Source organism: Molothrus ater, chromosome 9 (genome assembly GCF_012460135.2).
Source record: "Molothrus ater isolate BHLD 08-10-18 breed brown headed cowbird chromosome 9, BPBGC_Mater_1.1, whole genome shotgun sequence".
Lineage (NCBI taxonomy): Eukaryota > Metazoa > Chordata > Aves > Passeriformes > Icteridae > Molothrus > Molothrus ater.
In genome coordinates, this window is record NC_050486.2 from 16,665,115 (window position 1) to 16,945,716 (window position 280,602).

The 280,602-nt window shown below is 43.0% G+C and overlaps 9 protein-coding genes across 17 annotated transcripts; 7 read left to right on the plus strand and 2 right to left on the minus strand.

Annotated features, from left to right (window-relative positions):
* Positions 1-9,591: 9,591 nt before the first annotated feature.
* On the minus strand, positions 9,592-12,072 carry CCN1 (cellular communication network factor 1). Its single transcript, XM_036388290.2, has 5 exons — positions 12,000-12,072; positions 11,672-11,888; positions 10,986-11,333; positions 10,643-10,845; positions 9,592-10,535 (listed from the first exon to the last, which is right to left on the minus strand). The coding sequence occupies exons 1-5, from the start codon at positions 12,057-12,059 to the stop codon at positions 10,236-10,238; spliced, it is 1,128 nt and encodes a 375-aa protein (XP_036244183.1). The 5' UTR covers positions 12,060-12,072; the 3' UTR covers positions 9,592-10,235.
* A 5,896-nt stretch (positions 12,073-17,968) lies between these two features.
* On the plus strand, positions 17,969-107,428 carry DDAH1 (dimethylarginine dimethylaminohydrolase 1). 2 transcript variants are annotated; one of them, XM_054515742.1, is made up of 6 exons: positions 17,969-18,077; positions 90,503-90,602; positions 91,683-91,756; positions 92,344-92,463; positions 102,209-102,352; positions 102,893-107,428. In XM_054515742.1, the coding sequence occupies exons 2-6, from the start codon at positions 90,512-90,514 to the stop codon at positions 103,004-103,006; spliced, it is 543 nt and encodes a 180-aa protein (XP_054371717.1). In that variant the 5' UTR covers positions 17,969-18,077; positions 90,503-90,511; the 3' UTR covers positions 103,007-107,428. The 2 variants fall into 2 exon arrangements, with proteins under 2 accessions (XP_054371717.1, XP_036243656.1); XM_036387763.2 differs by lacking the exon at positions 17,969-18,077 and adding an exon at positions 50,072-50,488.
* Positions 107,429-110,165: 2,737 nt separating this feature from the next.
* BCL10 (BCL10 immune signaling adaptor) lies at positions 110,166-115,961 on the plus strand. Its single transcript, XM_036388298.2, has 3 exons — positions 110,166-110,275; positions 112,302-112,590; positions 113,637-115,961. Exons 1-3 carry the CDS (start codon positions 110,192-110,194, stop codon positions 114,002-114,004), a joined length of 741 nt encoding a protein of 246 aa, XP_036244191.1. The 5' UTR covers positions 110,166-110,191; the 3' UTR covers positions 114,005-115,961.
* A 1,309-nt stretch (positions 115,962-117,270) lies between these two features.
* C9H1orf52 (chromosome 9 C1orf52 homolog) lies at positions 117,271-119,630 on the plus strand. 2 transcript variants are annotated; one of them, XM_036388225.2, is made up of 3 exons: positions 117,271-117,542; positions 117,633-117,858; positions 119,033-119,630. In XM_036388225.2, exons 1-3 carry the CDS (start codon positions 117,285-117,287, stop codon positions 119,119-119,121), a joined length of 573 nt encoding a protein of 190 aa, XP_036244118.1. In that variant the 5' UTR covers positions 117,271-117,284; the 3' UTR covers positions 119,122-119,630. The 2 variants fall into 2 exon arrangements, with proteins under 2 accessions (XP_036244118.1, XP_036244119.1); XM_036388226.2 differs by having other exon boundaries at positions 117,633-117,840.
* An 18,259-nt stretch (positions 119,631-137,889) lies between these two features.
* SYDE2 (synapse defective Rho GTPase homolog 2) lies at positions 137,890-165,480 on the plus strand. Its single transcript, XM_036388197.1, has 7 exons — positions 137,890-137,998; positions 141,400-142,083; positions 150,649-151,748; positions 154,944-155,070; positions 159,633-159,814; positions 160,679-160,910; positions 163,026-165,480. Exons 1-7 carry the CDS (start codon positions 137,890-137,892, stop codon positions 163,526-163,528), a joined length of 2,937 nt encoding a protein of 978 aa, XP_036244090.1. The 3' UTR covers positions 163,529-165,480.
* Positions 165,481-169,305: 3,825 nt separating this feature from the next.
* DNAI3 (dynein axonemal intermediate chain 3) lies at positions 169,306-192,120 on the minus strand. Its single transcript, XM_036388303.2, has 22 exons — positions 192,021-192,120; positions 191,736-191,774; positions 188,099-188,280; positions 187,458-187,562; positions 186,490-186,627; positions 184,909-185,108; positions 184,541-184,657; positions 183,695-183,879; positions 182,653-182,774; positions 182,462-182,551; positions 181,908-182,021; positions 179,774-179,902; positions 177,814-177,887; positions 176,306-176,453; positions 175,471-175,558; positions 174,665-174,795; positions 173,246-173,309; positions 172,755-172,885; positions 171,909-172,113; positions 171,407-171,498; positions 170,001-170,134; positions 169,306-169,419 (listed from the first exon to the last, which is right to left on the minus strand). The coding sequence occupies exons 1-22, from the start codon at positions 192,118-192,120 to the stop codon at positions 169,413-169,415; spliced, it is 2,595 nt and encodes an 864-aa protein (XP_036244196.2). The 3' UTR covers positions 169,306-169,412.
* Positions 192,121-197,869: 5,749 nt separating this feature from the next.
* On the plus strand, positions 197,870-212,643 carry MCOLN3 (mucolipin TRP cation channel 3). Of its 7 annotated transcripts, none has more exons than XM_036387997.2 (14): positions 197,872-198,133; positions 200,723-200,987; positions 202,735-202,902; positions 203,419-203,572; positions 204,056-204,140; positions 204,221-204,317; positions 204,920-205,019; positions 206,383-206,495; positions 206,573-206,722; positions 208,639-208,740; positions 208,852-208,974; positions 209,498-209,704; positions 210,069-210,198; positions 211,384-212,643. In XM_036387997.2, the coding sequence occupies exons 2-14, from the start codon at positions 200,760-200,762 to the stop codon at positions 211,401-211,403; spliced, it is 1,677 nt and encodes a 558-aa protein (XP_036243890.1). In that variant the 5' UTR covers positions 197,872-198,133; positions 200,723-200,759; the 3' UTR covers positions 211,404-212,643. The 7 variants fall into 7 exon arrangements, with proteins under 7 accessions (XP_054371792.1, XP_054371794.1, XP_054371793.1 ...); XM_036387998.2 differs by having other exon boundaries at positions 200,758-200,987; XM_036387999.2 differs by lacking the exon at positions 197,872-198,133 and adding an exon at positions 198,725-198,949 and having other exon boundaries at positions 200,758-200,987.
* Positions 212,644-215,859: 3,216 nt separating this feature from the next.
* On the plus strand, positions 215,860-232,402 carry MCOLN2 (mucolipin TRP cation channel 2). The gene is made up of 14 exons (XM_036387904.1): positions 215,860-215,909; positions 219,115-219,274; positions 220,950-221,123; positions 221,250-221,394; positions 221,925-222,012; positions 222,142-222,238; positions 222,701-222,800; positions 224,241-224,356; positions 225,452-225,601; positions 226,893-226,994; positions 227,111-227,233; positions 229,687-229,893; positions 231,016-231,131; positions 232,359-232,402. Exons 1-14 carry the CDS (start codon positions 215,860-215,862, stop codon positions 232,393-232,395), a joined length of 1,665 nt encoding a protein of 554 aa, XP_036243797.1. The 3' UTR covers positions 232,396-232,402.
* Positions 232,403-241,789: 9,387 nt separating this feature from the next.
* On the plus strand, positions 241,790-255,033 carry LPAR3 (lysophosphatidic acid receptor 3). The gene is made up of 3 exons (XM_036387864.2): positions 241,790-242,208; positions 244,684-245,441; positions 251,789-255,033. The coding sequence occupies exons 2-3, from the start codon at positions 244,706-244,708 to the stop codon at positions 252,136-252,138; spliced, it is 1,086 nt and encodes a 361-aa protein (XP_036243757.1). The 5' UTR covers positions 241,790-242,208; positions 244,684-244,705; the 3' UTR covers positions 252,139-255,033.
* Positions 255,034-280,602: the final 25,569 nt, after the last annotated feature.

Consider the following 280,602-nt stretch of genomic DNA (forward strand, 5'->3'; position numbering starts at 1 on the left):
TGTTCCTTACTTGGTTGCATCTTGTTCCATATGTTAATGGAGAGGTCAGACTGTGTTTTCAGGGTGGCATGTTGCAAATGTGTTTGGTCTTCTCTCCAGGTCTTCTAAATTAGCATGTGTTTTTATATCCCTAGAAATGGATGCATAGAGTGGCACTAATGCAAATAACACTGGACCTCTAAAGAATGCTTGTGTTATGCATCTCATATTCCTAGTACCTGCTGCAGTTGGTTATTGTAAATACTTACTGCCATATCAGCTAAATTTACCTACTTAAAAACAAATTGTAAAGGAAACAAATTCCTGTACTGTATTGTCTGCTGACAGTTGTTAACTTCTGCAAAGATTCTTAGATCAGAGACCAGCTGTCCTGTATCCAAGTCCCCTGTGCTGTGGGGTCTGTGGAGGATGAGAACAGCAATGCCCCAAGTGGTGCAAGCCAGGTGAGCCCCTCTCCCCACTGACCAGGGCATTCTCAGGAGTCAGCATCAGCCTTTGCCTTGGTTTTGCAGGGGTCTGGCCAAGCCAGCATTTGTCTTCAGTTCATGTTCACTCTAAACAGCTCTCTGAAGCTGCTGCTGCCTTAGTTCCCAGACTCTGTCTCCTGCTGGAGACAAGCACCTTGGTGTGTTGGTGGCCTGGGGTGTGTGCTGAATTGCCATGAAGGTGGTATTTCAGTCATGTCTCCTTCTGCCAGTGCTGATGTTGTGGGTGGAAACACAACAGAAAGCAGTGAAGGAGCTTCTGGAGGTAGCAGGAAGCTGGGGGAGCAGTACAGGAGAGGGTTTAGGCTTCTGGACCCTCAGTCTGGGATTCAGGGCTCCAGGCTGCTGGGCCCTCACCAGCTATGCTGCGTGGACAGGATTTCTGAGATGTTCAAAGTTTTAGAAGGTTTGGGTTTTTTTTCCCTTGTAAAGAAATTGGAGTTAATAAATTGTTTACCATGACAGCTCACTACTGAAGTTTGGCCAGAGCATCAGACCTTTGTAGTCACATACTACTTTTTCTCCCAGTGGTATCATGTGTCCTTTCTCTTGTGTGTTTTGCAACCTCTGGTGAAACAGGAAAGTTTTTCTTCTCGCCTGGCAGTAGCCACCTGTGCTCTGTTTTCTTTCTTAGTCATTGTTGGTCCTCTGCCCACCTCTTGTTTCAACATTTGTTTTTTTAACCCTTTTTAAAGGACCAGGATTCCTAGCTATAGGTGCTGCTTTCGTATTTTTTCAGTTCAGTGAAAGTGAATAAGCTTTTCCTAATCAGTGATTGCTGCACACTGACTTGGTAGCCACAAATTACTTTAGACCAGTCTTGAACTCATTCATAGTAATACCAGTAAAAGAGCCAAATAGCAAAACTGCCACAGTTCATTTGCCAGAAAATGTTTCATTTGCAGGAAAAGCATGGCACTTCTGTTGGGTCCAGAGCACAGTGAAAATGGGAGTGCTGCAAGTAGTAGTGTTGATATGCATGTATGTGTGATTAGTCTTTGGCTGAGGAGCACAGATTTGTGATTTGCATTACTTTCCTGTGCTCTTGGGGGTTTTCATTAATTGTACCAAAGGGTTTGCCTGTGGGGTTTTTTTTCTTATATAAATCTACATTAAGCTTCCTTGTGAGTCAAAACACAACATAATTTATTTCTAAATGAAGATGCTGTTGAATCTGTCCTTCAGATTTACACCTTAAAGAAGGCTTTAAAACATTATTCCTGTGGTGGTTACTAGAACTGAAATTTCCTAGACAAAGCTGGGAATAATCTCCCAGAGTTCAGTCAGACTGAAGGTAGCATTTGTCATTCTTTCCAACTAGGTTACTGCTTACCTATTTTTACAATTACACTAGTTTGAACAGAAGTGATTGATCAAATACAAATCAAAATGCAATTCAAATATTTTATTCAGTTTTCCTAAGCTTTTTCAATTTTTCTTTATAGTAAGAAATCAAAATTCTTCATATTAGTCATAATTCCTCATAATAATGACGTTCTTGATTTAATCAGTTTATGTACTGTTGTTCTAGGAGGCAGATGTTTTTAACACTTTCATAGGCAGTGAAGGAAAGTTCTTTTTTTTTTTTTCTTTTTTCTTTTTTTTTAGTGACCTAACCTGGAACAGGCATCTTGTAATAAACAGAAGAGAGAAAAAGTATCTTCTGTATTTTTTAAATTTCTGGTCAAGAGCTAGAAATTTAAGACACAGAGCTGAGGCTTCCTAGAGGGCTTCCATTCTGTCCATTTTGAAAACATACTATTGTAGTCCCATTACACACAGATCCCTACAGGACTCTGCCTTGATTCAGAACAGATCATGTCTGTGAATGAGAACTGTGTGATGTTGTTTTAATCTTCGTCATTCAACACCAGCTTGCATTGAGTGCTTGATTTTATGCCTACTATGCTTACTCATTTATTTTCCTCTATAAACTATTTGTCACAGAGGGAACAAGCTATTTCTGTGTAGTGTTGTTACAGCATTTCTTTTAATGTTTAGACTTTTCAACATGCTTGAGCTGAAGGACTATCAGCTTACAAAGAGTAAAGGCTCTTGTCTTGAATGAAAACACTACTTAAAAAAATTAAAAGCTTAATGATGTCATCCCTTTCACAAACCTTAAAGGACAAAAATAGAGCATAGCTAAGCACACAGCAATAGCTGGGAAGTAGGACTGATTCAGCCATGGGAGAGAACTTGGTTCTTTTCCTTTTTTGTAGAACTTCCTGGGGAGATGAGGCATAATTGAGTTGTCATGGGTAAACAGTTGTACCCCCTGTCAGTGGAGCAGCTCCGTTTTGAATGAACACATTGGAATTCTGAGTTTTGCTACATTTATCCTGGCATTAGGAATTGTTGATCCGTAGAGGAAAAGAGGGTCATGCCACAGAATGTGTGGCTGGCACTGGTCCTTGGAGACAAAAACTGGACTAGCTTGTGTTACTCCAGTCAACAGTGCAGTTTTACTCTGCTTTAGAGGAAAACTCAGTGCAGAACGTGGACTCCAGTCTGAAGCAGGACCTGGATTTCTGCGTTCATGGGAGTGCTGATAGCAAGTCCCAGCTATGTGTTGTGTATCAGCATGGCTGGGATTCAGTCCTTGCCCTGCCAGATAGGGCTGTTCTCTGTTGACATCTGTAGGAGCTGAGAATGTATAACACCGTGCAAGAGCAGGCTTTCCAAGTGTAAATACACAGCCCTGATGATGTAACTTCAGGCCCTGTTTAGTCACAAACATTTCATTCTGCTTGAAGTCCCACACTCTTTTCCTGAAAACATTTATTCTTCTGCCCTCCAAAGGAAAAAATATCTTGAATTGATGTTTATGTTGTTGCTATGACATTCAGTTAAACTGTATGCAGATGCAGGTTCTGTTAATAAGAGAAAAAGAAATGAACTGTGTACTTCAGTGAACAAAGATTACACTGTGTTTGTATTAAAATGTTGCTATGGTAGTGCATATGGTCTTATTTGCTGGAGATCTGTGGTGAAATGGAAAAAAATCACATGTATGCAAGACAAGAAATGGTAGCAAAAATAACTCAATAGAAATACTGAAACTGAAAGGGAAGTTATAGATGCCATGTAAAATGAGGTGAAAAAGGGGTAGTTGTTCTGCTGTCTGTGAATTGTTAGCAGAAGTGTGTTCTCATTATGCCCCAGCAGGTCTCACAGACCCATAGTACAGTGACTTTGCTCTAGTGATGCTTTTGTAGCAAGAGCTTCTTCCCCTCAATGGTCCTGTGCACTGTAGCTTTTTTGTTGTTGCTTTGGAAGCAAAGTTCCCCTAGCCTGGCCTGATTTCACTGCTGCTAGCTTTTCCTGCAGAAAAGCATTTTCAGGATATTTTACTATAGTAGAGTTTTTTGGCAGGAAAAATCAATAGAGTGATAAAATATGGAAAGCCACTTCCCATATTTAAGAGTTTTGCCTACCTTTGGAGTAAGGGAAAGTCTTTGTGCACTCATGAGAGAAATGGTGAAATTAATTCCTTTTTAATTTACTGTCACAGTAGTCCTTGTATTTATCTAATCCATTTACATGAGACTTCTTTTTGTATCAGCTGCATGAGTACAGCTGTTCATGTGGTTGCATGGCAAATCAGAATGAGGTCAAAACAATATGCCAGAGAAGGAAGAATAGAAATGAGAAGGGAGAGGGAGTCTTTTTTTAGAGAATAAATGACTACACTGGGAGCTGGCTGGTTCCTGCATCATTTCAGCTGGTGGAAAATCAAAACTGTTTTTAAAATTGTTTTGCCACTTTCTTCCCATCATCCCTATTCTGCTTCAAGGAGAAGGAAGAAACAACTGTGAAAGCTGCTTTTGCCTTTCCATTCCTTGCTTCCAGGTTCTCTACTGGGTCTGTATTGCAGCTCCAGAACTTGTCTGTTTTGCCAAGAGTGCCAATAGGAAGTAGAGCTGTGCTAAAGTGAGGTAAGCATTAAGTCAGTGGATGAGGTGTAGATAGTAAAAAAGAATGGATGGGTGGCATTAGAAGCTTGGCAAGAAGTCCCCATCACTTTTACACAGCCAACAGGGGCAACCATGTCCTGGGGACATCAGGCACAGCATCACCAGCTGGGCAAGGGAGGGGATTGTCCCTCTCTGCCCTGCACTGGGACGGCCTCACCTCGAGTGCTGGGGGCAGTTTTGGGTGCCACAATGTAAGGAAGACACTGAACTATTAGAGAGTGTCCAGAGGAGGGCAACAAGGGTGGTGAAGGGCCTCGAGGGGAAGCTGTGAGGAGCAGCTGAGGGCACTGGGTCTGTTCAGCCTGGAGGAGACTGAGGGCAGACCTCACTGCAGTCACAGCTTCCTCGGGAGGGGAAGAGGAGCAGCAGGCACTGATCTCTGCTCAGTGACACTGACAGGACCCGAGGGAACGGCCTGAAGCTGAGTCAGGGCAGGTTTAGGTTGGATGTCAGGAGAAGTTTCTCCACCCAGAGGGTGTTTGGGCACTGGAACAGCTCCCCAGGGAACTGTGACCACACCAGTCTGCCAGAGTTCAAGATGTGTTTGGACAGTGCTCTTGAGCACATGGTGTGACTCCTGGGGTTTCCTGCACAGGGCCCAGAGTTGGACTTGATGATCCTGTTGTGTCTCTTCCAGCTTAGCATTTCTGTGATTCTGTGATCTAAATTCTCAGTGGTATCTCTTTGTTGACCTTTTTTCCCAGCTTCTACTTTCAGCTGTGCTTGGGCATCCATATTGATTTTAGCAGCATTGTTCCACTACAGCACAAATACCTGCCTCTAGAGAAAAATGCATTTCTTGTTTCAAGTTTCTAACAGACTGCTGGTTTTACAGCCATGGCATCTTGTTGTCTGATTTTGACAAGTAGACTAAGTAGGAGTTGTTCTCAAACCTGGTTGGTTTGAGATGCTGAAGGAAATTAGTAGTTTCAGAGAAACCGGTGTCTTTGACTTGGCTGGTGTACTGGGCTTCTTTTAATCTGACATTCAGTGGTCTCAAAACACTGCTGGGCTACTGCTGATTGTTTCTCTCACTTAAATTGAGTCCTTTCATCCTCATTGAAACTGACACTTGTCAGGAGGTGAAATAGTTAATGTGTATGTCCCAGCTGGATTCCCATCTGGGCAAATGTGTTCACCCCACCTTTGAATTTCTTCTGACATGAAGAAGAAAACTTAAAAAAATTGTTTAATGTTTTCCTCCTGGATGGTTGTTACATTCCATCCCATAAGTGGTTGTACTTCAAGACAGATGAAGTTGCTTATGTGAATGGTGCCTTGGGGTCTTTCAGGATCTTCTCCAATATAAATTGTGTACACAGAAGTCATAGCTATGTAGTTTTATGGGGGGAACCATAGTGTAGTGGATGCCATCTCTTCAGTTTCTTGTTTGGTCTTTACAGCATGATAGAGAGATGCTTATTATATCATTCTGTTGGTTGGAGGGGTTTTTTTGCAGGATTTATATTTTCTAGACACCACTCACTGCACTTAATGCAGTTTAGTTGTCTGTGCATTGGAGTGCATTTCTAAGTACCTCCAAAGCTAGTTTTATGTTACTGCTTTCTCTGTGATACCTCCCTGTTTCTGTGTGCCGTTTTAATTGTGGCTATGTAATATGCAGGAAGAAACTGTGAAGGTGAAAATGGGAACATGTCTACATGAAAGGAACTGGCTTGAGGCAGAGCAGCTGGGAAATTATACAGCTTTCTCTTGCTGTGTGCTGAGCACTTGGAGCCCTGCACCGAAATAGTTTCACTGATTAAACAAGTGAGCTAAATTGTGCACATGCATTTCTGCAGGATCAGCTCAGAAGGGCAAGCATCTGGCAAGAGCAAGTCTCTGGTGTGACACATTTAACTGCTTCTGTGTAGGTAGGTTTGATTTCCAACCAGGAATGACTTCCCACTGCAAACTTTTCTGTTTCAGTCCTCATTACATGTGAGGGATTCATGCAGGTTCAGTGGACTGGAAATCCTCCTGCAGCAATGCCAGTGATCACAGGGTCACTGCCTGTTCCTGCATAGCCCAGCGGCTGCCCACGAGTAGCAGGGAGATGGGCCTGCTCCCAGACAGTGTCAGCTGGGTCAGGCAGCCCAGGGGACTCATCTGCCATGGGCTCTGCAGGAATTGCTGTGTGGATAAAGAGATTCTCACAGCCCCACGAGGGTTCAGTAGTACCACTGCCACTGTCAGTACGGTATCTGCTTTTCCTCCACCTGCTGCTGCTGCTGCAGAGGAGTGAGCTGGCAGCATCCCACAAGGACTTTGTGTAGTCATGGAAGTCTGTCTGTGTGTTCCTGCTTTTGTTATGTTTCCTGTCATGGAGCACTTATGGAAGCTGAAACTTTGTCTCCACTAATAGTCGGGAAGATTTTATGCGTACCCTCGATATTACAGCGCTTACCACTATCAAGGAAATAAGCGTGGGGAACACAAGGCTGCGCGTTCCTTCGATCCTAAACCTGTAGTGTGAGAAACGCTCCTTGTGGCGGCAGCACCGCATTCGGCCGAGTGCCCCGTGCCGGTGCGGCGGGACAGTGCCAGCAGGGGCTGGGCAGGGAGCAGCCGAAGGACCGGGGCGCACAGGACAGGCACAGGCAGGGCGGCTGCAGCAGGGCTCCGTGCAGGGCACAGGCAGGGCGGCTGCAGCAGGGCTCTGTGCAGGGCACAGGCAGGGCGGCTGCAGCAGGGCACAGGCAGGGCGGCTGCAGCAGGGCTCTGTGCAGGGCACAGGCAGGGCGGCTGCAGCAGGGCTCTGTGCAGGGCACAGGCAGGGTGGCTGCAGCAGGGCACAGGCAGGGCGGCTGCAGCAGGGCTCTGTGCAGGGCACAGGCAGGGCGGCTGCAGCAGGGCTCTGTGCAGGGCACAGTGCTGCAACCTGCGCTGAAGGCTGAGGCGGTGCCGCTATCCCTCCTGGCGTGTCGAGACTCCCCTGGCTCTGCCCAGCTCCAGGGAGCTCCACACAGTGCTGGTGGCTTGACTTTCAGGGTTTGAATTCGCTCCAAATGCACAGCTTTTTGTTATGTACATTATTTATCGTGTTCCTAACTCCTCATCTAATATTCCTCTGGAAGCAGGATATTGATATTTTAGTTTTTGACAATAAATACAATTATAGTTGTGCTCATTACTTTACCTGTAAGCTCTGCTGCTTCATGAAACCTGAGTTTATAATCCTTTATATATACACACCCACTACTTAAAGGTTTTTTTTATTCTGCCAGAACAACAGAGGATGTAAAGATTTCAAAGCAAGTACAAAGATGACACACAAAAAATGACAGTGATTCCCTTTACAGTGTTGTAAAAGTAGTTTTGCCATGTAATTGTGAAATGCAAACTAGAAGAGAGGACTTATATGAGTGATGACCAGTTGGAGTGACAGCCCCACTTTGAAAGACTTGCAGGTTTTTTTAGTGGGTTTCATTTTACTCTTTTTATACAGGATAACTTCACTTAGTATTTATCTGACCTACCTCTACAGCCCTTATTCTCCCAACAGCACATGTTTCCAGTGGCAGGGTACAGAGGCACCCCTTACCATGGAAGAGCCCAAGGGCAGGTTGTGCTAGAGCTGCAGCAGGAGTCGGTAGGGCCGCTGTTTGTCCATGACGTGTGTCACAGCTGCAGTCTCTGTGTACAGTCACACGTACCTGTGATTTCTGGGGAGCTGTGACCTGCGCTGCTGTGAAGATGGATGTCATTCAAGTGTGGGTGACAGTGGCTGTGGCAGGAATGCCCTGCAGCTGCTGGCTGTCTGGGAGCAGTGTATCCTCTTCCATGCCCGACAGTAAACCTGATGGTTTCCCAGCCAGCAGCTGATGTAGTGAAGTGTTCACTGCTAGATCTACCGAGAAGCCAAACAAAAGTGCTTCCTTGAGTTTTACCCTTCTGCTGTCAACAAATACTGTACAGACAAGTTTAGGTACAGTTGAGACTGGTGGCCAGGTGGTGAATTCCAAAACAGTTCTACTTTTGAACGCCTTCAGGGAGAAAACTTGACTGAGCAGAAAAGAGGGAAGGCTGTATTTTCTCAGACAAAGCATTAGCTGCCAGATAAGCTTCTGAGATATTTGGCCATTTATTTATTGAGATACTTATATCTAATTAATAAAAAATTGACCCTTAACCAATTCTACTTGTAACTAATGACACTGGATGACACCCCTTCACAATTCTAAAACCTCAAAATCAGTCTGTTTTTTATGTGCAGTGTCTTTCTTGCTGAAGAGTGTGGGAGAATCTTTTGACAGAGAAATACCCACACAAGAAGAAAGTAATACCCTGTTGCAGGTTTCCTGTCAGTCTTATCTGTAGCACAGCTTTAGGCTAACCAGAAGTGTACAGCGTTGGATGCATTCTCAGATCCTGCTCTAGTTCATTTCTTTAAATGTCATTTTTTACTGCATGCCAGCAAGCTCCCTTGCTTAGCCAAATGTCATCTGTGTCCCACAACGTAAAGTGTAATTGCATATTTAAAATTGGGAAGGGGAAGTGAGGAAAAGAGTAGCTCCCTTGCTTTCTACTCTAGTACTACTAGTTTCTACTCTGGGACTAGTACTTGAAATTCCTCACATTCTTCTCTTGTTAACAGTATGTTTACTTTTCATCACTGTGTTATTAGGATTAACAAAAGTCATTGCTTCAAGCTCATTTAATTTGAATTTAGTGAAAGCAAACTACCTCCTGCAGCCTGTAGGAAGCATTCCTCTGCCATAGAAATGTATTAATTTGCAAAAACCAGCCACCAAAAACGTGAGACCTGATGACCGTTTTCACCCCAATGTTCAACATCACCGTGCATGCACTGCATTCTAATGAAGTACCTTATGTTGGAAATTCCAGGACAGCTTGAATAATCTGACAGTCTATCAAAGATTTGCATTCAGTGCCAAGAAGCTCTATGTTTCTATACTTTCTAAAGCATGGGGTTGCAGACTGCAGACACTCCTTCAAAACATCATTTATCCAAAGAATTAAACTTGGCTCTTTAGTCCATTTCTGCATCTGCAGCAGACCTTGCTTTCAGAGAATCCAAACTTTTCAGAATTCCAAGTTTTTACAGAAACCTCTTGCATATGCTGTATTTAAGCCTGTTGCCTATCAGAATACTCTACTAAGAGTAGTTAGGTAAATATTTCTTTATTAAATGATTAATTCCATAAATAAATTCTTTTAATTCATTGAATATAAAATTAAAATCATTTACAACTTATTCCAGTATTACAGGGGCTGGAAGGGGTAAAAAAAACCTCAGAGGAAACAAACAAACAAACAAAAAGCTACAGTTTGATAAATAAAATACTCAGCTTTAAAACAACTGATTTCTGTTTGCCATTAAACTACAGTTGGTACATAATAGCTGCCACTGTGAACACCCCACAGGTGCCCACCTCAGGAAGGAATGTAACTTCCAACTTAGTTGGGAAAGGGTGGGAGAAGATTGAAGGAAGGGGAAGAAGCATAGTGTTAAATTGAACAGGACAGAAAAGTTTTCATAACCGGAACAAAACATTAATCTGATCACTTACAAACAGAAAACAGTATATAATTAGATAAGGTGCTCCAAAAAGAAGCAGTAGAGTTGCTCCAGTACTATGAAGCTTTAAGTATGCTTAAATCTCTGTTGCATTAGTGTCCAGTTGCACAGTGCACTCCTGTAACATCTCAATGTTGCCCTCAAATGGGCAAGGCACCACTTCCATCAAAAGTCCTTTCTCCATGGCTGGGTGCTTCAAAATTGTGTTTTGCATCCCACCCCCACCACAAGTTAGTCCCTAAATTTATGAATGTCGTTGACTAGTCTGTAGTAGGGATAGGCTTCACTGGCATGTGGGCAGTTGTAGCTGCAGCGGCAGGACTGGATCATCATGACACTCTTGGTGAAGGTTTCCCCATCATCACAGCGGAACCTGACCTTGACAGTCCTGGTCTGCTGGGGTGTGCAGCACCTGCCATCCACGCAGGAGCCGCAGTACTTGGGCCGGTACTTCTTCACACTGGAACAGCCAGCGTAAGTAAACTTCACCAGGGAGGGGGACTTCCTTGTCTTGGTACATTTCTTTCCCTTCTGCAAAGGAAAGGCAATCACATTATTAGCAGGAGATTCTTTTCCAGCCTTTACCCCCTACCTGAAGCAACTTAGAGAGAAGAGGAACACCAGAAGAGTGTATTTACCTTTAGGGAGGCATAGCTGGGCTGGCCACATGGCCTCACTTCACATATCCTGGTCTCTTTGATGAGTTTGCAGTCAGGATTGTCATTTGTCACCCTGGTGGAGATGCCAGTTCCACACGTCTTTGAGCACTGGGACCAAGAGGTTGTTTGCACGATGCATTTGGGATTCTCAAAAGTTCGGCTTTGTGGCTCGGATCCAAAAACTGGCAAAGAAAAGGAGGGGTTAGTCTAAATATATTCTCTCACTAGGTTTTTTTCTTTCCCTTGGCGTCTAAGGGGTCTAAGTTTTAGCCACCCTCTAGTCTCCTCCCCTTAACTGTCACGCAGATAAACCTACACTCACCGGGTAGCATTTTCAGGCCTCCCTTCACAATGGCAATTAGCTCATTGTTCCTGGTTAATTCGCCTTCGGAATCATCCGGACCAAACTCTTCGCTGAAAAAGCCTTCCAGCTCCTCCAGTGCATCCTTGCTTTCGTCACAGACCCACTCCTCGCAGCACTGCCCGGGGACTTTGACCAGCCTGGGGCTGGAGCAGCCCAGGTTGGGAAGAGAGAGCTCCTGCGGGCAGAGCGGGATGCAGCCCACAGCTCCATCTATGCACGTACACTGGTGTTTACAGTTCGGCTGGAAGCTCTCGCCGTTCTGGTAGATTTTGGAGTTATATTCACACGGTCTTCCCTCGGACTGTGCTGCAGAGATCAACAGGAAGGGAAAGAAGGGGGTGAGCAGCGGGAATCGCTGGTTTAAGCACAGGTATTTGCTGGTCTGTTAAACTCAATGTACGGCGGAGCTCCCTACAACCCCCCGGGGACGCGGGGCCAGAACAATAACTTAGTCAGGAATCACTTTTCCTTATGTGCGTTTAGCGGAGCCCAGACATACTGAATCGCATTCCAGACTGCTGAAGTCATGTGCCTTTCTGCCAAGCTACCGACAACAAAGCATAACCATACAAGGGCTCGAAATTACCGAACCCCGGCACCGCGGGGCGCGGGGTCCGTCCCGGGGGAGCGGGGTCGCCGCTTACCTCTGCAGATGCCCTTCAGGGCGGCGGGGCTGGCCCCGAAGTTGCACTCTAGCCCCTTGGTGTGGTCGCAGGGCTGCGATCGGCTGCAGTCCTCGTTCAGTTGCTTGGCGCAGACCTTGCAGCAGCCGCAGCCGTCCGGCACCAGCCCCACGCCCGGGGCGCACTGCGGCGCGGCCGCCGGGCACTGGCACACGGCGGGGCAAGGCGAGCCCAGAGCCTGCGGAGCGGAGCGTCCGGTGAGCGCCGGGAGCCGAGCGGAGCCACCCGACCCGCCTCCTCTCCCTCCCTCTCTCTTCTCCCGGACCGCGGGAAGAACCGCGGCACTTACCAGGCGGGCCAGGCAGAGGAGAGCGGCCGCCAGAGCGGGCCGGGTGCCCGCGGAGCCCATGTCCAGCGCCGGTGCAGCGAGAGCCCGTGCGAGTGAGAGCGGGAGCGCGGCCGGCGCGGTCTGAGGCGGCGGCGGGCGCCACCGCCTTATATAGGGCGCGGGGCCGCCGCGTGCGCCGCGGCGCTGACGTCGCGCGTTCCGGGCCGCGGCCGCGTCCAGCGCTCGCGGCATCCCAGGAATGCGGCTGGCGCGCGCCGCGGCCGCCCCGCCCCGCCCCGTCTCCCGCTCGCGGCCGCCGGCGCAGCCGCGGGGGGTCCCGGCCCGGCCGGGCCGCGCGGGGGGCGCGGAGGCCTCTCCGCCTTACGCGGGGTCTGCGCCCCGCTCCCCTCACACAGAGCGCGGCTGCAGGGGCCCTTCGCACCCAGAGCTGTGCCGGTGGCGCCCCGCGACCGGCCACCTGCGCGGGCAGCGGCGGGGGAGCTCCCCGGGCCGCCGTGAGGGCCCGCGGCTGCCCCGCGCTGTGACATGGCCCGCAGGGTCACCCGGTCGTGCCGGGGTTCGCCCCGCGCTGCTGCTGCGGTGCGAGCGAGCGTCCGAGCGGTTCCCGGCGCGGCGGAGCCCGGGAGATGCCCGGCGGCACCGGGGCTCGGCTTCCCGGCCAGGAACGGGATGAGCACGCAGTGACCAGCCCCCCTCAGCCTCCCTCAGCCTGTGTGTCCCTGGGTTCTCTGTCCCCCACTCAGGTTGGGCGCCCTTGAATTGTATTGCCTCGTTGAAGTTTAATATTTGGGGATAGGGAGGAGAGTTTCAGCTTCTGTTGTGGCGTCTTTTCTTTTCCTGGCTGTAAGTACTTCCAGATGGGATTTAGACCCCAGACGTAACAATATTTCCATATTTGGTATAGCAGTAGCCCGCATTTTTCACATTTTTCTGCTCTGTTATCCAACCACAAAGCATTCTTGACAGCTTCAGATGTTGTTAAATATAGCCCTAACTTCTGTTCCCAGGGCAGGAAATTCTTTGGAATTCCTGATTTTCACGCAATCTGTCTATCATGATTTAGGAGAACTCTGCTGGAGGAGCCAACTGGCATTCTGCTGCAGTTCGCTTCTTTATTGAAATAGCCCAGCAGTTGGGTCTGCTGCCCAAAGGCGTTACAATGAGTCCCCATTCCAGGGATTTTTCTTTGCAAATGAGATTACTGTTCCCAACACGAGTTTGGGGTTTTTCTTGTCGCCTTCAAGGCTGGAAGGTAGAGAAGCGGATTCAAAGGAGAGCCGAAAGCTTGCAAAACCCCCTCCAAAGGTCATGAAAAGTGGAGGGGGAGAGGGCGAGGGGGACAGCGGGTGGGGGGGATGCGGACAGGAGGGATGTGATTAACCTGGCTGCGGCATTCCCGTACAGCGGGTGTCCCTGCGTGCCGCCCGCCGGGGACGGGCACCCGGGGAGGGGAGGCAGCCGCAGCCCCGCCGCTCGGAGGAGCCGAGCCCGGTCGTCTCGTCGCCTGCCCGGTGGGTGACAGCAAGGACGGTGCGCAGGGCTCTGGTAAGTGCCGCGGGCCCGTGTGCTGTTCCCCGTGCGGGAATGATGAGGCACCTTGTGGGACCCTGCCGGGGCCGCAGGTCGGGGGAGCCCGTCCGGGGCGGCGGGAGCGCTGCGGATGCTCGGCGGCAGCGCCGGCTGGTCTCGCCTCGCCACCGCGCACCTGCCGCTGCCGGCCCGGCACGGGGGCCGTGAGGACAGCCCGGAGGCGCTGCCCCCGGCGCTGCCCCCGGCGCTGTCCCTGGCTCTGCCCCCGGCCCCGCAGCGGCTCCGCGGGCGGCGCGGGGCCGGACCGGACTGGCTGGGGGCTGGGACCAGGCGGGGTGGGCGCTGTGGACGGGGCAGCCTCTCCGCAGAGCGATGCCGTGACCCCGGGGACGGGGCGGTGCCACGGGTGTCCCGCAGGGGACAGGATGACGCTGCCGGCCGGGCTGCGGAGCCCGGCTCCTCCTGCTCCTCCTCCTGAGGGATGTCCCCGCGGCCCTGGCCGTGCCGGCAGAGGGGCTCATGTCCTCAGCACTGCAGACCCTCCTCCCGGCCGCCGCCAGGCCCTGCCCGGGCCAGGCCCGATCGAGAGTTCCCGTTGTAGGGTTTTTCCCCTCCTCAGTTTTTTGTCTTCACGGTTTTCTTTTCATTTAAGTAAATTGACTTGACGCTTTACTTTGTGGTGGTTTGGGGGCTGGAAAAGGTGTTGGGATGAAAGCTCCATGAACACTTTGCCCAAAACTTGTGCTTCAGAAAGTGGCAGTGGTTTTGTTCATTACTTGTATGCCTCAAAATTTGGCCAGAAAAAACAAAAGCTGAGAGGGAAAACCAGTCCTTAGTGATAAGCAGCTCTCTGGAAATTGCCAATATGTACCATGTAGTGCCATTTCTGATGGCAGAAATTATTTTATGTGTCCATCAAGAATTGGAGACAGACCACCAGCAAGCTTTGATGGCTGCCAGTAATGGTAGTAATGACTTTCCATCCCTGCTGATTCAGCTGCGCCCCAGCTGGTGACAAGGAGCAGCAGGGCTCTGGACTTCAAGCTATCCACTATGTTGGTTTTTTTATCCACTATGTCTTAGTTTTACAGGTGTACTGTAAACTGTGGTACTTTAGTTTTAAAAATCCAAAGTACTTTTTTAGATGGGGAACCTGACTGGTACTTTTTTCCCAGGATAGCTCTTTACACAGCAGCATTATGATGAGGAGGAAAATGTTTGTGATTCAACACCTTGATTAATGAAAATGTTCAAAAAATTTCTAAAATTTTGAAAAAGAAAAGAAGCTAACACACTATTGTGTGTATAAATCGGCCAGTTTTGCTTTTCAGGGATTTATGCAAACACTTGTTTGTTTAAGTACATTTAATTTAAGGACATGCATGGAGCATTTTGCTTTGATTTATGACATTCAGCAAATGCCACAGGAAAAGTCAATGAATAGTGCCTTTTCTCACTTGGTTTCATGTCTTACCACACATTCACACAACTCTGATGGGAAACTAACTGAACCTGCATTTGCTCAAGAAAAGGTCACTTCAAAAGCTTTGAAGAACCTTTTAACAAACCTGTCCTGAATTTCAAGTAGTTGACAACACTTGAGATAGGTTGAGTTTGTTTGGAGCTCAGGTAAGTCTGTGACCCTTTCCCTGCACACACTTCCCTATCTCAAACCATGACCCAGCATTTGCACTCTGGCTGTGCCTACCCATCCTGGATGTACATCAGGAAACAGGAAGAAGTTTGGAATATCTTCCTTTTTTAGATTTTGTTCAGTGTAATTTACAGTTCCCAGTAAGTAAACTTTGTTTGCCTACTGGGAAATAGCCCCTGCTTCATGTCATGAAGAGTACTTCACTGGTTTCTCACTTTTAGTGCTGCAGGGAATCACTGGGACCTTGGCTAACACAAAGCAAGAATTTGATGCTGTTGGCTTACATTGTAGCTATTACAGATTTACTGAGTATATCCTGTCATTTTCACAGGCCTGTGTCTCTCCGGGGAAAGGACTTTCCAGAGAAACAAATCAAGAATAAAATAACTGGCTTAATTTCCCTCCACCCAGCAACAGTTCTTCACAGCTGTACATAGGGACCATGGAGCAGCCAGAAGGGTTGTGTGGGACAGAGGCTCCCTGGGTGCTCCCACTGGCAGTAAGTATCCAGCCCCAAACTGGAGCACACCAGAGGCTTACAGCCATGTGGACTCTGAAAAATCTTACTAAATCCAGCATCCAGCCCTATTTCTGTACTGTGTTTAATTTCCTCTTTCTCATTCTCTTTTGCAGATCCATTGCTGTGTGTTTCCTCCATCTCTCCTACTCTTTCTTTTTTTTTTTTTTGTTGTTCCACCACATCCTTCCCTCCTCTGCTATGTCCTGGTTTTGGCTGGGATAATTTTCTTCCTAGTAGCTGGTACATTGCTGTGTTTTGGATTTAGGATGAGAAGACTGTTGATAGCCCACTGTTTCAGTTGTTGCTGGGCAGTGCTTGCACAAAGTTCAGGACTTTTCAGCTCCTCCCCCCACCCCACCAATGAGGCTAGGAAGCACAAGAAGCTGGGAGAAGACACAGCAGAGACAGCTGATCCCAACTGGCCAAAGGGACATTCTGTATCATCATATGACACATGGTCAGTATGTAAACTAGGGGGAAGCTGGCCAGGGCCCCTGCTTGGGAACTGGCTGGACACTGGTCAGAGGATGGTGGGAAATTGTGTTGGGCATCACTTCTTTTGTATGTTCCTTTTTACTATTCCTTTGCATCCTTTTCTGTCCTGTTAAGTGTCTCTGTGTGAGCCATGGGCTGTCCTGGTGCTCCCCATTCCCTCCCCCAGGCCGCTGCAGCCCGTGAGCAGCTCTGTGGTGCTCAGTGCCTGCTGGGTGAAACCACGACAGTGTTTACCTACCTTGGGCTGGGCCTCTCCCGCAGCCTCTGCCAGGCCGCCGGTTCCTGCTGCACTAAATCAGTCCTCCCTGACTCAATGGCTCCTCTCAGTCACTCACAGGAGGTGCAAATCCAGTGGGGCAAATTAAGCATAGCAATGCACAGGCAGAGCGGCCAAGTAGCCAGGAGGCTTCGGCAGCTAAAATTCAAGCGGGTTCAGAAGTTTTTCCTTGCTTTGATTTGCTCAGAGTTTATGCTGAATTCTTTTGAGTATGGCATTTCCTATTTGTTTTCTTCCTCTTCCCTACTGCCCTCCCTTCAGCTAAGCTCATGCCTGTCAGTTTTTGTACAGTCTGTGCCTTGCTTGTGGTTTCTAATATGTGGGGTTTGCTTTGCAGTATTTGTGCAGTGAGAGACATTGTGCTTTGTAAGTGTGCTGCATTTTCCCCTGGGTGCTGTCAAGGTGTCATGGAGGTTCCCATTGTATGGAAGTGCAAGGGGGACTTGTGAGCCTCCTCATCCAGCAGGGAAACGGAGAAGGGAAATCTGATGTCATATTCAGTTGTGCTTATTTCTGCTTTGGTGTGTGAGCTGCATGGCCATAGCTGCAGCTTACATGGATACAAGGATACCTGCAACTTACATGGACATGAGGGACACAGCAATGTGACAGAGGCAGGAAGCATCCCTGCTGACAGTCAGGGTTAGCATGCTCCTGTTGAACCCCTGTTGTGCCGTGTGTCTGTACTCCATGGCTTCCTCACACCAAGCTGGATGCAGAAACATGCAGCAGTTACAGCCAGCTCATGCTTAGCTCCTCCCCAGTCAGAGACTCAAAACACCTTTGTCATGGTCACTCAAGGATCTGACATTAACTTCAGCACCAATGACTACTATTACCTCAGTGAGATGAATAAATTACTTACACATGGTCATCTACTCTCATGCAGGTGTACTTCAATGCTAGGCTACATCCAGAAGGTGCAGTTTGCAACAAGCACCTCCCTATAGCTGAAGTTTGCAATGCTGAGACTATTGTGGGCTGTCTCTCCATGCCACAAAATAAAGATCATCAGGTGGTCCTAGCTACACATGTATTAGTTATGTCTATTGTTTTCATCCCATGCATTCATGAAGCTTGCAGAATGTAGCAATATAGCCTGTAATCTCTTTATAAATTCCAGAAAAGAATTCACAGCTGTCTCATGACTCACATGAAGGAGGCTGAGGTGTCAGGGGCATACACAGGTTCTTTCCCAGCATCTGCTGAGACAAAGGTCTCAGGCAGAGATCTCACTGCAGAGAATTCATCATCCCAAGTGACCTCAGTGAAAACATCTTAACTTTAAACTTTGGTCTTCAGAGTGCAGGATTTCCCAGTGGAGCTGTGCGTGTACACTGACAGCAGCTAAGACAAAATAACCAAGCTCAGAAGAAAGTTGCTCATGATCTCAAGGAGTTACTGGAGCCAGCTGAACCTGAGATTGCAGTCAGTTGGGCTGTGCCTGAGAAATCCTTGATCAAAGCACACTTCCAGGCTGTGATCTGTAATGGTTGTCAGCTGCAGTCTGCCTTAGTCTACAGCCTAACTGCACCTTGGAGACACCCAGCTCCTGCTTGAGTCTGCCTTGTGGGACTGTCTGCTCAGAACACACACTCTCTGGTAGGTTCAGGTTTGTTTCTTTTCCTTGTCTACGTTTGAGATATATTACAAACTCTTCTTTTCCCAAAGGTGCTTTCTTTCATTATAATTAATAATCATAACTACATTTCCTTAAGGTTAGTCTGTGTTATGGGTATGGGAACCCTTTGCCTTCCTGCTGATGCTTTCCGTCCGTCCCTCCCTCCCTGCTGGTTATGACCTGACAGAATAGTTTTCTCTCACTGATTTGTGGGCATTCAAAGGAGTTGCCTAGCCTTTAATTGTATTAGCAAGTTTTTGTAGATGTTTTCTTGAAAAATTAAGGAAGTATTGATTAATTATTTTTTTTCTTTGCACACAAATGGGAGGACAAGCCTGCTCTGGCAAGATGCTAAACGTGTTCTGCCACACAGTGCTTTCTGTCACTTACTGCACTTTCCAGGCTAGCTGCTGGAAATGTCACTGGATTAATTTCAGAATCCCCTAAGGTGCCTGTTGGCTTTGTCCAAAATCATTACTCATTCTCTGCTATGTACTCATTTTCTGTTACTAAAACACAGTGAGACCTTAGCTGTGTTTGCTGCATTACTGTTCATTTCTATTCTGCTCCATCTGGACTCCTACCCTTTTCCCCCCAGTATGTTTTGTGAGCACCTAGCAGTGGCAGCTAGCTGTGTTCTTCTCTTGGGCATGCTTATTTCATGAGCTAAGTGGTGCAAGGAAGCCAGGCACCACCTCCTCCAGGGACACTCCACTGCTGGAAATTAGTTACTTCTGCCTCTTTGCTTCCAGTCTGTGATAGTGCAGTGGAAAAATCAATAGCAGACAAATAATTAGACACGATGTCATCCTTGCAGATAGGGAGGACTCGCAGGCAGACAGCAGATCATGTATGCGCCTTAAGAATGCTTGTGGAAATGGGGTGATGATCCAAGAATGTGCAAATAGCTGCCCATCCCAGTGTTACATGCCTGTGATGGGGAAGAAGTGCTAAACCATCTCTTGACTTGACTAGCATACAAACAAAAAAAATTTGTTATGGGGACTGGTTGGGGTGATTTTTCTAGGTGAGCAAAGAAGAAACTATATGAATGGAATCTTTATCTTCTCTCTGCTAGGGGCTAAAATAAAACTGGAGGGAGCAAGGTGGTGAGGGCTGCTCTGAGGAAGGGTGCACACATGGGCTCCATCCAGCAGCTGTGTGCAGAGCCTCAGGGAGAAGGCCACCTCTTTGAGCCAGCCAGGAAGCCTGTCTCCTGCCCACTGCTTTCCCAGCCACCAGTGTTCTCAGGAAGTAGGAGGTTAGCAGAGGCTATCAGCAGACTTTGGTGCAGAGACTTTTTTATGACTGCATTAACATAACTATTCCTGTTGTACTTAAGTTATGGCTCCTAGTGTCAGTGTTGAGATGAAACCAGAAGCTCTTCTGCATGGAGCAAGCATTAAAAGCTAGCTGATATACTAATTGTAAAAGAAAATTAGTGCTGGCCATCAGCTATTCACTTTCAGATAAGTTTGCTTTTGTATTTTAATTCTTTTAGCACTTTGCATCCATCTATTCTCTTGTACACACTCAACCACAAGTTTGCCACTGTCCTCTCTGGACAGCCTGGAGTCTGCTTCTATTAGCCCCCCCCCCTCCATGAGATCAGATCTCAGAGGATAATTTAGGATCAGGGCAGAAAAGTGGTGGATAGGATGGGTCTTTCAGGTGAGCAGTGTGTGATAACATGATAATGTTTGTAACTGGCTGTGAGAGGAGAGCCTCTGGTTCCAAGGATGTACCCATGCAGCCTTTAACAGTGCCATGTCAAAATAAAAATCATTGATTAAAATTGTGCCTTGCTTGTGCTGCTAAAAACACTTGTAGATTATACACACTGAAAACAGTAAATATTTAATGTACAGGTTTACTTTTCCTGGTTTATAGAAAGCTCAGTGGGCCTGACAGAGCAGCTAGACAGATGTGTTTATAGCGTGCTCCCCAGGCAGGTACAATGCTGCAGTGTTTGGCCTGTGAGTTCTGCAGGGACATGCTTAAAAAAATAAAAGTGTTCCATTTACATTGGGGGGAAAAAAATCCTGAGAATGTTTCTATTAATATTAGCTGGTGCAAAATCCCAAACTCTACATTTCAGGCCTTACATACTTCAAAAATAGGGGACTGGATAGTAGGGATGTGCAGTAAGTGTTTCCTCTCTTATGTACCGGGGAGAGGGACAGTCATGGGCAGTTCTTCTGGCAGGAGAGGATGGTTGTTGCTGAAATGCCCCTGATGAAGGTAGGGAGTGCAATAAAGAGCTCAGGAGTGAGCAGAGCAGGGCAGCAAACCCTGTGCATGGGAAGCCCGGGTAGGTGGGGATGCAAGTCAGAATGCAGTGCTTGTGGTTTTCCACAGACAAGGAGCTGGGGCTCAGGACCATGGCTGAGATCCTGGATGTTTATCAGGAGGAATATTTCTAAAAGCTGAGAGGAACCAGATGCTGTGGGGAAAGCAAAATGTGCAGAGCCCTCCCCACCCAACAGGTTGGACACACCTCCCACACACTTGAGATGCTGACAGGAATGGTTGGGAACCCACTTCCACGTTCAAGATTTTTTTAATAAACTCGTTTTGACATTGGCTGAGGTATTTTATGAGGTTTAGCTTCCCTTTCATTATACTGACATTAAGGCTGATATATCTGGTCAAAATTAATGGCATCAATTAATTAGCACACATTGATTAACTGCAACAACTGACATTTGGGTTTTGGAAAGTTCCCAAGGAATGGGTGGCTGCATCTGCCTCTCTCAGATTTCTTCAGAAGTTATCCTTGGTTGAGAAGTGAGTTTATTTCAGTAATCTGATTAAATAGTTGGCAGCTTTTGAAAGAAAAAACCCCATAACTTTTAAAAGGAGATCTTGGGCTGATAAACTTCTCATAAAAGTTTTCTGTTGAGGAAAAAGTGGAATTAGGAAGCAGAAGCCTGTCTTAGGGATAGCTGAGCACTTTATGATTAAATATATATCATGTCATGTGTGTGAGAAAGTCAGGAGTCCTGGTGAGATGGTTTTGCTTTTTCCCCAGCTTTACCTGCCAAGGACATCTTTCCTGACTGCAGGTGACCTGCCATCCTGGTGGCACATGGGGCTGGGGCTGTCCCATGTCAGTGCAGGACAGCACCATGGTGGTGAAAGCAGCTCAGCACTTCTCCTTCCTGGAGCCCTCCAGCAGAGGGGTGAGGGGCTGCCTTTCCTTCGAGCCCTGGCTGCAGCTCCCTTGCCTGCCAGCTGCTTTTGGGACAAGGATGCACAGACCACCCCATTGCCCAGGGAGCATCAGGAAAGGAGGGTGCCAAGAGAAGGGGGATCCTGGGCTGAGGACTGGCACTGCCATAGCAGCACTCGGGGCCATTGCACATCCAGGAGAAGGGGCAGAGCAGCACCATCTTTGCTTTGCAAGCTGAACCACAGCCCTGGTTTTACATTTATGCCCCTCTCCCTCCTCTTTGCTGTGCATCAGTTGTGAGCTCTGGCTCAAGCAAACCCGACCATGCTGGACCCAAACTGAGACTCACTGATTCCAGCAGTCCTGCTGGCCTGAGGCAGCCTGCTGGCTGCTCCCTGGAGCCACATTCCCTGCATTTATGACCCCCACATCCCTTGATGCTGGAGTGGCACACAGGGCTGCAGTAAAGCAAAAGCTCCTGCCTGGGCCCCCCAGGGGTAGCAAACAGCACATTAACCCTCTGTGAGACCTGGCAAGGACTGGTGACTCTCAATGGGTTTTATGGACACTCTTGCCCAAGTATCACACATTTAGGAGGCTGCACAGTTGATGCACAGTCAGCTCCTGAAGGGCAGCTGGCACGGTGACAGTAGCCTTAGAAAATGAACTAATTGTCAGCTCCAGTCTGGATGTCACCACCATTTTAATGCGAATGGACTTTTTCCTCAGCCAGCCTCCTGTCTGAATGGGGAGCACAGAAACATCCCAAAATTTATGGGATTTTAACTAGATTAGTTACAAACCTATAAAGCAAAGAAAGAGACAGTTCATCCAGTATTGGGGAGGGGAGTGTTAAAAATGCCACCTCAGATAAAATATTATGGGAGTTGAGTAACTGTAAATAAGAACTTCGTCTATGAAATAGCTTCTTATGTGAGCTTGGGATAAGGGCCAAGAGAATGTCTAGGGCTCAGGAAAATTTATTAGCCCAGATCAACGGGATTTCTGGGACTCAGGAGATGGGATGGCAAAGAATTTGCCTGTTGGAGTCTGCACTTTCTCCATTCATGCCTGAAGCAGGATTTTCACTTATAAAACTTTCAAGATGGCTCGTTTGCATGTTTTACGTTTTCTTGGTTCTCATTAGCAGCTGCAGTTCTGACCTGGAACTTGGGAGAGCTGGGTTCAAGCTCTGGGTTTCCAGAGTCTGCCAGCATGGCCTTGGACAAGTAATTCATTTCCCTGTGCTCAATGTCTCTCTGTAGACAGGAGATAAATATTATTGCCTGACTCCTGGGGGTCAGGAGGGTGTGCTAAGGACGAGGTACCTGAAGCAGAAGTGAAAGTACGATGGGTGCTTGTGAATGATAGGAGCACATGCAGAGCAGCTACAATGCACAGGTTGACTCCTCTCAAGAGGAGGAATGGTATCTTTGTGGGAAGCAATGGGTCTTCCCTTTGATTCCAATAATTTTAGTCAATGTAATGATTTTCACTAGTCAGGCACCTTTATTTTGTACCCTCTGCTGGAGCAAGCTGGCTGTCCTGATAGGGTCAATGGTATCCTGATAATATCAGGGTCTTCTTGCTATGGATTTATTTTTAAAAAGGGCACATGTACTTCAGTAGCACACAATTTGGGAACCCACCACCTTTTATCCCCCCATTTTTCATCTCTCTTTCCTTTTACATCCTTCTGGTATTCTTTGTCTGTATCCAGTTTTCTGTCTGGGTTCTTCTAGATGTGTCTTCCCTTTTGTCATCTCTGGTATTTCTGCTTCTACCTCCAGCCTCACTTCCATATTTTGTCTGTGTTTTATTTTTCTTATGTTCTTCTTGGAACCCATCCTTAGCCTCTCCTATATATTTCCCTTTTACTCTCTCTAGAGCCAAGAGCTTTTCAGTAAACAGCATCCCTCCCCTCTCCCTTCTGACTCATTGCCCACTGACAGTGGAAAAATTTCATCATGAAAGTGATGTAAAAATCTCCCAGTTTAGAGTGCAGGGTAGGTTAGGATGACCTTGCTCCACCCGTCACGTGAAGAGCCACAGAGTTTAATTCCTCAGCCAATGCCAGTTTGCCAGTGTATCTCTCATTCCATGGTCCTTTGCTCCCACAGCAGTTTAAGCACCTCTGGGTGCTGTGGGGATGCTGCCCTGTGCTCTGGATCTTCCTGCTCCTGTACAGTGCCTGTTGGTAATATACTCAGCCAAAGTGTGGGAAAACTCTCAGACTTGAACTCTGCTTTGTGTTTCCATGCCATATGAAACTCATTGAATATTTGCCATCCCTTCACATGGCTGCTGCTCTTGGATTGCACTGACATATGTGAAATCTATTTGGTCCCCTTTTTAATATGCTGCTTACACCATAAATACAAAAGCAGGCAGTGCTTCTGAAAAGAAATAAATGTAATTGTGGTGGTGGTTGTTGTTATAAATAGTGCAAAGGATTTAGAAGCTATTTAGTCTTTTTGGGCAGGATCCACAAGTGTTCTGTGTATTATAGCCTTAAAGCTCTTGTATTTAGCTATCAAAACCTTCCCAGTTGTGATTGGTCCAGTTCACTCATTTCTGTTTGGCTCCAGTGCAGGGTCAGGATGCTCTGCTCTTCACAGGAGCAGGGCTTGGCCTCCAAGCCTGTGGTGTGCTAGATCACACCTGACCTGTACATGCACACAGTACCTTAATCATGCATTTGCATGTGTAACCAGTCTATTTGCATAAAGAGCCATGGTATTTCCACACAGGAATTTTTGAGGTTTGTTCCCAAAATTAGTGCTGCATTTTTCCTCTCCTGGAGTGAAATGCAAATATTTATTTATTGACAGAGCTGGAGCTGATCGTTTTCCCTGTCCAAGTCTGAGATGTCTGTTCTGTCAGATGAAAACAAGTAGTATTCTGATTTATTTTTAAAGCGCATTTGTTCATAACTGCATTTAAAACAATTAGTGCCTGCGCTCTGCCAGTCCCAGCAGAGTGCTATATATATATTTGTGTGTGTATGTATATCAAAAGGGGCTGAACGCCCAGAAATTCTCTTGGCAGCCCTGCTGTCTGGTTAGAAAAGGAAGTGAGCCACAAAATTTGAACATTCAGTTCTGAGACTTGAAAGCTTTCTGGATTTTATTACTGACTCAACAGGGTTTTCATTATGTATGTGGCCAAGAGGAGAGGTTTACGCAAGAGGAACATATTGTAGTTGAATATGTTTGTAATTTTACACATTGTTAAATAATTGAGATAACTAGATGTCTCCTAAATGGACAAAATAAATTAGGTGTTAGTGGCAGTGTCACTGTGGCACAGGCAGTCAATATGAAAGAGTGGCTGGCCCCATCTGAAAGCTGATTTCCAGTGCAGAGGGGACCTGATTCAATTGCTGAGGGACATTTTGCTGTTGATGTGAGGAGAGCCATCTTTCCCTCAGCTTGTCTTGAAGTCTCTTGCTGACTCTCAGTCTAGCCTCTTTTACACCAGGTGATAGCATCTTCAGCTTCCTTTTTTTTTTTTACTTTACTTTTTAGTAACCCAGTGCTGTTCAAACTGCAATTTGAGGCTATGTTTTCTTCTGCTCTCATTTTCATGTTAGTTTTAGGAAGAAAAATATTGTGGGAAGCAGATTATCACACAAAGAAAGTAAGTGTGAGATGCATGGAGTAAGCTGTAAATACAGACCAAGGCCATGTCCTGCGCTCCTGGTCGCCTCCTGCAGTAGGGGATGTGCTGTTGGATCCCACCCTGTGGCCAGTCAGCTCTGCCACAAACCAGCTTGACAGCAAAGCGAATTCCTGTCCCACAGACAACACGGTCCCAGCTAATTTTGCACTTGTTCATGTGATGGGTATTTATTCCTCATTGTCTTATAAAGGTATTTATTTTTAAGCCTATCTGGTCTCTGGTGCCGCACAGTCTTAGTGCATGTGTTCTCCTGTCGGTGGGAAAAGCTATCCATATGTGCCTCTGCATTTTACACGTGGGAAGCCAAGCCATAGGGAAAATAGAAGATCACTGGATAATTCAGGCTGGAATTCCAAACTCAGTCTGAGCCTCTCTCATTGCTGTTTATGCCTCGTGTCTCTCTGGTGTGCACCACTGGGATCAGTCTCGCTCTGCCTTGCGGATAATGCTCCAGAGGTGCTGGGGGGGGAGGCTTTGCTTCTCCATGGCGACAAGCACCCTTCCCTCATCCCAGCCACGTTTGCTGCTGGCTCCTGCCCAGTGTGCATGCAGGGAGCCGTGCCTGCATCTCTCCTCCCTCCTACTGCAGCCCCGGGGCAGGGGGATCACTGCTCCCCTCCAGCAGGCACCGTGACGCTGTGCTGTGGCTGCACCCTGCTCCTTCCCTTGCCCTTGACAGCAAACCCCATGGTCACTAGAACGTGCCTGACCTCGTTTTCTGTCTATTTTAAAAACTATATAGCTTTGGGCATATGACACCTCCAACATTGTAAATAGAGCTGGGTAACCTTTCATTTCTGCATCTGATCTGTTCCGCTTATTTTGTCATGTATCTTCACGGTGAAACATTAGTCCCTGTGCCCTTGCAAGAGATTAATGTGAGGCAGTGTTTAGTGCAGCAACAGTCAGCCCGTGGTACTGAATCATGTGCAGGTCAGCAAAGCTCAGTGTTTCCTCGCTGGCACTACATAATTAGTTTCACTGAGGGTATACACCATATGCAAAACAGATCCCCTTGTAATGTGGGAAATGCAGCGTGTGCCTGCCCAGCTGTGTACCAAACAGATGGGTTTACCAGCCTTTTCCCACTCATCCCTGTGCTGCTGTGCTGGGTAACCTGTGGCAGGACTGTGCAGGGGTCGGGATGCTCACTGATCCTCACACCCACAGCAGGGACTGCACTGCTGAGCTTTCCAGGGATGCAGGGGGAGCTTGGGAAGCTGACAGTGCTGATGTCCAGGGAGGTAACTGGGAGCAATCATAACAACTCCCTCCCTCTCCCTCACTGCCCTGAGAGCTCAGGGGTGTGTGGTACATGCCCAGCATCTCCTGGCCCTGAGAAAGTTTTCATTTGTGGCTTCTAGTCTCAAGGATGTGGGCTGCTCCTGCTTTATATTTAATGTTTATGTAAGGTTGTTATGCTGGCTTTCTTGCTATAGGCATTTTTGTTAGTCACTTCTGCCTGCTGGTTTACCCTCTATTTTTGAGTCCAGTGGATCTATTTCAGCCAACCCCGCAGTGAAAGTATTTGTTTCCAAGAGATTAAGCCAGAGGCAGAGCCCAGGAAGGGAAGGTGAGGAGCTGGGGGAAGAGGGTGTTGCTAATGCCCTTGGAGAGCTGATGGCCTGAGCCCAGCTCCAGTTAGAGGCTGGAGAAGGAATCCAAGATGGGAATGCAGAGGGAGAGGCCGTGAACACCCTAACCACAGAGGGTGTCTCCTTGGTGCTTGCATGGTCTTCAGACACTGGAAAGTCCAACCACAAGACACAAATCCATAGGAAATGGAGTCTCATTAGTTCTACTGCCCACAACTTGCTCATGGCTCCACCAGTGCTTCCAAGTGTTTGGTTTGGTAGAAGGGCTATTGGAAAATGGGCACTTGTCTTCTCTGAGTCACCCTACCTTTCCACCTCCCCAGGGTCAGGGTGTTTCCCAGGCCAGGGTGCTGCTAGAGAAGGTGATGTCCAGCTGTCCGTCATCACACAGGCATCCAGCCTGCATCTGGGGTGCTGGCACATAGCAAGCCATTCGCTTCTTCATGTTTTTGCCAGAGATTTTACTAACCAGAAAAATGTGGCATTATAAGAAGGCTGTACCAGCTTGTTATTCATATCCTTTCCTGGGCAAGAAAGAGCCAGAAAGCATGTTTTAAATGTAGCCATGGTCAGATGGTGTGGCGAGTGCTGGAAGCTTGGGATGGTCTGGCAGAAAAATCATTTCCCCTTTTAAAACCACGGAGCAGCTCTTGTTCCTCCACACTCCAGCTGGTTAGCTTGGCTGCACTACCCAGGCATGGAGACGTGGCTGGACCCACCCTCAGTGCCTTCCAGCACCCCTGGGTGAGCCTTTGCTGCTGCAGAGGGAAGGCTCTGCCCAGCTTTTGGCTGCCGGAGAAGAGAGACCAGGGCAGGAGTTCAAAGGTGTCCTTTCCTCTTCTCTCCTGGCAGCTTTGCAGCTCATTTGTGATGCAGAGAATCTGTGGAGATGTCAATGTCATCGTGGGAGGGTGAGCATCCCCACTGGGAATAGAGCCAGCAGTGCTTGGCAGGGAAGAGGTCAGGGGTGCTGTGAGTGTGGTGCTGCCTCTTAGGGTTGGGCTGTTGGGACATTTGCTGCCACTCAGTCCTGCTGTCCTCAGGAGAGTGATGGGAGGTAGTAGCACAGGACCTGGGAGATGCTGTGCAACAAAAAAAAAAAAAAAGGAAAAAATAGCCCTTCAGGAGTATTGCTTGGGAAAAATTACCTGAATGCTTGGGCAACCACTGTTCCATCCATGCTAACACAGGCTCAGATTTTGTGTAGCTGAAAGCACTGCCAAGCTTTTTCCTCCTGCTTGTGTAAAGCTGCACTTCCACACCTCCTGTCTCCCCACTCCAGAAAGACAACAGCTCTGTGACACAGAGTTTTCCAAATGTGATACATTTCTCTAAAACTGCTTTCAAATGTTCCTAACAAGAAACTGTGCTACTCATTTTGCCCATGGTCCCACATGGCTGCCAGCAGCGTGGGTGCACAGCAAGGCTGTGGGCACAGCCCTGCCTTGGGCACAGGGAGCTGCCAGCCACCACAAACACAGCACCACCAAAAGGGAGGTTATGCTGGGGAGGTGCCCCCAGTGCCCTCTTTGCTCTGCCCCAGCTGTCCTGGCCTGCTGGCCACCTGGCTGCTGGTCTGAGTGCTGTGCCAGCTGAAGCAGGCAGCCAGTAGCTCACAGCCAAGCCTCAGCCCAGAAACAGCACATCTGGACATGTGAGCTGCTCCTGGGGATGAATCCCTACACAACCTGGGCTGAGCCAGCTCACCACTGCTTGCAGGAGGGGTCCCTGGGAGGGTTGGAGAGGCAGGAGGGCAAAGGTGACTGGAGGGGCTCTGCAGAGCTAAGGAATTCGAGTGAAATGCTAATGCCATCCTCTGATGCTCCTGCCCTGTGACCTTTCCATCTTCCTCTGTAAAGAGGCTCCTTCCTAAACAGGAGGGGAAGGCAGTGCTTCACTATCAAATCTAGTCCATTAAAAACAAAATGATGGAGAGATTTGCCTCCTCTGAGCCCACCTGTCAGTGTTTGTAGTTTTACTATCATATTTTCCAACATCTTCCCAGTGTTTTTCTCTCCTCTGTTGCTGTACACAGAAGCAGAGGAAACTTGCCTGTGCAGAGGAAAAAATGAACCAGGTTTTCTTAGATGTTCTAATAACAGCCTGAAAAAGCCTCACACGTTGATCCCATGCCATTTTAGTCATCAGAGGCTTTATTTACAAGTAAGGTTGCGCTAAAAAAACCCAAAGCAAAAGCACTGTAGACCTTCTGTAAGTACAGATCATGTGGCTGCTTGAACAAAAAAATCCCAAAAGAAAATTTTAAGTAAGTTCAAAACAATATTGTTTGTCTGTTTTTTTAAAAAATCCAAACATATTGTCTTTAGGAGAAGATAGTACCATTTAACAATGCTAAATGAGTGTTACAGTATAAGTACCCTTTGCAGATCTCCTGGTCTTGTTTCAGGATCATAAATGTTTGAACTCTTTGATGCAGTAGTCCTTCACAGCAAAGCTATCGGCCTGGAAAGGCTGCAGCCACCTGGAACCCCTCAGGATAACCTGATACTTCACAGCCAGGAACTTTAGGGAGCGAGATTTGTAAAATTTTTTTTATTGCAAATGAGGATGAGTGGAGGTTGGATGAGAGGGATGCACAGAAGGCAGTGGTGCCAGCAGGGCATTGTGGAGCTGCCTGCCTTTGGCAGGCCCTTGCAGGTGACTCCAGCTGTCCTCATGAACTGCATGTGGAATTTCTTATTTAGTTTGCCTGTTTGAAGGCAAAAATTAAAACAGTTTCACTGGAGAGGACTGAGGAGATGGATTCTGATAGCCACAACAGTGCAGCAGGGGGGGGTTATGCAGCCTCAGAGGATTTGGAGCAGTGCTAAGACTGCTCTAAATTTTTCAAGCTATGAACAAATTGTAGCAGTTGTCATCCTGGAGTGCACTGGGGTCCAGCCAAAATCTTCTTGTGTCCACTGAGCTGCTGGCAGGTTCTCTGCTTGGTGATGGCACAGGATCACATGCAGTAGAGCATCACCTCAGTGTGGGCCAGAGACAGAGATCATCTGTTTTGGCCTGCCCCAAAACTCCCTGGTGCAGAGGATGACACAGGTGGATTTTGGAACAGTCTCATTTCAGTTAGAGGAAATAAAAAAGGTCAGAAGGCAAGAAGGTGAGGTGATTACACCATGTATATAATCAGGTGTCACACTGAAAAGAGCCAGCATGAGGCTCTGGGTTTATCTGGAATAGAAAGCAGCAAGTTATATGCAAATATTTTATTTCATTAAGAAAAGTAGCATCTAATCTGTCTGTAAAATAGTAAACTTTGTTTCCAGAGAAGTCCTGCTTTTTAAAAATTTTTGTTTGCCATCATACACATTGTGTTAATTAAAGTGAAGTATTTTAGTCAAAGCAAATGTGACGCAGAAGATTCAGGGTGCCATTTGATAAACAATGGGCTGCAAGTTGTCAAGGGGAAAAAAAAGAGGCAAGTCTGGCACATGCTAAATCCATTCCTTTCTGTGCAGGAAGAAAAATAACAATTTCTTTCCCATACAGCTGAAGTCTTTCATAATCTGCATTGCTCTAAGTTCAGTGCTGGCCAGCAGCAGCAGGACATGTGCCTGTAGGGATGCCCTTTGCAAGGAAAGGTAAATCCAGTGAGACACTGCCAGGCTCTCCATGACCCGGTGGCTGATGCAGGGGTTAGAAGCAATATTGGCTGCATCTGGATACAGGGTTAATTAGTTTTCTCTGCCAAAAAGCAGTAGGCAGCATCTGCAGCACGCTGAATGGTTTTCTGTTGGGGCCAGGTCTACTCACAGTGCCTGGTTTGGTCAAAAGTTGTTTCTGTGCCTCAGATGCCTAAACTGATTTGTTTTACAGCATTACCAATTACTGACTCAAGATGGTGACACAAACAGGGCAAAGTTTGGATCTCGTCTTTCTCATGTTGGCTGACAAGTTACTCTTAAAATAGCAATTGTCTAATGGGGAAAATCCCACAGATCGAGGCAAGAGGGTTGTAAAAATAGCCACCATTACTGGTAAAAGTCCCAAAGTAACTTTTGAACCATGCTGTGGCTAAAGACTGTGAACATGTACCTGTTATCAAAAAAAAAAGGAGTGAAAGGCTGGCAAGAATTCCCTTTTAGTCGGCCTGGCATCAGTGACTACCTGCAGGTCGGCAGAGAATGTATTTATAGTTTTAACCACATGAAGCGAGGAAGCCTTATGCTCGCCCTGTATTTTTCCATCAAAGAGGTGAAGTAATTCAGAGTTTGTGAATAGATCTCTGTTCTTGGACCTTCCTTTTTGACCCTGAATCCCTTTATATAACAGTCTTCTGTTCCTCCTGTGGATATGTTTTTTTGCTGGGAAAGTTATTTTTGGAATGATGGTTTATAATTGATATTGATGTATGCAGTAAGGCTTTTATATATATTCTCTGTGATCACACTTGTTTTATATAATCACCACCAAAATTCAACCCACTTGCTTTCAATTTTCTTCCCATGTTTACATCTGTTTTTCTTTTCTTCCCATTATTAAGTTTTTTCAAACACATTGTTGGACATCAAGGATTCAGTTCAAAGTCCAGAGGTGCAATTATATCTTTTCTGTTTGTGCACAAGTATTGCTGCCTTAGTAAATTAATTGTCATATGATGCCATCTACCTGGGCTTTTTGTTTGAGGGAAAGCTAGTGAGCTGTTTGAATGTGTTTATGTGTACTCAAAAGGACAAGAGAACGAATCAGTGCATGTTCAGGACCTATTCTGCTTCTTCCATAAACACCAGAAGGGAGGGTAGGGTGGGGAAAGAAAATTTTTTCTACTCAGTTTGTGGAAACCTAAATCTATCCTTCTTACAAATAAAGACCAGAAATCCCAGTCTTAAAACCCTCATGTACAGAAACAGCTGAAATTTTACTGGACAGTGACTTTGCAGCACAAAGCCACACTAGTTTTATGTAAGAGCTCTCTGTCCATCTGCATTTTGAGATACTGTCAAAATGCAGGAATGAAAACACATTCCAGCAGAAGGATGGTGACTGGAAGCTTTTGCTGGGAGGGTGCTGTTGAATAGAGGCGTGTTTTCTTTGCTTCATTTCTCCACTTCTCTGGAAAAACCTAATAAACACAGCTAATTTTTCTGAGGGAACAGATATAAGGTCTTCTTGCAAAGGGTTTTTTTCAATGTAAACTGTACTCAGACTGGGATCCCTTCCAGTGTTATTATGCTCCTAAATCTTGCTTATCCATACCATTGGGTTGGCCTTGCCTTTCAGAAGTAATGAGTATGTAGGTTTCTCAAACTCAATATGGGCCTCAGAAGCCTTAAAAATCTTAAAAGTTCTTGACTTCTGCTGAAATGCATTAAGACCTGGCAGCTGAATGTATGAAAGGGTCCACCTTGTTTGTAGTAAGAAGAATGCCTCTTTCGAACAAAATCAGGTTCAATAACACACATTTGAAAAAGTCCTGGAAGTTTATGATGTCAGTGACTTGTCTTGGGGGGCAAATAATGCTGGACCTCATACTGGTTTTCTTTAAGGAAAATTTTTACTCTTGTTTTGTTTCCCAGTTCAAGAGCTTTTTTTGTGAATGAGATAATCTGTTATTCTCAAAAGTACAACTAGGTACTTTTTAGACTGTTCATTCCCAGATCTGAACAGATACTCTCCAACAGGTGGTAAAGTAATTTTGTCTCTAACGTGTATATAGATCATTACAGACTGTATCCCAGAGCAGGTGTTCACGGATGGGGATGACCATTTTCCATCTGTTTGTTTTATTCCCTGTCTTATTTGTCACTATTAAATGATTACTGCAGTGACAGAACTTCCCAAATATGCATTACTGAATTTCTATTTTAGCCTAGAAGGAAGATGATAGCCCTGTGGCATGCACACGGCCAAAGAAAGACAAATATGAACAAAGTGGGGCTTTCAGTTCCCATATCTTTGCAAGATCTTTTCTTTAAGCCTTACAGAGTTACTTTAGTAATGAGCCTCTGCCAAGACAGGCTCAGCTGCTGAGCCATCAAGGGCAGAGGCAGAGCTGAGCAGAAAGCAGGGCAGGAGAAGGGTGGTCAGGAGAGCTCTGCAGGTGATGCTGTGCCCAGGGAGAGGGCAGGGGGACAGATGGACACAAGCTGTGCCCAGGCATGGGAGCTGCCTCCCGTGCAGCTGAGGCTCTCCCTGGCCAGTGTGCCACGCTGGGGGGGAGCAGTGCCACGCTGGGGGGAGCAGTGCCACGCTGCGGGGAGCAGTGCCACGGTGTGGGAGCAGTGCCACGCTGGGGGAGCAGTGCCACGCTGAGGGGAGCAGTGCCACACTGGGGGAGCAGTGCCACGCTGGGGGAGCAGTGCCACGCTGGGGGGGAGCAGTGTCACACTGGGGGGGAGCAGTGCCACGCTGAGGGGAGCAGTGCCACGCTGAGGGGGAGCAGTGTCACGCTGCGGGGAGCAGTGCCACGCTGAGGGGAGCAGTGCCACGCTGGGGGAGCAGTGCCACGCTGGGGGAGCAGTGCCACGCCACGCTGGGGGGGAGCAGCCAGCTCTGTGCCTGTGCTGAGGCAAGGGAGAGACTGGGAACCTTGTCCTAGGCCCTGATGAAGGCAGTGGGCACAAGCTCAGGGGACCAGTTAAGCTCAGCCTAACAAGTCAAGCTGGACCAATTAAGGAAAATTATATAACCCAGCACTACTTTCTTGGTTACCAGTACTGTCAGTTAACAGCCTAAACCTAAGTTATAAAGTGTATTTTTATTCCACTGCTCTGTTCCATTTGTCTAAAAATATTCCACAGTCTTAAATAGATGCCATCATAAACTGAAGTGCCTCTACAAAAATATGGCATTATTAGGGACCAATCCTGATCCCTCATCCCTAAGAGCATCTGCTGTTCTCAGAGTGTAGGTAAGAAGCAAGTTACCAAACATGCAGCAGATTTAAAGAGCAAGAGTTCAGTTAGCAGTGTGGCACCTCACTGAAATGGCAGAGCTCTGGGTTACAGAAAGTCTGGGCAGGCCAGTGCTCAGCTGGCAAAGTGCTCCAGGAGTGCTGGGTCAGCTCAGCATCAGGGCTATGAGATCCAAGAGCACAGGGATTGGCACCAGCCCTTATTTTAAGGGTCCTGAGTCAGTGTAGCCTCAAACGATAAGGGCTGGTTGGTTTGCCATTGACAGCTGCAGGTTCCTGGTGCAAGAGCTGGCTGTTTCCCATGGAGAGGAGCTGCTCCCTGTGGGCAGGGGCTGTCCAACCAGGGCTGCAGCTTGTTTGCAGTCCAGAGTAAAGCAGCTAAGAGAAGCATGAACTTTCCTGCATCCCAGAATACCTCTGGTGCTTGGACTGCTGGTGCTGGTTTTGCAGAAGGGTGGGAACTGTTGGCTCCTGACACCCATCTACAACTCCCTGATGTATTTCTCCTTCCAGATGTATATTTTTCATAAATCTTAGATTTTTAGAAATGGCAGCATAAAGTTTGATTTCTGTTCAGCAGAAAGCCTTCTTTGTGACCCTCTTCCCCTGCTGCATTGAGCTAGAAAGCCAATTGGCTTTCCCCATAGTGGATGGATGGGGCAGCAGGAGGGCTCTGGACCTGGGAGCCAGCAGCAGGAGCAGCCATCTGGCAGCCAGCAGACACCTCTGCCAGGACAGCAGGGAAAGGAAGGAGCTGTGTGCCCTGGCATGGCACACATTCGAAGTGAATGGCACTGAGGGAAAGGTGTTTGCACAAAACACCTAGAAGCCTTTCACGCATTTTTGAGGTGGGGACAGGAAGGCATTGGGGGAAAAACTGTGGGTTGGAAATGTATTTCCAACTATTTTTAAAGTAAACAAATTCCTTTTGAAGTTATGGGTTTGTTGCATAAATTGTGCATTTGACAGAGTAAGTGGTGGGATGTTATGGTAATTACTAATGTCCCTTGAATATTTGGTTAACCACTATATATAATCCCAAATGCAGTAGCCTTTCCAGGGAGAATTTAGATCTACCCTTTGGGCAGGATTAACTGTTACTCTCTTGTTTCAGCAACTTTTCAATTATTTGATTCTAGTACAAGAAGTTTTCCATTTTGAGAGGAAAAAGGTGTCCTTTTGACATCTGACTTATAAAAACAAGTTCCAAGTACCTGTGTGGTGAGCCCTGAGGTGACTGCCTGGGTACTGGGCAGGAGGGGTGGGAGAACTGTCCCAGCTAAAGTCCAAGCTCTGTTGCAGAAATGGATGTGACTTCTTTCCTCCTTAGATCCAGACACAGAAAATGCATTACTGCAATGCTGAGCTCTGTGCTTCAGGTCAGATTCTTGCTGAGATATTAACACTTGAGAAGATACCCATCCCTAACCTGCTTCTCCTAATAGCAACCAGAATGTACCCACCCTGTCTCCATAGTTTTATTTCTGCCTGTTATTTTATTCTCTCATCCTCCTTGTCAGTTTTTCCTAGGAAAGTCTCCCTTGAGTCAGCACCAGTATGTGTAGGCTCAAGGCAGAAAGGTGATCTGTTCTTCCTAAGCTCAGTTTTCTCTGTGGGAAATGACATATCCTTGGGCTATCACCCTTGCTTTGTGAATTTAAAATATTGCTTAAAGATACAAGCACATACACTTAGGTGATTGCCTAAATGAGAATTTTGCTTTTCCATATTAGAATACAGAGAGAGACCTATGCTTTCAGGGGAGTTTCTAGTCTGGATCACTTGCCTAGGCTGGGACTCTAAATGATATCAGTATCTTTGTCCTTAGCTTTAGAGCATGCTTTTATAAATTTTATTTGTATCCAGTTGTTGCTATTCTTTCTCAGCCCATTTGCTGCCTGGTTGGGATACTCATCTTCCTCTTCATTACTGAGGCAATAAATGTCTCTCAATATGCAGGTTCCCAGCTCCCCCATGGTGTGTCCTGTGTGGATTCCAAGCACTCTTCCTGCATGGGCTCACTCATCCACCCACAGCCACTTCTTCCCTTGTTTTCCATCTTCATGACAGCATGTCTCATAAATTCACTCAGGCATCAATGGCACATCTCCTCCCTACTGCTCTAATAGCAGAGGAGAAAACATGTCTGTGATGCCTTGATTTTCAGGACATTAACTACAAATAAAATAGCACATTGCAGCCACTTGCCAAGATAAATCCTTATAAGCAAGTTAAAATAAGATCTTACTCATTGGAGTACAATTTGAAGCTTAAGAAAATGTCATCCGTAAGGCTTCTGTGTAAAATAAACCCAGGTCTAGTTTAAAAAAAATTACTTCAAATACAAATTAAATACATATTTCACTAGGGATTGACCTTTTCATAATATGCAGAGGTTACAGGATCAAACCTTAACAAGTTCAAATGTAGAAACTATGACAATATCTCTGATGTCTTTTTGGGTGTAGAGCAGGGAAACAATATGGTGTGAGGGATTTCTGCCTTTAGATATCTGCAATAGAAATCCAGTAGCCCAAATATTCTAGAATGTGGCTAATTTCTTGTTTCATTTTCCATCTTCACATGCTCACTTGAAGGCTTCCAGCACTGGTTTTTTAAATTGGTCTGAGAGGCAGTCAGCTGAAATGATACATAATTTTAATCACACACAAATAAACTGGATATAGGAATAGCATCACTCCTAATCAGCACAAGTAAACATTTATCAACACTATAAACAAATGTTTCCAAATCAATTAATTTTCATATTATTTGGAAATAGAAACAGCCTTCCCTTTGGTAAATTGGCAGTGCCTAGAAACTTTGCTGGGTGTTTTCAGAGAAATTCTCTTATTTGAGATGGCACAAGTTTCCTGGCCAGAGAGCCTAATACTGCAAATTTAAGCATGACCAAGAGCTGTCAGAAGAGGGGATGAAGAACCTGGGGGTGGGGACCATGGTGACACTAACTGATATGGGTGGCTGGGAGAAGTGCTTGGCTCCTTCTCAGCCTTCCCCTGTGTTCAGGAACCAGTCTGGTCCCCCCAGCTTGCTCCTTTGGCACCCCACCAGACAAGCACTCAGAGAAAGAGTTAATTCATATTGCAATGTGGCATAAAGCTGAAGCAAATAAATGGGCATTAATGTGTTTGCATTGTGAGCAGGCTGGTGAGAGGGAGTTTGAGGAGGGATTTAAAAGACAAGATGTGATAAACTGAGCAGAATTAGCAAAACATTCTGTGCCACGTTGGAGAGGTGGCACAGAAAAAAGAGAAGAAAACATCAGTCTGGGTGAGCCTGGAAGGAGCACCAGGGGTGTGTGTGTATATCAGAGATGGTATTGGAGTCTGATGAGGCCAGGGCTGGATTTTCAAAGGAGAAGCAAGAAGTAGATTTAAAGATGGTGAAGGCATTTATACTGAGGTCACAGGGACCTAGGGCAGCTCCCACTGATCTCAGGCTTACTCTAAGGAGCCCAAACCTGCTGAAGGTTAGATGAATCATGAGGACCTGTGGCTTTGAGGAATCCCAGAGTTGGGCAGTTTGAAAAGAAATGTTACAAGCCAGTGGGGTGGCCCAGAGCAAGGGTGGCAGAAGGGGTTCCATGCTGCAGTCACAACCAGGTCAGCCCAGATTTCTCAGTTGAGTTGTAGAGAAACATTGGAGCCTAGACGCATTTTGGGAGGACAAAAAGGGTAAGAAGTGGAAGTTACCTGAATCAGACAGCTTGAATGGAAGGGAGGTGGTGAGACTACTGGCAGGAAAGGAAAGGAAAGGCGTAGGAGGCAGATGAGCCAGAGTGCAGTACAAGGCACAGCTGCTTCCCAGTACTGCTTGCATGAGCTTGGAGGACTTTGGTGTCTGTCATCCCACTGCCTTTCATCAACCTCATTTAAATTTTAAAGTATATTATGGCTCTTGTATAAAAGTAACTCCATGCTACTCTTTCTACATATTTCTAACTCATTTTCATAAAAATAGCAGGTTTCCAGTGAGTACTGGCATTCAGGCACATGTGTAAGGGAGTTAGTCTCCACTAAACAGATGTACACAGAACCCAGCTGTGAAGGTGCTATGACATTTAGAGCAGACATCTGTGCTATTTAACAGGAGATAATCCTATGCACACCCAGCTACCATGCTCACAGCCCTTTCCCAAACTATGCTGGGTGCTCAAATGTTATGATTACTCAACAGAAGATAATCCAACAATTTCTAAGCAGGTCTTGATTCTGGGTTGAGTGAAGGAAGTTCATTTGCATTTAAATACCCTTAAGCCCCTGAAAGAGTTTAAGTTTTTCATTATGTTTGGAAAATAGCTTGTGCTGATTTTTTAGGCCTCAAATGTTATTCTCTTATTTGCAACCAGCCCTGGTCGTTTCTCTGCAAGTCTTGTCATCCATGAGCTGGTCCTTTGCATGCTACCTCTTTCCTAAGGTGGCCACCTGTATACAGATGTCTACATATTCTCAAATTTAGCTGTGTCAGGCATTTCTGTAAACTTCTTCCCTATGGTATGTGAAAAATATTGTAGGTTTTCCTAGACCTTTCTAAAACCACCTTCACTTGAAAACTTTTTCTTGTTTTGGTACTGCTTGTTGTAGACTGCTGAGCAACAGTTTATGGGTGGGGTATTCATCCTGGTGGGTCCTTTGTGATACCTCACTTAAAACTGCTGTTTGTGTTTGCCAGGATGATTTTGTGTTAACAGGTTTTTATTATGAAAAGCACAGCTGACCTTTAAAGTCCAAAGGCCATATTTATGAATGACTCAGCCTGTTCTCAGTGTGGCTGAAGCTTACAGTATGCAAACAAAAGCCAAAGCATACTTCTCCCATGTAACTTTTTGAGAAAGCAGTATTTGCCTCTGGCATTCGCCAAGGGAGCTTTCCCTTTGTGTGCAAGAGGAAAATTGGGCAGGCTACAATAAAAGGCATTGTTGGTCCCAGCATGCAAAGAATGATGATCCAAGAACTGAAATAATAGAAAAGTGTAGGGAGGGAATTTATTTCACAAACATGTCAAGATAGCTTCAGGCTTACTCAAGTTTTAATTCAAGCTTCTCATTCTTCTTAAATTCTTTCCAGGCCAAAATGGATTAAGTAGTTGCTAATCTTCAATCATTCAGCATTTCCCTGAGATGGGGGTTTGGGGATGGCATTGGCGTGCCGACATTTCAGCCTCGGGTTCCTTAATGACAGTAAACCCCAGGGAAGCCCAGAGTATGCGCTCTGCACTGGGACTGGGCTCTGTCTCCTCAAATTCCATTGTCAAGGTCTCGGTGGGAAGGGCCTTCTTGCTTTGTGTCCTGGAGAGTATCTGTCACAATAGTCAGCAAGTATGATCAATATTGCACTCAAAATGTTCGTAAGAGGTTATAAGCTATCGTTTTTTATGGAGCTGGTTTCCAGACCCAAATATTGCCTGACAGCAGTGCTCACAAATCATTGCAAATAGGAGAAGAAAACTGGTCTTGCTGTGACATATCTCGACAGATACTGCCAGACTTAGACCTTAAAAAAAGAAAAAAAAAAAAAAAATTGTGTCTTTTGGCACACTAGTCCTATTGGGATGTTGTCCAGTTGAACTGACAACAAAACAAAAATAGTAATAATAAAACATTCCTATATAGACATTATTAATTCTTTTTCCTAAACCTCTCTTTTTAAAAATGAAGTCTCCTAAGAAATTTAGAACATGTATTTTTCCTTCTCTTCTTCCTCATCACTGCTGGAAAATCCCTAGGAGCTTATGTCAGTTAAGAATTTGCAGTAGCAGCTAAATGTAAAACTATGTAATTTATGTCCTATGGCCCTATCAAACATAACTACAAACCATGTTCACAGCACTGCAAATTACACAGCACTTCACCAGGGTGAGAGATGGCACATTGCTCTTGTGATAGAGGATCCCACACCTAGAACTGACTGGGAGCTTTTATGGAATACCAAGGCATCCCTTTGGTGCCTGACTGATGCAGGACAGCTGGTCTTTTTCTCCTTCAAGGAGGATTCCCCTCAGGCTTTATTTGCAATGGTTTATGTGCATGTGAATTATTTGTATTAAAAGAGAATTAGTATGGCATTTATTGGTGAGCTAAAACACATTGAAATGAAGTGAAATTTTTAACTATTTGCATCAACAGTAGAAACAGCTGTTCAATATTTTACCTTTCTCTGATAGTGGAGACAATTTTCATTAGCTCTAAGGTGCTCCTGTGCTTCTCAGGCAGTATAAATTAATTTATGCCTGCCTTTATGGCCTCTCTGCCCTTCCAGAGCAGTGCACCAGAGGCTGAGAATAAATTGCAACCAAAATGCTATTAAAGTGGCCAAAAAAAAGTGTAACAGAAGCAAATACTTTATAATTTTAACAATACTCTTTTAACCTTCTTCCTTAGATGTAAATGAAAGAGTTATGGATGGCTCACAGGGACTGATGGGTTCCCTCTGGCCCTTTCTTTTCTCCCTTGATGTTTCCCATAGTTTAGTTGTTACTTGGTGAATATTGTTGAACTCTATTCAGCTGGTCTTATTTAATAGAATCTAACAATTTTGTGCATAAATAAAGTGATTTATGCAACAGAATGTTTGGGCAATGTGGTCTGGAGCTGTTGGGCTTCGTTTTTTTGGAGCTTTTTAGACCTCTTGCTCTTGAATCCATAGGTACTAAATGGGTTTTCCCAATATAATTCATAATAAAATGTTAATCATCATGATCAAATAAGAGGCCTAAAATTTAGTGGTTCTTTTCATTATCATATTTTGCACAGCTTCACTAATAATATTAGATTCAGACCTGACTTTTTGAAAACTTCTGGAAAAAATGCATATTTTGGTCAAGGACAATTAGGAGGAATTCCTGGAAACTGTTTCCACAGCTCAAACTCAACCCTCCATTAGTTACTTTTATTTATACAGTTCCAAAATCACGTCAGGAAAGTTAAAGTAATTATGAAATTCTATGAGAAATTTTTGCTATATTGCTCCTTAAGAGGGAAGTAAAATCTGCTCTTTCCTCAGAACCCAGACCTGCTTCAGTTCACAAAAGATGGATGAGCACTGTAATTACCAAACACATGAAAGATTTGGCTTCAATTCCAAGAGAATCAGACAAGTCCATCCATGACAAGTGCAGCCAGTCTCCAGTGCCCATGCTGTGCCTGCTGGGGGTTCCCTGCCATGCAGGGGGTGCCCTGCTGGGTGCCCTGTTTGTCAGCACTGCCCCTCAGACACAGCCCACCCTGGGCAGCAATGCAGGTCCTGTGCAGGCAGGGGATGGCTGCAAAGGACCTGGGGAAGCTCAGCGTGAGCAGAAGAAACAAATGGCAGTGCATGAGTAGTCAGCAGGGCAGTGATGAATGGGATGTGCCCTGAACAAGGAGGGTGAGCTGAAAAATTCAATGGGAGGTGAAAAACACTGGAAATGCAGTGGATGAGGGAAAACACTGCCCAGAAGGGCCTTGTGAAAATCTCTGTGTGGCACAGAGGCTGGTGACCACCACAGAGCATCTGCAGTGCTTCTGGAGGATTCCTCACCGGTGGGGCTGGGTGCAAACAACGATTTATTTGGGAGTTTTGTGTCAAAATATACACCAGTGCCAGCAACAGCAGGTCTGACTGTAATGAGCCTAATGAATGTGGCACAAGGGATGTTTCAGGTAGAGGTGAAATGTGGGATTTCTTGTGTGTATAATTAGGACACTTGGCAGCTGGGTAAGCTTTAATTGCCATCCAATGCTCCTGATCTTGCCAAAGAATGAAGAGTGTGAAGAGAGCTATTGATTTCCATCTGGACAAACAATTTACTTTTTAGTGCTCATCAGCCTGATGTGTATCTTCATTCCCTGTCACTGCTGTGATCAAGCTAGAGCTGCTTTCATTGGCAGATTTCAGGTGGGATTTCAGCTGAATATGTGGTTAGAATTGCAAGGCGTTAATGGCAAAAACGGACTCACCACGCTGGCAGTGCTCAATGTGCTGTTAGTTTTGAACATCTCCACCTATCTAGGTCCTCACATAAAGTGTCTCTTTGCTGTAATGTGCAGTTGTGTCTCAAAAATAAAACAGGCACAGAAGGAGCCTTCTTCTCTCCCTGCTCAACAGGAGAAAATTAATGTTGATTTTATATGATGCATGTTTGTTTACAAATGTGGTGTTACTGAGCAGAGGATTAGATCAAAGAAGTGGATTTTGCATTTCTCTTTGAAGACACAGATGTCCATAGTCAACATGATCATTTCTGGGGGAGGCTTCCAAATTTCACGGGCTAAATGCCACATGTTTTTCCTGTCCTTGACAGTTTCATTGTTCCAGGGGGATGTAGCTGGTGCAGGTCATGATCTTGAAAGAAAGGAACAAAGAGAAAACTATTACATAGTGTTATGTAGTAATGCCACTAGGAAAAAAAAGAAATGGAGTATTTGGAAGAAAAGGTTGAGGAGAGAGAGAGGAGGTAAAATTATTTTTGCAAAGTGATTAAAAACCCACACTTGCTGCAGTTTGCAATATGCAAATAGCATTGTTAGGCACCAACATTTTTATACAGCTACTCAATCTAACTTTGTGCATGTAATGGAGATTGGTGTGCCCATGCAGGGTAGATGTGTGCATAGCTTTTTCTGATTTACCAAGAAAGAGCACCTTTCCTACAAAGACAGGCTGAGAGAACTGAGGTTGTTCAGCCAGCACAAGAGAAAGCCCAGGGAGACCTCACTGTGGCCTTCCAGCACTTACAGGGGGCTTATAAAAAGGAGAAAGCACAACTTTTTACATAGGTAAGATAGGAGGCAAGAAGGAATAGTTTTAAGCTAAAACCAGAGAGATTTAGATTAGATGTTTGGAAGAAATTCTTTACTGAAGGATGGCTAGTCCCTGGAGCAGGTTGTGCAGAGAAGTTGTAGATGCCCCATCCTTGTCAGTGTTTAAAATTGGTTGGGGCTTTGTGCAGGTGTCCCAAGCCATGGCAGGGGAGTTGGAACTAGAGTATTTTTAAGGTCCTTCAGCAGACCTTCCCTTTCTATGAATCTATGAAATGTCTAACATGGATTAATATGGTTATTGACTTGCCATGTCTTGATGTATTTTTTTCTTTCTTTAGGAAAGATTTAACTTGATGCCTAGGGAAAAAAGAATAAAATTCCAATAGGCCCTATTGGAAAGAGTTGACTTTAGTAACTAATCCTGTAGCCTGTAGTGGAAAGAAAGCCTTATATATGAACAAGAGAATAAAGATTAAAATGGTGAATTTTAGATTCGTATTTGCCAAATTTTTAATAGGAAAATGATGTATTTTCAGTTGGCTGATCTTGAATTATGTCTTGCATTTTAGAATATTTTAGAATCACTATGTTACTTTTGTGTGTGTGTGTGTGTATTTCTTTCTAATCAGAAGGTGACAATATACACAGCAAAAGTCACCTGGTACCTCAGACAGCTGTTAAAATCAACAGTTATTGATCCTTATCTCCTTTGCTAATCAGGGTTGGGTTATAGTCTTATTTTATACACAGCAGTCCTATCGTTGGTTACAAAATGCTTCCCACATGACACTGTCTTATCATCTTCACTGTTTCTGGAGAGAATTTGAGAAATGAGTCATGGTGTGGTATGTCCTACTTAGGATACTTCAGATGTTGCTTTTTACAAGTGCTTCTCCAAGCCTTTGACTTTCAGGTCTTGAAAGAAGACTACTCAGAAGTGTAATCACCTGAAACCATTAATTATCTTTAAAAATGTGTCTTTCTCCTGTGAAAAATAAATGAAAGAATGCTTTCCCCTGTGCTATTAAAAGGCTGATTTATATTATTTGCAACTGAAAAGAATGAGTAAGTATATAGTTCCATTCTTGCTGTTAATGTATCTGTTAAAGTGAGCAGATAATTATACTTTAGATCTATCTATCCATACTCTAAAATTATGATCATAATCATTGAATAATTATATTTTCTATAGATGCACAATAAAATTTCTTCCATCCCCACTTACTGCACTTATTACCATATGGTATTTCTTCCTTGATCCTGAAAGGAATAAGAATATGAGCATTTTGAGGCACTAGTCTATATGTATTTATAGCAGTAAGGAGTAGAACTGCCAAAATGCATGAAATTTTCTGTTACAGCTTTCAGAGAAATCAGTGAGAGGTCTCTGCTTTCAGTGCTGATTTTATCTTTGCAGTCAGATTGTAAAAGGCATAACTGGTCTTCTGCATTTGATTTCACAAGTACATTTCAAACAGACCTGGATTTACGTGGTCAGCAAAGTTACTGGCAGAGATATTCACTATGTGAACCAACTTCTGGCCGTTTATTAAGACAACACTCATTTCTTTCCAATAACGTGGTTAGCAGTGTTTGTATGCCTACCTAAAATTAAAGCAGTTGGATTTCCACAAAATATTAAGTTGCTATCAAATGTAGAAGGACAGAGAAATCTAAATATCAACATATCAGACAGAAGTGTAAGCATTGGTGTAGAACACCTGCAGCACACAGGAAACAGTAATTTACAGGTCATCACAAGTTCTCAGGATTTCAGGGGGAAAAAAGACTCGTAGCCATCAGTTTCAAGACAGGACAGGAAAAGGTGATTGAGATATTTTATTGGTGTAACTAGACATAGGTCCCTGGAGCTGAATACAGGGATATTTCCATGGAACTAAGAGGAAGCAGCTGATTTTGGCTAGAATTCCTCCTAAACAAGTGAAAGGATGGGAGGGTTAGTATTATATATAGAAGGTTGCTGTTGAATTTAACAGCAGTAAATCAGTTTAATCTACCTTTTTCTCTTTGTGGTTTGAATATGCTCGATGTGGAAATCTTCATTTTGAGTTGTACTGATTGGTGGAAGAATTCAGATGGACCCTGTGAAAACTGAGCACTGGGCTAACAGCAACTTCATGAAGGTCAACAAGGAGAACTGCAAAGATTTGCAAATGGATAGATCTGTACACCATAGGAACTAACCAGGAGCCCTGCAGAAAAAGATCTGAGAGTTACTGAGGGCTCCAGGTTCAAAGCCTGCAAATAGAGTATTGGGCTGCACCAGGATGATCATGGCCAGTAAGCCAAGAGAAATTGTTATCCCCACCTACCTGATACTGGTGAGGCCATATCTGGAATACTGGCTCTGGTCTGGAGCTGGCCCATGAAAAGAGATTGAGAAACTGAAGGTTGCCCTGCAGAAGACTATCATGGTAGTTAGGGGTCTGAAACATGTGGCATGGAAGGAGATTTGGAGAGCTAGGCTTCTTTGGTTGGGAAATGAGAAGGCTAAAAAAGGAACTAGAAGCAACCTATGGGTACTTGAAAGGCAGTTAAAACACAATGGAGAAAAATTCTTCTCAATAGACATCGAGGGTAAATCAGGCAGAAGTTATGCCTTGAGAGGTTCAAATTGGCCATCATGACAAAGCTTTTGCACTACAAGGATACAGGATTCTAATACCAAATACACAGAGATAAGCTCTGGTCTTCTTGCTGACATTTGGAAAACAGACTTCAAAGCCCATAGATGCTTCAGCTCGGCAACCCCTCAGAATTAAACATTAGGTCCATCAAGAGTACAGGTTTATCTGCTGAAGGCAGTGCCCTGCAGGTTTATCTGCTGCAGATTTATCTGCTGCAGGCAGTGTCCTCTGTGCTGCCTCCAATCTCTGTCATGTGTTGTGGCACTATTTGCCAGTGACATTCTTGGGAGTAGTTTTGCCCCTTTCTGAACTGCACCTCAACTGCACCATTCTTCCACTCTATTTCAGCTGGTGAGTTATATGCTATATGTTTGATTAGCTATAAAAGCTAATTCCACTTTAACAAGTTTCATGTAAATTTAAAGCTTCATAGTTGCATTGGCAAGTTACTGACCAAGTCAACACAAAAAATGTACAAAGCTTTTATAAATCAAGGCAAAAGATGCCTAACTGAAAAGAAAGGCTATGAATTAATTTTCAGGCAGCTGGCTGCTAGAAGGAATGAGAAATGCAAACCATGAAAAGCAAAAGACGCTACAGCCAAATGTCACTGCCTCTTCCTGCTGAGCTTGCGAGGGCTTTTCAGGCAATGCGAGGGAAGGACAGCCTGCCCCACCTGCAGGGTGCTGCCAGCTGGTCAACTGGCTCTACAACAGGCAAGTGGAATCTTAGGATAAACATTAAAGGGTAACTCAAGTTACATTGCAAAGGGCTTGGATCCTTTCAAAATTATTAACTTGCATCCATCAGCATTTTTAAGCATTTGCTTTTTTAGGCGATGGAGACATAGTTTTGGTGGTTGATATGAAGGGAAGACAAGAACACAGCATATGCATTTTTCCTCTTGTATCAGTGCAGCCCAGTTTAGCAGCAGTGATTTAGCAACATGCAAATAGCATCATTAGGCACCAACATTTTTTATACAGCTACTCAATATCCCACCCTTCCCTCAGGAAGCCCCACAGTGGGCACCTACAGCACTTCACAGCAGCTGGCTTTGGATTCATGAGACCCACTGAACAGTAGCTGCATAAGTATGAGTGGCATGAACCATTCATTTCTCCTTCTGCTAGAGCTGATGCTTTCTTGCCAAGCTTATAGAATAGCATACTTTATTAAAAATGCTGTTGATAGCAGAAATATTGTTATGTTGCAGTCATAACAAGAACCATTTGCAAGGCACTTGTCCTAGCTCTGTCTCCTCCTTCTCTTAGCTGAAGTAGCATTTCTGGCATATTTCTGGGAAGTCTGTCCATCAGGGACACAAATGGTGCATTTCTATCATTTTCTGTAAGAGATATGTTAACTTATGTAATTCAGTATAAATTTCCACAGACTACTTTTCTAATTTTTTCATCTCATACTTGTGATACCCTAACCTCTACTTTTTTTTTTTTTTTAATTCAAAGAGTGACTTTTCTCCTGCATAGAAAGAAAAGTAAAAGTGGTCATAAGGCATGGTGAAGGTGAGGAGATAGGAGCACAGAAGGTAAACAGTCAGAATCCTGCCATTCTTCCCTCAGTTATCTGTTTGCTCAGCCAAGAAAATCCAGAAGTTGATTCTGGTTGTACACAATAACTGCAATCTATTGTAACACAACACGTGGGAAGACTACAAATGTGAGGAATGCCCTGTGCCTCTGCATGTTGTCCAGGCTGCTTGGTGCCCTGTCACAGCAACAATGCTGCCAAAGCTGACTTGCAAAGAATCACCCTCTGACTGCTTTGTCTCCCAACAACTGTGTAGCTGTCAGTTCATGGGAATTCCTCCTTCTCTGCAGGATGCAAAATGCCAGCTGAGGAAACACCCAGATCATTATCCCACAGCAGACAAAATAAATATTGTGTTTCCCCTGAACCAGCTATATATAGAATTTTTCTGACCCTAGTAATACACTGAGATAGCACGGGTTCAACTCAGGCAAGGGAAAATGCTGCTCCCCAACAGGTTTTCTCTACAGGCTGGCAGATGCACTCTTGATTGATGCCATCCAGCAGAAGTTCTGGATAGCACAAATGGTCTTTTCTTCCAGAAGTATCTATTATGTAAAGAAGAGATGGCAAACAAATCTGTTCAGCATTTGGAAAATGTAAAAGCACTTGGGAGCTTGTCCGTGCAGTGGGGTGAAGTGTCTTGTTCAGCTTCTCTAAATGATTATTATCTCTTAATGATTATACTTAATTATTTAGTAGAAGTACTGAATCACTGAGTCACTGTGGTTTTTTACAGTAGAAGAGCAGAAAGAGAAAACTTCTGGCAACTATCTGGGTGAAAACCCCTCTGAGTTGCTGCTAGTGTATCTAAGGCATGATTAAAGTAACATTTTTCTCTTCTATGGCTGTGAGTGAAACTTGGTCATGTACCTCTTCTAAGAGCATGATTCATTGATCATAATGGGAGCTTTTCCAGCAGATCAGTGTTAATAATGATGTTTGGCTGTGCAGTGGTTGCACAGTTTTCTATTGAGCTGAAGAAATCACTGCAACTTGTCTTGCTTTTCAAAGTGAAATTCAGTGTCTCTCCATCTTTCTGGTGCAGATTCCCTTTGTTACAGTAGGATATGCTGGTGACTGAATAGTTCACTTGCTATCTTGTCCTGGCTTTTCACTCTCTAGAGTTTCATTAATAGTGTGAGAGATGTCCATTAAGGTTTTAGGGATGGTGGTGATGTTCCACATTTCCCATTGCTTGGTGTTTCCCAAGCAATGGGAAATATTTTCCAGCTTTGCAGCTGCCTATCATGCCAGAGCAATTGCCTGTGTGGTATGCATTTGCATTCAGCAGTGATCCAAATTCTCCTTTGTCATGGTCACACAAACTGTTCAACAGCAGTGGCCATCTCTGACCTTCAGTGACCCTGGTAAAGGTTTGTTCTTTTGTACTAGTCTCTCCAGCAGGACATAGTTGCAGGAAAATACTGGATATTCAACAAGGTAGAGAATATTTAAATACTATGTTGGTGCCTGTAGCTTACCTATTTTGCATTACTGCATATGATGAATTTTAACAGCACTCTCATAAGACTATGTGAACACATTCTATTTTGTAACATTAATTTGTGAGTAAACTGATATTTGGATAATCTTATTATAAATATGCACCATATTGCTCTGGGTGCATCTGTTCCTAGATTGTTAATGATGCCTTTCTATTCACCATAAATAATAGAACAATAATCACAGTCAGAAAACAGATCTTAATTTGTATTTAAACTGCACAGTTTTATACATTTATGGGAATACAGATGACTTTATACTGTAGTCATTAGTTCTGAAACCTTGTTTAAACAGCTATGGTACATATTTCCAACACACAACTGTGTGCCTAGCATGCTCTGTCTCATAGCACTGTGTCTCGCAGAGAGATTCTCCAGCCTTGCTGCCCATAAAGGTATTGAGGAGCTGTCAGAAGTGATACCTGACCAGTTCCCACACAGCAGCTGGGGCCAACTTGAGCTGGACTGGGGACTGTGCCTCTGGGGCAAGCCTCACTGTCCCAGGGAGTATGTCACATGTGTATGAGATCACAGTGTAGCATCACCTCATAGCCTGTAATTTCAGTGAGATCTAAAAATTGTCACCACTTACAAATACATAAAGTGATTGTGGATGTCAAAAACATCTGTATTGACTATAACTTTCCAATCCATTGGCTGCAGGAAACCCTGGCAAGTTTTAAAATTACTGGATAGTAGCACTTTTTCTTCTGGCTAAAAGCGATGCTAACTAAAAGAAAACCAAACTGTGCCAATGGCTATATCTCAAATACGTAATAAGTCCAAATAGGCTTTAACAATGGTGGAAGGATTACATGTAATACCAGATACAGTATGATACTACTTGTAGAGGTTTTTCAAGAATTTGAAATGTTCTACATGATAGCAACTCAATTATCTGTCCATTTCTTTAAGCAAAGTAATATTTGCACATTATTCAGTGAATGACACTTATTCAAATAACTGCACCTATGTGCATTAAGTAAAAGCAGCCTTTACAGAATATTTGGAAAATATTTCTGTGGAAAATGCAGATGAAAATCTAGAGAGCTGCCATTTTAGAAACGCACTTTGGTATTTCCTTCGTGCTGTTCATTACCCATAGTCCCAAATGCTGAACATCTGCAGATATCTGTGACAGCGTGACCAAGGCAGCTGCCTGGGTTTTGTCTGAGCTCTGAAGCGGGAACACAGAGCTGTGTGCTAGCAGGCTCCCCTCCATGACCAGAGGGACACTTGCAAAAGCCTTGCCAGCAAAAGCAGAGCTGGAAGGAAAATTCATATTCCTTCTTTTTTTCTTGTCTGCTCTGGTGAGGACAAACCGTGAAGGTACCTGGGTGGCTCGGGAGCAGGAGCAGTGCGGCTCAGGACTGGTGCTGTGGATGCTGCCTATGGCGCGAGGTGTGGCACAAAGACTCATTTGCTGCCTGGGAGACAGAGATGTGCTCTGGCAAGGGCTGGCCATCCTCCGGGATAACCTCCAGTCAGGGTAAAACTGGAGAAAACGAAACCGAGGGAAGCACTTGTTGAGGGAAAAGTGTGCGAAAGCGTGATTGTTTCAGTCCCTGAGGCAGAGGTGGAGCACAGCAGCGGTGGAAAGCACACAGAGGTGGAAACCTTAACAGTATGAAGGAGTGGGAGCAGGTGGACACGCTCTGCCGGTGAGTGCCCTGTAGAAAGCCATGACATGAGAGCCGCCTGGGCTTATTTCCTGAGGATTTGTATTTGGAACTGCCCTTGTCATGGGATATTCTTCCTTTGGTCACCCACATGAACGCCCTGGTCTTCAGCTGTGCCACCAGGGACGGAGAAGGCAGCGGTAAGGGCTCGCAGGTGGCCAAGCCAAGGCACTCTCGAGCCCGAGGGTCATCAACCTTCCCCTTGCCCACCCCAGCTGGAACGAATGTAAGAATGCGCCTGGACGCGGGGATAGAGCGCTGTCAGCACAGCCGTGCCCCTGCCCAGATCTAGCGGAACGCGGCCGCCCCGCCCCGCCGCCCTCAGGCCACACGCGCGGCCGGCCGGGCCCGCCCGTACAGGTAAGCGGCGCCGCGCGGGGGGCGGCCAATGGCGCGGCCCGGCCGCTGCCGCCAGCCAATGGGGGCGCGGCGGCGGCGGCCCCATGGAAATGTGCCTGGTGGGGAGCCAATGGGGCGCGGCCGGGCCGCGGGCGGCGCTTTATGCGCTGCCAGCGCCGGCGGCGGCCGCGCGTCCCTCGTTCCTCTCCGCCGTTCCCTCGTCCCCCTCCGCCGTCCCCGCCGCGCGTCCCCCGCGTCCCTCTCCGCCGTCCCCGCCGCGCAGCATGGCCGGGCTGGGCGGCGGCCTCGCCGCCTTCGGGCGCTGCACGCACGCCGTGGTGCGGGCGCTGCCCGAGTCGCTGTGCCGGCAGGCGCTGCGCAGCGTGGCGGGCCCCGAGGTAGACTTCGCCCGCGCGGAGAGGGAGTATCAGCTGTACGTGGGTGTGCTGCGGGGCAAGCTGGGGCTGCAGGTGCTGGAGCTGCCGGCCGACGAGAGCCTCCCCGACTGCGTCTTCGTGGAGGATGTGGCCGTGGTCTGCGAGGAGACGGCGCTGCTCACCCGCCCGGGCGCGCCCAGCCGCCGGAAGGAGGTGAGGGGAGGTGAGGGTGAGCTGCGGTGCGGTGCGGTGCTATGGGGTGCGATGCCTGCGCAGGTGAGCTCGGGGCGGCCGCGCTGTCGGGCGTGTCCCCGGGCCCGCCCAGCCCCTGGCGGGAGCGGCTGAGCGGGGACCGCGCTCGGAGCCGCAGCCCTGCCCGGCGGGAGCGGCCCCGCGCCGCGGCTCAGCCCGGTACCCGCGGCCGGCAGCCGAGCTCGCTGTGCGGCGGAGCCCCGCTGTGCTGGGCTCACTGTGGAGCGATGCTCTGCTCCTGGAGACAAGTGGATGGACAGTGTAAACTATGACTCATCCATTCTGGGGCGTGCGGGCTTTCGCTCCGTGTCAGCGTGCCCAGTCCGTCCAGCGGGAAGGGTCGCTGGCGGCTTGTGCGGGTTTGTGACCACGGTGCAGCCTTGCTCTGTCCACAAACCCCATATTCGGTACACGTTGAACCCGAGCTAAGCCCCAGGCAGTGCATCACTGATACCTGTGGTAATTGTATGTACCGGCCTGCGCACAAGAGCTGGTATGTGTTTTGCTGTACTTGGTGTCAGCCTAATGCCCTTGAACCTGATGTCGCCTTCCTTGTGAAACCATTGCAGGCTCCCTGCATGTATGGGGGACACAGGCCATTGGAGAGAGGTGTGGTGGATGCACACCCACAGGAGCCTTACTTTAGGTCTTCTTAGTACTTTCTAAATGTCTTCAGCCCATTCATAAATTAGTTTCATCAGGCAGTGCATGCATTGAAGTGCCACCCAGTTATCTTCTCAATGAGCAGTGACGGTCTGCCTTCCTGTAAGCATCTTTTAATGTAACCCTTCTCATGTCTCTTTCAGTTCCCATCATTGGTACCATAGTGCATTGTGAGATCCACAGGCCTGTGCTGTTCTGCCTGTGGGACAGGCCACTAGCTCTAGTACAGCAATAGCTCCTCTTGCTTTTGGGGTATTTTACATAGCGCCTTTCTCTTATCACTTACAAAGTTTTCTTAAATTCTCCCCAGCAGTGTAGTATCTGACATACTGTGTACAACTTGTACACGTGCACTTCTTGTGCATAACCATGTGTATTTACTCTTTGTAACACCCTGAATGCTCTTTACAGTGACAGCACCAGAGTAAAGTGTTTACTACATGCTACTCTCAGAAGCAGCTGTTTCTTAGCCAGAGTCCAAGCGAGTTTTCACTGGTCCTTCCCATGACACACTGATGTGTAGGTCTGTGAGTCCTGCTGCCATCTGTACCATTTCCCCTTCAGGAGGAGGGATTTACTTCTGTCCATGACTGACTTGTCCAGGCAGAGTTACAAACAAAAGAGAGACAGAGCTTTCAGGCATAATTTGAATATTATTAGTGTTCTTGAATGATGGAGCAATCACTTCCCCTGAGTTTTCTATGAAATAAAACAAAAAAAAATGAACAAGTATCCTTTTAAAGTTATGTCAATGCATGACACTGCAGTGTAGTCTTTGTCTGAACATTTAACTCCTATTTACAACAATTCTTCCTCCTGGTAACATCATTACAGCAGTGCCTTGTGGAAGGAGGGAGAAGGGGCTCATTTGTGCAGGATGCTACCTGCCTATTCCTGATCTCTGTCCTCTCCAAGGCATCCTCCCCTTCCCAAGTGGTTACTGTCAGTTTTGTTTATCTGGAGTGTCTGTGTTGAGTAGTTGGTGACCAGGATGTCATATGAAAACAGTGAAATGGCAAAGGCTCTAGAAAGCAGGAATGCACACATGCCTACCCAGAGCTCTGTGTGCTGTGACAGTGTGTGCCTTGGACATCTTTGAAAACATCTATTGTAATGTCACTTTCATAGAGCCCCCAGAAAGAGCTGCATGTTGTAGTTGCATGAGATGCTGTTTCCTAGTGTATCCAAAGCTTCTCTGCTCTTACTGCCTCCAACTTTGGCTCTGGAGGTATCAACCACAGGTGCTCAGGAAGTCCAGGCACTGAGATATGTGGGCACCCTGTGCTGAGGGAGCCCAGCAGCTGCTCCTGACCCTCCTGCTGATCCCAGTGAGTGTCTGTTAGCAGCCTCCCAGGATAGTTTTCTGCGGTTTATGTTCAGTCTCTGAATTCCCCACTGAGATAGTTACTGGAGTCTGGTGGCAAGTGATGTTGCTGCAGGGTCTGTCCTACCATCTGTCCTGTCAAATCTGCCTTTATCAGTGACCCAGAGGAGACTGAGGCATCTTTATTGAGCTGTGAGTGGCCCCAAACTGGGGCAAGGTGAGAAGTGATACCATTGAGGTCTAGGCTATGCAGAGGGTCCTTACCAGGCTGAAGAAAGGGGCTGACCCGTGGAGACCTCATGGTTGAACAGGTACAGGTGCCAAGTGCTGCCCCAGGAAAGGAAGGATCCTACATCTGTTGGCTGTTATGAAAGTGAACCAAGGCTGTTGCAGTGCACTGTCACTTGCACTGGGTGACAGGGAAGGAGGGTGTATGCAAGCTGCGTAAGTACTGGTTTCTCAAACTGCAATCTCTTATTCTTTTTATGTAACATAAGTGCAAACCCATGAATATTTTAGCAGTACAGTTGGTGTATGCTTGACTTAACCCAGTAAAGCCCAACTCCTGATCATGCACTCCTGAGCTGGGCCTCTCTATAAAGCAGGACTCAGCTGGACTTGCCTTACTGGTCTCTTAACTGTTGGATGTATTTTTGTCCAGGGCAGGCAGGGGCAGAGGAGGAAGGAAAGGATGAGGGTCGTAGAGCACCATTTCTGCAAGTAATTAATAGAGGGAGGGTTTGTGTCCAGGAAGCCTGCCAAACAGGCATGTGGAAGGTTGAGCTCTGAAGCCTAGTCAGACCAGTGAAAATTGATGAGCACAGGGGATTGCTGAGGTGCATCCCAAACACAGCAGCCTGGTTGCATACACAGCTGGAGCAGTGCTGTTTCAGGTGTGTTGTGCCTTCTGATAAACTGTCTGCCAGATGCATGTACTGAGCAGCACTGTCTTAATCTCCTCTGTTTCATGCTACTGAAAACCTAAAATTCAGTATTCAGGAAGGATCCAGCTTTTTCTTTCACTGACTAGACTCCTTATTCAGAAGGCTTGTCACCAATTACGGTAACACTATGCAGTAGACAAATTTCTGCAGTAGTTTGTAATAGCATTGATTGAGCTTTCAGGCTTTATAGATATTATTGCTTATCCCCCCAGCAACACTGGATTCTTTACTGGTTGTCTGTCTGGAACAAAACAAAATAAAATCTAGGGTTATGTCTGTTCTTGCTCCAAGTTATTGTAAGGAGAAAAAAAAGAATTGAATTAAATTTGGTCATGTTCAGGCAGTGCTGGGAAAGAGCCCAGTATTTTTTTAGTAAAGTAGAAAAATTAGTCATGCATTTAATGATTTGTTTGCAAATCGGACTTATTTCAAGGCATTATGTTTCTGTGTTATAAGCTTCTGAAGTTACTTTAAAATTCATAGTTTCTGTGGAGTTTTGATTTGGCAGAAAGGTAAAGGCTTTTGAAGTAAGCCAAAGGTAGATTGCTCATATGTCTAAACTGGTGTTTTGCTTAGCTCTGTGCAGTCACCAGTGCACTTGATGCTTAAGTTGAGTAAGTCCAGTGGAAATGTTGTGATCATTGAGTGGAAATGTTGTGATCATTGATCAGATTGCCAGTTCCAGCACCTTTTGTTCCAGCAGTATGTTCTCAATTGTTTATTCCTCCTGTATAAACTGTCAACGTCACCTTCTGCATACAGCAGGGTTAGTTGCTGTGAAGGGCCCTCATCAGCACATTGCTCTTGCTGCCTAAGTTGTCTTAATGTGCTTGGGATAGCACAAAACAGCATTTCTACCATTTCTGTGCTTATGCAGACAGATGGAAACCCAAAAGCTCAGCAAAATAAACCCACACTGACCTGGCCTCTTCTCAGCTGCCAAATAGAGAATGGAGAATTAGTTGGTGCTGGGAAAACTACAGGAGCTGCTGCAGAAGAGCTCAGTGTATTTCCTTCCTTGGTTAAGAGGAAACTTCTACCCAAGACTTTTGTTATTCCCTACACCCCCAAGACACACTGGGAACACTTGTGACTGCATTCATGTGGTGTAGGAAAGCTGGTCCTTCAGCAGTGAGGGACAGAATAAGCAGTGAAGGACTGTGTTTGTCAAACCCATCCTCTCAACAAGAATGGGAGAAACCACCTAATTGCCTTTTCAACATCTCTTGGTATCTCTTCCCAAATCTACTTGCTGTGTGGCAGGATTTTGTCGACAGCCCATCCTGTGCTGGGCCAGGTAACCTGCTCCTCAGTTCTGAGCACCCTCAGGTGCCACCCCCTCATACCCTGTAGAGCCTCTGCATGGCTGTGTAGCTGTGTATGAGCCATAGCTTGCAGCCTGCACTGGCCCCTTGTCCCAGCTGCAGCTTACTGCTTGCAGGGATAGTTCTCACACCAGGAGGTAGACGTTTCTAAAAAAACAGAGGGCAAAAAGAGTTTAGTAAGTTATTTATGTATTGTATGCACTGAGGTAATACAGCATAGCTGCTGCTAAATGCAAGACACTTTTTCCACTTTCTCTGTAGGTATAGATGGTCCTGCAGGTTAATGATGTCTGTTTCAAAGTAATAGAAAAGCTAGGCTCAGGAGAGAGATTTAAGGCTCTGCTGGGCTCCTGAACTTAATTAAGTTATGGGGGTTTTGTTTTACAGCATACACCCATTAACCTTTAGAATCCTTTAGGTTTGAGAAGACCTTTAAGATTGTAGAGTCCAACTGTTAAGCCAGCACTGCTGAGTCTGCCACTAAACCATGTCCCTGAGTGTCCCATCTATGCATCCTTCAAATACCTCCTGGGATGGTTATTCCACTACTTCCTTGAGCAGCCCAAAGCTTTACAACCTTTTCAGTGAAGAAATTTTCCCTAACATCCAATCTAAACCTCCCCTGGTGCAAGCTGAGGGCCTTCCCCTGTTGCTTCTGATCGGGGAGGTGAGACTAATTCCCACCTCACTACAACCCCTTTCAGGTATCTGTAAAGTGATCAGGTCCCCTCTGAGCCTCCTTTCCTTCAGACCGAGCCCCCCCCGGCTCCCTCAGCTGCTCCTCACAGAACCTGTGCTCCAGACCCTTCCCCAGCTCCACAGCCCTCCTCTGGGCTCACTCCAGCCCCTCAATGTCTTCCCTGAACTGAGGGCCCCAGAACTGGACACAGCCCTCGGGGTGTGGCCCCACCATTGCTGAGCACAGGGGACAATCCCTGCCCTGCTCCTGCTGACCCCACCATTGCTGACACAGCAATGGCCATTGGCCTCTTGGCCACCTGGGCACAGCTGGGTCATGTTCATGTTCAGCTGCTGCCAACCAGGGTCCCCAGGTCCTTCTCCACAGGCAGCTTTCCAGACACCCTGTCCCAAGGCTGTTGTGCTGCATGGGCTTGTTGTGACCCAAATGGAGGATCCAGCACTTGGTATTGGTGAACTCATAGAAGTGGCCTTGGCTCATTGATCCAGCCTGTCCAGACCCCTCTGGAGAGCCTGACTAGCTACAGGCAGTTCAGTAATGCCTCCCAAGGATTTTATCAACCAGTCCCTTAAACAGGCCAATTTCTCCAATAATCAAAAATTATTTCATTATTTCTGTTCCCAGGGTGGCCTTCAGCCACCAGATCACTCACCAGTCCTTCTCTGTTAGCAGTCACCATATCCAGAGGGACCTAACACATCAGTAACCCTTTGCTGCCACATTGATCTGCATCCCCTGCTTCCACTGAGACAGCAAATGGCTGTCTCAGCAGCCTCACTAAACACAGCATCCCTCAAACATTGGTGTGCTGCCCCCAGGCTTATCTCCAGTTAGCCTGGTTTTTATCTCTTTTTCTTTTCAAATCTAGTTTAAAACTCTAGTTAAAACTCTAGGGCTCAATGAGCCCTGCTAACTCCTTTGCAAGGAGAGAGACAAGTGTCTCCAGCAGGCCTGCTGTTGTGTAAACCTACCCATTATCAAAACCCAAAATTCTGCTGGTGGCACCAGGCTCAGAGCCAGGTATTGATCTGCTGGCTCTCTCATTTCTGCACTCATCACTCCCTGCAGTTACAAAGCTGAAGGGAAATACTGCTTGTGCTCCTGATCCCTTAATGAGTTGTCCCAAGGCTCTGAGGTCGCCCTGAGACTTCATTGCTGCACACCTGAAAAATCTGTATCAGGGGATATCAGTAAAGGGAGGAAGCTTTCTCTTCCATCTTTAACCAGGCCCCAGGGGGCCAGCAGGCTTCCCTGACAAGTGGGTCTGGTCTGCATGGGATGCCTTCTGTTCCCTTCAGAAGGGAGTCTCCTCTCTCATGTCAGTGGCCTCTTTTTTCCCTTTCTGGTGGCAGTTTTGATGCTGACTAAAGCTCAGAGACACCTCCAAGCTGGATGAACCAAGCAGAGGAGCTCCTGTACTGGGCACCCCTCCCACAGGGATGCTCAGTGCTGCTGGCCAGCTCTGGGGGAAGAGCAGGGCACTCCCTGCAGCCCAGCTCAGGGTGACAATGTGCTCCCACTGAGCTCTGTCTGGGCAGCTCTGTCAGTCATGTGGGTGCAGAGCTTAGCGAGGCTGTGGCTTTCTGCTCCCTGGTTGAGCTGGCACTGTCAGGAATCTGTCTCCTTTCCATGGAGGATTAGCACTGGCTGATCACTAGAGAAGCAAGAGATTAAATGTTTTATTACCATTTAAAATAATTCATGGTTCTTTAAACTGTCACACAAATTGTGGCAGTCCTTTGTTTTCACTAACCCTTTTGCACATCCTTATTGTGCTTTACCCTTGATGACCCAGACCACCTTGGTATTCCACCTCAAAAACTTGTGATAGAAAGCACAGAGGTTACCACAGTGTAATTGCTTAGTACTTAAAACAGCAGGTTTGTAAACTTGGACAAACACTTTACATGAAGGCTGACAAAAATTGGGGATGTCACTAGGTACCTTTCCACCTTCTTATTAGATTGGAGTTTTTAATACCTTTCCTATTCTATACTGAGCCATATATACATATGCCTGTAGCCTATCTTTTTCATCATGTTCTCTGTCTAACCTTACAATTAGAGTGAAAGCATGCAAGATACTGTCAGCATTTTTTCTGTCATTCTGAAAGCAAGTTAAGTAGTACCAGCCAGACTTTGGATAAGATGCATACCTGAGTTTTAATGTGTGATTTGGTTGTTCTTTGGACCTATAATTGGCAAACCCAAATGTAATGATCTTCTACAAACTTAGTGTCACTTGGAGACTTTCTCCAGAATGGTGTGTGATGCCCATCATGGGTTACAGAAGGCAGTGAAGTAACTGATACCAGAATCTGCTTCAGTGTTTCTTTATCATATCAATATGTTAATTTTCAATGTATTCTGTATTAGTATATAAATTAAATGAAAAGCATGCAGTAGAGGAGAAAAGTTTCTTAAACAGTACTGAGAAGTTTAAAAAAACCCCATTCATTTAGGCAACATCAGGTAAACCTTTATCAGGAGCCAGTGTAATTATCAGTATACATAAGAATGGGTGTTTTAGCCTCCTAAAGCAGACTATTTAAAAAATCATCTGCTTCACAGTTTAAGTGATGCCTTGTGGTTTGGGCATGTGGTTCTTTGGTCTTAAAGATCATTGCTGATGTAGCTCTGACCCTGCATTAACAAGGCTAACACTTTGGATGAACTGGCTATGCCAAGAACTGAATTTTTTCATTTTCAATTTTCCTTCTGTGATCCCCTATTTAATGAAAATGTTAGGAAGTAGCTTCTAGTCAGATCAATATAAGTGGACTGTATTCATTATAATTGATTTCTATTTATAGAAATGTAAAACAATCTTTAAGAACAGTCCAGGAGCAGCTTGGGTTTCATGCTTTTCTAGTAGAAGCCATATTTAGACCTTGTTATTGAATTGTGATGTCAGGATTCTCAGAAATATCCCAGTTGCTGACCAGAAGATTAAAAAAAGTCAGAACCCAAATTAAGTGCCTGTTTTTTAATCTCTTGTGGACACTTGATTATTATTGTGCAAGCCTGATGTCAGCTTCTGTACTTTGTTAATCGCGGTTCCTTTAGCTGTGATAAATAGCCCTTGGTGATCTTATGGTTCAGTGCAAATGCTAAGTGGTTAAAGGTTCCAAAGAACCATAAGCACTTCCACCAAGTAAAAAGATCCTTTGCTGCTGCTCTGACTTATACATATGGCTTGGAGCTACCCTGAACTTTCTACTTGGACTTTCAAATTAAACCGAAATAGTTGATGTTTTGTAGTTTTTTGTTTATGTATTTTGGTTTGTTTTGGGGTTTTTTTGCTTGTTTTTTGTTTGGGTTTTTTTTTTTGTAACTGCCTTACTTAAAAGCATTTCAAAAACTAGTTTACCACAGCCACTTCTGGAGTTGTGGTTTCAAGATTCAAAGGGGGGTTCATAACATCCCCAGTATAGTCTGCCTGATCAGTTGTGTGCTTAAACTTCTTGTCTCTCATCATCCCTCTTAGTGGGGTGACTGGGGCATGCAATTCTTCAGCAAGACTGGCTCATCTTAGTACGGGTATTTTTCATTAAAATAAATGCATGCAGACTTTCATTTCTACCACTATTACTGGTTATTTTGAAGTGATTCTGGAGCAGGTACTCTGCCTCTGCTGCAGGCTCAGCATGGCTCTGCTGAGGATGCTGTGGAAGTGACTTTAATAGCAGGTTTTAACTTGCAATACTCCATTCATGCTGAATATTTAGTGAGCTTAGCAGCTCAGTCTGGGAAAGCAGTCTCTATGCTTGTGTTTGTCAGTTTTCAGAGTATTTCTTGTCTTTGTCAAAAGTTTCCCAGTAAATAGTGCTGGATCAAAAATGTAGACCTGGTCATTAAATGCTGACCTGAAATGAATGTTATGTATACAAAACAGTGTTAATTAATCATAAGTTCCACCAGTACACACACACATCTGTGTGGAAGTCATTGTTTATGGCAGGTGTGCCAACCAGAGGTTGTGACTACAGAAAATACTTTCCTACCAAGAAAGACATTACTGTCAGTAATTACTGATCATTCATCCCTTTGAAAAGTAAACCATTCTGCTTTTTTTGGTATTTATTATAGAAGCATATCCCTTATCAAGTTTGTGGTGTAAGAGAGCTTCACTCTTGGTGTCAGATCTGGTCAGTCACAGTTGTAGGGTGAAGATAAATGATGTACCCAGAGCATCAGGTGACAATATCTTTGATTGCTGCCCCTTTTATAGCAGCATCAGGAGTTTGTCTTCCAGAAAAAAGAGTGAAATGTCTTATGGCTGAGCTGTACCTGAGTCAGGTCTTGCATTCATCCAAGGCCAGTGATCACCTATACCACTCTGATGTGCTGTTTTTCTGTCTCAGAGTAAATATTAAAACCATGCAAGTAGATAAAAATCATCTCATTCACGACTTGCAGAACTCATTTTCATGTCAATCGCAATTCAGTATTTGGCATCATCTTTGAAAAGGGATTGTGATAATTTGTTTCTGGAGGGTTCATTATGTATGTTCACAGCAAAGGATCTGGCTATCCACGCCTGTCTCCGGATGCCAACTGAAGTTCTCTGGCAAGATGAAATCATCTATCTCAGCTCAGTCCCAGCTGGCCACTGAAGCAAACCAAAACAAAACTGCTACATAATTGGACACTGTTGACAGAGTTGTGATTGATTTTGCATTTCTCTTTGCTTTTTCTGAGGCTTTTAATGTGAGAGCTGTCAGGAAGCTGAATCCTGTATCTCAGAAAGGGTGATGCTGCAGGATAAGAATCCTGCTTGTGCAAATGTCTCTGCATTTCAGTGTGGTTGATGTCCTTTGAGCTGCAGGCCAGCAGCCATGGAGATGGTCATCTCCATGCAAACCCAGGCTAGAAAGACAAGTGTTTTTGACCTGCTCTCCAGAAATAGCAAGCTATGTTTTAAAAAATAATTTAAATGTTAGTGGTAAACTGCAGACCATGCCTCTGTGTAGAAGTAGAGACATTTAGCAGCCCTATAGGAGTTAATTTTGCAAATATTAAAAGCACTTTGAAGCATTTCACCTACTGAAGTACTGAGTGTGTCTGTCATCGCTGTGTTTAAAATAGTAAAAGTGATGAATCTCACGTTCTCTGACATTTTACAGAGGAGAGGTGGCATGGCTATTGCTGGTCACTAGGTATTCGCTGAAGTTTAATTCACTTGTTCTTTGAACCTGCTAAAAGACTCTAATGGAAATACTTGTGCCTGTGCTAGCAAGAGCTGGAGCGAGCTCTTGAGAGGCAAAAATGAGCTGATAGAAACAATAGATAGTGATGGAGGATGATATGAATGGAATGCATGTATTTTCCAGTAGAAAAGTCTCATTGAGGTCTCTGCAAAGTTTGCCAGGTTTTTTTGCAAGGTGGTTTTGGGTGACTCCTGTAGCCAATACTCCTGTATTCAGAAATTTCAAACTATGGTGCTTCCTTGGAGCAGAGGGTGTTGGACAAGAAGGTGGCACAAGGTTGTCATAACCCTTTTCCACATTCCTTCTGGCTGCAGCAGCTTGAAATGTGTGCAGAGAAATCTGATTTTAGTGTAGGTTTCCAAAAGAAATCAGGCAGACACTACTCTGGTGTTGCCCTTACTGATATTTGTCCAATAGTTCTCGATCCCTTTGATCTGAAAGGTAGCCCCACCACCACCAGTGCAAGGAAAAGTCAGGGCAGAAGTCAGTGTAGGAGAGGCTTGCTGTCAAAGAAAGGGGTGGGCAGTGACCTGACTGTCTGTGTGGGGGAGAACCCTTGTCAGCACTCCATGTATCATACAGGATGCCATGTCTTCACTGATGCTGGCATTCCAACTGGGAAAATCTAATCCGTACAAAATGGAGCTTCTGCATTGCCATACAGAAATCTCTTATTTTTATGATCCTTAAAGCAAATGTTTCTGTTCTGGATTGTGATCTTATTGTCACGTAAGATAATGTAAAATTAATAAACCATAATAAACATATAATAATAAATAATAAACCAACATATAATAAACACATAATAAAGCAACCAGCCTGCCTTGACCAGAGAGCTCTGGCTTAGGACAGTTCCTTCTAGATCAGCACTGTATACCTCCAGTATTGCTGAAAGGCCATTTTCTTGACTTGGCTCAAATGATTATTCATCTGGATCTGAAATGCTGTGTGAGGTTCTGGTTACCCATTTTGGAAATGTAGAATAAGCAGAAAAGGTGTGTGGATGGATGAGAAGACCTTGCTGCAGTGTAGGACTGTTCCTGGATGAAGCAACACTAATTAGATAAATGCCTTCAGCTCAAAGTTATTCTGGGGAGGGGAGAAATAGGAGAGTTCTACAATATCTCAGATGGTACAGAGTAAATGAACTGGGACTGACAGTATGGAAATGACATCCAGAGCAATACCTGGGCAGCAGATTCCAGCAGAAGGAAGTTCTTTGTCATGTAGTGCACAACTGAACTGTCAGAGTCATTGCCAGGATGTTGCAAGGTTGGGGGGTGGGGGGGACAAAAGTACAGCTGGATGTCAGCTGTGAAAGAGATATCCATCAATAGCTGTTTTAACTCTTTGATCCAGATGCAATAGCTGGCTTTGGAAATACGTGCATTGCCTCTTACAATAAGCTGGGCAAAATATACTGGGGCCAGCAGCACTCTGTGCTTGTTCTCTGTGCTTGTTCCCTTCAGCTCTCAGTGCTGGCTGCTGCTGGAGTCAGGCTGCTGGGAAATGCAGTCTCTGTGAGCCTTAAGCTGTTCATGTATTATGAATAAGCTGTAATACTGATAGCTGTTCAGCACACTCCTAGTGAGTCGCTTGCTGTGATCCTGAAGGTCAGAGCTGTTCCAAGCAGTGCCTGTTTGGGAGGCAGATGCCCTGTCTTTACCTTGCATGGATCCTGCTGGTGTTTTCCTCCCACCTGGCAAGGGAAAACTTGTGTTCAGGGTGTCCAGTGGCATAAGATGGGCCATCACTAGCACCAGCAATGGGTGGTTTGTGGTCAGATGTTGATTTATTTTTTCTTCCCTGCCTCAGGATATCCATCCTAGAACTGATAGCAGGAAATGGAACGATTCCACCATGAAGACAGGCAGAGATATTTTATGTCAACAGCATAAAAGAATTCTGCAGCCCCCCCCCAGCCCTTAGCAAGTCAGATTAAGCCAAAGAAACAGTGCACACTTTGTTAAGCAGAGATTTCTCATTGGGAAATGTTGTTTCTAGATTTTCCACATCAGCTGTGAAAACATACTGCCATCCAAGCTTTGCAAAATGATTCTTAGAAAGGCCTAGGAGTGCATGCTTGGCAAATAGAGGTTTAATATATTGAGAGTCAGGCTTAAAGGCTTAATGTTATGGAAGAGAGTGTCCTATAAGAGCCTTTGCAGAAAGCTGCCAGGGGAGAAGAGTCTCCTGTGGACTCCTGGGATCTATTTTGTTGTGGAACAGCTGATGGCAACTGATGATCTGCTGATTTGGGCTGTGGAAACGATCAACAGGTTTTTCCTGAATAGCATTTTGTAGATTAAATGAGCCTGAAAACACCAGCATTGGTAATGGGAAATAGGTGTTCATTTTCTGGGTGCAAGGAGCCATTTGGAAATGGTGTCACTCTTTTCTGACCTTATGCTCTGGCTTCAAGGATAAAAAAAAAAAATTGCAGACTAGACCTGCTGGTCTTTTTATGGCTGCAAATGGCAGTAGTGGAGCTGTTTCTGGGTGGGTTTGATGAATAGCAGGCTGCCAGGAGTGGCATCTCATTGTGTCTGAGATAATGCCATGAGCAGCCTGAAAGCCATTTCTGGCAGGAGAACATCAAACCAGCTGTGCATTGTGCAGGGCTGGCTGGAGAGATTTTGCAGGAGCAGGACTAGAGCTGGCATGGCCAGGGTTGGATGGTGAGCATTTTTCTGTATTTCCAAAGTCTTCACAGACACCAGCCCATTGTGCTGAAGCCTGGTCTGGACCAAGGACATCACTGATCAGACTGGGCTCATGAGAGCCTTGGTCTCATAGGTGTTACAGGCAGGGAAGATGGGCTCTTGTGGTGCACCTCTGCTTTGGTGCCTGGCACTTGGCTGCAGTAACCCTCCCAATGGTTTTGCCTGACCCAGCAGCTGGAGCCCTGGCTCCCCTGCAGCCCACATTGCTGTGGCTCTGTGTCCTGGCCATTCAGACTGACTGGGAAGTAGCAAAAGCAAATGCAGGGGAAGATGAAACAAAGAAAGGTGTCTGTTATCCAGGCACTGAACTAAGGCACTGGTGTTTGTGGCACTGATGGGAAAATACTCCCATGGCCATCCCCTCTGCTAGCTGCAAGCATGTCCTGTCTCTCCTGGGGCTTACTGTTTCATGGTCTAACCTTGATATTTCCTGAGCATGACTTTATTCTCCTCATTTCTCCATCCTTAGGGGAACTTTGGCACAGATGTCAGCAGCCACCAGAAACCGCCAAAAGCTTTTGTGCAGTAAAGATGTGCTCTGTCCACGCTTCATCTTAAGGACTAAAGGCACTGCTTATAATTCTGCACCAGGCTTCTCTGAATTTAACCTAGTTTCCACTTTCCTTAGTTTCCTTACCCTCTATACAAGATTGCTGCACACAAACCAGAAGCCTAATAGGAGCTTCTAAAGGTCTGCCAGTCCTCTAACATGCAGCAGTAGTCCTAAAATTTCTTAAGAGGTGGGTTTGTGTTTTTCTGGATGGAATGCAAACCAAGGGCTGCTACTAATACAGTGTGTTAGGTCTTATTCAGATTAATATAAACCCTGAAACTGTGTCTAAAAATAGTGTATTGTTTTGCATTCTTGAAAGCAGATTCACCACAAACCTGCATATGCCATGAAGTGCTGTGCTGGTCACAAACTGGACTTCTAAGGAGTTGTATGAAAAGTGCTGAAAACCCATTTTAATTTTATTAGTCCTACGAAATACACATGGACAATCATGTTAAATACAGTAACACTTGGAATGAGCTGCAGCTGTGCTTCCAGTAGGAGGCACAGGATATGGGAATCATCCTAGAGAGGTGTCCATCAGAGAAGTGCAAGCATTGATTGCCTGATCTGGAGTAGGAAGGAGTATGGGGTAGCTGGATATAGATTTAGCAATTCCTTTCAGACCAGAAAGAGTGAAAGAATAAAAACAGGCAATTGGTGTGTATTCTATATGTTATGGTAGGTTCCAAGAGAAGGGACTTTTTCTTTTGACTGTAAGGCTTGTGCTTGTGACGCACATGTGTAAGTAGATGGGGCTTAATCCTCTAAGGTGCCAGTGCTTAATGTAGAGCTTGTAATCAGTCTTACTAGTTTAAAGCACTTAAACTCCTTCCTCCCTTGTGTCTGCTTACTTGCCATCTCTCTAAGCTGGTCTCATGGTCATGTTTTTCACTACTGGAAAGTCTGAGGTAGTGTGATGTTTGAGATGTGGCTGTAACTTTAAAGTATTTCTTAGCCTTAACTATTGACTAGGCAATTTTGGGCTGCAGTGTGGTGCCTGTGAAAGCATGTGGTTAATAGCACAATAGAACTCACATCCATAGTAATGTTAAATAGAGCATCTAGCAATGTGAAATATATCCTGCAATTAGTTGTAAGAACACGCTAAGTCCAATTAGAGTATAGGTCTTTAAAGAATGGATAATCTTTGCCCCTTGCTTTTTGCATTCTCTTCAAGGCTGTCACATCATTGTTGATACATCAAGCCTCTGACATTTTTCCTGTATGTGTTGGCTGCTCTAGTAATGAGATTTTCTGTAGGTTTGCCCCTTTATACCTGGTAGAAAACGGATGCACTCATTTAGTTTTTCGGGAAGACACTCCCAGAGGAGATGAGGTGGTGACTGCTGTGAAAATCAGCTTTCCTTGTCTTGCACACTCTGTCTGGTGCAAGGCAGTTACAGACAGAGGCACAAGTGATAACTCCTGTCGATGAGATCATCAGCACAATGGTTTTAAAGTGTTTTAACATGCCTGAATAGCAGCTCACACCGTGGTGGTGCCTGTCCTTTGACCTGTGGCCAGAGCCCTCAGTGGCAAGTATAGGCTCAGCACTTCTGAAAGTCAGGCTCTTTACTCCTGGGCCCTGTGCAGAATTTAGGAGCTCAAACTAGCTATAAAACCTCATATTGGGAAGTTTTGGGCTCTGTTTCTAAACTCATCCTAAAAATATGAGCTTCTAATGCTAGGGGTGTCATTTTCATGTTTCAAAAACGTGCTCTCACGCCCACTTCCTCTGTTTTTGCTACTGCAAGAAAGCTAAGCACAAGGCAGAGGAGCATGCAGTCACATGCTGGAGGTTGGAAAGGTGTTTGAAAGTATCTTGACTGCTGCTTGTATCAGCACAGTCTGTAGGAAGCTGCATTTTCAGTGAAAAACTAGAAGAATGTCTGAGGCTCACCCCTCTTGAAAGGTGCCAGGACCTTCCACGCTTTCCATGGTTACTTCATGCCAGTGGCATGGGTATACATCCAGACTCTATCTACTGCAAGGTGAGACCTGGGATGAGAAGAAGGTATTTGTTTGAATGTATCTGTATGTGACCCAAATTCTGAATTTTCAGCAAGGCTTTTTTCCCAAGCTGATCTGTCAGTAGGAATTTCATTGGTCCAGCAGTGATACCTTGAAAAATGTTCTCTGAAGTACAGGTGTGAGCTGTAGCAGCCTACAAGTGTCTGAAATATTTAGTGTGAGACATTAGTTGCACTGAGGAATGGCCTTGTCCACCTGTAGTGCAGGCTTGCATGGTAATTCAGTAGAAGAGACCAGAAAATATGGAAACTCTGGCTGCCTTAGTTCATCATGAGTAGCACTTTGAGGAACATGCATGACAGATCTGTAGATCTTGCCTGAGGCTCCTATGCAGTTTTCCCCAGCTAGGTCATCTTTATTGAAATGCTTACTGGAAGTATCCCAGGGCTCGTGGAAAACCTAATTCAGTGTACTTGGAGGGTCAGGCATTTGTTCTTTCCATAGTATTTGCTTCTCTGGAGCAAACTGCTCCCCCGCCCTACTGTGCTGGTGTCCCAAGCTGTTTTCTGGGAAGCAAATTTTTTGGTCATACCTTCAGCACTGTAGTTTCCAAATTCAGTTAATCTCAGTGGAAGCAGTCTTTGAGCATGGAAGCCAACCAGACACCCACGGCAGCACGAGGAAGAGCTATTTTAAAATTCTAAAAATTAAAAAGTGTTTTTTTCACTTGCATTCCTGGGTCTTGGCCTGAACAAGGAGTAGAGGTGCCAGAATACTGCGAGAGTGTCTGTTGTTGCAGTATGTCTGGCTGAACCAGAAGCAGGAAATTCTTGTGAGAGCCTGTCTCATCAGACTGCCAGCCAGCTCTGAGCCTTGCTGCTTGTGAGTGTGAGTTGGTGAGGTGGGAATGTGGTTTAGAGAAATATTTGAAGGTAGGTAAAATGGTTCATTGGAAGTGATAGCACAGTATGTGTGTGCAGCATGGTGGTGGTTTTCAACATAAAAACAAGAAGTGAATACATGAAGCAAACTTGCATCACCCTCCTTCTTCCAGTGGAGGAGGAAATAGGGAAAACTCTTGTATGGGTTGAGTGCTTCTCTGCCAGAACTGCTCTGCCTCTGTGCTCTGCCTTTGGGTCTCCCTCTGGCTTGAAGGGGACCAAATCCAACCCTCTGGTTCATAACTTCCTTCTTAAAACTTGTAGGTCAGGAATTTTTTCTTACCCTAGGCTAGACTCTGCTCTAAAACTTTCCATGTTGTTGTGTGCAGAGCTGCCTTGGCAGGAGCAGGGATGCAGGCACTGCAGTGAGAGTCCCAGAGTTTAAACCCCCTGACCAGCAGAATTATTCCACCTTGGCTCCATTTCAAAACTATTTAAAAGACTGTAGCCAGTCTGTGCTGCCGATTTCAGCATTACTGCTCCTGGTGGAGCTCTAACAGTGGGAGACTTTAAAGAAAAAAGACATAATGGAAACTGATTAGAAAAGTGAAGAAAGTCTTGGGATAGAATAAAGCATTGCTTAAGAAAAGGCAGGAGGGTGGGTAAGGTGAGCCCTTAAAAGGCGTGTATTCGATCACAGCAGGGCAGGAAATAGCTTTAGGAGAATTTTTTCTTTGGTCCATTCATAACCTGGTTTGTACCTCATTAACTTTCTGTTAGTGCTTTTTTTCTTCTGAAATCCAGGGTAGCTTATTTCCACTGAAGTCAATGTGAAGAGTCATTCAGCACCGAGCACATGAATCCTTTTGTGCAAATTAAACAAGAGAAGCTCCCAGTGTTGCTTTCCTGCTAAAGGATGAGAAGCACATTGAGGATGTGCTGATGATGCGTGCTTTATTTACTCCGTTTCCGTGGAGCTACAATGAGCTTCCCAGAGGTGCCTTTTCCAGGGTGCTTGCACCATTTTTCTGTAATTTACTGCATGATCAAATGACAACCCCTGTGAAAACAGTTGCACTCTTGCCTGTGGTTGCATTAAGCCTGTTAGATTGTTAGAACCTCCTGGTTTATGAAGGAATTGCCATAAAAGCTGCATGGCTTAAAGTGTGCCTGATAGAAAAGTGTCCAAGATCTTAAACACTGTCAGCCATTCCCTGCTTACTTAACAAATGCTGGATTTATGAACTCTTGTTCTGCAGTGCTAAAATTGGATCCCAGGTAGCTGAAACTGTGCTTCATTATATCCTTCAAGAAAGACAGCTGGGGTTTTGTCTTGCTGATGAAGCCTAATTTGAATGACTTTCCTCATCAAGCCCATTTAATTAAAGATTCATTGCATTCTGTGTGGTGTAACAGTGAAACACAGAATTGTCCTCTGGGCAGCCAGCTGCCAAAAAGGAGGGATTAACTGTAGCTAAGATAGGGTAAGAAGTTGTGGGATTAAAATGCAGCAATGTGAAGGTTTGAGGCTGGGGCAGAATGGGAGGGACAGTGAAGTGCCACTGTGTGTGTCTGGGGCCCTGGAGAGAGGGTTCTGTGTGATCTGTGGGATGTACTTTCCTGCCTGTGCATAAAGGGTAGACCTCTCACTGTCTGCTGCTTTCTAAGGTTTATTGTAGACAGAAGAAAGAGGATGGACTCTAGCAGCCTTTTGCAAAGCCTGTATGTTTGCAACCCAGAAGATGGACACTGGAAATCCATAAAATGATGCTCTGAGTTTGCAACAGGAGCACTGGTTGTACACCAACTCCTTGGCTTAGTTTTTGTCCCTGTATCACGACTGTGTTTGGGAATGGGGAAAAGAATGATTTGTCTACTTGTTGTTCAGCAACAAACACTTCCAAAAACACTGAAAATATTTTATGATGGGATCCTTGGTGGTGGTGGGCTCTGCACTGGGGAAATGCTTCATACAATTCCCCTGGATGGAAGAGTGGTACCACTGGAGCATCCATCCATGCCAAGTTGTAGATCCATCTGCTGCCCCAAGACAGCAGTGCACAGTTATGACTTGTTTGGCAGCAGAGGGGCATAGGTTAGGGGTTTTTGGTTGTTTTTTTTTTGTTTTGTTTTTTTTGTTTTAGCTTGAAAAAGAAGATTGTATGGGTCTTATTTACATCTGAAAAGAGGAACAACTAACTTGGAGAAGAGCGTTTTGCTATAAATCTCATGAGCCTGTAAAAAATTCAAGGCTGCAATTAAAAAGCTTGTTTGTACTCTTTCTGAAGTGCCTGTTCATCTTGTTTGCTCTGATCAAGAGGGAAAATCTTATATTACCAAACAAACCATGAGAAAGCCTACCATTGCTGGTAAGAGCTGCCATGCTGTAAGGAACCCACTAAAAACCAACACTTAACTTCTTCTGATTCCAGTTCTTTCTGTCTGTTGACGTTTTTTGTTGAATTGAATAGCCTTCCATAGTCAGAGCAACAAAACAGTGGCACAGGTTTGTCTCTAACATGAGCTTTATGGCTCTCACTTGGTTCCTTAGCACCTTTGAAGGTGCTTTGGTTCTCTGCCTGCAGAAGCCACCAGTTGGTGGCCAGGCTTCCCCCTGCCAGCTCTCCTTGAGCAGAGCTGAGCACCTGTAGCTTCCCTTGACTGAGTCAGCAGGGCAGGGATGCACCATTTCCTGTCTATCCTCCCAAAATAATGAAGCTCCTGAGCTGTAGGGCTGGGGAGGAATCATTAATTTCCATAAGGGCACTTGAAAGCTGTTGTTTTATGTGCCAAGTGTTTGTTGATGTGACACTGGAGTTCAGCTGTAATTGGGAATGGAGAGATGCAGTTATATTTTGGTTCTGTAGTCTGAGCCTTCCACAGCCAGTTTCTCTGGGTGAGCTGAGGGTATTCACAGTTTCTTTGGGGGCCTTAGGATCTCTTGGATTCTGGTAGGTGACAGTGTGCAGGGAGCTCCGTGTTACTTTTAATGCTGTAACAGTCAGTATTTGGGGTCTGATTTGGTGTAGCACAAGCCCTCAGTCATTTGGATTAGAGGGCAGAGCATGAGCTTGTCCAAAGATCAGCAGCACTGTTTTTTTCAAGGAAAGATCATGTAGCATTTAATAACCAACACTGAAAGACCTGTGTTGGAAAGCTTAACCAATCATACATTTTTTATGAGATTTTCTTAATTTTATTTTTAACCAGATGAATGGAAACTACAGTGTCCCAGGCACAAGTGCTGCTCCAGGTGCCACTCCATGGAAGAGTGGGCAGCTGGAAAATTATATATCTGAAACTTTTCAGAACATGATCTGAACATAGAGATTTCAGCTAGAGGTAAAGGAAACACAAAAATAGTGTTTTTCTGTTGAAAGCTCTGGCATAGTACTGTGACAATGACATGTGGTGCATCTCTGCTAGCATGGGGTTACATCAGTTGTGCTCTGTCTTGGGCAGTTTCTTACAGACTGTCTGCTGTATGCAATAGGAACTTGCTGTTCCAGGTAATATTGAAAATTATGTGACATCTCATAGCTTGTGAAAGTTCACTTATCATTCCCACCCCCATCTGAAAGGATCTCATAGGTACAAATGTGTGTGTAGATGTACACATGTGTACATAGTGTATGTATTATGTATATGTGGGGCTCTTTTCATTTCATGACACTGCAGGGAGCTGCTCATATGTGCCAATGTCTATTGAGAATTAAGCCTGTCTTTGAGAAATATTTTTGCTCTTGATCTTAGGCAGGTCTTAAACCTGGGACTCAAAGGTAGGAAGAGGAGTGTGCTAAATGATGACTGTAGCTAATTTGCAGAAATAGCATGGCGTTCTTTCTGCCTACCTTTCTTTTTCATCCTTCTCCTTGAGTCTATTCCAGGACGTCTTGTGGAAAAAGGAAAAGTCGTTTCCGTTAGAACTGGCTGTTTTCCTTCTTTCCATAGATGTTTTTTTACCCCTCTACTCTCAAGTTAAATGGGAAAACAAAGTATGCAGTATTTCTGCTGCAGAGTTAAATATTGATGAAGATTAAGATGCATTAAAAGACTGAGGAAATTCGTGGCTCAGGAATAAAAATAAGCAAAACTCAGAAAATTGAAAAAATGTTCAAGTGTATGAATAGCTCTTTATCTTTCTACCTTCCAGCATTACTTCCAATAAAATGTTTCAGCATCTTGATGCAAACATTCCAGTTTCACTGAGCTGGGGACAAGAAAGTGCTGTACAGTAACAGTTATGGGGGGAAAATGTTCTGTGCTGTGTTGGTCTTGGACTTCCTCAGAGTATTTTTGTTCCAGATGTTAAAATGGTGGTTTTTTCAGAAGCCTTGTTAAGTTGCCAGAACATTAGGGGTTTTTTTTGAAGGATTTTCCGAACCCCAGCTGATTATCACAACACACAAGAATCCAAACTTGGGCTTGGCTTTGCTGCGCTGCAGCAGCTGCAGCAAATCTGTGCGAAGGCGCAGGTTTACAGCGCCATCATGGAATGTCCTTATAGGGTAAAACAGGGAGCGAGGGAATTCTGCTCTGCTGCCTCTACAGTGCAGGATTTACGTCAGCCCTTGAGTAACATCAGGTTCCCCAAAGCACAAATAGCCTCACATTCACGCTGAGGCCACGGTGGTAGCAGAGCTCCCAAAAGAGCTACAGCAGAGCAACTCAGGGATTTAAGGAATTCTATCCCATCTCCATCCAGGCAAAGGACGATAGTCTGCTCGTAGCAGAGGCAAAATCAGTCCCTGGTGTGTTTTGTTTCTAGCTATAACAGCATTTTTCTAGCTGACAGAACATGATGGTGCTGGTAGTCCATGGCACAGACTGCACATTGCTGCTCCATTGAAGTCAAAATGCCACCAGTGACTCCCTGACAAAGGTGCCTGTGCCCCAGCTCCCCCTGGCCCTGTTGCTCACATTCTTTTCAGCCCTTTGATCTAATCCTTATGGAAATAGATGGAAAAATCTCCTAAGCTGTTTTGTCTAGTGAGGGTTGTCAGTAGGAAACTTCTCTTTACAAAAGCAATAAATGGATAAGCGCCTTCTACTTTACTTCTCTCCTTACCTGCCTAATTTTTGTCTTTGTGCATCTACAGAAACTCTCGGCTATGGTATTTTTGCACTTGATGTGTCTTCCCAAAGCTTACAGTACCTCCCCTGCTGCCTTCATTTTGCTTTTAAAGGATTGTCAGCCCATATGAGCAGAAACCTGTGAATATCCTAGTATTAAAGACAGCATGGAGCTCAATGTGTTCAAATTCTTTTCCCTAACCACAGTCCTCTTTTTAGAGGTGAATTCTGCCAACCAACTTGGGTGACACACTCTACTGTGCCAAAGAAAGCTGCTTACTTAGCCAAGCATATCTGCTGTACCTGGAAAAGGCTGCTTGGGGCTGCCGGAACAAGGCTCCTGCCTTCTCTGGGACAGGTCCCCAGTCTGGGGGGGCTGGGGCAGCACTGGGCTGCCAGGGCACATTGCCCAAGTGGTGAGCAGATTTAGCACCCAGCAGTGTTTCACTGTCTTGGGTCTGTGCCTGGTCTGTGAGGACCGTGGCTTTCTTTCCTGGGAGCGAGGTGGGGTCACAGCATTCATGTGGTGCCTAGGATGGGGGGTATGGCTGGGGCTCCCACTGAATGGCACCAGGATGTCCCCTGCCTCAAGAGAGAGCCACAGAACAAGGGCTACAGAAAAAACTGGCAGAGAAAAGTGGCTAGGAAGTTTGTATTTTGAAATGGTGTTTTGTTTGGTGGGTGTCAAGAGACTGGCAGCTTGAGGTGGTTAAAGTAGGAAGATAACAGTGTCAGCTCTCTTCTGCTGTCAGTATTGATGTCTCAAGGAAGGGATGATGAAAAATAGAGTCCAAAATATGAGATACGAGCAGATGCAATGGCTCAATCACCATAAAATACACTGAATGCTTTTTAGATCACCAGACCTGAAGTTTGTGCCAGAGATCCAAAGGACCCTTTGCTGTAACAGCATTGAGATGAGACTGGGATGCTATGGGAGGGCTGTCCCCATCTCCTGGGACCAGGCACTGTTACTCACAAGGGGTTTCACCCTGGTGTCTGGTGTGCCACAGGAAAAGCTCTGCTCATGATTCATGCTTGTAGCTGAAAGGGAAGAGTCAGTGACTTACCCTGTGTCACTCTGTGCCCTCTCTGTGTGGGCCTAATCCCAGTGGAGCTTTTCCAGTTTCGTTTATTTTTTCAATAGTATTTCGTAAAGGATTTGCTTGAGTCTGGTTTTGTGTAGGAAGATAGTCACATGGAGACCGGAGAGGAAATTCTTCCAGAGGAAAATCTGAACCTTGGAGTGAAAACTGGTCAAAGAAGGCAGAAATTTGGCTGTAGAAGTACAAACAATCTTGTCTCTGCTGTGGCAGCCTGATCCTCAGCTGGGCTTTGGAGGATGATAAAGGGAGGATAGCAATGAGTCAGGATAGATATTTGCACTCTGTCGAGGTCCTTCCTGCTATTCCTCTCTGACTCATGGATTGCACAGAGATCTCTAAATATTTCACATGCCAGTGGCCCCTGCAGCAGTAGGCGTGAGATTAAGCCCATTTTTTAATCACTGTGACTCTGGACAGACTACCCCCACTAGCATCCTCCAGCCTCTTCCTATTTCAGAGCAATGGAAACAGAAGTCATCCCTTTTTTACACAAACTGATAGATTTGAACAGTTCTTCTTGAAAGGTACAATTATCATAATTAAGTGAAAATAACCACCAAAAAGTCTCAATTCTCTTAAAATCGAGATGTTGCAGTTCAATTGTATTTCCAGACTCGGGCAAGCTGCTGGAATGCATGCAGTTCAACTTTCCTCTATGATATAATAGTTTAAAAGAGATCAGGGTACATTTTACCATAGTGTCTAGCAATGTGAGTTTATTCAGACTTTTGGCAGGCAGTTCTGCACACTCTTGCTAAAACTGTGAATCATCCATTGTTGGCTGATTGCACTCTAGTTGCTAAGAGATCTGTCAAGTGCATACTGAGGCTTAATTCTACATTTGCTCTAAGAAGGGCTAAATGTATTAAATTGGAGCATGTCACATCCTTCCTAAACAAGTAATTAAGACACTGCTATGAGCCTGTCTGATGGAGAGAAGGAGCTGGAAACAGCTGGAAGATTTAACTTGTGTTGAGGTTGATCTCTCTGTCTGGGAACACTAGACTTATTGCATGTTGGATTTTCACAACCTGATGCATAGTGGAAATAGAAAGGGGAGGGAGGCATTAAAAAAAATAGAATTTGCAAAAGAACTTGTTTTTCAGTGTCCTTATATAAACCTCTTAAAATGATCTAATGCTTTTTCACAAAGTGTAATTTTTAGTAATGGAAAGACAATACGTCAGTGTTTCCCGAGCTGCCTTGCCCCCACCCCTCCCAAGTGAACTCTGCCGCTCACACTGCTCCTCCCCAGCTATCCCATCACTTGGATGTGTTGCATATGTACTGCAGATGCCTTGTGCTTTCACTCAGGAGTGTACTTTAATATTCCTATTTGCTAAGTACACCTGCAGAAGTGGTGAGTAAATGGTACTGTATGGTATCTTTAACCACTTTGTCTGTCCTAAATAGCCACAAGCTTTTCCAGGAGACCTTTTAGTACCTGCAAGAAGAAAGGGGATCCATTTGTAGGCAGTGAGCAGAGCACATTGTCTGTTTCTGTGAACCTACTTCTGCCTGTGCAAGGATGTGTAGCAATTAAAAAAAACGAAACTAAATGAAAAACGTTCTTCAGTCAAGATTTTGAGAGTCCTCCGTTCCTAAAACTACATAATTTACACTGACATGAGCCATGTGCAAGAAGAGTCTTAGTTTCTCACCAGGCTCTGTATCTTCTACCCCATCACTGAACAAGAACAAAAAAGTCATGAAGTTGTGGTGTCTGCCAGTCTTTTCTGGTACCCAGACTGGCAGTGAGCTCCCAGGTTCAGCACTGCATGTATCACCTCCCAGATCTGTGCTGCCATATTGGAGTTGGGCTGCTTGCTGCCCAAGGGTGGCCCTCTGCTTGGGCTCTAAAGAAGGGAACGAGTTAAACACAATCCTTGCTTAGTTATCTCAATGATAAATTATCTTCCTTTTAGAAATGAGAGTACTATTCATGCATCAGCCATGGCTAATGGTTTGCCTGTACAGTGCTTCTAGATGCTGTATTTTGTCAGAGCTTGTTTACTGAATTTTGCTTCCTTGTGTATGTCTTCATAGACATGACTGAAGGCCTTTATAATCCTCTCTGTGATCCTCTGAAACAGATTGAGCTCTGTGAATGCTGTTTGATGGGGATTTTGGGAATGATGCATTCTTTCTGGTGGCTGCTCTCCAAGCTGCTTGTGACTGTTGGACGTTCTCCCTGGCTGGATGTGGCACTGAGAGCAGCTGTGGCAGTGGGGATCCACGTTGGGATGGTGGATCTGTCCCTACAGCAGTGCCCTGCCTGTCTGTCCCACGAGGTCCCTTCAGCTGTGGGGCAGTGCTTGGAGCCCACATGCAGACAGTGATCCTCCGTGGTGGCTTGGCTGACAAACTGAGCAGATGGGCCATCCCTGGCCGTGGCCCGAGGCCCTGGGCCAGCCAGCAGCCTTTGCACTGGCCATATGGCACTGTGGCTTGGTCACTTGTGCCCCCTGGGCTGTCCCTGCCTCTGACCTGGTTTGCTCAGGGTTTAACACTGCCTTGGTGACTGGACAGTGATCACTGTGTGCCCTCAGGCTACTTCTGTGAAACTTGAGTGACCTTGCACTGAGGGGCTTCTGTTTGAAACACACTTATCCAGCAGTGATTTTCATTCTCATCAGGTCCTGAGGTGTGTGAAAACATTCTGCTTTTATACCAGCAGCAGTGTCACTTGTATCCAGCTTAACCTGCTACATCACTGCTAGTGATGGTCAGCATTTCATCCAAAGCTGTTTTAAACTAGATGAGACTGACTTGTTAGAAGCACATGATGATTGGTAGTAATAATTTTTTCCTTCTATTCCTTATTACTCCCCTCTCAGTCATTTTTCAGATTTTTCCAGCATCCCCATAAGGATGATAAACACTACAGAACTCTTACATTAGGTAGGAATCATCCTGAGCTGCTGTTTTAAAACTGCTTCTTAATAGCTGCTGTGTAATGTCTTCCTGTGTTATGGAAGGTATGGGATGAGAATTACTCTTTGTAATACTCTCTGAATATTTAACTGGCTTTTTACCCATGCAGAGCAGAAATATTTTCCTTTTTGGCGTGAATTTTGAAAGTTTCACCTTTTGCAGGTGAATAGTAATTTCAGGTAGTAATAAATCAGCATTACTGTTGCTCTTCCTGTTGTTCCTAAGGTAGGGAAATGAAGGAGGGGAAAAGAAGGTTCCTCATGCATATTGATTCTGATATCCAGAGGTTTTTGCTAGGTCCTTTTGCTTGTATAAATTCTCGTCATTTCTGATACATTGCACTAAAACTTGCCACAATTGTTTTGGGGTTTATATCTGATTTAATTTAATCTCTGTACCAATTAACTTAGACTTTATCTCTGATCCTTCATCTAATACAGCATTATTTTTCACATGTGAGAGTGGGTTTTCTGGTAATTTAATGACATTTTCTTAAAACTGCTCCTAGGCATCACATATTTTTAGTGTGCAGATTAGCTGCTCAGTGATTTAGCTCAAGTATTTCAGTTTTGTGAAAATGAGGCTTTTGAAAACTATTAAGTCTGTGTTATGTAACTGCTTTTGCTTACTAGGAACATCCATTTTGGCTATGGAATCTGTTTGATGTTGGGTTGTGTTTTTCACTTCATCACTTGGTCTGAAAGAGGAAGGGTGCAGAGTATCATCTATATTCTGAACAGTTTATCATGCCTTTGTAATGCATTGCCCTCCAACCATGGGTTAGGTTTTTCAGGAGCAACACCTTTCTGGTCATTGTAACAAGAGGTTTCTGAGGGAGCAGCTGAATGTCTTCCATGAGAGCCAAGGGAGTATTGAGAAGTCTTGATGTGTTCCAGTGTGTTGGAGGTTTGCTTCCTACCTTTGCCCTTTTTATCAGCCTGTGACCTGCTGAAGTGGAAGCTGAATGTGAAGCAGCCCAAACAAAATACCATGTTCTTTTTGCTCTGACCTCACAGACTGTATTTTTTTCTTCAGCTTCTCTTCAGTGTTGCATAACTGCAGTTATAACTTTATTTCGCCAGCCAAAACAGGTAGGAAAACAAGATTTCTTCTATTTGCCTTGAGCTCTTATGACTTACAGGACATGAAAAGCATTCAGCAGTAGGTAGAGACAGTAGGTAGTACTGACATCCACAAAGAATATAGCAGTCATTATTTTCCCAGGTTTCCACCTCATTGCTTGACCCCCCAGATCTGTAAGAGTGCACAGTGTGGAGTCACTCTGGTCTGCAGAAAACTCTTCTTACTGAAGATGCTAAAAAACCTTGCTGTACAGCATATGCTTGTCCCTGATCTCTGACATGTAACTCAGTGAGTGTGAGGAGTGAATGAGGAACTCCTGAGCTTCTTCCTTACTTGGGGCTGCATAAATAGCAAGTTTTAAAGCTATTTTAAAAAGATGTTTTTTCTTCTCCAGGATGCTTGCAGGAGATGCACTGAGTGCTCAATGCCACAGTCAAAGGCAGCTGTCCATGGATCAGGTGCTCATGTTAATGTCCCCCATGCTTGCACCATCGTGCAGGCATTGTTTCCCTCCTCCTAGGCTGGGTGACAGGGCAGGTACTCAACTGAGTCCCTTTGCTGGAGGGCTGGGGCTTTCCTGGCTGGGACTGTGGTCCTCAGGGAGGCTCAGCCCCCTTATACAGCAGTGACAACTTCCCCAGTGGGGCAAGGAGTAGTCAAAACCAGAAACAGTTGCCAGGTGCTCCTCGTGGCAGGAGCGCATTCAGTGGTTTTCATTTAACTTTTTCATGAGTGACTGTACTCCAGCACCAAGCTCACCTTCTGTTTGCAGCAGGTAGCTTGCAGGCTCTGGCATCCTCTTTGCCTGAGAATGCTCCAGTTACAAGCTGTCAGGTTTCTTCCAGGCCTCTGATGGTGTTGATAGCATCTGCTTAGGTAATAGTTTCCATTTCGTAACAAATATATAAATTCCAGTGTTTTTCTTTATTTCTCTATGGAGGTGAAGTTGTGTAGGACTGTGTGGAGAAAGGAAAAGCCATTAGAGTGACTATAAAGTAATACTGGAGTCTGATGTATGGTCAGCTCTTGGCTGCTGTTCCAGCAGATGTGCTCCCTGTTCCCACGGGAGTCTGGAAACTCCCTGGGCTGGTGTTGTGCTGTGTCTGTCAGTCATGGCACTGCTGCTTGCTCTGTGCCATGGGGTTCCTGCTGAGCTCCTGGATGGCAGGGGTCACTCCAGACAGCGCACCCATCAAGAGGATCATGGCATCAGCGTGTCCCCAGAGCAGGGCTGGCAGCAGGCAGGAGGGCAGAGCTCGGGGGCTGCCCTGTGTCATCCCTTGGGATCATCGCTGCTGCTCAGCAAAGGGCACCCACCTTGGGTGCAGTGAAACCTGGGCTTGTTCTGCCTCAGAGAGAGGAGGCATAATTAGGAAATATAGGTCATCAAAAGCAATTAGCCCAGTGCAGTGTAGCAGGGAAGAGTTCTTACTGTATTTGCTTCCTCCTCAGGGTAGTGCTTATTAAAGAATGCTCTGAGTGAAACCATCTTTTCTAAGATGCACTTTAAAGCCTGCAGAGAGATACTTCCCTCCCAAAATAAGTTTACAAAATGAAGTAGGCAGATACTGAAGCTGTGTCCATAGTGCCCCAGGAGCGGGATTGGTGAGTGAGTGAAGGAGAGAGGGCTCAGTTTGCAAACACACACCTTTTTAAAGGAGCATGATTGAGTTAGGAGTCTCACGTCTAAAGTGTCTTTCTACTACAAGAGCTTTAATTACTTTTCTCCACGTTTTTTTTCCCCTACATCTCTCTGCATTACAAGCTTCCCTTTGTTTAAATCCACTTGTATTTTATGCATGAATACTGGAGATGTTTCTACAGCAGCAAAGTGCAGACTGAGTTGCAAACATGGCAAGGAAGTGTAGTTTGTTAAAATGTTGTTAAAATGTAACACTGTTTCCACCCCCGACTTCTCTGTACTACATAGCTGAGTGCAATATTTAGCTCTATTGAAAGAATGTGGTCTCAGGATCTGTAAAAGTGTGCAGCAGCTTGTTTGGTAGGGAAAGGAGCAAAACAATGAACCCCATTGCACCGGTTAGTGCTCTGAAAGTGCTTTCCTTACTGGCATGCAGACATTTGCATTCTGCATTTATTGTGTTAAATGTAAAGGGGCATCTTGAGTGGGGGTAATTCAGCCTCTTCTGCCTGCCTATAGCTCAGCTCCTGTGTTCAGGTTTGGCCCTTCTAATTCCCACCTGCAACCAAATGTTCTCCTGACAAATCTGTGTGGAATTGCAAGCATCATTAATGCAGGTAATCAAAGTGTCCTCTGAGAGTTGAAATGACACTGACTTGAACTTAGAATGAGCACCTAAGCAATTTCTTTTTGAAAAAGCAAAAATGTGTAGTATTCTAATCTAGGTTTTGGGTTGAAACTTGATCAGTACATATCCACTGCTAAGTATTAAAAGGATGTGTGCTGCATCTTAAAAAGAATATTTCAAGTTCTCTACCCATATGCCTATATTGCAGAAATTGTTTGGGCAAATTGTTTAAATGTCAGTACATTGAAATTCATGTAGACTTAAAGGTATTTAAATGCATGGAGGCCTTGAAGGAATTCCTTTGGCTTGTACTTCATTAGTATTTGTGGCACAGCTCAGGGCTGTGTAGATCAGAGTTTGTGCGTGTGCCCCTTTTTGGCTGGGTGAAACATCACTGTGTCAAGAGCAGGTGGCTGTGTCCCTTTTCCAAGGATTTAGATGTTTGTCATAAGTAAGAAATCCACAGTTTTGCAGGACTGCTGCTGGTGTTTCACTTACATCCAAAGTGATTTTCAGGGCAGACACGTGCCTTTCACAGCCCTTTCAGTGGAAAGGTTTTGGAGCAGCTTTGGGAAGGCTCCCGTGCTCCCTCCTCAGGGCTGAGGCCATGGTTCAGCATCTCGAAGGTTGCTGTCCTCTCTTGGGCAGGAGGACTGAATGTTGTCACGTAGGAGGTTTAATCACCATGAACTCCCTGTTCTGTAACTCTCTGGTCTTGTCATTTTTTGAGCAACAGTGTTGTAGTTCCCCTGAGACATTAGTGGGGGAGGAAGGGGAGGCAGGGTTTGAGCAGGCTGGCTGAAAGCAGGAGCTCGCTTTTGTTAGTGCTGTGTTAATGCAATTAACCTGTCCATTGCAGTGAAGGTGGTCTATGTACAGTTGTTGATGTTTTAAAATTAATTATTGTCTCTAGTTTTACAGCTTAAAAATGCAAAAGGTGAGGAGGAGGCATGAACTGCAGACCTGTCTCGAGAGGCACAGGAGGGTGAGGGGTGTCCTGGCAAAACAGCCCAAGAGGTGCCATTATGCCTCTCTGCATTTGCAGGGTGCATAGGAAGCTTCTGGGGGACAGAGGCTTTTCCCAGCCCTGTGCTGTAGGCTGGGCTGAACTCGTGATGAGCCTGCAAGGAAATGCAGGGCAATGCATTGATTAAAGTTTCCATCTCTTAAAAGAGACTGCACCAGCTGCTTGTGCTCTTCATATTTTACTGCTTGCTGTTTTATCCTTGTTCCCTTCTTATGACTCTAAGCCTCAGATGGGAAGTTGGTGCCAAAGCAGGACTGTCTCTTTCTTTTCCATTGTCACTGTGAGTTCAAGGAACAATAGCCATGTTACTTACTGCATAGTTCTCTTTAAGATTTTATTAAAATTGTCAGTATAGTATTAGACTGGTAAAGGTTATTTTCAGGTTGAAATCTCCCACCTAGCCCTGTGAGGGCAAATTTGATCATTAGATGATTCTTTGTTTGCTTTTTTAATATTGAGATATATTATTGACTTTTTTAAACCATTGGTGTGTCTTCAAGGATTTAACTCCATTTCAGGGCTACCAGCAAACTTCCATAGACCTGCTGGCATTACACTTGTTTTGCCTGCCAGTGGAAATCTTACTAGAACTAGGTGGGAGAAGGAAAATGGTCAGAATTTAAATTTTCTGCCATTATTGTTGTTATATATGTCTAGACACCTCAGGGCACTCTTGCAGCATGTGTTAGCATAGCTAAAATACGACAGACAGGTCAACTTCTCTGAAAGCATGAATGAAACCTATTATTAGAGGGGAAAATGCTGGGTTAATAAAACCTCTGCCCGTGGGGCCCTTGTTATAAAATAACATGGGAGCAGCCGGATGCTCCTTGTGAAAGCCTGCTTAGTGAGTGAATTCAGTGGGAAGAAAAATATTCTTTGTTGCCTCTGAGGATGGCCATTGCTCCTTGAGCTGAATTGGTTCCAGAGGGAGCCAGGACTGGCAGGTGCCCTCTGGAGCAATTGCTTCTCCTCCCTGCCTATCCTTGGTGTGTGGCAGATGGGGTGGCAACCACTGGGTCGTGTCTGGAGCTTCCCACCAGAGAGACTAAAGAGGATCAGATGTTTGTGATGATGATTCTTGGCCATTTGTGCAGCTGAAATCTGCAGGTTGGGTCCCACATACCTCAGAGAGACGATGGGAGATGTCAGAGCTGGGTGATGATGACGCTTCCCTTCTGGGATGGAGCTGGGTGGGAGCTACTTTTCAGCAGAGTTGGGTTAGTCAATATAAAATTAAAACTTTTAAATACCCTCTGACATTGATATTCTTTTCAGTGTTAAAAATTACAAAACTTGTAGCCTTCTTGGTACAAGGACATGTGCACACAGCAGATCAGCAGACAATGGCAGACCTGCCAGCAGCTTGACCACTAACTACAAAATCCATTTTAATGCAAAAATGCAAATACTCTTGAAGTTTATTTGAGAATTTTTTTATATCTGATTGATAAAACTAAGGATTAGTGAAGGAAGGATGAAATGAGTTTCTGAGCTGCAAACTCAAATGAAAATTCATAGCAGACCGAGCTTGTCTGAGCACTAGTGAGGCTGGGAGGTGCTCATACCATTTACCACTGTGTTCAAATTGTGGGCACCTTGTTCAAGAAGCTGCAAAGCCCCACATTTCCCTGTTGAGGGTATTTAATTATTTTTCATTTTTCCTTTGAAAAGACTTCCCTACCTTAAAATAAGCAGAGTATCCTTGCCAAAGATCTTTCAGCCTCTTTAGAATAGGGCATTTAGATTAGTGGGGACAAAGTGAGTGTCTTGAATGCTCTGTGTCAAGGCAGGAACAAATGGCACAGAAACAGTAGTACAGTACAGAGTGAAACCTGACAACTTGGTGTTAAAGGAAAGGAATGCTACTGTATGGTTCGATTGTGATCAACTTATCTTCAAGTGGGTTTATTAGCAATTTAATGGAATATTGGTTATTCAAGAGCCATAATAGCCCTGGTTGAAATGTCCCTTCTGCGCGGTTTTCCCATACCCTGTGGAATGAGCAGAATGTGACAGTTGAGCTTTCAACAGGCTTCATGAATTTTAAATACTTTTCAGCTGTAAAATGGGGCACATGGCGTTTGGTCAACGATGGACAAGGAGCTGGCAGCCGCTGAGGGTATTATGGGATATTGAGTGTCTGGGAGATAATGAATGCTTGGCTTATCCAGGTGCATTCTTGGCCTGCTGTGCATGTCCAGACAGAATGGAATATATTTCTCTGTCCAACATTTAACAATTGATCATTTTGTAATTGTAAGCAGAAAGTATTTAGAACATTATTTTCTCAGCATGCCTGTGTACGACTTAAATTTCATGTCATCATCTTTATCCGGCAAAATCTTCTCTGTTTTTCTCTAGCAATGCATTCATGCCCCTTAAACTTTTCCACTAACCTGATTTTATGCTTAGTGGATCTCAGAGAGTCTATTCTTCTAGTGACTTTAAATCTCCATCTTTTTAACATCCTTTTTTGTTTCCCAGTGAATTTTTAAAACCTGACTGAAATTATTTTCATTTGCAGTGGGTTGAAATTTCAGCCCAACTTTTTGTAGTGAGCTGTTGCTGGCTCCCAATTTATAGGAAATAGTGTTCTTGATTTTAAAGGCTAAATGGTGAAAGAGAGGAGAAACCCAGGCATGTTTTACTCCTGTAAAGTTGCTCTTATGTGCCTCAGTTCTGCTTAGATATTTAAACACAACATGTTCAAAGGACAACCAGATTAATTATGTTTTTAACTGAATGTACCTGGAAGAGGAGGTTGCTGCTTGAATTCCTGAGATCAGTCAGATTGAAGCTCCTCTCTTGCTTGATCAAGAAGCTTTTCTAGGACAAGGAACCTTAGACACCCCTTATTCTGGTTTTCCTGCATGGGCCAGTCCCTCTCTGTGGTGCCCTGGTCCAGCTTTTTCCATGTGTCCCTTTCCCTGTTAATCCCTGGTATAGTACTGTGATCACCCCAGACTCAGGGCACTCTCCTGGGGCAATGGCCACTCTGCACCAGGTACCTCAGCACATCCCTTGAGACTGGTTCAGGAGTAGGGCACTAAGTGGGTTTGGATCCATAATTGGCATTGTGGGCAGTAACAAATGAGATCATTATCTCTGTGGCCCTTTCTGAACTCCATGGTTCATAACCCCCAAAACTGTGCCAGAAACTGCACCTGCTTTTGGTGCAAGCTTTGATTAAGCATGAGACCGTCTTAGAGCTGCAATCTAGAGGCATTAGTGTGGGATCTGTGCATCAGGAGGAACTAACAAGTTGTCATCTCCTTGAGAGTACAGGTCAGGAGTCCCTTGCTATTTTTCCTTGTCCCTTCTCTGGCCTTGTTTGATGAAAAATGGTTGAGGCTTGAGGACAGGCTGTGCTGGTTGGTATTTTGGCACAGCCCCTGGGCCAGGAGAGGCTGATTGATGTTGCTGTGTAACCACCCTGCCACCTGGGTGAGGGCCTGGCCTTGGACCTCCATGTTGGCAGAGTGGCAGGCTACCATCAGCTGAAATGCCAAAAAAGCCCTTTTCTGGGTATGTGAGGTTCAGCCCAGTTTAGTGAGGTCATGCTCAGATTAGTCAGAGCTGAGGAGAGCAGATGTGATTTGTGTGGGTGTCTGGGAGCAGCCTACCCACCCATGGCATCCGGGAGCCTGCAGCTAAGCAGTGCTGATCCACTTTGGGACCAGGCCACTGCTGGTCTTTTCCTTTTCTCCCCTTCTCAAAAGAGGCAGTGGGATGGACACAAAGGCCCTGTGTGGGTGAAAAGGGAGATTGATTGCCAAAGCAAACCTGTCAGCTGGTGGAAGTGGGAATGGCAGGTACAGAATGTCCTTACCAGGGTGTGCTGGTGGCTGTTTGTAGGACACAGCTAACCTTTTTGTCTTGCTCTTAACACACTCTTACTGCCTGACCTTCATTGAATAGCAGTTCTGGAGCATCTTGTTCTTATGTCTTTTTCCTGATAAGCTTTCGAGAGCCAAGGCCCTTTCTGGTATCAACACTGGGAAAATGAGTTGGAAACTTCACCACAACCGACATCCCACAAATTTCTGAGGTCAGTATGCACAAGGGTGTGCACCTGACCTATTTAAAGTGAGAAAACAACCAGGAGTGGGTTTTTCTTCTCAAAAACCCTCAAAACTATTGCAGCACTGCTTTATTTTCTTTGAAGCCTGTGCAGGTCCAGAAGGGCAGAGCTTATCATCAGAAGGAGACAGACTTCCCTCATGTCCAAATGGAGCAGATTCAGGCAGGCAAGAGCGTGGATTGTGACCAACATTGGTATCTGGTTTTGCAAAACTGAAGTCTACCCTGTCCTGGCCCCAGATCTGTCCATCTCTGTTTATAGCCTTTACTCAAAACCTTGCTGAAAAATGTGTTATATATGGACAGTGGCACTTTGTGAACTCTGATCTAATGGCTCCAGAAATAATCACCTTTGAGATTATTATAGTCTAACTTCTGCATATGTTAGGTCTGACATTTGCTTTGCACAGCTATGAATGCCTGTTTAAAGCACAATGAAGTAAAGTCTGAAATGCAGTATTTGTGATTTAACAAGCTGGAGAAAGGGGTGGTGGATGTAAACTTTCAGGAGACAGTGCAGTAGTGTGTCTTGGACTGAGAGCCCTGTTTGTTAGAGCTGTGGTTGGTCTCTGGAGAGCTGAGCTGTGAGCACAGGAAGCTGAGCTCTGCTAGCTTAGAAACCTCATTTCACCTCTGATCATTGGATGGTCTTCTGCCCTCTGAATCCCTCTGCATCCTTTCCTTTAAGCCAGGGCTGGAGGTACCTTCCCCCTTTCACCAAGAGCTTGGAGACAAAGGCAGATCAGTCCCTGCAGTCATTAGAAGATGCCTGATTTGAAACCATCTGCAGCCTCTGCCAAGCCCCAGCTGTGCCCCTGCCCATGGGACATTTTGGGAGCCTGAGTGGCGCCTCACCCATGGCCCCACCACCCAGGGGAAAATCTGCCCTGCTCTTGGCAGGTGTGAGATGATGGCTTGCAAAATCATTTCCCTGTTTCCACTGTCTTTTGAAAAGATAATTTCCTTCTTCTGTCAATAACATAAATCCCATAATATGGTTAGTGCACAGGAGACCAGTAAATAATTTAGGAAGCAGCCTATGTTTAGAGTGCATCAAGTACTAATATAGAGAAGGAAAAAATCCCTACACATCAGTTACAGTAATTGGTGGAAGGCACCAGTGCGAAGGGTAATGAGCTCCATTTTTAAAGCACGAGGAAATTAGATTTTTATAAATGTCAAACGCAGTTATTGTCCTCCTTCCTTGAAACAGAGCTGAGCTGGCTGGAGCCCATTGTCTCTCAATCAGCTTTGATATGGATTAGACACATCCCATCTCACACCAGGAATGTGCTTATTAGAAAAATATCTCTGCACAAAGCATACAAGCTTTAACGCTCAGCCCGTGTACTAATGGATACACGTACAATGAAACCCAATATCACGTTACAAACCTTAAGCTGACCTGAGATAATAAGATACAGAAATCTGAAGGGTTGCAGATGAGTGCTCTCTTTGTGTGCAGCATTTCTGACTACCTGGGATTTTAGTTTTCAAATAAAGGAGATAAAGTGAGGGAAGGTGACTTTTCCTCTTGGCTGCTTCTAAAAGAACGAGCAATGTAAGTCTTCTTCATAGTGACAATGCTTGTAATCAGGTAGTGTCCAAATATTTTGTGTATTTTGCTGGTGTCTCCTGGGTAACTGTGGTTCCACAGAGGACTTTTCTATTCACTGTTTTTTAGTTCTTTCCCAGAAAAAAGCAAGAGGTGGTTATTTGTTTATACATCAAAGCTAGCTCTGTGAATTAGTCTTTCATTCATTATGAATGAAAATGTCACCAATATGTTTTAAGACACCACACTTCAGAAAATGGCTATCAGTTATTTGGAGAGGATAAAGTGTGTGCAGAATAGAGGGCCTTGTAAAATCAACCCCCTTTCCTACATCCCTTTTTAAAACATCTTCCTTGAGGATATCAATAATCTGTCCATCCTTAGCTTGAGATTGTATCTCATTCCCATCTGTAAAAGCTCTGTTAGAAAGTAGCACAGTCCTTCATGATGTGGGAAGGTTTAAGGATGGAGCCAAGCTTTAGAGTCCCTTTTGCAGTGATGAGATAAAGACTCAAGCTGCTTGTGTGGACTTTACCCCAAGTCTGAATGCTGCACGTGCTGTTTCCAAGGTGGGACTGTGTCAAAGACATTCCATGGACTTGCTGTGTTGGAGACCCAGCTCAGGACTGCTGCAGGACGGCTTTAGAGATGCTCTGGTGGGGATCATGTGAGTCTGTGCTGTCCCCTCTACAGGAAATTCAGCAGATGGGCTATTCAGTCCTGGCTTGTTTTTCTGGAGTCCTTTATTTACAAGTGTGCTTCTTTATGGGGTTTTCTTTTCAGTTGTCTTTTTAATAATGCCAAGTTTTCTTTTCAGTCTTCTTCATCTCTAGTGCTTTTTTCATCTCTGCTTCAACTGATTGAAGTTTCTGGTGTTGGCCTAACTTGAGACTTCTGTTTTACACAAGCAAGGGATATTGAAAGATATTCCTAACATGCATGTGTCAGCAGACATGTGAACAGCACTTCCCAATTAAAGTGTTTAAATTCTTAAATTTCAATTCTTAAAACTCTTAAGAATTTCTGCTGGTTGCTTGAAGTCCTTACAAAACAGTGTTCTGAAGCTTGAATCCATGAACAACCATCATGGAAAAGTGATCCAGCTATTTATATGGCAGTCATTTTATTTGTTTAAATTTGGTTTTATAAGCTAAAATGAACCCAGCTGTTGGAGGAAAACAATGTGAGGATGTTACAAATATCTTTAAAGCCTTGGACACCATGAAGCAAATTAAACTAGTTTTCTGTGACTTTGGACAACTTTTAATTCTGATAACTTTCCTTAATGTCTGTGCTACAGCTGCATCAACCCCTGTAAATTAAATAAAGAAACAATTCAAGACATCTCTGATGTAGCCTGCTAGTTAAATGGTAATCAGCAACTGGTGATTAAAACATCCATATGACTCAAATCACAAATCCAAAGTCAGCATTTACATTCCACCAGCCTCATGAGCTAGGCACTTTAGTTAACTGTGCAAGGGTTATTAGTTGGCCTTCTGGGCCAGGGATGTGGAGTGCTGCTGCCTCCCTGCCTGCCCTCCCTGGGGAGCTCTGTGCTGCCCCTGCTCCTGCAGGGCTGTCTCTGCTCAGCACCCAGCATGGTTTGCCATGCTCAGGGAGCAGCAGCTTTCCCACCTGCTGAAGGGAGCTCACACCCACACTGTGACTGCTGTGTGTGTGTCCCTCATCACAGAGACTGCTGCCCATCCCTGGGCACAGCTCATCACAGTTGTTGCACATTCCTGGTCCCATTAGGACTTCAGGAAGCCTCGGGGCTTGAGCCTTCCTTGAGCCTTCACTACATGAGGCACCTTCACACAATGTCTGCAGGCTGCCCAGGTTTTGCACCTCTTTGCTCTCTCAGATGTTGTCCTGTGGTCCAGAGAAGCTTTTGTGTCTCCCCATGGGATGGTTCCTCTGCCACAGGAACATCCACAGCTCTGCTGATGCCTCTGCTTCTGGAGACATGGTCAGGGAGGAGGGCAGGAGTGCTGTGGGGAGTGGCTGCATGGCAGGGCAGCCCCTGGCTTGATTTCCTCTGCCAGCCCAGACAGCTTCTGCTGGGAGCACCTGCTTGGCAGCACATCTGCTGAAAGGGCTTTCTCTTCCTGGTGTTTTGGCTTTGGAAGCTGCTGCAGGTTGTAGATTAATTGGAGATAGGTGACCATGCAACAGGCTGGGTGAAGCTGTTTTTTCTTGTCATTTGGCCTTCTGCCTTAAATACTCCCATCTGATGGTTTTATTTATTTATTCTAACTGCCTCTGACTGGTGTCCCAATGGGGAGTTTGCCTGTCTGCCTCATGTCAGCACAAAAGAGTGAATCTGTATTCTTGGAATGGAACCCTGCTTTTATCATGCTGCATCTCCATTACTCCATATTAAACAATTGTTTTCTTCTTTGGGTTCTATTGACTCTTATACATGGAGCACCTGCACAGTAAAACCCACTGGGCTTCACAGACAAAAGAAATCATTCTGCTCTCAGCACAGGGATGTTATGAAATGTTGCCATGTTTGTACAACAGCAGTTTTCCAATATTACCTCAGCTGTTCCCCATTTATTTGTAAAACACCACGTGGGTCCAATCCACATTATAAACTTAATTTTAAAGAATGCTGGAGGTTAAACAGCAAGACTAAGAAAGATGAAGCCTTTCTGCTAAGCCTGGAGACTCTTGAGTGCCAGGTTTCTGCCTGAAGTCATTTTAACATCAGTTGAAAGACAGAGGAGCAAAAAAGAAGTGTTAATTGTAAATGGCATGCTGTAGGCTCATTCCAGGCTGCATGTCAAGGCCTTAGATGGTTCTCTGTGAATCCCTTGCTATCAGAAAGCCCCTGGATACAGTTCTGAGTTGCACTGTAACTCGTCAGAGTTCTGCAGGTGGCACAAAGATCTGCCTCTGTCCTTCACAAATTTTAACTGAGGCACCTACTTTAACAGTGTGCTTAACAGTCCAGGGTTTTTTCTCTCCAGGGGCTGGAGAGTGAGAAGATGCTACAGAAGAAGAGAAACCTCCAGAGAGCAGATGAGGCTTGGATAAAGTGCTGCCTCCAGTGTATCCCACACAGACCCACATCACCTGTCCTGACAGCCCATGGGGACCTGCCCTTGCCTTATGAGCCTGGCTCAGCATTAATGGGATCACTCACAAATGCCTCATTGCCAGGTCATGGAAAATGAGCAGGAAAAGGTAGCTTAGGTGGATCATGTCTGGCTGTTTCCTTATTCCCTAAAGCCAGCACTGCTCTTAGGAAGGTGTGTCAGCCCAACTGTGTGCTGCTCTTGTGCTGAGGCTGCCACAGTGAGAGTGAAGGACCTGTCACCATCGTATGCCCTTCCTGCTGTGCAGGTGTAGTTTGGCAGAGCCCAGGAGCAGGGCTGCCAGGACTGCCTCTGTTGTTGTACAGGGCTGGAAGACTAGTATGGTGTCACTTGTTTTAGCTCCATGTGGTTTTTTCTAGAAATGCTTAATTTAGCACTTTAAATAGATGAGTGACCTGTGGGACATGCAGAGTAGGAGTTCACTGTGTTTGCCATGTTTATTAATGCTTTCTGGGCACCTCTAGTTAACCATGGTGAGGAAGTTTCACTGAACATGCAGATACCCCTGTGTGGGATCAAGTTCACAGGTTTCTGTGGATGAGCTCTTATTTTTATTGACATTCTGCAAGTTACAGGTTTATGCTTTTGGTGAGTGGTTGGTTGTGTGTAGGTTCTTCTTTTGCCTTACAAGGCACCCCAGTGATGCTGTTTGAGCATAGCCCCTGTTCTGGATGGCAAGTGATACGAGCCTCTATAGAAACAGATTCTGCTTTAGGCATCCTCTGCAGCCCTCAGTGGGAAAGAAGGAACCTACTGAAGCTGCATTCCCTGCTCCTGATAAAAACTTCTCTCAGCAGGAAACAGGCTCTGACTTCCAGCCATGTGTGTTACTCTCCACAGCAAGCAGTAAGCCCCACATTGTATAGGCATGAAATGTCTTGTAATTCTGAAACAGGGTAGCTCAAACATGCAAGGAGAACTAGTGCCTAGTAAAATTGCAAAGCCATAAGGAATTTGAACATTTACTGACTAGGGAATTTTTTTTTCCTTTGGGCTGAAGAGGAACTTGGGGTAGAGCTGCCACCTCCATGGCTGGCAGAGCCATCTCTTGTGTCTGAGCAGAGTGGAAGGAATGAACCTCACTCCTCTGCTGCTGCTTTTTCTGGCCCAAATCTGGGGGACAGGGTTTTCAAGAGGATATTACTGTGCAGAGGGACTGGACTTAACATGTGCTTTGGAGCCCTTGTCTGTGCCTCCTGAATGCTGCATGGCTCCTCTGCAAAGACAAGAGCCTGATCTCTGTCCCTTGCCAACCCATCCCCCAGACCACAGAGGCCTCAGATGGGGAACTGTGATGGGCAGGGCCACAAAGGACCCTGCCATCCATCCTGCTAAAGGTGCATTAAAAGGCTTTAATTCTTATTAATTATATGTATTTCTGGCAGATTTTTAAAAAATTTTCGACAGTACAATATGTCCTTAATAACTTTCTTTTAAACAGGTTGAAGCCATGAAGAGAGCACTGGAAAGTCTCAACCTTAATATAGTTGAGATGGTGGATGAAAATGCAACCTTGGATGGTGGAGATGTCTTATTTACAGGTATAATAATCACAGGTAGTGAATTTACTGTTCACATGTTCGGACTGCCTTAAAGACTGCACATTGTCTGACAGCAGCACAATAAAATGTCATTGCTGTGGTTTGCTGAATCTGTTGTTTGCTAAATGTCACGAAGGTTGCTGAGAGATGAGTTCTCAGTGCAGCCCTCGATGTCCTGCCTAATACCTGAATAAATGGAGTAGCAGTACACACACTACAAAGAACAACTCTGTGCATACAGATTTTATTTTAGCTTGTAAAGTGCCAATAAGAAAAATGCTTTCAGTAGTCAGCTGTCAGGGGTTGTTTCATATTTCTTATTACAAGCAGATAACGTTCACCAGACTCATTTTCAGGACTTGCAAAAGCTTGATGCAGACAATTGTCGCTAGTTCAATGAATTAAATGCAAAAAAAGAAATTTTTACTTAATCAAGGATGTGGTGGAGTTGCCTGTCAGATGTCATGAGCCTTACATGCATGGTTGACTTCCAAGATGAAGATACTGCCTGTGTTTTTTATGTCATTAAACCCATTAGGCATTTTCTCCCATTGGCTGCACACAGGGTTGCTCCCTGCCCGTGCTGAATGAGCCTGTTGGTTTTGATCAGCATCACAGGAGGCTGGCTGCCTGCCTTAGAGCACCACAGGGAAAGAAGGGTCTGCTACAGAGGCAGACCAGGAAGGGAGGCCTTCCTCAGGCAGTGCAGATCCAGCACTGATTTTCTCTGGTGCTGGAGGATGCTGATGACTGCAGATCTGCCTTGAGACCAGAGGAAATCTCAAAGGGAGAGGGAAATGGTTAATCAGTGGTGTACTAATCCAGCCCAGCTGTTGTCTTTCCTGACCCAATGACCACTGGAGAGATTTAGAAGAGGAAGCTATTTATGCTTCTGGTTAAATATCTCTTCTGGCAAAGGATTAATTGCTTTAGATTATCAGCTCACAATTGCAGGTTGCATTCTTTTATGCTGAATTTTCAGTTTAAATACTCAGCTTGAGAAAAGAAACATATAACATGAAAAATTCTTGAAAGATTGCTTGAAAATGTCTCTAAAGCTAGTCTGCTTTTTTATTCCAGGCAGAGAATTTTTCGTAGGTCTCTCCAGGCGGACAAATCAACGTGGTGCAGAAATTCTGGCTGACACATTTAAGGTTTGTAGATTCCTGCATGCCACAGGAAATAGAAGCTGTCATTCACTGAACTAATTGAACAATTGTACTGGCTAAGATGTTTGTCATACTCATGTACTTTATTTAAGACCTAATTAAAAAAACCCCAAAGGTACAAGTTGCTGAAAGGTTTGAGCATCCTGTAAAGTGGTAGATGCTGAAGTTGGATCTGAAATGTGAGATTACTGCATAACAATCAGTTGGATAGTGGGAGGCTGTTATTTTTTGAGAGCACATAAACACTCACGTTCTTCATGTTCTCATGTATCAGCCCTGTGTTCTTATTGCTGGTTCCTGGAGAGGTTTTATGTACTTACTGTTTAATTAAGCATTTTAATGTATTTCTTTGTGGTTGCAACAATAGTAGTATTTGAACCATGTTCTGGATTTTATGCCAGTCTCCAGACAAGACAAGCTGGTCCAGAGGACAATGTCATTTAAACAGTTGACACTGTGCCCCGGGGTTGATAATTTGCAGAGAGTAAAATTAATTATGGAATGCCTCCATATAATTATGGAACTAGGACACTTAAAAAATATTTATAGCACCCTTCTTTACTCCCATACAGGATTATGCTGTCTCCACAGTCCCTGTTCATGATTCTTTGCATCTGAAGAGCTTTTGCAGCATGGCTGGACCAAACCTGATTGCTATCGGATCAAGTGAAGCTGCACAGAAAGCCCTCAAGGTAAAGCACATAAGAAAATATTCTAAACAGCATATCTCTTTCTGCTCTTTTTAAAATATCTGCTTAAGAATGCTGGAATTTTAAAATACATATAGATCAGTGAAAGAGGAAACAATGACTTTGTGTTTGAGTCTCCTGTATGTGCAAACCAAAAAGAATGTCTATATCAGGCAAGAGAATGGTGATGTTGATTTAACTTCATTTATCTTAAGGAAATAAACAGAATATGCAGGTTATTATTTACAGCTTTTTAGACTAAAAATCTGATAATTTGGTGTTAAAAGGGGGGAAGGAGATATAGTCAGACCAGTGGAGATATTTACTTCAGATGTTGCCATGAGGAAACTTGTCTTCTAGAATTCACAGAGGGGAAGTAAAGGTTCCATCCTGAAAGAAGGAGGAAGAGGCCCTACACTTGTATAGAGTGTTTATAAACATGAGCAAAACTCAACTACAATACTGGTTACTCAGTGCTGCAGTTTGAATTTGAGCCAGGGCTAATCTGAGAACTCATCAGTTTGATTAAACCCTTCTGCACTGCTCGGCTAATCATGTTAGCTATTGTAACCAAAAGCCTTTTTTGTCCAACCTGATCAAATATTGCTGGTAAATAACCATCAAGTAAACACCAGCATTAATCAAGGTAAAGTAATAAGCAGATACATTTTTAAAAGGACATGATAATTAACAAGATAATCTAGCAGTCTCTGATTGTTGGTGGATATATTTTTAAAAATAAATCAACTGTCAGCTTTCAGTATGTTTCTCTGCACTGGACATTTAGCAGCACATTTGCATGTGTCTGAGGACAACGTTTGCTCACACCCTGCCAGCTGAGGTTGGGGAGTCTGGGCTGGAGCAGGGTTTTGTCCCATGCCATGTGCTCTTCTCATGCTCCCAGAGAGCTGACAGGTTATATCAGGCAGCCATGTCACAGCAACATATGGAGTTACCCAGAACATGTTCCAGTGAGTTGGATCTGGCTGTTTGTCCAGGAGTCTAAATCTCCTATGAGAAACTATTGGCAAACAAATGGGTAAATTTTCTGTCTTGGAAATGATGGCATTTGCAGTGCTGCTGATCACCAGCTTCCCCTAACATTTGAATTCTTGCTTTCTGACAATGTATTTGTATTTGTTTACTTGCCACCAAAGCAAAAAAAAAAATTGCAATCAGCTTCTTGCAGTCTTGTGGAAATGCAAGTGCAAGAGGATCTTGGAGGAACTGACACTTGAATAAAAGCTGCTCCCTGGATTTCAGCAGATGAGCTGAGCTGTAGCAGTGCTGTCAGCTGTTCTCCTGTTACCCAGCAGAGTCTGTGGCAGTACAGTCCTGCTGAGTCTGTTGCCTGGCACAGCCCAGCATGCCACTCCTTTATTGTAATAGCTTGTTATTTTAAACTCCTCCTTCATGTTGCCATTTTTTGTGACTGGAAATGCAATCATACAAGCAAGATGACTGAGCTGTCTTTAACCATCTCTGGTAACTGAGTTGTTTTCACATGTCATGTTAGGCAACTGCTTCTAATGAACTGCTACATCGTGCTACTCTAACATTTTACATTTAAAACAGGATTTATCTGCTTACATTCTTGTTTGAAATAGAGATTTTTCTTGATTGTTCTTACTGCTGCAACTTATGTATCCTTACAGTACTTTAAAAATAGAAAAAGAAATTGCATCTGGTGCTCACATATGGCCAAGTGCAATTGATCTTGAGTTCAGTGCAGTATGTGTAATGTAAAGCTCTGCAAGTGAGCTGGGAAATGAAAATCCACAGAGTGTAGGATAATAGACCACATGCTAGAAGCAGATAATAAATCAGATATGACATTTTAACCATTAAATCCTCTTCAGGTTTTGGCAAGTGTAGAGTATTTATTTGGACTGCAGCTGAAAAGTGGCACTTGAGGAAACTTGGTGAAAGAAAGAGACAGATGAAGTGCAGAAAGTACCAGAGCCTCTGGTGACTATCACATCTGAAACTTTAACTTCCCTCTGCTGTTTTCAGCATGCATTTAATTCCTTCTTGTAGTTAAACCTGTTTATAATTCCATACACGTCATTCCACATTTGAACATCAGCCGTGGCTGTTGAGAGGATGAAGCCTGGGATTATTTTTCAGGTCCCTCAGTGAAGCCAGGATTTCCTGTAAACATGTCACCTTTGGGCCCTGATCAGGCACTGCCAGAGTTGCTGCCTTTACTGTGGACATGAATGAGGACAGATTTGGGCTGTGACAGTGCCAGTCCCAGTGCAGGGCGTTGATGTGGCAGTGCTGCAGATGAGCACCCTGCACCACTTTTTCCCCAATAGGGGACACAGCCCTGGGGTCTTGTTGGGACAGCAGAATAGCAGGAACTGGCCCAGGACATAATCCAGTTCAGGTTCCAGCAGCAAATGCAAAAGCTAGGCAAGGTGACAATGCGAGCTGTGACACAGCATCTGTTGCACACTCCTTTCTGTATTCTCCTGCTCTATACCAAATCCAGAAGAGGCACATTTGTGGCTGTTTGTATTGGTTGATACAGAGCACAATTTCCCTCCACTTTGTGATGAGTGAAGATTGGACAGCAGCAGATGATTGTGGACACAGTCCTTGATCAGACCATCTCTGTCACCCTTTGGATAACTCATTAGTAATCCCAAAGCATCTGAGGGTCACACATGTTGTTCCTGGCTTTGACAAGCTCAACTATTCCCTTGCAAGCAGTGTGGATTGTATCTGAGTCTGTCCCTTGGGTAGGCTCTGATAGCAGGCATTGACCAAAGGAGCAGCCCTGGGGTGTCCCCACAGGACTGGCAGGGAAAGCCTTGGTGTGCATGCACTGCTCTGGGGTAATGCAGGGTGAGGGGGGATCGCTGATGGATCTTGGCAGGGAGGGCACTCATCCCTCCATATGGCCTGGGCTCAGTCCTGCAGTCAGCTGAGTCTGGCATATTTCCTCTGAGATCTGGAATAATGGAGTGGCATGTGAAACATCTGGGATTTCAGTTGGTCACTTGAGAGGAGGGGATGCTAATTCAGAGGCAGTGTGGCCGTGGCAGATGTCAGGACTGAGCAGCATTGCCAGTCAAGGTGCAAGGCAGAGTAGGTGATGCAGCTGATAGTGTAACCCCTCATGTCCCCTCACAGACTTGTCCCAGCAGGACCCAGAGCATTGGTCACATCTGCACTTTGCTGGTCCTCGGTATCTTGGAGTCCAGCCTCATTATTCAATGGGATTTCTTTATGGTCAGGACTCTGTTGGAATATCTGCAGTAGTGCAATGCCATGACTTTAGCAATATACCTCTCTTTTTCCTCCTGCTTTCAGGACATGATTGTCCTGCCTTGTTCTTGACTCTCTCATTCAGTATCTTCTGTTGGAAGTGGAGCTGCTCATTATTCCCCTAAATTATTCCCTGGGGGATGCTATTGATAATGCACCTGTTTTGACAGTGATCAAGGGAGGCTTATCAAAACCACATCTTAAGGATAATATAGAAAGGAGTCTCTTTTGGGTAACTATGTCCTTGGTCTGTGTCCAAGCTGTGATCAGAGCAGAGCTTTTAAAGACTCAAGCACAAGGAGTTGTTCTCGCATTGGCAGTTGCCCCCATTCCTTTGATTAAATGCCTTTTGTTCTTACTCCATCTTGTGTAACTGAAGTTTCTGCAATGTGCCAGCTTTTGAAGAGCTGAGTAGTGTTTCTCTGCATGACAGGAGTGTTATAGTGCCTGGATAGAGCAGAGGGGTTCCCAGCTCTGCCACAGAAATGCCTCCAGACACCTAAGGGAGAACTTCATCTCTCTGGTGTTCTTAGAAAACAGTCTGTACTGCCATGCAGCAGGAAAAGTCTCAGCTAAATCTGCTTTTCCTATTGTCTGTATAGCAACTGTCTTTTCTAGTAATGCACAAGTTTGCATGAAAACATTATCTCTTCTTCCTTAAGAATTCATCATTTGTGCCTCTGCTTATTCCCCACATGAAGTCATAATCCTCTATTTATGCTATCACAATGGGTTGCTGTGGAAATCATTGCTAATATTAATAACCCAAAGAAGATGACATCAGGTAGGGAATTAGGAGAAAGTGAAGATGAATGCTGACTTTTTTTGTAATGTGGGAACAAAGAAAGGTTAGTGAAATACAAAGAAGTGTTGAGAACTTTCCCCTTTAAGCTAAACATTAAAAAATGAGACTTTGCTTCTCTCAGCCTTGTAGATAGGAAAATTAATCAATTTATAATCAATCAATACATGAATCAACTTATAAAATTCTACGTACTTTCCTTTATCTCCTTCTGATTCTTCATTACCTTAACAATTAGGGGTCCATACCATCTCAGAGGATGTAGGTCTTCATTGAGTGCCAGATGACCTCCTACCTTAAAAAGTCAACTCATTGTGTTTTACTTTGAATTAATTTTAGATGATGTTATAGCCACTGCACTTATCTGAGTGTTAGTTCTGTTCAGTTTGCATATGTGCAGAAGAATCTTTGGAAGATAAAGACTCAAAAGTATATATTTATATACTAGAGATTATTTATGAATCAGTTTTGTTTGTTTGTTGGTTTTTAAAGGGTGAGGAAAGTGTCCCTTTCAGTACATGTTTTTCCTCACCAGTAAGGCTGTCAGGCACAGGAGCTGGGTCAGAGGGTGGCTGAGAAGATGTCATGTGCTTTGCGTAAATGGGGACTCATGTTCCTGATCTTTGCTTCTTTTTTTCCCCTTTGACCATTCTCTCCCTGGGTTCCTGTTCCAAACGACAGGATGTTCGTGCTCCTGCCTTCTCCACTGAAAACAACAGCTCACGTAATTTGCTTCCTTTGCTCCTTCTCAGGCCGTGGTTTCCCTTTGCATGGTCCTTGGCAGAGCTGCAGGCAGGGGACAGCGTGGCCATGAGGGATGGTGGCTCAGAGGGGCACAGCAGGGCAGGTGTGCACACGAATGACACTCAGTGCCCATCGCATCTGTGGTGATGCAAAAGGTGTCCTGTGCCAGGAAAAGCCGAGGAGCAGGGTGGGAGAGGCTGCTTAAAAGAGCTCTTCCTTCTGGAAAACATGACTGGGAGGGTGCAGCAGGGAGGCAAAGCCCAGCTGCTGGGACTGTGGGTGTTAGGCGGAAATTAAAGCAACACTCTGGCTGTGGATGGACTAAGAAATCTGGCATGCTGAGCATGGCAGACCAGGGCACTGCTGGCTTCACAGATCCTCAGTGTGGTGTGTGTCTGTAGCTCTGGGCTGTCCTGTCCTGGATCCCTATCAGACTTCTCAGTGCCTGACAAGAAGGCTTAGATCATTCTCCTTTGATTTATGCTGCTCACAGTGGCTGTGATGGCCCCTTCCTACTGAGTCTACTATGCTGTTGTCTCTTCTACCTGCCTGCATGTCAGGGGGGACACTCCTGATAGATCTTGACATTCCAGCAAGGTCGCTGGCTTTTCCAGCTCTGCTCTTCTGTCCCCTCTGGCCAGCCTAGCCAAGGGTTTCATGGTCACTGCTTTGTTTAAGGAAACTCTGAGAAGCTGCTGAGTCCTGTATGAGGCACACGGCATCGTGGCACAGCTCAACAGCTCCACTCTGTCCTGCACTTGCTTGCGTTGAACCCAAAGGCTGCTGCTTTCTCTCTCCAGTGCCAGTTGTTTCTCTAAATATGAAGAAATTAGGAAGAAACTCAAAGGACAGTCAGGGCAATAAATCAGTGAATGAATTTTGGTTTCAGTGTAAAGTGATGTGCAGCTGGTATCACTCTGTATGACAGCTGATGAGTTGAGGTCCTGGAAACCATGCACCAGATCACGGTCACCTCCACTCCCTATCTTGGGATGCAAAAGTGGGTACCATCACCTCTCACCTGAGACTGGAGACACCATACCATGCAGCACTAAAAAAGAAGCTCTTCTGGGTGTTGTGAGAATTTTTAAAAAGGAGATTTGGCAATCAGCAGTATTTTCCAGGTAGCAAGCACTAATTTACCTTTCTCAGCTGTCCCTCCAGATGGCAGTGGGCTGGTCAGGTGCCTCTCCTCGTCTTTCGCCTTTGCTGCATAATGGCATAGCCTGACATTGTTCCCAGACAAGTGGTCTTTCCTCCAAGGAGAAAAGAAACATGTTGACCTTCCAAACTCCCATCCAGCCTATTGCTGTTATTCTTCTCAGCAGTTTTAGTTGCCCTGCACCATAAAAATACTTCATTTTTGTCATTGTAGGTGAAACCTTGACATAGTGTAATCTTTTCTCACACCTTTCATTCTCTTGGATCCCAGGGCAAAGGTTGCTTAAGCTTCAGTGTCAAACGGGCTAAAGTTTAATGTGCTTGGAAAGAAAGAAAAGAGGTGGGATAGAAGAATTATCTTAGTTTGACATGACTAGTTTTCTTAAAAGAATACTTTGACTTGAAGGATTTAAGAAAGGATAGCTGAAAGCTGGTGAGGGAATGATCCCATGGGTGTAACTCCATTTCAGCTTAGGTTTGATTTTTCTTTTAAGTGTTGGCAGTCAGGAAAACAGTGGCTAATCAATACAAACATCAAACCCTGGAAATCTGGGCTTCTCCACCAGCATCACACAGGCAATTTAGGTGTGATGCTCAATGCCCTGTTAGCAAGAGGAACATTCAGTGTATGTTTGGTTTTGCTTTTGGGGAGTTGGGGATAAAAATGTGCATTGCAGGTGGGTTTGGTCACTCTCTGTCCTGCAGCAATCTGGATGTGAGTAGGCAGCAGGGCTCAGACTGGGGCCTTCCTCGTGGAGGGGGGAACATTTGTAGCTAGGCTTGGCCTCTTCTAAAAGTGCATGCAGTCATCTTAGTTCTGTCAGAGATAATGGACCCAAAACACATATACTTTTTCCTTCATGTATAATGCTGCTTCATAGTTAGGATTATTTAGCTTATCCATTACCTCAGTTGTCTGAGGACACACTGTAAAAAACTATAGAGAAGGCATTTTAGGCTATATGGATGACTTCAACATAAGGAAAGCATGACTAAGGGCTGAGAGAATGTGCAGTGAAAATTACCCTCTTTAAGCTGAGGAAAATTCCCAGAAAAACAAGGCACATGGGAAATGCCTGGCTCTTAACATAGCCGGTTGTACAACGTTTGTGCACAGAAAGCCAGCCCTCTATATATAAATGCATCATATTTTGGGATGTATCTGATAGAAAATACAATCAAAGGACCTTGCTTTTATTTCCTTTTCTCTGCCCTGGAGTCAATCTGGCCAGGCACATGTACTTAATGACTTCACATAATAGAAATACAGAAAACCACATGGGTCTGCAAAGTGCCCTGATTGTGTCGTATTGGTGCATTTCTGCTGCATCCAGAGCCTCCCTTTGGGGCAGGTTTGGGGTGTTATTGCCTGGGCACTCTCTCAAGTAAGTGGTTTTTGAAATTTTACTGCAACAGTCAGGCATAGTTATAACAGCGATGAAAGCTTGCAAATATGATTTCCTTTTTATCTTAAGAGCTGAGGAAGAGAGTAATCTTGTGTTGTCAAACCTCCAGTTAGTAATAAAAGCTTTCTTGTGGTGTTGTTCCAGCTAGCTGAGATCCTTGTCCCACTAGCAAGCTGTGTCTTCAAACTCCTGTGCTGCTTTGTCTCGCTTTCTCACTCAGGTTTTCTGATTTGTTTCTGAACTAATTCAGCCACCGTTTGTGTGCTTTATTATACTGAAAACAATCCTTTTAATGTGCCCTTGGCATCATTTCCCAGGCTCCCCAAAGCTGGTCCTTGAGGCACTAGGGCCCTGCCACTTGTCCTTTATCTGCTTGCTGGTGTACTTCCCACTTCAGCACTTTGCAGAAGCAAATGAATGGGAGACTTGTTTTTACCCTTCTGCTTAGGAATTCTTTCATCATTTCATATGGAAGCATTTCACAGTGATTCACAATGTATTTCTGATGTTCCTACTGAAAACCTACAATATCAGAATTCTGTTTCCAACAAGGAGTGGAGAAAGAACAACTGCTTGGAAACTTAGTGAAATCCAGACATAGTGGCTTTTCTTCTACTGATACATGTATTTTAGTGCAGATTTAAAAAATGTTTCCTTAGTCAAGACTTAAAAACATTGTACAGGAAGGAAAAGAGAAGCTGCTGGTGGAGGACATGTCTGCTGACTCTGGGTACCAGGTGGAAGAGCCACACTAGGTGCAGGACATCTGCAACATCGAGGAAAGCAGAATAAAACTCATCTTGGCAACATAACAGAAACAAAATTATAAAAAAGAAGATCAACTGTGCAAAGCATACAAAAATACAAAATTACATCTGGTGAAGTAAAGGTGCAAGGATTTTTGCCCAGAGAAACACATTAACCTTTTAAGGAGGTAGATGTGTCCTTGGGAACTTGGGAGAGTTTCATAACATGAGAAGGAACAAGAAATGACAATCTGATAACACTTCCTCAAGAATGCATGGCATTCTTTGTTGAGAGTTTCATGTTCTCCACAGGATGTGGATGACTCAGGCTAGAACATGAAAAATGTGGACCTATAAAGGAATTACTTACCATAGGTGTGGGCAAGCATGAGTTCTTTGTTGCTTCCCAGTATGTTTTGTAGACCCTGTTATGAATCAGCTACATTTCCTTAGTAGTATTTCTTTAATGAATGAGAAGTAGTACAGATGAGTGACCTTGGAAGCAATTTAATGACAAACTTAACTGTGCCTAAAATTGAAGTCTGCTTTCTGCTGTGTGATATAAATCTCTGGGTTCTCCCTGAGAAGGGAATTTAGTTGAAAAATGTTGTTAACAAAAGACCAGGTTTTTCTAAAGATAATATTAGTGTGAATATTTTAAGCTGAAAAAAGCCTTTTCTTTCTGTTTGCATCTTTGCAATGTATGTGGGAACACAGGTGGGCTGGAGGAGAAATGGAAACATTTGCAGTTTGCTTAGGCTTTCAGTAGGACCAAAGTTTTGGACTTTGAGTCTTGTTCAGTTCTGTGTTATTCTTGGTCTCTGTGAGGCTGAAGCTGATGTAAAGCTGGAATGCTACAACTGGGAATCAGGCATGTTGTCTTCAGGCTTTTCCCATCCTTACTAAAATGGATCTGATCCAAAACATGGGATTGCATGCTTCTCGTGTCCTGAGAGTCTCTGTCTCTGAAATTCCAGCCAGCCAGGGTCTACATTTGTGTATTTATACCCAAACCTCTGGAGGCCAGCAGCTCTCCTGTTGCAAGGCAGGCATTGTGCTGTCCCCCTGGGAACGAGGATTAGCACAGACGTGCCTGCTCACTCCCCAGCACAGGTGCTTAGTGAAAGAGTAACTGCCTGCAAGGCAGAACAGAGGTCCTTGAAAAGAATTAAGATTGGGCTGATATCCAAGCTGGGAACCATTCCTGTCCTTTTTGGTTTAATTCATACTCATTACATAAATACTGAACAATGGTTGCTTTTTTTTTATAGGTGCTGAGCACCTATAGTCTCAATCAGTGTCAGGAGCAGTTTTGCATACTCAGTGTGCAATCCTTGAGGAAAAGACCCCACAGAGGATGCTTACCAAGTGCCCTGCTTAATCCTGCTTCTGCAAGAGCCATTGCACAAAGGTTTTCTACGGCTCTTTTCAGTTAGGTTTAGTAGATTCTTCCATAAAGGCAGAGATAAAAGGAAATATCTGTACTTGCTGCATAGCAAAATGGCTCTTGACTGCCTTGGCAATCACAATTAGCTATTTCTGAAGATTCTGTTCTCCCATTACTTTGGGACTGCTCATGTGTTAGATCTAAATAGCTGCACTCTGTGTCCTGGCAGACCATGCAACAGATGAGCGACCACCGCTACGACAAGCTGACAGTGCCTGACGATGCCGCAGCAAACTGCATCTACCTGAACATCCCCAGCAAGGGCCACGTGCTGCTGCACCGCGCCCCCGAGGAGTACCCAGAGAGTGCCAAGGTGAGAGCCAGCCCTGGCTGCAGCCAGGCCCAGCAGCTCCCTGCTGCAGGGATGGCGGTGAGTGCCACAGCCAGAAGGCCACGTGTATCGCCCTGATTTTTAAAGATTTTTTAAGCCTTCTGATGTTTACATTCTTGTAGCAAACTTTCTCACACACTTCCTGTAAATAACTTATTGTTTTGCATTCTTTTATGGAGGAGGAGAAATCTGATGGACTGTTGGTTTGTCCAGTGTCATTGGAGAGGTGGCACTTTCACCCTCCAATCCACTGTCACTTTTGGAAAACTATAAATGTTGGCAACATAGAAAAGGAAGAAAATAAACTTCCCTTTTTTCTTCACCTTGAGAGCAGCGGCGTGTGCTCGTGTTGTTTCGTGTCCTATAACGATACACGTGCACCGTGGATGTTCCTGTTGATTAACAGTGTTGGGATGGCTTGGCACCTGCTGGCAAATCCATGTTCTGTAAATACTTAGAGAAAGGGGAAAACAGAGGTGTAAATGTAATGATTTTTCCCTTACTTTTTTTTCCCCTGAACAGGTATTTGAAAAGCTGAAGGACCACATGCTGATCCCAATAGCTGCCACAGAACTGGCCAAAGTAGATGGGTCACTCACCTGTTGCTCTGTGCTTATTAACAAAGCTTCAGAATGATGAGTTTACAGAGTCCCTCCCTTGTAACTGGCAATAATGTTACACACAAGGTAGACGAATCTGTATCCACACTTTTATTGTTTTTATTGACAATCTACTGTACCACTGTGCTACTAACCCTTGTTTACAGATTTTTTGCATTGTGATTTTTATTATGTCCTTGCAGATGGTATTTAAGGTGGATGTAGGGTTTGTTGGGAGCACATAACTCTGAAGTTAGTCCCATGGGCTAGCAGAAGACAATTATAATGGCTAACCCTTAGCTTTAGTGATTTAACATATCTATGTGAAAATTTCATGAAACCTGGCTAATTCTCAGTATTTCAAGCACCTCTGTCGTCTTTACACTGTTCCCTTCTGTCTTCTTTTCTCTTGCTTCCTTGCTCTACATGTGTTTTTCCTTCCTCAGTCTCCTACTTTCAGTGATGCAAAGTATTAGGGGGACTGAAGAAAACTCAGTGGGCTCATGAACCTTGTGTGGTAGGGAAGCTTAGCTGGGACACTGGGCAGTGGATTGTGCTCACTGTCCTGGCCACATCACAGTGCTGCTGCTGCTGCTGGGCAGAGTTGTGGCTGGAATCCATTTCAGACACCAGGGACCAGCTTTGGAAAAGCTTCCTCTGATGGGAGCATCCAAGGGCAATGACTTCCTGGGAAACTTGAATGACAGAAGGAGAGAGTAGTGCAGCCACACAAATTGTCTCCTGCAATTCAGGTTCCAGTTTCCTGCTAAGACCGTGACTTTCAATGTGGTGAGAATGGGAGAGGAGTTTTTTTAAAAGGCCAGATCCTAGGAAGCCTCTGGACCACAAAAATTAAATGCAGAGATGCAAAAGAAATGTAAAGTATGGGGGAGTTAAATCTCTTTGTTTACATCTTAAAATTTGTTTCTCCTTTCTGTTTTCTCTTCATTTGGAGGCCACTTACTAGCAAAATTCAAAAGAAAAGGGTGCTAGAAGAAGTTGAAGGACAGCTATTCCTAGATTATGCCCATGAATAAGGGAAACTATTTTTTCCTGGAAGATTGTAATTTTTTCTTTATCTGCCCTTGGGACAGTTTTCCTTGGAACAATAACCATCTTATATTTTTTTAGTGGCATGAATATTCACAGTGGTATTCAGTTAAGACAAATATAATTTTTGTAGCAAATTCCTCAACATGTTTACCCACTGAGTCATGGCTTTTTTTTTTTTTGCCACTGCAAAGTGAAGCACACACCATTGTATTAACATGCTTCTTGTTAAATCATTTGTAAACTAAGGATGGGAGCAATTCCCAAACAGAGGCAGCAGTGGGAACTCTCCAGAGACTGACAAATAGTCTGAACATGTTATCAGCTTCCTAGACATCTCCTCCACCTTTCCTGAACCACTTGTGGTGTGTTGCTGAGGTACAGTAGGAAATGAGTGAGGGGGCTTGGGCAATGTGGTGTGCAGGAAAGCAAACAGAATTAACCAGATGCCCACTGGGATACCCTTTGGAAACCTGTTTTGTGCAGCCATAAGGGAGGAAACACAAGTACTCACACTTGTAGGTTCTCTCTGGCACATCTCACACTGCATCTCAGTGGTAATGAGAGGAAAACCTCCTGGCAGCTGCCAGGGTACACCTGATGCTTCGTGGGTGCTCTGTTTGTTGTGATGACATGAGGTGTCATGGGGAGGAGAGCAGTGATGAGTGAATATATTGTATGTGCAAAGAACATGGCCCAAAGGAAGTTCTTCAGCCAGCCAAACAGCAAGTGGAGGGGTTTTCCTATTTATGGCTCTCCTGTCCCAAAGGGTGATCCTAATGTTCTCTCTTTGTCTCTTCCATTCCCATGCACCATCATATAAACCTGAGCCAGGTGATCAGGCTCTCAGGATGTAAATGTTGCAGTGGGGAATCTTCTTCTGCCTTCCCTTGGTGCTTTTTAAATATTTGATAAAGTATCACACATTTCAAAATAACCTGACATTAAATAGACATTTTGTGCCAAAAAGTGGCCCTGCAGTATTGAGCTGTGAGCTCCTAAAGGCAAGCTGTGCTCTGTTAAAACCCTGTGCAGCTGTGGAAACTGTCAAAGCTGAAATAGCCCCCCCATCCTGATTTGTCCATTTGTCCCTGACCCCCATCCATGTCCTTCAGTCCCTCTTCCCTCCTCTTGCTAGGGAGCCAGAGCATCCAGCTACACTGGGAGAGTTAGGGTGTAGAATTTCAATTTTATTTATTGTTAAATATTTCTATAGTGTTAGTTTTGGTTTTTTTCTTCCTCCACCCTCTCTAACCTCTCACCTGTCTCCTTCCTCAGACTCCCATTTCTAGTTTGCTCATCAAGGCATGATGAGAACTTTTCTCATTTAATCCCAAGTGATTTTACCTTCTTGCCTCAGTTCTTACTTGAGTCTTTTTCTTCACTTCTCCTTCTTCACTGTTCACTCCACAGTATCCCAAGCCATGAGGGACTATCCTAAACTCACTCCCTCCTTGAATAGGTGCCAGTAGAGAGGAAAAACTGAGGGATCTGCTTTGAGTCTGAGCAACCTCTTTTGAGCTACATGGGACAGTCAGCAGGAGCTGTAGATCCAGAGGGTAAGAAGGGTGACTCCTCTTCTTAAGATTTCTCCAGAAAAAAAGAACCATTTCTGGTGACAGTGCTGTTACCCTGTGTCCTTGAAAGCCATAGAATGAGTGACAATGAATTCCCCTGATTCCCTAGGGGAGGGAGAGGAGAGGTTGGGATTTCAGAGCTGAGAAACAGCTGTATAGACAGAGAGGTTGGGTTTTCACCTTTTGCCATTTAGATTTCTTTGGTTTCAGGGCTGCATTTTGGTATACAGAAAGCAAGGGAGCAGCTGAGGGATCTGAATTCCTTCAGTTGTTGTATTCAAACTGTGTGACTTCAGGCACAAAATTGAGGTGCTCTAAAACCACACCTGCTTTCTCTCTCTTGGCCTCAGTAGGAATCACAGCCTCTTAACATAGATGCTCTAAATTACATCTTAGTCTGATGCCAAAAGTTACCTAAGCTGGTTAGCGGGATCACCCTCACCTCACAGCTTCTCCTGTTAATCTTTATTCCTGCATTAGAAAGAAAAATATTATGAACACTTCCATTTATGTATTTGCAGTGTGGTACTAAGAACTAAAATCATGCCAAATGCTTCTTCTTGCTGTTTGCTGTTTATTTTTCTGTTGCCCAAACAAAGAATTCAGTTGTGAGGACATTTCTGCAGTGACACATGTGCATCTAATGCATGTCCTGTACATTTTGTCACCAGAACATTTCTCAGATGCCTGATGTAAAACATCATCCTTGATTAATATAAATAATAAAATAAAATCCCAAACCAAAAAAGGGGAAGAGACACTGAACACTGATAGTTGCCCACATAAAACTCTTGATAACAACTGTCAGGCTGTATGACAGAGCAGACCCGTACTGAAGTTTTTGTGGTAACAGCTCAGCAATGGGGCTTGAATTACTCATCAAAGGATTTTTCCTTTCAGCAGTCAGTTTAGCTCAGTTGAAATGAAAGAGCCAGAATGTGCATTATAGTATTTCATGGATGTTATCTTTGCTAAGAGTTTAGGGAGATGTGTGATATGTGGGTTTCTTTCTTCAACAGAATGTGAATACAGTGTCTCTCTCTGTAATGAAAATGTGAATGCATACTGTACCTTATGAGATAAACTTGAATTCTTCCATTTATGTATTCTTGTGTTTACCATGCTAATATTCAGTTTTAAATAGATGCCACTGTGTGAAGCTATGCTCTGATTTTTTTTTGTGATTTCCATGTGATAGGAATAGAGCTCATAGGCACCACTATGTCCAGTTTTGAAAACAAAAAGGCAGTATACAGAATGCTGTTTGTTCACAGCAAATTGGAAAATATGGGGGAAAAAAAACTTTTGATTTTGTTCAGCTTCATATATGTTTTATCAATGAAGTCAGAGCCAAATTAATAGAAAACATCAACATCCACATGGAACCATTTGAGGAAGATAATTTACTATTTAAGATTGTCTATTTTTGCTTTTATCAATAAGGAAGCTGAAAAGATAAGCCTGCTTAAACAATGGTAATTGTTAAGTGATTGTGAACAAAGTATCAGTGGACCTCATGTATTTCAGAGAAGTTTTAACTGGACGTGTGATGTAAATTGTATGGAGTTGTATGTGAATCGTGTTAGTCACTGTTTTACATTGTATTGTTCTGCAGTGCACAAATGTGACTACTGAGCACAGAAGCATTACATTCATTAAACTTAATCTTGTTGCAGTATATAATTCCCCACTTTTTGTGCCAAAAACATCAATACATTCCATAATCAGTTTTAATAGAGGTTTGCACTTTGATTTAATTTTGTTTTGTGATTCTTGCAGTTTCAATACTATATATCTCCATCACGAAGGAATAAAGTGTCAGTTGTACCCTACCCTCTGTAGTTCATGCTTCTTCTTTTGGAACTGAAAGTGTATGTATTTAATTTAATAGTGTTTCATGCTGTCTTCTTATTTCCAAGCTTATTACATACCTAGAAGTAAAGCCAATTATAGACATTAGCACTAAAACCCTTAATTCTGCTAGGGGAAATCTTGACTCTTTAAAAACAAATTACTCTTAAAAGTAGAGTCTAAAATTATAATGTGTAGAGAGGAGATACCGCCTGTGAGTGGTCATGGTTAATTTTATTGCTGTCCTAGGTAACAAAACAGATGTTAGCATAGTACAGTATGTTTCTCTGCAGTGCCTGCATTTACTGTAACTTACAAAAGGTGAAACTGCAAAGGTTTAGTGGCATTCCCATTATGGGTAAATTACTCACACAGCTCTTGTGTCTTTTCTCCCCCACAATCTCAGGAGAGGCGACTGCACTCCAGACATTGCTTTGAGGTAACCTGACAGATAACTGCATGTGTTATATCTAAATACTTCCTGCGGTGTGCTGCAGACTGCTCCTGGGGCTGCAGTGCCAGCAGGGTACAATACTGGATCCAGGGCAGGGTGACCCTGCAGCGACTCTGGGCTCCATCATGGGCGTGTGTGCAAGGGCTCGCGGGCCATCAGTGCCATCTCCTGGCAGCCCGGGAGTCGCTGGTTCAAGGCCTCAGTGTTGTTCTTCCAGCTTTTTAAGAAAACCAAGATAATTTAACAGAGTAGGAATTCCTTAATGAACTGTAGCAAAATAATTACATTACTTTCAAACTGTATTTTGCTAGTATAATAGGACTTTAAATAAACCATCATCTATTATTCTCCTTGCCAGAGAAGTAGGGACAAAGGATCTTAAACACAGCCTTCATACTGATTTTACAACATTGGCTAAAAGTATGATTTTTAACTAATGTATTTAAATCAGTGCTGTGTCTAATGTGAATACATTTAGTGTGATGCAATTAGTATTTTAAACTACTTCATTTACATGTCTACAGGAGAGAGTTGGTACCAATTTACCTGAATTTGTTTCTTAATGGCAACGATTAGATGAGTTTTTTGCAGAGAGTAGCCTTCTTCCTGCTGCCTGCACCATTAAATCCTGGTAGGGTGTTCTGGCATTAAGTCTGCTAAAATATATTCTGCTCTTGTATTCGCTAACCACATGCTCTCTTCCTGACTGCTGAAGTGAAAGCATTCCAGTTTGTCTCCTACACGGCTCAGGAATCAGCAGCCTAACCCTCCAGACATCACATGGCTTTGAACTGCACCTCTTGCTGAGCAAGGTTATTAACAAATACTCTAAATCCAGAATGCATGAGAGATGTTTTTATCAGCAGTGTTGTGTGGAGCCAGCAAAGTCCACAATATAATTCACCTTGAAGAGGAAGAGCTGAAAGGCATGTGATATAATAAACAGGGGTGGGAGTCAGGGGCTGGGAAGACGCTTGGCTCTGTTTCAGAAGTACCACAATCAGTTCTCTTGGAAGCATCAGAGAAGCTGAAAGCTTTCCATGTACTTTGGGTGCATAGCACAGATTGGGGAGGATCAATGTAGGCACTTGAATTGGGGAAAAAATGGTCAGCCCTGCAGCTCTTGGAGTAGGAAAATGGGAGATAAATAGGTTACTTTGCAGAGATACACAGCTTTGAGAAATTCAAATGCACTACAGCAAAGAAAGGTTGCTTGGAGTGGGAATAACAGGAGGCCATGGGCTGTGAGCAGGTGTGCCCCAGATGAGCAGCAAGCAGGGCTCTGAGGGGAGGGTGAGCCTGAGAGTTTCCACTGGCCAGAGGGGCCCTCACAGCAGTGGCAGGGAACGGAGCTGGCTGGCAGCAGTTTGGGGATTGGCCCCGATTTTACACCCAGCTCTGCAGAAATCTGCCCTCTCACCAGGTGCCTGGTCCTTTATTTTTCACGTGTTCTGGGCAGGATCTTCGTGTTTATTTTAAAGCTGGGACTGCTAGCACTGTAAAATAGATACTGTCACGATTAATAGTTCAAGTACAATTGCATTAACAAAACATGTTAAAGACTTTGCAAAACTGTAAAACTACCATAAAACTGGCAGGTTTTCCTTACTGACAGCAAGCCTCAGTGTTGATCGCTTCTACTTATGTTCATGTTTATCTAGTGAAAGGACAATTTTAGGAGTGCACGAATAGCCCGAGTTCCACCCGTGCCAGCTGCAAGAGCCCCGATTGCTGCAGTTCAGCGCTCCCTTTCCCTGGGGAGGCGGCGCCGGGTCCCGGCGGGGCCGCAGCTCCGTCTGCTGCTGCCTTGGAGCACGAGCCCGCGCACGGAGGGGCTTTGGAACACCGCCAGGCCGGAAACCGGCGGGCACGGCCAGCCGCTGTCACTCGTGCCAGTATCTGCCCGAGCTGCGGGCCCCGGCACCGCTCCGCACGGTCCAGCCGCTTTAGCGGAGGGGCTGCCACAGGTCCCGGGAGGCCCGGGGGGGCAGGGGCAGCTCCAGCCCCAGTCCCGGCAGCGCAGCCTCCGCGCCCAGCGAGCCGCGCCCGCCCTGAGGCACCGGCACGGCCCCGCGCACGCGCCACTGGGCGGAGCCGGGGCGGAGCGCGGTTCCTGAGCGCCCATTGGCGGGGCGGGGCCGAGCTGGGGCGGGGCTGCGTTCTGTCCCGGCTGGGGTCGGGGCGGAGCGCCGGCTCTGAGCGCCCATTGGTGGGGGCAGGCGGGGGCGGGGCCCGGGCGGAAGCACCGCCCCGCGCGGGTTTCCCCAGCGGCGCCGCCGAGGGTTCCGCCATGGAGGGCCCGCGGTCGTGGTCGAGCTCGGGCGGCGCGGGGCGGCCGCTGACGGAGGACGAGATGGCGGAGGTGAAGAAGGATGTAAGTGGCGGGCGGGCCCGGGGCTGGGCGCAGGGCCCGGGCGCGGAGCGGCGAGCGGGGCCCGGGCGGGGGAGCGGAAGCGCTGTGGGAGCGGGCGGGGGACGCGGCGCGTCCGGGAAGGCGGCGGCGAATCTCGAGCACGGCTCTGCCCCCCGGGGTCCCCCGGGGCGAGGCTGATCATGACTCGCGTATCCCGGAGCTCCCCCCGCGCCCCGGTCGTGCTGTGTGCCGGGCTGCGGGGCTCGGGTCGCCCGGTGCCTGCGCCGGAGGCAGCAAACGGGGGGAGTAACGTGGTACCCAAAGCTTGGCTGAAAGTGTGTGTGCTGCTCCTGGTGCCAGTAAAACTCTTAATTAGAAAGCGTGGATATCTTATGTATACTTAGGTATGTTATGTATACTTAGGTATTTTATATTATGTATACTTAGTTATGTATACTTCGGTATTTTTTATTGAGGCTTATTGTTCTCTATTTTCTTGGGTTTTCCCCTATACTTATTCACTGATGTCTGGAATCTGATGGAAGACTTCATCCTGATTCATTCTAGATTAATTTATCTCAACGTGAGACTGGGAAGCAATGTAACCCACCTTAAAAAGTGATTGTTTAATTAAAAAAAAAAAAAAGTAAAATCAGTTTATCACTTATTTATTGCCTATCCATTGTTCTGTTTGTAATTTACAGTGTCTTATGTTTGATTCATTGGGGGTTTTTTATGTTCTTTTAAAGTACAGTGAAGACCGCTTGCAGTTTGGTTTTTGTTTCTTTCTAGCTTTATGCTCAAGTGATTTCCTTTAAATGCTTTGTCATAGCTCTGTGAGGCATGTTTTCAAGCTAGTACTCGTTTCCACAGGGTAATACTGCAATAGGTGGCATTGGGTAGTTACACCAAAAATGGATAAAAGCCACTTGAGTCAGACACTATAGGTGTAACATGGCAGGTGTGTTAGTCTGGGTCAGTGACTGAACCCAGGGCTGCAGCTCACAGAAATGCATGACTGTCACTTCAACCCTTAACCTTACAGGTCCTCCCATAGTACTTGGAGGGGAAAGGATGGAAATCTTAGGTAGAAACAAATAACATTCATTTTATCATCAAAATGCAGTCCCATAAATCTGACTTTAGAGCTTCTGCACTCAGGTTTTAAATGTTGCGGCTTCACAGCTGACTCGGCTCTCTCAGAGCTGTTCAGGTAACACCGATGGGATCTCTGCAAGCCAGGGTGCTGTGTCAGCATTAGCACTGTGTGTGACACGGGACAGCACATCTCAGGAAGCTGAAACTGGCAAGGACATCTTGGTCTGGGCAAGCTTGTCTTGAGGAGTTATAAAGTTTGGAGTCTTGCAGTTAAGAGCTGAGAAGGATGAGGGTGAGCCATATAAAATCACTCATACAATGGAATAGGGTTACAAAAGACACAAAGCAGCCACTAACGTTGTTGAGAGTACATACATGTATGGATGAAAGTGCATGTATTTTGGATGTCAGTAATTTGTTGAACCTGTCAATAGTATAAATACATAGGTTTAAATTTTGTAAATAAATAGGTTTATTTACAAACATTTTGAACTGTGAGTACATTCATGCTGCTCCTTTGAGACCACTTTTGCTCAATGCACAGAAAACATCAGTAACTGCAGTATTTTGGAATTGTGCCTCAATGTGGCAATTAGATGATCAGTGAAAATGGGTGTATTTGTAGACAAAGTGAGTAGGTGCTGTTTGGTATAATTTCATTTTTACTTGACTGTTTTGAAATGTGCTAACCTCAGACCTTCTGTAATCACATTTTCTATAAGTAGTCACTGTTTTTCTTAACAAGCATTGGAACTGCTGAGTTCAGTCCAAGAGTTAATGAAAGTGATAATCAGGGAACCGCTTTTTAAAAAAAATTTTACACTGAGAAAAATCTCAACTAAGTAACACAGCAGCAGCCTTAAAAATTCTTTTGCTAACCTGTATCAAAATCATATAGGTTCCAAATAATTTGAAATGTTGGCTCATACCAGTTTGTTTTGCTTTTCAGGCTTTAGAAAGGATGCGTCCTTACCTGTGTGATAAGATCATAGCCGAGAGACACTTTGATTACCTGCGCTCCAAGAAAATACTCACCAGGGAGGACACAGAAGAAATTTCTGCTCGATCTTCCAGTAGGAAAAAAGCTGGGAAGTTATTGGACTACTTAGCAGAAAATCCAAAGGGACTAGATACTCTGATTGAATCTATCAGACGAGAAAGAACACAAAACTTCCTGTTACAAAAGATAACTGATGTAGTGCTGAAAGTCAAAAATGAAAAGCTAGAAGCTCTTAAAGGTAACAAATTTTTAATAATGTTGTGTAAGACATAGGTTTTATTTGGAGGGTCTGCAAAATTAAAATCCAAAACTAAAATCTTCCTCTGGTATTTGGAACAACATGTTTGGAAATATTACCAGTTTGTATTTAAGATCCTAGTGCATGTATCCTGGCTTTACCTTTTTACTATCTGAACACATCCATCACAAATAACAACTATCAAAAAGCCCCTGTTGTATTGTTATGATGGATAAATCTGTCTCCACATTTCAGTTTTGCTTCTCAAAAATGGGTGGTTATGTTCCATCTTGCATTTCTCTTCAAACTGTTTACTGCAGGGGCAGGATGCTCTGGTTTAGTTAAACTTTGTGTCTCAGCAGAAGATGTGCAAGCAAATGCAGCTTGAGGGGAGTTCCCCTGTATGCCTTCACTGCCACAGCTTTAAAGCAGACACTGTAAATACATGTGTGTGTTTTTTCCATACAGGCTTAGAGGTTTTGTTGACACCCAAACCTTGAAGTGACTGTGTGTACTTATAGTTTAAGGCAGAGAAAGAAAGTATAGGCTTTCTACACCAAAGTGTTACTTCCCCTTCCACGCCCATCAAAAGGCAAATAAAGAAGGAAGAAGTATGTTCTAACCACAGAGATGAAGGGCCTGAGGTTTGCTCTGGCTTCAGGTAAAATAGCCTTAAATGCTGTCCATGTTGGAGCAGAACCAGCAGCTTAAGCTCTTAAAAGTTTGAAGAACACAGTGAGAAGAATCTAAAAAAAGTTGGGCCAAAGGGCTAAAGTGACTTTCTAAAATAAACTTTAAGTTACAGTGCATTTTTGTCAAGTACTATCTGGTACTGAGTACAGAGAAACCATTCATATCAGCCTACATAACCTGCATGTTTGTTTTCTAATTTGTCAGGAATTCTGGATGTCACAGGTGAGATGAAGGGTTAGTCTGTTAAAAATATGGACAGTTGATTTTTGACAGTGTTACTGATATTAAATCACAGCACAGTTTAAGATGTCCTCATACTGTAATTAAATCCGGTATCTGGTTTTTTGTCTTAGGTTTAAGCTGCAGCACCTGTATGACCTCACTCTACGGAGGAACAAATAATCTTTCTAGATCATTTTCTGATGAATCAAATTTTCTGGATAAAACAAAAGACAAAGAATCTACCCAGATACATCACCCAGAAGAAGATTATAGCACTGCTGCATTTGTGTCTGCTGTCTCTCTTCATTCAATGAATTTGCCAATTGCAGAGATGGGAAATTCACAGTGCAGTGTTTTCTCAGCCACCCTCCCAGGGCCTGGAGAGCCAGGGGCACCCCCGCTGCCCCCAGAGCTGCAGGCAGACCAGCAGGAGCCATGCACTAGTTCAAGTGACAATTGCTTTTTGCCTTTAAGATCACGTTCTGTTCAGCCACAGTGAACGCGGTGACTTTCCTCTGTTCATCTGAATGGTACTGAAACTTTGTGGGATGGCTCATAAAAGCTAAAAAATGTTTTCAAACTGTTAGGAAAATTGGAGTAAATAATCTATGCAATTTCTGTTTTAATTTTGTAATTGTGTGATGCTGGTGCTGCTTGACTTTTTTTGTTTGTTTTGTTTTTAGGGAGCTTTGTACAAAATATTGTGGTGTTACACCAACAAACGTTTGTTTTTTAAACCAATGTGTATAAGATTTCACATTTAGTGTATGAGATTTCACACCAGCAGATACTTTAGCTGGAATTACAGAACAAATGGGTTTTTTCTTTCTGCAGAAACTAACAGATAAGCTTTTCTTAATGTTTCTGGGATGGGTGAACTGGGAAAGATGGTTGGGAAAAGTACTGAATATGGAAAAAAATCTGAACTAAAAACTTAAGCTTACTTACCAAAAATCTTAAACATTAACTGAGTTAAATGTTTCTCACTAGGATAAATTCTGCTCTCTGTGTATATGTGTGCTGCTCCATTTGCAAAAATCCTCACAAATCTGGCCAAATCATGCTTATTAGCAAGGAGTTTCTTCCTTGTGTGAACTTTGTCCTACTGGTACATCAAGAGGCGTCAGTATCACAAATACACTTCTGCAGGCCTCAGCCTCTTCTTCTTGTATATTAGTTAAAGATTCCAGATTTGAGATGCACTTTAAATATAAATTCTCTTTAGTACTGGAAAAGGAATGTAACCTGCTCTAATGGCATTGTGAGGGCTGTAAGAACACATTATTGTAGGATGCTATTAAGGAGCAAAGCTTACTGTATGCTTTGTCCCACTAGGGAAGTGGAGGAGAAGCTGTGTGACACAAAAGTATCTGTACCTGAAGGACTCTTGGAAATATGGCACTTCAAATACCTCCTCTTCAAAGCAGACGGACAGGTTTACATTTCAAATTGTTTAGAGTCAAATGCATTCTTTTTCAACATGGGAAGGTTCTCATTTCTTGCCACCATGTAACACACTGTATTCCTCTCACACTGGAATTGTAGCCTACCTTTTGTGCAGGTGCCTATAATAATTTCAAAATGACCTGGTGCATTCTTAATTTGACATGTGTACAACTGTGTTCTGCAGTACTACACTTTAAAGTGATGGGATGTTTTCAGTATATCAAAGGGTAGGTTTGTATTTAAGGTCCTCAATGATTTTGGCTCTCATAGTGTGTATAGCCATGGAATACCATTCCAGTGCACACCGGGGTAATATTACTAAACTGTTCTCCATTTGTGGAGACAGGCCACCTGCAGGACCTCAGTATAGTCTCTATAAATTGTTTTTCACAATTATTCTGTTTTGGAAGTAGATTAAAATAAAATGCAATGTTCAACTACCCTCCATCCCGAGCATATGAACATCTTACATGTGAGAAAGATGTGTTTATAAAAATCCTTGTTTTTCTTGTCTACATCTACAATCATATAGTGTCCAGGCAGTGAAAATGCTTTTCAGTGGAACTGCTTAGATGAGATGGCACTCTGGAAATTTAGTGCCTAAATATGCAAGCCAAACTTTGTTCTTTAACATGAAATTAAGGATAGGATGAACTCCCTGTCTTCCATTAACTTGAATTGTAGTTGCCTGTACTTGGGAGGTCTAGAAAGTGATTTGTCTAAATGTAACCACTTAAAGAGCTCTGCTTAGGCTTGAGTCCCTTCCTGGGTTCTTGTAAAGAGAAGAGAATGAGCAGGGTTGGCCTTAACAGAGAAAATGCACCAGCTCAGGGTGGAGGCTGCCTTGCTGCTCCCCATCCTGCCCCGTGCAGTGTGCAGGGACCACTCCCAGTGGAGCTGCAAACCTGAGACCTTGAGTGAATGTATTGTCTTTCCAAATGTCTATAATGTGCATTTTTAAAACGTATTTTTATCACAACTTTTGGAATAAATTCTTTTGTACAATTGCCTGTTTTTCTGTCTGCCTCTCTCATTTTTAAGATGTACAGGTTGCAAGAGCAGTTCATGCCATTACCTTGGTGTGTGGTTTTGGTTTTGTGTGTGCGGGAGGCTTTTGTTCTCCTTGTCTTTTTAGAGAAGTCTGGTGGAAAGACTGACTTAATGTGAAACGCCTGTGCTGGTAGGACTGCACTCAAGAGCAGTCTGTAAGAAAAACATGCATGTGAAATCAACAGCTCTGCTGCTTAAGTAGTTTCTGCAGTTAATGACTACTATTATTAACCTGATTCTTGCTTTTTTTCAAATGACTCTATTGCTCAACTTCCTGCGGATGTGAGAAGAGTTGCTTCCAACCACACATAGCGATTTCATTCTTAAATTAAGATTTTTATTAATAGCAGGGGAGAAACAAAAACTTTGAGTGCTGAGAAGCATGACTTGAAGAAGGATTTGCAAATGCTGCAGGCACTGTGGTGTCTCACTTCAGTGACTGTTTTCATTGTACTTTGTGTATAGGGCTTACTTCAAAATAATGACATGGTATTGATTATGAGAGATCAGCTGGATATGGTTTAGCATCTTTACAGTAAAGAAAGTGATCATAGTATAACCAAAACCCCTTCCTCAGATCTTATCCTGCTTCTGGTAGTAGAAGGAATCTGAACATAGAATCATAAAGTATGCTGAGTTGGAAGGGACTCGTGAAGAGCCTGGAGTCCAATGCCCAGCCCTGCACAGGATATCCCCAAGAGTCACATCCTGTGCCTGAGAGTGTTGTCCAAACCCTTCCTGAGCTCTGTCAGGCTGGAGCTGTGACCACTGCCCTGGGGAGCCTGTCCCAGTGCCCAAACACCCTCTGGGAAAAAGCTTTTCCTGATACCCAACCTCAACCTGCCCTGCCCTCCATCCCCTTTGAACAGCACCAATGTTTTAGCTGATGCAGTAATGTATGAGTCAATCACAAGGGAGGTCTAGTACACACTTGGTCCAACAAATTTGAAAAATCTGTTTTGGTAAAGATACCTCCTGGAGCAGTGATGTGCCTGCCCTGGGTTAGCCGGTGATCGGACATTAAGGAAAACGTGTTTTCCCTCCGCTTAGCCTGCAGGTGTGGAAGGGAGAAACGAAGGCTGGCTCGGTTTCGCGTCTGATTTTCGCTCTCTGGTCACTCGAAGGGAAGCCCCCTGGCACGGCGGGAGCCCTCAGGCCCCGTTTCCCCGCCCGCCGCGGCTCCGCTCCGCCAGCCCCGCGCGGCCCCGGGCCGGCGGCAGCCGCGGGCCGGAACCCTCGGCGCGGGCGCGGTTTCCGCGGGAGGTGCGAGGCGCGGCCCCGCCATGGCGGCGGAGGGGGAGGACCCGCTGGGCTATTTCGCGGCCTACGGCAGCTCCAGCTCCGACTCGGAGCCCGAAGAGCCGCAGCCCGACGAGCGCCCGGCGGGAGCGGCAGCTGCCTCGGGGGGCACCCCGGGGCGGCCGCGGCTGCCGCCGCCCGACGAGCTCTTCCGTCGGGTGTCGCAGCCGCCCGCCTTCCTCTACAACCCGCTCAACAAGGAGATCGACTGGGAGAGCCGCGTCCTGCGGGCGCCCGAGGAGGTGCGTGGGGCGCGGGGTGAACCCAGGCGGCGCAGGGGCCGCCACGGGCTCCCCGGGCCGCCGTGACGGGCGCTCTGCTCTCTCCCGCAGCCCCCCAGGGAGTTCAAGGTGTGGAGGAGCAACGCCGTGCCCCCCCCGGAGACCTACAGCCCGCCCGAGAAGCCGCCGCCGCCGGCCCCCACCCTCGACATGGCCATCAAGTGGTCCAACATCTACGAGGACAATGGCGACGACGCTCCCCGCCAGGCCGGCAAAGCCAAGTTCCTGCCGGACGAGGAGCAGGAGGCCCTGGAGTCGGGTGAGGCCCTGGAGTCGGGTGAGCCCTGGCTGAGGCGGCCGTGCCTCACACGGAGGGAGGCTCCGGGCGCTGCCGGAGCCCGGCCGGGCGGGCGGGAGGCTGCCCTGGGCCCCGAGGGAGCTCTGCCGGCTTCTCCTGCTCCACCGCTGCCCAGGGGCAGAGCGCTCTGGCTGCAGGGGTGGGGGCACTGCAGTGCCGGTGGTTGGGCTTTCCTGCATTCAACACAGACCCTCGAGCAGCCCCTCGACTCCTCTCCCCCTCTGTCAGTAGCAGGGAAGCATTAGTCTGTGGCACTGTAGTTCTGTGAAACCAACAGGTTCACTCATGGTGCTACTAATACAGAAGGTGGTGTAAAAGCTTCAGGTGCTTTACACTAAGGTGTTGACCTTAGTTGTAGATGTAGGTCAGATTATTTCTCTAACGTTTGCAAAACTTGGGGTCCAAAAGAGGAATCAAATAGGATGTCCATGGGACAGATTACTGAAGAAAATATTTACTATCCTGTTCACTTTCTATGATGGTACAAGCTGTAATGGTAATTTAGGTAGTAAAGAAATGATAGGGTGGGTGGATTTTTTTGTTTTTAATTGCTGGAGAAAGAGAATAGCAATAACCAAGAGAACAGAACCAGAAGAAGAAATTCTGAGCTTTCAGAACACAGTGTTTTCATTCTTTGTAAAGTTGTGAACAAAGCTTTTCCAAAAGAAGGATTTTTTTTGCTGTCTTGCCTGTTTTTTGGTTCTGGGTGTTCTTTCCCAGTAGCAGTTTTTATGTCTTTCTCCATGTGTTCTATGTTTTCCCTATCCATGCATTTCTCTTAGTCAGCCTTCATCCAAAGAAAGAAGGTAAAATGTTAATTGATCTTGACATTATTTCCTGCTTCGAAAATGTCAATTTCTAGCTTTTTCTGTTAGCTAGTCAAATAATAATTTTTTTAGAACAGGTACTGTACAGTAGCATAAAGCCTCTTTTCAGTTACCTGCAGTGGTTTGTGGCAGTGATAAGAAGTAACCATTCCTATTTTGTACACATATTGTCTGCATTCCAAAAATGAGGATGTTGTCAGTTAATGCTACAGCGTCTTTTTTCCAGCCATCTCAGATGTGGTTAAGTCAGTTGTTCTAAGACAGGATGGTGTTTAAGACAAAAAACTGGCTTTGCTGATCTTGATTAACTCTTTCTTTTATTTAAGATGGTGAAAAAGAAGAGGAACCATCTTCTGCTAAGAAACGTAAAGTAGAGTCTGGAGAACAGGCAAAGAAGAAGAAGAAGAAGGTATAAGCAGGGTGTTTTGGATTTAGGCATAATGAGAATTTCAAGGAACTTGGATTCCTCTGCTGAGATGGGAAACAAATACATGTTTACTGCATTTCTCTCTCGGGTAGGGAATTTTATTTCTGTGGTGTGCTTGCCTTTTGGAAAGCACAAAATTAAATGGACAGTGTTGTGGTAGAACTTGTTTACTGAACAAAATTTAAACCTGTTTATTTGAAACAAGGATTTAGATGAAAGATCCATTGCCATGGATACTTGTGCCCATGCAGGTTACAGGGCTTCATAGTATTTTGTTTATCAAGAAACCTGGTAACGTGCGTTCTTCTGGACTGACTTTTCCATTGTGTCAAAACCTTTTATAAAGGAGTATATACTAAAGATTTTTTAGGTACTGGTCTGTGATATGTTCACATAATGTTGTTTTTAAATATATGTATAGACTGCAAATAGTCACTGGAATAAAACTACATTTTTCAACATCTGTGGAATAAATATTGCATTGCATGCTTGGTGAATAGGAGCAATGAATTCTGTATTATATGCCATACACTGATATGTGACTTAACAGATTCCTCAGGGCTTTTTTGTTCAAATAAATACACAACTACAAACTGAAAAAAAAAATGGACCTAAAACTGAGTTTAATATTTTGCAGTTATTTTAATGTTATGGTATGTTCATCAGTGAAACATGAGACTAACTGATAGAGGGACAATTGAAGCATGTAAAGTGTTCTTCCTGAATCAGAAAATAGAATCAAGATATTTATGTGGACAAAAATTATGACAAAGCTGTGATAGAGTCTTTGCTGCCAAATTGTATTTATTTCAGTACTAACAGTTGGTATTCTTCTCAAAGTGCTAGCTAGTATATATTGCATTTGTGGTATGATGCTGAATGGGGTTTTGCGTCTCTATATGACAAGGTACCAGCTTGTACTGGATTGGAGAAAAGGTTGCTGTATATTTTCAGATAAAGATTCTGTGCCTTAGAAAATCTGCAGTGAGATTAGTGCCTGCTAATAGAGATTCATGTAGTTAAATTGTTAATGTAAAAATTTTTGTTTTCTATTTTCCTTCTGTCTTGGACTAGCTTTACTTTGGTGGAGCACATTCTGTATACATATGTGCTAATATGATGTTAATATTTTTAAGTGATTTTAAGAGATTTTTTTTAACCTCAATATATAGAAAAGTGTATTCATTTTCAGTGAATATATGAAGTTGTTAAGAAGTTATGAGTTGTGCAATTCTAGCCTTGGCAGTGTGATAATGCTTTCTCTGGGTCCTTGTCTACCTGCAGACTGCAACTGCTCCTTGCCACTTTCACGGGCTGTGGGGCCAGATCTGTGGTATTTGACACAGCTGAGGGCTCCCTGTGCCCACCTTTCCTATTGCAAACCCAGATACCAGCCACTGTCCTAGCAAGCTGCAGGATGAGGGATGCTGTCATGGCAAAGCTTGTGGAGTGCCAGCTCTCTGTAGGGTTTCTCAAAATACTCCAGCTGCATTTTTGAGTCTTACAGTAGTTGTCTTTGCTAGTGCAGTGCTCCTTGAAGAGTGTTACAGCTGAAGGTTAATGTCACCAGCTCTGGAGATAGGATGCATTCCCATGACTGCTGTAACCAAGGAGGCTTTTGTCTGTTTATTTTTTGCTATTCCACAGGGCAGCTCAGGAAATTATCCTGCCAATTGCTCCTTTTGTTTTCAGACCATATGATATACCCAGTATCCAGTTTTCTTGAAGTTAACACCATCTGATACTCACTTTCCAAGGAGAAAACCAGCCTGTCTAGCTTGAGAGAAGAACAGTTAATTGTATTTTTTGCAGGTTGAGGGAATCTTCATGGTAAGCAGAGACCATGGCAGCTTCCTTGTTCAGGAGAAATGGCACAAAAACTCTTTGCCTTTTTCTGAAGTAAGACATCTGAAACAAGGTTGTGAGAGCCTGTGTGAAGCTGAATTATCTGGATAGATTGGTTCTGTAACTGGAAGTTTTTTGGTAGAGATGCTTCAGTGCATCTTCAGAAAGAGATGACGAGAGAAGTGGTACAATGCTGCAGCTTCTGAAGCAACTCAAAAGACTTCAAGAAACAGAATTTTCTTCAGGTTTGGGCAGCTAATAATGAAAATTTGTCAACACATGTGAAATGTGAGTAAACACCAGCTTAAACTGATAGCTCAGATGTTCAGAAATCTCTGACTATAGAACAGTTTATCCTGGATTGTCTTTCAAGGGAAGACTGTGATAGTGAACATACACCCTTGCTGACAAATGGGGAAGATTGCCTCTGAAAACTAGTGCTCTTTTAACTCATCATTCTACTGTTTTTATGATGAATCAAATTTGGTTACAATCATTATGTGTATTGGGGGAAAAAGGTAGTAAAATTGCATACAGGTTTGATTTGAGGAAATTCTCTTAAAAATTTGTCAAAATCAGAAAAATAGTGTCTGGAATGTAATTAATTTGCAGTGAGCACATTGCATTGCTTCAGATGGTGGCACAATAGCAGCTGCAGTACTTGGCTTTCCTGGAGATGCAGGATGATCTGGAAAAGAAGAGTTCATGTCAGTATAAAAGTAAAGGTAATGGTGAGGGTAATGGCAGGCAGTGCTCCTTCCCAGAAGAGCTGACAGGGGGGTTGTGGCAAAGCATCCCTCTGTTACTGTGCTGTTCCTGTTCTTGATGCAGACCACTGCTCTTGAAGTGCTGATTTGTTAACAAATAGTTTGTGATAAGCTTAGTGCAGCCAATATGAAAGTAAGCCCAGAGAAATGTAGTGTGTTCCATAAAGAGCAATTTAATGTGAACCTGGAGCCAGCACAGGAAGAGGGGTTTTATCATTGGAGAGAAGGAGAAGCTGTGCAGTGCTGGCTCAGTCTGGTGACAGGAAGCTTCTTTGCCAGCTTGCTAATCTTAGAGAATCAGGACAAAAAGATGCAGTGCTTTCAGTCTTTTTCTTCTCAGGCTTGAAAGGTTCTTGCTCCTGTTTATGTTTCTTAGTTTGCTCATTTTATCCAAGCCCCTTTGGCCACTGGTCACAGATGTTTGTGCTTTTGCTTTGGGTGTGGATTGGATGTGAGAACAATGCAGCACTGTCTTAAAAGCATGGAAGATGATTACAGCTGAACTCTGTGTTCTTGTAGGATAAATGGTTGTACCAGGTGAAAGGGACCCTGGCAATGGCTACAGCTGTGCAGCATTTCCATTTTGAGAAATGTTGTTTAGGGACAGCCACAACTCCTTGTTAGACTGGAAGAATCTGAAAGGTTGTTTCCCAATGCTGGACAAATCCCAGGACCTCAGGCCTGGGCACAGCCATGGTGGTTCCAGTGCCCTACGGAGGGGCACTGCTGACAGGCCAGTTGCTCTTGCAGCAGCTGAGTGGGAACGGCTGTCCAGGCATGCTCAGGAGGAGATGCCAACCCCTGTGTAATTCACAGGAGGGCAAATGTTAGAGGAAATGAATTCTCAAAAACACTAGTGTAAGATGTGATTAGAAAACCCTTGAGCAAATGGAGGCACCTTGCTAAGAAATCTGATTCCATTACTGCCAAAGGCATGTTCTGGCTGCACTGACTGAGGTGAAGTCCAACAAATGATGTAGCAAGAGGCAGTGATTAGCTGGCCAGGCTGTGGCTGTCTCAGAATGTCAAGACTGAAGCAGTAGCAGGATTTTTGTACAACAAAATATTGACAGAAAACTGCTGAAAAGAAATACTGTGTTTTCATTGCACAGGAGGCTTCCTGTGAGACATGGGAATCTCAGGGAGTAGTTCTGTTCTGGGACAAATATGTTGGTGGCAGTGGGCTGCTTTTTAAAAGTTTAAAAGTCATAATCAGGAACCAATAAATAGCAGGAATAATGGAGGGATAAAGATTGCAGTGAGCTAGTTCTTTATGCTGAGAGTATCAGACCAAAAGGAACATCATCTTCAGAGGAGTCCACAGAATTTGTGTCACTGTTAGAAATGTGCAAAGATTGTTTGGGGCTGGAAGGCAGTCACAGCAGAGATTGGAATGGGTTTGTGCTGCTGGTTCCTTTGAACTGTTTTCTTCAGGGCACTTCTGAAAAAAGCTGGAATTTTCAGGAAGCCTGTGCCTGTGGAGCTCAGTTGATGTAAGAATGCAATTAATTCAATGAATGGAGATAAGCATTTTTAGTCCTTATCAAATTATTTTATCAAGGCTCTTCATTTAGAAGATGAAGTGGTCTTCATCTTTAGAATGCTTTAGTCTTGGTAGCTTCAGAGGACAAAGATGTATTTGCTTTGCTGTAGTTGTGAGCAGCAGCACAAAAACTCTGTATTTTCTTGTCTTCTAACAAAGTAAACTTGTTCTAAGGAGCAAACCCAGATTTTCCATCCCTTCCCATAACTTCTCCCACCCTATGTTTCTTGCTGCAGATGGACTGATACAAAAACAAATACAGTATTAATACAGGGTAACCCCAGGAAATTGTAATGGGGACTGAAACCTAAACCACAGCACTTCTCAGGGGAGGATTAACACACTCTCCTCAAACCAAACCACCAAACAAACAGCCCTGCCAGCAACAGGCTCACAGCAAAAGTCACTGGGGAGTCTTTCTGTTGGAAGCAGAACATGGTCCAGCTTTGTTAAAAAAGTGACTTCTCTCACACTGGTGAGGGATGTTTTGAGGAACCAGGCCAGGTAATGTGAGAGACTAATTTCACTTCTGTTGCAGAAAGGATCACTACTACTTAATGAAGACCTAAAGAAGGGTTTTTTTTACACACACAAAAAAGTTTCTCTGTTAGGCTTCTGATCTAGAAATGTATCACTTTCTGTGGTAATCCCTTCCTTAGGATTGATAAAATTGTATTCTGTGAGACTAAGAGTTTATACATTGTCTGAAATGATTCAGAGTTGCATTATTTAATGCAATTACAAGGTTGGTAATGGCAAGGACTAGTTCAAAACATACTGTTTTAATAGGAATTTTAGGGATAGAGGGGTTTGTACAAGATCTAAGGTTTGCCTACATTAGTGGCTTGTTCTCACAGGAACATTTATGCATGGCTCTTGGATCCTTGTAAAGAACCTGTATCTCTGGCAGCTGTGTCACCATGATCTTTGGCAATAGTAATGAAAAACTGCTTCCCCCTTGAAAACCTACTCTTTTTAAAGTATTTCTGTAAAGGCTGTTTGCAGCTTTTCCAGCTGTGCTGCTCCAGCAGAGAGCGCTTTTGTTACTGCTGGCACAGAGCCTGTTGAATCATCTGCAGCTCAGCTCCACTCGACAGAACCCAATTCCCTTCTAATTTTCTTTCTAATGCTTGGTTAAGTGTCTCTTGAAACAGTACACATCTATTTTGTTTACTTTCTTGATATCTTGCTCTAGATCAAGGCATTTTAAACAGCTTTTACACTGTAAATTTCACATGATTTTTGAAGGCTGTGTGGGGAGATAATCCTTTCTCTTTAAAAAAAAATAATTCTTTTATTGATGGATCATGATGAAAAAAATATTTAGCACACAATTTTAGTCAGATGTGTTTGTCTCAACAAAGCAGTGAAATCAATATGAAAATAATGAATGGTTAAATGTCATGCTAAATGTCTATTTCAGACAAACTACTGAGTTTCAAAGTTTCTAACTTAGAAGAAGAAAGCCCAAAAAGGGGTTTTTGATCTTGTGCTTGAAAAAGGTATAGTTGGTTTAAATTTAGGAATACTCAAGAAAAACTCTTCTTTTAAATAAAATAAGAAAGTGAGGAAGAATTGGCTTTGAAAAATTGCATTTTTCTTATAATAGCATGGACTTCTAACCTTCTTTCATGGAAGGTTACAAAAATAAGGCTGGAATGTTCCTTCCCAAGGTGACCCAGCCCCTTGGCTGCCCCAGGCTAGCCAGACCCACTCCATTCCTGTCAGACCTCTTGGCTTTAAAGCAGTGCTGGAAGGGGAGGCAGTGATGCAGTGACAGTGACTGCTCAGAAGGGCCCCAGCAGCCCTTCTGCCTGTGCTGGCAGCTTGCTGCTTTAGTGAATCAGTAGAAACCAGCAAAAACATGCAGTTGAACAAGAGAGTTTAACTTTTTCATTTTGGGGAAGCATATAACCCTTTCTAGCAACTCCATGGTCTGTAGTTTTGTGTTCACACACAGCAAGGACTCTGGTGTAAGCACAGGTGTATGTGGCTCAGGATGACATATTCAGAGTTATAAAATGTGATTTACCTCAGGATTTGCCTTGGTTCCTTGGTTGTGGCATAGCCAAGGGAATATAAAAACATTTAATGCAATTTTTTAAAAAATTAACTAATTCTAGACCAAATGACAGAATTATAGCAAAAGACAATTTCTGAGACCAATTGGTCTGGTCACAGAACCTGCTAGAGTGCACTGCAGCCAAGTTTCCTTGGAAGAGACTTTTGCTGAGGATTGTGTTGCTGCTGAACTGGGGTATCTCTGGACAGCATTTAACACTAAGGCCCTGCACTTCACTCAGAAGTTAAATTGGCCTTTAAAACCAACTTTTTTTCTCAAGCCTATTCAAAAGGAATGAAAATACTGTTATAGTCGAGAGAAGCAGTGGGGATTCTAGAGATGGAATAAACCCACTGTATGTGTTTAGGGTTTTAATTACAGGACCCAATTTAGTTTTTCACAACATATGGAGCTGAAGGATAATGGTCTTGTTCACTGAAAATACCTAATGTGATTTGCTTATAGGGCAAATGCTTCAGGGCTGGATATGCCATATGGTAGAAACTCACCTGAGGCTGCTTTGGCTGCAGCAGGGCAATAATGCTGGGGGTGATGCAGCTGTTTTCATGGACTGCTCTGAAATTCAGAGTTCAATAAATAATGTGAAGGGGCTTAAATTAATCAGCTGGTTTATACTGGGAATATATTGTAGACCCTGATTTTTTCTTTTCATTCTCATACTGCAAAAATCCCTTCAATTTTAATAGCATTCTGCTGAAGTTAACCTGAAAAACTATCACATTTAATAAGCACTAATTCCCATGAAACTCTCACAGATTTTCTATCAGAACTGTGTTTATATCCCAGATTGTGCATACACACATGAGCATTAAGAACCAGAAATACTAGCAGCTGGGAAATTTGCTCCCCTGGCACTTGAGAAGTAATCCATTTCAGGTGATCAGTTCCATCTTGAACACTTGTTTGTTTTTTCAATTATATTGCATATGGCTTTTGTTTGCTAAATTAGTAGCTCTTCTGTTTTTATAAGAATAAGGTTTACTGACTCTCCAGGTTAATGCTATAGGGTTTTGGGGAAGCTCTGTGTGACTGGTTCTATTTCTAATATCATGCTAAAGGATGCTCTTTAATCCTGGGCTCATTTGCCTTAGTAAGTCACTCAGCACAACAGGGGACCTTGTCTGTGCTGGGGGCTTGCTCAGCTGTGCTCCCACAGGAGCAACTCCCAGCAGCCATCCAAGTGCATTCAATGCACTCCTAGAGTGCATCCTCTGATTGCAGTTTCATCTGAAAGGAATCCAGCTGGTGCACTCTGGAAACCAAAGTCAGCCTGGAGTCTGCCAGGCTGATAGGGAGAGTCACTTCAAAAGCTGCCTCCTGCTCCAAACTGAAATACCTGGGCAGGCACACCCTGCCCGTGCAAGGGCCCTGCTCGCTCAGCGCCCAGCCCCTCCAGCACACGCCTCTGCCCCCAAAATACACCCTGCTGGGAAAACAGCTCTCTTCAATGTTTCTGCTCTTGGTAGCACGCCAATGCCGCCCTCTAAAGTCAGCTCTTTCCTCACCTTAGCTTGTCTCTTTCATAGCAATTGATTCACTGGTTCTTATATTACAAAGGGTGGTGGAGGAGAGTAAATTGCAGCACTGATCATTGCCTGTGGGTTCCCTGAATGGTAACGTTTCTCCTTAGAGATGCTGCATTCATTCCTGCAAGAATCTACACATGTGGATTCAATTCAGCTATGTACTAATCCCACCACAGGCAATGGAAATTCTGCTATCTATGAGCTAATTGCACATGTGAGTTTACAGTGCTGGGACAATAGCAGTGAGCCTCTGTTTCTTGATGGGGCTGATGCCTTGTTGTGCACCTTGCAGCAGAGTAAGGAAAGGGATTTTTCTTTTTTTTACTCCTAGAAAGAATGGATTCCTTTACCTTTCTATGCATTCTTCTCAGGAAAACTCAACTGAATTTTGCAAGCTTATAAATGCATTTTTTCATTTTAATATAGATGTCTTAAAAGCTTAATTTCTCCCTGAAGACATTTGGGCAAGGTGGAAAGAGAGATAGAACATCTGGAAATGATCATCACTGACAGGCAAGAAAAAATCTGCTTCAGGTTAACGCTTGTGAATGTACTTCAAAAATACACATTTTGTATACAAACCTGCCAGGGAGAGGCACAAGCCAGTGCAGCAGGGGCTGAGATGCACAGATTTGCAGTGTCATAGCTGCATTAATAAGGTAGGGCTTGCCCCTGCTGACTGGGCTAAAAGCCTTGGGAATTTCCCTCCCTGTAATCTCCTGTGGACAGGCAGGGGAGATGCATATGCTTTTCAGACAGAAACACCATGTGCAGTGTGCTTTGAGGTAGACACTTGGCTCCACGGTGTTTGCTGAATCAGATATATTAAAATAGATAATTCACTGTTTCTTTGATGTTCTAGGAACATTTCATACTGGGATTCCTAAACATGGCACACTAAATTCTGGCAAGACTTGGTCCAGTGACTGACAAGTAGTTTGACTTCAGGCTTCTGGGAAGTACCCCAGATTAGTGAAGCAGGGGGAGCTGGTGTCCTACATGTCCTCCACGTCACCTGGGAGGACAGGCAGGCCCATGGAGCAGCTGGGCCCTGGTGTCCTGCTCCCTGTGTGTCCCTCTGGCTTCCCGAGCAGCACTGCAGCATCACCCCTGCAGTTGCTGCCCCCTGCACCATGGAGGCTCACCCTGCCACTGGCTGTCTCGCCTTGCAGGAATCTCCAGTGGCTACAACGTGAGGACTTCTTAGTGGTGAAAGATAAACATCAATCAGTTCTGTAGGAATCCCTGGTGCCTGGGAAGTGCAGATTCTTCTTCAGTTTGTTCTGGTCTCTAAGGCAACAGCAGCCTGAGCATGAGAAGTAACAGAGCTCCTGCCTGTCAGCAGCAAAGGAAGTGCCTCCTTGGGAAGCAGTCCTTCCTAACAACTGTTGTCCTTCTCAAATGGTGTGTGGAACCAGAAATGCCACTGGAGACCAGGATGCCTTTTTGAGTCACAAGCTGGTTTTCACTGGGTGGGCAGAGGAGGTGGGGCAGTCAGCAGAACCAGCCCTGTGTGTTGCCTCCTTGTGCACATTGAATCCTGAAGGAATAGGTTTCCCTTGGAAGGTCAGTACACCTGTCTGCTTTCTGAGGTTGCTGACTGCTAAGACTGTTTTAAGTAACTGACAGACAAAAGACTGATAAACCCATTTTCCTGCGAACAGAGGCCTCTGCCCCTGTGAGGGGCAAAGCTCAGGGCCCTGGGAGCGTTATGGGCAAAGCCCCTCTGAAGGCCCAAGGAACAGGAGTGTGAGGACTGCCACGGATGTGAGGTCTAGAGATGGTGAAGGTCCACTTCAGGAAATGAATCTTCAATGGAGATGTGCTGTGGCACTTGTCCCAGTGTCCCAAACATCAGCCTATGACAGAGTAGGAGGGAAACACAGGAGGTAAAACTGGGGGGGCATGATTCTCTGGGATTTTTCAGGTAAATATCTACGGGTCTTCACTGAGCCCCTATATTCTTTAGAAAGGAAAAATATGCTAGCTTAGAGCATTAATTGATTTCTTGTGTTTCAGAAGCAGGCAAAGTAGATGGGGAAGATGACTTTGAAGTCAAATTTTGGAGTGTTTTCTATGAAAGAAAGATATTGAAAGGAGGAGGGGCAGGACTGGGGAAGAAAAAGGAACATTACAGTTTTTGTCCATAAAGAAGGACCACATGCTGTGCAAAAGAGAGCTTTGAATCCTGAGACAAGGTGTTGATGATAGTGAGGTGTTAAGCTCTGAGACTTGATACAGTAGTTAACAAAACATCCACTTTACTGCCTCAGTAGTGTTGCTGAACTGATCTGTCAGTTTTGGGATTGTTCATAGGGCAGTGCAGGAGGCAGTCACTGGTGTTTGCTTAGGGTTCTTTTTTTTCCCAAAATATGTGTATGAAGATCTGAAGAAGCACATTCAGGGTGTGTTTCCTCAGGGTTTTCCTTTCTCAGCCTGCTTTGCTGCACCAGTAGCTGCCCAGGTGGGGTCCTGCCTGTCAAATGTATGTGCAAGGTGCCAGCTCAGAAAGGTCAACTGGTAATGGGCTCTCAGTGCATGATTTAGCCTGTGACACCTGATGAACTGGATGCATGATTAGAATGTGCTATTTGGGGATACATCTTCCAAAATTTGCAGCTTTACAATTTGACCTGATTTTCTTTTGTTGCTGGTCATAAAGACAGAAGCCACTACACAGTTAAAATCTGTTTTGTTGGGTTTTATTTTGGGAAGAAGTAGGATAATTTTAGTTCTTCAGCACTAAAAATTAGATCAAAATCTTGGCAACTGTACAACATAAATGAGCAACCTTGCAATAAAGGGGTTTTTGTCACCTTGGAAACACAGTTTGAATAAGCTACTTGGAGTAATTTTAGTTTCAGACTTTCCTCTGCCCTTGTCCCTCCCATGCAAATTCCAGTTTTACACTCAGTATATCCGGTTTAAATGTGTTTCTTTCATAAATAGACAACAGGGGAATTTGCCAGACAGAAGTGGAAGTACACTGAAAATGACCTTGCACATGATGTTTCAGAGCAGAAACTGGTGTTTGGAAACATATAAAGTTAAACCCATCCAAAAATAGATTTTAAAATCAGTCATTTTAGATTTCAGAGCTCAATATAAAAAACCCAGAAGCTTAACTTTAAATTATTGTTTTTTACATACAATGAGTCTTGTTATTCTGGAGAATATGGCATTTAGGAAACAAATTTTAGCACTAAGAAGCAAAGCTGAGGGGTTAAATAAGGAGAAATATACATTGAAAAGTTGATGTAATCTATTAGATATACATTCTTTCAGAATCCCCAATATTGTGATACTGTGATATTGTGAAATTTGTTGTATTAAAATGCTGTGGGTCTCTGTTGTGAACGTTGCACATATTATCCTGGGGCATAGCTGGAAACTCAAGTAATTAGAGAAGAGATTAGGATAAAGTAGTGCTTCTATCCACTAAAGAATGTAAATATTTTGAATATTTTCAATAGTTCCCACTTCTCTAACAGGTCTCACCTGAAGAGTGCCCTTACTGTGAGTGCCCACTAGAGAAGCCTTTGTAGCCTTTTCTGAATACTTGATCAGCTGAGACACAGTGACTTTCCTCTCCCATGGAGACAATATTTCAATTTACTCGTTTAAATAATTGATTTTCAATTATTTAAAAGAGTAAATTGCATTTGAATATAGATATTATTGTCCAGGTAATATCCCTGGAAGCTCAGAGGAACCCATGCAGGATTGGCTGGTGGCCCCTGTGCCAGTGCCTGGTGTCACCTTTGCCCCCAGCAGAGTGGTTTGCTAGGGTGGGCAGGGAAAGGTGCCACCCAGGACCATGTGCCATGGCCTGAGCAGCCACAAAAGACCAGCAGGAAATTAGACCAGTTCATCATCAGACAGAACAGCTGACTAACATTTGGGTTAAATACTTGGAAATGCTTCCTAACGACATGACCACAGGATGAGGTGAGGTCGTTGGGATAATAATAGGACCATATAACTCGAGGTATTTAAACCCAGATTGATTTGAATATGAGCAAATAGAGGACATGTGTGATTAAGGGAGCACAAATGAGATTCTAAATCTATTTTTCACCTCCATTTTCGTGGATTCTGTTTTGTCTTCCAGGAGTGACTGAATGTTATGATAGACATCAATAATGAAAAGAAGCTTGACCATAGCACCTTGCAATGAGCTGCTGGCTTTTACCATTCCTTGTTATCACAGCAGTGAGTGAGTGCTGGGAGCAAGCTATCAGCAGATGGTAGGCAGCAACTCTGGCAAGTTTGCAAATAAGGGACTTTCCCCGCTGCAGCCAGCTGGCTCAAGTATTAATCTTCTTGCTGCACTGCTCTTTGCAAGTCAAAAAAGCTCATCAGGTCAAAACATGTATCCTATATTGGCTGTCCAAAGCAGGAAAACCTTTTCTGTGATGAAACACAGTTTTATTTGATAGGTGCACTCCAGGACATGCAAAAAAACCCTCCATGGTTCCTCACCATTAATGTCTCTGATTGCTCCATTTGACACACACAAAATAGAGAGAATGAAGAGAATATTTCAGGTATGAAATTCCACAGAATTCTCAGCAGCCTAAGGTGATATGCTCTGTTTCTCTGGTTTTTTTTTTCCCCCCACATTTGTTTTGGCTTTGTAACATACAGGGTAACTATAATGAAATTATCTTTATGCACACTTGTAAAGTTTTTTGAGTAATAAAATTATTTAACTTATGTAAAAGAGAAGAATAGACTAGGTCCTTTCAGCTTCCAAAAGTCATTGCCAGATTTTGCCTACAGAAACATCTGTTACTTAAAATTTAAGAGTATGAAAACACATCTTTAGGGCATCCTTGTGATTATCTTAAGTCAAGTATTTTGAGCACCACACACTATATACTGTTCTTAAAAAGGATCAGTCTTTCAATTGAAGGATGTTTCCACTTTTTTTCCTATATATTGCTTTTCCTGATACCACATTCTGAAGTCTCTTATACTTTGTGAAACTTTGTCTCTTATACTATGTGAAACTCAGAGTTTGGGAGTTGATGATTTGAAAAAATGGCTATTTCTAAAGGTAGAAGTGGAAGAAAGGGGAATCTACTTTCTGAAAGTTCCTAAGAAGATGCTCATTAACTGTGTTCCCCCAGTCTGGCATTTTGTTGCTCATAGTAGGTAATTGGAAGTCATTCAATTCGTACAGGGTTGTAAGTTTTGCAGACTTTTTAATAAATAAATTTTGAATATGCTGCATGTTTTAAGGCCCCATGGATAATGTGATTTATGACAGATGTACCTTGCAACATCCCCTTGCAACATTCACTTCAAGCAAGGTTGAGTGCCACCAATCTGCTGGTTTTGTCTCCATGTTAGGAGAAGGTAATTGTGGTGATGCTCATGATACGGACTATTTTTACTGTGTGGGTCATGCTTTGGCTTCTTTATACCCAAAATCTTTTGGTATTTTTAGCCTATCTTCAGCAAGACTGACATCCTACCATAGCACTGGCATGTTGTAAGACTGCAGAGGTGGTAATGACAGCCCTGAAGTTCAATGACGTGTTTTGAAAAAGTCATAGAGATGTTAACTTGCATTTTCTAAAAGGTCAACTACTAACTTAAAAAATAGATGTAAGATGCTAAAAAAAGCATGAATTATTGTCTTATTTCTGCTTAAGCAAAGCACAGAAGGCAGAGCTGTGAACATTCCGGCTGCTTAGGTTAGCTGATAACTATGAACAGAAGAATTTCCATCACATTGCTCATTTGACTCTAGGGTTACCTTATATGGCTCTTCAAATCCTTTCCTGTTTCATTGTAATTACAGTTTAACAGGACACATAAACCACGTCCCTGGAAGCAATGGGCTCAGCACTTCATGTAAAGGCAAGGTAACCAACCTGAGGCTGTAGGTCCCATTGCCAGAGCCCAGGTGGCCCATGCCATTGGAGTCAGAGGAGGACTGAGGGTGGCAGTGGCTTCTCAGAGATGTGTTACCTCCTGGTGACAAGGTACCCATGTTTTGTTGGACATGGCCAAGCAGCAGCAATTCACATGCAGCACACCAGGTGTAAGATCTTGACAGCAGTGCCTCAAAGCTGTTCTGGTTGAGGAAGGTTTCTGGCAAGGATGCTCTCTACAAGGAGGGCAGTGGTTTGAGCCAAACACTTCACTGCCCTTAGAGTCTCTGAAATCTGCTTTTCCAAAGGGCTACTCCAACTGCAAGTATTTCCAGTGACCAGGGAGCAGATGGTGGACCCATTTTGGCAATGAACACCTTCAGCCCGTTGTCTATCAACCTCCTCAGGTTTAGAATATAAATGTTTTATTCTCCCATTGGTTTGTCTTCCTAAGATAAGTAGCTGTATTCTGGGCCTCTGGGGTGCCTTGGCTGGCCAGTTCAAAATAGGGTATGGGGGTAACAAAGGTCTGGAAGACTGTAGTGGTGTCTAGGTCTGAGAGAGATCAGTCATTTGGCAGGCTGGAGATAAGACACACAGCTATTAGCTGCCTGATAGAGTTTCATGGGACTCTGATTTCAGTCCATTTTGATGTCAGGACGGCAGACGCTTTCAACAAAAAGAGTGCTCATAGATTTTATTGGGACATTCAAATGCTTCCAGTTCCCAGCTGTCATCAGCTCCACTTTAGTCATATAGTTGTCACTTTATCCCTCTGTCTGCAACAGGTCTTGAGAGAAGAAAGATACTGATTTGTTAAGCTTTAATGAAAAGGAGACTCATTCATGTTTGCAGACACTTTTAGCTTTACTCACACAAATGAATCTCACTGAAGGAAAATAAAGTACATCTTTCCACAGGTACATCCAAAATTATTAAGAAACTATTATTTCAGATCCATCTGAGGAGATCTTGTACGCTGTGAGGGATGGAATTTTCTGAAGTCAGACAGGAGCAGTTCAAACCCAGTCTCCAAGTGTGTACAGAAATTAAAGCCTGTGTACTTAGGAAAGCACAACTTCTGCTGAGGCAGAGCTTATCTCTGGTGCTGTCAGCAAGGCTGGAAAAGGTTATTTTTCAGTCCTTCATGAGGAAATATTTAGCTGCATAATTTCATTATTCAACTATATCAGTGCCCAAACATTGCTACCTATGCATCAGCATCTTCACCAGAGATATCCTTCTGATAAATGCTTTTTTTTTTTCAACTTAAGTTGGACTTTTTGCCTGTTCAGCTATTTACAGTTCTTACATTATCAGCTTGGAAAAAAGTAATTGATGAAATCTCAATCTGTTAATGAAAAAAACTTTTAAAAAGATTTCTCTTTGTACCATCAGAAGAATACTGTCTTCTCTTTGCTAAAAGTTACACTGTTTAACTGGTCCTAAATATTTGCCTGTCTCCTGACAAGAAGCCTCTTCAAGTCTATGCAAGCTCTAGTCCCATTCTCTTAAAGTAGCTTTTACTTTTTGTAGAAGGCCAAATAAAAGGACTCACATTCAGCACTGTGTGCTTTGCAGCTTCTGAACAAAACAGGCTGAGCTGAAAACAAAAGCTCAGCTTTGACTCTTACTCCACTGGCTCAAGTTAGCTCCAGCCAGATCCTTAATGTTACTTTATCTGCAGGTTTGGGGGTTTTTATGTGTGATCAATGCCAACACTGTTGGGCAAATACAGGATGCATAGGGAAGTTAAAAAATCCACCTGCCAACAAGAAAAAGTGCTTTGTAACCATAGTTTGGAATGGAAACAATTTTCTAAGATACAGATCAAACTGTGTTTATAGACTCAACTATTAGCAGCTTTTCACCAATCTGTTTCCTGTGTGCCTATTGCACAGAGGAATAATCTAAGTACTTAAATTAAATTTAAAACCATACAGAACATAAAGGAAATACTGTGTGAAGCAGCATGGAAAACACAATGGTGTTGAATTTTCTTTTGTTTCCATAGCTAAAACTCATGGGAAAAGGCAGTAAGTACTGCACACCAAATGCCAGTACTCCAGTTCTTTACAGGATTTGGTCCTTACTCTTATTCTACTAATATTTTTGTAGTTTTAATTACTGACGTATCCAAATGACAAACATTTTCAAAAATGCTTCCTAAATTAGACAAACTTGCTAAATGTTATATAGTTGCTTTAAGTGCAGCAAGTTATTATTCCTTAGTAAAATAATTCAGACAATCATGAATTCAGACAACATGAACAGAAGGAAGCTGATTTCCCATTAGAACAGGTGGAAAATCTGAAGGTCTGAAGATAAGAGTCAAGGTAGACATAAACTAGTTTGCTCAGTTTGAAATGGTTGCAGCAAATGTTTCTTGCAGAAAAAGCCCAGAATTCATCTAGTAGCTGTTTGGAAGCTGTTTGGAATCTTTTTGGTGTTTTTCAGTGGGGCAGGTTTCCTCTCCCAGATTTCAAATGCACGCCCTTTGCTTCAGGCATGCATGTGCTGGTGGCACATCTCACCTCCTGACAGCATCAGTAAGGTCAGGGCACTCAGGCTGTGGTGCCCATGCAGAATTTTAATGGGGTTTTTGTCGCTGATGTGCTGCTTGGCTGGGCTTCATTCCTTCTATTCAAGCCATATCTCAGCTGGAGAGCATGGCAGCTCCAGCAGAGGGAAGCTTTATGGTTAGGGGAGTAATTTAGGTTGGATGGAACCTCTGGAGATTGTCTTGTCAGCCCCAACACAGCAGGAGCCATGCAGGTGACTTTGGCCAGGGCCAGACAAGTTTCCAATGTCTCCAGGATAGAATTCCCACAGCTCTTCTGGGCAACCTGTTTTGGCATCTAATTATGACACGCACAACAACAATATCAAATTTGTTTATACTTTCTTCTTCCTGTATCCTTACAGATCAGTTCTGGGAGGTATAGTAAAAGGCTTAGCTTTACATACTGATTCCAGCTAGAAATTTTTGTTGGGAAAGAAGACCACCTAAACAGGTAAGATCAATTCAGGTGAGGTGGTGCTGGGCTTTTCCTTTACCTGGGCCCTTGGATAATTAAGAAAATGTAATTGTGGATGAATTTCCTGGAGACAGATGCATGCTGGAGACAGACATGGATTGTACACAGCAAGTGTGCTGTCAGAAGAGCATTGACAGTTTGGAGTTTATGCATTTCTTGCACTCTGATTTGCCTGAGATGCAGTTCCAAACCCAGTCCATGGGTGCTGCAATGCAGCTGCCAGAAAGAGCAGGATCTGAGGCCACAGGGGCAGATCCATTGGGACTCACAGTTTCCCATCTGCACAGCAGTGAGTATTGGGATCATTCCAACCACCACCATTGCTTCTGGGATTTTTCCCAACCAAAGGCATTCTGGGATGGTTTCACATCTTGCTCTGAAAACTGTACACAGTTATTTCACAATATGTGTATTTAAAGGAATGCAAGTGGTTTCATAAGACTGAATGGCAAAATAGCATTTCAAGTTGTTGTGCTGTGATATATGGTAACTACTGTGAGATATATTTTATATGAAGAGAAAACACAACTACTCTGTAATGAGTTGTTTTTACTTTGTAGAAATACAGGTATTACTGGGTTACTACTGTTGGTGTCTCACATTTAAAGATTCAAAAATTTAATCTAATTTTGTTCTTCAGGAAGATTTAGTTTCAGATGAGAAAATTGTTAGACCTTCCTCAAAATTTGATAAGAGAGGAAATCTGTGAATATGTGCGATGCTCTTATGTGGCACGGTGCTTTCTCTAGAACCAGACAAGCACTTCCTTTGGTCCAGGACTTGAGTGCTGTGCTGGGCATGCAGAATGCATGGAATGCCTGTCTGCTCCTGGCTGCCTTCCACAGTGAGGTGACAGCCAAGCCACAGCCAACAGGTAGGAGATGGCAGTGGTCCTCTGCTCTCACCCACCACAAGACAGGTGTACTGCAGATTGTTTGTAACCCATGCCACATAAAAAGCTGCAAAATATAGTCATGAAGCTGTTTATAATTAAATTAAATGTAGGAGATGTAGACTCAGGTACACATTAACTAACGAATCCATCTCAGTACTTTATCTTGGTAAAAAATCGATGCTGTATCATCTCCCAAGATCGGTTTTGAAGGGCTGTGCATTTGCTAATGGAACCAATGCAGGATGTAGCTGAGCAGCACGTATACCAAAACTGGATTTTTGCCCACTCGAGCAGCCTCAGCACACTATTTGCCCTGTCCTAATGCTGTTTGTCTTCCACCGGCGTGGCATTTGGGCTGGGACAGTAACAGCTGCTAAGAGCGAGGCCAGCTCCGTCCCCGCATGCCAGGCTCTGCGATGAACCTGCCGGGGACTGAGAACTGCCACACACAAAGCCTGAACCCAGGGGCAGAAATGGGTTTTCAGCCCAGGGACTTGTTCCTTTGGGGACGGGGAAAGCCAACAACAAGGGAAAACAAGTATTTAAAACATGCTGTGATTCTTTTGGTCTTGGTCAAGAAACGCCACGCACATGGCGGCCGAAGATGATGACACTCGGGGCGGCCGTGGGGAACGGGTACCGATGGGGAGTCCGTGCCCACACAGCGCCCGGGGCCGGAAGTACGGCATTCCCGGGCCCCTCCGGCAGGCACGGCCCGGGCCCTGCAGCGGCTCCGGGGGTACGGCACTCCCGGGCCCCGTCTCGGCTCCGGGGGCTCGGCACTCCCCCAGGCGGGCACGGCCCGGGTCCCGTCTCGGCTCCGCGGGCTCGGCACTCCCGGGCTCGGCACTCCCGGGCCCGTCTCGGCTCCGGGGGCTCGGCACTCCCGGGCCCGGCGCGCAGGGCCCGCCCCTCAGCCAGCCCGGTTCCCCCGGGGCGACCCCGCGCGCGGGCGGGGCGGGGCGGTGGCGCATGCGCGGCGCGGGCGCCCTCTCACCCCGCTCAGCTATGCCAAGTATGTGCGCGGCGGAGCCGAGGCCGGGCGCGCGCGGCGGCGGCGCCATGGGGCGGTCGGGGCCGGGGCTCCCGGCGGGGCCGCCGCGGCGCTCGGGGGCTGCGCGCTCCCGCGGGCCGGGGGGCAGCGCCCGCTGAGCGCGGCGCGGAGGCAGCGCCAGGCATGGCCGACCCGCTCCGCAGGACGCTCTCCAAGCTGCGGGGCAGAAGGTCCCAGCGAGGCGCGGCGGCGGGCGCCGGGCACCGCCACGGCGGGGTCTGCGCCCCGCAGGGTAAGTGCTCGGCCGCGAGGCTCCGGCTGCCCGCCCGCGGCCGCTCCTGCTCCTCCACCTGCCGGCCAGCGCCGGGCGGGGGCTCCCGCGGCATCGGGATGCTCCGTGCCCGCTGCCCGGGGCGCCGGGGCGGGCGGGAGCTTGGGTCTCGGATCGCTCCTCGGCCGCGGCAGCGTGCCATCGGTACCTGCGCCTCTTCTGGGAGCGGGAATTGCGCGTGAAAGCGAGAGCTCCTGGGGCTCCGACCAGCGCTGGGTGCGCGTCCCTGCGCGTTGTCTTGTCTCCCACATCTGCTTGTCACTCCTCGGCTGCTGTTTGCTCGCTGGGCTTGGTTGGTTTGTTCGCTTTTTAAAGATGCACTCGGAATCTTACAGATCAGTTTTCAGTTTTGTCGTTGTACCATTTGAATATATAGTAGTTGTATCTTATACTTTTGTTAGGAAACTTAGCGAAAGAGAACGTGTTTAAATATCTGCCAGAAGAACTGAGAGTTGTTTGATCCATATATGGAGAGGCTGGATAAAGCTGTTCCCTGCTTCCATGCAGTCTGCAAAGCAAGGCATGGTATCATGGTGAAGTATTTTCTGTGCCCACGGAGTTGGCATAAGGTCGGCTTCGACTGCAGTTGAGTTGAAACATTGAAGCTTTGATTTCTGAGCATACACGTGTCGGTACTATTATAGCTTAACTTGAAATACTGATTTATTTAATTTTTCTGTCAATGAGTGAAAGGTGAAGGAAATACCTGACTTTTTTTTTTTTTTTCCTTGAACACCATATTGAAGCCTTTTGAAAAGGAACCGTTGTCATGTTTGGTATTTGTGTGGAGACACGGTCTTAACTATATTAAATGTAATATTAAATAAGTATGTGAAAATGCTAATAGTAGGCAGCATTCTTCTGAATGAGGCATTGCTCTAGAACAAAAAGTATGTTCCTGACCTGTATGTCTCTCAGAGCTTTGTATTTATTTAAAATGGACTCACTCCTGTAACAGCTAACAACATTGAAAACTAGCTCTGTGATATTGAACCACTGGTTGTGCAGATACTTGCATGTGAACCAGTTTGTTACTAAAATAAACACAGGCATAAGGGCTTTCAGGATCAGGGCCAAGTTCGAATAAAGGGGAAGCAGTGCTTGCAAATACTGCTAGCAGTTGCAGAAACTGCAGTTGGGAGATGTATGTGGAAGTGTATAATGTGGGTGAGTTTCAGTGGGCATTTCCAATCGGTGACATCTGGCAGCATGTGGCTGATGAGTTGGGATGGTCCTGAGTCCTGTGGAAGGTGGAGTGTCCCTGTGGGCAGCCTTGGTGGACGAGGCTGGAGGTTCTGCATTGATGGCTCTGCACTAAGCTTTTGCAGATTATGGAGATATCTGGGTGGACGGTGAAAACAAAGTTTTCTGCTGCTAGGACTGAAGGGCAGCCTGAGGCTCACACCAGCTGTGTCCCTGGGTGTATGCTTAGGCACACTGTGCTGCACAGGAGCTGTTGTTTTGGGAATTGCAGCCTGCCCTAACCAGTGCGGAAGGACCCGTGTTTGTGCAGCAGAGCAGGAAGTAGCAGATATTTTTGTTTGTGGAAATACAGCTCTCGGATGCTCCTTCTATTTATGTCACCAGAGCAGGGACCAGCCTTGGAATGAAGCAAGGACTTTGGGATATTTGTCACTGGCAGGAGAATGCCTGCCTGAGAAGTCCCTGACCCAAAGAGACTTCTTGGAAACATAGGCATAGCCCTATGCCTGTTGCAGAACTATCCTTTTGGTTAGTTCTTACGTGAAATTGTAGTGTGACAGTGTGTAAAGAGGAACCATTACAGCAGCATGCTTCCATTTCCAGGCTGTGGGTGGGGGAAGGAGCATGATTGCTGCCAAATCACTGAAACTTTGACAAAAGATCTGCATGCACATTTCCCTCAGATTCTGTTAGCTGCCTGACTTAGGCCCCAAGTGTAGTAAAACACTTCAGTGGAGATGTGCAAAGCTTCAGAAGGAGCATGATTAATTTTGTTATTTTGTTAATTCTTTGAAACAAGTTAATTCTTCAAATCTCAAACAGTGATAATACTGCAGTTTAGCTGAACAAGCAAACTATGCTTTTGAAAAATCAAATGATGAATCTTTCATCAAATAAAATGGTGGTGTTTCAGATCTTATCAAGGATCTCTTCTATCATTAAAGTACAAACCTAAAAAGAGGGTCAAAGGGAAGATGTTCACATGAGTCTTTTTCATGTCTCCCTTTCTACAGCAAACTTGGCTGGATTTACAGAGCTGCTCCATGAGTCCTCCATAAAGGTGCCCATATTTTAACATCCATTATTGGTGTGAAAATAATTCTTTGCTAAGAATAATGTTCAAGCAGTAATGAATAGCTGCTTTCATCTCGAATTTCCAATTGCAGAGGGCTTCATGTGAAAAGAGGTGGTCTGTTTATACAGAACCCAGTTATCCCCATTCAGTCTCAATGGCTGAGCGAGCCCAGTGTGGATTGTCCTGGTGTGCAGAGCAGCATGAGGGTTACCTGACCTGCTCCCTGATTTTAATTTGGATGTGTTTGCAGCTTTTCTTCCAGTCCTAGTGCAGGGGTCGCAGCTCCCCGATGTGCTGCAGCCAGGGGGGTATTGCACTGCTGCTGAGTGGAGTTTGGCTGTGCTCTGACAGGGGGCTCAAGTGTGAGCAGCACTTTTCATGGACAGTTAAATCTTTCTCTGTTGCTTCAATGAAACTCTCAAGTTTTGGGAACAGTCAGTGGAATTTGTTTACTTCTTGTGTGAAATTTTTGTCGTTTAAAAACTTCTCTACATTTCTTCTTTCTCCTTCCTTATTTTCTTGATGGTGTGTTTTGTTTTATTCCCCCCAAATCAGGGGATGCTTCTGTCATAATTGTTGGATGAAGCTGGTAAGGACAGTCCTTTCTGGATGTTCTGGTGTAGGACATATCACCTTTATATAGAAATCTAGAAATTAATATATGTGGGGATTTTGTAGCCATTTAAGCAGTACATTGGGACTGTTTCTTCATTGGCATAACTAAACTGGAGAAGTACTGTGTAGTAACTTTTCAAACCAGTTGCACCTGAACTTCGCAGAAAAAAGCAGCCATTTCTGTGGAAGTATGCATGACCTTTCAGCAGAGCTATCTCACTGTCATTTATCTAAATTATGTGGTGTTAAAAATACAGCCAAACATGCCTGGCTCTTTATTAGCTATGTGCACATTCTGCTTTGATGGGCTGAAATCTAATTTTGTGCTCATATCACCTTATCTTTTGTCCTTTCGGATGAGGTCTGATGCAAGTGTTATACGACAGCAAATGTGTTCATCTGTCAAAAGCCAAACGATATTCTAAACATTTGTCTTTCCCTCTCTTTTTGCCTTCCTTTCTGGGAACAGATTTCATAGAAAATGTTTACATAGCTTCGAGAAGCAGGAAGGAGCCCGAGTGCCCCCAGGCCGGCAAGGTGCCCGAGCACAGGCCGCAGGTGAACAGCATCACCGTTTCCAAGAAACGCAGCTGGCTGCAGCAGAGCACCCACCGGCGGCCCCCTCCTCCCCTGGAAGAAGAAGATGCCTGTAAGGAAGAGCCCGGGGCCATTGTCCCGGTCCCCAGGTCTCCCGTGCCGCTGCCGGAGCCCGCCGTGCCCTGGGCTCCGTGCAGGCCGGCGCGGAGCTGCGCCCTGCCGGGCCCGGCCGCGCTGGGCAGCGCCGCCCCCGACTGCGGCGAGGACGGCGACGCGGATGATGAAGGAGAAATATGGTACAACCCCATCCCTGAAGACGATGAGCCCGACTTGCCCGGCGTGCACCCTTCTGCTGTGAATAGCCTTGTTGCTGTGGGCTCCCCGTCGGTTCGGTACAAAGGCCACCCTGGGGGTGACTCTGGGATGGCCGTGAGTCCCCATGAGGGAGCCGCACGCCCCGCGGAGGGCGGCCGGGTGGCACAGCCCGCTGAGGGCAGCCCGGTGGATGCTGCACCGCCCGGGGAACACGCACAGCAGCCCCTGCAGAGGTTTGCCTGCAAGGCTCCTGCTGTGCCAGCAGCAGAGGACAATCCTGCCTTCAAGTGTCCTTCCACAGGTAAGACTGCCCAGGAACATAAGCGTTCCTTTGTTAGGTCTCTTTTCTCTTTCTCCACCTCTTACGTTACCAAGTAAACTTTTGGTGGCAGTGCATGTCAAGTGCATTGAAAACGACTCAGATTGTGAGACTGATGCCTGCTAAGCGCAGAGGTGCGCAGTTGTTTCCCAGTCACTTTGTTCATGGCATGTCCAGGTGTGCTTGGCCTGGGTTCTCTCTGGCTCCCACCTCACTGAAGACAAAGGTTTTACAAAATGAGCTTGCTAAAGCCTGGTAATGTGAGGACACACTGGGTTTCCTTTGTCAGCTGGTGTCTAGCCCTGGCCTTGGATTCCTGCCTCAAAGCTACTTAATGTCTGCAGAAGTTTCTTTAACTTGCTGTCTGGGACTTTTTAATAAAGACCTTTTGGTAGACCATGCAAATGCTATTCATCACGTCGCTTTCTGTAATTACTGTCTTGTTGACTGTCTCAGGCTAATCTAATAGACTGCAGAAGAGTGGTTTTCACTTTCAGAAGGCAGCCTCTTTGTTCCTTGTTATCTTTGGCTGAGTGTTTGATAGTCTTGTTTCCATAATTCCATTAGTGTGTGAATTCAGCATCATATTAAGGATTTTTCCCAGTCTGTTAAAAAACCCCAAACAAATATAGAACCACACCAAACAAAAGTAAGTAGAAAAAAACTCTCCCAACCCTTTCCAAAAAGGTATTACTTTTAATTACTTACGTGCCTCATATTATCTCAACCTTAACTCTAGTGTCCTATTCAAAGTTAAAAACAGCGTAAAGTTCAGGAGACAGGGAATTCCAGGTTCCTTTCTTTGGGAAAGGTTACACTTTACGCTGACATTTAAGAACCTGTATTTCTGCCTGGTTCATCAGAAAAGACCTGAAACATTGGTGTGGGAGCCCAGGTGTGCATTGTCTTCTGGAGGGGCTTCTTTTTGGGTTGTCCCCATCCAGCCTCACCATCCTGGCAGTCTCTGGCCCCATGTCCCTGTGTACTGGGAGCTGCTGTGCCTGGATTCCTGGTGTAGAGGTATTCCTTCTGGGAACAGGGTTTGTTTTCAAAGCACCAGAGCAACTGCTGTTAACAGCAGAAGAAAAAACTCTTGGCCTCTGGGGGCTCACATTTTGTTCTCTTCATGGAAATGCTGCAGATACAAGCATATTTTTAGTTGCAAAGTGTGTTAAAGTTTTTGGGCATTTATTAGAAATAGCTCACTTTATAGCTGTTTTAAATACTTAGACTGGTTTTATTTGCTTGCAAGACAGATGAGATTATATGTTCTTTGGTAGATTTTTGTCATTGTTGGGGCTCAAATGCTTTGTAGAGGTCACTAAGTGTGGTTATTTAGGAAGGCTGTGTGTGTCCTGCAAACCGCTTGACCTCCGTTTATTTGCTTAATCTCTCCATACGTGGGTGACTATTTCTTTTTTTAAAGTTAGTCCCTTTCTGTAAGAAGAAAAATGTCAAACTTGCTTTCATACTAAAGATGCATTTATTTCTGAAAGCAGAGTTGTTGATTTCAAGAGTTTCCTCAAACTGGGAGAGAAGTTACGAATTTCACCTGATTTTTTGTTATGCATTTAGTTAATTAAGGTACTTCAAATGCAGCTCTCCTTCTACATGTGTTGGGTGGTGATCACATTGAATAGATTAATTGATGATGAAGTGGATCCCTGCTGCTTAGTAATTGGCTTTATTATGGAGAAGTGGCTTAGTTCTTTTTAATCCAGTTAAAGTATCTACAGTTATTTTCAGTCAAATTTAAAATGACAGCTCATCCATATAAAATTACTACATGAAAGGCACCATGGCCAATTTCATTTTATTTGTGTTAGGACCTTGTTTGAATTATATAGCTGGTATGAAATGGATGTCTCTGTTTGTAGAGAGCTGGGTACTTTAAGCAGTAACTCCTGTCAAATAAGAAATTAAAGCTTTGGGGAAAAGTCTGCCTACCTTTCTTATTGATCTCATATATAATATGTCAATATTGGTTAGCATTGGAGCCTAAATGTTAGGTTTTGGGAAGCACAGACAGAAAAAAAAGTGGGGCAGTACAAAATGCAAGAAAATATATATATTTGTTTATTTTGTCATTTGCTGTTTTCTTCTTTGGACAATGGAAACAATTTTGCCTTTAACATTTTAGATATTTTTGCCTTACTTTGATTTCCAATTTTGTAGAGTGAAAATAGTAATGACTTTTTTTTTTTACTTTTGGTTGCTTTTTTGAGTCTTTATTAGACAGGAGATTTCTTTATGAAAAGAATAAATGATAGAATTCTGTTCTTGTGGGTCTTTCCAAACAGAGCACCAAATAGTTATTTCCTGTAACTAGAAATACTATTTCCAGTACAATGGATCATAGTTGTAGAGGTGCTAATTTGTCCCATAGTCTTTATTTACACTGCTACCTCCTGGTATTAATCTGGTTACTTTCTACAGTAAATGCCATTTACGTTAATAGGATTTGTCAGGTAATTCCTTAGTGAATAATTCTAGCCTTGTTGGCTTTAAAAAAGAAACTGATTAGAAATAAGGCACCCTTATAGCAGAGCTTGGGAAAAAATAATGTATTTTCTTTATAACATGTATTCAAAAGATAGGAGTAAGAGGGTAACTTGGTTCCAAGTTAATAATGTAGAAACAGCCCAGCTTAGGCTCTTAGGTCTGTGGGAGAAGAATTTAAGTGGAAAGAACCCTGGAGGCTGTTTTTAATTATGTGTCTCTTTGCACAGAAAAAATGGTTATGATTGAAAAATAGAATTTTGGTTTTTGTTACAAATGCAATATGAGAACTTTTTTCACAGTAAAATGTTGAAGTAATTTTTCTTTATAACTCTCTAGGACTGAGCTCTTAACTGTGTATTTTTATAGCTGTGCGTATCACCTGCAAATTGTTGAAGGAAAGCATCCCTTTGTAATGTTGGCTCCTGAGAGAGATTTACACCACAGAGCTCTGAATAGTACCTTCTGTTTTTTTACAATATTTAGAATATTCTTGCTTTTGGGGAGGATAACTGTTGGTATTAGTGCCTTCCTAATGAGTGGAATCATCTCGTGTGTCTGTATCTGAGAGACGTCCTGGTAGGATTGGTGCATTGAAGGTTGCCAGGATCTGGATTGTGCTTTTGCTACTAAAAATGTACTTGAGTTAGTTGTCTGGGTGGAAAATCCTGGTAAGAGTCACTGTAAACAATTTCTTTCCAATGTTATGGCAAGTGAAGATGGATCCCATATTCCCACTTAACCCTGATATGTGCCAACTGGAATTTGGCTTAATTCCTATTAAAACTACAGGGCTCTTTCTCCACTTAGGCTGTGACCATTATCCTGGTTTCCAAATACATCTTTTGGGGCCCACGTATGCAAATATTTTGCATGCTTACATGTTGCAGGCAAGCTTCCAGCAATATACATAGAGTATACTGGGCAGCAAATGTTATCTACACCTTTCCTTCCACATGTTACAAATATTATTTTTGAAATTTAATGCTTATTTCCCAGATGGAAGATGTTTTGTGGTTTACCTGTTTTTCAAGTGCAAGGAGCTTTGGTTTCACAAGACAGAAGTGCGTTGATGTGAAATACTTGCACAATGTGTGAGATACCAGAATGGTTAGGGATTTGGCAGAAAGAGGGAGCAGAGGGACCTTTCTCCTGCTGAGGTGGAGCCTGTTTTTAGGTGGGTTTTTGGGGAGTTTGTGCACATACTTTTGGAGGTCAAGGGCTTATTCATGCATTTGTCTTGGCTTCACGGGGTGACAATGCCATAAACGCCTGCTGGTGAAAGAAACAACAGGATGTAACGCTGTGGAGTGGGAGCAGTTCTGTCAAAATAGTTATTGCCTTTTTCAGTTTCTGGTTTGTCCTGAGTAACTGTTTATATCCTCTGATGGGGAAGATAGGGGCAGAGCTGCTTTTCATGGCATGAAAGACCCAGTGAGGAGAGGAAATGTTCATGAGAGCAGCCTGAGCAGGCAGTGCCTGGCATCGCCGCGGTGCTCCAGCCTTGGAGTGCCTTGGTGCAGCTCCAGTGTCTGAGCAGAGCCGCCCGTGGTTCCTGTGCAGGGTCACCGATATCTGCAGCAAACTCATGCTGCTTTGGAGATACTGAACTCTTTCAATCTGATCAGTAAAGTGCTGTTACACGTGCTTGCTCCTGTCTGCAGTGAGATACCCCATGGTGGATGCTCTGAGGATCACCACCAGGATGAGGAGCAGGCACTGGTCACCCTCTTCACCTCTCGTGCCTGAGCCTTGGAGGGGTTGTGCTTAACCACCTCCCATTTCAATTTTAAGCAATGTATTTTCTGTCTTTTGCTCCTATAAAAGTGATCCCTGGGTTGATGAGTTCATCACAATTTTATTAGTATCAGTGTGTATAGTAATCAAAGAAAGCAAACTATCTTTACAAAATTCTGAGATTTTTTTTTACCATTTTAATAGTTTCTCCATTCCTTGTCTCCGAAGCAGTATGTGAGATAAGGACTGCATTGGTCAAAATAGTAATTTATATAGAGGTAAAAAAGACTTTTCTTTACGTGTTAAATGCAGAGATTCTTCCATTCATTTAGATAAGTAATTAAGATTTTACATAGAAATAATTGCTTTCTAACACAGTTTTTTAAAGTGCTTTTTAGTTTTTTAATTTTCTTTTGCACAGTTGCTGATGTAGATAGAGGTGAGGCTTACCTTACGTCTTAATTGCTTCAATTTGATATATCATAAGTTGTTCTCTCAATGCCATTTACACTTCTGCTCTGAAGTTTTATATCTGAACAGGTCTAGAACTGTGCCTGCACCTCAGAAACTTAACAGCCTTTGACATCAGTAGAGCTGATGTGCAGTGTGTCAGCTGAGGATCCAGATCAGTATCTCTTGTGGATTCTGCCACAGAAGAACAGTAGCCCTCTTTCACCTATTGTTTGCTACAAGAATGGTTTTGAGATATTTGGGCTCTTCTATTTTGATTTGCTGCTTTTTCACTTTTAATACATTAACTCAGCATTTCCATTAGGTGTGAGAGTGGCTGTTTGATACTTCAGTAGCTTGGTGTAGTAAGCAACTGATAGCTTTCTGACCAACTTATTCACCTCAACTTGTTGCCCAAAAATAAATTGCAGGTTTTCTGAGTAACTTTAAAATAACTTGGAAGCCCTATCTTAAGCAATGGGGAATGTGACATATATAACAGGGTAGTCAAATGTGCCTGTAAAACAGCATGTGTTGCTGGCAGTGGATGTGACAGTGATAAATGTGCCCAAACACATATAAACTCCATTTAACAGGGGCAGACAAGCATGTTTACTGTGCTAAATCACTGCACATGTCTGGCAGGGCCTGTGTTGTAGGTGCTTGAGTCTGAGCCCTCTCTTCCTTTGGAGCAGTGTTGTGTAGGTGTAGGTCTGCTTGGCTGAGGGGACACTGGTGACTGTCCTGTGGACACCTGGATGGATGGGCTGGCAGAGGGGCCTGGTTTGTGAGGCACTGTGGGCTCTTCGTGTTTCTGTGGCCATGGAAAGGCTCTATGCTTTCACAGAGCCACAGTGCTGGGCAAAGTAAAGGGTGGCTTTCTACTCAAGCTGAACCCACAGCTGATGTTGCACACAGTTACTTAGGGTGTCAGTTTGTTTTGACTTGGATTGCATTGTCCTGCAAAAACTTTTTTTTTTCCCCCTGTATTCATACTGCTGAAGTGTCAGAAGGCACAAGGCAAATGTATTGAAGCCTGTATAATAGCACAGCCCAGGCTGGAGAGGGCATCAGATGATCATCTGGGTCACCCTTCAGAGGAACAAGGAGCCTAAATGAGACCACCTACCCCACCCTGTGCAGTTGCAGCTTGGAAACCTGCAGGGGTGAAGACTACCACTTCCCTGGTTGTTTCCAGGGTTGAGTGTTCTCACTGTAAAATATAAACATTACATACACATACAAATGGTCAGCTGTGTATATAAAACTGACCATCCCCATGCTGTCCTGGTGCAACAGGTGCCTCTTATGTTTTGTCTTCTGTCACCCTTCTGTAAGGATATTTTTAATGTCTAACTGCTGTTTGCAGCACAATCTTGTAACTTGGATGAGAAAAGAGGTGCAACTCAGTTTCTCTGTTACCCTTGTGAGAAAGCTGTGTCAGATGGGTAGGCTGGGCAGTGAAGTGTTACTGGACTGTGCTACAACTCCTCCTGCAGCTTGTTCAGAGCTGTCATGTACACTTTTAAAATTGCGTGCATACCTCAGCACATTGCTGGCTTTAGTGGAACAACATGTGGCTCAGTGCTGATGGGAATACCATCCTGCATAATGCTCCACTGTTGAGTTTCCTCCAGCCACATATTTCACTTTAACTGTTTGCTGCTGAACGCAGCAGAAGTTGGACACAGAAAAGTCATAGTGTTAGATTGACTCTTTGGTTTTAATGAGTTGTGGGGGGGAAGTTTAATTTGTTGGCCTGCTTTTCCAAGCCTGTGCCAGAGAGTTTTGACAGAAAGGGGAGATTAATGTTAGAGGCTGCAGTGTGGCAGCGATTGCTATAGTGCGCTCCACGCCAGCCCACCAGTGGGACCGTGCGGTGATTTGCAGTACAAGGGAAGGCTTTGTCTGCCTTTATCAAACACCACATTTCTAACTAGCTGCTTGCCAGAAAGCACAGCAGGCGTGCTAGAAATAGCCCTGCCCCTGCAAGGGAACTACTTCCATGAGATGCAGGATTAAATGAATTTTCTTCTGTTCCTCTGGAAGACAGATTCTATGCATTATTCTTCGTAACTGAAACCTCCTTTTCTAAAGGTACTCTTTTAAGCCACTGTCTGCAAAAGTTACTTAATCCAAACTTCTATTGAGACTAGAACTAGCCTTTGTAGGGTTTTTCTTGGAAGGGGGCGAGGGAACCAAAACCACAGCAGATGACTTTGGTCAAAGACCAGATTGCCTGATTTAGCTGTTAAGGTTTGGTGAAGTATAAAAAGTACATTACAGTCCAGTGGTGAAAATTAATTTGAATGCACAAAGCACTTGTAAGAATCACTTGCTGTGGACTTGAAGTGGTTAGTTTACAATTAAAGTAGTAAGTCCTTGGCAAATCTGAAGGAGAAACTCCTTTAAAGTGTGGTTTACTAAGCATCTTGTGAAAACAACACTTCTTTCTTTCTTTTTATATGCTGTAAACAATCTCCTTTTCCATGGCTAGCAAAGGCTAATGATGGATGGATAAAGGTGTTTGAGTCTCTGTGAGCTGCCTGGGCTAATTGCTTCACACAGGGTTGGTGTGTTTAGGGACTGTATAGAACCCCATCCTGCACAGGCAAGGCTACCCAGTCCTCTTGGGAGCTGCTAACATTTGAAAATGGTGATGGGGATGGCTGTTGCTAGCAAGAGGTACTCTTTTTTTTTAAGGGGAGGAAAAGTGACTCTAAGTGAAAGTAATCATGTAATTTTATTAATATCTATCTATCATTCTGCCCTCAGCTTCCCTCCCGCATTGTTTCTTAACTAAGGTAAATTGATCAATTTTCTTACAGTTATTACTGCCTCATGCTGGTAAAAGTGAGAATGACTTGAGCAAAACTTGGTACTTGCATTTCCTTGGGTATTAGAGCATGAGGTGAGCCACAGGTTCCTGTCTGTGTGCAGTACTGGCTTATGTCTAATTGTGTTCCTTGATTAGCAGTTCTTTACTGCTGAATTGAGGAAGTGTTGTTGCTTTGGTTTTTTTTTTTCTTTTGCTCTTTTTACCATCAGTGCTTGCTGTTATATATATTTTTTTTCTTTTTGGTACCTTGAAAGGGGGGTGATTTCCTGTGAGGATGTCACTTGGGAGCTGTCTAACTTTAAAAACTCTTGTGGGGTGGTAGTGCCAGGAAACATGGAAGGTTGCTGGCAGGCAGTGAAATGAGGCAGTGCAGGATGCAGTTTTTGGAAGGAATAAATCTTACATCATGCTGTAGAAAGGAGAGGCTGAGAAAAATGAACGAAAAGGTGTGAGACTGCCTGCATCTACACAGGAGAGATTTAGGGCTCTTTGAGGTAATAGAGGGAAACAAAGAGCCACATTCTTTGCTAGAGACAAGTGTCTTTCCTTGAGACATTAGAGGAGTGGCAGTGCTGATGTGTTGGCTGTGTAGCTAACTGCTCTGCAGACAAGGGTGCCTTTGCCATATTTCCAGGATTTTTTCAGTCTGGTTTCCTTGCACTTGTGCCCCAGGAATGTGGCTGTGTGTGCTTGTCTGGGGGATGCAGCACAAGTGCCTCGAGCTGAATGCAGCGGGTGCAATTGCTCATTTGTTTATATGTAGTTTCTGGCCCTTTCATCTCCATAAAGCAGAACAAATCTGGCTTTTGACAATGAATTGCCAAGTTTGGCTGAACGAGTCAGCAGAGCACAGCTTTCTGAACACTTGTGAACATCTGACTGAATGAGTGAAGGGTGTCTGAATGAATTGTACTTATCAGGTTATGACAAATTGTACATGTTTTCCCCAAGTTGAAATTTTATTTTTCCATTTCTGAGAATTGCAGTTTGAAAATGATTGTTCCTTCTCTTTCCTTCTAAAGGGTTTGGAGCTGCTCTTGCACGCAAGCCTGATATACCCTCCACAGAGGTTTCTCCTCCAAGTCCCAGTCCCCTGAAAAAAAGTGGATCAATCAACTGGCCTTTCCCTGATAGAATTAAATCTCCCAGGACTGTGAGGAAGCTTTCCATGAAAATGAAAAAGCTGCCAGAGCTGAGCAGGAAGCTGAGTGTGAAGGGAAGTTCAAGCCATAGTAGTTCAGATAATCCTCCTTCCCTGCTGAAAAGTAGCTGCCGGGATACAAGCCATACAGTGTCTTTGCCTTCTTCTGGAAACTCCACCACAGCTGCCAGCAGGAATGTGATAAGCCGTTACCATCTTGACAGCAGTGTGTCCTCACAACACACCTACAAAAAGAAGAGCTTGAGGAGCTCCAAATCCTTCAACAAAGGTGGTTACCTCAGTGATGGTGACTCTCCTGAACTTATAACAAAATCAGGTAAACACAGACATGACACCAAGTGTGGGAAAGGAAAGGAGAGCCTTCCAAGTAACAGTGGTAAACCTGAAATAGATATCGATGCCTTCAGACACTACAACTTTTCTGATCAACCCAAGTGCTCTCAGTACATCTCTGGACTCATGAGCATTCACTTTTATGGTGCTGAAGACTTAAAGCCACCACGAATAGACTCAAAAGATGTCTTTTGTGCAATACAGGTTGACTCAGTAAACAAAGCAAGGACTGCCCTGCTCACATGTAGGACAACATTTCTTGACATGGACCACACATTCAATATAGAAATCGAAAATGCTCAGCACTTAAAGCTGGTGGTGTTCAGCTGGGAACCCACCCCACGGAAAAACAGAGTGTGTTGTCATGGAACTGTGGCTCTTCCCACTCTCTTTCGGGTCACCAAAACACATCAGCTGGCTGTCAAGCTGGAGCCCAGGGGGCTTATTTATGTCAAGCTGTCACTCATGGAGCAGTGGGAAAACTCTCTTGATGGCCTTGACACAGACCGTGAGCCTGTGATGTTTGGGGTGGATGCTCGGAAAGTTGTCGAGAAGGAAAATGCAGGCTTGATGGTGCCCCTTTTGTTGCAGAAATGCATTCTGGAGATTGAAAAGAGAGGCTGTCAGGTACTGTGCATATTTTAATCTCTTTTGTCAATATTTCTGTGTTGAGATAGATGTTGTTGCAGTGTAAATAGCGAGTGGAAATGGGGGAAATTAAAAACATCTTTACAAGTCAATTTTTTTTCCTTTGCTGCTTGTGTGTATTGAACACTGGCTATTGTAATGTGGGAAGAATAACAGGACTGTGTGCAGTCAGCACTTCCAGCTTGGCCTTTGTAGAGGAGAAGTACACTTGCTCACAGGAACTGCTCCCAGCAGAGCTTTAGGAGTGGGGTTTGTGAAACAAATGTGCAGCCCCGAGTGTGTAGAGTCAGCCTCGGAAAACAGAGATCAGTTGAGAATTTGAGAATATCTGACCCCTGAGACATGGGTCAGTCTGTAGGGACTGACCATCTAAATGCCAAAATGGTATGGTTCACTGTTTGCTCAAACCCAAAGCTGAGACTCTGTGCAGGGACACAGTGAGTCCATCTTTTGGTGGAGTCTGAAGCCAGTGTGCCTGAGACCCATCTCTGTCATCACTTTGTACACAGCATTAGGATGAGTCCCTGAGGGGCTGAATTAGTTCTTTCCCCACACCACTGCTCCTTGTCTTTCTACAGGTTGTCGTCAAAATTGGGAGTGCTTCAAAGCGAAAGTGCCCAGTGTCTTTTTTTCATCCCATTATTGGTTGATGTAATCTAATGAATAAAAATAGGTGTGAGAAATGAGGTATGGAAAAACATCACCGGTTATGGGTGCTAGACAAGAGCTCTGTTAAGAAAGAGTATGCAGTCTTAAGCTCAGATGTTCCCCATGGCAATTAGTCTGAAACTGGTGGGAGGACTCTTGTCTGCTGTTCCACAGCATTAGTGAGCCCTCCTTGTCTTTTGCACCTGTTCTCACTCAGGTGAAATTGAGAAGTAGTCACACCTACCAGTGTTACTATTTTAAATTGCTGACAGGTTGGATATGCTTGCAGGTGTGATGAGATTAGCTCTGCTGTTTATAACCCAGGTCATGAACTATAGAGGGAAATGGAACTTCCGTGTGGCTCTTTTGCTGAAAGTCATCACTGGTATTAGCTGTGTGATTTTTCTTGTGGATACTTCTCCTAACATGCAATTACTGGAAAAGAGAAGTTTTATTCTTTCTAGTATATGTGTTCTATGGTTTCAGCACTTTATTATGGGCTTATTAGCACCTAGTCATGCAAATGATATTGGGTAATCAAGGCAACACTGGTAATGAAGCAATTGGGATTTAAGTTATCTGAATGTACCTGATGCTTTTGAGCATGAAATCTATTTTTGTATTTTCACAGAGAGAACCAAAAGTGCAAAATATACTGTTAACTTCTTCTTTTAACCACATGCTTGTCTGACATTTGTGACTTTCCTATAGACTGCAAATACTATCATGGTACATAATCACCACCTGAATTTCAGATGTGGCATTAGGAAACTTTAAAACTTTAAAAGAAATTGTCTTAAGCATATACTAGGTCATATTCAGTCTTGGGAATGGGGCAGTACAAATTCCATTGGGTAACTTTCCGATTAATATATGACCAGAAAAATGCTTTTGCTTTCATACCTTCATTCTCATGGTCTTAAGACAGTACAGATGGGTTTCTTTGGTTTGGCTTGGTTTTGGATAATTTTTTGTCTTGAGTCCATGGTAGTTTTAAATTAATCTTTTACTCCTCAGTACACCTGCTGATAATGCTAATTAAAATAAAATTAATATTTCTAAGAATTAGTTTTGTAAGATCATAGTAGTACTTTGCATAAATGGTGCTGATGAAAATAATGATAAAATGGAAAATTTCAATACATGAAAGCACATGATTTAAATGGCAGTTTAGTTCAAGAATGGTGCAGGTTTCACTCCTATCACCTTAAACATGCTAAATAATAGCTGTTTTGCAGAAAATTTTCAGTATAATTTGAAACACTTGGAAGTCAGCATCTTATCAACTTTAAAAATAACATCTTACAGTTGTAACAATAGAGTAGTCATAATTTTCTTGAAACTGGTTAAGGGTATAAAAATTTTTATTTTTTTACTATATAATGTAATACTGTAGGAAAGTGCTTTCACTTATTTTGGGTTTGTGTTCGTTTATTAATTGATTTGTAACTTTCCTCGTTTTTAGTATGGAGTCAGTTGTGTGACTTTTTCTTCTGCTGATGATTAATGACTGTATTTGTACTGCAATTTTGCTTACATAAAGCTCTAAACATTTCTCACTTCTTTCTGCTGATGTTTGAATTCTATTTTGAATAATTAAACAATTATGCCAGGAAAAATAATGATGATCTGAGTAAGTAGGGTGAGAAGCAAATATATGCTTAATCTGTATTTCTTTCCTGATTCTGCATAAAAGCAAAACATTAAGCCATTCCAATTTAGAAGTTGTGTTACGTTGATAAAATACTGCTCAGCACGTTGACTGTTGAGAAAACAGGAGCGTCCTTCTCTGAGTGCTCCCAGCCCCTGTGTCCTGGGAAGTGTCTGATCCTGTGTGGGGTGATGGGACAGCCTAACTGTGCCAGCCCAGCTGCATTCCCAAACAGCTGCTGCTCTCAGGCTCTCTGATGGCACAGCACATGATGGCAGTGACCAGCTCCTGCTCTCAGGCTCTCTGGTGGCACAGCACAGGGTGCAGTCACCAGCTGCTGCTGCTGTTGGCTCTCTGGTGGCACAGCCCAGGGTGCAGTCACCAGCTCCTGCTCTCAGGCTCTCTGGTGGCACAGCACACGGTGCAGTCACCAGCTCCTGCTCTCGAGCTCTCTGATGGCACAGCACATGATGGCAGTGACCAGCTCCTGCTCTCAGGCTCTCTGATGGCACAGCACTGGGTGCAGTCACCAGCTCCTGCTCTCGAGCTCTCTGATGGCACAGCACACGGTGCAGTCACCAGCTCCTGCTCTCAGGCTCTCTGATGGCACAGCACACGGTGCAGTCACCAGCTCCTGCTCTCAGGCTCTCTGATGGCACAGCACACGGTGCAGTCACCAGCTCCTGCTCTCAGGCTCTCTGATGGCACAGCCCAGGGTGCAGTCACCAGCTCCTGCTCTCAGGCTCTCTGATGGCACAGCACAGGGTGCAGTCACCAGCTGCTGCTGCTGTTGGCTCTCTGGTGGCACAGCACAGGGTGCAGTCACTGGTCCCTGGGCAGGCATTGCTGACATGAGCTGTGCTTTGTGCTTGCAGGTGGTGGGGCTGTACCGGCTCTGTGGCTCGGCAGCGGTGAAGAAAGAGCTTCGAGAGGCGTTTGAGAGGGACAGCAAGGCTGTTACTCTCTGTGAGAGCCAGTACCCAGATATTAATGTCATAACAGGTAACACATTTACTTGCTTTTCTTCCAACAGAGTTGTGCCATGTTCCTCATGTACCTTTAAAAGGGGGAAATTGTGCTTTGAACTCTTTTTCTGTTGTCATTTTAACAAGCTTTTAACTTCTGCTGAAAGCTGGGTGGGAATGAGTGCAGTTACTTTGGGGATGTGTAAGTATGGATGAAGCAGCAGTGATTTTTAGGGAGAGGAGGACATGGAAGGATCTGCTTTCAGTTACTGCTCCACCAGGTACAGAGGGAAGTGGGAGTCTGAAAGGAGCTGGGGTCTTGGAGCTGGTTAAACCTCTGCCATTGGTTTGTATTGGAGAAGATCTGGAAAAGCTTGGTTGTGATCAGGCCCCTCTGCTGTGCTGGTGGATCCTCACCATGTGACCCAGGGCTGCCTTGGACCAGCTGTTCTCCCCTTTATGTTGGAGACTGCAGGAGATATGGAAGCAGATTTCCCATTGTATTGTGCAGGCTAGTTAGAGCTGCAGGAAAGTGCCTTCATTTGTTCACTGCTTTTTTAAAATCTTGCTGGGTTTTCTCCTGCTCCCTGGAGTGGCCCTTCACTTGGTGTCACTCAGCAAGCTCTAGGAAGAGGTAGGGCTGCTCCTGGGCAGCTCCTGCATCAGCTCCTTACATAGTTCTCTTCACAGGAGTTGCACTGCAGAACTGAAGTCAGTTGTTGAGCTTTTTCTGGTTTGCTAAAAACTGGAACAGTTTTATAACTATTGATATTTGATGCTAGCTAAAGTTGATCTAATTTCAGGCATCACTGAGTAAGCCAGTTGTTCTGAGAAATTAGTCAGAAGCATTCACTGCCTGTATATCAAGGGATGGAAAATGTAACAGTAGTTGGGGTGTAAATTTTCTGTGCCAAAACCCTTTCTGTAGTATCCAACATCCAGCTGTATAGAAGAGTTATACCCTGTTTGGAGGTTTATTTCATTTCAATGTACTGGGAATTAATTTTATTCATTACATTTTATAATGATACAACATGTTAGCAGAAGATGCTACCCGATGACATTTACTGAGTTATATAAACCTCCTGGTTCAGTGTGCTGCCAGTCAGTTTGCCTTACTTGCCTTGGCTGATTTTGCTGTGGGGTTCAGTGTTGTTCAGAAGTACCAGCACTGTCAGCATCAGAAACTTGTATTTATAGAATCATAGAATTGTTTAGGTTGAAAAGACCTTTAAGATCATCAAGTCCAGCCACTAACCCACCAGTGTTTCACTCTGATGTTATACAGCTTTTATAAACGAGGTATCTGGTAAAGGTAAAAAATATAAATGATCTTTTAAACTGGGTCATTTTCTTCTCTTTACAAATAAATTAATGAGAAAAAATGCTGAGAACTTCTAATATCAGATTGTTCCATGAAATTATTTTGTGTCCAGAGTTTGTATTGCAAGAGTGAAAAGACTACAGCTTTGTTTTCTGCCTTACAGAAAGTCTGTTGGGTCCTTTAGTTTGCCTTCTCTTGCAAGAGTTTACTTACATGCTGCTTTCCTTACAAGGGAAAAGAATTTTAAGGAATTACACTGAGAAGCAGATTCTTTGCCCTGGTAGCTCTGCAGCTGTGCTGTGCAGGTGCCTGCAGTGCCTGTGTCAGCATTGTGCTGCAAGGAGTGACTGTGGGGGCTCTGTGGGCTGGGGAGCAGGGAGGGAAGGGCTCTTGGCATCTGTACCTTCCACTGACCAAATGCAGCCACTCCAGTTATTGGTAGCTGCCTGCTGTAGATTGACAGGGGAAACTACAGTTTTTGTGGACAGCTGAGTTAGCCACTGTGCCCAGTGCTAGGAATAAAAGAGCCCACAAACCTTACTGCATGTGCTTGGGGAGTTGGGTTGAGAGGGAATGTTTCCCCTGATTACTTAATGCTGAGGCTGATGCACATGATTCATACTTCTATCAGCCAAAACATGTGTTCCACTGAATATGAATCCTCAGCATAAATCTTGGCTGGTTTGTAGAGAAGCGCTGCCTTATGTCCTTTTTGAAATTTGAGTAGCGCTCCTTTTCAAAAAGATGAATAATATTTTTTTTTGACAGCTCTCCAAAGACTAAGGAATGAACATTTAATGATTAAATCTTGACTGAGAAATACGCTTGGGATTGGCACAAGCTGACACACAATGAAGTGGGCTCATGGATCAAACTGAGGCGGGCAGGCAGTTCATGGAACTGACCTGTAGCCATGTTGTTGCATCGTGTCTGTTGGCATCCACGTGAATTCATATCTCTGCATAAAGCTTGCAGTGCTCTTAACAGTTCAGTGGGTCAGAAAAATGAGGAATTAATGAAGTGGATGGCAATTTCTGCTCTCTGTCTAATTTGTTGTGTGTGGTTGTGTCAAGAGGAATGTGCTAGTGGGCTGGCAGCGGCAGGAAGCGTAGATTCATGGAAAAAAAATAACAGCAGCCTCTTAGAGGGCTAATTTAGCTGAGTGAATAGCAAAAGGATTTAGAAAGGTCAAGGGGCATTCATGGCTCCCAAACCATCCTGTTATCTGGAGCTGAACAGGAGAAAGTCCTTTGGCAGGTGGCAGTCCTATGATTGTGGATGCTATTGCAGGAATTCCTGGTAAATAATTATTAATAGACAGTTGTGTTTAGTATAAGCTAATTTGATTAGAACATATAATTTCCTACTGTAAGCTGGTTTTGATTTCAGCCTCTGCCTCCAAAAAAAGCACAACTGAAACAGATCTTTATAGAAGTCAGCATCTCTTGCTAGTATTTTGCCTATGAAAAAAGGAAAATATCCCAGATCATGTTGTACAGCATCATCATCTGCCACATTAGTTTCATAAATATTTTAACCAGCTAATCCACATAGGGAGCATGACCCTCTAAATTCAGGGAAGAAAAAGTATTTGGTGGGAAGGGAGGAATATGAGTAAGTTACTAAACAAAAACTAGCTACTTTAGTGGAGAAGTACCAAAAGTGCATGTTCTTTTTAAAGCAAACAAAAAAATCCCACCAAAACACCAGGGGAAATATTTTTTCAGGAAAAAGTGGTTGTTCTCATTTTGTGTTCCTGAGGGGATGTTCCCATTTTGAGCACAGAGTGAGCTCCTGGAGGCCGTGTGGTGTCTGCAGAGCTGGTTTTGCCTGGCTGCAGCAGGAGGTGATTTGGCAGCTCAGGTTCAGGGCACTGCTGCAAGGGCAGGATTCTTTTTTAAATGAAAATATTTATACAGGTAGAAGACAACTCTTACATGCATTCTGCATGTGAAGGATGAAATGTTAACTTCTGATCCCTGTACTTTGTAAGAAACTACCTTGTAACAAAGCCCACGCTGTACAGTTCATTTTACAGCTCCGTTGCACAGGCTCGAGTTGATGAAAACTGTTACTTTGTTAAATGGCACAGTGTGATGGTAATTGCTGTGATGTGAGATTTTACGAGGTTGTGAGGAGGGCCTGCTAAAAAAACCTGCCTTTAAAACTTTACCTGTTTGGAGGACAGGCTGTTTTGTTAACTGCAGTTCATACTTTTGAACAGTTTCTTCTAGTCCAGCAGTTCTTCCTAACAAAGTATTTAAATGCAGTTGTGATCTAGCTAAAATTAGTAGATATTTGTGGCACAGAAAGCAAATTTTTAAGGAAAATGAAAACTGCTGGGAGGCAGGCTTGTTTCCTTCAATTTTTTGTTGGTTGTATTGGATATTGCGCCTGGATAGTAGCATCCTGCTATGTCCTTTCCAGAGACTGCTGTTAGAAGCCTTAATATTTTGGGTTATTTTATCACTGAAACCCCTCTCAAAATGAAGTATCAGCCAAGTTCCAAAGCCAGCTAACAAGAATGCAAACCTCAATTCCTCTTCAGAAAGAATAGGTGGTAATGAGGTGCTTGCCTGGTTGTTGCAGTCCCCGAAACAGCCTCTGCCCCAGCACACCCCAGCTGCAGAAACGCTGCAGTATTTCAGTGCCCCAGGGCAGGCTCCGGTGCTGGGCACTTCAGGCAGTGTCCCCCGGGGGTGTGGATCACATCTGTCACAGCTGGAGGGAGTGGTGTGCAGGGGCTGCAGGGTGCCCAGGAGCAGCAGGGCTGGTGGCTCTCTCTCATCAGGACATGTTTGGTTTGTGCTTGGCTGGGTGAGAAGGCACCATGTGCTTTGCTCTACGTGCCCCTGGCACTGGGATGTTTGCTCATAATTTTATAGCTGAAAATAAACAGAAAAAAACCCCTAACTGATAGGCTTATATAAAAGCTGGACTTTGATGTTTGTAGGAGCTCCTTTCCTTGGATGGGAGGTGGATTGCTCTGAGTCCTTTCCTTGCCTCCCCTCACCTGAAAGGAGGGAAGCTTGGGGAGATGTTCACCTGGTGCCCAGTGTCCTCACTCCTGCACATGCAGCAGCCCTGTCCTCCTGCCCCTCTTTGCTGTGCCCTTTTGGTGCTGTCCTCCCATCCCTTGCTCCTGAGGGCCAGGTTTGGCACTGACACAGGGGATTTTCTTGTGTAATGAGTGCAGTTGATGTGCTTTAATGCTCCCAAAAATTGCTGCAAAGAGAATCTGCAGCTTGTTAAAGGCAGCTGTTGTGTCCCATTAGGTGTCCTAAAGGATTATCTGCGAGAGCTGCCCTCTCCCCTGATAACCAAGCAGCTCTATGAAGCAGTGTTGGATGCAATGGTGAAAAATCCCTTGAAAATGACAGCCAGTGGTTGTGAGAATGACCCAAGTGACTCTGAGCACACAGCAGCCCTTCTGGATTGCCTGCCAGATGTTGAGAAGGTGAGTCGTGTTAGCACGTTCAAGTAAATCACAAGCATCAGAAACTAAAGGAACATATTCACACTGGATATAAAATGTCTCAGAACTGTTTATCAGATCAAGTGGTTCACTTGTATTTGTGATGCTCCACATATGTGAAAATAATTCCATGCTGCAATGAATTGGACGGTCTGCATTGCTGGACTTGCTCTAGTTTTCATTTTATATTGTTTCTTTAAAACTGAATGAAAGGCCATGATCTCTACTTTTACAATATCACATAAATGATAATTCCATTGTCCTGCTCCACTTCTGCAAAGCTCTCTGATCTGTATGTTGGAATTACCTGGGCAAATCCATTCCTCTTTCTTAAATATGTGCAATAAAGCCTTTGCTTCCCTTGCTGTGCAGTGTGAGAGAGCTGTGCACTGTTACCTGTTAAATTCCTGTGTAGCACCACAAACCACAGCCCCTTCTGGGGGGGAGAGAGGGAGGGATGGAGGGGCCTGCATGGTATCTGGAATTACCTGGAAGCTTGTTCAGATGCTGACATCATCTCGAGGGTTTCTTTATTTTCTAATGTACCTGAATCACCTGTACTGCTTCTGCAGCCTCTCCTCCCTTCCTGATGTACTGTGAGAAAACTCATCCATGTGAAAATGAGTTCAGATAAGAAACAAACTGAGTCTTATCAGAAAGTCTGTCTTAATTGGTCTGCTCTGTCGTAGTCAAATACAGCTTTTCTAACTCAGCACTTGGATGTTCTGTTGATGGGTTTTGGTAGGAAAACCAGAGCTATCAGCCTTGATCTTTTCTCTCTAGAGCTGTGACCAGTACCACTGTTGTTTGGTGTTTGGTTTCCTGAGCAGTATTTTGTTTCTTTAGGCTACCCTGAAGATGCTGTTGGATCACCTGAAACTGGTGGCCTCTTACCACGAAGTGAATAAGATGACGTGCCAGAATTTAGCTGTGTGTTTTGGCCCTGTGTTACTGAGCCAGAGGCAGGAGACCACCAACCATAACAACAGAGTCTTCACAGACTCAGAGGAGCTTGCTAGTGCCCTGGACTTCAAAAAGCACATAGAGGTTCTTCACTACTTACTTCAGCTGTGGCCAGGTACTTTCATCTGATCAAGGAAAAAAGTCAAACCATTGCTTTGTGTTTGCACTGTGTGACACTGTACATTAATTCAGGATGATTGAGCAGCATCAGAATTCTTAAAATGTGAGGTACTATGGCATCACTGTTAATCTAAAGAAATGATGACAGTTTCTATTTGGGCACTTTGCTAAATGGGAAGTTTGTTGCTTTAATTGCTTTCTTACCATATGGCAGTGTTTGAGTATAATGAAAGAAATAGTGAAGACTTTATGTAAGTAAAGACACTAGAAAACACCAACTCAGTGACATTAAAGTTTCTACATCTCTATTAGAGAGGTGGGAGATTTTTTTTTCCCCTGCTCTTCAGCTTTGACCTGATGGGGTTAATTTATTTCCACTCTTGTAATTGGGCAGAGTTGAAGATATCCTCAGAGTAAGAGGTCTGCAACTTCTACTTGTTTTTTAGAGCTTTGCATAAGGAAAAATGTTGCTACTCCATGATGGGTTTGAGGTGACTGAAGATGCTGCTGCTCACTTGTCAGCTGCAGGTGGGCAGCTCCAAAGCTGCTGATCACCAAAAATGAAAAGAAGCTTTCAGTCAGATGAGTGAGTCTATGCAGGAGAGATGAGGCATGTAGGTGGAGGAAGAGGGAGACCAAGAGCTCTTTGGGCAGCAAATACTGTGCAGAAACTAATCCTGAAACCATGGGGATGGGTTATGGCATGGCTGCTGTGGACTACAAAACCAAGTGGATGCAGCTCTGCCCATGGGAGTGTGTATTGCTCTAAGAGGGTAGGAGTAGGGTAAGTAGTAGAGTTTTCCTTCACTTAGAAGAAAAAGCTGAGCCCTATCCCTTGGCTTGCAAGAACTGTGCAGGATATTGTGTTAAAAGGGAGGTAAAACACAAATGCAGAGACTTGAGTAGGTGAATGCCACACAGTGTAAACAGCACACTTGGATTGAATAGAAGGATCACAGTCTGGTCCCTTACATTTAATCTCCTGTAGTTTGAGACAGCTTGATAACCAACATGTTGTGCAATACTTTGATTTCCGTTTATTTCTGAGCAAAAACAAATAGGCCTTGTTTGGCCAGCCTGTGTAACACTGGCAAGTTATTGTTAACCCATGGCCCTTCTCTTAATGGAGCACAGTCTAAACAGAAGGGGTTTGTTATCGTAAGGGGGGGGAAAGCAGTGAGAGTTATTGCATAGTACTGTGCAAGACATAAAGTAAAATCCCCTGGAGACCTGAACTGTGGATCCAGAAGGAGAAGGGTTGGGCACATTTCAGGACTGAGGCTTTGTGCTTGTGTGTGGGGAGTCTAACAAGGAGGGCTCCCATGGTGATCTGCATGGGTTTGTGTGCACTGCCTTTTCAGGGGTGAATGGGAATAGGAAGTCTGTGCTGCTCATTACAAGAAGCAGTGGTGTGTATAAAACCAGAAGTTTTGCAGCTCAGATACTTACTAGGCCCAGGGCAGTGAGCAGAGCAGTGCTGCTTGCCTTGGGCAGTGGGTCACAGCAGAGGAGCCTGTCAGTGACTGTGCTGTGCATTCATGAGCTCAGGTAATGCTGCCAGCAAACCTGTGTGAGTGTACCTGTGCTTGTGCTGCACACAGAAATTACTGCAGGGGAGCTCCTTCAATAGCACAGAGCATCAGGGCAGAAGAGAAGCACGAGAGCTCAGCTCAGTGTGTTGTCAGCTTCTCTAGGGGTTTCTCAGTGGTGGTGTTTTGTTGTGGTTTAACCTCTTTTGCTGTGCCTGCTTTCTATTACTCCTTAGCCTGGATGAAGTGTGCAAACTGAGCAGTTCGCTTTTCTTTGACAAGAGCTGAATGGTGATTAACTCATACAATGAATTTAATTGGTGGTCTGGGAGTTTCCACTTTAAGAAAGGCTTCTCTACTGTAATTTGAATCTGGCATGAATCTTCAAATTAGGAAAAAAGTAGTTTTTCCTAATTATTTTATATCAAACAATGGCAAAAAGTGTGCAATGTGTTGGCTGTAAGATTGCATGTATTCATGCACGCTAGGTGGGACATTGAGGGATGACAGTGGGCAGCTGCCATGGACTTTTGTGTTGCAGCATGGGTTCAGTTGTGACTGGTTTAACTTCTCTCTTCTAGTTCATCACTTGCCTGCCAAAGAACCAGCACATCTGAGTGTGTTTCCTGAGCACTCATCCTGCCTGAATTACCTGAGGCCCAAGAGGCAGAGACCCCAGGTGCTGAATCTGAGCGGTGCCGAGATGTCGGGGGTGCTCAGACCGAGGCCAGCCGGCCTTGACAGCCCATCCAGCAACCGCTATGCTGGGGACTGGAGCAGCTGTGGGGAGAACTACTTGTTAAGCCCCAGGGACTGCCTGGGGGAGGCAGACTATGATGATGTCCCTTCCGAGGGCACGGAGAGCGGGGAGGACAGCGGCAAGGCCGAGGAGCCGGACGGCCCCACGGGACGCCCGCAGCCCGGCCCCACAGAGCTCCCCTGTGGGAGCTGCCTGGCAGTGCCAGCCATGGACTCTGCAGTGGATCAAAGAGCACACCTCAAGGACCTGCAGGAAAGTATTGATACTCTCATAGGAAACCTGGAAAGGGAACTCAATAAAAACAAACTAAATATGAGTTATTAAATCCTGTCCTGCACAACATCTCCTTGTGCCTCCGTGCCCCTTGTTGGGCTTCCCTGGCTGAGTGAGGAGTGATGGTGCCCCTGAGCACCCTGTGGTAAGGCCATGGCCCACCTTGTGTTAGCACATTTGAAGCCATTCCGTAATGTTTCTGCCTTTCTCTTAGAAGGTGTTGTCCTGGTTTGTGTTGGAGACAAGCTTAGACTGTGATGTAATTCCACATAGTGACATTTCTCCCCAAAAACACTATGCACTTAGGTGGCCTGGGCAGTACCTGGTAGAAGATAAAGCAACATCTCTGCTGTCAGTGGCAGCAGAATTCCTCATTCCTGAACTCCTGGCTCTGGTACAGATGTTCCTCTCAGAATAGGATGAACGCTGCTTGGCCTGAGTTTTGCAGCAGGGACTTCAGATAGACTTGTTTTACTATATATGCAATGGCTGCTATGAAAAATGCTTTATATAATATTTATATATAAAGTTTTAATTGTACAAATATTAACGTATTACTGTATTAACACTTTTCAGTAATTATTTAAACAAGCAAAAATAAATATTTTTCTAACCTTGTTTGTATATATATATGTATAAATGTGCATGTGTCTGTAGCCATCTTTGTAAAGGAAAGGTCTCAGAATTATGAAATGTTCCCATTTCCAGGAAGAATGCTCAGTGATGCCAGGACAAGGTTACCCTTTGGGTAACACAGCATTTGATTTATGCACAGAGACATGGCCAGAGAGAAGGTAGGGTGAATGATTAATGTAAATGACCTTGTGTGGTGGAGGAACAGCCGTTTGCAGGTGTTGACTATTAACTCTCACACACACACACACCACCCTTTCTCTGTTTGTTTGGGTTTTTTTTCTTCATTGTTTGTTTCTTCCTCCATTGGTTTTTTCACATATAAAGAAGGTCTGGAAGGTATTTACTTTTCAAAAAATATTTTTTGTTTTTCCTTTATAACATCTTGCTTTGTTTTTGATGTTTTGGTACTTTTTTTCTTTCCAGAATTTCATGTATTCTTCTTGTGGTACTCTTGGCTGCTGCTGGTAGTTAGATGCATTTGAGCCCTCTCTAAAGGTTTGTGGCTCTGGAGATACAAGATATAAATTCAGCACAAAGCCAGTTACTTTTTTTTTTTTTTTCTTTTTAAATTACTCTCCCAGAAATGGAAGCCAGAGTTGTCACATGAGGTTGAATGGGTGGAATGATATTACTCCTGGGGAGTTTGGGTGGGATTGCAGTTCACTGTGACCTTATTAGATTCAGCTATCACCATCTGCTCAGAGCCTCTTTTATCTCTACTCACTTATGATGAGCCATTAAACATTTCCTGTTAAGGAAACACAGGTAAAAATAGTCACCAAATTGTATACAGATGTTTTGATAGTCCTTCTAACCAAAAGGACATACAGAGTCATTCCTTGTCCTCTACAGGTCATATACACATCCCCAAGGAAGGGGGGATTTGGGCAGGTGGGGCTGAGAAGGTTTTGGTGTTTTCAGAGGTCAGTTGCTGCCAGGTGGCAGGGTAGAAATTAATTCTACATCTTTTTGGTACGATTTTTGACATCCCACCATGGCTTTCCATTCACCGTGTTGGGTAAGTGCTTTTCTGCTAACCTGTACTTCCTTATACTGCTTAATTGAAGAGTTATTTATTTACAGTAGCAAGGAATTAAGAATTGCTATGGCAAACTTCACCCCTCTTTTCTAAGGAATTATTTTAGCATGGTTCCAATGGGTTATTCAATCTCACTAATTTATTTTTATAAGTATTAAAAGATGCAAAACAATTATTGCAATATAATGATATGAATGAAAATGTAAATTTAACCTGAAGCATTTATCAATAAATCGATGTATTTTTTTAAACTTTTATACCTACAGAATGTGCATACTTTTTAAACTATAAATTTAAATTCTAAATAAAATTTGAATTAAGAACAAAATCTGTCCGTGCCTAGCTTGTGATTATTTAAACCTGTCCAAACTGATGTCATCCATTTGCACTGGCTGACACATGAATTAATTATATAAAGACATTTAGCTTTTCAGATGTTTTGTTCTGTTGTCATGTCCAGATTGACCCAATGTTTGAGTTTGGTAATTAAAAACAAACCTCTACTCCATTAGCGCTCTTTGAAAGATGTTTGCATTTAAATTTATTTATTAATCTTTCATTGCCTGTAATAATCCAGATGAGGTAAGTGGTCACCTCTTGAATGCATGTAAGCTTTTCCTCCAGGAGGGCTCTGTAACTCTCAGTATTTTAATATTACAACAGTGGAAATTAGGACTCCATAAATTGTATTCATGTTAATATCATGAGGTAATTAAAAAACATCAATATACTGTATTACTGAAACATTTCCTGGTAATTTAGTTATAACAACTTGTCAAACACATCTTCTATCTTAGAAATCCTCCTTTAATGAGATATTTCCCAAGTGGTATTTTGTTATGTTATCCTTATATATATTCTTATAGAGACTGTTATATTTCATATAGTGAGTTATAGAATCTGGTCAAGCTGCATTCTTTTTGTGATTGTTACAGATTCTTAAGGAACAGGATTACTGTGGGAATTACCTTTATCTAGGAACACTAAATTGGGAGATTAAAACAACCTGCTTCTACCAAAGCAGTAATTAAGTTTCTTACACAAAAGGGCAGCCTCTGGCTGTGTGTGGATGCAGGGCAGAGCTCCTCCAAGCCCTGTGGCCTCACCCAGCAGCCTCCTTTGCTGTGCTGATCCCAGCAGCCTCTTTGCTGTGCTGACCCGTGATGTTGTCTGCTGGGCGAGACTCCTTTGGCACCAGGAGCAGCTCCTGTTCACCAGGGACTGGAAGAGTTACCAGCAGAGGGAGAGCCTGCAGTGGAGTTCAGAGAGCAAATTGTCCTTAGTATGTCCGTGGACTTCCTTCAGGTGTGACCTCTGCTTCCAGGTAAACAGGTAAAGAAAATGGGTGTGGGTGCTTTTACAGAGGCTGCTCCAGGGCTTGCACCAAAATCACAAACAAATGGTTTTACCCAAGCACAAGCCACTGATGGCCAGTGCAGGGCTGGGTCACAAGCAAGAATTGTAGTTTGTAGTCCCCAGGGAAAAGCAGAAATGCAAAGGTAGGTCTGTGCTTTCTTTGCTGCCAAGGGTGAGGGATATGATACACTGCAGATTTAGGAGTGGACTAGGGCCATTTGTAGAGTTTTAATCCTTTCCTGTTTGTTTAAATAGGTTTTTCCACATTCCAAACACTGCTGGTGCTGTGTGGCTGATCTACCTTTGCTTTACCCCCTGTTGCTTCCCAAAGGGCTCATTACAGGAGCATGCAAGAGGTGGGTGGGAATGGTGTGGAGTGTGGAATAGTGGGGGGCATGACCTCAGGCTGGCTTAAGCCACGGGGAACCTACATGCTCAGAAACTTCAGGTTTTTCCATCTGTCTTTCCCAAAAGTGTAACCTGTAAGTATGTTTGTTTATGCACCAGACAAGAAATGGATCTGCAGATATTCAGACGTTCTAAAAACAGAGGGAAACATCCCCAATGGATATGTAGGATTTTTACAGAATAAATCTATAAATCTGATAAAACAGAGACACACGTGGTATTTTCACTGTCAGATCTTAACCCCTTCCCCTTCATCCCCATCCCAAGGATGGGGATACTGGGATTCTTGACAGGAAGTGCATTTTGATATAGGAAGCTGTTGTCTCACATTCTGCAGCTAATATCAGCTGAAAGATGGTTATTTGGGGTGTGAGGGGGACTGATGTTATACTGTTATGTGACTATGATACCTTTTCTTTAAAATGTCATCCTACATAATGAATTTACTGTTTTTATTGTGCTTGTCCCTTAGAACCAAGTAGGAAAACCTGTAACGTGCTTTAACAACTTCAGGGCAAAACTGCAACAGCCTGACGTGAGATGATGCAAAGCTGACCCTGCAGGTATTTGAACATCTAGAATTGTGTTAGACAGATTAAAGGATCCTGATGGGATGTCTAATCTCATGTCTCCTGTATTCCTTGGGAACAGAGATGAGGAGGAAAATGGCTCTTAGGAAGATTACTCCCTTTCCAATGGGGCATTGCTGCAGCTCCCCAAACTACTTTGCTCTAGGGAGGGAGGGGAGCTGATAAAGCAGAATCCTGATTTGCTGCCTCTTTGGCCTTGCTGTTAGGAAAAGCCATCTGAAATCCCTCTGTCTTTTGGGACTTTTTTTAAATCAAAACTCTTAAGAGCACCTCTGTGGTGGGGAACAAGGCTCCCATTGAGGCTGCTGCCTCTTCTGGGGAGTAGTGACAGAGCTGCAGTGGAGGGGGTTGGCTGGGCTTTCCAGATAAGCCATGGCCATCTGATTGACTGATTTATATGTAGTTTGCAGCCCTGTTAATCAAAAGAAATCTGTGGAAGATGCTCTGAGGTGGTGTGCTAATGAAGTCCATGCCTGATAATAGGTGAGCTTTTTTATTAGTCAGCTGTATGATGTTTACCTATCTGTGTAGAGCGGGCTGTTTGTTAGTTAAATATTGATTTAGCAGAGAAGCAGTGTTCTCTTCCTGTTTGCACTCTGACTGCAAACACTGTGCTGCAGGTGCTCGGGACATGCTTGTTGAATTTTCCTTGGTTTTAATTTAGAACTAGTTCAACATGAGGACAAGGAATATTGCTATAATATTTAAACTTCAAAGTAACAAACAAGAGACCATTTTTCAAACCAAGTCCTATCTACTGGCTCTAAACCTCTCTTAATCTGACCAAAGTTCAATCAAAGTGCTAAAAGTACATGATAGAGAGATTCTGGCTGTAGAAAACTGAAGGGCCATGTCTTTAACACTGCCTAACCCCAATTTGCAGTGTTTATTTTGGGATGCAGGAGCCTCACACTTGATCCTGTTTTCTCTTTGGCTGTGCTTTACTGTGACAAAGCAGAGCACTGGGGCTGGCTATTGCTTGTCAGCTGAAGATCCTTTCTGCAAATCCCCTGGGTGTCAGTTGTCTTTTGTGCTTTAGTGTCTACTGTGACCACATGGACATTTGTTTGACAGGAGTCTGTGACCCTCAAACAGTTTGGTGAGTCATGGAAAGAGTGAACTCACCCGTATAGGGTTTAATCTGTCCTTCTCTGATAGATTTAATTTCTGCCTGGCAGGCTCTGCTCAGTTACATGGTGTCTGACCTGGCTATTGAAGTAGCAGCAGAACCACTTACCAAAGAGTCCTCTCTGGATGGAGAGTGGGCATTAATATTCATGAGCTGTTACTTATTTACACTGGTATATATTAAAACTTCTGTATAACACCATTTGATCTCTCTGAGGGATAATTGTCTTTTGACAGAAATGCACAGCTACAGTGAGCTTACTAAAAGCTGTTTGTTCTAAATAATACTGACTTATTTGAGAGAACAATATATTTTAATGGACTTGGTTTTCTATTTGTAAGCACTTGCCAGGATTAAGTAACAATATGTTTGTAAACTGATGATAGCAAGTAAAAGTAGTTCAGAGTCCTGACAGAGCTTTGAAAACTATTATTTAATGATAATATTCGTTATAACTGTATTAAGGAAAAATAGTGGGGAACCTGGGTCCAAATCAATTGTTCTTTTACCACGCTGTGAGCAAACAAATAGATGAGGTTAATGAAACAATAATCTCTTGCTGCAAGATTCTTTCTTTCCAAAGCTAAACATGTTCTGCTGAAATAGAGGTCTTTCAATAAGAAGCTTGCTGGTTCTAAAGGTGATAATGGGCTCGAAGCATCCAGTGAGGAAAGTACTTCTTGTTTCTAAATCCATTACTATCTGCTTCTCCAGCTCTAGAAACATGGTATAATGTGCATTTTCTTGATCCTCCATCTCTTCTTTTGTTTTCTGTAGTCATAATCTGAAGGAAAAAAAAACAAACCAGGCAATAATGCACTGTTAAGCTTTGAAACTGTATGTGACCCCATTGCTTTCCAGTGGATTGTGTCAGTGCTGTCACAAATTAATGAAAATAGACATCACCATAAATCACCATCAATCAACCAAAGAAATGGCACTTTAGTTATTATGACAGTTTAGTTATTTAGTATTAAACCATTTACCAAAAAATGGATAAGCAAAATTCGTATGTAAAGAAGGGAAGGCTGGAATCCATCCTTGCTTGAAGGAGCAATAGGGAAGTTGACAAAATGTAATTCTTTGACCAAGCAACTGGTGTAAAATGAAAAGCAAATTTAGAGTTGTTAAATGTCCATAGGCTCTATTGCTCTTGCAGGGGGGGTTCATTTGACCAGGAAATGCACCACATGAACTGGGACCATATTTTCCATTCTTAAGAACTATAGATATAAAATAAAGAGCTGCTAAACAATTCTGATTATGCCCATCCTGATTTTTTATGGAAAATCTGTATAGCAATACAGGTGCATTTTAAAGGTAAAAGAAACATAGAACATTTTCTTAATTCCAAGTATAACATACTGTTTTCTATCTCTCTGTCTCCAGCTCAATTTCATTTCTGTTTTGGCTTGAAACTTTTGATACTCTTCAAACTCCTCTTCACAGTACTTCAGATATTTGACTTCTCTTTCAAAGTAATCAAGTACTTTGGCATGCTGTAAACACAGTGACAAACAAGGGTCATTACATGCTCAGAGACACAGATCTCTTGCTGATGATCTGAATGGTATTCATATTTTATCTAAAATGGTATTCATATTTTATCTATTGGAAATAGAAATATCTCTATTTATCCCAGTAGTTTGCAGCAAAACAATACAAAGATGTGACAAACTTCAGGCACAAAGAAACCATAAACATACTTTGGTAGTACATTTTGCATTTATTTTATCTGGGATTCTGTGCTTTACTTTTTTATTAGTCTCTTCAACAGCCTAGTGTTTTTCAGTGAATACTTTGTTTACAATCAACATAATCTAAATATTAGTGACTGTTCTTTGGTTGATAATTCTGCACCCTAAAGAGTTTGGTTCCAAAGCACAGGTAATCTGTGCAGAAGCAATGTGTTTCCTCAGATCACTCAGCTCCTGCCTTGCTTTGGAGAAGTTGTTTTTACTAGAATGAAGCTGCTGACGAGATGTTTTATTGCTGCCTACTGCATCTCTGTGCATGGCAAACTTTTATGGGATGTTTAGAAACTGTTTAAGTGCCTACATAAACATTACACTGCCGTAGAATGGGAGGATGGTTTTGTGATGTGAGAGTAACAGTCTAGGCAGCAGGCAAGACTGCTGGACAGAGACACTAGCTTGATCTTTGGCTGGGAGGTGGAGGAAAAGAAAAACTGAAAACTATGTAGAAAAAAAAGGGAATTTAAAACTGCTTGCATTGTTTCTGTGGCCTTTTGGTACAGATGCTCCTTATTTCAAGAGCGTGAATGAGTGGGAATGTTAATAACTTTCAAATAATAATAGTTTTCAAAATGTGCTTTCACTGAACTAGAACCGGATACAAAGACATGTAAATTGAATTACCAAATTATAAGGAAAAAAAATCAACACAAATGTGGACAAGAAGGTGTAAAGAAAAAAGGAATTCAGTATAAATGCAATGCTATGCACTCTAAAACATTGTTTTACTGCATGAAAGGTGTCATTTTATGGATGTGACAAAAAATGCTGGCCTCTTAATTGTGTTTTCATGTAGCCAGGTTGGAACAGTGGAATTCTGCCACCTATCACTGAGATTTCCTTTAGTTGACTCTTATCTAAGCTCTCTACAAAGTCAGCTTGGCTACAGTTGATCTTTGGAGAATTTGGCTATACTAATCTCAAATTAATTGCCATTATTTGAAGATGCAGACTTGTTTCTGTGTTGGAGTTTTCAGGATAAAGTGTCAAAGATATTTAATAAAAATTCTTACTAACCTCATTACTTGGAGGGTGACATAATGTTTGACAGATTTCCAAAATGTGCAGAACTCCAAGATTGTCAGAAACAGCCAGAAAATGCTGCTCTGCTGAAAGATATTTGACAAAAAAAGTATAAACAATCCAAATTCCAACAGCAACGTGAACCTCCACCCAAAGACAAGCTACAGACAGTTCTTTTTTTTTTCTGGTCCTTTTAGTTTTTCTGGTCCCTTTAGTTTCACTGCAGCAAAAAAAACAACCTTCTTGCTCTGTTATTTTATTAATCCCTTTCAAGTTTTTCTTTTAAAAGACTTTTTTTTAAAATGAAATATTTTCAGTTGCCTTTATGCCATAGTAGTACACTTAGAACTAAGTATCCATTTTTGTATGTACAATGTTAAATTTGTGGAAGTATGTACTTATATAAGATCATTTGTAATAAGATTTGTGTCCCTCAGAGTCATGGGCCATTTTGCAAACAGGGTAGCACAATAAAGCACAATCACCATCCACATACCTGAGGCACTGGAGGGGCTGATGAAAGTGATGATTGATTTGGAGATGTTCTGGAAATGAGATGGCTCATGAGTTTTCTTCAGTAAGTCCCAAATATCTATATTTCCATTGTCTCTGCCAATGAAGAAAACTCCTGGTCTTGTTAAGGACCATTGTCCTGCAGTGTATCTTCCTGCAGAGCAGCTTGACTGAAGGATTGGTCCATTCTTTTATTTTTTTTTTTGTAAAACAAAAGATAAACCAGACAATCAAACAGTATTATCAAGTCACTACTCTTCAGAGCTTCTGTCTTGGAAAATGCTCACCATTTAAATGGTCCCATTACAAAAATTAAATTATTGGCAAAATTCCTGCTACCTGCTGTAGATAAAAAGGATTGTGGGGAAATAAAAACCTCTCACTTCCAGTCTCTTCAGGTAATCTGTCTGTCTGCTGTTAAAACCTGTGGTCTGGAGATTTTGTCAGGTGCAGCTAACCTGGGTTCCTGCATGACACACTTAAAAAGCCCCCATGTTTCTTTGTTTTCATGTGATGAAATAACCTTGTCCTAAAATACAACTTCAGATTTGTTCAGCAGGCATTTCTCTAGCAGGAGAAATGAATAGTTGGTAAGCTATGCTTTTTACAAGGTTGGAATTTAAGAAAGTCACTTTTTCTCTAAAAGGCAAGTCTACTAAGCTCTATCTAAAATAGTTTTCTGATGTGAAGATGGAAAGCTTCTTTTATATCTGTTTTAAGATATGAAGCTTCATGACTTAGATGTTTCTGAAAATACAGTCTCTGAGCCTGTCATAGTCCTGTCTTGTATACCTATCACAAATGTTACAGCTGTGTTAAAGTAACTTACTGTAACTCCTTCTTTCCAAATGGCAAACTTCTGGCCTCCAATGCTTAGAAAGATGTCTTTAAAAAATGGAGATTTCTGGAGAGTATTGATAGTTTCAGTGTGGAGGGAGTATTTCTGGGAGTGCTTCTGACCTATTGGAGGAAAAAGGCAGTTGCTTGTTACTAGTGCCTTAGGGATCAAGGAACTAGAGTGCAGGACCTACCACAGCCCTGGAAGATATCAGCCTCTTCTTTTTAATCACAAGGTACAGGAATTGGATTTGCCACAAATCTAGTTACTTCCATGACTTGTGCCAATATCTTTGTACTATTTTCTCATGCCAGCTAAAGTGCTTGTACTTTTGAGGGTGTACTGTTAAATCCAGGCATTATCAGTGAGAGAGACTATTAGAGCTATGAGTAAGAACCTTAAAAAAACAAATTACAGACACAAATATTTTCAAGTTAGTAATATATAAAGGCTTAAACAGGTATTGAGAAGCTTGAACTTACTAACTGGTTTTGCTGTATTAGTATCAATTTTCTTTTTCCATTCAGAATAAACAACTTCTCCATCCTGTAATGTCAAAAATCAAGCAAATCAAGCAAATGCTAATGTTAGAGCTTGGTGGCTTATTTCAAAGTGACTTGTTTTTAAGCTGGGACTTTTCTTAATTATAACCATTGATGCCAAGATGATTTTTTGCCTTTTCTTTTATATACTTTTTATATAACTTTTATGTATCCTCAGTATTTTTAGCATGCATACTTGTAGTTCCTGAAGTCTAATAACTTAGCATAGTCCTAGTGTTCTGTTAGGCCAGGAGAGCAAACATCCTAAAGGCCTCGTAGTAGGAGGCTGGAAAACCCTACACTAACCTGGGAAACCAATGTCCTCACTAAAACATATCCTGTAAACTGGAGATTTGGCCCATCCAGGGGGAATTCCTCAGATGGGGGAATCTCATGCCATTCATCCAGGCCTCCCATTGAGGATATTCTAATTTGGAAGGTCTATAAATTGTATACAAGATCTGTTGTGTGTGTGCATTGGGTCATATCCCACCCTTGGCAAAGTGGTGCATCAGTCATGAGCCTTATTAAATACTGAGGTAAAAACCCCTTATCCCTTTACCCTGTCTGGCTCTCCATTTTTAAGACCAAGGAAAGGCACCACCATCATTACATATGATCTGAGAACCTGAATTTGCAGCCAATGACTGAAAACACAATATAGTTTTGCATCACCATTTTTCAGTTATGTATCGCCAAAACAGCTTTACTTGCCATGATGTATGTAAGCAGTCCTTCCTGCAGAATTAGATGTTTGGTTTTGATAGTTCATACTTTGCTCCAATATTTGGGGAAAAGCTGACTAGAAGCAAAAAGGAGCCTAATTTTCATTTCCATAAGAACTCAGAACTGGGAAAGACCCATGAATTTTAGTAGCATAGGGTAGGTAGTGGGTTATGATTACTTGGAATTTCCAAATGGGAAATTAGGTTGGGGGGCAAACTAGAATAAATGTTTTCACATGACATGTGGGAAGACGCTAGAAGAATTACTAATCTTATGTGTTCTGGAATAAGGAAATACTCTTTGGTTCCTAATAGGTGGTTAAGCTCAACATATTTTGGAAATGTCTTCTAATTCTGCTCTTGAAGTAAGAATTCATAGTCTACTGAATATTGGAGGTTTATTATTTTTAAGCATGTAGCTAAAAATATTAATAATGTATTAATTAATAATATAATTAATATTAAAAATTTATAGAGTAGAAGTGAAAGGTGGCATGTTCAGAGAGATCTTTTTAGTTATACCTGAAGAAAACATGCAAGTTCATATATTTGTGAAAACTCTGTTATTTAACTCTTCAGTCTTTCAGATATTTTGGATTAACATTTTCACTGGTAATACATTATTTTCACTTACTTCATTTCCAACAAAAAAGTCTGTGGATATATTCTCTAGCAGTTCCAGATTTTTGCTTGAAGAAGCACTCATCTCTGTATATGTGCTCTCTTTGATGGGTCCTCTTAGCGTGCTCCGAGGTCTTACCCTCCCTGGGAAATGACAGTGGCATCTTTTTGTTACACACTGGAATTTATTAGACCAAGCAAATCCTTTGTAAAGGTAGTTTGTGGATAAGGGGAATTTCAAGAAGAGATATGAAGAAAGACTGCCAAGTAAATCAGCAGTTCTGTAGGTTTACTGTTTCCTGGTGGAGTCTCCCTGTTGCTGCAACTCTGAAGTCAGTGCTTCTTATACCCAGACAATGCTCAGGGTATTGCACCATCCTGTTCTGTGCCAGTTTTACACAGCACCAGTGTCTCTGTGGGAGCTGCCCTTATACATCACCCACAGCTGCCACAACCAGGAGCTAACATCTCTGCTCCAGGGAATGGATTATGTTTCTAAAAATAGTTTTCTGTAATGGCTGAAAAGGACATATTGTTTCAGGGATAAAGAGATTGGGTGAGGGATTTGCATAGGCTTTTCAGTGAAACTGGATAGAGTTACTGTGTATATGGAATTGCTCAGTTTGGATTTCTACATGTACCTCTCTTCATAGTCAGTACGTGTAGGTCACACACCGAATCCCACTAGAATTAAGAAATCTTTTTCTCCAGATGTATTTAGCTATACAGTATTTTGTTGCTCAGCTTTTATTATGTATGTACTGAAATACAAGGTTATTAATAACACTTTCCTCTGTAAGGTGTAAATGAAAATATTACCTGGGGGTTTGTAACGATACTGCAGTTTCCTTAAACTGATTCTCATGGGACCATACTCTGTGTCGTTATCCCTTTCACGCAGATTGATCTGTTCAGGAAGAAGTGCATTTGCTAAACCATTTTGTCACATCTTTGAGGTACAAGTCTAAATGACTTTCTGCTGTAATAGAACAGATCTTTGCAGTGTGTTTGTAATACTGCACAAACAGTATTTGCTGCCTCACATACAAGCATGGAAAAATGGTGTTTGTGTTGCCTTCTTCCTGTAAGAATTTTGCTTTGTTTCGAGCAAAAAAGCCCAAACTACCCAACTGTTTGCTTCTGAACTGTTTGTTCAAAAACTGTCAGCTGCAGGTATTCTGAGCAGCACAGATCAGGACGTCTAAAATTATAACTTCTTTTTCTTACCTAACATTGTTTTCATCCTCATTTTTTTTTCACAAACTGCTATGACTGTTTTCATGAGACTGAATGTTGGTTTGCTAGTAATTATGGTTCTGCTGATCATGACCATGTTGCACTATTTGGAATTCATTGAGATAGAGCATCTGAAAAGGTTGACAGGAACTTACAGTATTTACACAACTACTTTTGCACCTACTGCAGTTTTTTAGAAGCAGTCATGCTGTTTCTTATGAATTAGCTTTTCAAAATGCATTTTATTGAAGTTTCAAAGAAATGTTGAAATATTTAATTTCATAATCAGAAAGAAAATCACAAGGAAGTCAAAATTTGCTTGAAAAGATAGAGTTGGGAAGCAAAATACGTTGCTATGGAGTTCTGGCCATATCTACAATTTGGCTTGATCCCTGTGTTCTGTATTTGTGGACACTACCTTTATGAGAGGCTTCCAGGAGAGATCTAAATCCTCATCAGTGTCTGGATCACCAGGGGGCATCTGAGATCTTCTCTCCTCCTTTATTTTCGCGGATAAAAATTCTTCACGACGTTCCATGGATGGAATATCCCAAAATAATATTGAGCTGAAAAATAATTGTATAATGTGTATTTTAGAGTGTTTTGGTTTGCAGCTACATGCAATTTTCCTTACATTTTAAAGCTTGAGGTTTTTTAAACCTTTTATCTTCAAGCCTTATATAACTGTGGAGACTGAAAGTCAGAGAAAGGCTAGATGATTCTTTTGCAAATGATGAAATATATTTCTTTTTTCACCCATTCATCAGTTAATTATACCAAAGCAGCTAGGTAGTATTCATACAGTTTGCTCATGGACAGTTATTGGGTGAACTTACTGGCACTGTCTGGGTGAAATTCCTGAAGGCTGTAGCAGGTAATTTAGTAACTCAAATTGAAGTTCAGTCCCAGTTTTTGTGTGTACCAATTAATTTGCTGATGTTCAAGGCAAATGGTTCCACTCATATTTGTCATCTTCAGCCCTCTGATTGTTCCTTTTGTTCTACTCTGGACATTCACCTACAGGTTTGATATAGCCAATGAAACTTTCCTCATTGCTGATATCTCTTTCCCTTTTCTAACAGGAGTTGCTCTTCAAGTATGACACTACAGTGACTTCCCTGTTCTTAACTTCAAAATACTTTCAATTTGGAACCCTGCTGTGTGAGTAGTTAAAATAATTTCTTCTATATGTATTACTTACATTACGCTGCAAACTTATTAAGAACTGCATTTGCAATCTTACTTCTCATTTAATTCTTCAAAGTCTTCTCTGTTATTTGGTTAGGAAAAATAACTTAGCATCATCATAAAATTTTTTCTCTTCTGACACTCCCTTTGATGTAACTAACAAATACATGATTGAGCCCACCCATGCAGCCTTGAAGCCTTAAGCCTTCTGACATCATGAAAGATAAATGTTTATTTCCATTTTTTGCTTTCTGCCCCCCTTTCTAGTCTTTCACACAGAATAATAATATAATTATCATGAGTATTTGGTCCACAAAAGAGGAGATTCACAAAGAGTAATTCTGCCAGCTAAGTCTCCAAATTTGTCTATAGTTTAAAGTATTTCTGTAGAAATAAGTCTAGGAATCTTTTAACAGCTTTTTGTGCATGTCACACAAACAATTGTAAGTGTGGGGATGTGGCTTTCCAGGCTAACATGTGTGATCAACACTCTTCTGAAGGGGGTACACAGAATATAAACATATATATGCAAGGGTTTTCAGTTAATAAACTCTTAATGCCTTTACTGTAAAGGGTTTAACTGGGCAAGAATGCAACTTGTCTTCTGCATACAGAATTTCAGCCACTCAGGATATGCTGATAGGAATCCAGAAATGTGCCAGTTAAATAATGGATTATGCCTCATAAAGCTTTCAAAGAGAACTGCAAGATGTCTTGTAGAGTATGTATTGCACATACCAATCAGGGGAGCAGGTTACAAGCTGCAGTTTTTTTTCATCTTTTTTTTCAGAAGTACCACCCTTTTGATTTTCCTGAAAATAACAGTAATAATTATTACAGGGGAAGAAGATGATGAAAGACAAAAATCACACTCTGATATGTAAGGACTTCAACACATAAAACAGGCTACTAGAAATTAAGTCACTGTTTCTGCTTGGCTAAGGTTTGAAAATCAGGGGCTCATTAATTTGCAGTTATAAAGTCAAGGTATTTTACAAATATGCTTCAAGTGAACTGATACCAGCTTTGCCTGCTACACACCTAAAATTCTACATTAACTTAGCAGGATAAATACTTACCTCTTTAATTTGCCATGTTTGTAACTTCTTTTATGCAGCTTAACCAAAGAGCCAGTAATTGAGAAATTTATCTCCAACAGTTCAGTGTAGTGGGAGTGATGTGCCTTTGCCAAGTTTACACCATGGGTCATCTATCTTAAATTATCACTTGGCTAGACCTCACTGTGGGATTGTAGTGGTGCCCTCAAATGTTAATTATTAATAGTTTAGGTTTTGTATGTGGGGTTCTGCAGGTTTTATACTATTTATCATTTACCAAGTAGTTATTGGTTTATAGCAAATTGATTTTAATTACTCAGGAAAATAAAGGAAAGGTGTCAGACGTAAAAAGGGATTATAGGCTAATCAAATCTACCTTCCAGTATATAAAACCAAACATATTTTGGAAAAACTGTACTTATCGAGTATGTGGCAAAATTTCAGCTATTTTTTTTTGAGCCAAGTTAGGCCTACTCTAATTTTCATTCATCAGTTTGTCTATCTGGAATCACAAGGGTAGTAATGCAGGCAGGCAAAGCTGAATTAGATTCTGGATATAACTTTGAATACTTTTTCATTAATATGTAATTATAAAACTGCTGATTTCAGGAACTGTGCCATAAAAACTGCTGTGTTGTGCAAAGGCTGACACATATTCCATGTTTATATAACAAAAGTATGTCCCAGTAATGTTGCTAAATACTGGCAAAGTGACTCCTTTGTCAGTGTTATTTATTAAGCATGGGTCTCCTGTATCTGTTATCCCAGATGAACACAAAAACAGCCTTCTGAGCCTAAAGTTTGACTAAAAAAACCCCACCCAAACAACAAAAACCACAACAATGTTCTGCTATCCAATCCCTTTCTTCATGCTTTACATCTGGTACCAGTTAGTATCCATGACTATTACTGTATAAAATAATAATGAACAGAGGGATCAGCTGACATTTGATGATATATGTGTCCCCCTTTTCTCACTTTTCTGGAAATGCCACTAAGGACTGTAGTGTCTGTGAAGTCTTAATTTATTTTTTTTTCAAAACTTTATTGATATATAATTTCCATAAACCTTTTAAAGATTTCAGTTTTCTTCTTCTTGGCCTGCTTTTCCACTGTCATTATTTTGCATTTGACTACATTTGCATTTCAAATGATTTTAGCACCATTTGCAATACTTTGATAGTAAATCAGCACCCAGTGTTCCTATAAGCACTTTGGAAATTTAAAACTATGATGGAAAAAGTAAGGTGACTACAATAATGCCATTCTTGGGTATCCAGATATTTAGGTAATTGAAGTTATTGCTTGGAATTCTTAGTGACTGGCTAGGTTGATCATAGTAGAAATTCAATGCATTTTAAATATGGAAAGCTTACTATAATTTTGAATTATGCTTGTCTGTAAAGTTATGGAAATTTTTTCCAGTATTAGCAGATTCATATCAGACTGAGAGCACAACACAGTTGTAAAGCACAATGAACACAGCAAGAGGCACCAGATTATTAGTGTTTACTAAATGCAGTGAGAAATAATGAATACAAATAATTAACTCTTCAGTATTTTCTCTTGAGTTTACATTAGGATTTCTGAGGTAGTAGATTAGAAAAGCATTAAAAAGAAAAGTGAATTTTTAAACTCACCTCAACGTTACGTGGTAGCCATTGTACATCTGTTGCTGGCTTTGTATGACAATATGGTGTGGAAGAGGCTGCACAGTTTCTCACTAGAGGTGGCTCTGTGCTACTGTGCTGGACTTGCTTAGGTGATGGCTAGAAATGTTTTAAGAAAAGATATCTTAGTGTGTTTTCAAAATAAAATAGTAGATCAAAGAATAAAAGGTTACTTTGCATTCTGTTAACACTTTTTCATGTATTTCAGATCAGTTTATAGCACTTTTTAGGGGTCTAATACCTTCCATTTTGTTGTGGTGTAAAGCAATATCCTGTTTCACCTATCCCAGTCCCTCAGGTGTGCCAGCCTCTCCCTTCCCCTCCCCGTTGCCCCCTTGCTAAGTGCTGTCCGTCAGTCTTAACGTTCCAGCAAGGGCGGCGTCTGGTTGGTGCAGTTCAAAAGATGCTTCTCAGCCCTGGGGTCATTGGCCAGTCTGGGTGTCATTGTCCCCTGAGACTGCCCCCCTACCACCTGGTTGGGACACCTACCCCTTCCCCTCCCCCTTTCCCCGGGCTTCAAAAGACACGGGACCATGCGGTCGGGATTCTGTTGGAGCTGTTACAAGATTCAGAGATCTGTGACCCTGGAAGAAAACTCTGGATTAAACCCTACTGCAGAATCCATCTCCTTTTCCTCTTCACCTCGCCTAAAGCCTTTCCACCAGAGGTAAACCTGAGTTCCTGCTTGCCTGGACTTGTTCCAAGTGCCAGCTACAACATCCAGCCAGCCAAAGGTGTCTCTGAGGTGAAACACCACAGCTGCCGCCTTTGGTCAAGCAGCAAGGGCTGGACGAGCCCAGGCATGTTCCATCTGGTAATATTGGGATCATATTCCAATACCATTTGAGGAAAAAAAAAAAGAAGGAAAGTATCAAAAGAGGCCTTTGGATATAAAGCTCTACAAAGACTTCCAAGATGCCTCCACAGATATGCAGACATCATTAATGTCTCCTCTCCTCTTAGGGCTTTCTTCTGCTTATTCTCCTTACTGTCTTTTTCGACTGAAATAATTTTCTCATCTTCCAAGCTACCTTTTCTCTGTTCATAAACATCTAGAATACTTTCAGTATTGTTTTCAGTAACAAACAATATCTGTATTTGACAGGCTTTGTAAGGTAAGAGTGGAGGGTATATTGGTGCCCGTTGAAGAACAGACTCACTAAAACATAAGTTGCACAAAATGCAGTAAACATTTTAAGCTGTACTAATCAGGTAGAAATTATACCATGCTAATTGTGATAATGGTTTGATTTCATGAACTCATCAGCTTTCTTTCCTTTCTGGTGTCTTGTTGCAAAGATTATCTATTCCCTCTTTTGAGTCAGGATACCCTAGCCTGTTTTTCCTCCACAGACATACAGATACACTGCAATAGACTTACAACAGAAGCATTTAACATATTAATAGCTGTTATCTTGATTTCATAGAATCATAGAATGTTAAGGGGTTGGAGTTGACCTTAAAGATCATCTAGACCCAGCCCTCAGCCATGGACAGAGACACCTCCCACTAGACCAGGTTGCTCAAGGCATTTTCCAACCTGGCTTTGAACACTCTCAGGGTTGGGGCATCCACAGTCTCCCTGAGAAACCTATCCCAGTGTCTCACCACCCGCACAAAGCAAACAATTTCTTCTGAATATCTAACCTAAATTTCCTCTCTTTAATTTTTACCCATTACTCATTGTCCTGTCACTACAGTTGCACACCAAGAGTCCTTCTCTGGCTTCCCTCTAGATTCCCTTCAGATACTGGAAGGTTGCTATGAGGCCTTCATGCAACCTTCTCTTCTCCAGGCTGAACACCCCCAACTTTCTCAGCTTGTCTTTGTAGAGGAGGTGCTCCAGTGCTCTTATCAACTGTGTGGCCCTTCTCTGGACTTGCTCCAACAGTTCCATGTCCTTCTTGTGTTGGGGGCACCAGAGCTGGATGCAGTGCTCTGGGTGGGATCTCACCAGAGCAGAGTATGGGCCAGAATCCCTTCCCTTGTCCTGCTGGCCACACTGCTTTGGATGCAGCCCAGGATTCAGCTGGTGTTCTGTGTGCCAGGGCTCACTGCTGGGGAACCCCTGAGCATTATATCCAACCATCAGCCCCAGAGTTACCTCAGTCACCACTGCTGCTCTTGGCTCACCCTCTGAAGACTCAGTGACTTCATCAACAACAGGCTTTGTACTTTCCAGCTTTTCTTCGTGTTTAGAGATATCCCACAATACAATCTACAATGATAAATTAGTATAGTACAAATTATATTTGTATATGTGTATTAATACAATATGCCTTAATACACTTTTTTTGTTCAAATCATGGAGGTTTGGGGAAACAAAAGAAATTCACTTTCTGCACTAGAATTTATGAAGTCTTTAAAGTATTTTCTCTTCAGCTTGATGAAATCAGAAGAAAGGTTACATTTGTCTCTAAAAACAAGTCTTTATGACTTATTTATCAGTACTACAAAGAAGCATTGTAGGGTAATGGCTCAGCTATGGAATAACCAGACATAGCTTCAGTCCAGGATAAGAGAGCTTCAGGACTCTGTGACATCTGTCTTCTGTCTGTCACTGTGTTACTATGGATGTTGAGTACATCTCTTCACCCTTATTTTTATACTGGAAGAAAATACAGAAATATGCAATTTTATTTTTAAAGATTGAAAAACCTGTCCATCAACACAGCCACCAGCAATGAGATTTGGATTGCTTGGACTGAACTGAAAGCAGCAAATGTCTTCAGGAGCCTTCAACACCAACTAGAGAGAAGAAAAACAAGATAGTTGAGAAATAGTCACACCATTTGTTTGTTCTCATGTTATTTAAATACTTGGCATATTTAAAAGTCATGATTAAATACCTGGAGGCAGAGAGGGTCAAACATACTCCAGAGAAGTATAACTGACTGTAGCAATGATTTATTAGAAAGGTTAACTTGTTCTTCATACAAAGGCTGCTCTCTTGCTGACAGTGCTATAATCCCTAATCAAAAGAGAAAATAAATTTTCTCAAAAGAGACGATTCAAGTTTCAACACACTGATAATTATCCTAAATTACTTATATCTATACCTTCTGAATACAGTGAAAAAAAAACCACTAAGCAGGAAAGAAACCCCAAACAAACCAACCATGTATATTTCTTTTTTTTTCAGATCAGCTTTGATGAGACTATTTTCGTTACTTAACATTAGGTTATTTTAAAATGAGTCATAGAACCTATGCATCAGGATAAAATTCCTCTTTTTTCGCTCATGCTCCTCAATGGTGTAATAGTGCACCTGAAATGATATGACAGACATGTAGTCCTGGCCACCCACCATGAAAACAAACCTTGGTAACCCAATTCATTTTCTTACCCAGGCTGCAGTGTTGGCTAGTAGTATGCTGGGAGCTGGGGCATTTTTAAGGAACTTAACTGTGCCTTTAGGTCTGTCTGTGCAGAGCAGTAAGGCACAGCAGGAGCAGGAGTTGATATTTTGTGTGTCTTGTGATGCTCCCTGGCACTGGCAGAGCCGTGTCCCACTGTGGCTGTGACACTCCTCACCAGCATGAGGCTGCTGTGAGAGCCAGGCATGGGCACAAGCACAGTAGTATGCAGGGCCATCTGAAGAGTCTGGCACCACAGCCCTGCTTAAATGAGCCTCATGGGGGGAAATTTCTCTTACCTATAATCTCCACTTGAACATTAAGGTAAAGAACTTTGCATGGCCTATATGAATTCTACTAAGAATTTGTCTCATTTTTCATTTTGCCTCAAATTGGCAATACAAACAGGGATACTAAATCAGTTTTGATTTCTTTTTAAAATTAAAAGTTGATGATTTTATGAAAGATGCATATTTTACAGCTGTCATATAATACCCATCATTGAAAACTCAAATCAGTACTATAACTGCATTACCATAAATGGTTGGATGCCAGCGAACGCAAGTAATGGTTCTGTTCTTGAGATACTGCACATCTGTAAATGATTGGTATTCTTTAAAATAAACATCTGCCTTGCCTTCTTCTTGGTCTTCTGCTAGGGCCTTCCAGTCATCAAAAAAAACGTTCATAATTTCATTTTGCTGCAGTGCAATTTCCACTCTGTTTTGTGAAAAGAACAGTTAAGACTTCAGTAATCCAGATGTGACTGCTCAATAGTAGAATTACAAATATTTCTGTAAAGAGGTAGCTTCTGTTTTTCACAAAATTATGGTCACATTAGTTTAAAAATCAAGTGTTAATTCCTCAGTGCTGTATCCCTGCAAGGAAACAATCTTCTGTATAAACAGAAATAGCTACTGTATCAAGAATTTAGCTTCAGTTCTTTGTGGACCAAGCACAGAGCAATTGTCCAATTCTTTGTGCAAAAAATGTCATTAAGTAGGATTTGTCCCACTTAATAGGATGTGGCTAAGGGCATAATCAGGGCTAGGACAGCACCTTTGCTCACTGCACAGCCATCTGTTTGAGTAGGAAGTTTTGCAGTTTGTTTAAAAATATGTATCACTATCAACTTTAGCAGTTCTGATATCTATTTAAAGCAACATCATACCTATATAGCATAGACTTCATGGTTGTTCTCATATAAACAAGTTTTAAGTTATTTTTTGTTAATATTATAATAATAAAAAAGGAAAAATTATATAGAAACAAAAAATAAAATTGGTAATTGACTAGACCAATGATCCATTCAGACAAGAGTACTTGCTTGTACTCTGTATTATTTCAGGGGGTCTTCAAATGTATGCTGCAATAATTTTACCTTAAATGTACTGCTGTAAGAAATTTTTTCAGCGTCTCAGATGACAGACTCTCTGCTTTTGCTTCATTTGACAACTGCCTTGGATAATACTGCGTGGATGCATTTTTTGGATAAGTCCTACCCAGTTGGAATAAATTTGAATGTAAGTATAGAAAATATTTCAAAGACAGAAACCTATGTAATGTGTAAAATTAAAACATATAGTTTTTCTAGACACTTTAAAAAAAATTTAAGAAAAAAGATGCAAACAGAGCATCCAGTTTTTTTCTATTAATCAGTTTGTAACTAAGTGACACCAGAATTTTAGCTGAGGTAAGAAACAGTGCATAGCTTAATAAATAAGTTGATAAATGTTTTCTCATACCTACCATTTTGTCTGAGTACTAGCTTCTCTTAGTTTTGGAACCATTTGCACCCCCACATCCCTTTCAAGCATTTTAATACTGAAAGTATTGTCTTCGTAGGCTGTGCATTCAGCATAGCTCTCTTTGTCATCTGCAGCATTCTTGTCAGTAAATGCAATGGGCGCACCAAACTGCCTGCGAACTCGTGAGATCTTGTACTTAATCTAGAAAAGATACATTTCCATGGCTAGAAAAGAGAAAGCTTTTGGAAAGTTCATTCTTTAAAATGGCTGCATTCATATTATGGTAGAATTAGTTCCCTTAACAATTTCTGCACTGAGTTTATTCATATTTCTGCATTTTGAAATTCTGAAGTGCTCTTATAAATAAACTACACATGTGATAGAAGACAGGTTTGTATTTGTAAAACTAGAAGTTGTAGCAGTTTTGGATTACTGCTAGGAGGACAAGAGAATTACATTTTCTAATTCATCCGGTATCAAAACTGCACATTTAATTAATTGATTTACAGAAAGCCTTATATAATACTGAATTAAGCTTCCAAGACCTAATTTTCAGCTCTTCCCTTTTGGTGGAAGTTCAGAGGAGTTTCCTTATGTTGAGAAGGATGTGTCTTGACTTCTGCCCACAAAGAGAAGTAGGCACTTGATTTTGGGCAGTAGAGAGGTTTTGATTTGTCTTGGTTTCATATCCAGGTACTTTTCCCCAGCACCTCCCACAAACCTGGAAAGGAAAGTAAGCTAAAAATACTTGTGAGTGGGCCTTGCCAACAATGCAGAATGCAGAATATGGAATTCTTGGACTGTGCATGTATTGAATTGAATGACTGTGAAATAGCTTTAGAGCAATCAGACATCTTTTTAGGTGTATGCAAGAGGTTCAGTTGCTGAGAACTATCAAAACTTAGCCAGTCTTCCCTGAAGAGGGACTTAGGTACCAAGTAAAAATCATTAATGGACAGTTAGATACTTGGAGATGCCCCACACATCACCAATTAGTGACAGCTGTGAGTGGATCTAGTTTTTGGACATATAATCTTCTCTCTCTCTCTCTCTATATATATATATGTATTATCTGTAGATGTAATTAATCAAATGTAGATGTAATTAATCAAATATGTCCTTCTGTAAAGTCAGCTTGTAATACCTGTGGATACTTAAAGATGTTGCATGCTACTTAAATGCCATTCATATACTAGAACTGTTCCCTGAGCTTCATGGAAACAGAGCAATGACTCCCATTGGCATCTGGCCACTTGGTAAATTGAGCAAAAAGTGGCAGAGCTGCCAGTGATCAAAGATGATCAGGACTTCTGACTTTAAACCTTAAAAAGTACTTATGTCCAAGGAGGTGATACATGCCTAATTTGCAAGACTTAGAGAACAGAGTTCAAAATAAAAGTTTCTGCAGCACCTTCAGATTTTGTTAAAAGTTTAGATATTTCTCTATTTCTCTCTGTTAGTTTTCTTGAAAGACCTCAAGAAAAACTAGGATTGCGGCTTCCAATTTCCTGACTTGTTGCTTTTTTAAAACAAACATAGGGGTTTATATTTCTTTCATTGACTAACATCTGTTGATTCTGACCTTTGTATCCCTTTCTATAACAGATTCTTCTTCAACTTCCTTTTCGCTGCCAAGGGAAACCCAAGGTTTGCGGACTTCCGGAGTTTCCTCTATGTTTTCTTCTTCTGTTTCTTCTTTTTCTTCTGCAGCTTCTAAAGACTGCAATATCAAAAAGTGAGAAATGGTACTTTTTCAAAAATTTGCTACAGAAATGTAAGTATTAACTAGAAACCCAGGTTTCAGTCTTACCCACACATTCTTTACTTTTGTCTCCGAGCAAAGAGTCTGGGTATACTGTGCCTCTGGGCAGGGCTGGCTTAGGTCCTGTTCATTTGTGCATTAGAATTTTCCAATAATATTTAATATTTAACTACTAAAGAGAGACTGTTATCTTGAAATCAAATCATTTTATATAAAAAGAATTTATAGTGATTTTTTCCATTAGGCCCTCTAGCCTGGAACTGCATTTTACTTTTCTTGATTTTTTCTTCTCCTGATTCCCTGATGCTGGATGGCAAACTCATATTCAAAAATTATATAATCTTTCTATAAACATTCTCCTATGATGCAGTGTACAAGTTCTATATATCTGGAGCTATTTGGAACTCAAGAACATTTTCATGATTTGAAGAATATATTCATAAATATTATGAAAAATAAGTATAATACTTCTTTGAAAATGCTCTATATGTTTATTTTCTGTTATTTTTATGTCTGAGAAAACTGATTATTGTCAGAGAAAATTAATGCCTATGATAAAAATGTAGCAGGGGGGTAATACTGGCTCTCTGAAGTAAAATGCAAAAACTTAATTTAGTCCTTCTCAGAATAAAATATATTTTTACAGTGATACACATACTTTTCCATGATCAGCTTAACTATTAGAGAAATACTGGGTGCTTAACAATACTATTCCTGACATCTTTGTTTGAGACTAGATTCTGAAATATTTATAGATAGAACAATGCTCTGGTATACTTGGGTTTTACCTTTAGAAAGTTTTCCTTGGCTTCTTCAGAAGCAACAATATAAAAGTTCTCTCCATACTGGAAGCTTGGATCAAAAACTACCAAGAGTTCTTCCCCTGGATATTCCTATTTTAATGAAAAAAATTAGTGGAAAACTGAAAACAAATAATACTCAAAACAAACATAAAGTCGTGACTGCAAAAGCTACCACCAATTTAGTACGTTAGGTTAATTTTGTATTCTTAGTGGAGAATTTAATGTGTCAATTGAAAGGAATAGATGGGGTTTATTTTGTAATAAAAATAAGTCTGGGACAAAACTAATCTTTTATACAGACAATTAAACAGAAAATAAACTGGTTTAATGATTTTCAATACATAGGCCATGAATTAGGGGAAGCCAAATATGTGGAGCTCTGTCAGTTCACAGAATCAAAATTAATATATGTTACTTTTAGCATATTTTCAATCTGAAGCTAGTAAAAAAACATGCATGACAAGCCATGAGAAACTTTGAGTCAACAACTGTCCATGACCTCTAGCACTCAGATATTACAGCATCAGTGTGTTTACACAGAGTCAAACAAGAACAGACCCACTCTCCAAAAGAATGGACACTCTGAGAGCATAAGTCTTAAAGAGAGAAGGAAATATGCTACATACTAGGATAACTTTTTTGAAAGGGAGGAAATCAGAAGATTTAGCTCTTGTTTTCAGGTCTTGAATTATGTCCTCCTTTTTAATACACTTGAAATTATTTTCTTCTGTGACATCTTCGTCAGGTCGGCAATTAAAAATTTCTTGGGTCTTTTCAGTCAAAAGCAAAGGAAAGATTTCTGGGTGGCCTTTGAAAAAAAGCAAAATTGCATGATAACTTCAGAGTGTGGTTTAAACATGCACGTATACTTTGATAAGTCTATGTCTTTACTGTTTCCAGCATAATGCCTTTGAATCTCTCACCTATGCCTTTGAATCTCTCAGCTTTGTTTTCGGTATTTTGGAAGGCATGAAATACAAATTATATTTACTTTATTAATCTTTGAAAATACTCTACCCAGCATTTTGCACATAATGAATAAGATTTCCCTGGTATAGGGGGCTTTTTTTCTTCTTGATGAACAGGTTATTAACAACTTCAGTGAAAAATCTTTAATGGGTTGGTTTTAATATATTAAGGGCAAAACTGCATGGTTCTGACTTAAGAAAGCCTTTGAATAAATACCCTGTGGTCCTTCCTTGTAGGGCAGCACCATATTAAGCCAAATTGAGGTGAGGATGCTTTTCTGATTTTGGACTTTCATCTTGCTCCCGTTGAGTTCAGAGTGCAGGAGAGACTATTTCTCACTGATCAATGAGACTAAAGCAAGCTCACTGAGATTAAAGTCAGATATTTATTTTAAGTTCTACTGGAGAATGTTGTTTTCTACACACATGATGTCTGTTAGGGTCATTCATATTAACTCAGAATAAGATATTTCTTATCTTTGTGCTAGCATGGATATCTGCATTGGTTTGAGGAGGCTGGATGCAGTTAGGTGACCTGTCAGCTGTGCTCTGCCAACCCTCAATCTGGGGGTAGCATGCAGTGCTTTTCATTGTGTGAGTAGGGCAATGTGTGTAATGCTGGCCTTTCTCACCTTACATCTTCTGTCTCCAGCTTGCATGACAGCTCTAAGGTGCTAAGATCATTCTAGGCCCGGCCAGTTGAATCCTGCCCCTGAGACTCCTCCTTTGCTACACTGCCCTGCTAGCAGACTCATGCTCTGTCTCAGCTGCCCTAGTAAGAGCATTCCTCATGAAGGCCACTACATTTTTGCCTGGGCAGGTTAGCAGATGTTCATCTTTTTGGTGAACTGGAAACTAAAAGACTTAGGGATATGTATACTGTTTTACTGAACTGAAATATGCTGGCTGTTGTGATAATAGCTGATACTTTTCTCTCTTTGTTTCAGTCACTTAGTATTTTATCTTAATTCCCGGCACCTGTGGGGCTTTTCCTCTTTGTGCATGCCTTGAAGAGAAGTTGACATACCTCAAATGATGATTGTGACCAGCTGTGTCAGCATGTTTTGAGAAGTCATCTCTAATCCAAACCAACAAGGACTCACAAAATGGTAAATCCTCCTTAATCTCTGCATAATCCTATCACATAATACATTATGTTTGATGAATCTGACATTTATCCTTTAAAATCTTTCAGTGCTGCTACTCCACTGCATCTGCTCTGCCACAGTCATCATTAAAATTAATGGCATGCCTGATGTTTCTGGTGCATGCTACACCGTTCCAAGTATGGATTACTTAGTGTCCACTACTTATTTCATAGCACATACAATCTGTAGCATGTACAGGCCATTAGTTCACTTTCATCATAAGCTCTAATCAATATTGCATGATTTTCCTTTTTGATATCTTGGAGATTTCCAGGATTTCTGTGTGGATGCTTCCAAAAAATACAGAATCATAGGGATGTTGATTGCAAAGACCTCCAAGTCATCTGGTCCAAACTTACTGTTGGTAACACCAGACCTCAAAAATCCCAGCCAGGAGTAATGTTTGGTTTAGACATTATTGCTTGTAACAATAAGCTTTTATGGTGCTGTTTTTAAAATGCTGAATCATGTGTAAGCCTTGTGCACAAATGCTAATGCTGAAAAAAATCCTTTTAAAGAGCTGTAGGTTTCATTGCCAAATGAAACAATACAAGCATGCATTAAAGTTAAGCAATAATACTATGGACATCACTGCAAGAGGAAACAGAGTAAGACAGATACTCTAAGTGCATTTTTTCAACTCTCTATTGCTATAAGCCCAAGCTAAAAACAGAACAATGATCAGAATTAAAATTACACCTTTCAGTCTAAAGAACTAAATTTCTATATTGCAGAATATTATTTTTAACAGAATCTATAATATAAGTAGCAGATACTGGAGCTCCTACATTATAAACATTTTTATTGAATGCTCTTTTCCAGTAAGAAGTGTGTAACATCTGATCATAGGCTTCACATTGTTTTTCTATCCATAAATTGTACCTGTATCATTTGTAACAGTCAGCAGCTCAGTGCTAGGTCTTCACAAAAGACCAAGAAACTCTAAGGAAGAAGTAAAGAACACTTGCAGGCCTAAGGAGTGTGTGCACAGTGTTTAAATCTTGCACAGGCAGTGTTTGCTTACACCAGTGTTGTTTTCCTGCTTTCAGCACCAGGTTCCTAGCAGTGGTTTAGCTGTTAGAGCTCTAACCTTTATTGCCAGTAGGTGGAGGTACAATTCTCTCTCACTAACTATCTCCTGCAACACTGAAAGCACATTTTAAAAGTACCACTTTAATCATCGGAGGGATCACTTTTTGTGCCTTTTCATTAACTGCAGCTTAGCCATTTTGGTGATGCTAACCAGAGAACAATTTTCACCCAGTGCCCATAGGATTATGGATGAAAACAAGTGATTTACAGTTTCTTTTAGAATTACCTAGTTTGTGTATTCCTTGTTTGCCACTCTGTTTTAGCCTTTAACAATAAAAGCTTTATTGTTACAAGCCAATTAATAAGATAACCCTTTGGACTGTTCCTGTAAACCATAGATAAATTTTACTTTGGTATCAATTTAAGTTTATCTGAGGGATAATTGCACAAATTGGGTCAGAAGAAAAATACAACCAGAAATATAAAAAATAATAAACCATTGGAAATCATTTGGTGTCTAAGAAAAAGGAATATATTTAAATTTGGATAATTGCATACTTTTAGCCCTTAATTATGGCCATGCTTAAAACCTAACTTTACTTGAACATAAGACTAATTGTGACTTTTAAATGGTTAATTTTTTTCCCCTACAAAGAAAAAAATATGCTAATTGATGTCTATTGGTATCTATGATTAAGAACCACAAGTGGTATGCTAAAATAATCTTCTCATGAAATTTAATAATGGTTTGACAAAGATCAAAGATTAATGAATTATAAAAAAGTTATTATTTTTCTTTCAATTGCTAAACTATTTCTAAATGCAAAGATTTTGCACCCTATAATTCTGTTATGATGCTTATTTCCCCCTATCCCAACTCCTCTCAAACCAAGAAAAAAACCTCTTCTAAAACCCATACCAGTTTCCTGCTGCACTGCTGGCTACTCAGAGCCACTGTAATTACTGTGATAGCTGCATTTCTAAATAGTTTCTAATTTTTCCCATTCATTAAAAAATGTTTTCTTTTTATTCTCTGCATTAGTAACACTGAAAATTCAAACTGCTTTGAGTATTCTAGAACTACTGCTTTAAAGTTCAGTCATCATAGCACTTACCTATACTGGCCATAGAAAGATCAACTTCATCTTTTTTATCTGAAATATAAGGACATGATGTTATCAGTGTTGGTTACAGAACTATAATGAGTAATTTTACCTCTCTCTGTTATTTATATAAAATAGCATATTCTAATTGATCTCATGTTTTTTTAATGCATGGGGCCAAAAAAATTAAAGTAGATCTCATGTGAGCCCAGGCTGCTGCTTGTTTCATTTTTGCTGTACCTTACATACCAAGATGTGTTTCTTTTTCCTTTTCATGATTCCTTAGCTTTGTTTTACCTTTTTGTTTCTTTGCTGCTGGTTTTGAATATTTCAAGGTGGTCTTGCTGGATTTGACATTTTTTGGCATATTTTCAGATTTCTCTAGAGAAAGACACATATCATTAATAATTTTAGATAGACAACAGAATGCACCATGCATGAGTGAAAATTTTGTCCATGACTTTATGTAGCTTATCATTATAATAATATTTTCATATGCAGCTAAAGGTATGTTTCATAGTTTTAAATCATAAGCTGTATTTTCATATCATGCATAATAGATGGAAAAACTTCTTTTGCCCTGGGTGTTCAAAAATGAGCATTGATTGTCCAAAATACTAGCAGGTTAAATGAGGATAGAGGTTCCCCTCACTGAAAGCTAAGGATCTGAGATAAAGTGGGAAGAGCAGTTATAAATGTTTGTCCCGATGTTTGTAAGTGTCAACCATTACTCAGCTGCACAAAACATTTCTTTTTGCAGTTTATTTTTCAGTGCAGCTCTGCAGAGGACAGACTCGGGAAGAAGATATATGCCTGATTAAATGTAGCAACCACGCGGCAGGAGATGATATTGTATATTGGCTACTTGTGTTTCATTTGCTTTCCTTCATCCCAATATCTGGAGAAAGGATTAGAACAGAAGGGCAGGAAAGACTCAGTTCCATGGCAAGAAGAAACGTGGTTCAGCTGCCCGCTGCTCAGGCTGGACAGCACCATCATGTGGGAGGTGCTCACATAGCAGCCGATGGAACAACTAAATCAGGATGGCCCAATTCTCTTAGCAGTGTTACAATTGTTTGGTGTTAATATTGAAGAGACAGAGGTGTTCAAATGGGATGAGGACAATGGGGCTCTCACTTTGTATTCTCCCTCTCCATGTTCACACTTTTATGAATGTAAACAGACTGGGAGAGGAACCATTTTTTAAATGGTTTGGGTGCTATTACAATTTTACCGCTAACGAGAGGAAAGTAGATGCAGATAGGACAGAAAGAGACGGCACCTCCAGGAACGCTGGCATGACATAACTATTTCTGATGATCTCACAGGAGCTACAGCCCATCTGCCTGTGCACATGAACAGCACATTTTCTGTCAAGATGCTTAAGGTAAAAAGGTGAGTTTATAAAAGAAATGTTCTATCTTGAGGGTTTCCTTATGAGCAACATAAAAATAGTGAGTGCTAAAACAAACATGCTGTGGCCTGTGCGTTTGCAAATTCAGTGGCAAACCCAGACTGAGAAACAGTGGTTTACTGTTTTGTAACACAGTTCTCAAATACTCCAGAAGCAAGCAAGATAATCTTAGCTTCTGATCTAAATTTTAACATGGAGATGGCCCCTGATGGCAAGATATAGGTCATGGATTATAGCCTGATGGAATAGCTGAGGTTTGGGATACATGTTGGCCTCCCACGAACTCAAGGTAAATTTCAGTCTCGGCTTTAATGTGAGCAATTTGACACTCTTATAACAGTTATGCATTTTTGTTTTTCACTCCAGTGAAATTAGAAGAGTATACTCTATAAATCCTCAGACTCTTTTCTGGATCATACTGGGCCTTGCAAATCACAGGGGGCAGGCTGCATCCATGGCATGTTAGTGTATTTCTCTCTTGTTTAATCTCTCTTGATTATGGCAAATGCAGTTCCCTTCATTAATCTGTTTGAAGAACAGTAGTAATTTAATCTTCTGCTTCTTCCAAAAAGCAATTATGATACCAATGCAAAGAAAATTAATGTTTCAGAATTCTGAAACTTTTGCTATGAGTGGAATGATGTTTTTAACCCCTGCCCCCACAAAAATTATATATAATGAATCTAAGGAGAAAGTTGAGAATTTTTTCTGCCCTCCTTCTCACAGTATTTTTGTCAAATACTGGAGTAGAAACACTGTTAACATAGTTCTGTGTAAGCCAATATATTTTCATATATTTATGTGTATTTTTAATATATTTTCATAGATATGTATAATCTTTCAAAGGAGTCTATAATATGCTTGCCTTATAGTTCTGAAACACTCAGGCCCACCTCACTGAGAGTTCATATCAACTCAGATGGTCAAAAGAGACTAATTTTTCCTTATTTAAAAAGGAAAGCTGTATGAAGCCATTTCTTATCTATCTTCTTGCATACTTTATGTATAAAAATTGTGACCCATTTTGTAAATGGTTCTGTGACTATTCTAATTTGAAACCAACATTTATACTTCTGTATAAGAGAGACAGCACTCCAGGATCCCCACCAGGAGGTGAGGGCAGCTGTTGTAGAAATTAGTTGAAGGACAATATAAACCATCTCATATATATTCCAGTCACAATGTCTTAATTCACCATTTCATAATTATGCACTGCAACAAACACGGTTTGGAAATTTTGAGTGAGTTCCTCTGAGTATCCTAATCTCTAGGTCACATGAATGGAGGAAACACTGAGAAGGCCGACATCAGTCACATTCTGTGTTTAGTAAAATAACTTGCAAATAAAAACATCCCTTTCCTTTCAAAGGATTTCAAGCATCTTTTATCTACAAAAACAGTTAAAACCCTTGAAAATGGTGTCCCAGTACTCAGTTCCCCCTCCTTCACTGAAAGGACGAGGTACAGAGGTGGTCGGTGAAGCTGGTGTCAGTGCCCGGTGCATGTATTTGCATTTATTAATACAGAAGTGCCCTGTTTAAGGGCTGCAGATGAGGAGAGCAGTCCGTGGCACTGCTGGTGCTTCCCTCTGGGATGCTCAGGGCCTCCCAGCCAGAAAGGAGATAGAAAATTGCAGACTGCTTATCCTCCTCTTCAACATCCCCAGTACTCTATCACCCTGGCCCTCCTTCCTCCTGTGGCCCATTGAGTGTCAGTGCTCAGGAAACAGGGAAGGCCTGCAGAAAAAGCAAAGGCAGAGCTTCCAGAAACTTCTCTGGAAGCATAACCAGGCCCACAGCCACTCACAAAGCCTAGATGCAAAGTTGGTTTTTACACAGGAATATGGTAACCTCCAGGTGCTCCCTTCAGGAAACACACACACTAAACTTTCAATTATGTATTGAGGAGAAGCCTTTTGTACCTCACCTTCTTCCAAAAAAGTGTAATAGAACAAAAGTCCCAATGTGTAAGTTAAAAGCTACTATTTTCAGTAGCTACCTCTTAGTTTGGGGGTTTGTTTTCTTTCCCCCTAAGTTTTTATACAAGATACTAAATGCTATCAAGAAAGCCATGAAAAAAATCATTCTATATTAGTGGACTGTTTGAAAATGTGACCAAAACAATTAATTTTTTAATCTATGGTTAGTTCCTATTCTCTTACGGGTATTTCTATACTGCTTATTTAAAAAGGACTGGTCAAGGCACACACAAATGTATTATGCCTTTCCATTATGCTTATAAAAGTTCATGATTCCATGATTGAGAAGAGGTTGGAAACAACATGTAAATTAACATAATTTGTAAATTTTAAGAGTGCAAAATCTATATAAAATGATATCTTTTGAAAATTGTCATAAATATTGCCATGTATTTTATTTTTAGAAAGTAAGTAATATTTAGGTTTCATTAATTATGTTCAGTCCAGTTTTTCAGCAGTTTTTCAGTGGAACACAGTGTTACATTATGTAATTGCTAAAGTCTGGGTAAATATTTGACAACTTTGTTTGACATTTAATAGCCTAGTTTGTTTACAGGTGGCTCTAATATTTTGAACATTAGGCTTAAGAGGAAAAACTAAGATCAGAGTGTTCTCCTAATCATTTGATGTACTGAAACATTTACAGCTAAAAACAAATCCGTGAAGTTGCTAGGTTCTGCAAAAGGCAAAAACTAATTAGCTATCAGTTCTGCAAAAGATGCTGCCTGATTTTAGGACACAGAATGATTCATTAGTTGCCTAATTGAATGATTTAAGGTCAAGTTTGTGTGCATTACTATTTCAGGACTGTAATTTACTATAATTTGGAATGACAGAAGAATTGGATGCATGTCCGTTTTACAAAAGCACTACAAGGAAAGGATCAAAACCCTGTGCTAATTGCTTATTTTGTTGTATCACTAGCAAGCTAAAAACCACATTTCTGTTGGCAAACATTTAGGAACTTGTTAAAAATACCATTTTGAAAATTACTCTGTCTCTCCAGAAATTCACATGCAGTGTTGCCTTTAATTAAATTTGTTCTATTTTGCTCTACACAAAGAGGAAATAAGACAAAATTATTAAAAATTATTAAGAATCTTATGCATATTTGAACTTACACAGCTTCACTGTATAAGTTGTAGGGAGTAAAGCTGAAGTTTTGGCAACTGCCAAATCATTTCAGCATATAAGTAATTCAATTTGAATGTAACTAGTTTCACGCTTACAACTTCTCATTAAATCAGGCTTACTTGAACCTGATGTTGATTTTGGTATTTGATAGTAACCAGTAGGTGTAGTTACAGTACCTGGGATGGTAAGTACAATATGTGTAAAATTAGGTTAAGAATTAATAAGAAAGCCGTAAGAGAACAAAATGGAAAACTTCATTAGAATGTTGGCTAATACTGTGTTCTGATTGTCTCCTTTCTTTTACTCAAAGACAAATAGATTAAAATTGAAAAAGGTATAACAAGGATGACTGAATACATAGATTATATTTTGTACTGGGAATAAACAAGCATTATTTTTAGCCTGAAAATGGTATGATCGAAGTCAGCGAAATCACAAGAGACACAGAGAAAGTGACCAGGAGATGCTGATTCATGGTCCTAACACGAGATCGAGCTGGCATCACATGAGCTTACGGATGTGGAACAAACAACTGGGAGCAAACAACAGGACTGCAGAAGTGTTTCATTGCACAATAAGTGTGTGAATTTGAAAATATACTGCCTTTAGACAGGAACGCTGCCAGAAGCCCACAATTTCACAATGTAACAGGGCAAACTGACACATGAAAAATTGAGGGCAACTAAAAATAATGACAATATATCTAGCTGTAGAAATTGAACCACAAAACCAGAAAAAAAAAAAAAGGGAGCAAAATGTGGAAATATGACTTTACTATTATCTTACCCGGACAGAACTTCTGGTATGAGCCAGTACAGCTGGTTTAGGTCATTAAAATATTGTAACAATTTGGTTGGTACTTAAAGAGTTACTAAGTATAACATAGAAGTTGTCATAACATGGTCCTGCCAGGAACCAAACAGTAACATATGTTGCGCTGTCAGGACTTTTGAAACAGAAATGCTATATTGTAAAGATTTACATTAGATAAGACTTCTTTACGCAGAGGTAAGAAAAATAACCATCTCATCTATGAACTGTGAGCTGGGTGGCTGTACAAGATCCCGTGTGAGAGCGGCGCTGGGGTGCGGGTTCGCGGGGCTTTGCAGCAGCCCGGGGCCTGTGCGGGGCCGGGCAGCGCTCGCCGCCCCCGCTCCACTCAGGCAGCGGGGAAGGCACCGCCTGGGGCCCGCTGGCCGTGCCCCGGGAAGGGGCTGCTGGGCCGCACGGGGCAGTGGCGGGTTCCGCACCAGCGGCTGTGCCCTGCCGGCTGCTGCTCGGGGGTCGGGCACCTTTCAGCGCTGCCACAGCGCGGCCAGGTCCCCTCCGTGCCCTTTGTCCCCTACCTGCGCGGGAACCCTGAACCCGGCCCGGCGCGTCCCCGGCAGCGCGCCGTTGTCATGGCGACGGTCCAGCCGTGATTGACGGCTGGGACAGGCAATCAGCGCCCTGCTCTGCAAGCCCGCCCCCGCCGCGGCAGCTTGAAGGGACGCGCCAGGCAAGAACTACTTGTCCCAGCATGCCGTGCGCGGGAGACCCACGGCCGGCGGGGCTCTGGGGCTCGGGGCATGATGGGGTCTGTAGGAGGCAGGCGGCGGCAGTCCCCTTGCAGCCAGGCCAGCCGCGCACCCCAGCCCAGGCGGCGCCTCGGTGTTTGCCGGGCAGTGCTGCGGCCGTCTGCTGCTGGGACTGAGGCGATTCGATGTGGTTTGTTAATATGACGATTTGTAATCTATATATTTTGTATTTTGGACGCATAAAAATAATTTAGTTTGCCTTGCTGCAATGTAAAACACAAGGAGCCCCGGAGTATCTTCTGCCCTGTGCGGAGCACCTGGTGCTGGTCCTTGGTGCCTCTCCGAAGTCCATTCACCCCTTCTTATGGTAAGCAGGAGGGTCCCTTCTGTCTTCCTTGTCAACCTGTACAGCCAGGAAGTTCCCTTTCTCAAAATGCCTGCTACTCACCTTGTTTTGGTCTTGGCCTTATTTTATCTTCTCCTTTTATACCAGTGGCACAAATTAGGCAGCTGAAGACTGGCACAGTTATAACCCGAGGTTTATCCTCTTGTCAGGCAGCAATGACCAAAGGGATCATTTCCGCAGTGCAGTGGGACTGGCACAGACCCGAGGCAGGAGTCCATTCTCTTCGAAGTTCAGTTAATAACTTTAATAGCTTAATTGTGTAATGAGTGGAATGACTTCAGCATGTCCACTGTACCACTAGCTGCCCTTCATAACTACAGCGATTTTGGGGGCTTTTTAAATTTGTTTGGGTTTTTTTTTTTTATTATGGGTGCAATGCAGCTATTTATGACAACATTACTTCCCCTTATGGAGAAGCCTAGGTCAGTAAATCTGGAGCCGGCATTCCCATCCTATGGGGAGTGTATTACAGTGTGGAGAACCGCCCGTCACGTGCGGCAGGAGGGAGATGTGCGGCGCAAGGTGTCAGAGGCCGCCGGTGCCGGTGTGCGCGGCACGGCCCGGCCCGGCACGGCACAGCCGAGCCTAGCCCGGCACGGCACAGCCCGGGGGCCGGCCGGGCTGGCGGAGGCCGCGGCTCTCCCGCCCAGCCAAGCGGAGCCGGGAGGCAGCGGCGGCGGCAGCGGGGGCGGCTGCGGGCACGGCGCTCCCCCGGCCGCCCCCGCGGCGGCGGCGGCCCCCGGAGGCCGGGGAGCGGCAGGAGCGGCGCCGGTGCAGGTGCGCGGGAGCCTTTAGCAGCGGGGAGAGCGGCGGGGGTGCGCCCTGGCCCAGGCTTCGCCTTTGGGCGCCGCTGTGAAGGGGCGCCCAGCCCTGAGGGGCAGCGGCTGCCGCGCTCCGGCCTGGCCGAGGGCGGCGGTGCCGGCGCGGATGGGGATGGGGACGGCTCCCGCCCCGGCCCCGGTGCCATCCGCAAGGCTGCGGCAGCCCGCGGGGCTGGGAGCCGCCGGCAGCCGCTGGCAAGGGGAGAGCGGCCGGGGGAAGGGCCCGGCCCGGCCCGGCCCGCAGTGACCGCCCCCGCCGTGACCGCCCCGGGCCGGGCTGTGGGGGGAGCACGGGGCTGCCCTGTGGGAACGGCTCCTCGAGCCCACCGTGGGGACCAGAAATGCCTTTGGGTTTGTTGGTGCTTGGTTTTTTGGTGGGTTTTTTGTTTTTTTTTTTGTTTTTTTCTAGTACTGATATTGACAGGACTGTTGCAGGGGCAGAGTAGGGCTTAATTTTAAAAAACATGCTGGATCAGCTGTCAGTAAGGTGAGTGGAAAGCACAACAGACTGTACTCTATCCTGAAGGACAATGGAAGTCTGATAAAACAGGAGCTGAACTTTTTTGGCCTCTGTATGGGCCTGTTCTTAGTGTTGCACTGCTGACTCCAAACTTTTCTTGTGTTCCTGACAGCTGGGGAAATTGAAGGTCTCGAATCATGTCTGAAACAGACTGTTGTTATTCTGTCCGCAGGGGCTGCTGGAGGAGACTGGATGTGACTGGACATTTGTAAAAATGTCTTTGACCAATCTTGATGATGATTTTTTGTTTGAGTTACATACAAAAGTATTCTTATGGGAATCAAAAATAAACTGTCTAATAAGGAACACATTTATTCACAGCCAAGGCTGTCTTCTCTGTTCTTAATGTCATCTGAAAAAAAATATTCCTGGCTAGTTCTTTAGTATTTTAAAAAGCATTTATAAAATGTTTGTGAGTCTTTATAAAGCACTTATAAAATGTTGAATTTAGTAACAGACCAAAATGTAAATATGCTGAATACTATGTAGAATAATATCTCTAAACATGTTTATAAGGTTCTCATCTAATCTTCTCATCTAATCATATTGAACTCAAATGTGAGCCTCTGGCTAATCATGATTCAATTACCTCTTGTTCTTTTTGTTTGGTTCATTATCACTGGTGGTTTGCATTGGGTCTTTTATGGCAAAAGAAAAAGACATAATCCTGCCAAATGACAAGTTAATGCTCTCAGGTGATTTATCTGAATTGCAATTTGTCATGCTCCATTACCCAGAGTAAACCATGCTAATAGTAATGTATAAGAAAACTGCTGCCTCTCTTGAAAATTCCATTTCTTCCAGGGACTGGACATAGGCTTGTAGGTGTGGGGGAAAATACTAGCTACAGCAGTAGATAATTTTTCCAGAAGAGTGAATGGTCATGAGAGGTTTTTGGTGCTCCTCTTGAGTCAGGATATCTTGCACATATGCTGTGTTGTCAAGTGAGAGAGGAAGAAGTTTTTAGGAAGTGATCCTGTAAGTCCAAATGGACAGAAATTCCACTACTAAATAAGTGTCCTGGCAGCCTAGCTGTAAATTTAAGAACTTGGCCATATTTTTCTTGGAGTTCTGCAGAGCATGTGCAATAATATGTGAAAGGTCTGAAATTCAGTGTAAAGTGTAAGTGCCTTTCACAGAAGATAAACACCTCTGGAGTCCAGGTTGTTAGTGCAGACTGATCTGCTGCTACTCTATTGATGCTTGCAGGTTTTTCAACGGACAAGGCCTACTTTTCTTTTCAGAAATGGAGAATCCTGAAGTGACTGTGAGCAGCTGCAGTGCACATGACGATGAAAACCTTTGCAGCTACAAACGACACTCATCAGTATCACAGGAGACACTTTTGGAAGACCAGCTTAGAAGGAAGTTAAAATTTTTCTTCATGAACCCGTGTGAGAAATTTTGGGCGCGGGGCAGAAAGCCTTGGAAACTTGGCATTCAGTTACTCAAAATAGTCATGGTTACAGTTCAGGTGAGTACCTATTGAAGCAGGGACTCAGTTTATGGGAAGTCAGATGAATGGAGGTGACATGCAATTCATGGTGTGGTGCAGAGAAAGGAAAAGGATAGATTGCAAAATTATCTTATTTGCATATATGTGGCTAAGATCTCAGGTGGCCTAATTTTCTCATGAAACTACGGACTGAAAAAATAGCCTTCCAGTACAGATGAAAGGAGCTATATTTAAGGGCTCAACTTGACCTTTTACTTTACTTTTTTTTCCTTTGCCATTTCCCTGCACAAAGGATGGCATCCCTATGCATCTGTTACCCCAATACCCACTTCACTGTTGTGTTTGAGGGAAGGAGAAGTTGTTTCTGTTTCAATATCACAGTGATAAGAACTGAAATTGGTGACTTTTTTCTTTTTTTGGTTTGCTTATTATTTGCATATGGCATACAAACTCTTGCATTGAAAAAAACCTCAGAAATTCTTCCTCTCACCAGGTCTTGCACCACAGATTTCATATAACACATTTATCTACTGCTCAAAACACAATTGTTTTTCTCAAAGTTCTGTGGTTAAGGCAGAAGAAAGTTTTCACAAAACCTTTCTAAGTCCTCAGATGATCCTTCAGAGTTGTCCACATAATTTCCCTTTATGGTTATGCCAGTGCTATGGCAATACACGTATAGAAAAAAATGTTTTCTTTCCGTTTGCATGAATGATGGCACTGCAGAAAAGTTCTCCTGCTGTGCATCTGGCAGCGTGTTTGTGTCCCTTACTGTTCAATTTTTAAATGTGTCATTGTTCTCTGATTGTCATCTCTCCCATTTTGCAACTAAAAGTAAAATTTGATGATGGAAGAATCCAGTAAGAAAGGAACTAATGCTGATTTCATATTTTCAGAGAAAATCTGCGTTGTGGTAATTCAGTCTGTGCAGTGTTGGTTTGCTGGTGTATGCCTGTGGGCTGAGCTTGCCTACAGAGCATTTCAGTATCTCTGTAACTGAGTTACCCTTATCAAAACCTGCATATCCAGTTTGCACCACGGCCATAAATCTGCAGACTACTGATTCAGACTTATCTCTGATGAGTTTCTTCACAATACACCTGACACCAGATTTGAAACAACAGTCAAGCAATTGTGAGCTCCCAGAAACAATACATCATGTACTTCTAGAAACTTTTTCCAGTCTGGATAGTAGCTAACAGTTTTGTGCTCACTTTTCATGAACGGTTGCAATATATATTTTTAACCAGCTTCAGGTGTTACCCTGTTACAAGCACAGCTTTGGTGAGTTATTCTCAAAGCGCTTTTCACTGAAACTTGATTGAGAGATGTTTGTTTTCCTGAGTTGTCCTCAATTTCCCTTTTGTGGACTGGAATAAGGACTTCAAAGTGGGGTTTTGTTAGGTCTGGTCCTGCCTTTTTGGCTGAGGAACAATGATATTCCCCCAGCAAAAGTCAATGGAGCCAGGCCGAACTAAAAAGCATGTGTAACAGTATATAGGGAGCTCAAACCTGAGATGGTATCATTTTCTTTGTAAAAATTCAAGTCCTTGGCCAAGATGCTGTAAACATGTTAAAGACACATTGTGAAACCCACTATTTCCTTAAAGTCAAACTTTCATTTCAGCAGCTGTGGAGTGGAGCAGCCTGCATGAAATTGCTGTGCCTAGCAGTGAGGCAAAAGGCGGGCTGTTCATAGAACAGGTTCATATGTTAATCCAGAAGCCAACTCTGTCTTTGAACAGGAAATATATGTCTTTTTCAGCTGGTGGTTTTTGGATTGAGCAACCAAATGGTGGTTGCCTTCAAAGAAGAGAACACTGTTGCATTCAAGCATCTGTTCTTGAAAGGATATATGGACAGAATGGATGATACCTATGCTGTATACACACAAACAGATGTCTATGACCAGATATTCTTTGCAATAAATCAGGTAGGAATTGTTGCTGCAATATGTACAATATGTATGATCTTTGCATGGGTACCCCTTTTTGAATTGAACTTCTGTTTCAAAAACATCAACTCAATTAGGTTTTCTGTCATTGCTAGAGCACTATAGTATAGTAACATCCTTAAAGATAATCAGTGTACTGGTTCTACACTAAAAGCACTCCTTGGATTTTAGCCAGAATCCTTTGCAAGTAACAAATTAGGCTTTCTAGTAAAGATTGTAAGGAGAAAAACTTAATAAGCAAAAAGGTATTTAGATGCAAATCCTGTACTTAGTGTTTTTGTCAAATACCTTAAGATATTTGAGGACTCAGCTGTTGTGTGGTTTAGGTTTCACAGTTCTTTAAATGATGTTTTAAATAAAAGAGATGGGTTATGACCAATCCAAACACTTCTGCTTTGCTTTGTTTCATTGTTTTGTTTTGCTTTGTTTTGTTTTTTTCTCAGAGACTAACAGTTTTGTTGCTATTTAAATTGGTTTGTTTGTTTTGGACTTTAGTACCTCCAGCTGCCCAACATCTCTGTTGGAAATCATGCTTATGAGAAGAGGGGAGCAGAAGAGACCCCCCTGGCTGTTTGTCAGCAGTTCTACAAGCGAGGAATCATCTGTCCTGGAAACGACACCTTTGATATAGACCCAGAGATCGTGACTGGTGATGAACCTGATCTATTTTATCAGTTCTTTGGGAGGATGGGACCTACATTTTTGATAAATTCTTTCAAAAACTTTACAGTATGGTATAGTCTTATCACATAATCTGTATTGAACTTACTACCAGCCAAAACTGGTAAGAAAAGTTCTGTTTAACTAACCCTCACCTCCAATGTCTAATGCCACAAAGAAGTAATTAGTAAAGTAAAGGTAATTGGCCTTTAGCACTGGTGACCATCTAATACAAGTGTTTGGGGCTAATTTTCAGGAGTGATCTCTGTGAATTCATGATGAGTAACTTGGCTGGTGTTGAAGGAAGCCAGTGTATTTGTCAGTTGGCTTCTCAGATGACTCCTCACTTCAGTGTGCTATCTTGTCTGGTGTAGCCAACAGCTCATAACAGCCTCGGGAGTGGGACAGGCAGATTACAGTTAAAGAGCCTGATAATCCATGAGATATTGTTGTGGGTGCTTATCCATTCCAGACTGCTTGTACATTGAGCCAACGACTTCACTAGACAACACCACGATGGGAAAGCACAATTTGAATTTCACTCTGGATTTCCCCAGGTGAGGAGGAAAGAGCACCTCCTGTGCTGGGGTTTTGGTGCATTGTCCCCGTGCAGGGCTAAGCTGAAGCTCTGTTGCAGGCTGGTGGCAGTGCAGCTCATGTTCAATCTGAAGGCAATCAACCTCCAGACCGTTCGTCACCACGAGCTCCCCGACTGCTACGATTTCACTCTGCGGGTATGTGGAAGCCTGCCACGTGTCCTTCTGTTCAAAACCAGAAAATTACTCACTGGTTTACTGCACATAGTCAGCACAGGCATTTTCTGAAGAGTGTTGAGTACCACTGGATCAGAGGGGCCTGGATTATTCTGTTATGGCTTAGTGTGCCCTGTAAATAACCAGCAGTTGTCACTGTGGGAGGTTAAGCTTTGAGTGCTCCTGATGTGGTCCTGAAGTATTTGCTTGGCTTACAGCCACCTGTGCTCTAATCCAGCTGAAGTATAATGGAAGTGTAAATCTCTTCTCTTTAGAGATGCTTCTGGGAGAGATTGTTTTCAGATCACAGAGGAATGAAAATGCAGTTAAAAAAAATTCACCTAGTAACTAGTTGATCAAACAATTTGTGGCAAATACATGGTTCAGGAGATTTGTCTTTCATTTTGACTCCACTTATTTGAAGATACTTGAATTAGTTTAAGCTTAGAAATGTTTTGTCACTTCTCCCCTAGGAGAATTATTCTGCATCATTATGCAGGCTTAGCAATACAGTGGGCTACATATGTAATTGTTTAACTTTATAAAGACATGCATCTTTTCTTTATTTATTGTTTTTAATACAGATTGTGTTTGATAATAAAGCACACAGTGGAAGAATTAAAATAAGTCTAGACAATGACATAGCAATCAGGGAATGTAAAGACTGGCATGTTTCTGGATCAAGTAAGTGACATAAATGTGTTCAAATTTTCATGCTGAAATTTTTTCCATTAGCACAATGTTTGTTAAACTTTTTCTTTATGGAAATGTGAGACACCATTGACATACAATCTCTAGTGTGTGTCTATATCTGATTTTTTAAGAATTTGTTGTTCTTCAACTCCTGATCTGAAAACCTGGGAATCCAGTCACACCATTACTTTCTGCAGCAGTTCTCAAGGCTTGCACCACTGATAATGTCAAACCAAACTTTGTCAATGCCTCACTGTGCATCCTTCTCTCTTTCGCTACTGAACACACTGCTCATTTCTTAAGGCAGAGTTGTGAAACGTTCTAGCACCAGGCAACAGGACACATGATAGTGGTGGAAAGTTGAAGCTGATTTACTCTTATTTCAGGACTTAGTACCAGGAAAGATAAGGAAGCATTGTTGGTAAATCTTGCTGGAGTGAAATGGCTAGAAACACTTCTTATTGTTGCTTAAATGCCATTTGTTGTGTATTTGGCTATAACTGAGGTACACAGGATAGTTAAATTTCTTATGCAGTCACTCACAAGAATGAGCCACCTTTGTTGGCAGGTATTTGGCCTGGTTAAAACATCATCTTTGTTCATTAGCAAAAATAATCTCTTTGGTAGTCCCAAGCCCCGGTGCCGAGCTGGCGGCTGCCGTGCCAGCAGTGCCCAGCGGGCGGCGCTGCCGGGCCCCGCGCTGGTGCCGCAAACACGGAGCCGCTCCCGGAGCCCCTCGCTGACCTCCTGAAATCTTTTAGCATTAAAAATCTAATCTTTCTGCTGTCTCACCTTTTTTCAGCTGTATGGTAGGTATAAAAACAAACAAACAAAAAGATTTGATGCAATGTTTAACATTAGATGATCAAGATTGTAAATTTTAGTAATGTAAGAGATGGAGAACTCGTGTCTAACTCAATAGTACAAGTTATCTGCACTGCCCTAGGACATAAAAATTGATTATCAAATACTGATGTGAGAGAGAAGATACATATAATAATATTCCTAGGATTTAAAAAAAAAAATATTTCTGAACCACTCTATGACTCCAAAGGCCATTCCAGTCCCTGTAAAATTATTAACTCTCACCCATAATCCTGCAGGGATGTAAGAAGCACTCACACTTTGGTATATTTTTGATGTGATATCCACCCTCCTAAATTTATTGAAGGGGTATCTGTTGTGCAGATGCACTTGTGTCTCTCATAAAATATGTCAGATGTACTTTTGTTGGAAAAAAGATTATAATTTTTCTTAATTTGGTTGTATAAATATAGTTAACATCAAAACTTGATTTTTACGTCAATCAACAAGAATAAAGGCACTATAAACATGCACATTTTTGTTCTTGCAGTACAGAAGAACACTCATTACATGATGATCTTCGATGCTTTTGTCATATTGACTTGTCTGACTTCATTGATCCTTTGCACACGATCAGTGATTAAAGGAATCTGGCTCCAAAGGGTGGGTACACCTCCTTCTTTGGAAAGCCTTGTCTTGTGTAAGCCTGATTAACTGTTTTCTTTCCTCCTTTCTCCTAGGAATTTGTAAGCTTTTTCCTGTATTATTACAAGAAAGAAGTATCTTTCAGTGATCAAATGGAATTTGTCAATGGATGGTACATCCTGATTATAGTTAGTGATGTCCTAACTATTGTTGGATCAACTCTAAAGATGGAGATACAAGCTAAGGTAGGAAAACTGTTTCTGTCCAGCCTAGGTTTAAATCTCTCAGAGGACTTTAGGCTGGCTGTACTTGCTTCTGAGTGGCATGACATTTTAAAACTCTATCTTCTCCAGAATTGCAACTCATGCATGTTGTTTCTACTAGCAAGATTTAAAAACTCCAAATATCACTCCATACTACAGTGCTGAATTATCTTTGCTCCCTGTGACTCTGAGGAATAAAATGTAATTCATCTCTGAAAGTTTCACCGTTGACTTCCTCCCTTCCTCACTTATATTTGCTCATTTGATGAATTTCTTCAAATTTAGGATTTAACTTTTGGAACTCTGTTTGCAAGTGTTTAACAGTCTCTCTCCTTAAATATCACTTTGCTGCTTTCCCAGCTTCTGTTTTCCAGCATGTATTTAACAGTCAGCCACAGTAGGGTCTGGGCTTTCACTTTCTAAAATAGACTTGATATGGACAAAATTCAAAACTTGTAAAACATTATTTTTTACAGAATTAGGAAAGAAAAATTATTATAATATGTTATCCTGAAGCACTCTGATATTCAGATAATACTGGTCTTCACAAAGTCTGTAGCAGACTTTGAAGTGTGACATTGCAACATAGTGAACTTTGGATACTCATGATGAGAGGATGGGTCTGAAATCCATCTGCTGACAGCTTGACTATCACAAACACCCTGTACAAATTGCCCTTCTCACCATAGGACCTATAAACTCACTGAGAGTAGAAAGAAGCTGTGAGGAAGCTGGCCAAGACAAGAGATAGCTCCATCCTACTTTGGGAAAAGCAAAAAAGAGAACAAGATTGGAATAATACCTTGCATTTGGGATTCCTGTATCTTATATTATGCATACATCTATTTATATATGCAAGATTATTTTACTAAAACTCCTCTCTACAGGTACATTTTGGTCCATTTTTGCAAGCTTTGTGGACCATAATGACAAGATCCTGTTCCATGTTACTGTATGAAAGTGGTTGAATCACAAGTTCACATTAATGTAGCCTAAATTTGTTTCTTGTTAAGTTCTAAATGAATTATGCCGATAGGAAAGATTAGCCAATATCCATTGCCAATATCTCTTATTTTTGTTTTATTCTTAGGAGAATAGAAACAGAAATGAATGAAAACTTCTTTTCAAATAAGCTGTCACGATCCATGTCAGAGTAGAGCTGCAGTTCAGGAACAGAGTGCATGCTAATTTGGATGAAAACAGGCCAGTATCTATAGATGGAAAAACCAGAAAAATAGAATTCAGATAGAATTCATTAGAAGCTAATTAGTCTTCTCCTTGATAGCTTTATATAGCTCATAGTTCCCAACTACATAACAAGATTCTTCCTGAGCAATGCTGACAAGTCATGCTAATTTTTACAAAGAGCTTTTCCTAACTAGCGGAAGAACTTTATTTGTTCTTTGTCATGTTCATACTGTCCATTGGGTTGCAGTGCAGAGATTCCTAAGATGCTCTGAGGAATCTGTCAATGCAGGTTCTAGAAGCAGTTGCTGCAAGTCTGGAAGCAGCATAAAAATGTTTGCAGTGCCACTGCAGATCTTGGTGAGCTGGGTACAGAGGAGGTGTCTCTGCTTCTGCAGCACACCTGCACTCTTGGCCTTGCAAATAAAGCTCATCTTGTTAGAATCTGTTTTACAAACAGCCATGTGTAAAGGCATGAGCAACTCATTAAATGAGTTGCACTTCAAAGTGCCCCTGCTCTTTCATAGGACCTCTCTCTAATGTATATTGCCTCAAACTAATTTCTAATTGCAGAGAGTTTGCCAAAGGAAAAGTGTTTCTAAACAAATCTTTGTAATAATGAGAGTCATTATTTAGAATCTGTCAGTTGTTACAATAATTAATTTTTCCTTTTTTTTTTTTTTTTTTTTGCTTCTTCTCTTGCTTTTTTTCAGAGTCTGACAAGTTATGATGTCTGCAGCATACTCTTAGGAATATCTACCATGCTTGTGTGGCTTGGAGTCATTCGCTACCTAGGTTTCTTTCAGAAGTATAATGTAAGGATCTCCTGGGATCTTCATATTGTTGGTATTTATTCTGTTTGTTGCTATAAGAGGACTGGTAGAAGTTTCTGGTTGAATTCTAACTGTTTGCATTGCTTTGTGCAGCTTCTCATCCTAACACTGCGAGCAGCATTACCCAATGTAATGAGGTTCTGCTGTTGTGCTGCTATGATCTACCTGGGCTATTGCTTCTGTGGATGGATTGTGCTGGGACCATACCATGTGAAGGTAATGTTCTGACGATGAGAAAAGATAGCTTGAATAACAGAATGAGAGATGACTCCTGCTGTTTTCTAGTTCTCCATGTCAAGGCTTCCCTTAATGTAAAAATAGTGCATCTTCAACATGATGCTGCTCTGTTTGAGGAGTCTGACTTCCATGACTCAATCAGACTTTCCTCAAGTTATGAAAGCTCCAAGTCAGAAGTGGAAGCTGCCGTGACTCCCAATCACATGCTGATATTTTAAGAAATAATTTCCATTTTGCAGAACACGAGTATCAGACTAAAACTTTGGAGACATTATGCTTATCCCTCTTATGAGAAAAATTTGCTTATCTGAATTGAATGTGCATGAATACAGGAGGTGCCAAACTGTTTGTTCCTCAGATGTTTTACTGTTTGCACCTTGTCATCCCCTGGGTGTAGGAAGAGATCTGAGGCAGCCAGTCATCTCAGTGTATGTTCCTCATGTTATGTACAGTCTTTGTGTCCAAATAAAGCAATGACATGTCCTTGTCTTCCCTCCTCTAGTTTCGCACTCTGAACATGGTTTCTGAATGCCTTTTTTCATTGATCAATGGAGATGACATGTTTGCCACCTTTGCACAAATGCAGCAGAAAAGTTACTTGGTTTGGTTATTCAGTAGGATCTACCTCTACTCCTTCATCAGTCTGTTCATCTATATGGTGCTGAGTCTCTTCATTGCACTCATTACAGATACATATGAAACAGTCAAGGTAGGCAGAGACTCTTCATTTGGAATAACAGAGCAAAATTGGTGCTATCAAAACTGTCATCTCCCTCAATCTTTTAACTTGCAGTGCATGACAATTTAAAGAATAAATATAATTACTACTTTTAAGGGTACAAATTGATGACAGGAGGGTTTTTAATTGCTCTCTACTTCATTTTTCTTAAAAAGTCTGTCTGTTTTTCTGCTCCAATGCAGCGAAATATCTACTAAAAAGCAGTATTTTCACATTAGGTCCTACGAATCTTCTAATTTCAGACTTGAGCAATGTCTCAAAAGTGGTCTGGGGAGAATTTGGGTTATTGTAGGTTTTAGCCTTTTTAAAGGTTTAATTAAGTATCAATTTTTAGCACTACCAGCAAGATGGCTTTCCAGAGACAGAACTGCAGAAATTTATATCACAGTGCAAAGACTCACCAAACTCTGGGAGATACAGGTTAGAGGAGGAAAGTTCTGCATCTTTCTTCTGTTGTTGTAATGGTATGTATCTGTATTAAAATTATCTATTAAGGTAGATACAAAAACAACATGCTAAAAAATGTCCCTGGTACAATGTTTATGAAAAGTACTTAAATTTTGGGGGAAGTTGTATATGTGGGAAAAACCCACACAAAAATCCCAAACTATTTCTAATGAACAGAGAACTTCAGCAAAATGTCTACAGCCAACAATTTTCTTAGAAAATGTGAGGGAACTTCCAAATTAAGAAGCACGTAATGTGAAAAATTATACAGAAAGTAAGATAATATATACAGTAACTTAGGAACCCCATAAGTGTAATGTGTAAGCATTAACATTTCCTGTAGTCACTGCAACAGGCAGGACTAAGAGAACTCCTTCAGTGTCCTCTTATCCACTTTTTAATCACACCTTGTGCAGGTAACAGGCCTGAAACCTGGGGAGAAAATCAGCTTGTCAAGGTTTTAAGACAGCATGCAGTTTAAGATACTACCACAGCACTTGGAAAACATTGCCTAACTTCCATTATGGAGGGAAAATGCTTCAGTTATTTTAAGTTGTGTTTCTTCAGGAATACTGATTGCAGGATACATGGTTTATATTTAACCTGCCTGGCAGCAAGTCTGAGTCTTCCTTGCTGAAGAGCCTTTTGGTGGGGGAGCTGAAAAATATTTGCCTCTTGATTAAAAAGATCAAAGGTGCAACTCCTTGGTATTGGGCTTTTCTGGTGGGCAGTGTTGTTGTATGCCTGATAGAACACATTTATGAGAGGGAGGAGATGGGGATATATTTTGGAGCAAGGAGATGACAGAGCCTGCTGTGAGCCAGCCCCTGTTCTGAGCGAGTGTTTTACTGGAGATAAAAGTGTGGGATGAAGCAGAGCAGGGCATCTTGCTCCTGGGTGAAGGGCATGGACACATTAATATTTCCTTTTCTGCACACACCTCTCAGTTTAACCAGACAAGAGAGCCAGGAGAAGATGGGTCAGGGTGGGGATGTAATAATCTTCCAACAGACTGTGCAGTGGGGATCAGGCATCGAGGAGAGCAGTCTCATATTCAGAATGTTTTCTGGTGGTTCATAGCAGTTTCTTGTCAATGGATGTCAAATTATTAATAGTTCAGTTGCATTTTTAAGGCTCCTTGTACAGTGAAACTATTATTTTGATGCATGTACCTGACAACTTCCTCCTCCTCTCTTGCACAGGTTGTAGTGGACATATTTAATGGATTGTGGGAGTATATCATGGAGGCTTTAAAGCAGCACACATTGCAAGAACTTGACAGTGGAGCTGGTGGAAAACCTTATTTCTGAAGACTTAATTTGCTTTTCTCAAGAAACAGTGTAAGCCTATGGAAGAAGTTTATGCTAAACTTACAGACTTTTGATTTGACACTCACTGCTAGTTCAGGGGGTTTGGAGATGGTTTTTAGTAGTTTTATTCTATTTGATTCCTTAGCTAAATTATGCTAGAATGCAAAGGGCATAAAAACCTGTTTGTGTTCAGAGACTTGGCTAGATTATAAAAGTAGAATATAAATGTAGTAACTTCAACTCTAAGTAGAACTAGTGCCAGACAACTTCAGCTTTGAACACCAACCTAGCCCTCAGCACTGCAGGCATTATCTGTCTGTGGCTGACCTGTTACTGAAGGAATAAAAGCTCAGTAGAGCCCTCAGCATTTTTTGGTTTTTTGCATTCACAGTAAAAATAAATACTATGAAATTTGGTGTAATTTGTTTCTGGAGTCATTACACTGTGTTGATACACAAACCACTCAAATATAGCTGAAAGCACAAAATAAATATTTCTTTAAACACAAGTACCACTGGATGTAAGTGGCAATCTATTCTCAGAGAGGCTGGGATGTGCCAGGCTGAACTGAAGTTTCAGGGATGAGCTGAGTGGAGAAATGTTCTCATGTATCAAGCATTGGGCAGCACCAGTTACAGTCTTCAGCTTAACAGTGTTTGGATCTTACGTTTTTAAAGGGAAAATCAGACAAAAACACTTCAATTTTTTTTTTTTAAATAGGTATTTTGAAAATCTTCCTCTGGCATACAAGTCTGTAAACCTGAAGTCTAAGCTGATTTAAAGACACAGGATATATGTTTCTGAGTCTAATCTCTCCACACTTTAGAAACTGGATGTTTCCTAGCAACCTAATAACCTGCTACTGTCAGTGGCTGGATGAAACATTAGCTCTTACCCAGTTTTGACAACTTTGTTTATATTCTTTGTTGATGGTGATACTATTTAATGGATGCCTTATTTTCTATAGTCTATTCACTCTGGGAGCAGAATAGAAAACTAAAGGGAAGCATATTTTAGAGAATTTGCATTTGTGAGCAGCATTGCTGTAGCTGTGTGTGACAATGTATAATGCTGTAGAGGACACCAAACATGTTCTGTCTGAATGCTTACACATTGTAAATGTGCTACAATAAACACTTACAGCCGCAGTAAGTATTGAGTGTGTCAGAATTCATCTTAAGAGTAAATATGTTGCCAGGTTAATATAGGAGCTTTGTTTTTTAATATGCAATTTCTGGCATGAAACGGAGAGTGGAGTGTGTGAACTTGGATTTCCTGTAGCCATGCTAGTTCCTGTGGACCCTGCTGAGGACCTGCCTCCAGCTGATGTTTAACAGCATTTCAAAATTTGCCATAGAAAAAGATAATCAAGTATTTAACCTTACACTAAAAGCACTCCTCAAATTCAGCAAAGGCAAACCTAATATAAGGTGTAGGCAGAACAGATTATTCACAGTATCTGAAAGTTTTGTGTACTGAGGTCCTTCTCTTTCAACACCTAAGACTGAAGACTTTTGAAACTTTTCAAGAAGACACAAGGCAGTCTTGCCTCAAAAAGCAAATATGTAGTGACCATGTTTTCTCTTGACACAATTAACTCCTTATGGATCTTTGACAATGCACAAAATATAATGTGCACATCACTATTGTGTACAGTAATTTATGTAAGGAACTCTGGCAAGGGTGGCAAGCACTTTAAAGATCAATGAAATGCAGAAGGCAGACCTACATGGCTTTTTCATACAGAGTTAAGAGAAAGCTAAGATTAATAATTCACTTAAAATGCAGGTATATTTTGTAAAGAGCTATGGAATATTTTGCCAATACAATTATAAGGTAAGAAATGGTCTGATTTCATTTAGAAATGAGGTAGAACATGTGCTTTGTCACTGTTAAGTTATTAAATTGGCAGCAAGTTTCAACAAAATTTGACAGAGCTCTAAAGTATCAAATTCTTACAGAGTTTTAGAATAGCAGAGAGAAAGCATGTTAATAGAAGCCTGCAGCATAAGCATAAGGCATGGAAATCTACAACAGGTGACCACAAAGCAGGAAAATACACTGTATATAGAGTCTTTCTATTACTAATACAAGTGGTGAAGTCTTCCACTGAAGATTGGTTTCTGTTGCCTGAAGTGAAGCACTGGAAATCCCTGGTAGATCTTTAAGTGATGACAGGTGCTTGTGCTACAGCTAAAAAGTCAATAAACTGAGATGCAGAAATTACTTGGAAAACCAAGGTCTATGTTTCTTCTTCTGGATTCCACAACTTTTTATTTAGCATTGCTGGGAGTTGTGTGGGTTTGGGGAGGAAAGAGTTGATAAATTACAAGTTGCCCTCAGACAGTACTGGGCAGGGGCAGACTATGAGGCCAGAGAGGAGGGCTAGCTAAAAGAATGAGAAGGATGTTTAAAGCAAGGATAGGATGGGGTGAGGGGAAAGAAAGGGACTGCTTATAAATTTAGCAGGGCAGCAATCGTGCATTTCTGGCTATGGGTGCAGGCTGTCACACTGGGAAAGAACAGTACCCCAAAAGGTTACAGGCTTGCAACTGCTCAAAATGTCCAGTTCTGACTGGGAAAATAAATGCTGCTTGTATTATATTTCTGATACTTAGATTCTGATTATTTTTAAAGAAAGAAGCAGACACTCAAACTTGCATTGTTCACCTTGGTGCTACTGCTGCAGTCTAAGTGCTTGCTTGTCCAGGTTTCTGACCTATGTGATCCTTGGTGTTAAAGATCTTCATCTGCCTGACTATTTTGCTCACCTGAGAAGAAGCCAGTCAGTGCTGTGTTTTCTAGCCTGGTGGTTCTTTTGACATGAAGTACAGCTCGGCCAGATCTGTGGCTGCTGCTGTTGTGCGTGTGGTGAGGCTTTTTAATCTTATCAACATATGATGTGCTGGTTATGGCCTTGCAGAGCCAAGATGTGTGACAATGATCTTATTCTAAAAAACCCTTGTGACTTGGGTATCAGTGATCTCAGCATTAGCAATGCTGGTAGCACATGTAAAGCTGCATCCTGGAGACATGGGTATCTTTATGCTGATACAATCAAGCAGGCACAGACAGAGCTGTAAAATGCAGCTGGGGAGAGCAAGGAAGCAGATAAAGCATCTGATAAACTCATGCTTAAATATGCCCTCCTAAGGCAAACAGGGCTTTCAGCCCTGACCAAGAGGCTGTGGAGGGGTTAGAGATTTTCTTTGTTTTGATTCTCACTGGGCTCTGGAAAGTCCAATAGTCAGTATTTTCTCATGAACATAAATCACAGAGTGCTGTATTGGGCAGCAGCTGTTCTCCTACCAAGGCTCATTTCAATGCCACTGTTTTGCATATACAGTTAGGGAGAACTTCTTGTTTTCAGCGAGCCCAGATCTTCTAACATAATGAAGTTATACTGAGAGGAAGAGGTGGAGGGCTTACTTGTTTCTAAGTACCAGTTTCCATGTTGGATTGAAGCACATTCTCAAGAGAAGGTAAACAGTGTGTATACAAATTCAGATGTGCTCATACCTATTCAGTATTAAAATGTGTAAAGGCATAATTTATCTGACAGGTGGGGAGACAGGAATGGAAACAAGAGGTATGACAACACACAGACACTGCTGTAAAAAACAAAACCTATGGCTACACCTGTGAGGAGCATCCTCCTGCCTCAAGCAGTAGCTAATGCCAGAAGAAGCCTTAAGAAAACCTTCATGCATGAGCTGACACAATGCCCTTGCAGCTAATGTTGAGAAACTGCATATGGATGTTTGTCTGGGCTTTTGTTCCTTCTTCTCCCTTACAGTGTGACCACAACCAAATACAGCATGATCTGAGAGCATTGTGTAAGAATCCTGTGCTGCCCATGTCCACTGGGTGGGCAGGTAGAGAGCTCAGTTGCTGCAATGATGCCTCTTATGAGCCTACATTCTGTTTGGAACGCCCTAGTTTGGAGTAACTGCATTAAACCACATCCTCTGAGGAACTAAATACCTCTTAACCTGCAAGACAACCAACTCTGTAGTAGCTAATCTCACCTGCGGTCCTCCCTGCATGGTATCACCGCGCCTACAACTACTCCTTGGCAGTAAGGCAACTCCTGTTATGACAGAGATTATGCTGAGTTGCAGGGGACCCACAAGGATGATCCAGTCCAACTCTCAGCCCCGCACGGGACATCCCCGAGAGTCGCACCGTGTGTCTGAGAGCCCCGCGCTCGGGCCGGGGCAGCGGGGCCGGGCAGGGCACGTGTGCGGCGGGCTGGCTCCCTCCTCCGCCGGGCCCATAAAGGCGGCGCGGCCGGCGGGGCAGGAGCAGGGCCCGGGCTGCTCCGCCGCAGTCCTGCCCCGGCCGGGCAGCGGCCGAACCCCGCGGCCCATGGAGATCCCCCTCAAGTCCCTCCCCGGCGGGCGGGCCGCCGCCAGCGGGTGAGGGAAGCGGGCCGGGCTGGGCGCGGTGCCGAGCCCTCGGGTCAGCCCGCCCGGCGGGCAGCGGGCTCAGGGCGCTCCTTCGCCAGCGGCTGGGGCCGGGCCGGGCTGGGCTATCCCATCCCATTCCATTCCATCCCGCCGGTCGGGGCCGCGGTAGCGCCGGGGCACGGGGACGGCGGGAGCCGCTCGGGAGGCACAGGGGGGCAGCGGGCGCGGGTGCCTCGGGCTGAGCACAAGGTAGGAAGGCAGGTAGGTAGGAAGGCAGGTAGGTGGGTGGGTGAGTGGGTGCTGCCGCCGCCGGGACGCTGCCCGCAGCTCCGTGCCTGCCTCCGCTCCGCCCGCGGCTGCCGGGCCGGTTTAGCCGGGCAGTGACGGTGTGAGCCCCGCACGGCAGCGCTTTCCCCTCCGCTTCTGAGAGGGCAGTGACGGTGTGAGCCCCGCACGGCAGCGCTTTCCCCTCCGCTTCTGAGAAGAGCGAAGCGGTGCCGTCCTCTGGTAGCGTGCTGAGCTTAGTACAGATCGAGAAGGTGAAGCTGGGGTTGCCCTGGCTGACATGTAGAACTCAATGATGGCTTTTTTTCCGTTTTTTTTCTCCTTCTTGCCCCCTTAGGACCGCAGGGTTCTCGTTAATAGCTCTCCAAGATACAGCGCTCAAGCAGATAAATGTTGCTGATACGGAGCTCTGATGGACACTGTTAGTGTCACTGCTCTAGTGAGTTACTCATTAAAGAAAGTGACTGCGCTCACTTACTAAGCGCATTTTAGCTCTTGATTCAATGGTGCTTTTTCTGCTGGGTGAAGAGCTAACTACTACACGTGTATTTCATGAGTAGGTAGCTGTAAATTGTAGTACTTACTGTTGAAACCTCTTTCTTGAGTGGAATGTTGAGCTCTAAAATGCCTCGCTACAAACCAGCTGAACATCAGACTGTCCTACCAGCTACAGCAGTGCGGTGTTGGTTACAGCAGTGCAGCTGCTAGAACTGAGTCAGTACCAGTTATAATATATGAGACACATGACCCTGGATGTGCACCTCAGCATGCATTATACAGTTAGTCTTCATTCACAAAAAAAATTTGAATGTGTCAGTGCTTCACAAAACACGCTATGGAAATCCGTTGAGTGGTGTTAATTACACTACTGTGTCAGGATTTAATTGCTTCATTGCTCTGTCCTGAGCTGGGTACTTTGTTTCAATTAGTTTAGATCATTAGGCTAATGACCATGTGGTAGAATTAGATGGTTTGTTTTAAATATGGTAAATCAGTGGTAATCTCTTGGAGCTTTTAAACTTCTTCAGTGCTTTGGTTGAAGGTTCTAGTTCTGCTGATTTAATGTGGTCTATTTGGATGTAATTTTTAATCTAGCCTAGAAATGAATTAATTCAAAACCAGTTGATCTTTTTCACCTGTTGCCCTGTTACCTGTTTCACCTGTTTAAAAATGAATTCTTAAATACTACACCAGAGAATGCCTCTTTTTTTAATTGGAAGACAAAGTCCAACAGTGATACAAACTTGAATCTTTGATCTCTCTTAAGCAAAAAAAAAAGTGCTGCTTTCTTTGACAAATTTCCTGCTCATAATTTCTACAGTTAATTAATAAAGGGAGCTAAAGACATCAATGAAAATAATCCCTACCCACAAGTGAGAGTTGTGTAAAGGTGAAAGTGCTGTTATTAGTCAACATCAAGTTTTTGGAATATCTGTAAGGTCTTGACACATCTTTGGAGTAAGCATTATGTTTTTCATGCTATGTATTTGAATATTTTTTAAAAAAGTTCATTATAAAGTTTGCTGTTTGATTTGTGAGGATTTTGGCCTATGTTTGTTTGGTTTTTTTATTTTAAAGATTTGTCACTTCTGATATGCTTTTACTGGAAGATTAGGGAAGGAGTTTGCTGAAGTCTTGGTGTGGTTCATATGTCATACCTTCATGCTTTAAAATGTGGCCAGATTTGGCTTAACCCTGTTCTGTTTCCTCTTTCCTTCCCACCTCGTGCTGTCAGTTTGACTCTGGGTTAGCTCTTGTTCACTGTGTGCCCACACAAACACTGCTGCCTGTGGGAGAGGCTGGTACAGGAGCAGTGATGTCTTTGGGTGTCAGTCAGGACTGAAGCATCTTTGTACCTGTGTCCTTGATCAGTGCTCACATCTGGAACTATCACATCCTCTTCTGTCAGGTGTGTTTACATCTTTCAAAGTTTTTGTATCTTAGACCTTACTGAAGCTAGTCCAGTATGGTTTTATTATAATTTTAAATAGGGATGCTGCCCACAGTTTCTTTTTCTTGGAAACTTCTCATGTTTTTCCTGCTTCAACAACCAAAATCATCCCGCCTCTCATCATCTTCATGAAAGATTGATTTAAGGCTGTGTAGGAAAGATAGCTCTTGAGCTTTTAATATTAAAATAGATTTTTTTTTTGTTGTTTTCACTTCCTCTTCTGAGGAAACCCCACAGTGTCAGCCTTACTCTGCTTCTTTAACTGAAATTTCTCTTCTTGTGGGACAGCTGGTTCTAGCAAATCAAATGTGCTTTGTGATCTACAGTTTGAGCTTAAATATCTCTGGACTTCAGGCAGGTGAGGACACAAAAGTAAAAATGAAAAAGTATTCCAAGTATCTGAAAACTTGGAATCGATGCTTTTGGTTTTGAGCCTCAGACAAAATGTTATCCTTTGTAAAATTCAGAACTTTGGGAGCAATATTCTGAATGGTAAATGGGACTGATAATCAGCTGCTGTCAGATATGATCCTGTTAACATGTAAAGAGAGAAAAAAAATTTACAAGTTGTGTTCTGGTCTGATCTTCTGCTTTTACAAGTTGTGTTCTGGTCTGGTCTTTTCTTCTGCTAGAATGTGGGTTATTCAGACAAACATGTTAACAGTGGTCCCTCTTTGTTTCAAATACATTTTAAAGAGAGTACTAGCAAGTCTACATTTCCTTCTATTACAGACCCTCTTATTTAATGGCTATTAATTATTTGTCTAAATGGTGTGTTTTAATGATCAGATGTGTTTGAATGCTTTTCAATGATGTGATGACAGGAAAATATTTTTGCATTTCCATAAGATAACCCAAAAAACTATTTTGGACCTTTTATGTCATGTGGTGATCTGAGGTGATCCTGCAATGAGGAAATTGTCTGCCAAAATATTCTGTTGGTTTCTAATTAATTTTTTTTTTTTTTTTTTGTGGCAGAAATATGATGACTCAGTCAGATTTAGATCTAAAAGAGACGGCTTTGAAAGAGGATTTGAAGTTTTACTTCATGAACCCATGTGAAAAATACAGAGCAAGACATCAGATACCATGGAAATTGGCTTTGCAGATTTTGAAGATACTTATGGTTACAACACAGGTGAGCCTCTGGTTTTACTCTTAGAGTAGCAAGAGAGGCAGGTCTGTGCTTCTGGGCCTTTGCCATCCTGGGTTCTTGTTACTGGCTTGAACCTCCCACTTCAGTCCATAAAGGAAAAATACTATGAAAGGTGTTTCTAGAGGGAAGAATAACATAAATTATAAAAGCCTCCTGGAGGCTTTTAGGGCAGTCATTACTTTAAAGTACTTTTTAGGGCAGGAATTTGCTTTAAAGTATTATGTCAAAATTTTGCCACTTTGGACATACTTTAAAGCAAATTACTCTTGCCACTAAATTCAGCACTGTGTTCAAGTTTGTTGTCACAGTACTGCTTTTTGTTCCATTCTTAGATTACAGTTTTGTTGGACTATTTCAAAAGTGATATTTCCTGATATCTAATCAGGAAATTAAGGTGTCCACGTTCAATGTGAAGATGCTCTGGTTTCTGAAGATGATGGGATGGCTGGGCTGCAGGAACTGGACATTCCTCTTGCTTCTGTAATCAAATAATGCATTTAAAAAGTTGTATACTGTTTGAGATACTACATGGAGGCAAAGAAGAGGGTGTTTGTAAACTGCACTGGTATCACAGTGCAGTTGGTTATGTTACGGTCCTCTAACAGTGACTGCATGTGGAGGGAAGAAAAATGGGAGACACATATAAGTAGAAATTACTTTTTCTGAATCTTTGAAATGCAAGATTGACATCTGACAATTTGCAAGAACAGCTAAATATACAGGCTGGGTTGTTCCTCTTCCTTCAAAGACAGGACAGTAGACTTTGCATGTGAATGATGACACAAAATACAACTTTACAGGTCTCTGGAAAGATTCAGTACTGCCACCTGTCCTAACCTACTGACTTTCATTTTTGGGGGTATCACTGAACATGTAATTTTTCTGTCTGCTGCCCCAGTCTCCCACTGTCCTTTGTGAGCAGAAGGGGTGTTCTGCTGCTTGGGTTTCAAAGGCCACAAGATTTTTTTGGATTGCTGCTTGAGACTTTTCTTTTCAGCCCTTGGTTTTGCTCAGATGTCAGGCTTGGGGATATCCTCTTGCTACTGTGCCTATGAAGAAGCTCTTGTGGAAAACCAAGCAGTTCCTAGGCTCTATTTGTTTTTCTCGGTGGTGGAAATGGGACCATCCAAATGGCAGGGGAGCACAAGTCTTCAGTAGTAACTCTGCAGTTTGCTGTTCCTGCTTGTTACAGCCTCCTTAAGCAGCACCTGGGTCAGGCAGGTGAGGCTTTTTACTGCTCTAATCCTGTGCCATGCCAGGGGTAGGAAAGGAGCAGGAATTTGTCCATAGCAAAGCAGAGCCTTTCAGGGGTAGCAGGTATGCTGTTAAGTTAGCTTGTGTGCCATTTGTATCCTCCACGGAGGTTTTTGCAAATGCCAGCTGGAGTTGTTTGTCCATGAAGTGTAAAAGCTGCAAGTGATGGAGCTGTCTGTTTGGTTGCTGCAGTGAGTCTGTTTCAGTCACCCTGCATGAGATGATAACCTTGGCTTTGGAATCTTGTGCCATTGGTTAAAGGGTGCTCTGCTCCTGCCAGAGTTATAGCAAAAGGCACCTGTCTGGTTTGTGTTTATTGTAATTTAAAGCTGTTTCCAAAAATGCTGGTGCTTGACCACTGTTCAAAATTCAAATCCATTTCTTTTTTTTTTCCTCTTGTCAGCTTGTTTTTTTTGGTTTGAGTAACCAGCTGGTGGTCTCATTCAAAGAGGAAAACACTGTTGCTTTCAAACACCTATTCCTGAAAGGCTATTCTGGAACTGATGAAGATGACTACAGCTGCAGTATATATACTCAACAGGATGCTTATGATAGCATTTTTTATGTTATTAATCAGGTAGGTGTGAGTTTTAATTTAAAAACCTGTATTGATACATATAACTTTGAGGTTTCAGTTCGCTTTCTAATGCAAAAAAAAGATTACTTTCTCTAACTTCTACTTCTGTTTTTGTTTTTAAACTAGTACAGGAACTTAAAGAACATATCCTTGGGGACACTTGGTTACGAACATGAAGAATCAGGTCTAAAAATCTGTAAACAGCAGTACAAGAGAGGCACCATGCTTCCTACCAACGATACACTGAGCATAGATATTTCTACTGAAACAGGTACAGTACTGTTGTACTTAAAATGTCTTGCTGTGGAGTACTTGAATTCTTGTTCTAAAGCTTAAAACAAATAGATTTTGTGTGGCCATCACAGGAACATCACCATGCTTCTTGCCTATTTCCCTCTTGGCTTTTAGCAGGTGTCTAGAAAAGAGAGCTGTGATTATAAGAGGCTCTCTTCTACCACCTAAAATCCTTGTAGTTGATGCTGAGGTGGTGCTTTGTTGTTCCTTTTCTTAAACACACCTGTTCCCCTCTGTGCAGGAGGTTCAAATAGGGAATTCTGGATGCTGGGCAGTCTGTACTTTCCATGGCTGGGTCTCCTTACTGCCTCTCAGAGACGAGTCCTGGCTGCTCACAAGTTGGTACACAAACCTGCTTCTGACCCCACTAGCTGGGCCTCTGAATAGGTTTGCTCAAAATTCATGTTTTGCCTGATTAGGACTTGCTATACACACTGATCATCTCAGTTTAATGCCACTTTCAATGTGAAATTTTTATGCTAACATATTTTCCTCTTGTCTTTCCAGAATGTATCCTTTTAAAGCCAAAGGAACTAACTGGTGAGAAGGCAGAACTGAAGCTGAACTCTTCTTTTTTCAATCTTGAATTTTACAGGTAAAGTGATGCGGTTTTTAAATTTTTCCAACTTGTTCTTTCATATTAATATGGTGGATTCTGATTTGTGCAGTTTGTGTATATCTCTGTGATATTTAAATATCTTTGTGCACTTTTTCAAATATGCAGGCTTATACAGGTTGAAATCTCCTTCAAGCTGAAAGGCATTGCTCTTCAGACAATCCATGCTCGTGAATTGCCTGACTGCTATGCATTTCAAAACACTGTAAGTGAAAATGGGCTGTGGCACTTCCATCCCTGCACATGTGAGGAGAGCTCAGGCTGGGGTGTAGGTGTCATCCTCACATCTGGCCTGCAGGAGAAGCACAGCTGAGCATGTGCTGGCCCTCATCCCTCCTTTCCAAAGGCTGCTGAAATGGTGCTGCCATGGGACAATGTTGCTTTGTAACATATTCCAGCTGGTAACCTCATAACCTGAGAGAGGGGTAGGGAATTGTTCTTCACCTAAAGACTAAGTGTGAAGTTTGGCCTCTTGGAATACAGCTCTGTAAGCAATACATGTCATCTACTCAAATTATACCTACACCATCATTTATGGTGGCAAATTTCTTAAAGCCTATCTGATCAACAGTATTAAAGCATACTGTGTCCAAGGAACTTAGCAGGATTAATTTTTCTGGAATGCAATCTTGCTGTTCCTGTTTCTGATGTAGCTCTGTATTTTCAGATAACTTTCAATAATAGAGCCCACAGTGGAAAAATCAAGGTCTATTTTGATAGTGACACTGACATTCAGGAGTGCAAAGACTGGCACATATTTAACTCAGGTAAGTGTGGTGCATGTGTGTTTGCAGAACAGCACTTATGGGTCTCCCTTTGTTTTCCCTGGTCTGTAGCAGTCTGTCCAGCCTGTTCATCCCCCTGGCCATAAAACAATGCAACTTGCCTATTCATTACCTCTTGCTAGTCAAGAGCTAGGAAATAATCCCTTTTGTGAGGGTGTTGTGAGATGACACGATCCCCTCTCCATGCCAGTGTGTATTGGCAGTGAGCTCCACCTGCAAGGAGGGTGAATGTTTCTTCCACAGATTTTTAATTGGTGTGCTGCTCTGAGATGACTCAATTTAACCCACTAACACTGGATACATTTCCAACTGAAGCCTCCAACAGCTTTCAATTTTGTTTTCTTCTAACTGATTGAAGCACACTATTTCTGAAAGTTTGTTCTTCGTGTTGGCTTTTTTTTTGCCACTGCTGGTAGATGAAATGATGTGTATGAACAAGGCTGGCATCTGCCATGTATTTCCAGTGTTAAGGCTTGGTCTGACAGCTCAGGAATGTGCACTAAAGGGCCCTTAAAGAAACAGCAGCTGTGACAGACTGTGCAACTGCTTCTCCCATGTGGTGACTTGCTGTAAAGGACTGATGGAACAATATTTTGTAGCGTGCTATATAGTATCTTGATTAATAAATATGTCAGGTGACCTGCCCTTTGCCTTCTCTGATAATGCTGTGTTGTACAGATATTAAAGTGGTAATTTATAGAATATTCTGAATAACCTCAAAGTGCCTTGGCTTGCATCTCTGTCCAGTAATTTCTTGTGGTTGTCTTTCAACTACCTGTTCCTGAGTTCTTTATTTTGTGTCTAATTACCAGCTGAGGGAGCATGCATATTTCAGTAATAAAGGTGAGCTGAAGGGCTATTGCAACAATTAAAATTGAGTGTTGGCCTCTTTCATATAGTTAAAAATGTATGTTATGGAAAAGATAGGGACTATTGATGTGAGGAAGCAAAGGACCTAATTTGTGTTCACATGATGAGTTTTAAATTTGTGATGAAAAGAAAACAGTACAGAAAGTCCAACAAGTTTCTTATTGCAGACTAAGGTGGGATTTTTTTTTTTTAATTTAATGGTGTTGCTACAGACCAAATCTGCATTTCTTTTGCCTCATGTAGTTGTAACACTGTGGAAGCACAGATGGATAGGTAAAAAGGAGGATACCTGTATTAATGTACCCATTTTTGGGTTTATTTTGAAGAACTTGAACATATTTTTCATTCTTGTGACCCTGTCTCCATGACTGTCTTGATGTAATTCTCTGCTGAGCTGTGTTCAAGACTTACTTGCAGGAAGAATATGGCTTGTAACCCGTCTGCTTATGGGGTGACAGTATTTGAGCATGAATTGTTGCAAAATGTCACATAACTTGCATTAAAAGAGATGTGAAAAGACTCACCTTACTTTATTGCCTTGTCTCTTTACAGTTCTCCAGAAAAACACTCAGTATATTCTAGTCTTTGATGGATTTGTCATATTAAGTTGCTTGGCTTCTCTCATCCTCTGCACACGATCCATCGTTCTTGCCTGGAGGCTGCAGAAGGTGAGCACAGTGCCCATGGCCTTAATGCTTGTTTGCTCTCTGCCTTCTCTGCTGCTGGTCTTGTGAGGGGACCTTTTGAACATGGGGTATTAAAGTGAGAAAATCTGTTGTAAGATATCCCTCTGACTGTTATCTCTAGGAAGGATGTGTAGATATCTTGGTGGACAATTGCTAACTGTGAATGGATTTTACTTCTGTTTGTGTGGTGCTGTAATTTGAGGTATTTTGTTGTATCTCTCCATGGGCAAAAGAAGCATACTTTTTTCCCCTCTTTCCCCCAGAATTTTAGACAAAATGATTCTGAGTCTTTGTACTGCAAACAGGCAATGTGTCCTGCACCTCCAAACCACAAATCTTTCTTCCCTGGCTTCAGAGTAGAATTCCCATTGTGGTCTAGTTATAAATTAATGCCTTAATGAATATACCTCAAAGCCAGCTCTAACAGAAAAAATGTAAAGCACAGCACATAATATAACTCTGGCTGGGTTTTTTTTTTGTAAGCATGTGGCTCATGAGAGTTAGAAGAGTCCATGGTAGGTAGCATATGAAAACACAAATACTTGTATATGTAGCTCAATATATCCTTTTTGTAGCTTGGAAACAAGACCAAGAGTCAAGAGGACATGATTCAACAGAGGCATTGTCAAACTGCTCTCAGGAATAGGCACTTCACATTTATTCCTGAGTAAAAAGAGCAAGTGAAAGCAGATGGGCTGTGCTGGGCAGGGGTGATATTGTTTGCTCTATTGGAAATGAGAACTCTTGCCCTGTAGTTGCATTTGAGTTCTTTTTCACTTCTTTAGTCGGGTGCCCTGCTGTGTTAGAAGTAGATAGAACCTATGGTAAAGGGGTTAGCAGGCTGTGGTTAGGTTGGTGGGAATGGGTTTTGAAATCAAGTGATCTCTGGAAAGATCATTTTCACTGGCTAAATCCATCTTAAGTATTTTTCCTATTTATTTCTGTTGCCATTGAGAATGAGCTTTAAGCTACTATTCCAGTGAATACTATAGGAAAATGGGTTGTGTGGAACTTGAACATTGCCATGTTTTTCATCCAAGGTGACCTGTAACTAAAGATCTAAATGCTTGTCAACAGAGATTTGTGAATTTCTTCCTGGAGAAACACAAGCGCCGTGTGTGCTATGCTGACCGCCTGGAGTTCCTGAACGGGTGGTATGTCCTGGTAATTATCAGTGATGTCATGACAATCATTGGGTCAATCCTAAAAATGGAAATAAAAGCCAAGGTAAGAATTTCATACTTCAGCTAAAATATGAATCTTGCTACAACCACGTGTAATGCACTTTAATCTGTTTGCTTATTTCAGTCCATTTCCTAGTTCATCTAATAACTACCTTTAGTCACTCTTCCCCAAAGTCTTTCAGTAAGACCATGTAGGCCATTTAAACATCTTATTTCCACAGTTCTAAGACCCTAATCCCTGGTATGGGACCTGTGGGTCGACAGTTCCTAACAGAAAGACCCAACAATTTGAGTTGTTTGTTCTGTAAGAAGTAGCACATACAGGACTGGGAAGGCACGAGTCCTCCCCTTGAATGACACAGGGCTCTTGATGGCTTGTGGGACTGGACACACAGCTGTCACAGCTTGCTTTCCTGGCAAGCATTGGCACAGACAGTGTGTGACCTGCTCATCCTTGACCTCCCTGCCTGGGCTTGCTGAAATCAATGTGTTTTGTCCAGCTGATAAGAGGATTTTGGGGTTGGTTTTGTGTTTTTTTTCTAGTTTTTTTTTTTTTTTTTAATCTCCAATAGATGTGTGTCAACAATTCATGTGTTCACAAAACTTTGTGTTCTGGGAAAAACAGAGTAGGTGGTGTGCTGCTCCTGCTCCATGTGTACTGAGGCTCAAAAGGCAGATCCCAAAGTGGCCTTCAGAGGAAGCGCTTGGGAATCACTGGCTGTAGGTTGAGGTGGGGATTGAGGGTAGGAAAACTTGAGCTAGATGGCTCTCTTGTGCTTACTGCAACCAGTTCCAGCCTTCTAAAGTAAAGTGAAAGTAGATTTGGTTGTAGTAAAAACAATGCTCGGGTTGTGATCTGCTGGCAGAGAACCTGTTCAGAGATGTAAATGCATGTAAGCATGGAAAGAGCTGTAGTCCCAAGGGTCACTTTTCATGTAAATGATGGCTCATGTTTTTTAAATAGTGAATGAGACCTTCTTTGCCCAACAGCAAATAGTAACCTTCTTTTTAAACAAAAATTTTGAGTTATCCAATCTAATTTTGAAACTGTGTTGTAGCCAAACTAAGGGCTTTTTTTTCTTCCAGACTTTGCACTTCATATAAAATTTCAAGAATATCAGCATAGGCGTACCTTCATTTGCAGCACTGTTGTGTTTGAATGATCTCAGTAAATAACTGAAGTTCACATTGATCTGATTTTTTGATGTAGCAACAGGCTTTCAGTATTCGGCTGCCCTGCTTTGTTTGTTTGAACTGCTGGAACTTGAATAGCTGTCAAGATGACATATCTACTGCTTTGTAACTTGATCATCTGCTCTGTTTGGATCCCCCAGAACCTCACAAGTTATGATGTCTGCAGCATTTTACTTGGAACCTCAACTCTGTTTGTTTGGGTTGGAGTCATCCGATACCTGGGATATTTTCAAACCTACAATGTAAGGAGAGAATCAAATTTCTAACAATTAAAACATATATATATGCTTTCTTTCCAGATCCCTCTCTAATTTTTTTTTGCTTTTTCCCCTCTTCTTTGTTCCACTCTGACTTGTAGGTGCTCATTTTGACTATGCAGGCATCATTGCCGAAAGTGCTGCGGTTTTGCTGTTGTGCTGGGATGATCTATCTTGGCTATACTTTCTGTGGCTGGATTGTCCTGGGACCTTATCATGAAAAGGTACATCAGCAGTATCCCTCCTTTTGTGGTGTAATGATGGGAATATCTGTGTGTGTGTGTGTGTGTGTGTGTGTGTTAGCTCCTAGCCAGACAAACAGAAATGTGTCTTAAATGGAAATGTCTATTTAAAAGCTGTAATGTGAACATGGGAGTGTTTCTCATTCCCTCTGGACTTCCTTCTACCTGCTTCTTGTAACAAAATAACTATTTTTGCTTTTACTGTGTGCCCCAAGTCAGCGTGCTCTCCAGCACCGGGATGGTTTGCCCAGGCCATGGGCATTGGTCTGTCTCTTCTGCCCTCTTCTGGCAATCCCACTTCAGCTGGGTTAAAGAGGCGCTAAATAATTCGCTGGAACTTTTTTTTTTTTAATCTCCTTGGCTCTGGCCTTGTTTTTCCAAATCTTTCCCGTGCCATGTAACTTCAGCTCCTAAATTGTGACTCATAAAGGAATGGATGAATGCTTGTCTTGTTTGCTTTGCTTCCTGTGTGGGGGCGTGCTGTGGGTTTGTTTGTTTGTTTTCTTAAGGTTCGTATCAAAGTGTGTGCCTGGTATGTCTTGTCTGAAACCTGGGTGCAGGAGTAAGGCTTTGTATATTCTCAAACACAAGCCAAAACAACCCTAAAGCTTGTTTGCTTTTCCTCTTGGCAGATGCTCTGTGTGACAGTTTGAACAGAGGCAGAATCCTGTCGTGGCAAATTCTAAATGTCTGTTAATGACTAACAAATGTCTGATTCCTCATTCTGGATCTCTGGGTGCACACAGTGTGTGTGTAACAGGGACATGCTGCAGTGCTTTTCCAGCTTGCTCTGCCCCCAGAGCTTGCACTGCTCTAGTTTACTGTAATTCCCCCTTTGGGCAATGCAGGTGTTCAGTCTGCACGTTCTCACTGATGGCAATACATTTCTCTGGGGGATGCTGGATGCAGAGGGATCTTTTGCCACACCAGAGGCTCAGTTGTTTTATAATATTATGAGGCACAGCATAATTACTGTTGTAACCTCCCTGCAACAAGTACCTTATCTGAGCTAAAGGAAGGACAGTCAACAACATGCTTATCATGCTTATCTATGAAAATGTTACCTCCTCCCTAAATATCATGCATCAATGTCAAGGAAAGCAGCTGGAGCTGTGGAGGATTCCCGTTCCTGCCAGTTCCCCAGTGTCCCACAGGAAGGCAATGTGGCACTGTGCAAGGCAGGCCAGCCCTGGGCTGCTTTCCCGGGGCTCTCCAGCCACTGAGCCCTCCTGGAAGAGATGGGAAGGGCCTTCCCCGATGTGCAGAAACACTGGAGAGCTCCTTATGCTCAAAAATATAGAAATACACCCTCTATTACAGTCAGAGAGAGGGAGTGGGTGTCCTGCATTTTGTGCTATGTCAGCCCAGGGGCTCCAGGGGAGCAGTCCTTAGCAGTGTCCCTGTGTCAGTGCATCAAAACTTGAGCTGCTCAAAAATCACCTGTGCCATGCCTCCTTTCTTCCTGGATAATGTACTGCTGAGTTGCACAATGGCTTTAAAATTCAGTTAAAAAATAATAATAGAGTAAGCCATAGGTGTGAACCAGACCTGCTGTTCCTGTGCACCAATATATTCTCCTTACAAGCATGTACCACTTGACATCTTGTTTTCATTGTGGGGCCACAATTGTGTTAGTTCATTGATAATGCACAATGTTTTAATGTGGCTATTAATTCATATTGTCCAATAAATTATAGTTAAGATATCCAGTTATTTGGAAAGGCAGAGCAAAATGGGAAGTGGGTTTACCTGGTAGCTTCAGGACACATTCCAGTTTGGGGAAATGGAGTTTGGAGTTTAAGAGACTGTCCTTGAAATTAAGCCATGGTTTTTGTACAGGGTATGCTCCAGTAGCTTCATAATAAAGCTATAGCTTGTACTTAGAGCTCATAGAGGTCTTTCTGAGTGACAGATTGTTAATTCAGTTTGGACCATTTGAGTTCTGAAGGCTATGTGCTGACTCTAGCCCCTGAACACAGTATTGATTTATTACCCATACTCCAGTAATGCTGCAGAGCTGGGAAGCCAGAGAATGTGGGTGTGTTCCCAGCATACTACCACTAATTTACTGTATAGGTTCTGTGAAATCACTTCTGCTGTGCTTTGGGAAATGGAATGATACTTTTCTGCAGGTCCAAAATTGCCTATAATTCAGTAGCTTTCTGTGGTGGTCAGTTATTGACTGTTCTGCCTGTTGAACATTGCAAGTTTTATTTCTTGATAATAAGTTTTCTTATGTCTAATCTCAACACATCATGCTTAGTCAAGATGATAATTCTACATGTTTCTATTACTGATGTATATTTTTGCCTGAATGGAAAGTGTGGTAGCATTTAATTGTCTGAGTTGGCTTTTTTATCTGCTTTGAGTAAAACTCAATCTTTGAGTCTTGATTGATTTTCACATTCTGCTAATAATTTGTACTCATTTTCTAGTTTGAAGATCTGAACACAGTGGCTGAATGTCTGTTTTCTTTGGTCAATGGTGATGATATGTTTGCAACATTTGCTCAAATCCAACAGAAGAGTTCCCTGGTGTGGATGTTCAGCCGATTGTATCTGTACTCTTTCATCAGTCTGTTTATATACATGATCCTCAGCCTTTTTATTGCACTCATTACTGACTCCTATGACACCATAAAGGTAAAGCATTTGTTTTCTGTTACACTTCCATTCAGTTTTGCATTCATTCTTGTTAATCACTCAACACCATACCATCTACAATTGCTTCTGATGTGTGATGAGATTATTAAAATATTTTCCTTTAGTCTGTGGCAAAGGGTGGCTGGGTTTACTGACATCTCAGAGATGTGCTTTTGGCAGGAGTTTGGAAAGGTTCAAGCAGATAACTCCAAAGTCTGGACATTTAGGTGTCCAGGCCTCCTTAATGTGCTGCTTAGAAATGTGTGGTTAAAAGGAAATGTCTTCTGAGAGGTGCACTACTTCTCGTTCAAGTTAAAATTGTGCCATCCATTTCCAGTATGGACTGTCTGAAAGTGAACCTCAGTTTTCAGTAATTGCCTTCTGTTCTGACCTCAAGTGCTCTCTGCCCTCTGTGCTGCTGGTAGCCTCAGTGGCCAGTGGGAAGGGAATGTGGATCCCAGCCTTCAGCCCTCATCTCTTTCTTGTCTTGGTGTCACAGGCCAGCAAAATAAGGCTGGTCTGACACAAACTACAACTTCCAGACCAAGCAAGAGATTTACTTTTGAAGAACCTCAAAATATAGTTTAATTGTCTGTGCTTCTTAGTTTACTGGATGGTCTGATCGGCAAAATGGTGTTGTACTGACTTGTCCCTCTGAGCATTTTTCACAGCTCAACTGGGAGCTGTTTCAGTATGCTGAACTTGTTTTTTCATAGCATTTCTTCAGCATGGCAATATTGAATTGTCACACTGGAACCCTTCAAATCCAGAATTAAAGGTTTTAGGGAAAAGGAGCCCAGGGCACTTGCAGTGAGCACAGCATCTCACTGTGAACAAGGGAGAATCAATGCCATTATGGCCTGAGATCACTTGCTTGGCCTTATGGGCAGCAAACAAAACATAAGAATTACTGAACAATGTGAATTTTCTGTCACACTGTTGGTGGAACAAAGCAAGCTATGTAGTGTTTCTAGGATGGGAATGGATTCTTTCCTTCCTACAGACATATTGAATTATTGAACCAAATAGTCTGGTTTAACTGTCACACTCTAGAGGAAATTTTAGAATGTTTCATGACCAGTAACTTCTCATGTGTTGTAATTGAAATGCTTTTTCTTTCAGAAATACCAAGAAAGTGGTTTTCCAGCAACAGATTTACATGAATTTCTAAAAGACCATAGCAGTGCTGGCTACAGAAAAGACAGAACTTCTTTTCCACTCATTTGCTGCTGCAGGAGGTCAGTAGGGTGTTTTTAATGACTGTTTTCCTGAGAAGCACAACAGTTAGCTTCTCACTGCAAAATGCTGGAGTATCCAGAATTCAGCCTGGTAATATTTGGGTGCTGCTGTTCCTCCTGCACTTTACTTCATGTTAGATCTTTAGTCAGCTGATGATGCAAAGGCAGCAGTTCTGAGCTTAAACATGTTTTAACTGTTGTACTCTTATGAAAACTGCTATGCAGAAGCTGATGAGAGGGCTGAGGAGTGCAGCATGAAACTACCAAGGGTTCTGGAGCAAACCAAGTTTTTGCTTCAAGCTGTTTCTAAAAAGCTTTGCTACTAAGCTTGGAGTAGTAGCAGAAAAGTGAGAGGCTGATTCAGCCACAGGTGCTTAATCCCAAAACTATGCAGTGCCAGAGGCACACTGTTTGAATACCATCTGCCAGAATATTGGAAACACACTGGTAAATGTCTTCTTGTAGGCATTGTGGCAGGGGTCCTTTTCAAGGTGGTGGTGAGAGACAAATGTCTCATCTGGTGCTTGCTGATCTGCTTTGAATTCTGTTTCTGAGGCAGCATAACACACCTCTGAAGCCCTGTTAGAGACAGGAGGGACCTTGTCACTGTCCCTAGACAGTCCAGGATAATCCATTCATGTGCACAGAATGTTGTGGGCTCTGTGCAAGGAAGCCAGGCTATGGGAGAATGAGCAGACTAAAATGTGAACACTTAATCACAACTGGTGTGACAAATCTCCTTTTAGCAGTAGGATTGTTGTCTAATTATATACTGATGCTTTTGTGAAATGCAACTTTATACTTTTGGTGTACCCTGGCAGAAAGGGACACATAGCCACAAAAGGAACATGTGAGGTGATGATGATGGGCAGGTATCCCAGTGGCTGCTGGGGGCACATGCAAACCAACTAATTAACAAGAATTCTGGCTTCAGGTTTCACCTGCAAGTCACTGTGCAGAGTAAGAGATTTGTGTGCTTGAGCATAATAAGCATACACCATAATATGCTGTGCAGTACTGAGGGCACAAGCCTGGAGTGAAAGTGGAGTGAAAATCTTGAGCTTTTGCTGCTGTGGGAGGTTTTGCATCATTGTCCAGTGCAGGAGTTAGAGTTGTATGTGGAAATGGGAGAGCAGAGAACAGAAGGATCAAATCTGAGCTCATATGGGTAGATGCTTCCTATTGCATTTCTTGCTGATTGGAGAATTGTGAATTTTTTCTTTGCAGACAACAGAGTGATGACAGCTTGATACTTATTAATTGATTGCTGCACATTGAAATTCACTACTGATATATGCAAAGAAAGCATTGTGGTATGGAGAAGGATAATTCTCCAAATTGCAATGGAACCTGCCACCTGGATCTGCCTCATGAACAACTTGTTTTAGTTAATTCAGGTTTTGGGGGGAGAAAGCTATTGGTGTGACAGCAGCTGGCTGACCAACAGGAGACCCAGAAGCTGTGTCTGGAGGAGAGCAGTGAAGAATTCTGTATTCTTGCCTCAAGTTCTGTCATGTTAGAGAAGACTGATCCTTGAGCATTGTCTGTGGAAGCTCTGTTTGCTAATGACATTGAGGAGGAAGGAAAATGGCCTTGAATCAACTGTTGTTAATAAGAAAAAGAATGATACAAAAATAATTTTTAAAAAAGAATCCTGTGTTTAAAAGTATTAAATAAAAAGAAGTAATGAAGGGAGGAGTTTATCACTTGATGCATTCAACCTGTCATTTCTACTTGGCACATTTGATTTATTTGAATTAAATTTATGTAAAACAAGCTGCACAAAAGCGGGAAGTAACTGTTGTTTTCCCTCTTGTATATAATTTTACCACAAACCACTTATAGGTCACAGTCTTTTCTTTAACAGCTTTACTATAAAGCAGTTTGTTATCCTTTTATCTTTTTTGGCTGTCTTTTCTATTATACCCACAATATTGATTTATACTGTGTCCAAATTCAACTTACTGCTTTAGTTATAGTTAAATACTTCTTTAGAGGGTTGGAAGCTTTCGTGGTAAGCATTATCTGAAGGCTGCTGGAAAGATTTTTTTTTTGGTATTATTATACTGTTTATATTTATTATTATTATACTATATTATTTGGTAGTATTATACTGTTGTATTGTCATAATCCAGAGGACAAATTCAGTCAAAAGCAGTGCCATGGAATTTTACTTCTATTTCAAGCACATGTTAATTGGAAGGAAATATGTAGCAAATGAGCCTTTCAGTTGGCTTGTTCAGGTGACTTTGCAGCTGTCTTTAGGATGGGCAGACTGTACTTTCCTCTTTCCCCTTTAAAAACTTTATTTAATGAGAACAGAGGACTTTGGGGAACTTCAAAGCACTTCCAGGATAGTAGTGCATAAGTGTTAACCAGGTATTTCTGGAAACTTCCAGGGATGCTGACAGTTCCTGGGGTGGGTGTGCTATTATATGAGATGCTCCACTTGTGTGTCTGCACTATTTGCTCTCTAAAAAAGCCACTCTTTAGTAGCTGATGTCAGTGTGTTGGCTTGGACTCAGTCTTGCTCAGCGTGTTCTTAACTACTAACGGTGCTCTCTGCAGGTTCTGGCTTGTCAGTGTTTCAAATGGCAAAGGAAATTCAAAATGCTGCCCTGATATGAGTGAGATGAGTGGCAGCCTTTTTTCCCCCCTTTCTTTTGTTTATTTTAGTCTCCTGCCTAGTGTTTACATTTGTAACAATTCTACTTTTATTGTTGTTGTTGAAAGTGAATGCCATTGCTTTGGCTGCAGCTAGGTGTCTAGAACAGATTTTTTGGTGTCAGGATTTTGATGCATCCAGGTTCTGCACATTTTAATGCTTCTATTGCTGAAATGTATTTGGGACAGTGAATTTTCTTCCCATCCCAGCTGTGCAATGTGTTGCTGTGGCCTAATCTCACTACAGCTTCTGGCTATAACTGAAATTGCTACCAATAACCAAGACACTGTGCTCTTAGCAAAGATTGTCTGTAACTGTCTTTTCATAAATTGTGTGATCTAGAACAGAGCATTACTGTCTTCCACTGATGACAGAAGAGTCAACTTTTCTCCTGGTGTTTATTTGCAGAACTTGTTTGGGGCAATGTTAGTATTTTGGTGTGTGCTCTGGGGCCCTGGATAACCCAAAAACTCTTCTGCAGACTGCAGGAGGGTCAGCATTAACTGGCTGCCAAGGTCCCTCTCCCCCTTACAATGTGCAGTCTACTTGGTGATGTACAAGATGCTGATGTTTTCTGAATTTGCAGCTATTTTACTGGTTAGCTTTCTGCAGTGCCTCTTTTCAAATCAAACATTTTAAATCCATCATGTCTGAAAATGAACTGAATTTTCCTTACTGCTGTGCCCTCTGCCAGTACTTACAGGAATCTTGGGTTAGAGACTGGAACCTAGCAGAAGCAGATAGTAAAGCAAGTGTGTAGGCAGAGGCTGGTGCCTCTTCCCTGGAGCAGCTGAGGTGCCTCCCATGCCCCTGACACCGAGCCAAGGTGCTGGAGCTGTGGCTCCTCACTCAACCTCCAGCTCTTTCTTCATGTGACCTGCCAAAACCACTGCTCACATAAATACTTGTTTGTGAGAGAACCCCTCAGGGAATGAGGGAAAGCATTATCAACAAAAGAAATGCAAAGAATACTTAATAATTCTTAACTGTTTTTAAGACTTAATTTCTGTAATGGAATCATAAGGCTTTCTTGTCCAGTATTGATTTTTTAAAATTATTTCAATCATATGAAATGCTTGCTAGCTAGACTGCTGCTTCAGCTCCACCATATTAGAGCAGGTCACTAATGTGCTGTAGAAACCACTTTTTATCTTCACCATCTGGTGTTCTGTTTTTTTTCCTCTTGAAAAAGAAGATAAGACACACTTGCTGGAGGCTATTACTGCCTCTCTGTTCCACAGAGGTGAAACTTAACAGGAAATCTAGCATATGTTGACTCTGAATTCTGCACATTAATACAGATTTGAACACAGTTGCTGGCTAATAGGTGGTCCCACTCCAGCTGCTGAGGAGGTAATGCCCAGTAATGGAAGCAGAACTGGAACATAAACTTTCACAAAGTGCTCTGAAAAGGGATGTTGCCTTTCATAGTCTTGTTCTTTGGGAATAGGAAGCTTTTGCTAATTGCTTGTAGGACTTAACAAAAGGAGGATAGAAATGGATGAGACAATGAGAAGCTTGATGAGACGTGGACAGGAAGGAAGAGAAGAAAATTTCCTGAACCATTGTCAAGGTGACCATTCAAGTGAGGGGAACAGGATCAGTAAGATTTTGGGCCCTTATTCCGAGTTTGTTTTTTTTTTTTTTTTTTTTGTTTTTTTTTTTTTTTTCTTTTTTTTTTTCTGAGAAGTGGGACAGAGATCTGCTGAGATTTTGTTTAGTCAGTTGAGCTCTGAGCAGACCTGTGCCTAGGTCTGCACTATGTGGGCATATGCCTGGCCTCAGCTCAGTAAGTGATTGAGGTGGGTAGCAATGGGTCAGATCTGCTTGATCACAGGCTTCAGATAAATGCGATTTTTGTACTACCATCTACTCTTGAGTTTGGCTTGTCTTTGATTGCAAAGCTGTGTGTGCTCACTCCGGCCCCTTGGAGGTGGCATGAGCCGCCAAGTTTCTGTATCACACTGCTGGCTGTGAAATGGTTTTTTGCTTTTTACACCGTGTTTCAAAGAACAGCTGCGAGTGTGCTCTACCTGTCTGTACTGTCCGGATCTATTCGCAGAAGTTATTGCAGTTTAATCTGGGTTTTGCGTTTGTTTCCTGATGTGTGAATGGTGATGGAGCTTCTGCTGGGCTTTTCGGGCAGCCCAGCCCTTTGGACTTGCGCGGCTCGGGGGTCTCGCTAGCGTTCTCCACAGCCGCCCGTGCCGGGGGAGAGCCAAACCTTGGTCCCAGGGAGGAAACCAAGTCCTGGGCGAGCTCTCCCGTTCTCGGGCCGGGGGCAGGTGCGGGCGGGGCCGGACGGGTTAAGGCCGGCGGGGCGGGCCGGGGCGCGGAGCGGGGCGGGCGGGCGGGCCCGCTCTGGCGGCGGCGCTGGCGCTGCTCCGCTCCGGCCGGGGCTGCCGCTGAGTGAGTGGGGCCGGGGCTGCCGCTGAGTGAGTGGGGCCGGGGCGCGGGGCGGGCGCGTCCCGGGGCGGCGCTCGGTGAGGGGGCAGCGGTGGGAAGGAGCGCTGTTACTGCGGGCTGGCCGGGCTCCGGGAGCAATGCGCCTTTGCTTCACGAGTCGGGCTGGCAAAACTTCTTCACTTCTGTAAAACTCTCTGCGGAGCCCCGGGCCGTGCCGGTGAGCGGAGCGGGCAGCGGCCGGAGCGCAGCCCGAGCCCGGCGGGGCAGAGCCGGGGCTGTCGCTCTGTCCCGGACAGACGTCGCGGTGTGTGCGGGCACGGACACGCGATCAGGAGCACACACGTGAGTTTCCAAGCATTCGAGACCCACTCGCACAGCCCTGGCTGCGGGGCCCTGCCTTGCTGGGGCGCGGGCAGCTCGTACGGACTGCGGGCGCCGGCAAAGGTCTTGTGTCAAGCAGTTTTTTAATACGGTGTTACCTTAATCCATGCAACACACCGAAAAAATACACTGCGTTATTTTGCATGATACGTTCTTTCCTTTAAGGAAACAAAGTCGGGGCCGGGGGAAGAGGGAGAGGAAGCAATTTTGTACCCTTGGGTTTCCAGAGATCATGTACTTGGGTCTGCTCTCCTATCTGTGATATGAGTCTAGAAAACGACATTTCTTGTTGCAGACTGGTAAGCTGCTTTGCTGTAGCTTTGTTCTTTAAGCTATGCTACGTGTGTGGTTTCTTGCATGTTCTTAAGGTCTTTGCAAAGATGCAGTAGAAAGCACAACTGAAATCCAGTTATACAGTGAAAAATCTGATTTCACTAAGCTTATCTCTGTACTGAAAATTAAACTAAAAGGCAACAAATCAAACAGCCCCACAAACCAAATCTGCATGATCAGTAAAGAAGCAGCAGTTCTTACCACCATGCAAAGCTGAGAGATGTATTTAGCTTTTTTTCCAGAATGCTAGGTGAAAGTTTCAGACAAGTTAGACTGGCTATGTCCTTATCCTCCAGTGCTACACTGACCTTTTAGGAATGTCTTACAGCATAGGCTTTATGCTATCAGATAATGAAATAAAATCTCTGAAGTATATGATTTGATGCTCTAGAGAATGTATTTATCTTGGATATTAGAATTAAAGACTCACATACCTGAATTCTATTAATTATGCCATTAGGCCAACTTCTATGTCTTGAGCAAAAAGGTCTTGGATTGTGCTATTTCTAACAGCTCCACTGACACATTTGCTTGTGAACCCAGGCTCTGAATCTCTTAAGAGATCAGATGCAGTCAAGTGACTTGTTTTAATCAGCAGTGGTATGATTTAGGTCCTCATCAGGATGTCCTGAAAATAAACAGTAAAATTGACTTGTTGTGCTGAATAGTCTCTATTGCATTCTGTAGGCTTTGTGAAAGAAAGCTGATTTATTGAATGGTAAAATGGAGCTGGTAGTTATCAGTGAGAGGACCTGGAAGTTCTGCAAAAATGGGAAACTTACTTTAGAAGCAGAACAGGTATTTTCTTCTAGGCATGTTTCACAATGTATAGGCTGTTTGAATGACTTTTAAATGCTTTAAATGCTGTGTCTGTTTCCGCATTATAGGATGACCTGCCAGCTCCTTCCAGAACCACACTTAAAGGAGACTAAATGAAGGCTTTGCAGCAAAGTTTTTAGTTTGAACTCCATATATAGATCTAGTAAACCATAATTTCAGAAAGTCTTAAATTACCAACGTCTGAAGTCTAAACTTGTGGTAACTAGTGAGTTACTTGCTATCTGTCCCTAACAAATTCCTGCAGTGTATCAGAGCTTTCAGACAATTTAGTGCATTAGAGCAGCTTTGTGCTAAAGGGATTTCAGGAGTTGGAGCCTGAGCTTTGTAATACCTCGGTGGAGGTGCCCCTGTACCTCTGTGCCACAGTTCTACTGTCAGTGTCAGCCTGCAGCAGTCTGCAGAGGAACAGCTCTGTCACTTACCTGCACAGGGTGGCTCTTGTGTGCCCTGACAGTGATTTTTAAGCCTCTTATCTGACTGTGTGTACAGAGCACTGTGGTTCGTGGCTGGTGGTACTACTTCCTCTCTCTGCAACTCTAAATATTTAGTCTTGAGGTTCTATATTTTTGGTAAGATTAGTACTTTTCTTGAGGCTCTCTATTTGTACCATATAGCATTGGTCTTTTATGCAGGATGTATGATAAATGAAAACCTTAAACAGATACATAAGAGTTGCCAAAGAATCATCTCCATCCCTTTTGCCCCACTCCCTTCCCAGTCCAAAAGATGACACCACAGAAATGGACTATTACTGGAAATATCCAGAACCATGGTGGAAATATGAGTGCTGCTGTACTTTCCATAATTTAACATTATGTAAGTGAAACAGGTTTGGAGAGAAAATGGATCTGGCACTTTGCTCTCCTTAGTCTAAAAGGTATTGAAGACCAAAGTAGTGGGATAATGCTGCTTGGGAGTGATTGATTTGAGTTCAGCAAGTTATCTGAACTTGGAGATACTACAGTTAAAGAAAAAAAAAATAGAGCCAAACAAAACCACAAGTAGATTCCCTTACTAATAAGCAAGTTCTCTGGTTGAAAAACTTATTCATTTGGCCTCATGGTTTTTTACTAGTAACTTTTTTTTTAATTTGTAAAGCTGCATTTAAAAAATGTTTTTGAAAACTTACATTCTCAGATCCTTAAAGTGTACTGTGTACCGTACTGTTTCAAGTACAGGCAGTGCCTGTACAATTTCTATAATAAACAAAATGTAAAACAGTTGCATTTCTGAGATAATTTGTCTCTGTAGGACCTGTTGGCTTCAGTAACATCCTCTAGTAGTACCAGATGAAAAAAACCCCAACCTTTAGTTTAGATAGATTTGTATGCATCATTTTGTGTTCTTTATGTGCTTCCTTTCAGTGCGTTTCTCTAAACTGATTTTGGTTATAATATCAATAAACTATTAAAGACAATTAAAAGTGAACCAGAGCACTTACCCTACAAAACTCTTCCTTACAGTTACATATTAACATTTTTGGCTTCTGCTGTGTTACACACCCTTTTCTGCTCTGGTATTTCTTTCTAAACTGAGGTAACCTGGATGGGTTTCTTGGGTTACCGTGCAATCATTGGGTTGTGTTTTCCTCCGTGGCCATACATGCAGCAGGGTGTGGAGGGGAACAAGGAACCAATTCCCATTGTGGACTGGCACTGCTGCTGTGTGCTGCTCTGGCTGCTCAGCACCCTGCCTTCCTTCTGCCTGTGCCCTCCTCTGGGGAGCAAGGTGAGCGAGAGCTTTTCAATAGTGAGAAAAACAAAAGTAGCAGGGGTGGTTTATCCAGCGGAAGAGGATGGGACAGAGGGTCTCTGTGTCTGCCTGTGGCACAGGGTGCAGGCAGGCAAATGTGCTCTGGGAGCCTGGCAGGGGCTGCACTGGCTGCAAACCTCCAGACACTCCTTTTGTGGTGCTCTACAAGAGCCATCTGCTGCTTGTAGGGTAGATTTAAAAAGCTGAAGGAATGTGTGCAAGTAGGCAATTGCTGCTGATGTTTCTCTGCAGTGACAGTCTGAATGTGCAGAGAGTATTTCACAGTGTGCCCTGTGCCTGTGATCAGTCATTGTGATAAACTCAGCTTTCTGCAGAGCAACTTTTGTAATAAGTTTCAAAATCTCTTCGAGATCTGTATTTAATGCCTGGCCTTTGCTAATGGAGAAGGGAGCCAGGAGGCCAAGTGCTCAGGCAGGGCTGGCAGGCTGCCGGCTTGGCAGGCTGAGCCTGGGCACAGCTGGCTCCTCTGCCATCTCACAGACCTGCCCGCACTGTGCTGGCTCTGGGATCTCTCCTGTTCCACTGTGCTTCCTTTGGCTGTTGAACTACCCTGAAATTCTGCACAGAAATTCCTGTGCCAGCTCAGTAAGCCAGGCTGCAGCTCTGCCTGGGCACACCCTCCCTCTCCCCTGAGATGGCTTTCTGCCCTGCTAAAGGACTTCACCACTTTTGTCCTCTTTGTAGGCTCAGTTTTGCTCTCAGGACCTTTCAGTCCTTCTCTAAAGCTGGCTTGAATCCTCTCACTGTAGCTTTCTGTCTGCTCCCTCCCTCTTACATTTATACAGAAACAGGGTAGAAGCCATCAAAGTCCCCCAAGCTGATGCCAGCCCTTCAATAAAGTTGTAGCCAACGTATTGAAACATCTTGGTTTTTAATGGACAGGGAAGAAAAGCATGGGAATGTGCCTTGAATTACATTATGGCTTGCAGGTTAAATTTTATAATGACTTTATCATTAAAATACTATTTGGTTTTCCTTCAGAAATGTTTGCATTAATAATGAGGAGCTCAACTTAGAGCTGATTTACAGGTGAGATTTAATTTTTAATCAAAATTACTCAAAGCTAATTTTAATTGCAGTTTCAATCACCAGAATCCTTGACTTAAACAGCTCATATTAAATTTCATTATAAATATACAGATTTTCAGTGAATTTATTGAAGCAAACAAGATTCCAATTGAATAATAACCATTAAAGCATGCTAGCTTGCAACTAGCCAAACCTTTTGTCAAAAACATTATTTAAGTGTTTATTTCACTAACTCTTTATTCAGCTAGCTAGTGTAATATATTCCTACACAGTCATGCAAATTCTTGACTTTTATTTAAAGAACAGTGAAAAACATATTCTGACTTGGTAGGAGTTTCACTGTCATAGAGGAATTTATAAGCAATTAAAATATGTATATCTGTCATTAAGACAAATAATGTTCAAGATGTTATATACTGGGAAGAATTCTAGAAGTGTGCTTGTAAGTTTGAAAACAGTTTAGCTAAAATGCCAAATCCTTTGAGATTTTTTGGAACAGAGGATTTTTCCCACTCAAAAAAGAGAAAAAGCTTAAATGTTTACTCAAGTGTGGTATTGGAAAATGCAGTTCATAGTCCATTAGTTTGTGATCTTTGTGGCTACTATTGGTTGAAATGAGGTAATTAAATAAGTTGAAATGAGAGAAAGAACATTTTAGACAAGGGTATGTTTTTGGCACTTGACAAGTTTTGATGTATTTGCCTGCAAGTAAAAGAGCAAGCTGTTAGCTCAACTCACCTGTAGAATATGCAGTATGTGATCACTGCTGGAGATCTGCATGAGGGGATAGGAAACAGCAAGTGGTGTGGAACAGGTGAATGGAGATTGTCTGCTGCCCTTTCTCATAAAAAAAAACACCCAAGAACTCTCTCTCTTGGGAGAGCCAATTTCAAAGCAAAATAAGGCAATTCTTTTTTAAGTGAGTAGCACAACAGGGGAGCTCTCTGCTGCAGATTCTGGATGACTCTCTTGCCTTTTTAAGTCTGGACTGACAAGTTTAGCTGTTTTTCTACTCACTTTGAACAGTATTTTGCCTGAATACTCAAATCCTTGTGTACTTAATAAACAGATCTGAAATATGCAATATTTAAGGATTATTTTAATAAAGGGTTATATTTAAGGGTTATTTTTTTCTTCTTAAGTTTAAACCTGCCCTGATTAAGGTAAACATCTCTGATCTGACTGCAGAAGAGAAGACCTGGAGAAGAAAGTCCTGCCAGGACGTGTCACATGCCAGGAACTATGGAATATCCTATCCCTGTGGACTGGGGCAGGACCACTGAGGATTCAGCTGCATAGCTCTGTCCCAGCTGTACAGCTCCCCTGAGACCAGGCTCATTCTGCTGGGAGGACTTCAGATAAAGGTGTGAAGAAAACCTTGCACTGTCTGCAAGGCCCCTGGTGTGTGAGTGCTTTTTGCACCCAGGTTGGTGCAGACAGCCACGTGCTGCATCTCCGCTTCAAAGGACTGGGATGTAAACTTGCTCCAGTTCAGCTTCTGCTTTGGTGCAGCTTCCATTTGGAAATCTTGAGTCTAACCTGCGACTCTGAGACCTCAGCTGGATGCTTTTCTACTCCTTCTCATCTCACCTCAATACCTCAAGACATCTCTTTCAAAATCATTTGTTGTTTGAGCTCTGCTGTGTGACAGTAAGTGTTTGTAGTGTAATTATTTCAGTGGAGAATTATGGATGTGTGAATGGTTTTTTTCTTTGGTTACTACTTCAGATAAGGATGGGACCTCATTAAGCTGAAGTATTTAGAATAAATTCATAGTTGATATTTTGGATTTCTTTAAGCTTTTAAACAGATGAGGTGCAAAAAGCATCTGTAGATTTCTTTACTGTCCTGTCACTGCATGCAAGAGATTCATCTGTTGAGATGATTACACAGTAAGATACAACATGTTCAGAAAACCTTCCCTGTAATTTTCACAGTTTTGGCTTTTGGGGATTTTTTTTTCTTTTCCCTGCCATTCTTGCCCAAAATGCTGCTTCTATTTGCAGGCATTTGGGCTGCTCTGTAAAAGCTTAATGTCAAGCTCAGTAAGTCCTTTGCTGCCTTGATGTGTCAGAGCAGAGGCTTCTCTGCTGGCAGGGTTCCCAGCACTGGGCTACTCCAGTAGCTGTTGTCTGCAGCTCCTCAGGGACTTCTGATCACTTAGAGACTGAATTTGATTTTTGAGTAGCTCCTAGGTGAGAATGGGGAATGTGCTGACTGCCCAACTCCCCCTTGTTCCCTGAACAGGGAGCAGTGGGCGTTGAATTCCTGTTGACTCATTGCAGTGGATCTGCATTGCTGAGGCTTTTTTATTTTTAGATGGATGCTCTGTAATATTTCAGCACAAGGGATGATTTACTTGTTTCCTTCCACTTCTTGTCCTTAAGTAGCTGTTCTTAGTTCTGACTATGTGTTTAAATTTGATGCTTTAAGTAATAGTCTTGTAAAAAAAGTGGCTGGCCAGGTTCTTGAGTGTAATAAAATGGACAACAATGTTAAGTGGCCTGCTTTCTCACTACTAGGTGAGAATTAAGAAAAATCAAGGAAAAAGGGCTAAGGAGCTAGTTCAGAAAAATGGAATATTAAAAAAAGATAAATTTTCTGAAAATATTCATTATAGAATAGTGTAATTTGAATCTGTAACTATTACATGAAATAACACAGGTAGCATAACATAAATGACAAAAGATGGACCTTTTTAGTTAAAAGCTTGGAAGGAGCCTTTAATATAACAGTGGTGCATTAACAAGCCTGCTGGGGATTGTTTAATTTGCTTCCCAGTTCCTGGGGAGATGAGATTTAACTGTAAAATAAACACAGGGTAATAATAGGCTAAGTGAACCTGATGGTTATCTGTTAGCAATTTTAGCTGCAGAGGTAGCAAGCCTATGCTTTTTAAAATCTTTCTGCCTGTAACCACCTCTTCTAGGTTTTTTGTTGATTGCCATTCTGTATAATATCTGGTGTGATTAGAATCTTGTGCCATGGCTGTGTTCCTGGGTTTTGCTAAAACTATACAGTATCTCTTAATGAACTGCTAAACCCCTTCCTCAGATACTGACAGTGAATGTGAGGGCTGGTGATGGTCAGACACAAATTCTCCCTTCTGAGCTATGAGACCCTGCATGGGCTCCAGCAGCCATGAGTAATTGCTGTCAGATCTCCTGTGTAAATTAGTGCAGGTTCAGTGTGGTTCATAAAAAAGGCAGTGAAGTTGCCAAAGCAGCTGACATTGACCTCACCAGGGCAGCAGAAGTGTGATGTAAGCTGGAACTTGGACTCCCTCTCCATCATCAGGTTTAATAGCCCTGTTTATTAAATAGTGCTGAGTGGGTATGAGAAAAAACCCCAGCACTACTGCTGCTCCTGGGGCTTGCTTTAACCTGTGGTTGGGTAGGGAACTGGGTTTTGGTTTTAAAGATAACTGGGCTGTATTGTGCTTGAGAGCCCAGTAAAATAATTCCTGGCTTTAGAATAGTCAAATATCTAGAAAATATTTTTCCCTTTTCAGCACATTTACTGAAGTTCTCTAGTAGTAAATAACAGATATAACTCAGAATATATATGCCTGTAGTATCTTATATACATACATTTTTACATTTATTAATATATAATTGTAAAACAAAAAAATATTTTTTCTGTAATGTGCCTTTTATTGCTTAGTCAGTAAAGTAGAAGAGTTATGATTTATGCTTCCCTATCCCAACTGGCTACACTGAGAAATGGAAATAATGATGGGGCTGTGGCTCAACCATGGGATTTCATAGCAAGAATGGCTTGGCTTTTGCTCAGATTTTCTCCATGACCTCCAGAAAGTAATTTTTTTAACTTCCACTTTGTTGCTTGTACAGTGTGACTGCTTGTGCAAAAGAACTTTGCTGGAATTTTTGAAGTAGGAAAATCTTTTTAAATTCCTGATTCATCCAAGCATCATGCACTGTGGTCCTCCAGAATATCTTCTGTATCCACCCTGTACAGTTTGAATTTTCACTTAAGGCCCCCGTGTATACACCCTCTCATTCCCTGTCACAACCCCTTGTCCCCCAAAAAGAAAGTATGGTGGTTGAAGCAAGGACTATTAGCTGATTGTTCATCTTCCTCCTTTTTCCCTTCTGCCCTCCCTAGGATGCAGGGGCTTTAATCCAGGATGAACGAATGCTACTATGACAAGCGCATGGACTTTTTCTACAACAGGACAAAGACGGACACAGCGGATGAGTGGACAGGACCGCAGCTCATCGGTGTTCTGTGCTTTGGCACTTTCTTCTGCATCTTCATTTTTATCTCAAATTCCTTGGTCATAGCAGCTGTGGTGAAGAACAAGAGGTTTCACTTTCCCTTTTACTATCTTCTGGCCAACCTAGCAGCTGCAGACTTTTTTGCTGGAATCGCCTACGTGTTCTTGATGTTCAACACGGGCCCGGTGTCAAAGACGCTGACAGTCAACCGCTGGTTCCTGCGCCAGGGTCTGCTGGACACCAGCCTGACGGCGTCCCTGGTGAACCTCCTGGTCATCGCCGTGGAGCGCCACATGTCCATCATGCGCATGAAGATCCACAGCAACCTCACCAAGAAGAGGGTCACCTTCCTAATCATATCCATCTGGGCCATTGCTATTTTCATGGGTGCCGTTCCGACCCTGGGGTGGAACTGCCTCTGTGACATTACTGTCTGCTCGTCCCTGGCACCCATTTACAGCAGAAGTTACCTGGTGTTCTGGAGTGTCTTAAACCTGGTTGTCTTCTTCATTATGGTGGTGGTTTACATAAGAATCTACATGTACGTCCAGAGGAAAACCAACGTCTTGTCCTCACACACCAGCGGGTCCATCAGCCGGAGGAGAACCCCTGTGAAGCTGATGAAGACTGTCATGACTGTCTTAGGTAAGAGACCACAAACCATGCTGGGCAAGGCTGGCAGTGCCGGTGAATTGGTTTGTGTTGGTTTGGTTTAGTTTTTGTTTGAAACAAACCAACAAAAAGCTCCACAAAAAATGGTCAGCCCTCCTAACACAAAGAAACCTCACTGAACTTTTAAGTGCTGGAGGCATTTAGACTTCTGTGTGCTTTAGACACTGAAAGTGCTGTTGCACTATGCAACAGGAAGATTCAAAATCACTTTAGATAAAGGCATGTGAAGGTTTGTAATTACTTAGTAGAACATTTTCAAAATAATGTTTTTTAGTATTTGCGCAAGGCCATGAGCGCTAATGTTGGATGTTGATAGTTTTCTTTGCACATCTTCTTGGCTATTTCCTGGGCATAGAAACTTCTTCCCCCTGGAAATGCACCTTCCCTAGGGAAAGGAGAGAATGGCTGGTGGGTCTGTGACTTTGATGGAGGTTTGCTTTTCAAGGGAAGGATTCACCTTCATTCTGTGGGTATTGCATGGTGCAAAGTACTTTTAGATAATGATGGAACAATCTAGCCTTAGATCTCTAAATCATAACATGAGATTTGCCCTGGGTTCTAGCCTAAAGGCATTGTTGATACTTGAGCAGCTCAGATCACTTCATCAGGGAATTGTGATGTAGTACACATTATATTAGAGATTAAAGGATCAGGTGAATGATCCTTGGAGCAAATACCAGCTGTAGCAGTGAATTTTCTCCAGAATTACTTGAATCTGAACAAGATGTGTCCTGGAAAACAAATATCATGTCAGCAGGGCTCCAGGTGGAGCTGGGGATACACTGAGACATTTGTGAAGCTGGGCTCAGGTGGTGGTGGATTCTAAACCCACAAATGTGGCTTTACTGCTCTAACAGCTGTTCTGAGGTTGGATGAGCCAATGTAGCAGAGCTGGAGTTTTGGGAAAGCTGGTGGTCATGTGTACCTGGGACACAGGTGTGTCATTCTGCAGCATGGTAGTATTAGAGACCTCTGGGAGAAAAGTGTAGTATTTCATGGAGGTAGGACTTGCCAGGGTAAGAAGTTCAAGTTGAGGACACTTTCTTCCCCTTGCAGTTTTTGGATGCTGTTTGCACAGTCTGGTATCTGATTGTATTGCTTTTTTACGAAATAATAGTGCTGTTCTGCATAACTCCTTTGTCTACCAAATGTCTTAAAGAGCTTCAGAAGTTGAAATCCATTAAACTTCACAGTGCCTGACCTTGTAAAAGAAAGTATGTTCAAGGTTCTCACTTATACTTCTGTGTCTTCTGGAGTTGGCTTGTCCACTGTCAAAGCCTTTTCCTTCTAAACCATCCCTCACCTGTTCTTTTTTGAGAGTCAATTTAATGGCTGTTCCTGTCCCTCTGCCCTTGACTTGCAGGAGCAAGGTTTGATCTTTTGCCCCACCTAAGCTCCCGTGCAGTGAAACCTAAACCATCCACCTGGAAGGAGAAAATCCTGCAGAAAATCTCTGACTTGCTCCAAATATAATCCTGCCCTAATGCATAGGGATGAGTAGACTGTTGTTAACTGCTGCATTGGAAAGAGACAGAAAGCAGAGCACTTTTAAAAAGCAGTTCTCTGAGCATTTCTGCTGAAGGCAGGACTGCACCCTGCAACCAGTGTGGGAGTTGGAGGGACAGGGGTGGTGGCTGCCATTCCCTCATCCCTCAAGGTCCTTTAGCCTGTGGCAAGCCTTCAGTGTTCTCTGTGCTGCTGTGTGGAAATAAAGCCCACTTAAAATCTCATTTTGAACTTGGTATTTCTTTTCCTAGGGAGTGAGGCCTTAGAACTAAGGGTTGATCAGAAGTTCAGCATTAGCTTCCTCTTACAGCATATGGCTTTTCAGCCATGAAATTGAACTATAATTCAGGCAGAACATTTAATATTATTGTGTGCTGAACTAGGCAAATTTAACTTAGCCTGAGTGCTGCTTTAGAGATCCTAATTTTATATATTTACTTTGTCAGTCAGACAAAGTTTTCAGAAACAGTCAATTTTGTTTTCAGAAACAAAACTGAAGCAGAGCCTACTTCCAAAGAAGTTAAATTAGTGCTGGTGTTGCTGGGTGTACAGTCTACTTCAAGCTCATGGGTCAGAGGAAATGTATCTTGACATGTTCCTTCATATCAGCTCTCCAAATTTTGACTCTGAGGGGTTTTTTAGAACCATTTATTTCCAAGAATGAGAACTTATTTTTTTTAACAGTTTGAAATGTGCTCTCCTGGCCAAGTCATTCAAGCACTGTGCAAAACGCATTTAAAACCAAATAGTTTGTTTTCTGGACTTTCCAATTACCAGGAGTCACCAAATGTGATTATTCCAAAATTCTGCTTATAACTACTGATGCAAGAGCCTAGAGCTATATGCAGCACGTGGGTTTTGCCCAAAGCAGTTATTTTAAATGTTTTTTTCTGAAATTTCTGAAAATCCTTTGGAGTACACACCTGATACTGTCTTAACTAAAAGCCCATTCCAAGATGCTGTGCTGGATAATGCATAACAATCTCCAATATTCTTGTTCATGTGTTCTGTTGCTTTCATGGGAGATTCAGGATAAAATCCCTCTGCTCTGCTGCTGTGTGGAAGGAAGCTATGTCTGCTGGGTACTGCTGGCCTGCTGCTCCTCCCAGCTTCCTCTGCTCCCTCCTTGGGGAGGCTGGGCTGTGCCTGGCTGCCCTTCCAGCAAAACATCCCTGTCCTCTCTGGGTGCTCCCCTCCTGTGGCCCTACAGCTGAGACTTGGGGGAATTGAGATTTTGGTGTCATTTCATGGACTCCTGGTGACCACAGCTTGCGGCGGCTTCTTGCACCATCACTTAGGCCTGGAGGGTCCCTTCCAGAGGCTGGGGAGTCAGGTCTGTGTCATCTGCATATTCCTGCCATAACCCCTAAAATAGTCCATCATGGCATGGGAGTAAGGCCTTCCCCTTGGCATGCTGAACCACAGAGTGTTATCTAGTTGAAACTGGAAGATGTGAAACCAGGAAAAAGGGGCTAAAATCCTCTTGGGCTGACCTTGTGGCACAATCCCAGCTCAGCCTGTGACTGCAGCTTTGAAGAAGAGTGGCTGCAGGTGTGGGTATGTGATTTTCAGGTGGTTGTGTATGTGGTAGCTCCTCTGAACCTGGCAGTGAGATTCCTGCTGAAATAGTAGCTTTGGAGGGGATGATTTTCAGTTTCAGTGAATTTATAGTTTAATTGGTAACTTGCTGTTTTAACTTGGTCGCACATGTGGCATTGGCATCTGGAACCTACTGTACTTTTTTTACTCTCAGTGTTGGCATGCTCAGGGACAGCCTTGACGTGCAGGAGTTTATGAAATGATGCTGTTGAAGCATCAGTAGTGCTTCCAGATCCATAGGAATTAATTTTTAAACAGAGATGATGTAATCTACAAGAAATTCCGTGGTTAAATCTAATGGAAAATCCCCAAGCTAACCTTGAGGCACTGTGATCTCCCATAATCTGGTGAAGAGACTCCGAGTTGTTCTAATCTATGTGGCAGTCAGGCTGTATTTCATGTCACTTTTGTGAATTTTAATGAGTCCCAGAAGTTAAATTATTTTTAGAGTATGTCACTTCGTCAGGGAGGGGAGCTCCTATGGGATAAATATTCTGCAAACAAGAAAATTGCCGAAGGGCTGAGACTAAGGTATATTTTTATGCTTAACCATGGCTCCCTCTGAAAGCTTGGTGGTAAAAATAACAAAATCTGAGCAAGGCTGTGAGCCTGAGGCGTGCCTCACTTTCATCTCTGTGGTGCTAAGAGCAAAAAGTGTTTTTGATGAAGTCAAAGCACCCCCAAGAAAGCATTATCCAGGAACTTGGACACTGTCACTGCATTGCCCTGTCCTTGTTTTTGGTCATGGGAAATGTGTGGAGACATGCCTGCAGGTGCCTTTTATCTTCCCTTACTTTTGAAACCTTTTAGGGTTTTGCTTGTATAGATAGGGTTACATCCTATGAGTTTGTGACTACTCCTGCCTGCAATGTTGGGTTCTGTTTGAAGGAGAGATTTCTGTGTCTTTTGTTAAATGTGCCTTTTGGGGTCTCTTTCCTCTCCTGCTGGTTTCCATACAAGCGTGGTTGCACCTTGCACTCTTTATGGTACAAGTGGTCAAAATGCTTTCAGTGTCTCTTCTAAGGAAGGTTTGGTACCATCTCAGTTTCTGCATGGAGCTGGGGGATTGGCAGCTTTGCCAATGACCCTTGTTAGTGGAAGCTCTGTGTCTGAACACTTGCTGAGACACTTAACCAGGCACAGTATTGTCTGGGTGGTTGGGTTACAGCACTTGTTAAAACTGATGGGATTTGCTGGTGAACCCCAGGACAGCAATTCTGTGCAGTGTTTTGTCCATTTTAGATGATAAGAGAGAGCTGGTGCCCTGCTCACAACTGCTTACTCAGCATGCAGGAGCCAAACCAGTGTGTAGTACAGAGACTGACCAGGGAAAATAAGTGTTGTGGTAGCAGCATGCAGCTCCCAGTGCCAGTGGGCAATGGAGGAATGTTACTGATGTTAACCAGTATCTCAGAACTAACACCATGAAATTAGCACTTAGCATCACAAAAATCTTGGTACAGCAAACTAGAAAATTCAGTTTCTGAACAAAGTGGTCTCTTGCCTTTCTGTTCAGTATTGCCTAGAACAGAGTAAATCAGCTGAATTTTGTCTGTAAAATTCAAAAGGTTGCAGTAAGATCCACAATACCTTGTCCTGATACATTTTTCAGCAGCCCTAGTGCTTGCTAAATCCCAGAAATCCCCTTAACATACCATTATGGCCTGCCTGTCATATGGGCATTGCCCACTCCAGTCCTTGATGGGGAGAAGTGTTGGTGCTGCTGACCCCAGCCTGTGTGTGCAGCACTGCTGGTGGGTGCCTGGCTGCTCCTGGGCACTGCCTGGCTCCCTCCCTCTGCTGGCTTCCACAGCTTGGAGATGGGAATATCAGCAGCTTTGAAAAGATGAGGTGGACTTGCTTGTTCTACCGAAATTGTTAAACAGATATCCACATCCCCAGAGAGCTTTTAGGCATGTAGATGCTGTTATTTGTTGAATTTTTTTTTTTCTAAGCTCCAAAATGGGGAAACTCTGCTGTGATAAGTGGTTGGAATTTCCTTGGTACATTGTTCAAATTATGACTGCTGGGCAGAGTTGTAATTTTCTATTTCTGTATGTCAGACAGCAATTGTGGCTTGTGCTAAGTTAGTATTATCATGCATATGGCTACTCCTTCCCTGGGCTCTGGGCAAGGGATCACGGGGTGCAGTGCAGGGGGGAGACCAAGGGGCAGACAGGGCAGTGCAGGGCCCCTCTCCAGCTTGTGGCTGAGGCTGCATTTGGTAGCAATGTTACCCCTGCTCACCCTCACTTACAGTGTGGGTGTGCAGGAACACGGGAAGGTGCAAAGGCAATATTGAACTGCCTTCTAAGCTGTGGTTTTAATGCTTTCTTTGTGCTGTGCTCAGTCTAAGATCTACCTCATTCTCCCTTTAATTTTTTTTGCCTCTCACAGTTTTCTCTTCCCCCACACTAAGCACTTACTTCCTCATACTTTTTCTGTTTTGCTTTTGGTTTTTTTTTCCCCGCCCCTTCATTTCCCTTCACTTCACCTTCACCAATTCATCTCTTTGTTCCTCCTCTCTTTTCCTGTGTAACTAATTTTTTTTCCTGCCGTTGAATTACTGTGTCAGAGCATGCAGAGCCTGGGAGGGGGCAGTGGAAGGAGGTGGGCTCAGCTCTGACAGGGGAGCCCACAGTGCTGGTGTGTTGTAGGGAGAGGCACATCCTACACTAGCTGTGGGTTTCCCTGCCAGGACATGTGTAAATTATGTGACACCTGTCTTATTAATTGGCACTGCAGAGTCAGCTGTGGGGTGGCTTGTCTCTTTAGATCATATTATGGCAGTGGTGGAAGTGAACCACCTGATAGCTTCTCCTCCAGCAGATGAAAGAGATGAACAGAGGAAATGTGTTCCAGTGCCAGTTCTCTGCTTTTAAATGCTCCAAAGCTCTTGTTTATTTATCAGCATGGATAAATCGTTGTTGTGATGACCTTTTCCCATGTGTGTTTGAGTTGATGCTGTCAGCAGCTCAGATTCTTGCTCCCTGCAGTCTTCTGAGAGCTGCCCTGCCTCCTGCTAAGGGCTTGGCAGAGAAGCTGTAGCAGATATAATCTTGCTACTCTCATTAGAATTTTGTCCTCTCCTGCTTTTCTCACTTTTGTGTAGAATTTTGACAAAATCAATAATCTTGTAAGATATTAAACACTTCAAAACCCTAGAAGTTTGAAGTCAGATTTGGTTTTCTTTTTATTGTCTCCTATATTTCTAGGTGCCTTTGTTGTCTGCTGGACCCCTGGCCTGGTCGTCTTGTTGCTTGATGGACTGAACTGTACTGACTGTGGGATTCAGCATGTTAAAAGGTGGTTTCTTCTCCTGGCCCTGTTGAACTCTGTGATGAATCCAATAATTTATTCATACAAAGATGATGAGATGTGGGCTACCATGAAAAGGATGATTTGCTGCTCCTCTGAGGATAGGAGCCAGGAGAGACGCTCATCCCGGATCCCCTCGACAGTTCTCTGCAGGAGCACGGATATCTCGGGCCACTACATTGAAGATGGCATTATTCAAGGGACAATTTGTGGAAAAGGAGATCTTGGTGACAAAGGAAACTCCTGAGCTGTGCAAGGGACTGACTTGGCTGGAAAAGGAGAGGGGGAAGGGAGAGGTTTTGTAAGAGGAGATCGACTGGCAAAGCTGGTAAACAATATATCCACTTTGTTCCAGAGCCTCAACTCCAGTGTTAACAAAAGTTCTTATAAATAATTGCCTGATGGAAAAACACTTTGTAATGAAGAAAACTTTCTGTACTGCCATCCTTTTTGTCTTTCAAGTACATGAAATTGTTTTTTCATGTGAATGGAATAAATACCTCTCAGAGACTTCTTGTGCATGGAAACAAAGTGTAAGCAATGTAAAGAAACCCTCCTTAAGCTCCTACAGAGAGAAGAAACTTGCCTGACTCTGCAGGTTTGGGTATTTATGCTTTGAGTAGTTTCTGTGTGTCTTGAGGAGGATTGCTGGCTTGGTTGGACAGAATTGTGATCTGTTTTCTTGGTTTGTGAATTTAATGAAAAAGTTCATGCTTACCTCTTCTCTTCCTCCTCCTTATCTTGCTTTCAAAATAGGTAGTTTGATAGTTTATTAAAGCTATGCCAGAAACCTGGCTGTGATGGGAGAGCCAGACCAGGCGTCATTGGGTGCGAGTGTCTGACCATGGGCAGTCAGGATCTGAGGGTACAGAAAGCACAAAAGCCATTATTCTTCCCCAGAGGAGTGAGTGCTGCAGGCAAAGACAGTGCACTCTCTGCTGCTGTTGTGCAGGCAGGCATTGAGGGTGGATTAACAGAAAAGCAGTGAGGCTGTGTTCATTATGCTCATTTTTCACTTCCCTAGACAACATCAAATGGGTGTGCTCGCTCCTCTTTACCTGCTGTGCCACTGAGAGAAATGAGATCCAAAGCTCTGGTTTACAAGGGAACTTTGAAGGGAAGTTTAAATACCCACATGTCCACACCCAATCAAGCTATTTAAAATAGAAATTAATGTACAGGCAAAAAAAGCCTGAAATCAATTTAAGCCCCTACCATAGTACAGTATGCATTGATTGTCAGGCCTTGTCTGGACCATATTTAACCTCTGTTTTGCAAACAGATCTTACTGGAACAGGTACTTGAGGAAGGGGCCATGAAACAGTGAGCCATGGAGGGCTTTCAGCATTGTGACTGATCAAATCTAGTGCTGATGCAGCCACAACCCCAACAGCTGGAGTTTGACTCGTGGACTATGCTGTAACAGAGGATCCAGCAATACAGAGCTCTATGGTAAACTTCTTCTATTTAAACTTTCAAATTAAAAACTGGATTGTCATTTCTCAGTACTCTGATTGGCTGGCTCATGCTGCCTGGTTTCAACAGCTGTGAACTCCCTGTTGCCATTTTAACTTCAAGAGGAGTTTCCTGTGTTGTCTCCTAGGGAAAGTCTGATCCCTAGTATCAAGGCAGGTTACCACAACCAGAGGTTACTTTGAAAAGTTTTGGAAGTTTTGACCACTTGGAATTATCAGAGAACAACATGAAGAGCCAACACCAAGGACATATTTTATGAAGCTGGAAGATAAAGTTCAGCTGCGGTTTGGACAAATCCTTCCTTTGGTGCCACTTGCATATGGATATCTGGACTGTGTTGGTCAAAACAGAACCAGCCCTTGGCTCAAAGGCTGAGCAGGGGGTTTGCAGAATGCCCTGGGACACTTCACAGCAGCCCTTAGCATATCTTGCAAGCACAGTAAGGCCCTGCTCAGAGAGCTCTCCCATAGCGTGCTCATCCCATCCCATCTGGTAGGGATGTGCCCAGTATTCGAGGCAGATGCTGTGTTTGAGCAATGCTAAAAATGTTTACACATTTTTTGCTATTATAATGCAATTTTTTGTGCAAATACTACTTCACTGCTCTGGTGTTCTGAAAAGCATGTAAAGTGGTGCTTTGTAGAGGCGGTGGTGTGGTGGGTTGAGCCTGGCTGGAGTCCAGGTGCCTACCAAAGCTGCTCCATCACTCCTCTCCTCAGCTGGACAGGGGAGAGAAAATAAAACAAAAGGCTCATGGGTCAAGATAAGGACAGGGAGAGATTGATCACCAATTATAGACTTGACTTGGAGAAAAATTAAGTTATTACCAATCACATCAGGGTAGGATAATGGGAAATAAACCCAGATCTTAATACTTTCCTCCCATCCTCTGTTCTTTTTGGGCTTATCTTTGCTATCAGATTTTCTCTATCTACATTCCACAGTGGTGCAGGGGGACAGGGAATGTGGTTGGTTCAGGTTCATCAGTTGTTGCCACTCCTTCCTCCTCATCATGAGGTTTCCTCAAACTCTTCCCCTCTCCTTTATGGGGTCCCTCCTACAGGAGACAGTTCTCAAATTTCTCCAAGAGGATGGGTCCCCCATGGAGTCACTAGCCAGCAAACCTGCTCCAGCATGGCCTTTCCATGCGCTCACAGCCTCCTTTGGGCATTCCCTGCTTCTGCATGGGATCCTCCACAGGCTGCAGGTAGATCTTTGCTCACCATGGGCTGCAGGGGAAGCTCAGCTCTGGTGCCTGGGGTGCCTCCTGCCCACCTTGGTGTTAGCACAGTTGTTTCTCTCACAAATTCTCACTCTCCTCTTCAGCCGCAGTTGCACAGGTTTTTTTCATCCATCTTAGATGCATTATCCCAGATCTGCTGCCACTGTTGCTGATGGACTCAGCTTTGGGCAGGGGTGGGTCTGTCTTGGAGCCAGCTGGCATTGGCTCTGGCAGACACAGGGAATTTCTGGTGTCTTCTCGCCAAAGCCACCCCTGTTTCCCTGCCCCACGCCTCTAGGGAAACCTTGCCCTGCAACGCCAGCCCAGGGGGCCTTGCCAAGGCCCAGCATGCAGGCAAGGCCCAGCCCTGTCCCTACATCCCTACAGCTACTGCAGTGCACAGTTGGTCTGAGCTAGGCTGAAGCTCTGTATGCAAACCTAATAGAAAATAAAATGGAACTTCAAAATGTAAGTCTTGTTTTGCCTCCTGTTTGGATGGTGGTGGAACAACGATGGGGAAATATTCTTTGATGTTACTGTGGCTCCAGGGTGGGGGTTGTTTTAATAAAATTTTCCTATTTACTAGCAGTGCTGGCCAATGTATTGCTTGGTTGAATCAGGCCCTGAGAGAGCTTGGATGAAGATCTTGAGCATCTGCAGCAGGGGAAAAAACATTAGATCTCTCCTGCAGAACTCAGGATTTAGGATGCAAAATAACTACCTGCGGATGATATTTCCAGGTAAGCAGGACAAGGTGACTTCTGTGAAGGTAAAGGATTTAGTGTTTTTTTTACAGCACTTCATCCAGTGGACTCTCATCTGGGTTAAGGTCTGAGAGGTGTTACCAATCATTCAGCTGCAAGTAAGTAGGAGAGTTTGAGGTCTCTATCCTTTCTGTTGTCTAATTAAGGAGAAAAAAAAAAAAAAGAAAAAAACCCCAAAAGCCTGCAAACGGGTGCTTGGAGAATGGTACTGTTTGCAGTGACGTGCCCTTTGTGGCTGCAGAATGCTTTCCTTGGAGCTGCTACATTCATGGACTACTGCTATAAATTGCAATGTGACATGAGTGGAAAAGGAAACTGATGTTGCATCAAACTTTCCTATGAACTGCTACAGCACAGGCTGTGTAATGTTTCCAATATCAAACTGTCTAAACATCTACCTACTCACAGAGCAGGGAATTCCTTATTAACTCCATAAACATTTGTCAGAATAGTTTGTCTCAAGGAAACCATTAAAGCACTATTTACGCTTGAGTAGGAAAAAAAATAATTAAAAGAACGAAGGGCAGTCGGTGAAGGCAAGTTCTGCAGGGTTCCTTTGTTCCCTTTTCCACTAATATCCCCAAATATCTGGATCACTTGACTTGGCATGTGCCTGCTCCTAATTGTGTAAGAACATTATGCTGGGGAAGGCTTTAGGGTGAACACTCACAGAAACCCCAGGACATTAGTTCATGGGAGGCAGAGGAAGAAAAGGGAAGAATTACCATTAAGTCAGATAGTTACGAGATTCTGCATGTTCCTGGTGGTGCTGGAGGTCTTTCTGCTTTTGAGAGCTGCTGTATTTCAGGAAGTAGCAAGCAGATCCTTCTAAAACACCATTTTCATAGCAATTATGGTTTGAAAACCTTTGTGATAGTCTCCTCTTCTTTTCTCTCTCCAGCTGCTCCCAAACCAAAGTTGCTTTTCCAGTTGATCATAGGGTCCAGGAAGAAACGCTCCATGGCTTTTCCCAGGGCAAAGATGTATGGTCTGTCCTCTGTGATTTGCTCTCCCATAAAGCCTGTGTGGTCATGATCATTAGAGATGCTTTTCAGAGAACTGTTATTAAAAGCTGGGAACAATGAGGTTTTATTTTACATGCTAGATCTTTTGGATCTTTCTGGATAAGCAGCTAGACTGATCCTTGTTTAATAGCTGTGTGCGTGGGAGAGAAGTTTCCCTGATATCTGTGCTGTCAGTCTGACCTAGGTGGTGTGGGTGATGAGTCCCTCTGGGACAGCAGCCAGATTGCTAAAGCTCGAGTGCCTCTAGAGCACGACCCTTCCACTACTTCAGGGCTGCTCTGCCATGACTATGTTTCCCTCTGTATAGGTTTTTCATGAGCTTTTATTTTCAGTAATTCCTGTAGACTGGTGAAATACATCTGTATTTGAGTATATGACAGCTTGTGTGTGTATTTGAGCTGCAATAATTACTGCAGCTCTATGATGGTGCCTTTCTCTGATCAGATCTTTATTTTATACATATTTTAATATATTTTTCCCTTAAAGTCTCTTCCAAGTATCAGTGAACTATAGGAGCAATACTCCTGATATGATTCTTTCACAGTTTTAGTGAGCTCTGAAGATGCATGAAGATTCTAAACTACTGGTTAATGGAAAATGACAGAGGAAGGGTCCTTTTAAGCTTGACATATTTCTTATGCTTTTTCCCTATGATTCTGACTACAGGTCACCATCCAAGCAGATGCAGGGCAGGATCAGCCTTCGGTCCTGCCCAAAGCAATCGCTGCTTGCAAGACTAGAGCCAAAAAAAGAAAATATATGGAAATGTTAAAAAGAAGAAGGCAGGGACCTTCTGTTATTTATCCCTATAATTCTAATTAAATCACTTGAAAGAAGTGATCCCATTTCCCCCCTTGCTCCCACTTATGCTAGCCGTTTTTGAGATCAAATTGGTGCAGCCATTTGTGAGATCATATTGTGAACTGTAGTAGGTCTGAAAAATAACCCTGGATGTCACATTTTGCTAGTAACTACAGAAGATTTTTTATTTGTCATGAGCCAGCAGCTGCATTTTTCCTCTGCTTGTTATGTGGAGTCACACAGATGATTTTTTTTCTAGAAATCTTTGTGAAACACAGTCTCCCTTAAATGCTATACTTCACAGTGACTAGGCATGCTTCTATCAGGGAAAAATAAATCCATCTGGAAATGAGGAATTAGGTCATGATAGTTCCTCCCCACCCACAAGTTCTTTTGGAAGACAAGGAATTTAGACTCATTTGCTTTCAGCCATGATTCAAAACATCCTGCTTATCTTTCAAGTACCATTTGGTCCCTGGCTTCTTTTGTACACATTCTTATAGTATTGAGAGTGTTTTTTCATTGCAGCAGGCAGAAGCATCTGTTTTCTTCCAACCCACTTAGAAGTGCTGCTTTGCAGCTCACAGGTATGCTGTTGTGAATTGTCTTGTACATGCATCCATGCATCTCCTCCTGTGGGAGCTGAAGGGAACCAACATTTAAACCACCCTCTGCTGTACTTACCACAGACAACTGTGCTAGGCACAGCTTTCTTTTCTGAGCTAGCCTTTACTAAAATCCCATTTGTGCACTTCTGATTCTGATAGATGGCCCTGTAAGAAAGTCAACATGCAGAATAAGAAAAGCACAAATCACTTGTAATCTGTTCTGAGCAATAGCTGTATGTTAACTTAAATGTTAATTTCATTGAAATCATAGATATGGCCTAACTTCTCTAAAAAAACCCCAAAGTAAATGAACAAAAACTCCCATTAAAAAGGCTATGGCAAGCAAAAAACCCACACCAAACCCAACATTATGCATATCTGTAGGCCAGGAGTAAGTCAGCACACTTACCAGCCCTTTAGTTTCCCTGACTTGTTCTGAGATATATGAAAATAAGGAATTCTTGTTTCTGAGCACAAGTGATTGCTTAGGGGTTTGGTATGTGATCTCCTGAGGATGTGCTTCTTATCTAGACAGGTTCTTTAGCTTTCCTGCTAGAGCTTCTGTGGAAGGTGGTGGGATACTGGCCTGGGAGCATCATTGTATCACCCATTATTGCATTTCATATGTGCAATTGGTAAAAATATAGATCTACTATATTGTCCCTAAATGTTAAGATTCTTTTGCTTATACTAAAGACTCTCACAGTTCTGTAGCACTAATTTTATCCTCAGATTCCATTTGTATTTATGCAAACAAGTGCTTGGTGTGTTTGCTTTACTTAGATTTCTGTTAGCAATATGCTCAGTTGCTAAAAGATGTCAAAATGCACAGAAGTGAAAAGGCTTGATCTCCAGAGATGGAGATGTTATTAATGCTTAAATGACTCTATTCAAGTCCCAGTTAACACATCAGTTGTTATGAATATTAGTGGATTGGCTTGTGCAGTACACTCTGTGATGCTGGGCTGGGATTTTCCCACAGGTATAAATGAGTTAATTTAATTAGAAATGGAAGGGTTTGTGCCTGTAGGGGCAAAAGGCTGGGGAATGGTGAACTTGCAGTTGCTCACCCTCATGCTCAGTGCCACTGCTGCCAGTGGCCCCTTTTCTGTGAAAGGAGCCGTGTGAGTGTCAGCAGTTGTGGGGTGAAGACATTTAATGGTGTGGTGTAGATGGAAAGTCCCTGCTGTATGGGAAACTGTCCCTATAGCAAGAGGCTGGCTGACAAACACACCAGCCCCTCTCAGACACAATTACTGATTTTAAAGAGGAGACATTTATGCTCATACCCACAAATTTACAATATTGGATCGTGTCCCAAATTTGGCCAACATTTTTTTGTCCTGTTTTCTCCTTTATAATCTCTTTGCACAGTCCATGCAATTTTTTGTGTGTTCTGCTTTGTTCTTCAAAGCACAGACTAAAGCACACTTCTCTCTAAACAAATAAATTCCAGCAGTATTGGGTCCTATAGCAACCCTTCAATTTCACAGACCAGAGAGCCACGAAAAGAAGTAAAGATGGTTGAGCAGAGATTTTAGTCTTGAGTTTTTGCAAGGTCAGAATACCATAAATAACAAAAATAGTTATGTTTGCATATATTAATTAAAGATTTTGGAGAAAAATACTTTGTCAAAAGAAAAGGAAAGCTGAGCTTATAGCTGTTTTTTTTGTAGTTAAAATGTGAGTTGGAAGTTCTAAACTTTTAAATTGTGAGTTTTCTGGGCAACAGAAGCAAAGAAATCTGTTTTCTGATTGGTTTCTCTGAACTGGATGGAAGCTGCCATGTGCATCCAGCTCCTTCCCAGCACGAGGGGATCCAGGCAGGAGGGAGATCTCCTGAGCCCCTTCCCCCACCTAGGCCCATGTTTCTGTCTCCATGGGCTCTAGGAGCCTTTGCTGATTGACAGAAACAAGACCAAGGCCAAGGATGGAGGAACTTCTGCAGAATACAGTGTGAGCTCTGCCTGGACACTTTCTGTTAAGTGCTTGTGCCTCCTGTCCCCAGTGGTGGCTGAGATTGCTCCATGGTCCTTGCTTCTCTGGAGCAGACTCTCTGCCCAACTGGTTATTTTCCCAAAACCTGTTTGTAAGGCAACAATTTAAATCTTTGCTGCTCAGCCAAGTTTTACTGAAAGTGAGTGATGATTTCAAAAATTTCAAGGACTAGTCAGGCAAAAAGTGGCTCACTGCCCATGCCTCATCCCATTCAGAAATCAGGATATAAGTGTTTACCACTTTATAAAAGTGGGTACCACTTTATGCTTGCCTATGCATAAGTGAGGGCTTGCAGGAAAATGATGATGGCCATCCCCAAAGTGGCTTCCCAGCAAATGCCCAGCACCCTGATATCCCATCACTGCTGTGCCTCTAATCTTTGCACACAGTCAATGCCAGGAAAATGCCAGTCTGCCACCTTTATCATTTTGTAGTCAGCAAAATTGTTATGGAATTTTGGAGGTGAAATAGTCTGTGCTCCTTCTCTCTGCAGGAGTATGAATATGGCTTATCCAAAAGGTAGCAGGATGACTTGCAAAGAGCTGTGAGTCCATCTGTGAACACAGAGCTGTATGTGAAAGAAAATCAGGCTTCTGTGTTGCTCACCTTGTGCATGGTGTGCTTACTTTGTGATGCCTGAGGTACAGAGGTTTTGCAAAGTGACTTGAGGATTTACCTGAGACCTTTCATTTGGTGGAAGTGGTTCAAATGAGCCAGAACCACAGGGCGATTGACATGAGGGGGCTCAGGGGATGCAGATGATCACAGGAGATGTGCAGAAACTCTTCTTGTTAATGAAATCTGCTGTACTGACTCTTCATTGCACTGTTTGTGTACCAGCTGTGGTTGTAAGTTGTGGTTGTGGTTGTTTTTGTCTGAATGGGATTGGGTCACCCTGGAGCTGTGGGTGTTCAGAGGCTCAGATGTCTTGCTCAGGGGTAGCAGGACCAGGTGCTGGAGTTCAGTGTCCTGACACAAGGGTAGGAAGCTGAAAGGAATATTAGGAGGTGACATCTCAGTATCTCAAGGGATTTAACCCCAAATGGCTCACTGAGGGTTTCTAGAAAGGAATCTCGGGTGGATGACAATTCACGTCTCTCTCTCTCTCCCCTCCTGTCTTGCCTTCTGTCCTTTCTCACCCTTTGCAACAGCAGTACCAGCTTCAGAGTTGAAGTACAAAACCTTTTGGCCAGTCAAGTCAAACGTTGATGAAAAGAGGTGCCAGGGATGAGATAACACTTGGATTTGGTATGAGCAGTTCATCCTCCCCTGAGGCAGTCAGACTGAATATTTTGACTTGCTACAATAATTTCCTGTGCACTGATAACCACTGATTCAGTACAAATGATAGTAACAGGCTCCATCAGGAGCCTGATGTCCTGAAGGGCTGTTGATTCATTTAATCCCACAATGAAGATTGAGTGGGCTATTATTTCGAAAGGCAAGCTGGATCCAGCGTGTATTTGTATCAACACGCCAGAGATGACACAACCAGTGCCTCACCCAGCCCAGCAAAGTGGGGTTTTGCTAATGTTTTATTTGGTCTCCATGTTTGGCTGGGAGACAAGCAACGCTCTTTTGATGTGTTGTTTCTATGAGCAGTACACTGGAAACATTCTCTGTGAGAGGGTGGCACTCCTGTGTTCTGCTCACTTGATTTCTGTGCACCTCCCTTCTGCATGGGTTCTAGTGGGAGATGTCACTGTGAGAATAAGGACCTAGGGCTCCTGGAGTTACCTCAGTGAGCTGTAAGGTGCTCCCAGCTGCATTTGGGGGGCAAGCAGTCCCACTGCTTGCCCCCCAAATGCAGCTGGGAGCTCCTCACAGCTCCTGCCACACTTTGGGAAGCAGGAGGAGAGCCTGAGGGTGGCCTTGCAGCAGGAGCCCTGGTGGTCCTGGTCAGACACGGTGCAGCAGCTGCCTCCCACCTCCATGTGGGCTCCTCACAGGCTCCTCGTGACTGCGGTCCTGGGAGAGCCCACAGGCACTCAGGCATCTTTCCAGGTATGAGATTTAAATTTTTACCCTTTGGTTTTTAAGGAACTTTTTTGACATTGTCAAAGTTGAAGCAACTGGAGCTTTCTTTTATCTAGGAGTGAAGTTGACTCAGCTCTGCTTTGCCCAGTTTTATTTAAAGACCATGACTCCTACTTCACATTACTCATGAATGCTGTTATTGCATTATCTGCTTTTCCATCTGTTAGGTGCCATGGCCCCAGCAGCACAAATACCATAACAGTAGCAGCTGTCAAAGGTCTATTTAGGCATCTTCAAAAAGTAGTAAAACCTGATACCACTGAAGATAAGCCAAGTTTTATTACAATAAAGTTTTCTTTGAGTCTGATTTAAAAAATGTTACTACTTTGAGCACCTCTGAAATTTTACTTTTGGTAGGAGGGAGGTTGTACTAATCTATTATTTTAAGGACAATTTTGCTTTTTCCTGGTTTAAACAATGCCGTGTTATTGTTTATAACCTATGTACAAATATATAACCCTCTCTTATATCTGCCTGCAGTACTCTGGTTGCTTCTCAACTCTGGGAGTTCACATAGGATAAAAAAGGATCACTTGGGCCAAGCTCATGTCTCATCTTCTGGGTAACACCCATGACTTTGTGACAAATCAAAAGTCTTATTATAAGCATAGCTCATGAAGCAGAAGATGCCCTGAACCAAGTCCTGTATATCACTTAGAAATGTAAAATTTCAATTCTGTAGTGAATAGTGCATTTAAATATGAATGATAATTGCAGCAACAAATTAACCTTGTTTATGCTAATTGAGTGGATTTGAAGAATCCTTGCAGACAGGTGTCCCATTAATAAGCATTGTCTAATGGACTGCAGTTCCTTCAGAGGCCTCACAGTCTTGACCAGGCACATGGAAACACCCAAAGAATTCTGCAACACTACAGCTCCATGATGCTGCACACAGACAAGGTGCATATCTGCAGGAGGCCTGGGCACCCTGCTCCTGGTCCTGGCTGCTCTTACACCCCTGTCCCCATGGGCTCAGCCCCTGCTGGTCCTTCAGCCAACCTGGAAAACTGCAGGAGAGCACAGTTTTTCCTGTCATAGCCCAGGAGGGATGGGGGTGATGATGTAATGGCCATCAGCTGCTCTTGGGGTTTGGTCTGCCCCAACAAGTAGTCACAGAGGTGAGTGGTGCCCTGTGGCTGCTGCACATTCCCTGAGAGCTGAAGACACAGCAGCAGCAGCAGCAGCTTTCCCAGCATTTCCTGGGCATCTCCCTGCTCACAACTGTGGATGTCTGAAAAGCACATTGGAGAAATGCATGTTTTAGGCCTAAAACCAGAAATGGGAAGCAGTTGTGCTGGGACCCAGGCTCTTCCTGGTGATAACAACTGCAGTCTGCAATCTGTCAGGTAAGGAGTGCTTTTGGTGTGGCTGGTTTTTTTCCCTGACAGAGCACCCCTTGGTGCTGCCATGGGGCAGCCGGCAGGAGCCACTCTGGGAGGAGGCACAGCACGTTCCCTGCAAGGTACATGGCACTCCTGTCGCCTCCTCCCCGTTGCCTGGAGCCTGCCAGGACAGCCCAGCACCTCGGTGGCATGGCTGTGTGGTGCCTGCTGGCCATGTGCCACCCCAAGAGCTCCCTCCCCACCCTGGGGACGTGGCACAGAGCGCTGATCCTGCCCAGACCTTGGAAGCCCCTCAGCAGGGACTGGGCAGGGGGTGGTGGGTGCTCTGGGGAGAGGGCAGGCAGAGGAGTGTAAAGATGGGGTTGTTGATAAGGCTCCAACCACCAAACCGGTCTGGAACCGTGTGATTTGGCACAGCGCACGGAGCTGTAGCTAACAACACAAAAGATGAATAATTGCAGAGTCACGGCATTCATTCTCCGAATTTAAAAATGATTAAGCTCTTGGTGAGGGCAGGCAGCTGCAGGTTCGGGCTGCCTTTGTCCCCCCAGCCATGGCTACCATGGCACTGACGTCCTCTCTCCTCCTCCAGCTGTGCCCTTTGCCAGAGCAGGGCTGCTGCAGGGCCTGGCTGGGCCCCTGCTGCCCCAGGCTAAGGAGGATCGTGCACGGTGTGAATGCCAAGGGAGGTTCTGCTGCCCCCCAGCTCCTCCCCCAAAGTTGTAGAAAATATGACCAGTGAGGAAAGTCTGAAATAATCGAGCTGGACCCTAGGCCTTTCTCATTAGAGAGGGATAAGCACCATTAATGAGTGTTTCAAAAAGAGATGGGTGCGCATGTTGGAGCCTCAGGTGTGGTTAGGTGCATCTTAAACAGAACAACCTTAGGTTTCATCCAGTACTGTGTTCTGCGATCTTCCTGTGTTATTGCAGATGCTGAACTGGGGTTTTAAACTTTTCACCCTTCTTGTTTCGCAGGATGGAGTGGGAGGAAGGCAGGCTGGCAGCCACAGCACAAGACCTCATAGCCACAGCTCCCAGACCCCACTACTGGTTCCACTGCTGGTCCTGAGCAGCATTATCTGCAGGTAATAATCTTACAATCCCTGGACTTCTCAAAGGGGTTAACAGCTAAACTCTTTCCTGAAATGGGCTGAGGTCTCTATGTGAGTGGAACTAAAGATCTGCTAAGTAATATCATGTTGCTGTTAAGGCGGCAGGAAGGATAAACTATCCTGGCTGATACATAAATATTTGTACTTACAAACAGGAGCAAGGGTAACTGAAGAAAAATGTGAAAGACTCATGTTATTGTTTTTTGAAGTTTGCTGTCCTGCAATGAAATACCTTTTAAATAATTCTATGGCAACCACAGCATAACAAACCCCACATGGTCTTCTGCTCAGTTACTTTGACCAGCACCAGAATGCAGGTTTGAACCTCAATAGCTGCTGGTGTTTTAGCCAAAGCACAAGTCTGCAGGAGCTGGGTCCTGCTTCTTTCTTTGCCCGGTTTAAGAAAATAAAAATAAAATAAAATAAAAGATGTTATATACCAGGCAGTTACAGCAGGAGAGATACAGAAATAACCTGTTTTATTAGTAAAAGATAGCTCTGAGCATCCGAGTGCTAGGCCGCTCAGTAATTAAAAATCATCTTAGAACCATGAACCAAGCTGTGCCTTACACGCTCCCATTTCAGACCTAACAATTCTAGAAAACAGCTTAAAAGAGACACTAAAAGCAGCAGACATCCAGTTAATAACCATAGGGTACATTAGGCACATTAGGGTACATTAGAGGTTTGCCTGTTTACTTGCATTTTTTCTGGCATAAAGAAATAACATAGTTCATGAGCCTCTCCTCTCCAGGCTGAACATGCTGCAGACATCCGGTTAATAACCATGGGGTACATTAGGCACATTAGGGAACATTAGGAAATAAGATGTTTGCTTGTTTATTTGCATTTTTTTGGCATAAAGAAGTAACATAGTTCATGAGCCTCTCCTCTTCAGGGCTGAATGTGCTGGTGGTGGAAGGCTGAGATGGGAGATCAGCAGAGCTTCATGACTGCCAGTAGCAAATCCTGTAGAAAAAGCAAAGACAGAGTTGTTAAAGATCATCTTCTCAGAACCAGGACTGGGAGTGGTGAGCCCTGGAGCTTCTTCCCTCCTTTACCAGCACCTTGTAGGTGGGTGAGATGGGGTTCAGTGCAATGAACCTGCACAGAACATTCTGGAAGAAGAGGCTATTAGGGCAGGAAACCTCTCCTGCCCAGCAGAAGAATGAGGCTGTGGCTGAGGCTGGGGCAGAGCTGTCTTCCTGCTGTTCTCCACAATCATGGGTGAGGTGAGTCTGGTTTTGCCAGCCAAGGCAAACGCAACTGCTCTTGGAGATTGAAACAGGTAGAGGGTGAGTAGGACCTATGAACCAGCACCAGCTCTGAGGCAGAACTGCTCCTGGCAGTATATTCCCAAGCACTTGATCAGATTTAATTTTAAATGCCTCTCTCACTGTGATGCTCTCTGCTTCCTCCAAGAAGCTTGGTTCATTAGGTCCATTAGTGCAATTAGGGACTCAAGTAGCCACTTGAAAAATATCAATCCAAAGGTCATCTCACTGACAGCTGATGTGGCTTCTCTCTTACTGCACCAGAAAAGCTGCAGGGAAAACAATAAGAATGTCCGAGTCTGTCCTTTCCATGAGAAACTTCCTTTGCCATGAAAAAGCAAGGGTGTTCATGCGGTGCTGTAGTCTGATGGCAAAGCAGAGCTTACAAGGCCCTGTGCTACAGCTGGGCTGTGTGGCAGAGCATCCTGGGGCCCAAACACTGCTGGGTCTCCCAGCCCTCGCATCCTGGTCAGACCACCCATGCAGGAGAAGCTAGGATGGTCTCTTATCTGGAAGCAGAACATGAATAGCTGGAGGAACTGCTGATCACGTAATGGGGATCATCATGGCCTTGTATTCACTAAAATGTGCTTGTGGCTCAGTGGCAGCACACACAGCTGTCTGCTGGAGATGGTGGATATCTATCATGAGCTGCATCCTAACCATGGCTGCTCTTGGAGAGCAGGGGGCCTGGGAGTGAATCAGGAGTCAAGTTTTAGCCTCCCTTATGCATCACTTTTCTTCTCTCACACCTGGAATGGAGCTGGTCAGGGTGTGAGGCAGCTCTGGCACCATTTCAACCAAGCTGCTAGCCAGAACTGAGTTATTTCTTGCTCTGTGCATTTGGAAGAGGCCCATTCTCCATATTGTCCTGCTAGTAATCTGCTGAATCAGAGGACAGTCAGTGCAATGAGAAGAAAATCACTTGTCAGGGAAAGAGTGGTGGCATATGCTAAAGCTGTTATGAGAATTTTGCCTGGTTTTGGACAGCTAGTTTCTGTTTGATAATGAGGGAGATCATCAAGATCCACTTTTAGATTTCAGTACAGAATAATCTAAGACAGCAAGTCTTGATGTCAGTGGGAAATGAGCCTATTTATGCTAGACAGAATTTGAGCATGGCAGACCAGAACAGCCATATGTTGCACAGTATCATGCCACGCTCCACGTACATGTCTAGTTAGTTCCCTACAATTCAATATGCTCACAGTAGAAGCAGGCTGTGCTGTGTTTCAGGAACTTGTGCAAGCAGCAAATCCTGTTAGGAGAATAAAGCTGCCTAACCCATGGGTTGCTTGTTGCACGCTCGGCACCATCAATCACTGCTCTGCCACAGCAGCTGGGGAAGGTGCCAGAAGAGTTCTGGCAAAGAGCAATGCCAGCAGGGCTCGTGGCCACCCCTCAGAGTGCTGCAGCCACAGCCCCTGGGGGAGCACCTGGCCCCTGCCATGGACGGACTGCCCTTTGGTGGGAGATGTGGCTGAAGAGAATGTTCAGCTCCACTGAGCCACCACATTTACAGTTTGGTGTGTTAAGCTAGAGCTTGGCAGGTTTCCACTTGTGTGAATATGCAGGGCAGTCAGCTAGGGCAGCTGTTTGGCTTCCAGGAAGGGCAGGACATTCCCCTGCATCTGGAATGGCTCCAAGGGCCACAGCTACATTCAGCTGCTGTTCAGCCTGCAAACAGTGTGTGCAGGGCATGTACCTTTCAAAAGGCTGTACTGGCTTTTCCATCAGTTGAACACTTAGGAATCTTCCAGACGTTTGAGTATTTTTCTCATACAAACCTTATTAAGTTACACAAATTCTTCCTGAGACCATTTGTCCCATCACATCCATAGTCTATTCAACCTACTGTCAGTCACCACATTCCAGCTTATAAACCTGGCCAAACAACTATCCCAGGCACTCTGTATGCACAGTGTTACATGGGCTGTCATCCCCTGCCAAAGGCTGTAAACAAGTCAGAGCTGAAGAGAAACAGAAAAAGCACTTCCTTCAAACAAACAAACAGACAAACCAAAGAAAGAAAGAAGAATCAGGTCAAGTTTCTCTGCAAAGGCTTGGGCTATAACTAAAGTGCAGGTATTGGAACTTTCTAGACAATAAACACTCCTACAAAGACTTTTATTAAATCTTTGAAAAGCTAAATTGTACAGTAACACACCCAGCCAATTAATAGAATATTTCTTTTTCTATTTCATTTACTTAAAGGCCTGCAGTGGAGACTAATTCCTACAGCTGTGTGGATTGTCATCAGCCATGCACTGCACAGGAGCCAAACATTGCAGCCCTCTGTAAGACAACTTTTCAGACAGCTGCATCTCATGTTGCCATGGAAATGGACCTGAGCTCACTGAAAGCCGGGTAATGGGCTCTAAAGTCATCATTTCTTATATTGAAAAATTGCTGGGGGGACCTTAAGTAGTAGTAGTAATACCAATAATGTCTTGGCTTGTGGAACATTGGTCTTTGTTGGTATTATTTTGTAGAAGTGTTATGTTCATGTCTCTATTTAAATTATCTAGTCATGTATAACTCTTCTCTTTGCATTGCACTGATTGACTACAGTGCTGCAGCAGTCAGATGCCATTCAGACCCAGCAGCAGGGAGAGTATCACTGAGAAAATGGAATTGAGAAGGAGGATTGTTTGTTTGAACTAACCAGGCATATGGACACAACTGACCTTTTCTTTTATCATGTCTGTCCTGTTGCACAACCATTTTCCATTAATCCAGAAGTGTTTGCTTGATCCACTGCCATTACAATATATGATAAAGTTCAATAGTGTTATGTCCCACATTAATGTCCTTTCACTTTGCTGTGTTCAGCAATCTTCAGCTTTGCCCTAGTTTCACAGTGTTCTTAATTGTACTGGAAATGTTTGCCTCTAGCATCATAGTAACATCTTACTAATCAAACAATACTGGCAAGGAAAATTTTGCTATGCAGATAACTTGGCCATGAGAATTTAAACTGTAAAAACATTTAAAGCATTTAGGGGAAAATTGTTCCTGTAGTCACAGGGTGAAATTCAGGGCTGCAAACAAAGAAAGTAAGAGTTGGAAGCCATCTTCTCAGCCTATCGTTTTGTGGAAAAACCTTCTACATTTAAAGAGTCCTGCGAAAACAAAGTGCTTATATGCCAGTCTTAATCTTGAGATATTTTAATAGGCTGCTTTCAAGTTATTTAACTTTATTGAATTAGCACAAGGATATTTTTTTACTTTGATATTTGCTCTAGGGAAACAGCATTGTCCACCAGAAACTAGCATAATTTTTTTTATTACTGTAGCATATCAAGATATGATGTTGAAATAATTTTACATCTGAGTCTTGAGCATATCAATATATTCTAGCAAATTGAGGTATACACTTTTAATTCCTGGAAAAATCTCACTCCCTTGATCTGCAATCACCATACATTGAAATACTGCTGAAATTAAGAGTATGTATGTACTCCCACCTCAATTTGTGGTATGCTCATTTTTATTTACTGATCAGCTGATTTGTGGGTAGATTCATGGCATTTCAGGCTATTTGCTTTCAACGTGTCCTTTGCCAATCCTCTGTCAAATTAAAGAGAAAATTTTGTAACCATTTCAATCCATTTCCCAAATCTGACTTGCCTCCTTACGGTGCCTAACAGCATTTCTCAGCAGTATTTCCAGGCCTGTGCAGAGTGTTCCTGCTGTATCTGTTTAGGAAGATGCCTGAACTTGGTCTATTATAGTCAGAGGAGCTCTGTGGCAGAGATGGGGTTTGCACATTCAGAGGGAGGATGGTGATGAAGGAAGCTAACACTTCTGCAGTAAAAGTCATTAGGCATGCAGCCAAATTCAGATCTTATAATCTTCCTCGAGGCCATGCTTGTGAAATTCAGGGTTGTTTTAATTATATTGTTTCCTTCAAGTAGATTTTATAGGAAGAGGATTGCTCTGTTTTCCTTCAGTGACTACTTTTTTTCAGAGGCTCAGAGGTAAGTATAAGATCTCTGGTGGTTAATTAATTTCTGCATAACCTTCTCACACCCATTATTGTATAGGGTTCATGTTCTAGAATTAGATTGTGACAGGGAGAGCTGAGCTGGTGCAGGCTGCCACTTGCAGAAGAGGAAGTTCTCTGAGCCACTCTCCAATCATCACAGTCACTGTTCACAGCCCCTGCCAGACTAACACATGGCCTCTTGATGCTCAGGAGATAGGGAGTGCCTGTCCACAGGGCAAGGGTGAGCTCCAGAAGAGACAGTCAGCACAGAGCTCTAGGAAGAGTGTTTCACAAAATTTGTCTGTCTTTCAGCATGATCTGAAAACTGCATCCCCTTTTCCTCACATTAGCTCCCAGTTTCAGTTTGGATGAAGTCAAGGGCAGATCTCCCACTGACTTCAAAGCAGCAAAGGCTTGGCATTTAGAGGGAAATCAATATGAAGAATAATGATGCAATATAAACACTTCTGTTATAAATGCATAATGTAAATAACACTCTTTTATAGCATTTATTTAAATCCCCAGGCACTGGTAGAAAATAGGTCTCCAAATAACCTAAATAGTTTAGCACATTAAGCCCTCAGCCCTTACAAATATTGGTAGTGTTTCAAAGAATGCATTTTTAAGTAGGCAATAAAAAGCAATTAGGCATGTAATTGTTGTTTTAGAGATTTAATCCAATTCCCACTGCAGTCAGTGGGAGTCTACAATCGTTTCAATGGGGACTGAGTTGGGACCTTACACATTTGAAGGCAGGGAGGGAAAAAGAAGAGGATAGGCAAACCTGAACAAAATCGGAATTGGGAATTTCATAAACCTAAATAAAATGCACAAAACATTTGAGATAGAAGATATCCTTTTGTCGGGCAGAAAGCATCTACTAACCACAACTGAAGATTTCCCCCTCCCCTCCATACAATGCCCCTCCTATCACATGACAGCCATATGATTAAATTATGGGATAGAAAACTTTTCTGAACTTCTCAAAGAAGATAACTCAGTTTTTCTCTATCAGATGTCACACGAGCTAATTATAATTAATTGTATTTCTGTATTGGTCAAGTAGCACAAATGCTGTTAAGACAATGTATAAACCTGAAGTGGGTAAACACTTATATTTAAAACTTATATTTGACATATTTAGGATAGACATGAATGCTATCAACACAGGAGGATTGAAAGCTTCAACATATTTTATGTTATTATTTTCAATTAAAGTAAAAACTGTATTTAGTTTTTAAGGTGGAAATTGGAAAGATATACTGTTCAGAACATTCACAATTACTTGTGAGGGTCATATATCAATATATCAATATCATATATCAATATCTACACTGCAGAGATCTGAATCCAGGTTGTTAAGTATTTTGTTTTCCCCTTGGCTGATGTGCAAAATATATGATGACTATCAAGTTACATAATTCAAAATCAAGTTCCCTGTTTGAATCTTTAAACTTTTGTCAGGATTATATCTGATGGGTAAAAATATTATGCTTGTTACAAGATGTTAGAGTAATTTTTTTGCATTTTTCCCCTAGGTATTACAGAATCTCATTTACAGCATTTTGTTTCCTGCAGGACTGAGACTGCAGCCAAATATTTTGTCATTACTGAGTCAGGGTTAGGTTCATTGCTTTGGCTGAAATCTGAATGGAGTAAACAGAAGATGGATGGATGTAAATGGGTTACTGGGAGCTCTGGTGGAGAGAACACCCCCTTTCTTTTGGGGCAGGAACAGAGGCAATGGGCATTGAGATGATCAGCCTGGTGTGAATGGAAGCTCTCCATCCACAGTTTAAAGGTAAAGCTCTAAAACCAAATAGGGCAAATCATATTATCTTAAAACATGATTTTAGTCTAGGAAGAAATGGTATAAAGCTACACAACATATTTTCCTAATAGTGAAATGGCTAGTAAGGAGACATGATACAACTGACTTCAGTGGCCTGATAAAATGAGTTTCCAAGGATTTATAGCAACCTAAGTATTACTTCTGGTGATTTATAAAGCTGCACACAGATCTTCCTCCAGACAGCCAGAGGAACCAAACACAGAAGACAGCTGCAATGATGTATTAGTGTTTGTTTGACCTCATTTGTCACAAGAACAGGGCCTTTTGAGCAAATGTGTTTGCATCAAGGCCAACTCTGCCCTCCCTACAGCTACTTGCCAACTGCAACAGGGCCTTGGAGAATTATCATTTTAACTATTGGACTTTAGAAAATGTATTTTTTTCTTTCTACATCAATGCAAATACACTCAATTTTCAAGGAAAAGTACTATCCACCATTCAAAAAAAAAAAAAAAAGCAAGACTATGGGCAGACTATGAGCAGATCACAGTACCTCAGTGAAACCCTGGAGAAGCAGGACTTTGAATTTGCTGATTGACCACTGGATGCCACTATTGTTCCACTGAAATGAAGTGCAGTGTTGTCATATTCTGACTGGCTTACTATCCCAAAGAGGAGAGTCCAAATAGCACTGGTATGTGCAATTTTCTGTAGAAAACAAGCAATTAGATTTGAAATTATGAATGCCTTTCAGTGTGTTTAGAAATTTGATTTTTCTCCAGGCTCAGAGCCCTTTCCCTGCGGGAATCTCAGCACCAGTCTCTCCCTCTGAAGGCCCTGGCAGACTACCTCCAGGTTTTGACTAAAGAGAAGCAATTCCAAATCCACACTCTCATCATGCAGAAAGTTTAGGCATTATTGAGGAAAAGAGGAAGAGATGAATGACCTAACATTAGCCTCCAAAAATTCAGAGGCCTGAACTGGGGAGATGGTCATGGTACTGTGCTCCCCAGCTGGCAGAGCCTCTGTCTGTGATAAGCTCAGAGTTGGATGTCACAGAGACATTAAGATTAGAAGACAACAATATTACAACATTGTGAAATTTTCTCTACATGAGTGGGTCTGGGTTATCTTGCTTTTAAAATCTCTGTCCTGTTTTTAACATTTTCAAGTGTATATATATGTATTTGAAGCCAGACCAGTTCTGCCTGTCTGCAGAATCACAGGACATGGATTGCTGTATTTCTCACCATCCTCAGGTCTGTGTGTGCAGCTTGTCAAGATCTCTGGAAGCCCACAGGGAAGCCCTGTGGCTCTCAGGACAAGGAGCAGTGCTGAGGTGTTGCCATGACTGCTCTGCAGCCTTCTACCCTGAAAGGGCTTTCCTTTCACTCTTGAGATAAACACAGGGTGTAGCGCTGCCCCATGCTTGCACCCCATGACCCTGGATCTGTGCACTGTCTCAGGCTGATGTTTTCCATGATTAAATTCACATTTGGAGCACTGAGCCTTGCTCTAGTAACAGCAAGTGTGAGCAGCAATGCTGCTTGTGAGCCCCTCTGCTCTCAGCTTTTCCTCAGTCATTTTCCCGTGCAAGTTCTCCACACATCAGCCATTAATCCCTCACTGTCTGTGCCATGGAGCCATGGTGCAGATTTTTCTCATTTCCAGGAGATAACTCTGTCAGGAAGGAATAGACATTCTCTTAACTGCTCTACTTGATATTCCAGAGGCAGTCACCTCCAGCAAGAGGTGAAGAAAACAACTGCAGGCAGTAATGTCTTAAATCCTCTGCTCTAAAACTTTCCACTAAATCAGGGAATTATGTTATATGCTAGCACCTCACTGTACAACTAAAAAGAAGTTTTTCCCTTTCCTCCAGATAGTATAAGAGGGAAATATACGAGTTTTTTCCCCTCATGAAACCCATACACATTCCTTCTATTGGCAATTTCACACACACACAAAATACTGGATGTTTGAAATTAAAATCAAGATTGCTTTATTCTAGCTGTGGACTCCCTAACCTCATTTTTCAATTGCCTTTCAAAATCCAGCAAGTGTACTTGAGTCACCAGGGAAAGATAACTGCCAGCTATGTGGACATGGAGCCAGAAACAACAGCACAATTTATGATTGAACCTAAAACAAATCATCCTGATTTTTTTCTTTTGCAGTTTTCAGCAGTTCTAGTGATTTCAATATGACAACAAACCTTCTCCACCATGTTTTGTGATCCGTTTTATTTGAAAAAATGCCCTTTTTATTCATGGTGGATTCCTGTTATGCTGTAATGATTCCTGTAATGCAGATGCTTAAAAAGATTTATTTGATTTCATTTCAAAAGGGCACTGTTTAAATTTTTGTAAGTCAAATTTTACAGTGCAGAGCACCAGATTTCAGTCAAAAGGAATCTGATATAATAATAAAAATAATAATAATCATAATCATCATCATCTAAGTGTTCTAGAGCACATCACAGCCTGGACATGGCCTGCAGAAGTGCATAAAAGACTTGTTACCATGCCCACAGCATACAAGATTAGATGTTTTTTCTCAGATATTCAAAGAAATAACCTAAGCTTATGGAGTGGAATATTCAGGTGTTTCCTGGAATGAAATTCCTGATAACAATTTTGCAAAAATTATTTCACTCAAGGACATTTTTAAACATCCATTTGTTGGCCTCAATCTGTGTTTTTTTAAGCAGTTCACTTTATTTCTTCAAATAACAGAAAACTTTTCTTTCAATATTACCTTACAGCTTGGTAAGAATAAGTTACTCATCACAGTCTCAGCAGTTCTAGACAGTTGTTGTACCAGCTGTGTTTGTCGTGTCTGGACTGTATGTGCTGGTGAATGAGAAGTTTCTTTGTGCAGGCTCCAGATCAAGAACTAAGAAGAAAACAACTCACATTAACAAGACTTTCTTATTATCTTTAAACCTTTAGATTTAAAAATATTTTCTTCAGTTTTTGGCCTTTGCATTTCTGCTGCAGGCACAGTGTGCAAGAGGCAGGCCAGCTCTCAGCAGAGACCACATATCTGGGCGAAGATATCTGAGAGACACTGCTCTCGTCCATATTGTTGTCCCTCAAATTTATTTTAAACCATGTTTAATTATATTTTAAGATATTAACTTGAATATTGCATCTTCTAAATAGTTAAAGAGCTTTTCAGCTGGTAATCACTCTTGAAATTTCCTTTTCTTTTCCTAGTGCAGGTGATGGCACTTGTGCATGTGAAGTTGTACATAGGCATCTGAGATCAGCACTTGCCAGACTGAAGAGTGATAGAGAATCACATACACAATTGTTTCCTAAATTCTTGCTGAGAGAATCACATACACAATTGTTTCCTAAATTCTTGCTGAGAGAATCACATACACAATTGTTTCCTAAATTCTTGCTGAGAGGATCACGTACACAATTGTTTCCTAAATTCTTGCTGAGCTCATCCTGAAAGAAAAAAGAAAGGATTTTGATTTAAGTGCCTTTAACTCACCCTAGCTCAGACACTCCAGTGGAGTGACATGAAGAACCTCTCTTGAGAGAGGCATAGTTCAAAACTAGTTGCAGCTGAGAATGCTTAAAAACTGGAGTATCAGCTGTGTTCTGTGTGGACAACTGCAGTTTAATGGCTCTGCAAGCTAATCAGAGATGAGCTAAAGAGAGACAGGAGTGAAATGATTACTTTATGCTGCTTTTCTAATGCTTTGTGCTGCTTTGTGGGCATCAGACTGAAAGGACAGAAAATTTCATTTTCTTGATATTTCACTATATGGTTGATAGTAGCACTGGTGAGAGCTTTTAATTTTTCTTTTTACAGTCAACAAATTATGCTACAGTAAATTTTCTCAAGAAAGCAGAAGATTTGTATTTACGTGCAGTGTCCTGGTAGCTCTGAGGCCTGTGCTGCTTCATTGGACTGAAAAATGAATGGTAAATTCAGATGAGTGTGTCAGGAGCACATTTTTATTGAAATCTAATGTTCTAATGATCTGAAATTGGAACTAAGAAAATAAATTGCAGCCTTGATTATGGAATGGGTTTCCCTAAAATTACAATTAGTACTTTGGTGCTTAATTTCCCACATGTTTAAAATTGACACCACACCTGCTCCCTTTTCTCTGATAACTCTACAGAGTTTGGGGTTGTGTGTTTGTTTTGGGGTGCTGAATTATGACATAGATTTATTTGCTGACAGTAAAAAAGTCTTGTTTTTATGACTGGTGAGAGATCAGATAAACCACACATTGTTTCTGCAGGCACCAAACTAACACACTTCATTTATTGCTTTCCCCTGAAATGTTATTTTGCTGCTTTTCACAAGCTGTGGGAGCTTCTCTTCATTTCCCTGGTGGTACCTTTGGCTCTTCCTCCTTTACAAATACACTACAACAATTTCAAACACTTTTGAGTGCCTTAGTGTTTGGAAATGGCATTTACACAACTATTTCAGCAGCTGGTCTAATGAAGGAGAGCAGTTAGATGCACAAGATTCAGTGACATTTGGCCCTGCCTATAGTGATATTTCACAAGTGTGAGATGCTGAACAAATTTTTATCAAGCTTTTTCAGATGGAGATTGAAGCAGACATGCAAAATATTGCACATATTCTCCAAAGATGATGTATGTGTAGTACAGGATAGGGTGGGAAGGAGAACAGCTGTTTCATGGCATGAGTTGCTATAGCTACTAACATCAAAATTTGTTGTGAAATATCTGCATCACTGAAACTCTTCAAAACAGTAAAACTAAATGGCATTGTCTGTGCTGCTCCTTACTTCATGGAAGAGGTCCCTTGAATTACTGTCTGAATAATTTCAGAAGAGAACCTGAGTTCCTGCAGGCATTCTAGCCAGTTGATGTTTTATCTTCCTCCAAAGGTCTTTGGGGTAAATTCAGTGAAAGCTTACTTGGTGCTTGCTTCCCAAAATGGAAGAAAAACTTGAGTGCCTATGGTACCTGTATCATGTGTGGAGGTAGTTATATGAGGGAAATATCTGCTCCCATCTTTAATCAGAAATAAGGTTGCAGAGAGAGAAAGGTGTGGTTGTGGTTCCCTGAAAGGGATTAGCATCTCATGCCTCATTGACACTAAAACTGTGGAGTCCCATTCCTCTCCCTGTTCTTTCTTTTCTCTTTCTTCTGTCCTAGATTGTTTTGTACTTGCTCTAGCACATTTGGAACACCCTGCGAGCCAATTCACTTGCTAAACTGCTGGAACTCTAGCCCAACAAAAAATTAAAATAAATAGAATTAATGAGCTGAACTGACTCAGATGAGTGTGCAATAAAAAGTGGGGCCTGTGCAAAAGCATAACTATGTAGATAATTTTGGGGAGGAGCAGTGAAATAGTGGCAGTCCATGTTTTAGTTGGCATCTTGTCACTCACCCTGAGGCAGTCTTGTTCAAAGGTTTTGGCTGTGGTTTCTTTTCTGTGGAGTCAGCATCCTTTTTGTGTCATACCCACTTGGATTCCTGAAGCTTAGTTTGTTTTCCATGGCTTTGGCTTGGCACAAAGACTTGTTACTCTGACAGGTAAGAACACCATCTCATCTGTAGATGTTTTTGTGACTGTTGGTGTCCTTGGTCAAACCTCTGAGGAAAGACAGGCATCTTTCTCTCTGCTTTTTTTAACCTAACAGGGATTAGTCTGAAATTTCACTGTCCAAGTGCAGGAGCAGAGGAAACTTTCAGCCAGAAGTTGAATGTCTTTTAAATACTGAGCCCTGTGACTCTCAAGTAGTGGGACACTGGGGGAGAGGAGGGAATGGATCACGCAGGTGGGCTTAAGAAAGTAAAATCCTGTAACCTGCTGTAGGTCTCTGCATCTTTGGAGCCACCAATGGGCTCTGGAGACATCTATTAAGATCACTGCATGACAGGAGCTTCTACTGTGTGAGCTGGAACTGAGAGCAGACCTTAAAGCGCTTACCAGTGCAGAGCACAACCCACAGACTGGCTTAGGAGGTTATTTTTACACATCTCCACAAAGAGACACGAAAGCCCTGGGAGCTGGGCTTTGTTGAGATTCAGTTCTTACACCAAGGGACAATAAAGGAGTCACAGGCTGCCACCAGCCTATTGCATAACCGGATCAGACATTTTAATGAGCTTCTGCTCGCCCAGGCTTCATCAGCCCTGCTGATTGGTAATCAAGCAGGACACTGCTATAGAAACCACTCCAGCAAACAGCAGTTCTGAATGTACTTAAGAAGATGAGTTGGAATTGAAATGCAAACAAAATGTGGATCAGCCCCTTGCTTTCTGAATTGTAGGAGCCTGTCTTACTGTTCATCTTATGGTTTAATCCAGCTTGAATTTAAATTTTGAGAGGTATTTTGTACATTTCACTTCATAAAGCAGTTCCTCTGGTTCTTTAATTTTTTTCCCATTATAATGCTTCATCCTGATTTTTAGCAAATGATTACAAAGAAGTAATTATAAATACATCTTCAAGATTTCTCTAATAATTTATTCTATAAAGTATGTTTATAAAAGAAATTGAAATACAATCAGTTTTTAGGATAGGAGTCTACATGACAGAGTGGAAGAGCTATGAAATAACACAAGTTGTTTGGTTATTTTAAAACTGAATTATAAAGAAAATTAAAAGTAGACTCCAGATAATTCAGTTGATTAGACTCAAGCAAGACCACGTAAAGAAGGAAAAAACTGTTTAAAGAGTTACTCTTAAAATTTGAATTATTGTCAAAGACCTGACATCCACTACAGGATATTTATGATATTACTCAAGAGAATACAGGAAATAGTTGATGTTATCCTTTACTGTATCCCTTAGGACCCCAAGCTTCTAAAGATACCAGTCTTTCTCTGTACCAAAATCCTCCTTATATCACCCTGTTAAAAATCACTTTAGAAAGCTGTGTTTTACTTCTCACCCCAGTTTACAAAGGCTATGTTATACCAAATTGGTGCATTATCAGTGAAGGATTGTGTTGGACTACAGTTCTTCATAAGGTAAAACTTTCTAATTCTTCTGCCTGAATGCATCTCACAAAGACTTTTCCTTTCCTGGCCAGCCTTTTAAAAAAACATAAACCAAACCTGATCCATGATGCACAGCAGAGTGCTTGGGGAACTCTCCTTTGAATAGCATCAACTTCAGGAACAGCTGCTAAGATCAAATGGACAAAGGGAATTCGGCACCACCCATGCCTGTATTATGTTTTAAAGCTCCAGGAGCTTAATCCTTCCTGTGAACAAGGTCTGTTGTCCCACTTGCCATTACCACTAACATATTCTGCGTAAGTCTGCTTCCTCCTCGGAGTGCACCTGTGGCAAAGCTGCACAATAAAGAACCAAAGTCTCTGCATTAACCAGAGTGATAAAAATGGAAGTTTTCTTCTGCACTGTGAGGAATGATTTCCTACAACCAAATAACACTAAAAAAAATCAGTTATTAGAAAAAATTTTAATGCTTTTGCCAAGGTACCAAAAGCCAAAACAATAATCAGTGTTTCTGCAAGCTGATAGAGCGTCCTTCTGACACAGCAAGAAATAGTCAGCTTACTTGACCCATATTCTTTTCCACCCTCCTGGAGAGGTAGTTTTGGTCTGCTCATAAATGGGAGAAATAGCTTTATTTCCAATATGTATGGCAGGAGTATACTTTGCCCCTGGGAGTTATTTTTTTTAACTTTTGAAAGGCTGATTTTGGCCTTACTCAGCATTTTTCCATTATTAAGCTGACTTTTGAAAACAAGAAATGCTGAATGAAAGAGAATCTGGAAGCAGGGCAAGCAGTGTGTGAGAGATGTAGGGAGGTTTATCACAGCTGTGTTTGTGGCAGGAAAACCTACAAGGCCCATTTTCTTTTGCAGCTCCATCCCTTGTTGCACACAGAGCATTGTTCTGTCTACATGGTGACCCTAACAGTGAAAATGCCAATGGTACTACTTGTGTCCTATGTTACCACTTTCTTATACTGAAAATACTCAGAAAATAAGCAAAATTTACCAACTTGGGTGGACAACTGAATTTAAGAAAATGTATGTAACTACAGTCTATTAAAAATAAATATTTTATATCCTAATCACAGCTATTTCTCTGTGGTGGTGTCTTTCCAGTCACAATAGTGATTCTGTTTACTGCATTCTAAGTCTCTTTTCTGTAATTTTTTTCCCTTTTTTTTTTTTTTTAGTTTCTTGATCTGGTCTATAACACCCTAGCTTTTGAAGAAAAAATAGCAAGAATAATCATCAATCTCTTCCTGTCACCAAAAACCAGGAAATAAAGTCTCCCAGTAAATTTACTAGGTTAGAAAGCTGGCATTAGTTTATTAGCAGTGCTTCATGCATGGGGATTTCTCCTCATAGCATTCATGAAGAGCAACCTAACAGGCCAGGTTATATCTGTGGAACTAATGCATATTCATCACATTTCTACTACATATTCATTACATTTCCTGAATACATATGTAGATGCTAATTAATTCCATTAACTTATTTGAATATGAGGTCTTTTGAGCCTCTTTGGTGGTTGTTTGTGAATGCCCCATGGCTCAAAATTTCCCTTTTATGGTCCCGGTTTTTCTGATGAATCTCCTTTCCTTGAGATCGCTTTGTTTAATGCTTGTGATTACTTGCACTGAATCCTCCAACAAAGTGCTCTCCTCAAAGCTAAATATAAAGAGAATATTGGACATGTTCTGGTGACCTCATCCTAATTTAAAAAAAACCACAACAGGTTAAGATTGATAATATTGAAAATTGTTATTTATTAACCCGGAAATACATTATGATGAAAACTTTGAATTTTGAAAGGCAACGTGTCACATGTTCAATGGTGAGACATTGGAAAGTTTAATTGATGTTCTCTGGGCAATAAAGCATATGCCAGGCTGAGTATCTTGGTGCCCCTTCAGCATCACTCCCAGCCACAGAGAAGGCTGTCAGGTCTTCCACAGGGAGGCATTTTTGTGACATGGGACTGGGAGAAGAACCCATTGAGAGGAGCTGTGGAGAAGGACTTGGGGACTCTTGTGGAGCAAAAGCTGGACATGAGTCAACCCAGAAAGCCAACCCCGTCCTAGGCTGTATCCAAAGAGACATGGCCAACAGGTCAGGGAGGGGATTCTCCCTCTCCGCTCCCGTGAGAGCCCGCCCGGAGCACTGCACCCAGCCCCGGTGTCCGCAGCACAAGAACGGTGCTGCCCTGGGACAGCGGGTCCGGAGGAGAGCACGAAGATGCTCAGAGCCGGAGCAGCTCCGGACCTCAGACTGAGAGTTGGGCTTGTTA

Excerpts from the sequence above, each read along its gene's own strand:
- CCN1 (XM_036388290.2), bottom strand. The coding sequence starts at position 12,059 with ATGGGCTCCGCGGGCACCCGGCCCGCTCTGGCGGCCGCTCTCCTCTGC. Across the intron at positions 10,846-10,985 it reads AGGCCTGAAAATGCTACCCG|TTTTTGGATCCGAGCCACAA; the intron begins GTGAGTGTAGGT and ends TTTCTTTGCCAG. Across the intron at positions 10,536-10,642 it reads CCAGCTATGCCTCCCTAAAG|AAGGGAAAGAAATGTACCAA; the intron begins GTAAATACACTC and ends TTTCCTTTGCAG.
- DDAH1 (XM_036387763.2), top strand. The coding sequence starts at position 50,183 with ATGGCCGGGCTGGGCGGCGGCCTCGCCGCCTTCGGGCGCTGCACGCAC. Across the intron at positions 50,489-90,502 it reads CGCCCAGCCGCCGGAAGGAG|GTTGAAGCCATGAAGAGAGC; the intron begins GTGAGGGGAGGT and ends TCTTTTAAACAG. Across the intron at positions 92,464-102,208 it reads CTGCACAGAAAGCCCTCAAG|ACCATGCAACAGATGAGCGA; the intron begins GTAAAGCACATA and ends GTGTCCTGGCAG.
- BCL10 (XM_036388298.2), top strand. The coding sequence starts at position 110,192 with ATGGAGGGCCCGCGGTCGTGGTCGAGCTCGGGCGGCGCGGGGCGGCCG. Across the intron at positions 110,276-112,301 it reads TGGCGGAGGTGAAGAAGGAT|GCTTTAGAAAGGATGCGTCC; the intron begins GTAAGTGGCGGG and ends TTTGCTTTTCAG. Across the intron at positions 112,591-113,636 it reads AAAGCTAGAAGCTCTTAAAG|GTTTAAGCTGCAGCACCTGT; the intron begins GTAACAAATTTT and ends TTTTTGTCTTAG.
- C9H1orf52 (XM_036388225.2), top strand. The coding sequence starts at position 117,285 with ATGGCGGCGGAGGGGGAGGACCCGCTGGGCTATTTCGCGGCCTACGGC. Across the intron at positions 117,543-117,632 it reads TCCTGCGGGCGCCCGAGGAG|CCCCCCAGGGAGTTCAAGGT; the intron begins GTGCGTGGGGCG and ends TCTCTCCCGCAG. Across the intron at positions 117,859-119,032 it reads GGGTGAGGCCCTGGAGTCGG|ATGGTGAAAAAGAAGAGGAA; the intron begins GTGAGCCCTGGC and ends CTTTTATTTAAG.
- SYDE2 (XM_036388197.1), top strand. The coding sequence starts at position 137,890 with ATGGCCGACCCGCTCCGCAGGACGCTCTCCAAGCTGCGGGGCAGAAGG. Across the intron at positions 137,999-141,399 it reads CGGGGTCTGCGCCCCGCAGG|ATTTCATAGAAAATGTTTAC; the intron begins GTAAGTGCTCGG and ends TTCTGGGAACAG. Across the intron at positions 159,815-160,678 it reads GCCTGCCAGATGTTGAGAAG|GCTACCCTGAAGATGCTGTT; the intron begins GTGAGTCGTGTT and ends TTGTTTCTTTAG.
- DNAI3 (XM_036388303.2), bottom strand. The coding sequence starts at position 192,120 with ATGTGTCTTTCTCTAGAGAAATCTGAAAATATGCCAAAAAATGTCAAA. Across the intron at positions 184,658-184,908 it reads GCTAGTACTCAGACAAAATG|GACTTATCCAAAAAATGCAT; the intron begins GTAGGTATGAGA and ends CCAACTGGGTAG. Across the intron at positions 172,114-172,754 it reads TTTGGAAAGAAGGAGTTACA|AATGGACCAATCCTTCAGTC; the intron begins GTAAGTTACTTT and ends AAAAAATAAAAG.
- MCOLN3 (XM_036387997.2), top strand. The coding sequence starts at position 200,760 with ATGGAGAATCCTGAAGTGACTGTGAGCAGCTGCAGTGCACATGACGAT. Across the intron at positions 200,988-202,734 it reads TAGTCATGGTTACAGTTCAG|CTGGTGGTTTTTGGATTGAG; the intron begins GTGAGTACCTAT and ends TGTCTTTTTCAG. Across the intron at positions 205,020-206,382 it reads CTGGCATGTTTCTGGATCAA|TACAGAAGAACACTCATTAC; the intron begins GTAAGTGACATA and ends TTGTTCTTGCAG.
- MCOLN2 (XM_036387904.1), top strand. The coding sequence starts at position 215,860 with ATGGAGATCCCCCTCAAGTCCCTCCCCGGCGGGCGGGCCGCCGCCAGC. Across the intron at positions 222,801-224,240 it reads CTGGCACATATTTAACTCAG|TTCTCCAGAAAAACACTCAG; the intron begins GTAAGTGTGGTG and ends GTCTCTTTACAG. Across the intron at positions 231,132-232,358 it reads CTCATTTGCTGCTGCAGGAG|ACAACAGAGTGATGACAGCT; the intron begins GTCAGTAGGGTG and ends TTTTCTTTGCAG.
- LPAR3 (XM_036387864.2), top strand. The coding sequence starts at position 244,706 with ATGAACGAATGCTACTATGACAAGCGCATGGACTTTTTCTACAACAGG. Across the intron at positions 245,442-251,788 it reads GACTGTCATGACTGTCTTAG|GTGCCTTTGTTGTCTGCTGG; the intron begins GTAAGAGACCAC and ends CTATATTTCTAG.